The sequence below is a fragment of the Bos grunniens genome, chromosome 3 (genome assembly GCF_055505025.1).
Source record: "Bos grunniens cultivar Pamir isolate PY7600 chromosome 3, Bosgru_T2T1.0, whole genome shotgun sequence".
NCBI classification, from domain to species: domain Eukaryota; kingdom Metazoa; phylum Chordata; class Mammalia; order Artiodactyla; family Bovidae; genus Bos; species Bos grunniens.
In genome coordinates, this window is record NC_141167.1 from 6694162 (window position 1) to 6982519 (window position 288358).

The 288358-nt window shown below is 47.9% G+C and overlaps 1 protein-coding gene and 2 long non-coding RNA genes across 8 annotated transcripts; 2 read left to right on the plus strand and 1 right to left on the minus strand.

Annotated features, from left to right (window-relative positions):
* Positions 1–64250: 64250 nt before the first annotated feature.
* SH3BP4 (SH3 domain binding protein 4) lies at positions 64251–162649 on the minus strand. Of its 6 annotated transcripts, none has more exons than XM_086376881.1 (8): positions 162507–162649; positions 120868–120942; positions 93817–93881; positions 88941–88983; positions 85842–86092; positions 77693–80052; positions 67436–67624; positions 64251–66191 (listed from the first exon to the last, which is right to left on the minus strand). In XM_086376881.1, exons 5-8 carry the CDS (start codon positions 85957–85959, stop codon positions 65967–65969), a joined length of 2892 nt encoding a protein of 963 aa, XP_086233007.1. In that variant the 5' UTR covers positions 85960–86092; positions 88941–88983; positions 93817–93881; positions 120868–120942; positions 162507–162649; the 3' UTR covers positions 64251–65966. The 6 variants fall into 6 exon arrangements, with proteins under 6 accessions (XP_086233007.1, XP_086233018.1, XP_086232999.1 ...); XM_086376892.1 differs by lacking the exon at positions 93817–93881 and adding an exon at positions 116767–116824; XM_086376873.1 differs by lacking the exon at positions 93817–93881.
* On the plus strand, positions 71545–77194 carry LOC147374901 (uncharacterized). The gene is made up of 2 exons (XR_015155044.1): positions 71545–74922; positions 76791–77194. It is a non-coding gene; the product is annotated as an uncharacterized LOC147374901 (long non-coding RNA).
* On the plus strand, positions 83227–84015 carry LOC147374902 (uncharacterized). The gene is made up of 2 exons (XR_015155043.1): positions 83227–83484; positions 83584–84015. It is a non-coding gene; the product is annotated as an uncharacterized LOC147374902 (long non-coding RNA).
* Positions 162650–288358: the final 125709 nt, after the last annotated feature.

Here is a 288358-nt window from a genome sequence, read left to right on the forward strand (position 1 = left end):
TACACCAACTATATTAATCAATACACTGCCAGGGACACAGCAGGTAAGGGATATGGAAACTTAGCAGCAAACATTGGCTCAACAAGTGAAAATCCCTTCACCAATACAATTTCTAATCAATCTTTTAACTACTCAAAAGAATCTGTGTTTAGACAGTTTAGAACATCTCCTGCCTCTCACAGTTGGGAGGCTCTGAACAATCGCATGTGGCCGGAAAAACCTATTCAGGCAGGCTAGAGGATTTCCAAAGGAGTTTGTAGGTTAAACACTGTCACACCCAGGAATTATTAACTGGAGCTGTAAGCTAACTCTTTTTTCAGAGAGGTCGTGGGGGACAGCCCCCCGTAAAGTCAGAGGTGTAGGTGAAAGCACAAAGCAGAAAGTAGGCAGACTCTGGTTTTGGGGGTAGATTGCTCGAGAATTTCCAGGGAGACTCCTGAGGCTTGATCCCGCCTTTGCGTATGCCAAGCCTCCGTCCTCATGACCTTTGCCAGAGGCGGAGCTCGCTGCCCGCAAGAGGTGGACTATAAAGAAAGCTGAGTGCCAAAGAATTGATGCTCTTGAACTGTGGTGTTGGAGAAGACTCTTGAGAGTCCCTTGGACTGCAGGGAGATCCAACCGGTCCATCCTAAAGGAAATCAATCCTGAATATTCATTGGAAGGACCGATGCTGAAGCTGCAACTCCAATACTTTGGCCACCTGATGCAAAGAACTGACTCATTTGAAAAGACTCTGATGCTGGGAAAGATTGAGGGCAGGAGGAGAAGGGGACGCCAGAGGATGAGATGGCTAGATGGCATCACCGGCACAATGGACATGAGTTTGAGTAAACTCCGGGAGTTGGTGATGGACAGGAAGGCCTGGCGTGCTGCAGTACGTGGGGTCACAAAGAATAGGACACAACTGAATGACTGAACTGAACTGCACAATGATAGTTAATGAAAGTTATTAGCAAAATGAGTGTCCACTTAATCGATAAAACCAGTCATGGAGGAAACAAATGCTGAACGTTGTCCACTAATAATCAGTCACGACCTGAAGGTAGAGAGATGTTTTATTTGGTGGGAATGTTTAGGACTCTGAGCCCAGGAGACTGCATCTCAGGAGCTCTGAAAGAACTGCTCCAAGGAGGCAGGGGGTACACCAGGCTATATACAAGTTTGTGATGGAGCAGGCAGTTTGAACATCGAAGATCAGATACCAACTTAGAGAATTTAGCATTCTACGTGTGGGAAGGTGCAAGCCTCTGGACTCACTGAATTCATTCCTTTCATATGCTTCGCAGCTATCTGGGGCCAAATCTGTTTCCTAGTTCACCTTACGGAGTGGGAGATGTGGCAGAGGGCTGCTTCTTGCATTCTCCCAGCTCCTCAGCCATCACTGAAGGGGTCAACAGCGTCTGCTGGATCGAAGTTTTGGGAGCCCCCATTCTCGTTTGGGTAGCTTAGTTGGTAAAGAATTTGCCTGCAGTGTAAGAGACCCGGGTTCGATCCCTGGGTAGGGAGGATCTTCTGAAGGAGGAAATGGCAGCCCACTCCAATATTCTAGCCTGGAGAATCCCATGGACAGAGGAGCCTGGTGGGCTACAGTCCATGGGGTCAAAAGAGTCAGACACGACTTAGTGACTGAACCACCACCACCATTCCCATTTGGAGGCCAGAAACTGCCGATGGCTGTGACACTTCTTGTTTATTGATATGGCAGGAGGTATTTTCATTTCCACAACATAAAGTCCTAAGAATAGGAAGGATAACTAGCAATATTTGTCATTGGCATAATAAATGATTCTGGTTTTGCTCACTAAATATGCTCTTTTTTTTGATCCATATTTTTAATTGAAGTATAGTTGATTTACCAGGCTGTGTTCATTTCTTCTGTAGCGCACGGATTCCATTATACATATACATACATTTTTTAAAATAAAATACTCTTTTCCACTTATCATGGGATATTGAATGCAGTTGTTTGTGTTCTTTAATGATGTTCAGACCAGGGAGGAACAAAACCAAATGGACTGTGTCTCTTTAAAGAAAAAAATGCCCAGTGCCCCAGGCACTGACCTCCTAAGGGCTCACAGTGACCTCAGAGTTTGTGTGGACACTAACCATCCCAGCTCCCGGAATCTCCAATGAACTAGCCTCCCCAGATCCTGCCCGCTCCCAAGGGAAATTAGAATCTGAGGACAAAAGAAGAGATAGAAGGAAGAAAATGACTCTTGTGGACGCTGGGGAAATGAAGGAGACTCTTAAACCACTGGGCGCTTTGTTTCAGATTTCCTGGGGCGGGGGCGGGGGTCGGCAGGAAGCTATTTCTAGCATTTCATGACTTTAATATGGAAAGCAGTCGCTAAGTTTCATCTTCATGCCTAGGGAAATCGCTTTATTACCAATAACCAATCAGCCTCACAGACATCTAACTACCGCTCTGAGAAAACAGATGAGCTGTGACCAGTCCCACCTGAGCCCTTGTTAAGTAACGGGTATATTCGAAGGAGCTGGAAAACTCCAGTTGGCTTTAGAGCTTTAAAAATACCAGTCCTGTATAGAACAGTCTTATGGACTCTGTGGGAGAGGGAGAGGGTGGGAAGATTTGGGAGAATGACATTGAAACATGTAAAATATCATGTAAGAAACGAGTTGCCAGTCCAGGTTCGATGCAGGATACTGGATGCTTGGGGCTGGTGCACTGGGACGACCCAGAGGGATGGTATGGGGAGGGAGGAGGGAGGAGGGTTCAGGATGGGGAACACATGTATACCTGTGGCGGATTCATTTTGATATTTGGCAAAACTAATACAATTATGTAAAGTTTAAAAATAAAATAAAATTAAAAAAAAATACTTGGAATAAAAAAAAAAAATTTGAAAACATAAAAAAAAAAAAAAATACCAGTCCCACATTAACGAATGGAACTGTCCTCAAATCGCCTTTATTTTTAGGAAAAGGATTACTAGACCCACACCTACCCACACACTGTGACACCATTTGTATCTGTGAATCCAGTCGAGAAGAGGGGAAGTTGCAGTTAAAAGAACACCGTGTTGTCCTGTTCCTGGCAATCTTTAGTTGTCTGACCCTGTTGGAGTCTGAATTTTGAGGATGGACTCAATTCATTCTACTGGGTCCCTGGTGTGGCTTTGTCTTGCTCCAGCAAGAGGAGGGGCTAAATTGCTTCTCCTGGAATCTTGGCTGCTCTTAGCGACTGGCTGGCCAATAGAATGAGATAGAAAGATGCTCTGGAACTTTGGGCAAATAGAAGGGGAAAAATTGGAAACAGTGGCATTTACTTTTCTTGGGCCTCAAAATCACTGCAGATGGTGACTGTAACCATGAGATTAAAAGGCACTTGCTCCTTGGAAGGAAACCTATGACAAACTTAGAAAGTGTATTAAAAATCAGGGACATCACTTTGCCAACAAAAACCCGTATAGTCAAAGCTATGGTTTTCTTCAGTAATCATGTATGGATATGAGAGTTGGCCCATAAAGAAGGCTGAGCGCTGAAGAACTGACACTTTCAAACTCCAGCTGGAGAAGACTCTTGAGAGTCCCTTGGACAGCAAGGAAACAAACCAGTCCATCCTAAAGGAAATCAGTCCTGAATATTCATTGGAACAACTGATGCTGAAGCTGAAGCTCCAATACTTTGGCCACCTGATTTGGAGAACTGACTCATTGGAAAAGACCCTGATGCTGGGAAAGATTGAAGGCCGGGGAAGGGGGTGACAGAGGATGAGTCGGTTGGATAGCATCATCAGCTCAATGGACATGAGTTTGAGCAAACTCCAGGAGATAGTGAAGGACAGGGAAGCCTGGCAGGATACAGGTCATGGGGGTGCTGAGAGTTGGATACGATTTAGCGAATGAACAACTGAAGACAGAGAGCTTCTGGCAGTTTCACTCTTAGAGTGGCACTCTAAGAGCCCAGCCTCTGAGCCATGCAAGGGGCCTTGTCAGAGCTCTGGCCAGAGTCCAGGCAAGCTCCCAGGACACAGGCACAGGAGGGCACCATTTTGACGGCCAGTCCAGTGGGCTTTGAGGTGGCCTTAGCCCCACCTGACATCTGACTTAGAGCTCAGCCTAGTCACAGAGCCATGAGAAATAATAATAAACCATTATTTTAAGCCATTGCATTTTGAAGTGGCTTGCTGCATAGTAGATAATGGAACAGTGATTTGAGGCGAGCCCCTCAGCTTTTCAATGGACTTCCCTTGTGGCTCAGATGGTAATGAATCTGCCTGCAATTCGGGAGACCTGGGTTCGATCCCTGGTTTGGGAACATCCCCTGGAGAAGGGAAAGGCTACCCACTCCAGTATTTTGACCTGGAGAATTCCATGGACTACACAGTTGCAAAGAGTCGGGCACACCTGAGTGACTTTCAGTTTCATCTTTCATTTTCAGATCTTATTTTTTGCATGTGTTAAAAACAGAAAGAAAATGCTTTTCTGCTCTGGCAGATACTTAAGGCTTCCATGATGATAAAGAAGTATTTTAAGATCTTTAAAGTACTTTAAAAAATTATTTATTTATTTTAATTGGAGGCTAATTACTTTACAATATTGTACTGGTTTTTGCCATACATTGACATGAATCAGCCATGGGTGTACATGAGTTTCCCATCCTGAACCGACCCTCCACCTCCCTCCCCATCTCATCCCTCAGGGTCATCCCAGTGCACCGGCCCTGAGCACCCTGTCTCACCCACCCAACCTGGACTTTATTACTGCTTCTGTCTCTCTATCACTTCTTCCTTTTATTACTTTTAATTTTATTCATATTGCTTATTTTTTCTATTTAAAAAATTTCTGCTCTGATTATAACAATAGCACAAGTTTACCATAAAAATTTGTCAGATAGGCTGCAGAAAAATATTATAATTACCAATAATTATTTCCAGGAACTAGAACTGTTGACATTTTAGAATATTTACCATCAATCTTTTCTATAGATATACTAGTATTCCCAGGAATAATATACAGTAGACGCTGTTGATTCTAACAGTTACAATGATTAGTTGCTTGGTTAATCAAAAAAGGAAAAACAGGCAATCACTTAAAAAACACATAATACATGTTGCTTAAATATTTTATTGTTATTTCAAACTTGCAACAAAAATAGAAAATATGTTAACGTGATGCCTTGGCTCTGACGGGAAGTTTGAGTTATTTTTCTACATAAATCATGCCAGTGATCCATTCTTTATGATGGATCACTTTTTTTTTCTGTAAAGCCAAATAAGTCCTGAAGGATACCCATAAAAAATCAAAGTGCAGAACCCTTTTACTCTTTTTTCCCCAAACTTTACATTGGTCTCACTAGCACCTTATCACTGAATTCCGTATATAGGCAGACCTAGTTTTATTGTGATTCATATCATGCACCACAGATGTTGAATTTTTAACAAATTGAAGGCTTGTGGCAGTTCTGTGTCAACAAGTTTGCACCATTTTTCCAACAGTATAATTTTTAAATTAAGGTATGTACTTTGATTTCCTAGACACAGTGCTATTACATGCTTAATAGACTACACTATAATGAAAACATGACTTTTACATGCACTGAAAAAACAAAAAAAATTGTGTGACTTTATTGTCATACTCACTTTATCGTGGTATCTGTAACCAAACCCACAATATCTCTAAGGTATGGCTTTTATTTTTATTTATTTTTATTTTTTTTTAATTTTATTTTATTTTTAAACTTTACATAATTGTATTAGTTTTGCCAAATATCAAAATGAATCCGCCACAGGTATACATGTGTTCCCCATCCTGAACCCTCCTCCCTCCTCCCTCCCCATACCATCCCTCTGGGTCGTCCCAGTGCACTAGCCCCAAGCATCCAGTATCGTGCATCGAACCTGGACTGGCAACTCATTTCTTACATGATATTTTACATGTTTCAATGTCATTCTCCCAAATCTTCCCACCCTCTCCCTCTCCCACAGAGTCCATAAGACTGTTCTATACATCAGTGTCTCTTTTGCTGTCTCGTACACCGGGTTATTGTTACCATCTGTATTGATGTTTTTCCTTCTGGCTTACTTCACTCTGTATAATAGGCTCCAGTTTCATCCACCTCATTAGAACTGATTCAAATGTATTCTTTTTAATGGCTGAGTAATACTCCATTGTGTATATGTACCACAGCTTTCTTATCCATTCATCTGCTGATGGGCATCTAGGTTGCTTCCATGTCCTGGCTATTATAAACAGTGCTGCGATGAACATTGGGGTACACATGTCTCTTTCCCTTCTGGTTTCCTCAGTGTGTATGCCCAGCAGTGGGATTGCTGGGTTGTATGGCAGTTCTATTTCCAGTTTTTTAAGGAATCTCCACACTGTTCTCCATAGTGGCTGTACTAGTTTGCATTCCCACCAACAGTGTAAGAGGGTTCCCTTTTCTCCACACCCTCTCCAGCATTTATTGCTTGTAGACTTTTGGATCGCAGCCATTCTGACTGGTGTGAAATGGTACCTCATAGTGGTTTTGATTTGCATTTCTCTGATAATGAGTGATGTTTAGCATCTTTTCATGTGTTTGTTAGCCATCTGTATGTCTTCTTTGGAGAAATGTCTATTTAGTTCTTTGGCCCATTTTTTGATTGGGTCATTTATTTTTCTGGAGTTGAGCTGTAGGAGTTGCTTGTATATTTTTGAGATTAGTTGTTTGTCAGTTGCTTCATTTGCTATTATTTTCTCCCATTCTGAAGGCTGTCTTTTCACCTTGCTAATAGTTTCCTTTGATGTGCAGAAGCTTTTAAGGTTAATTAGGTCCCATTTGTTTATTTTTGATTTTATTTCCAATATTCTGGGAGGTGGATCATAGAGGATCCTGCTGTGATGTATGTCAGAGAGTGTTTTGCCTATGTTCTCCTCTAGGAGTTTTATAGTTTCTGGTCTTACATTTAGATCTTTAATCCATTTTGAGTTTATTTTTGTGTATGGTGTTAGAAAGTGGTCTAGTTTCATTCTTTTACAAGTGGTAGACCAGATTTCCCAGCACCACTTGTTAATATTTTTAAATAAATATTTTGTGGGTGTCTTTCCAAAGTATTCATTTTAGATTTCATAGAAATGCTGCTTCAGTGCTCAGAGTTTGTTTGTCTATTAGACTTTGTTGTTGTTTAATTGCTCAGTCATATCTGACTCTTTGCAATCCATGGACTGCAGCATACCAGGCTTCCCTGTCCTTCACCAACTCACAGAGTTTACTCAAACTCGTGTCCATTGAGTCAGTGATGCCATCCAACCGTCTCATCCTCTGCCATCCCCTTCTCCTCCTGCCCTCTATTCTTCCCAGCATCAGGGTCTTTTCTAATAAGTAGGTTCTTCGAATCATGTGGCCAAAGTATCGGAGCTTCAGCTTCAGCATCAATCCTTCCAATGAATATTCAGGATTGATTTCCTTTAGGATGGACTAGTTTGATCTCCTTGGAGTCCAGGGAACTCTCAAGAGTCTTCTCTAACACCATAGTTCAAAAGCATCAATTCTTCAGCATTCAGCCTTCTTTATGGTCCTACTCTCACATCCATACATGACTACTGGAGAAATCATAGCTTTGACTAGACGGACCTTTGTTGGCAAAGTAATGTCTCTGCTTTTTAATATGCTGTCTAGGTTGGTCATAACTTTCCTTCCAAGGAGCAAGCGTCTTTTCACTTCATGCCTGAACTCACCATCTGCAGTCATTTTGGAACTCAAGAAAATAAAGTCTGTCACTATTTCCATTGTTTCCCATCCATTTGCCATGAAGTGACGGGACAGGATGCCATAATCTTCATTTTTTGAATGTTGAGTTTTAAGCCAGCTTTTTCACTCTCCTCTTTAAACCTTCGTGAAGAGGTGCTTTAGTTTCTCTTTGCTTTCTACCATAAGGGTGGTGTCATCTGCATATCTTCAGTATGAAAAGGCATACCTGAAGTTATTGATATTTCTCCCAGAAATCTTGTCTCCAGCTTGTGATTCATCCAGCCTGGCATTTCGCGTGTTGTACTCTGCATAGAAGTTAAATAAGCAGGGTGACAATATACAGGCTTGATATTCTCCTTTCCCAATTTGGAACCAGTCCGTTGTTCCATGTCTGGTTCTAACTGTTGCTTCTTGACCTGCATACAGGTTTCTCAGGAGGCAGGTAAGGTGGTCTGGTATTCCCATTTCTTTAAGAATTTTCCAGTTTGTTGTGATCCACAAAGTTAAAGGCTTTAGCATAGTCAATGAAGCAGAAGTAGATATTTTTCTGGAACTCTCTTGCCTTTTCTATGATTCAATGGATGTTGACAATTTGATCTCTGGTTCCTCTGCCTTTTCTAAATCCAGCTTGTACATCTGGAAGTTTACATACTATTGAAGCCTAACTTGGAGAATTTTGAGCATTATTTTGCTACTGTGTGAGATGAGCAAAATTGTGCGGTAGTTTGAGCATTCTTTGGCATTGCCCTTCTTTGGGAATGGAATGAAAACTGACCTTTTCCAGTCCTGTGGCCACTGCTGAGTTTTCCGTATTTGCTGGCATATTGAGTGCAGCACTTTCACAGCATCATCTTTTAGGATTTGAAATAGCTCAACTGGAATTCCATCACCTCCACTAGCTTTGTTCATAGTTATGCTTCCTAAGGCCCATTTGACTTCACATTCCAGGATGTCTGGCTCTAGGTGAGGGATCACACCATCGTGATTATCTGGGTCAAGAAGATCTTTTTTGTACAGTTCTTCTGTGTAATATTGCCACCTCTTCTTAATATCTTCTGCTTCTGTTAGGTCCATACCATTTCTGTCCTTTATTGTGCCCATCTTTCCATGAAATGTTCCCTTGGTATCACTAATTTTCTTGGAAAGATCTCAGTCTTTCCAATTCTATGGTTTTCCTCTATTTCTTTACATTGTTCACTGAGGAAGGCTTTCTTATCTCTTTTTGCTATTCTTTGGAACTCTGCATTCAGATGGGTGTATCTTTTCTTTTCTCCCCTGCCTTTCACATCTCTTCTTTTCTCAGCTATTTATAAGGTCTCCTCAGACAGCCATTTTGCCTTTTTGCATTTCTTTTTTAAATGCTTAACTACAGTAACAAGTACAATAACAATAGACAATGGCAAAAACAGATTTGGAAACAAATAAAATGAATTCATCAAATTTAATTAGAAGAAATGAATGACCCAGTCACTAAGCTTGAAATGTACCCCCAATACTAGAGAAAACACATTATTTTCCAGTGCCCATAAAATACCTGCAAAAACATTGATCATGTTTTAGATCAAAAAAAGACCTAGTAAATTCCATTATGGAATACATTTTGAAATAAGTAACAAAACCTAAAAAAAACAAAAAAAGCCATGTTATTGGAAGATAAACAATGTGTTTCTAAATAAATCAAGATTTGGATTTAAAAATAAGCATCTTTAGTGAAATTCTTAGAATTGGATAATAGTGAAAACTCTGTGGGTCAACATTTTGAAAAACAGAGAAGTCACTACTTACAGAAAAGTATTTATTAGGAAAAAAGAAAGATTGCAAACTAACAAGTTAAGCATTCAACTTAGAAAGTTAAAAAAGAAATCAGATCAAATACAAATCAGAAGAAAATGGAATAATACACATAATGCCAGAAATCTATGATAAAGATAATGCCAGAAATAGAATAAAAATGGAGAAAGTTAACAAATAGTCTGTTCTACAAGAAAAAATTAAACAAACCTCTAGCTAATTAAGCAAAGAAGGCAATGGCACCCCACTCCAGTACTCTTGCCTGGAAAATCCCATGGACGGAGGAGCCTGATGGGTTGCGAAGAGTCGGACACGACTGAGCGACTTAGTAGTAGTAGCTAATCAAGACTAATAAAAGATCAAATATGCAAATAAACAATACATAAAATGAATAAATGGAAAAATCACATTTGCTCTAGGAATCTGCAGTTTATTTGCGCGTGTAAAACTGTGTGCAAGACATGATCAATTTTTCATCTGCTGGTCATGCCTTCTTTTTTCATGTGGTACATAGACAGTTCTGGGCTTTTGAATCAATTAACACATTTTAACCACAGGCCCACCACTAACTACCTTTGTTGTGGAAGATGAGACAGTTTTTCTGAGGCTTCAGTTGTCACCTCTAAAATAAACCCATCAGACAAAATGATTCATTCACCGGGAGTGCAAAGGTCAAAAACAGTGTTCCACTAGATTTGTTGTTTGTTTATTTTGTTTCTTTAATTAAAATATTCATGGAATTCCCAGGTGGCACAGTGGTGAAGGAGACACAAAAGAGGCAAGTTCAATCCCTGGGTTGGGGAAATCCCCTGGAGTAGGAAATGGCAACCCACTCCAGTATTCTTGCCTAGAAAATACCATGGACAGAGGAGCCTGGCGGGCTACAGTTCACAGGATCGAAAAAGAGTCAGACATGACTGAGTGTGCATGCACAATTAAAATATTTACCGATTAAAATATTTAATATTTAAAATATTACCAATTAAAATATTTACCATTTACAATATGGCTAAAATGGCAGATTTTTTCACTTTGGCTGAAATTACATCAAACTAATTTAATTTACTTAATATATGCTGATCAGCTCAGATGGATGAGTTTTATGTGTAAAGCTGGCTTCTAAAGGTAAAAAGCATCATTCATTAATACATGAAATTTGGGGAAATAAAATACCTTTCAAAAGACTCTTTTTATTTGTATAGCATCACTAAAACATTTAAATTGCAAGGCCACATACAACATCATAAGTAGAGAGGAAAACGAAGAACAAGGTCATATTTTAAACCTGGAACAAACGGAGAGGAAATTATTCTTTTGGGGGTGAAAATTCGGAAAATTGGCTAGATTTTTCTTTCTAGTCCTTTCTCCATGTTCTGCAATGGATTCAGGAAAAGAAAGATTACAATTGCTGCAACCTGTTTATTTCCACCAGGGGGAAGCATAGCACCGCGAATGCAGTAACATACTTCAGCAAGTGTGGTAATACGATGCTGTCCAAGTCCGAGTCCCACACGACTGAGCACGCATGCTTCTAAGCCTCAAGATGTTAAAAGAACGATGTTGCTGTCATTGTTTAGTCTCTAAGTTGTGTCCAACTCTTGAGAGCCTATGGACAAGAGCCCACCAGGTTTCTCTGTCCATGAGATTTCCCAGGCAAGAATACTGAAGTTCCATTCCTTCTCCAGGGGATCTTCCTCACCCAGGGATCGAACCTGCATCTCTTGCATTGCAGGCAGATTCCTTATTGCTGACCGAGAGGAGAAGTCTTAAAAGGATGTAGGAAAGGAATAATTCTAAGACCAAGGGAATGGCCCTTTCTTGCTTAATTCGTGTACCATGTAAGAAGGAGTAAGAAGGAATCTCATGGGTAGATTCAATAAAGTTTGTCCTGCTTCCTCAGAAAAAAGTCATACTATGCTATAATTTGGGGGAAAAAAACATATTGCTGTAAACTTCGCCTTTGTATTCAGTTCAGTCCAGTCGCTCAGTTGCATCGGACTCTTTGTGGCCCCATGGGCTGCAGCACGCCAGGCCTCCCTGTCCATCACCAACTCCCAGAGCTTGCTCAAACTCATGTCCATTGATTTGGTGACGCCATCCAACCATCTCATCCTCTGTCGTCCCCTTCTCCTTCCACCTTCAATCTTTCCCAGCATCAAGGTCTTTTCCAATGAGTCAGTTCTTCACATCAGGTGGCCAAAGTATTGGAGTTTCAGCTTCAGCATTAGTCCTTCCAAAGAATATTCAGGACTGATTTTCTTTAGGATGGAGGACTGGATCTCCTAGCTGTCCAAGGGACTCTCCAGAGTCTTCTCCAACACCACAGTTCAAAAGCATCAATTCTTCGGCGCTCAGCTTTCTTTATAGTCCAACTTTCATCCATACATGACCACTGGAAAACCATATCTTTGACTAGATGGCCTTTGTTGGCAATGTCTCTACTTTTTAATAAGCTGTCTAGATTGGTCATAACTTTTAGCGTCTTTTGACTTCATGGCTGCAGTCACCATCTGCAGTGATTTTAGAGCTCAAGAAAATAAAGTCTCTCACTGTTTCCCCATCTATTTGCCATGAAGTGATGGGACCAGATGCCATGATCTTGGTTTTCTGAATGTTGAGTTTTAAGCCAACTTTTTCACTCTCCTCTTTCACTTTCATCAAGAGGCTCTTTAGTTCTTCTTTGCTTTCTGCCATAAGGGTGGGGTTATCTGCATATTTGAGGTTATTGACATTTCTCCCAGCAATCTTGATTCCAGCTTGTGCTTCATCCAGCCCAGCATTTCTCATGATGTACTCTGCACAAGTTAAATAAGCAGGATGACAATATACAGCCTTGACATATGTCTTTGTATTACCTCTTTCTAATATATATACCTCATTTCCAAGTAACATCTATTTCAACTTGTATCAAGCCTAATTAACCTGGTAGAAGAGTTAAATGGTAATAATAGTGGATTTAAAAACAAGTTTGTGGAGAAAATGGAACCCTCTTACACTGTTGGTTGGAATGCAAACTAGTACAGCCACTATGGAGAACAGTGTGGAGATTCCTTAAAAAACTGGAAATAGAACTGCCATACAACCCAGCAATCCCACTGCTGGGCATACACACTTAGGAAACCAGAATTGAAAGAGACCTGTGTACCCCAATGTTCATTGCAGCACTGTTTACAATAGCCAGGACATGGAAGCAACCTAGATGTCCATCAGCAGATGAATGGATAAGAAAGCTGTGGTACATATGCACAATGGAATATTACTCAGCCATTAAAAAGAATGCATTTGATCAGTTCCAATGCGGTGGATGAAACTGGAGCCTATTATATAGAGTGAAGTAAGTCAGAAAGAAAAACACCAATACAGTATACTAACGTATATATATGGAATTTAGAAAGATGGTGACGATGACCCTATATGCAAGGGAGCAAAAGAGACACAGATGTAAAGAACAGACTTTTGGACTCTGTGGGAGAAGGTTAGAGTGGGATGATTTAAGAGAATAGCACTGAAACATGCATACTACCATATGTGAAACAGATCGCCAGTCCAGGTTCGATGCATGAGACAGGGTGCTCAGGGCTGGTGCACTGGGACAACCCTGAGGGATGGGATGGGGAGGGAGGTGGGAGGGGTTCAGGATGGGGAACACATGTACACCCATGGCTGATTCACGTGAATGTATGGCAAAAACCACCACAATATTGTAAAGTAATTAGCCTCCAATTAAAATTAATTAATTTAAAAAAAAGTTTAAACAACTTGGGATTTACTAACCACTGGTCCTGGAGGAAAGAGGCATGAAGGGCTGCTGTCCAGGAGGCACCTGCTGCTAAAGGCCAAATCAGTTGGTGCCGCAGGACAGCGGAGGTGAGAGGCAGAAAGGCAGAGTGTTTGAGACAGACTCAGGGAGGCCCCGGAGTCTGTGCTGCTTGCCCAGGGGCACAGGAACAGGATGGTTGGTGGCAGTGGGGTGTGAGGGGCAGGCCTGCTGGGAGGCAAGCTCCAGGGAGGATCAAGGCATCAGAGGGCCGGAGAGGCGGGTCTGAGTGCCAGGCCAAGGATGTGGTTTGGGGACAGTGGCATTAGGGCAGGTGGGAGAAGATGGTGTACAGTGTTTCTGAATCTCTATGAGAGAGCCAGCCAGCCTCACGCAACACTTTCTCAAGCTCACATCTCTGATCAAGTTAAAAAGAATATCTCACACACTCTTATATATAAAACAGATAACCAACAAGGACCACTATAACACAGGGAACTATACTCAATATTCTATGATAACCTTTAAGGGGAAAGAATCTGAAATGTATATAATACATGTAACTGAACTGCTGTGTTGTATACCTGAAACTACGGTTTTTTCAGTGGTCATGTACAGATGTAAGAGTTGGACCATAAGAAGGCTGAACACCGAAGAATTGATGCTTTTGAACTGTGATGTTGGAGAAGACTCTGGAGAGTCCCTTGGACTGCAAAGAGATCCAACCAGTCAATCAACACTGAATATTCATTGGAAGGACTGATGCTGAAGCTCGAATACTTTGGCCACCTAATACAAAGAACTGACTCTTTGGAAAAGACCCTGATGCTGGGAAAGATTGAGGGCAGGAGGAGAAGGGGACGACAGAGGATGAGATGGTTGGATGGCATCACCAACTCAATGGACATGGGTTTGAGCAAGCTCTGGGAGTTGGTTAAGGACAGGGAAGCCTGGTGTGGTGCAGTCCATGGGGTCGCAAAGAGTTGGACACGACCGAGGGGCTGAACAACATCAACACTTGAAACTGACACTGCATTGTAAATCAAGTGTACTTCAGTGACCAAAAAAAAGCAAAATAAAACAGAGATCTCATACAAAGGAAGTCTCAAAAGCAGTTGGGTCATGAATCATTATTCAGCTGGTTTTCTCTGCCTGGTGAAATAAGAAAATGTCTCAGTGACCCCCTGGGCCCTCCCACCTCCCACAGTGATACTAGCTCTAAGAAAAGAAAGTGAAAGTGAGAGTCGCTCAGTCGTGTCCAACTCTTTGCGATCCCATAGACTATACAGTCCATGGAATTCTCCAGGCCAGAATACTGGATTGGGTAGCTGTTGCCTTCTCCAGGGGATCTTCCCAACCCGGGAGTTGAACCCAGGTCTCCCGCATTGCAGGCAGATTCTTTACCAGCTGAGCCACCAGGGAAGAAAAGAACTTAGAGGAAAAATGTTTCCCACACTGGGGTTCCAAAAGTTCCTTTTCATCCTGTGTCTCTGCTCTCCATCTCTACAAAGCCCTGAACGTCTCCAGCACCACATCCTTGGCCTTTTCTGCTCTTCTCCCATCCCCAGCTTCCAGCTCCTTATTATAAGAGTCATCCCAGCCTTTCTGCTTTCCTCCAGGTTTCTTCATTTTATAACCATCACCAGAGACTTCACAGCCAAAGAGATCTGGAATCTGACTCCAGGCAAGCTTAGCCCCTGCCGTGTTGCCAGCACTGTTTATATTCCGCATTGCCTTTACCTGATGATATGGTATTTTAAATATAAGGTTTCACCAGTATCAATACTGTTTCTGTGTTTTTGCTCGCATCCCTCATACTTTGCAGTAGCCTCTGCTAGAAGGACAGCGAGGCAGATGACAGTATGGCTTTGGCTTTCTTCATAGCCCTTGGTCACCACCAATGTCTGTTCCAAGGACACGGATTTTCTCGGGTTCTTCATCACAGAGACCACCATGGCTTGATGGCTCAGATGGCGTTCCACCAGGAGATAATCACAACATTAAAGGTTCGACACAGTGATGGCTCAGTCATTCAGATACAAATGAGCAGCAATGTGGCCCCCATAATTTTGTAGAAGAATAGACAGAAAATTCTGTTGACAATTAAAATGTCCCTATCCTATGATAATGGCCTGAAGACAATCTAGAATTCACTGTTCGCCAGCTTTGGCATCACAGTATGCAATTCTCTGTGATTTTTTTAAGTTTGGGGAGGATCCATCTCACTTGGAATGAGGTTTGATTCATCTTTTCTATATTCTCATCCAAACATCTAAAAGAATACTATGTGGAATGGTTTTTCCTCTGCAGCATGAAGGAGGTGGTGCAAGTGGGTGGGAGCGTGCCAGATGAAGCTTAAGGGAGTCTGGAATCCAGTCCCATCAATTCAGTTCAGTTCAGTCGCTCAGTCGTGTCCAACTCTTTGCGACCCCATGGACTGCAGCATGCTAGGCTTCCCTGTCCATCACCAACTCCCCGAGCTTACTCAAACTCATGTCCATTGAGTCGGTGATGCCATTCAACCATCTCATCCTCTGTCACCCCCTTCTCCTGCCGCCATCAGTCTTTCCCAGCATCAGGGTTTTTTCCAATGAATCAGTTCTTTGCATCAGGTGGCCAAAGTATTGGTGTTTCAACTTTACCCAAAAGAGGCAGGGATGAGGTTGGGGGGAGGTTCTGGCAGAGTGAAGGAACTCAGAGGTGCCCAGCAGGGGGCGCTGAGTGGCTAAGGCAGCATCCTTGCCTCCTGCCATCATCCCGTGCCTTCAGGGGAGCCAGTGGATGGTCTGGGAGGACGCTGGGGGTCATCTCTCCATTAGCTCCCTGCTCGGCAAGAGGTACCTGGGTCTACGGCAGCTTGTCACCCTCTTGGTGGCTCATCTCCGGCAGGGATGTCTGTATTTAATTCTGCCCAGGATCATGCCTGCCCAAACAGTGCGGCTGCCTGGGAATAAACCTCTGAGCCAGGCAGGGCCCTTCGCTCAGGGACAGGTTCACAGCCAGGAGTCTGGAGAGGGACTGCTCTGCTGTGCTCTGACTTCACTCGTATAGGGGCAGCCTGCTTTCCTGCCCTGTGAGGAGCTGCCTGGAGAGGTGGGGAGGGGAGACCGGCTGCGACCAAGCCTGGGGAGCCAACCTGGGGACAGTTGGGGTCTTCCACTGGGGAGAGCAGCGCTCGCTGATGTGAAGAGAGGGGGACTGAGACAGTGTCAGGAATTGGTTCACACGGTTGGGGGGCCAACAGGTCTGAAATTCTCCGGACAGGCCGGCAAGCTGTAAATTTTGGCTAAGGTAGACATTGCAGCTCGAGTCCAGATAGTCTGGAGGCAAAATTCCTTTCTCTTTCAGGGGAACTCAAGGCCCCTTAAGGTCTTCACCTGATTGCACAAGGCCCACCCACATTATGGAAGGTCATCTACTTTACTCAAAGTCCACTGATTTAAAGACTAATCACATCCAAAATATACCCTCATAGCAACATCTGGATCAATGTTTGACTTAATATCTGGGCACCGTAGCCTAGCCAAGCTGACGCACACAAAATCAACCATCGCACCAAGCAAGTCAGTTTTTGCTACTTTGAAATTTAATGTCACATATTCAGCGTCTGAGTTTTCATGATTTTCAAATCTGGGGGAAAACGAGTCAAGGATTTGGAAATGACCAGGCAGAGTCCTGGGACGAGCTTGCTCCCAGCTGCAGCCTTCTGGTACGGTTCTCAGATTTCTATTTCAAGCGAGTAGAAAGGATCCATTTGCATTTTTATCCTTCACGCCATAAAAACTGTGCCACCTCCAGGGAATAAAAGGCCAGTCTTGGTTTTATTAAGATTGCAAATCTATGCTGGCAGCCTCCGCTGAAACTTTAGCTTCACCCTGAAATGCCTTTCTATTAAGAAGCTGGGAATATGATTTCTGGGACAGAGGCTGCCCTGTGATCAACATAAAGAGGTTCAGCATCTGAGTGCCTGCTCTGGGGCTCTTTTGTCCAAGAAACACATGCTCTGCAAGGCTTGGGTTATCATTTCAGGTTTGTATCACTCCTGCTGGCTAGAGTTCTTCCCTAGAAATCTGAGGAGCTCATTTCACTGGACAGTCCATTGCATGACACTTCTTCACTAACAAGTATGCCGACCACAGTGTAGGAAGGAAAGCTTTATGTGAAGATATAAAAACCTACTATAACACACTTTTTAGAATGGCTAACATCTGGAACGCTGACACCACCGAATACTGGCAAGGATGTGAAGCGACAGGAACTCTCATGTGTTGCTGGTGGGAGTGCAAAATGGCTCAGCCACTTTGGAAGAGAGTTTGGCAGTTCCTTACAAAACGAAGCATACTCTTCTCATGCATTGCAGTGATTGTGATCCTTAATCTTTCCTCAAAGGAGTTGAAAACCTACGGGACCTTGTGCTTAGTCGCTCAGTCGTGTCCAACTCTTTGTGACCTTTTTTTTTCCATCTGTAGCTCACCATGCTCCTCCATCCATGGGATTTTTCAGGCAAGAATACTGAGTGGGTTGCCGTTTCCTCCTCCAGGGGATCTTCCCAACCTAGGGATCAAACCCAAGTCTCCTGTGTCTCCTGCATTGCAGGCAGATTATTCACCCACTCAGCCATCGGGAGAGCCTGGTGAAAACGTATGTCCCATATAAATCTGCCGCTTTACTCATAATTGCCAAAACTTGGAAGCAACCAAGATGTTCTTCGCTAGGTGAATGAATAAATGAATGATGGTGCGTCCAGACCACAGATTATTAGTCAGCTTTAAGAGGAAATGAACTTCTGAGACGTGAAAAGACACAGAGGAACCTTAAATACATGTCACTACGTGAAAGAAGCTGAGCTGAAAAGCCTACATACACTGTATGATTCCAACTATATGACCTTCTGGAAAAGGCTCAATACGGAGGCCGTAAGATCAGAGGAATGGGGACTGTGGTCTCTTCTCCTCGGTGCTCTAGCCCAGCATCACTACTGAGCCTCATAAAAATATCTTTTGATGAGTGAAAGAATGAACAAATGTGTGAATTAGTAGCAGGTAATAGGGTACATGGGCTTCCCTGGTGGCTCAGACAGTAAAGAATCCCCCTGCAATGTGGGATACCAGGGTTCAATCTTTGGGTCAGGAAGATCCTCTTGAGAAGGGCTTGACAACCCACTCCAGTATTCTTGCCTGGGAAATCCCATGGATGGAGGAACCTGGTGGGCTACAGTCCATGGAGCCGCAAGAGGTGGACACGACTGAGCGACTAACACATACATGTAAGGTACATATATCCAATGGGATATTACTAGCCGTGAAAAGGAACGAAACTGGGTGGTGTGTAGAGACACGGATAAACCTAGCGTCTGTCACACAGAGTGAAGCAAGTCAGAAAGAGGGAAACAAACGTCGTGTATTAACACACGGTGGTGGTGATTCAGTCACTACGTCGTGTCTGCCTCTGTGACCCTATGGACTGTAGCCTGCCAGAATCCATGGGATTCTCCAGGCAAGATTACTGGTGGGTTGCCATTTCCTTCTCCAGGGGGATCTTCCCAACCCAGGAATCGAACCCAGGTTTCCTGTACTGCAGGCAGGAATAGAAACACAGGTGTAGAGAGCAATCAGGTGGACACAGGGAGGTAAGGGAGAGGGTGGGATGAACTGGAAGATTGCGGTTGATATACATGCAAGGCCGTGTGTAAAAGAGATAGCCAGTGGGAAGCTGCTATACAGCACAGGGAGCTCACCTCAGTGCTCTGTGAGGACCCAGGTGGGTGGGATTGGGGAGGGGAGGGTGGGAAGTCCAAGAGGGAGGGGATATATGCATACACATAGCTGATTCACTTTGTTGTACAGCAGAAACTAGTGCAGTATTGTTAACCAATTATACTCCAATTAAAAAAAAAGTGAATCACTTTGTTCTATACTTGAAACTAACACGACATTGTAACTATACATCAGTAAAAAAAATACTATAGAATTGCCAGCCTAACCACTTTGAAGTGTATAATTCAGTGGCATTAGGTGGATTCACACCGCTGGGCAGTCATTGTCACCATCCATCTCCAGACCTCGTTTGGTCCTGCAGAACTGAGACTCTGAACCCAGCCCTAGCGACCACCACTCTGCTTTCTGTCTTTATGAATCTGGCTCCTCCAGGGACTTCACAGGGGCTTCTCCGGTGGCTCAGCTGGTAAAGAATCCGCCTGCAAAGCAGGAGACCCTGGTTTGATTGCTGGGTTGGGAAGATCCACTGGAGAAGGGATAGGCTACCCACTCCAGTATTCTTGGGCTTCCCTGGTGGCTCAGCTGGTAAAGAATCCGCCTGCAATGTGGGAGACCTGGGTGCAATCCCTGGGTTGGGAAGATCCCCTGGAGAAGGGAAAGGCTACCCACTCCAGTATTCTGGCCTGGAGAATCCCATGGACTGTATAATCTATGGGGTCGGTCGCAAAGAGCTGGACACGACTGAATGACTTTGACTTTCTCTTCACTTTCCCCAGTGGCTCAGTGGTAAAGAATCTGCCTGCCAGTGCAGGAGACACAGGAGATGTGGGTTTGACCCCTGGGTCAGGAAGATCCTCTGGAGGAGGAGACGGCAACCCACTCCAGTCTTCTGTCCTGGAGGATCCCGTGGACAGACAAGCCTGGAGGGCTATAGTCTGTGGGGTCACAATGAAGTGACTTAGCATGCTTGCATGCAGGGACTTCACAGACATAGGATCACGGAGTACTATTCTCTGGGGAAGTCTTATTTCACTTACAATGTCCTTAAGGCTCATTTGTGTTGCAGCGTGTGTTTGAAGTTCTTTCTTTTTAAGGCTGCATGATATTCCACTGTGTGAGCATATCACACTTCATCTGTTCATACTTTGACGGACATTTGGATTTTTCCACCTTTGGGCTGCTGTGAACAGTGCTTCTAGGAGGCCCACTGTGCAAACATCATTTGAGACCTGGCTTTCAATTCTTTTGGGTATATTCCCAGAAAGGGAGTTGCAGGAACACATGGTAATTCTATTTTGAACTTTTTGAGGACTTGCCATGCTGTTTTGTAGCAAGTGGTTCTGAATGGAAATTATTCCTAAAATGGGTGTTCCTCTGCAAAGCTAAAATATGAGAGTCCTTTAGGGTAAGGACCAACTTCTTGGTCCAGGGTAGGAACCAAGGGTACATATTTTGTATCCTCGGAGCATGAAGCTTGACAGACGTCAGAAGCTATGGTTTCCACATTTCTGCTAAAAAAAAAAAAAAGAGAGACTTCTCAGATTTGACTTGGAGCCAACAGAGAGTCCTTCAGCAAAGCCAGTGCTGCCGTTTCATAGCTGCCTGTTGTTCAGTTGCTCAGTTGTTGTTCAGTTGTTCAGTTGTGTCTGACTCTTTGCGACCCCACGGATGGCAGCACGTCAGGCCTCCCTGTCCCTCACCATCTCCCGGAGTTTGCCCAAGTTCATGTTCGTTGAATCAGTGATGCCATCCAACCATCTCATTCTTTAAACCAACCCTTCTCCTCCTGCCTTCAATCTTTCCCAGCATCAGGATCTTTCCCAATGAGTCAGCTCTTCGAATCAGGTGGCCGAAATATTGGCACTTCAGCTTCAGCGTCAGTCCTTCCAATGAGTATTCAGGGTTAATTTCCTTTATGGTTGATCTCCTCGCTATCCAAGGGACTCTCAAGAGTCTTCTCCAGCACCACAGTCTGAAAGCATCAATTCTTTGCCACTCAGCCTTCTCTATGGTCCAACTCTCACATCTGTACGTGACTACTGGAGAGACCATAGCCTTGACTATGTGGACTTTCGTTGGCAAAGTGACGTCTTTGCTTTTTCATACACTATCTAGGTCTGTCATAGCTTTCCTTCCAAGAAGCAGTCATTTTCTAATTTCATGGCTGCAGTCACTGTCTGCAGTGATTTTAGAGCTCAGGAAGAGGAAATCAGTCCCTGCTTCTCCCTTTTCTCCTCCATTTGCCATGAAGTGGGGCCACCTCTCCGGGTCATCTCAGTGCCTGAAACTCCTTTCTAACAGGGTTGTCAGCCATGCTGAAATGTCTCATCACCCTTCTCTGACCGGCTGAGCAATGCATGCAAAGCTGTGGTTTGAATAGACTGAAAATTGGTAAAATATCAAGGACATCTGAGTTTATTGCCGTGTATGTCCTGTGGATAGGTTATGCTGTCTGAATAGCAGATTAAGTAGCAATATACATAATTCATGAGTGATCCATTATCCATAGGGTTTTACCTTTTCTTCGTTTCAGCAGAAGACACTAATTATGTTGTTATAATCAATATTTCCATATGATTTGCATTTTATTGATAGTAATGACAAATTAGACAAACTTTCTTGAGTCATTAGGGTTCTTAGATCATTTTTTTTAGTTTCATTTGAAAGGGACTTTTATCTGCTAAAGCTCTAACAACTGGAATTGTCAATAAAAGCCTTAAAGCAAAAATTAGATTCAGAAATGAACCAGGAATTTACACGCCTCCTTCAAACATTGTAATAGGGCTGTATGAAATAGATTATCATTGTAGCAGAAAATAATGCAAACCGTTTGAATTTTATCATGCAAATTATTACCGTGCATATGATTTTCAGCACCCCTGACAGCAGTGTCAAGATTCATGGAGAAAAATGAAGAATTGGTTTTGGCATCATACATTTATATCTAGACCAATATTAATTTGCATGTATGCAAATTACAAGTGAAACAGATGGTTTAATATTGGAAAGCGCCCCTCTGCCACGAGGCACAAATGCTCCGAGTAGTCTGCATGTCCAGGAATATTCCTGGAGTCACTAAGAGGAACACAAAGAGGAAGAAGAAAATGGATGCGAGATCCTGCGGGGCAATGATGCTTCGGTACAGAGAATCGATTGCTTCCAGCTCTCTAGGAGGGGACTCTGGCAAGTGAATTATCTCCGATGTGCCCACTGACTCAACGAACATGAATTTGAGCAAACTCCTGGAGACAGTGGAGGCTGGTGGGCTGCAGTCCGTGAGTCCACAACTTACAGACCATCACAGCTTTAGTACAAACTCACCTTTGATCTCCAAGGCCACAGACTCCTGAAAAAGCCTTTCTCTGGGACGAGGATTCGTCCCAGGAGAGGTGAGGGGGGGGGTTAGATCTCGCTGCACACGTGCTGAGTGCCAGACCCTGAACAAAAGGGGAGCCTGTGTTAATAAGTTTACTGGGGGTGGAGATTGTTTCTAATAATTGCATCCTGTAAAGCCTTTTCGTACTGTTCATGGGGTTCTCAAGGCAAGAATGCTGAAGAATAGTGAAGAATATTGCTGAAGAAAAGTGAAGCCTATGCGGCTTCCCTGATAGCTCAGCTGGTAAAGAATCCGCCTGCACTGCAGGAGACCTGGGTTCAATCCCTGGGTTGGGAAGATCCCCTGGAAAAGGGAAAGGCTACCCACTCCAGGATTCTGGCCAGGAGAATTCCATGGACTATACAGTCCATGGGGTCACAAAGAGTCGGATACGACTGGGCGACTTTCATTTCATTTCATTTCATTTCATTTCATTTCAGGGCCCAAGGACCCAGCACCTCTTGTACAGATCAAAAGCAGAATCAACAGCATCTTTACCCAAGAATTAGACCAATGGGATCTTTGTACCCCTGACTTTAGGGACAGGGCATGCCTGAGCTAAGTCGCTTTAGTCATGTCTTTGCGACCTTATAGAGAGTCCCAAGGACGGAGGAGCCTGGTGGGCTGTAGTCCATGGGATCGCGAAGAGTCGGAAATGACGGAGCGACTTCACTTTCACTTTTCACTTTCATGCATTGGAGAAGGAAATAGCAACCCACTCCAGTGTTCTTGCCTTGACAATCCCAGGGATCGGGGAGCCTGGTGGGCTGCAGTCTATGGGGTCGCAAGGAGTCGAACATGACTGAAGCGACTTAGCAGCAGCAGCAGCAGCCCGCAGCCCCCAAGGCCCCTCTGTCCAGACGAACTAAAAAACAGTGGGCTTCTGGGGCCAGCAGGTGGCGCTCGCTCTCCAGCCAGAGGCTCTGGGTCCGGGGGAACCCCACCTCCCTCCAGCCAGGCCAGAAGTGGGGAGCACTGATGAGTGAAAGAGAGAGAAAATGGGTGTCACTGTCCATATTATCGACTTGTCACTATCCATGCTGCACATCACCCCTAAGAGGCTACCCAACTGTGCAGGAAAACCAGCCCTTGCAGATTTCAAGGGTCGGAGACGTCGGGGGAGGGCTGTCAGACCTGTCTCCTTTCCACGTTGGCTGAGATGCGCAACAGCTAACGTTGAGAAGGGAGCAGCTAAGTCCGTGCACCACAGCTACCGAAGCCCGCTAGTTCTAGGACCCGCCGCTGCTGAGACTGCGTGTCCGAACTACTGAAGCCTGCGCGCCTGGAGCCTGTGATCCGAAACAGAAGACCCCACAGTAAGAAGCCCAGTGCCCTGCGAAGTACGAGCAGCCCAGGGCTGCTGCAAAGCAACGAAAAGCAACGGAGACCCAGCGCCGTCAAAAATAGATGAATAAATAAAAATTTTAAAAACTGTTTTTTACACGCTGCCTTCTGCATGGCTATGATCCATTTCTCTTTATCAGTGACCCCACCACCACCACCCTAGAGGACACACACACCCCCACTACTCTGGCTGCTATTTGGAGTTGAAAGCTGTTGGCGTCCCTAAAAATTGCAGCCTCTGGTGGAGGAGGAGGAGCTGTTGAATTGTTTCATAACCATTAAGATACTGACATTTTTGGTGGTGGAGTTGTAATTTAAAATTTATTTTTAATTGAGGGATAATTGCTTTACAATATCATATTGGTTTCTGCCTAACATCAACATGAATCAACCATAGGTATACATATGTTCCCTCCCTCTTGAACCTCTCTCCATCTCCCTCTCCTCTTAAACTTATTTTAAAAAATCACCTAGGGTATTGTTGAAAATGCAAGTTCCTAGGCAAACCATAATCACAGAAAACTAGTCAATCTGATCACACGGACCACAGCCTTGTCTAACTCAGTGGAACTAAACCATGCCAGGTAGGGCCACCCAAGACGGGCAGGTCATGGTGAAGAGATCTGACAGAATGTGGTCCACTGGAGAAGGGAGTGGCAAACCACTTCAGTATTCTTGCCTTGAGAACCCCCTGAACAGTATGAAAAGGCAAAATGATAGGATACTGAAAGAGGAACTCCCCAGGTCGGTAGGTGCCCAATATGCTACTGGAGATCAGTGGAGAAATAACTCCAGAAAGAATGAAGAGATGGAGCCAAAGCATCATCGACTCGATGCACATGAGTTTGAGTGAATTCTGGGAGTTGGTGATGGACAGGGAGGCCTGGCCTGCTGCAATTCATGGGGTTGCAAAGAGTTGGCCACGACTGAGAGACTGAACTGAACTGAACTGAGGCTTCGTTTAAAACCTTTGGAGGTTCTGATGCTGATAGTCTGTGGACCCCGCTTGTAGAAATGTTGCTTAGATGAGGGTTTTCACACCTTAATCCCAACTAGCTCTGAGACTGGACCAAGTCTTCATGCCTTAGCATCTCCAGGTCTCTCAGCTGCCTCACCTGAAATATTAGGGTTTACATCAAGTCGCTCCCTGTGAACTAGAGTATGGGTTCCAGGTGCAGAGCGTGGGATCCAGGCACGGCTAGTCCGTGGTTACTTGATATTTCCTTTATCCTGATATATGCTGTCTGGGGGCATCCCTCGGGGCTCAGTGGTAAAGAACCTACCTGTCAATGGAAAAGGGCTGTTTGATCTCTGGGTCAGGAAGATTCCCTGGAAAAGGGAATGGCAACCCACTCCAGTATTCTTGCCGGGAGAATCCCATGGACACAGGAGCCTGCCAGGCTACAGTCCATGGGGTCACAAAGTGTTAGATGTGACTGAGCGACTAAAACAACAACAACAATGCTTCTGGGGGTGGTGGCAGGGGGGTGGGGTGACTGGTGTACCCAGGAAGGGACCCTTCAGGATGGTTAGAGAAAGAAAAAATTAGGAAGCAACTCAAGCGTTCAGTAGCAGGATTACCAGGCAGTGGTTCATTGAAGAAAGCTGTCATCGGAAAAGAAACCAGTGAGAAAAGAAGAGAAAGTAGAAGCCACACTGGAGTGTAACGATTCAAGCACAGAAGTTGAGAGCCAGGGCGTTGCACCCCTCCCTGTGCAGTGTCCTTAGGGGTCAGGGTGGTGTTGGGGATTGGGGCCGGGGGCGGTCAGGAGAAGCTGGTCAGCGGGTGGGCATTCCCTGGGCCGAATCCCATGCCCAGAATCCCTACAGCAGCCTTGGAAGCCAGGCACACGGGCTGGTCCCTCTGAAGTGAGTTTTCCCAGGATACCAGCTTCCTTTTCCATGGATAAGCACTGACATCCTCCCCACCCCAACCCTTAAATAGAAACACTTATTAACAAAGCCCAAACTTCAGTGTTGCCTCAAACAGGATCACCAGTCTCTCAGGCCTGAAGAAACAGCTGGAATCAAGTCACATGTTTATGTGAGTTGGTTTAAAGTAATTTGAAAAGTCCTGATTAGATCTTCTCCCTGTTTATCAGTTTGGTGTAAACCAAAATAAAGAAGGAGAAAAAAAAAAACAAAACCCACCCCTGAGAAAGGACTGGGTTGAGATACTTCTCTGCACAATAATTTCCTCTGAAAGAGAAATACCTACCTAAAAATTGCCAGATAAAGCAGTGAGTAACCAGGCAGAAGGATTTAACCCTTGGTATCTTTGGAAAATCCTCTTCTGATGCGAAGAGCCAACTCACTGGAAAAGACCCTGATGCTGGGAAAAATTGAGGGTAAGAGGAGAAGGGGGTGACAGAGGATGAGATGGTTTTGGATGGCATCACTGACTCGATGGACGTGGGTTTGAGCAAATTCTGGAAGAAGGTGGAGGACAGAGGAGCCTGACATGCTTCGGTCCTTGCAATCTCAAAGAGTAGGACATGACTGAGTGACTGAACACTCCTTGGAAAAACATGAGTTCAGGCAGCAGCTCCTCTGAGGACAGAGGCGTGTCTCCCAGTTCCTCACACCCAGAGAGGCTCTGTTGATCAGAGCTACCACTTCCCAGATTATCTTGGCCTTTATATGTAGGACCTTTGGTCTACATATAAAGATGGCCATCTTTGTTTCTCATGAGAAAGAGAAATTTCTCATCAGAAGAGCTGGGAGTCCAAGTTTTAGAAGCCATTTCCCTGCTGTTTTTCTTCACAGACTCCAGTGGCTACAGAAATCAGGATTGAAGAGCCAGAGAGCAGTTTTTTAACAGCTTTCTTAGCAACCCTTGGCCTGACTTCTCCCTGCAGGGTTGCTCTTTATGGTGAATTAGTATTTCTCAGAAGGCCAGGAGTTAGGTCGGTTGATTTAAAAGTGGTCCCGTTGCCTCATCAACAGCATTTACGGACAGACAGTCTCAGTTGGGTAAGGGCTGTGGGAGTCTGCTGTGATGGAGGAAGAGATCGTCCTAGACGGTGCAAAAGGAAGGGCTGGGATGATGCTGGAGGGAACTGGAAGCGTCCTCGTGCCCTTGGGTCCTTTGCTCATGGTCCTTCTTTGAAAAAGAACCTCCGTTGGACATAGGTCCTTATTAAGCCATAATTCCCTGTCCACTTTTATATCCAGTTCCACAGCAAAGAGCATCAGAAGATAAGCATTCTCAGATCAGAGTGCTTGTGAATCCACCCCCAGACCACACGGAAGCCAAGTTTAAACTGGGCTGTCTTTGTTTCTCTCCCGTGAACCCCACGTGCTCCGCACTGCCCCTCACCTCCATCTGGGGTCAGGAGGGGCAACAGGGGTCTCCCCGCTGCTGCTGCTGTCATGGACCCACCTAGGACCCTGCCTGTGTCACAGCTGTTCATTCCCAGAAGTCCAGGGTGGCCTTCTTACAGCGAGGCTCCCCAGCGTCTCAACGGGGAGACGTGGTCTGCGGAAGGAGCGTGTGGCTGGGATGAATGCGTGCCTGGTGCTGGGCTCCTCATGGACCCCACGTTCTCAGACTGTCCACCACTCCCCCCCCCAACCCTTAGGCCGTGCCTGATAACAGACGGGCATTTGCATTCCTCTGGAGGAAGAGGGGCTTTTCCTGAGGGCAGCACAAGCTACCAGTCTCTCCCCACCAGGTCCTGCATGGCTCTCCTGTCTCCCCCAGGCCTCAGACCCCAAGGGAGGACCACTTTGCACGAGGGTCCCTGCCTTCCCAACAGCAGCCCCTCTCCCGGTCTCCCAGTTCCCCACGCCCCCTCCCCCTCAAGTACACCGGGCTCTGCAGAAGCTCTGACAGGATGGGCTTTGCTTTACACGGGGCTGAGTCAGCACTTGGGAATCACGACGGCTCTTTACAAAGCTGACAAGAGGTCTCTTTTGGACATGATTTTGTTTGTGGAGCCCTAGTCCTCCCCCAGGTTGGAAATCACTGCTTGAATCCGTAACCTCCCTTGTACAAATGGGAGAAGGGAGGCTCAGAGAGGCACAGTGCCTTTCTTGGGGTTGCACAGCAGCTGGTGGCGACAACGATAGCTTAACTGCAGTGCATTGGCACTGGCAAACCTAGATTTGGCAAAGCTCTCCAATCCCCCTTTGAAGAGTAACAGCTCCTTTCCTGGAGAAGGAAATGGCCGCCCACTCCAGTATTCTTGTCTGAGGAACCCCATGGACAGAGGAGCCTGGCAGGCTCCTGGGAATAACTTTTATTAGGCTGGGGAATTATTGGCAGAGTGTTTCAAAACTAAGAGAAAACTTAGGGAACATTTTGCCGCATTTACTCATTGAATAAATTCTAAAACTGGCAAACCGGAAGTCATAAAGTTACTGGTCCAAGTTAGCCTGCCTGTAAAGAAAGGGCCAGAATCAAGTTTTGTGGGTTTTTTTTTTTTTAAACTCTCAACATGGAGCTATTTGTTTTATGTGATGTACTGAGGGTTTTCAAGCTTTTAATCAACAGCAGCGACCCTCCGTTCTATGATAGATGTATACAGTTCTTTCAAAGAACTCTCCCTCAGATCAATGGTGCTGACTTTCTGATGTGATCTGTATTCTTTTTCTGCTGTTATGTAAGAAACTGGCACCCGTTTGGCAACTCAAAAGCAGCCACATTTCTTATCCCATCGTTTCCGTGATGACGGATGGCTGGGTTCTCTGCTTCCGTTCTCACTGGGCAGGAATCACGGGGAGGCCATAGGGGTTGAGGAAGTCCCCGGGGTCCTCGTCCAAGCCCACCTGCTTGTTGGCAGAGCCCAGCACCCGGCCTAGAGCTCCAAGGTCCTGGTGAACCTCCCCCAGGTCCAGGCTCTGTGGTTCCCCTCACAATCATTTGCTTCTTCCAACAGGTGTGGAGTCTTAAGCTCACTAGGTGACCTTGTTACGTAATGTCCCCAAGCATCCGCCCTTTTCCCCATCCTCACATGATCACTAGCAGGGGGTGTCAAGGAGACAGAGGGCTGCCTGCGGTATCAGTAAACAAAGGGTGTTACAGCCGTCCAGCCGTAACATTATAGTTGCCACAGTGGTGAGCAGGGTAGAGACCGGATGCCCGTCGTCAAGCCATGAGCCATGGCAGCCACCCCCGATGATGAACCCCGAGGAGATTCAGGGCGACAAAGCACAGGATGCTGGCCCCAGAGAGCTGAGGTGTATATCAAAGGAGGGATTTCAGTGAGCCCAGACCCTGGGTTCAATCCCTGGGTGGGGAAGATCCCCTGGAGGAGGAAATGGCAACCCACTCCAGTGAGCAATTAACATTAACAGATCGTTGCATCTTCCCGTTAGCAAAAAGCACAAAATTCTTTAACTTGAGATGTCTGGTTTTCTTTAATTAACATGCATCTTTTGATGCTCTGACTACCTGGTCTTTGTTGCAAAAACACCTGTGTATCCTGGTGGCTCCCTGACCTCTTTGGAGCAGTCCCGCAGAGCTATCTGAGAGGCTGCATCCTGGGCTTTACTTCAGTTCAGTTGCTTATTCGTGTCCGATTCTCTGCGACCCCAGGCACTGCAGCACGCCAGGCCTCCCTGTCCATCACCAGCTCCCAGAGATAATTCAAGCTCATGTCCATCGAGGCAGTGATGCCATCCAACCATCTCATCCTGTCATCTCTTTCTCTTCCTGCTTTCAATCTTTCCCAGAATTAGGGTTTTTTCGAATGAGTCAGATCTTCACATCAGGTGGTCAAAGTATTGGAGTTTCAGCTTTGGCATCAGTCCTTCCAATGAATATTCAGGACTGATTTCCTTTAGGATGGACTGGCTGGATCTCCTTGCAGTCCAGGGGACTCTCATGAGTCTTCTCCAACACCACAGTTCAAAAGCATCAATTCTTCAGCACTCAGCCTTCTTCACAGTCCAACTCTCACATCCATACACAACCACTGGAAAAACCATAGCTGTAAGTTTTGTCTGCCGAGTAAAATCTGATTCTTAACTTGCAGGTTGTGTGTTTTCTTCAGCCAATGGGTTATACCCAAGTCTACACCAGGGGGGCTGGGATCTTGGGGTGTGTCTGTGTGTTAGTTGCTCAGTCGTGTTTGACTTTTTGCAACCCCATGGACTACAGCCCTTCAGGCCCCTCTGTCCGTGGGATTCTCCAGGCAAGAATACTGGAGTGAGTTGCCATTTCCTTCTCCAGGGGATCTTCCTGAAGCAGGGATCGAACCTGGGTGTCCTGTATTGCAGGCAGATTCTTTACCTTCTGAGCCAAAATCTTGGGAGGCCCCTTAAAATCCTGTTACAACACAACCTGATGTAGCTGCTCTTTCTGAGGCATTTATTCAGGATGCTTTTTAGTTCGTTTTCTACATGATTTCTGAGAAAAAACTTCTGCACACACATTTGTGAAAACCTCCAAGTCTACCTTTCACAACTATTCAACATTATTTCACAGAGATGTTATGCAGACCCCTCTTTGAACCTGAATATGTGGACTCCCCACCATAAATGGTATGTTTGGAATGGAATTTAGTTTCATATCATCCACACCCCCGACTGCCAGCCCCGGCAGAGCTATCTCTCAGGGAAGCGCAGAGATTTTATTTTCAAAAACCCATTTATACTCGGTCTTCCGGAGCTGTTGACGCTCTCCAAGTCTTTGACTCGTCCTGCCTTCCTCTGGGGGCCTCCACCTCCTCTGGGTTGACCTTTAACCTCCTTCCCTGGTGGAGGTCCCCATGGGGAGGAAGATGCTGGAGAATCAAAGAGCTTCTGAGAACGTCTTTGTTCGCTTTGATGTTTTGGGAGTTCCATGATGAAGGAATACAAAGTTCTTTTGTTTCTAAGGCGCTTAATTAATGAAGAATCACCAGGAGGCAGAACTGAGGGATTAAAACAACAAATTCCGAATCTAGGAAGCAGATGCCTGGGCGACCTATTTATTTATTCAGCCCGTGTGCCGTGGGTGACTTGCTTCCATAAACGCTCTTACAGGCAGGGAACTCCTCCTCTGAGAGGGTTTTGTACGAGAGAAGGAAGAACAGTCTCCTCTGCTCTCCCAGTTCCTTTGATGCAAAGTCCTTGGCTCTGGGTCCCAACCTTCAGCTGATAAGCCAGCTTGTCACAGCACGCTCCCCAGAGGATAACACAGGTTATCAACAACTACAAAAACGGCTGCCGTTCGCATTTGTCTCTGAGAAGAAACAGTATTTCTCTATTAAAGAAAAGGGGCCTTGTGCTAAAAGGTCATTCCACCGTAAAAGATCTCCAGCGACAATTATTTTAACAGGATAAGAAGTAATAACTTTAGAAAGTTTAAGGGACTGTGGGCAGTACCTACTGTAAACTCACAAGAGAATGATTTTTATTGCATAGTTCTGGATTCATAATAAAATAAAACTCTGATTCTCAGAAGGCTTAGAGATTTGATTTGCTCTGGTTAATTTAATTTTGGGGCGATGTAAAAGCCAATCTAAATGTTGGTTTCGGTGCTTGTTGAAATCTCTCTAAAATTCAGTGGTTGGAAAATGTACAGATTCCCTTTTTGGAAAATGTGGTTAATTCTCTTGCCTTACACATTTACTGGGAACTGGAGCCCTCTAAAGTCCCTCTTGATAGCTACATTTTGGGATGTCTGCCCAGCTCAAAAGGACGGCTTGACACTGTCCTGCCTTGGTAAGCTCTGATCATGCTTGTGACAATAACCTTGGCCTCTGGCCGCATGGAGTGGGCACCCAACTCGGAGGCCCAGTTAGAACCTTTTCCCTGGGAAGCTGGGACTAGGACCAGCAGTGAGAGGACAGTTTCTCCCAACAGCAGTGATAACCCCTGAACCTGGGAGCTGATGCAGCCATTTTCTGTAGACAGTCCACTCAGTGAACTGAGGAACAGAGAAAGGCAGTCTGTTACGGGAGAAGACTAGACAAAGGTGGAGGAAGGAGAGGGTGTTCTCCCTGGCCCCAGTTCCAGTTCCTTCCTGAGGTCTCTCTGCATTTCTGTCTTTATCTTCCAGGGCCCCCTGCTGCTGCTGCTGCTAAGTTGCTTCAGTCGTTTAGACTCTGTGCGACCCCATAGACGGCATGGACCAGGCTCCCCCGTCCCTGGGATTCTCCAGGCAAGAACACTGGAGTGGGTTGCCATACCCTCCTTCAGCGGATCTTCCCAACCCAGGGATCGAACTCAGGGCTCTTGCATCTCCTGCATTGGTAGGTGAGTTCTTTACCACTAGCGCCACCTGGGAAGCGCAGCCTCTCTCAGGCTGCCTCATTTATGAAATGCACTGTGTGCCTGCATGCCTGCATGCTAAGTCGCTTCAGTCATGTCTGACTGTGTGCAACCCCACGGACTATAGCCCACCAGGCTCCTCTGTCCATGGAATTCCCAGGGTAGAATACTGGAGTAGGTTGCCATTTCCTCCTCCAGGGGATCTTCCCAACCCAGAGGTTGAACCCAGGTCTCCGGCGTTGCAGGCGGATTCTTTACCGTCTGTGTGCTTGCTTGTTTTCTCACAACTCTATTTTGTATGTGAATTTGTGTGACCGTTACAGTAAAGACACAGAAAAACCCCATCCCAAGGATCCCTCGTGCTGCCCTGTCATAGCCAAAGCCACTTCCTTTCCTTCACCCACCCTCCTCCCTGGGGATCACTCATCCGTTCTCATCTCCATAATTGTGTCCTGTCAAGAACGCCATATAAATAGACTCACACAGCGCGTGTATCCTTTGAGACTGGTGTTTTTTCCACTGAGCATGATCCCCTTGGCATCCTTCCCAGTTGTGTGGGTGCCTAGTTGGGTCCTCTTTTTATTATCAAGTAGAATTCCGGAGTATAGCCATGACCCCACTTTTTAACCATTCACCTGTGAGGGACATCCTGGTTGTTCCCAATCTGGGGCTATTACAAAGAAATCAACCACCAACGTTTATGTAGTTTTGAGTGTGCAAAGGCATTTTCATTTCTCTGGGATGAGGGCCCAGGAGTGCCATGTCTGGGTCATGTGGTGAGCACATGTTCAGTTCTGTAAACAGCTGCCCACGCTCTTCCCCAGTCTGGCTGTATTACTACGTTCCCACCAGTCTTGTGTGAGTGACCTGGTTTCTCCTCATGCTCATCAGCATTTGGTGTTGTCATTATTTTTTGTTTTAGCCATTCTGATGAGTGTTTGGTCTCCTAACTCACTGTGGTTTCAATCTACATCTCTCTGGCTGATGGTGTTAGTATCTTTCTGTGTGTTTATTTGCCATCTCTATGCCCTCCACTGCAAAATGTCTATTCATGCCTTTTTGCATTGTTTATCTTGTTACTGATGCGTTTTGAGAGTTCCTTCATTTATTCTCCGTGCAAGTCCTTTGTCAGATACGTGGTTTGCAAAGCTTTCCTCCCAGTCTGTAGCTTGTCTTTTTAATCTCTTAACAGGGTCTTTCCCAAAGCAAAAGTTCTAATTTTGATGAGGTCCAATTTATCGGATTTTCTTCTTGTAGATCCTGTTTTTGATGTCAAGTCTCAGAACTCTGCCTGAATCTAGGTCCTGAAGATTTTCTCCTAGGTTTTTCCAAGAAATTTTTTTCTTTCTCTCTTAGATTTTTTTTTATTAAAGTTAATTTATAGCATTGTGTTAGTTTCAAGTGTACAGCAAAGTGATTCAGTAATACATGCATATACATGTGTTCTTTTTCGTATTCATTTCCTTCACAGATTACTATAAGGTTATTAAGTATAGTTCCCTGTGCTATACAGTAGGTCCTTGTCACCAATTTTATATATAGTAGTGTGTATATGTTAATCCAAAACCTTTAATTTATTTTCCCCCTTCTCCCTTTGGTAACCCTAAGTTTGTTTTCTATGAGTCTGTTTTGTGAATAAGATCATTTGTATTATTTTCTTAGATTCCTCATGTAAGTGATATGTTTGTCTCTAACTTTCTTCACTTAATATGATAATTTTTAGATCTATCCATGTTGCTAAAATTTATTTCATTTTACATTTAAGGCCATGATTCACTTCGAGTTAATTATGTAAGGTGTGGCGTTTAGGAAGAGGTTTGTTTGTGGTTTTTTTTTTTTTTTTTTGAGGAGGAGGGGTCTGCGGATGTCCACAGTTGCTCTGGGCTAACTTTTAATCATTGGTCTCCACCGTGTTATTGTCCCTTCTGTATTTCACTCCCATAGGAGTCCCTTGCTCTGTGTGAGGTGGGGAGCATGGGGGGCGTGTGGAAGGTTGGATTGGGGAAGTAGAAAGGGGAAAAAAGAAGGGGGAGAAAAGGAGGGTGGTCAGGGGTAAGACATCAAATGATGCAACAGCCTAACCCTCATTCCTGCCAGCGACGGCTGTGCCCCCTTATAGTGCTGTGAGGATAATTGAGGACGTGTATGAGGAACTACGGGCTTTCCAGGTGGTGCTCGGGGTAAAGGACCTGCTCGCCAGTGCCAGAGACATAGGAGTCTCAGGTTGGATCCCTGGTTTGGGAAGATGCTCTGGAGGAGAGAATGGCAGCCCACTCCAGTATTCTTGCCTGGAGAATCCCATGGACAGAGGAGCGTGGCAGGCTACAGTCCATGGGGTTGCAAAGAGTCAGACACAGCTTAGCGACTTAGCACATATATATGAGGAACTATAACAATACAGCCCTCAGCAGACCTGCAGATCTGTTTGACATGAGTCCGGTGTGTGGTCAGGTGTTACGGTGGAATCCCTCTGGGTCACTTACAACCCTCCTGTATTTGTAAACTGCAGTCCTCCTAAAGTGCTTTCACGTACTATCTGCCTTTGCTCTCAGAGATATTTATTCATTTTCAGGCAAAAATACTGAGGCTATTACTTACCCATCTGTGTATTAAGTCAGCACTTATTGAACATTTACTTGTGCTTACAGAGAAATTAGAGAGAAACTAGACCTAGGAAGCAAAGGAAAAGCACAGATATTTACAAAAAAGAATTGGCAGTGTTGAAAAAATGATTCTTCAGTGATCACAGACACTGAGCTTTCGGGGCTAGTGAGCCGGCCTCTGGGGCTGCAGAGCTGGCCTAAAAGCAGGTGCCCCTGGGGGGCTCTGACCTCAGTGGATTCTCTGTGCCTGGTTTCCAGTTCTTGTTTCCAAAACCTGATTTAGTTACTGCTGAGACAGACACAAGTTAACTAGACTCACAGCGACTGATGTATAAACCCAGTGCTGCTTTCTCCATCAATCAGGGGAGACGTGATTACTGAAAGGATGACGTGTCTCAGCTTATAGGGCTAGTTCTTCTGCAGGCTGGTCCCGAGGGCATCTGGATGACAGATGCAGCTCTGTCCAGAACAGAATAGAAACAAGACCGGTGTGGGGATGTGGGAGCTCTCTCACCCTCTCCTAGCTAGATACCCGAGAATGATTAGGCAAGCTTCCCTCACCCACCTCACAGCCTGGCGTGGCTCAGATGGTAAAGAATCTACCTGCAATGCAAGAGACCTGGGTTCAGTCCCTGGGTCAGGAAGATCCCCTGGAGGAGGGCATGGCAACCTACTCCAGTATTCTTGCCTGGAGAATCCCATGGACAGAGGAGCCTGGCGGGCTACAGTCCATGGGGTTGCAGAGAGTCGGACACGACTGAGTGACTGACACTGTCACCTCCACCCTCACCCCCTGGTGGGCCTGGCATCACCCTGACCATGTTTGAGCCCAGATTTCTACACCTGACCAACAGATTTCCTCCTCTGACACAGCCTGAAACAATTCATCAGGTTTCTATTGCATAACCTAAAACCCTTGCTTCCCCAACATCACTCCCAGCTGGGGTCTGACGTGTCCTCCAGCTCACCCTCCGCCCAGTTTGGGGAATCCTCCAAGCTGGCTGACTCAGCGGCTGGTGATGTCCAGTGTGGGGATTTGACCAGCTCGACTCCAGGTTTTTAGGAAATCGTGTCAGCGCAGCCCCGAGTTCTGGCTACAGCTGGACACACGGGGTCATCTGTTACACATGGGGTTGGCCCTGGCTTTCTGAAATGAAAAATTGAGACTCAGGAGGGGAGAAGCTGGGTGCTTTATTACAGCACTTTTTCTTCTCTTTTCCTCTGCCATGGGTGGACCTCTAGGGCTTTGTCCAAATGCCTTGTTCCAGAACGGCAGCTCATCAACAAGGAAAGATTCATGCACTAAGAGGGAACAAGCATGCATCTCCAGACAGACGCTAGGGCCAGCCTGCTATGGAGGTGACAGCATGTTACCTGGAGAACACTTTTCCTTGTTTATGTCCCATCCCTCTGGGACCTGGCAGCTGAAGAATACCTGTTGTTATCCCCAGATCCCCATAGCATGGTTCTCAGGAAGGCTTCACGCTACAAGGAAATTCACATCTGATTAATGATCACTTTTTGCCTGAGACAGACAGCCCCTGCAGCCTGGCTGTAGTGGTCTGTACAGAAAATGACACATTTTCAAATGCTCGTTCACAAACATATTTCACTCGGAGCTCATAATCACCCCCAAGGGCAGATAAAAATATGTGTTGCATGTGAGAAAATAAGGCACTGTGACTAAATAAAAGCTTGCCCAAGGTCACTCTGCAGCTGAGACTAGCTCCTGAACATCCGACTTGGGGGCCAGGCTCCTCGACTGTCCTGGGGATTGCTCTGAATGTTTTCAGTCTGCCTGACCTTGACCTGACCAGGGCAAGAGCAGAAGCAATTGGAATTTGCTTGATCCACCACGGTCTTGCTGCTGGTTGAAAAGTATTTGCTGGAGGGGGTTGTGAATGGGAGATGGGGACGGTGAGGTGTTCATGGACACCATCAAAATTCTGTGTCTTTGCAAAGTTATGAAACCTGTGAGATTTACATGGCCTTCAGCAGATGAATATGGAGATCTGGCCCTTCCTCTGTCAACACAGGGTCCCAAGAAAACTTAAAAAATGGGGATGGGGTTTCTAAATTGGCCTGGAGGAAAGTCAGCCAAGGATTCCCAGGGCAGAGGCTTCATGTTCTCCTTCTGGGGCAAATGGGCCAGGGTCTGCCCCTGACCTTCTTTGGCCTTAAGCAGAGAGTTTAGAGTTGACTCCAGGCCCTGAGTGGTCCCCTATAAACCCGATTTTCTGTGCTTTTGACAGCTGAGCTTCATGGCTCAGTGGTAAAGAGTCTGCCTGCGATACATGAGACTCGGGTTGGATCCCTGGGTTGGGAAGATCCCCTGGAGGAGGAAAAGGCAACCCACTCCAGTATTCTTGCCCAGAGAATTTCATGGACGGAGGAGGCTGGCGGGCTACAGTCCACGGGGTCATGAAGAGTTGGACATGACTGAGCCACTGAGCATACACAGCACACGTCTTTGGTGAGTGCCCCTCCTACTGTTGCACGTGGGGAGGGATCAGTTCAGTTCAGTTCAGTCGCTCAGTCGTGTCCGACTCTTTGCGACCCTGTGGACTGCAGCACGCCAGGCCTCCCTGTCCATCACCAAGTCCCGGAGCTTACTCACTCATGTCCATTGAGTCGGTGATGCCATCCAACCATCTCATCCTCTGTTGTCCCCTTCTCCTGCCTTCAATCTTTCCCAGCATCAGGGTTTTTTCCAATGAAGCAGCTCTTCCCATCAGGTGGCCAGAGTATTGGAGTGTCAGCTTCAGCGGCAGCATCAGCATCACTACCAAAAGCCATCTATTAATAATTCCAATTTTTTCTGTGGCTCTTTTGTCCTCAAAATATATCCCACTGGAGGGTACACAGAGTAAACTTTTCAGAAATTACTTGAATTCCCTGTTACTTTTCTCTGTGGTTAAAGTATCAGTTTGATCTATTGTTAGAGTCATCTGTTTCTGCTTGCAGTCAACTGTATTTGATCCCAGTTACAAAAGCCCAGAAAAATAGAAGACAGTTACTTTATATAAGACATGTACACATAGAACAACCATGAAAAATATTACTCAGGAAATGAAAATCAGTTTCAATCAAACAGAAGATATTTCTTAAGAGATTTACTAACATAGGCTGACCAAACTTATGATATGTGCTTTTCCACCACTTTTTAAAAAATTTATTTGTTTATTTTGTTATTTTTTGGCCGTGATGGGTCTTCTTTGCGGCACCCAGGTTTCCTCTAGTTATAGTGAGCGGGGGCTACTCTTTCTCATCACGGTGGCTTCCTTGTCGCGGAGCACAGGCTCTAGGGACTATGGGCTTCCATAGCTGTGGCTCCCAGGCTCACAGTAGCAGTGTGCATGGGCTTAGTTGCTCCTTGGCATATGGGATCTTCCTGGACCAAGTATCGAACTGGTATCCCTTGTGTTGCAAGGCAGATTCTTAACCACTGGACGCCCAGAGAAGCCCCTCCATCACTGTTCTTTTGAGCTATCTTTGAAGATGTGGGAACTTCCTAAATAGTCACACAATAAACAAGGGCCAAGATGAATCTGAGATGTAGGGAAAGTCCTGAAAGGTGATCATGGACCAACCAAGCAAGGAAACATGCTGCCTGCAGAAGAAACACACACACTTAGCAGTCTCAGTGGATGCAGAATAACGTGGAATAAACCCAGGTGTGCACCGGACATTGACTGGCCAGACTTTTTTTTTTTACTTAATACCTTCTATACTAAGGTGTGGAAGTAACTGACAAAGCAGGGTCACAGCAAATATGCTGTTGCCTCGTTTCTTCTGGAGACGCTGCTGCCTTTGACTCAGAAATTGTTCTGATCAAAATTTGGCAGCTCAGTGACTTCTTAACATCTTTATTTTCCCAAAGTATAATACATAAGGTTAATTAAAATTCAATTCTAGAGTGATTCATACATTCCGTAATTTTCAAACTTTGTGATCCGAATCAGGCTGACCTCCCCCAAGGAGCTACTGTATGTACAACAAGGAAATTAAAATGTCAGATGTGAGTGAAATATGCTTTTCTGCCTTAATAAACAACTGAATACATGCACACTGTGAATTCAAATCTTTTCCCCTGTGTGTCTTCAAGTTACCTAGCAAGACCACGATTCATCATCCTGGGTTTCCCTGGAAACCATTGATAAGATTTCAAAACACTTCAAAACAATGTAACCCTTCTCTGGAGATGTTTCCTTGGTTGCCTAGGAAACCTGTCTCTTGTTTTGGCTCCAGAGTGGATGGAATGAGATTCCTATGCCAGGAGCAAAATGGTATCTGAAAATTCCTGAAAGGTGGGTTGGCCCCAAGCACCTTAGGTATTTCTGTCACTCCGCCTCCGGGATTCAGTCCGCTGTCCTGTTAGGGGCCCTCCCACCCAAGACAAGAGGGCTGCCTGCTCCGAAGTCCACCGCCCTCATTCCTCACCATCTTCCCGCACAGCTGGAGACGTCAACTTTGGAAAATGTGTAGGTGATTCAGTGTAGTGGTTTCCTGGCTTTCCTGCTGTTATCTTGGTTTCTTACTGTTATCCAGATAATTCACAGAAACTGAGTCTGCAAATCCAGGTCCCACCGTCCCCTCTTGCTCCAGCCCAGAAAGTTGTGGTTGTGGGCAGGGGTCTGGGGTGGGAGGCAGGAAGTGGTTAATGACACAGGGAGGAAGTGATCACCGGCATGGAGAGCAGAGACATCCATCAGAGCCTTGTAGGTCCCTTCCAGCCAGGGTTTGGAGCAGAGGGGGCATAGAGCCAAGGTGAAGGTCAGCTTCTTCCTGTGGTCTGATCAGAAGGTGCCTCTGGGCTGGGTGGTGGGTGGGGTGGGGTGGGTGTGGGGTGGGGGCAAGTGTCCCATGGGGATAAAGACAAGGGTGCAGATGGAAGGAACTGCATGGAGACCCAAATGGCCATGTGCATCCAGGAGTGGATGTGACCGGGCAATGGGCCAGGATGGGCTGAGACCAGAAGGACAGGAGTCCAACCCCTACTGACGGGAGGCTCCCTAGGGGAGGGGTGGGAGGAGGGGCCCAGGAGGAATGTTCCAGAAGGAGCTGGAAGCATCCGTGTCCAGCCACGGGGTGAAAAGCCTCCTCACAAACACATAAATCCACTTTTTTAGAGAAAGCACAGTACTTCTTAGGAAAGTTGAACTGTGTCTCTCAGGCTCAGTTTGAATGATGAGTTTGACTCAGAGTGAGGCTTGACTCCCGGGCACCCCAGCCCTGTCTGGGGGCAGCAACAAGCCCACGGTGCCTGGGAGGGCAGAGGTCAGCTTTGGGAGCCTGGATGCCCCTGGGCACACAAGGTGACCGGACACTGTTGAGTCCTCAAGAGACACAGGCAGGTGGGTAGGGGACCTGGGGACACTCATGGGGCAGGAGGTGCTTGCATGAAGCCTGAGGTCAGGTGCCCTGTTTATGACCCTTGAGAAGGAAGGAAGACTGTCCAGGAGCGATGTGATGGGAGAGTTGGAGGCCCAGTGTCCGGAGCTCCGGTTTTCGAAAGGGGGAGATACAGGTGGGTCCCGGCAGGTATGGGAAGCCTCGGGGTCCCTCTGTGGACAGCTGACAGAGCCCACAAACCCATCGGTGGCTTCACAGCTGCTGAATATGCCCAGCTTGGAAACATGGGGGATTTTCCTACTCTCAGGAGAAGGGGGATGAAGGCAGGATTTGGAGGAACCGCAGGCCGGTGGTGGAAACAGCTGGCGTCTGGGGTTTTTCACATCCTGCAGATGGGCCAAGGCTGCTGTGTGCACAGGCTGGTGTGTAGGGGAGCCTCAGGGTCCCAGTGAATCCAGGCACTGCGCTCCTCTTACTGAGGACACAAGTTGTTGGGCCGGGACAAGGCTCCTTCACAGGCAGGGCTGATGGATGCTCAGCATGTGGAAGGAGATTCAGTTTGCTCCCTCAGCTCCCTCCCTCCTCCTCAGGGATGTCAGTTCCAAATCGCCCTTCATTCTGCATTATCAGTGTTTCCAGCTACGGGGTTATCCCCATTAGCGAATAAACTAAACACACACGCACACCAACAGCAAAGTGGTGACCTTACCTGCTCCTCCGACCACTCTCTTGTTTCCTCCTCTCCTTCGGCACTCAGCTTCCTGAAAGAGCTGCCTTGATTGCTTTCTGCCTCTTTTCTCCTCCCAGCTCCACACTTTCCCTCTGTGCTAGTTTGAGCCCCATATACACAGAGCTGGATTAATCACGGTCCTCGATTCCTGCTCTACCCTCACGGTGGATCCGTGGGTGAACCACACTGGCTTATCTACTCGTTAGTCACCCTTAAGCTCCTTTGGACTCACCGCCCAAAGTGAAAGCTGGCGCGCTGACAGCGACCCACCTGTTGCCACCTGCTTTTCTCTGCTTCGGAGAAGGCAATGGCACCCCCTCCAGTACTCTTGCCTGGAAAATCCCATGGATGGAAGAGCCTGGTGGGCTGCAGTCCATGGGGTCGCTGAGGTTTCTCCGCTTGCCCATCCTGCTCCCGGTTCCTGCTCCCAGAGGCTGATCATCACCCTGAACCTTGAGTCTGTCTTTCCCCAGCTTTCCTTCCTGTGTGGCTTTACCACCTGGCTGGGTGGCAATGAACAGGTCATCTCTCCCATTGACCAGCATGAGGTTGTTCCCACGTCTGTGCTAAGGCCCCAGGGCTGCAGTGAATGTTCCTGTACAAGTTTCCTGCTGCACAATCTCGAGGGCTCACCTCTTTTCTTTTTAAAACACTGTATCCAGAACTATCTTCAATGCACACATATCTTTCTTCCTCGGGAAATGCACACGACAGCATGTCCTGTTTCTACCGTCCTCATGTAACGTGGTCGCATGAAGTGGTCACAAAGTCCACTTCATGGATGTGGCCCTTTACCTCTAACTTCCTTACTGTATGACTCATGGCTGATGCAAATGATCCCACCTTGAGTGTACTGACGGCACAACTTCCTGTGAATTCAGATTTGTGTCCCCTTTCCTTTTATACCATCGACCCCATGGACTATATAGTCCATGGAATTCTCCAGGTCAGAATACTGGAGAGGGCAGCCTTTCCCTTCTCCAGGCAATCTTTCCAACCCAGGGATCGAACCCAGGTCTCCTGCATTGCAGGCAGATTCCTATCCCTTCTCCAGTGGATCTTCCCAACCCAGAAATCCACCTGAGGTCTCCTGCATTGCAGGCAGATTCTTTACCAACTGAGCTATCAGAGAAGCCCTCACAGATACTTAAAGAGTAGTAAGTGGAAGTTTAGCAAATAACTAAAGCAAATGGCTAAACCGGGACCTTTCAACCCCCTCGACTGTGTGGATCTTCAAACCCGCCATGGGTTTTCTCTTTGGCTTGTTTTCATAGATCTGTAGGGGCTGACTATGTTTTGTTAATAAATAATTGAAAGGCGCTCCCTTGGTTTCTTTAGGAAGGACAGGAAGCGTGCAGAACTCCTCCAGGCATAACAGATGTTGGGTGAGAGAGAGGGATGCATCAAGGAGATGAAAGACTCTCCACCCATGTGCGAGACTGAGGAGGAGAGCTACCAAGCAATGCCCTAGCTATTTTGCTATAGAACCAAACTCCCTGAAAAGTCGAGGTGGAAAACAACATCATCATTCGTGCGGATTTTGTGGGTCAGGAATTGAGGCAGGGTAATGGGGAAGGCTCATCGCTGTTCTACCATGTGACTAGGATCTGTGGAGGCTTCTGCACTCACATGTGCTTTGAAGGATGGAGTTTGACCAGAACTGTCCCCATGGCCTCTCATGTGATCTGGGCTTCTTACACAGGTGCAGCCTCGTAGGACTCCTTTTGTGGCGGTCAGGACATCAAGTGTCTTCTGGAAGTCGCAGACACTAGGGGGCCCTCCTGTCCTGGCTTCAGATGTCACATAGCATCACTTGGCCGCACTCTGCAGGGTGAGGCAGTCACAGTCCATGTAGCTTCAAGGGGAGGGTGCAGAGAATGCAGAGCAGGCTGGGAGGAGGGACCAGGTGTCATTTTTAAATTAGAGATAGCAAGGGAAGGAAACTTGGTCTCAAAGGGCAGCTCTGCTGTTCTGCGAGTCCCAGGAGAGAGCAGAGTGGGATAGAAGTGGGGGTGCTGGGAGCCCAGCCTGGGGAGCTCTGAAGACTTCGTGCCTTGATCACATTCTCCCAAAACATGAGAGCTGGGCGGCTCCATGGCATCCTTAATCCAGCCAGGCAGGGAGAAGGGCTGACTGTCCTGATTCGAAACTGCTGAATGGTCCATGATTTCTGCTCTTCAAATGTCCTCAGCACTGTGGTCCAGGCTTGGCAACCCCTTCCAGAGTAAGATAAAATGAGTTGAGAGTTCACTGGACTAAATGCATTCTAATGAGAAAGAAAGCCATGAAGTTAGAAGACACTTGCTCCTTGGGGGAAAAGCTATGACAAACCTAGACAGGATATTTAAAAGCAGAGACATCACTTTGCCAACAAAGGTCCATATAGTCAAAGCTATGGTTTTTCCAGTAGTCTTGTATGGATGTGAGAGTTGAACCATAAAGAAGGCCTAGGCCAAAGGATTAATGCTTTCAAACTGTGTTGCTGAAGAAGATTCTTGAGAGTCCCTTGGATTTTAAGGAGTTCAAACCAGTCCATCCTAAAGGAAATCAACCCTGAATATTCATTGGAAGGACTGATGCTGAAGCTTTAATAATATTTTGGCCACCTGATGCAAAGATCCAAGTCATTGGAAAAAATCGTGATGCTGGGAAATACTGAAGGCAAGAGAAGGGTGTGGCAGAGGGTGAAATGATTCAATAGCATCACCAACTCAATGGACATGAGTTTGAGCAAACTCTGGGAGATGATGAAGGACAGGGAAGCCTGGCAGGATGCAGTCCTTGGGATTGCGAAGAGTCAGACATGACTTAGCGACCAAACAGAATCAACAATGAGACAGAAGAGACTCTGACAACTCTAGTAAAAGAGTGTTTGGGATCCACGGTCTTTGTGGCAGGAGAGAAGAAAGAAGGCTGAGAACCTGGGAGGGGAAACAGGGAGGAAGGAGGCGTGCAGTGGCTTTGATGGAGCCAGGAGCTGAGCGGGCTGATAGTTTCTTAATAGTTAAGGTGGGAGTAAAGGGCTCTACGTGGATATCCTGAAGATTAAATAAGCATCTTATGTGAGTGATTAGTAAGAGACTTGTGTATCCTTCATTTTTCTGGTTTTTAAGATGTGGTTTACCCCTGGGGATCTTTTTAAGAGAAGTTCTGAGACCTGGAGCCACTCAGGGACCAGATCCTGCCTTCACAGCACTCTGGACTCAACCTTCTCTGTGCGTGTATAAGCGTCAGTGGTGCCCTGGTCACTAGCGGGGTCCATCCCTGTGTCCCTCATCATTCCAAAGGGGACTCTGCATTGGAATCCCCTCAACCAGTAGATGACAGAAACTGGTAAGACACACACACACACAAAATGCACTCAACTCCAAAAGATGTCCTTGATGAGGGCCTGTAGCTCAGGGGGGCCTCCAATGGAGGGAAATGGAGACTCTTGTCCTGGAGGGGTCTGACACACTCTGCAGGTGGGGGTCGGGGTGGCAACAGTCACAACAGGGTTTCTCAAGTTTTTCTTTCCTACAAAGTTCCTCAGGGGATTTTCAACATTTTTCACAAAGATGCCTGGATTACTAAAAAGAATTTTTGCATTGTTTTCCTTTGAAAAAATCTTCTGGAAAAACATTCTTTTGGTAGCAGCACATTGTACCTCTGAGAGTACTGACCCTGCTGTTTATTGGGGTCAGGGCTCCTGTGGGCCAGACTGACTTGTGCTCATCCCAAGATCCAGACAGACTTGGGCATGTGTCTGCAACCTCTGGGCTGACACCACCAAGGCCATATTTGCTGAGAGCCTTTGGAACTTCCTGCAAGGTAAGTCATCTGAAGAAGAAGGAGAGAGGAAGAGCACAGGGTGACCTACAGCTAACTCAGGAGGGGTGGGGCCGCTGTGATTCAGAACGGCGTGTTCCACAAACTGTCCACAGCCCAGGCCTGCATCTTAGGAAGAGGTTCTGGAAATGAAAAAGTGAGTAGGAATGAACAGACTTAGTGTTTCACTAAACTTCTCCCATTTTGCAGTGTGGACCATGGTAGGGAAAGGATGTGCGGTTTGGTGGCTTTGCAGGCTGTCCATTAGGAGCTGGAATCAGGGACTGACATCTCATATCTCCCTGTGACTCAGAATATGGAGACAGTTCCTAGGAGCTGTGCATGGAATGGTTTCTGCATCAAGTAGTCCTAAGGGCCTGAGGAGAAGGCCAAGACAAGAAGTAGACCAGAGATGGTCAAGACTCAGTGAGGAGACTTGAGGAGGTAGGGAGATGAATCACAGAGGAAACCCTTGACTTGAAAAATAAGCAACAAATAACACCAATTAAAACAGAAGGCTCCCATTTCTCAGCTATGACACTGGCAAGGGTTTTTAAAAATTATTATTCTAAGGGACATGTGAAACTGTTAGGTGAAAAGCTGGTAGGCTGACAAGGGCTGATCCCACTCATCTGTCTTAATGTTGCCAAAAGTGGGACTGCCAGACATCAACTACCCACTGAAGCTCTGCAGTAGGAGGGTTACAGCCCCACCGGTGAAGTATCATTATGGAGAGACTGAACCTGAACCCGATCGAGCCTCTAGACCTACGTGCCCATTCATAGCTAATGCGAGGCTGAGAAGAAATTTAAATGATGCCCAGTGAGTCAGCCGGCCAAAGCCAGAAGTGAGACATTCTGTTGGACAAATGACCTGGAAAATGATCAGATTGTTTCTAACAAATCACTGGCGTGGAAAAACCAGAAGAGGAGGCAAACTGCTAAGATTACAAAAGAATTAAGAGTCACATTATTTGAAAGCAGAGAGTAGAGCAAATGAAACCTAAAGGCACTTCTGAGACAATCAGGAAAAATTATAGATTGGTTTTCAGGCAACATAAAGAGATTATTGCTAATCTTTTGGGTGTAATATGGTGTTACATGTGTGTGTTTAAGCTTTGATCACTTATTTCTTAGAATGAACACTTGAATATTTATAAGTGAAATTATATGATATCTGAGATTTGTTCTCAGTACTCCAGATTTTTTTTTAAGTGTTCAGAGGCCAAATGAAACACAAAATAGAATCTGGGTAAATGCTGGAAATAAATGACAAGCACTGGAAGACCATCACCTTCTTTTCAACACTCTTGTGAATGTTTGCGATATTTTCATAAAGATAGAAAGAAATGGCTCCTCTGGATTGGCAAAGGTGTGGAGAATTTTCAATTTCAGATTTGTGTTATCCATCTTACTTATCAGTTTCCTTTGGTTTTATCTTCTATTTCTCTCTTCTTTATGTTCTTATTTTCCTTAATATGCTTAAGCATATTTATAATAAGGTTTAAAGTCCTTCTCTGCTAATTCCATCAATTCTCCATTATCTGCACCATTTCTGAGTCTGTGTCTGTGACTGAACTATCTCTTGGTGGTGTGGCACATTTTCTTTCACCATTGCTTATCTAGTAAAATTTGAGTGGATATTGGACATTATGACTATTATGTTATTGAATGTCCAGATTTTTTTTTTTTTTGCGGGGGCAGGGGGGTGGCTTCCTTTAAATAGTATTGCAGGGTTTTCTTTTTGGCAGGCAGTTAAATTATTTTTTAGTCAGATTGATATTTTTGAGTCTTGCTGTTAAGTGTTTAGTAGACAGGTTTACTCTTGGGCTGTTTTTATCTATGACTAATGCACAAACTTTCTGAGTTCTTTTCTGAATGTCTTGTACATTCAGTGAGTTCTCTCCACTTGAGTGGTTGGGACTATGTGATCTCTAGAAATGGTTAACCTTACAAATCCCCTAATATTGCTCTTTCCCTGACTTTGGAGAGTTGGTCATATGTATGCACAATATAATTTCCCTCACAGAGACTCAAGGACATTGAAGGAAAACTCTAAAAGACCTTTTTTTTTTTTTTTTTCCTGTGTGGTTTATTCTACTCCAGTACTCTGCTCCATAAAATTTGGCTTCCTTGACCTCTCTGAATTCCAATTCCTAATGCTCAAGTCAATTAAACATCTATGACTTGCTTGGATTCCCCCTCTCTCTGCTGTGGTCCAGAAAGTGCCTCCCAGTGGAAATCTGGGGCCATGGTGGCAGTCACCTCATTTGTTTTCCCTGTCTCAAAATCATGCACTGACAATGCCATTCACCATTGCAATAAAAAGAGTTAAATATCTAGGAATAAACTTACCTAGGGAGACAAAATAACTGTACACAGAAAATTATAAGACACCAATGAAAGAAATCGAAGATGACATAAACAGATGGAGAGATATTCCATGTTCCTGGGTAGGAAGAATCAATATTGTGAAAATGACTATACTACCAAATACAATCTACAGATTCAACATGATCCCTATCAAATTACCAATGGCATTTTTCACAGAACTAAAACAAAAAATTTCACAGTTCATATGGAAACACAGAAGACCCCATATAGCCAAAGCAGTCTTGAGAAAGAAGAATGGAGGTGGAGGAATCAACCTTCCTGACTTCAGATTCTACTACAAAGCTACAGTCATCAAGACAGTATGGTACTGGCACAAAAACAGAAATACAGACCAATGGAACAAGATAGAAAGCCCAGAAATAAACCATGCACCTATGGGTACCTTGTTTTTGACAAAGGAGGCAAGAGTATACAACGGGACAAGACAGCCTCTTCAATAAATGGTGCTGGGAAAACTGGACAGCTACATGTAAAAGAATGAAGTTAGAACACTTCCTAACACCATACACAAAGATAAATTCAAAATGTATTAAAGACCTAAATGTAAGACCAGAAACTATAAGACTCTTAGAGGAAAACATAGGCAGAACACTTGATGACAAAAATCAAAGCAAAATCCTCTATGACCCGCCTCCTAGAGTAACGGAAATAAAAACAAAAGTAAACAAGTGGGACCTGATTAAACTTAAAAGCTTTTGCACAGCAAAGGAAACTATAAGCAAGGTGAAAAGACAACCCTCAGAATGGGAGAAAATAATAACAAATGAAACAACTGACAAAGGATTAATTTCCAAAATATACAAGCAGCTCATACAGCTCAATACCAGAGAAACAAACAACCCAATTGAAAAGTGGGTGAAAGACATAAATAGACATTTCTCCAAAGAAGACATACAGATGGCTAACAAACACATGAAAAGATGATCAACATCACTCATTATTCAGTTCAGTTCAGTCGCTCAGTCGTGTCCGACTCTTTGCGACCCCATGAATTACAGCACGCCAGGCCTCCCTGTCCATCACCAACTCCCAGAGTTCACTCAGACTCACGTCCATCGAGTCAGTGATGCCATCCAGCCATCTCATCCTCTGTCATCCCCTTCTCTTCCTGCCCCCAATCCCTCCCAGCATCAGTCTTTTCCAATGATTCTTTTTTCCAATAAAGTCTTTTCACTCATTATTAGAGAAATGCAAATCAAAACTACAATGAGATATCACCTCACACCAGTCAGAAAGGCCATCATCAAAAATCTACAAACAATAAATGCTGGAGAGGGTGTGGAGAAAAGGGAAGGCTCTTGCACTGTTGGTGGGAATGTAAATTGTTGGTGGGAATGTAAATTCCAGCCACCACGGAAGACAATATGGAGATTCCTTTAAAAACTAGGAATAACACTACCATATGACCCAGCAGTCCCACTCCCTGGCATATACCCTGAGGAAACCAAAATTGAAAGACACATGTATCCCATTGATCATTGCAGCGCTATTTACAATAGCTAGGACATGGAAGCCACCTAGATGTTTATTGACAGATGGATGGATAAAGAAGTTGTGGTACATATACACAGTGGAATATTACTCAGCCATAAAAAGGAATGCATTTGAGTCAGTTCTGATGAGGTGGATGAATCTAGAACCTATTAGACAGAGTGAAGGAGTCAGAAAGAGAAAGATAAATACTGTATTCTAACACACATATATGAAATCTAGAAAAATAGTACTGAAGAATTTATTTACAGGGCAGCAATGGAGAAACAGACATAGAGAATAGACTTTGGACATGGGGAGAGTGTGAGATGTATGGAGAGAGTAACATGGAAACTTACATTACCATATGCAAAATAGATAGCCAACGGGAATTTGCTGTATGGCTCAGGAAACTCAAACAGGGGCTCTGTATCAACCTAGAGGGGTGGGATGGGGAGGGAGATGGGAGGGAGGTTCAAAAGGGAGGGGATATATGTATACTTGTGGCTGATTCATGTTGAGGTTTGACAGAGAACAACAAAATTCTGTAAATCAATTATCCTTCAATAAAAGAAAAGAAAAAAAAAAAGAAAACCCATGCACTGACACATTGACTCTGGTCCAGTGTCTGAAAACTGCTGTTTCCAGTATTTTTGTCCCATTTTCTCATTGTTTATGGTGAGTAGGCAGGTTCAGACCTGGTTATACCTTGAGGCTAGAAACAAGTCCAACTTAAAAAAAAATCATTTAATCAATTTAGAAGCTTCTTCTAGAAAATGAACCAAGGCAGAAATGAGGTCTAGACAATAATAGGTTCAGCACTGCGGGGAGGTGGGAGGGAGGTTCAAGAGGGAGGGGAGGCATGTATATGTATGGCTGAGTCACTTTGTTGTACAGCAGGAACTAACGCAACTAGTAAAGCAACTAAACGCCAATAAGAAAAATCATGAACGGTGTTTTATGGCCAGAATGAGGGCCCCTGAAGCGAAGAAGTGACCATGACTCATTATTTCTTCATTATCTTTGCAGGAAGGAAAAACAAGTGCAAACAGCCAGCAATAAACCAGAATAGGAGAGGGAACCAGTTTCTTTAGGCCTGAAAGACTTTTAAAGGAATTCGATCCTTAGAATGAATAATGAACAAGCTCCCTGGTTAAAAACAAAAACAGAAACAGGTGTATCCTTGTTCCCAGCCACAGACCAACAGTAAGTCCAGAGGACCTGATCTGCTGCCGCTAAGTCGCTTCAGTCGTGTCCAACTCTGTGCAACCCCACAGACGGCAGCCCACCAGGCTCCCCTGTCCCTGGGATTCTCCAGGCAAGAACACTGGAGTGGGGTTGCCATTTCCTTCTCCAATGCATGAAAGTGAAAAGTGAAAGTGAAGTCGCTCAGTCGTTTCCGACCCTTAGCAACCCCATGGACTGCAGCCCACCAGGCTCCTCCGTCCATGGGATTTTCCAGGCAGGAGTACTGGAGTGGGGTGCCATTGCCTTCTCCGCCTGATCTACTAGCCACACATAATAGTAATTGGATTCAATACATTGTAAACTTGCATTGATTTCCCTGGCACACACAGACAGCTTCTAATTTCTTATAACAGTACTTGAGTGGAGAGGTGTTGGTACGAAAACACTTTTATTAAGAGTGTGAATTCAAAACAAATGAGCCTGTTCAAGAGCAGTCAACAGGGGCAGAGAGGATGAGCGGTGATATCCCACACATTTTCTATTTAGGAAACTCTCCCCCATCCTCTCTCTCTCTCTCTCCCTCTCTCCCTCTAAGTCCTCAGGTCCAGGGCAATCCAGGCTTCTCTAAGAGCCGGGGGTGTGGTGGATGTGGCAGAGATCACTTCAGATCTTCCAGGATGGAAGTGGGGTTTTCTAGAATGCAGTTCAGCCCAGAAGGACACTGGCCAACTGCTGCCACTCAGTCAATGGATGTAGCTGTTTCTCCAGCACTCTGAGCCAACCTCCTCACGGATTTGCATTTTAACACGAAGAATCAAGTATCTTCCCCGATGCAAGGTTCAGGTCAACTTCACAGAGGTCATGTGTTGTGCGTTTCTTCCCTTCACACGGGATGTGTGTGTATTAATATAACTCAGGAGGCAAGAGCAGCAATAGAAAATATTTGCTGCAGAGCAATGATGAGTTATTGTCGTTTAGTCCCTAAGCGGTGTCCGACTCTTTGTGACCCCACAGACTGTAGCCAGCCAGGCTCTACAGGATTCTCTAGGCAAGAATACTGGAGCCAATTGCCATTTCCTTTTCCAGGGAATCTTCTCCAAATCAGAGATCAAACCCTTGTCCCCTGCATCGGCAGGTGGATTCTTCACCACTGAACCCCCAGGGAAGCCCAAGAAGGCTGGTAAGAGCACTTAAAGGTCCAAAGTTTGCATAGAAGACTGAAAGGAGCTTCAGTCAAGCTCCTATCTATAGGCAGCCCTTCATTTTGACAAAACCGAGCTATAAAGCCGCAGGTAATGGGATTCGAACCAGACGCCTGCAGGCAATTTTCAAAAACCTACCATACATTCAGATCTCTGAGTATAAAATGTTTTTTTTATAAAATAGGATGGCAGTTTTGTTCCTTTAAGCCACTGTAAGCACGGTGGGAGACGTAGCTTGAGAGTGACATTAAGCAAGGGGACGGCGCAGCAGCAAGGAAGCTGGCTGGAATCTAGCGCTCAGGCTGGCGTTGGCGGGCTGTCTGCCTCTGAATAGAATCAAAGCACCCAGCAAAGTTCATTCTGGGTTTGGCTCCAGTTTTGAGCTCCGTAGGGCTGTCAGACCAGAGCGTCCATGTGAGAATTTGGGGGGCTCATCAATGCGACGCACGCCTCCCCAGCATCCTTCCCTTCTCCCCTTCCTTCTTCCTCCACAAGTGCTTATGGTGCGGCCAGGGATGCAGTGGTGAGCAGAGCTCAGAGTCTCATAGGGCAGGCAGAGGTCAAGGAAGCAATCACATTAAAGATGATTGTTGAACTGAGCTTCCCCTATGGCTCAGTGGGTGAAGAATCTACCTGCAGTACAGGAGATGCTGGAGAGATGGGTTCGATCCCTGGGTCGGGAAGATCCCCTAGAGAAGGAAATGGCAATCCACTCCAGGATTCTTTAAAGGAACCGAGCAAGCCAGGATGGAAGAGCATCCCTAAGACATGCTGGGGAAGAAGCTCACTGGGGGCTGCGCAGGAGGGAGACGACGGAGGGAGCCGAAAGAGGGGACCACCCTCCCTGCTGTGTGTGTGCCTCCTCCCCAGGAGGCATCAGGGAACTGAAAGCAGCTTCCAGGTGTGATTTTTCGGGTCTCAGATGTGACCTTCCTGTTCATCTTTAACTCAAAGAGATTTCTTCTATGGTGTGGTCCTGTGCAGGCTGACAAGATGTTGTTCTGGGTCTCCCGAGCCTGTCCAGATAAGGGGATTCTGGCTGCTTATCAGGGTGACCCAAGCACCTTGAGGAGGGGCTGTGCCAGACACCGAGTACATATTTGTGGGCTGACTTCAAGACAGCCCTTACAGCTCCTACATTTTTTACGGAGTAACTTATTTTGTATGCAGCTCCTACAGGGACATTTTAAAAGATTCACAAGCTGTCGTCGCATGCTCCAAAATGCTCTAAAGAATCAGAGTACACGAAATCCACCTCTTTAAAATATTTTAGAGCTGTGATAAACAAAGAATTTTTATGTTAAAGAAACAAGGGTGATAGGTTTATCCTCAGGAACTAAAAGAAAAAACTGATATTTCCCCAAATTATAGGCTTTTGAATCACCTTACAGTTACTCCTTTGGGTGTATAGGAAACATAAATCAAAGGTACTTTTGGAAGACTTAAAAAAATACCATCATGTGTAACCAGGAAAGAGAAGCTATGATCTGAATTCCCTCTCAAATAATCTCTCTAAAACGTTGAGCAAATATCCATGTATTTTGAATTTTCTCTTTTGGAGGCAAAGAAAACGTTATTCTTTTTCTTAAGCTTTGGGTATTTCTGTAAGGATATTATACTCAGTGTTTTTTTCCTCGTGTATTAAATCTTGATCTAACTGATCTGCCATGTTCAGGACGACCCTTATATTGTCATAAACAGGAGGGGAAACTTGAAGATTATGCTTTCCGGTAGCCTCGCTTTAAAATATAAGGTTTTCACATTAGAACTTTGGAGTTCATGTGAAGAAAATGGAAGCTTTTTAAGGAAGAGAGTGCTTTTGAATTTATACCCATACTCTGTTTCTGCGGAGATGCTATCATTAAGTAGAGGGTGCTTGACCTTTGGGGAAATACCACACTGCAAACATTTCTTAGCAAACATTCTGAAAGGGAAGGCCGTGTAGCCAAGAGCTTTCCTGGCAGTTTGATGAGTGCAGCTTGGATTATTGGACTGTTTGGATCATAGGAGAGGGGGCTGGGCTGTGGTGGGTGTGATCGTAGGAGGCTGGCTCTTATCCTCCAGAGAGACTGCTCTTAGTTAGAATACACAATAATAATAATGTCAATGTGTTAGACACTCAGCCGTGTCTGACTCTTTGAGACCCCATGGTGTGTAGCCCGCCAGGCTCCTCTGTCCATGGGATTCTCCAGGCAAGAATACTGGAGTGGGTAGTCATGCCTTCCTCCAGGGGATCTCCCTGACCCAGGGATCGAATATGGGTCTCCCACCTTGCAGGCAGATTCTTTACAGTCTGAGCCACCAGGGAGGCCCCAGTAATGTCAATGTCACTTCCTTAAACTTGAATTCTATGTCATTATCTGGACAGTCACTCTCTGTGCATCTGGACCCCTGTTTGGCCATTTACATCTCATCACTTCTAGCTGCCCTTTTCTTCCAACCGAATGCTTCTCTGGTGACCCAGCTCACTGCCTGCTCCTGCCCCAGGCTTCGGGCCCCAGTTGGGAGAAACCCACCCTTGCTGGCTGGTAGCTGGTGGTGTATAGGATGAGAGCTCAGAGAAAAGGCTTCCTTGCTTATTTTTAAGAGTGAGGAATGTGAGCCAGGCTCATGGAATCTTTTGTTGATAATGGAGGTGCCCTGGAGAGTGTGCAGAATTGGAACTTAGGGTGAATTAGGCACAGGTGGCTGCTTTATTTATTCTTTTCTGGTAGGTCAGTTCAGTTCAGTCTCTCAGTCATGTCCGACTCTTTGCAACCCCATGGACTGCAGCACACCAGGCTTCCCTGTCCATCACTAACTCCTGGAGATTGCTCAAACTCATGTCCATCGAGTCAGTGATGCCATCCAACCATCTCATCTTCTGTCGTCCCCTTCTCCTGCCTTCAATCTTTCCCAGCATCAGGGACTCTTTTCCAATGAGTTAGTTCTTTGCATCACGTGGCCAAAGTATTGGAGTTTCAGCTTCAGCATCAGTCCTTCCAATGAATGTTCTGGACTGATTTCCTTTAGGACTGACTGGTTGGATCTCCTTGCAGTCCAAGGGACTCTCAAGAGTCTTTTCCAACACCACAGTTCAAAAGCATCAATTCTTTCATGTTCAGCTTTCTTTATAGTCCAACTCTTACATCCTGATCTGGTAGACCACAACTCATCTGGTAGGTCATTTTTATTAAAATGCATTTTCCATTCAACTTAAAAACTGGCTAAACTCATAAACCTTCAACTTACTGCTGTATGTCAATTATATCTCAATAAAGCTGAAGAAGAAACACAGTTTGCTCTATTTTTATAATTTTTATTTACTTTTGGCTGCTCTGGGTCTTTCTGCAGTTGCAGCAAGCGGGAGCTACTCTTGGTTACTGTGCGTGGCTTCTCGTGTTGCAGAGCACTGGCTGCACTGGCTTCAGTATTTGTGTCTCTTGGGCTTGGTTGCTCCAAGGCAGGTGGAATCTTCCCAGACCAGGGCTCGAACCCGTGTTCCTTGTATTGGCAGGCAGATGCTTAGCCACTGAACCACTAAGGAAGTCCCAGTTTGCTCTCGTCAGGAAGGTTTTACCATATCCCAGGTTGCGCCAGGCACTTTTATTGAAGTTATACTTGAATAGTTTAAAATCGTGTGATACTTGGCTTTGATTCTAATGGTACCAGTGGAAGCAGGTCTGTAATCACAGCTCTTGGCTATACTTTCACAGTGAAGGTTTTAAGCCAGCTTTCATGTCCAATTGACCAAATAATCCATGCTTGCCTGCGGGGAGCGAGCTCCGCCCCCGGCAAAGGTCATGAGGAAGGAGGCTTGGCATACGCAAAGGCGGGATCAAGCCTCAGGAGTCCCCCTGGAAATTCTCGAGCAATCTACCCCCAAAACCAGAGTCTGCCTACTTTCTGCTTTGTGCTTTCACCTACACCTCTGACTTTACGGGGGGCTGTCCCCCACTACCTCTCTGAAAAAAGGGTTAGCTTACAGCTCCAGTTAATAATTCCTGGGTGTGACAGTGTTTCAACCTACAAACTCCCTTGGAAGTCCTCTAGCCTGCCTGAATAGGTTTTTCCGGCCACATGTGATTGCTCAGAGCCTCCAAACTGTGAGAGGCATGAGATGTTCTAAACTGTCTAAATACAGATTCCTTTGAGCAGTTAAAAGATTGATTAGAAATTGTATTGGTGAAGGGTTTTTCACTTGTTGGGCCAATGTTTGCTGCTAAGTCTCCATATCCCTTACCTGCTGTGTCCCTGGCAGTGTATTGATTAATATAATTGGTGTAAGTAGTAGCTTTAATGTTTGTAACCTGGGACCCTTGAGTTAATTCTTTTTCTTGTTATAGCCCACCACACCTTTGCTCTGTAGGAATGCAACTTTATCTAATGCTTTTTGGAGGCTGGCGCCTGACTTTAGAATAATCACCTTTAGAGAAAAAGGCCTCCGGGCCAGAAGATGATGCAAATCACCTAAGCTTTTGCATATGGTAAGTCTGCAGGAAGAAAGCCTAGCTTACTGCATGACTCTACCCCTTCCCCCATTATCCTCTATGCATAACTTAAGGTATAAAAACTATTTTGGAAAATAAAGTGCGGGCCTTGTTCACCGAAACTTGGTCTCACCATGTCATTCTTTCTCTTACCTTCTGGCTGAATTATTCAGCCTCTTTTCTCCACTGAATTTCCTCACTGAGCTATCCTCATTCTATTACTCTTTATATCCTTAATTAACGTTTAATTAAGCAATTGTTTCCTGATCCTCGCCGACGCCGTCCCCGCTTCGAATACCCTGGATCAGCCGGGGCTGGACCCCGGCACTTGCCAGCACATGGTGGAAAAATAGGTTCAGACACGTGTGTGCATGTGCGTGCGGGGCTTCCACTTGGGGCTGCACAGCTGGCACCGGCCCCCAGTTGTCCATCCTCACAGAACGTCTAGTTGGTTTATGGTTACAGGACAACCAGCTAGCCGACAGACTGCTCCCCTTATGGCTGGGGAGGGAGGTGTCACACAGATGCCCCGAAGCTGAGGATCGTGGTGGGGGGGGCAGTGAAGCACGATGGAGTTCTACGGAGTGCAGTTATCAGAAGGTTTTGCTTCCCTTACTAAAAGAGACAGACACCTGGTAGACCGCATGCCCTTTGCCCTCTCCCCCTCTTGCCGCCTGGAAAATGGACCTGGTACCCAGAGATGTGGCACAAAGCCACAGGGTAAGGATGACCGTGCGGGAGGTGGAAGGCCAGTTTTCTGAGCAAGTGCATCAGCCCTGGAATAAGCACTCAGCCTGGGCAACGGGTCAGATGAGATAAATAAACTCAGCTGGTCTCGCCCAGGTTTCTTTGCATTTGGCCCAATGCAGTCCTGGCAGACTGGTAGAATGATGGATGTCATGCATGTGAGACACACGAGATGCAGTTGTGAAAACCTCCAGGCAGGATGTGTGCTGGGCACTGGTGGGCTGCATTTGACCACGGCCAGTGCGTGGGGCCCTCCTGCTATGCGTCCCCCTAATACTTATGAATGCCCTGAATAGGAGAGTCTTTTATATGGACATCACCATGTTTTCATATCCTCTAGGGTAGTGGTTGTTCAACTTTGGGGGATCATGAACATGTATGAGTACTTAATAAAAAAAAATACTCTGGGACTTCACAGGTGGTCCGGTGGCTAAGACTCCATGCTCCCAATGCAGGGGGCCTGGGTTCGATCCCTGGTCAGGGAACTAAATCCCACATGCTGCAACTGAAAAAGATCCCACATGCCACAACCAAGATCCAAGGTCTTGAGTGTCCACCACTAAGATTCGGTGCAGCCAAATGAATAAATTAAAATGAATATTTAAAAAAGCAAGCTCTAGATGTCTTCCTTGGAAGATAAACAGACCAAAGTAAAGAAAAAATTAGCACACCTTTTGAGGGTTTCAGAGAAAGTCCTAAAACGCATCTGAGGGCGCTGGCTACAAGCATTCTGTTCCAACAGCCAAATCAATTTTGATGATCTCCCTCCACAGGCCCACTGTGCTAATTAACAGTATGCAAATTAGGTACTTGTATGATTTTTTTGATTTTGCAAATTGGAGTATTCGTTCTAATCCCTGGATGCCTACTAATTCTAAATTACTCTCATTTCATGAATCATTATCTGCAGCATATAGAATTATGAAAATATCACTGGTGCAGAGCCAGAAATCAAATGGCACAAAAAAGTGTGTGTTCCTACTTGTCACTTCAGTTGTGTCCAACTCTTTTTGACCCTATGGACTGTAGGCTCCTCTGTCCATGGGATTCTCCAGGCAAGCATACTGGAGTGGTTTACCTTCCCTTCTCTAGGGAATCTTCCTGACCCAGGGATCAAACCCACGTCTCTTTTGCCTCCTGCATTGGCAGGAGGGTTCTTTACTACTAGTGCCACCTGGGAACCTGGCACAAGAAGGTCCACAAGGAAAACGGAGCCCTTCCCCGAAGGCAGATGGCCAGGCCCCAGCAACCCGTGCCCATACTTCCCGAGTGGCGTGCCAGGAATGCTTCTTGTGTGAGTTCCATAAACGGGAGATTTTATAGTCACTGTTCAATTTGTTTTCTTTTCAACTTACTAGATCTTGGAGATCCTTTCACATCAATTACTATAGATCTTCCTGTTCCTTTTAGAGGTTGAAGAGTATTCCATCGTGTAAACATACTGTGACTTATTTAACCACCCCGGTATCAGTGGTCATTTCTGTAGAGGAAAATTTTTAAATCACTCTCACTTCAGCAGGCTCATTGCTGTCTCCACATCAGCCATTGAATACATAGAGGGAATATAAACTAATTACATCTCTTTAAGCAAAGGCAATTAAAACAACAAGCGAATTACAAAACCTCTCTCCACTTCTCATTGTCTTCATGTAAAACATGCTGAACTCAGAAATACAATGTTTGCTCTTTACCACGTTCAATCACGCAACTCCCCATTTCTTTCTCTTAGAAAAACATCACCTGGGTATGGCAGGAATGGGGTCCAGCAAGCACCTTGGAGCCAGACTGTCTGGGTTTGAATCTCAGCTCCACACTTCGTAGCTCTGTGACTTTGGGAAAAGTATTTAACCTCTCTGTGCCTCACGTTCTCTGTAAATGTGGGTAACAATTTTACCGATCTCACAGATGTGTCAAGAGGATCAAATGAGTTAAAATCTCTAAAGTTTTAGGGTGGTGACACACAGAGAAAGCGCCGAGTAAGTGTGCGCTCTCACTAGTCTGGGTGGCCTTGGAATAAAATGACGGTCAGTGGCTTCTGCCGTGGCATTGCTGCCCAACGTGAGGAATGCCTGGAGGCTGGCTCCGAAGCCTCTGGACCCCTGGTGCAGGGACCCTCACACACATGCTCACGCACTCAGGCATACTTGTGCACACACAAGAACACTCTGTGCACATAGCCCTGGCATACCTGAGGTCTGCTACATGTCACAAACAGAAAATGGAGTTGCTCTTTACTCGGGTATTAATGTTGGAATGCAAAACCAATTTATTTTTGTTTTGATGGTTTGAGATATACCGTGCCTGGCATCCTGACACTAACCATCAGGACATCGCTACATGTTTTGCACAAACCTAATATTTGAAAAATGATGACTGTCTCCCAGGTCCTGGGAAAAACACATAGATTTCCAAGGTCTGTGTAAATTATTTCTAACTAGGTCAAGTGCCCTGAGTCTCTCAGTACAGATTCAGCACCTTTTCTGACTTGAATTTCTCAACTCATCTGTCACATAGAAAAAGTGATAATTAGAAATATGTAAAGGTGTTTTGAGAAATGACTTGCAGAACTGGAACCTGATTTTCCAAGATTTTTGACACGTAATTGTTTTCCCACTAATTCACCAACTGCACAAAGAATACACATTCGTACGACACTTCCATACACACACGTGAGGTTGCATTTGTATGTTTCAATATTACATGTTGTTAAACTGACTTGTCAGCAGGGATTTTATTATAAGTTTTTCATTCTGCAGATGTGGATCTGAACCAGGCTCAGGGTCAAAAATGAAACTGACAGTTGTCCAGACCTTTTCTCTTCTAGACAAGGAGGACGCTCTGTGAGTCCCCAGAGTTGCTAGGCAGCCTCCTGCCTGCTCCGCTCAGGTGTCAGGTGGCGGCCCAGGGAGGCCTGTGACACCAGGACAGCTCACCCAGGGCTGCGGGTCTTCACTGAGTGTACCCTGGACTGCTAGTCTCCCCTAGGTGTGATCGTCCACACTGTGGGTGTGAACTGATTTTATACTTAGAGTGTAGAAAAACATGCCCGTGTGTGAAAAATAAAGCAAACACTTTTTTTTTTGCCCTAGTGTGAGCTTCAGCTGAGTTGAACATATGTAATGCGAGAAGACCAGTGAACTCAAACAAGTGGAGATAGAACTTTCCAGAAAGAAATCCCAAAGTGGACTCGCCACAATCTTCTATTTGTTTGATTTTTTAAAATCAGTACAATTGCACGCAAGGCTACTCGGACGCTGGTACCTGGCCTCCATTCTCCCAGGGGAATCGGTCGGCAGTGGTCATTGGAAGTTGTTCATTCAAAGGGGCATTCATCCAAGAATGTACAGAGTGTGAGTTGCTTGAGTGTGACCTGGGCGTGGGAGCATCTTGGTTGTCCAGTTTACAGTCTGGACACAACAAGCAAATGCGAAGCTCTAACAGACAGATTCGGGGTTTATTGTGGTAAGGCTGGAGGGCTGGCATGTGGGTTTGCATTTTCTGGGTTCCATGTACAGCAAGACTGTCCTCAAGAGGAGGACAAGCTGACCACCTGGAAAGCATGGTAAAGCCAAAGCACAGCGAGGAGGGTGGTCTCAGTAGAAACGGCCGTGAGAGTAGACAGCCACGGAAACAGTACACCTTGTTTGTCCCTGCTTCGACGGACGATCTGAGTCATGAGAGACGCGTGGGTGTTTGCCCCTGGTGGCTCAGATGGTAAAGCATCTGCCTACAATGTGGGAGACCCGGGTTTGATCCCTGGGTCGGGAAGATCCCCTGGAGAAGGAAATGGCAACCTACTCCAGAATTCTTGCCTGGAAAATCCTATGGGCGGAGGAGTCTGGCAGGCTACAGTCCATGGGGTCGCAAAGAGTCGGACACGACTGAGAGACTTCACTTTCACTTTCATCATCAGCCAGCACTGTACTTTGCCAAGAAAGACATTAAGACAACTACGATGGTTTACTAGGTCCATCAGTTACCAAAACGGCTCTTCAGTTAACATTAAAAAGGGACGGAGGGCTTCATCTCAGCAACAGAAAGGTGTTTGCTTTCTGTAAATCTGGCTTTCATGAAAGCCCTCTGAGCAGCGTCCCTGTTCCTCTCATTTCATGGGGACAGGTGGAAACTTATCAGGGCCAAAAGGGTCTGTGTATTTGGGAGGCCTCCATTCATCCGCAAGGTCAGGGTTAAGTAGGCAGGGGCACGCGTTTCTAGTCCACGTGGACCATGCTGGTGGCCACGTGGGCGATGCGCTGAGGAGGCAGGGCTGGGGTTGCAGGTATAGGGAAAGGTGACGTGGCCAGGATCAAGGTGGAGCCCCGTAGACAGGAGGAGAAATGGGGTGGGGGGTGACTCAGAAACCTCAGTGGTCAATGTAATGATCGTGGGAGTGGGGCGAGGCCCACCCAAGGACATGGAGGATGTCCTTCCAGGTTTCCATACCATCTGCACCAGCTTCTCACTGGCTTTTTTTTTTTTTGGTCTAAAATTTTCAGTGGTATCTTCCATCTTTCTGTTGCTTCCAAACAGAAAGAACTCACTGCTCTCCCCCGACATCCATGTCCATCGCCTGTAGCTTTCCTCCAGGACCATCCCCTCCCCACTTTCTGGTAAAGCTCTTCATCAATGCTTGGGACCCGTCATGACCCGCTATGTTCTCAGAGGCCACTAGCCCCTCTTGGTCTCACTGCTGCTGTCCAATCAGAAGCCACACTGAGTCCATCTTCCCCGTCTGTCACCCACACCCTTCTGCCCCTGACATCCAGGGCCTTTGGGACTCCTGCTTCTCCGCGGCTAATCACACCAACACCTCCTATCCGATCTGTCACCCCTCACTCCAGTCCCCCAAAGCCTTCCCCTCCCTCTGAGCCTAACCTGGCTTCCAGGCTGCTCCTCCCTGACCCCACCTTCTCGATCTGCTCTCTCTGCCCTTTGTAGAGCAGCATACACCCCAGCCTCTCTGAACCTATGCATGCGTGCATAGTCGCTCAGTCATGTCTGACTCTACAACCCTATGGACGCAGGCTCTTCCATCCATGGGGTTCTCCAGCCAAGAATACTGGAGTGGGTTGCCATTTCCTCCTCCTGCGGATCTTCCCGACCCAGGGATCAGACTCAAGTTTCCCATGTCTCCTGCACTGCAGGCAGACTCTTTACCCGCTGAGTCATTGGGGAAGCCCTCACTACTCCCAAACTGTGCCTCATCAGAGGCCTTCCAGGCTGTCCCGGTCTACACTCACTCCTTCCCCTAAGGTCACAGTTTTCTTAGTTCTCCTCACAGCCCTTACCTCCATCTGACCTGCAATGAACGCTGATCACGGTTATTGGCCCTTTCCCCACTAGCATGTGGGCTGCATGGGGACAGAGGCTACACTCCAGGCAGTATCTCTTAGTAACCCCTTTCCCCTGCCCTTCCAGAATCTTCTCAGGATTTCCCCTCCACCTTGGGGTCCCTTCTCAGAGCCCCCCATACACAACCATACTCGGAGTCCCATCACCCAACAGGCTCCATTCTCCTTTCTCCAATTCGTTCTTGGTCCACCTCGTGGCAGTGCAGGGCATGGCGTTAGGAATGGCTGGGGCTACTAGCGGCTGCAGGGACCTGCTGACCGACGGAGGGGAGGTGTCGGGGCTAAAACTAGTCTTGGTGGATGTGGACAGGTGACCTGAGACTACCCGGAGGAGTGGGGGCTCAGTGACTACGAAGTAAACAGCCTCGTTTGCTAGGACTGCATGACAGTCGGGTAGAGACCAAGGCAGGAATGGACCACAGACAAAATTGCCCTCTTCTTGGGAAATCGGAGCACGGCTGTTTCCGATGTAGTCTTTCTTCTGGGTGTTACATCCTCGAAGTGTTAGTCGCTCAGTTGTGTCCGACTCCTTGCAACCCCATGGACTGTAGCCCACCAGGCTCCTCTGTCCACGGGGGTTCTCCAGGCAAGAATACTGGAGTGGGTTGCCATTCCCTTTTCCAGGGGATCTTCCCCACCTGGGTCTCGCACACTGTGGGCAGATTCTATACCATCTGAGCCACCAGGGAAGTCCTAGGTCCTCAAAGACAACTACAAATACCATAACTTTCATGCCAACTATTACCATTCTCAATGTCAAAATCAACATCGTAAAGGACTGGAAATTTTATCTGAGCATCTTGGACCAGCTTAGAGAATATTCAGTAAAAACAGGATTAAGTCATTCATATTCAGACTAGTAGTGCTCAATTCTGGACATGGACAAGCAAAGAAAGAGCAGGACTAAGTTCTCCTCATTTGCGACCCCGTGGACTATACTGTCCATGGAATTCTCTAGGCCAGAATACTGGAGTGGGTAGCCATTCCCTTCTCCAGCGGATCTTCCTGACCCAGGAATCAAACCCAGGTCTCCTGCGTTGCAGGCAGGTTCTTTACCAGCTGAGCCATCAGGGAAACGACTTTCACTTACCTGATATAATCCAGGTGTGACAGGGATTTTTCCCTGTAAGAGCAAACCCCTCGTGCCTCCAGCTTTTCCACTAACAGTAGTTATCTGAGAATACGGGACCTAGAGGAATGCCGGCTGCCCTAACAGTGAACCCCACAGCCTCAGAGGCCAGGAGGTAAACTCTGGTTTGAAGGGGTCATTTGAGGACCTGTGTCCTCATTTAGGTCCCTGGAGTTCTTTCTGCTCAATTGGGAGAGCAGACGGGGTGCCCAGAAGGTTCGACAGGCCAGGCTGATGCCACCTATGGGTGGAGTCACTTGGCCACACCCACTTGAAGGGAGGCTGGGAAACACGAGATGGTGATATGGTTGGATGGCATCACTGACTCAGTGGACATGAGTTTGAGCAAACTCTGGGAGTTGGTAATGGACAGGGAGGCCTGGTGTACTGCAGTCCATGGGGTCGCAAAGAGTCGGACACGGCTGAGCGAACTGAACTGAACTGAGAAACACTTGAGCTGTTTGCTCAGGAAGGAAGTGGGTTTCAGTGAACCGAGTGGTCCTGTCCAGAGTAGCTTCCCATTGTAAAGATTCACCTCCCGCTGCCCCTCTGGCTTTTGCTTAAACTGAGCAGAGACCCTGCAGACAGATCCAGCTGGATTTCTTCCCCATCCTCCTAAGCAGACCACCGCCAAGGCCTCAGTATAGGGGGCCAGGCTGTGGGTTGAGCTGTTTTTCAAGGTCTGCTGGAAGTCCCATCCCCCAGCCTGTGAATGTGGCCTTGCTTGGAAATAAGGTCATTAAAGATCAGTGGCTCAGATGGTAAAGAATCTGCCTGCAATGCAGGAGACTTGAGTTTGTTACCTGAGTCGGGAAGTCACCCCGGAGAAGGGAATGGTTACCCATTCCAGTACGCTTGCCTGGAGAATCCCATGGTCAGAGGAGCCTGGCGGGCTACAGTCCATGGGGTCACAGAGTCGGACACGACTGAGCAACTAACACACACACACACACACACACAGAAGATCGAGTTAAGATGAGGTCACACTTGATTCGGGTGGGCCCTCTCCCATAACTGGGGTCCTTAAAGAGAGGTTTGGACAGGCACAGGGGGACGGCCATGGGACGTCCTGATCTTGGACTTCTGGCCTTGAGATCTGTGAGAAGACGGCACTCTGTGACAGCAGCTCCGGGCTAAAACCGCCACCTCTGCCGCTAGCCTGTGTATGTCAGGGGCCTCGCTGAGCCCCTTCTCAACTGCAAAATGGTGCAAGGTTCTGGCTGGCGGGGCTGGACTTGACAAATGCTGAGGGGTGATGAGGAGGGCAGAGGTGCGCTCAGAGGCTCTTGCCTGTTCAGCACACCCCAGGCCCAGGGAGGGGTCAGCCTCTGGTGGTCCCTGTGCCCCCTCAATGCTGCAGGCACCCTGTTCCCCTGGTCTGGCCTGGCTGGTGCCTGCTTACCCCTTGACCTTGGGCTCAAGTCACTTCTAAAGGAGGCTGGCCTCCTCCCCACCCTCCCCACCACCTCCAGGTGGGGCTGGGCTCCATCGCTTGCCCCCACCCCATTCCGTTCTCTCCCTGAGCTACATGGTATTCCGAAAGCGAGGTGAGGGCAGGGCCTCTGGGAGTCTGTCTTGCTCTAACCTGATGTCCACGCTCAGCTGTGTACGGTGGGTGTGGGATTGGCCAATTCCAGGTGCAAAAGACCGAGAAAAAGGCAAGCCATCTGCACCTTTGGGTACTCTGGGCCACACTTGATTCCCATTAGTCAGTAATGGCTGAGATTCCTATATTCCAAGAGCAATTAAATCAGCAGCAAGAAAACAAGAGCCTCACTAACCCAAATGTCACCCTGCCATCTATGTCATGTCCCCTTGACCATGGCGGGAGGCAGAGGGGGAAACGGGACATGGCTCTGTGCATAGATACACTAGGCTTTGTGCTTTATTTAAAGTCTGGTTGGGTACAGAAAAACACGCACACACAGTTAAGTTAAAATATCCAAAGAAAATTTACTGCAACTTTCATACAATTGAATTTGTGCTACAAGACACGTTGCATAGGAAACTATTTAAAGCCCCTGAGGAAAAAAATCTCCATATTTAAGGTGCGACTGGTTTTGTTTCTTCTTTGGGGAAAAGTGAGAGATGCTCTCTGGGAAGACTGAAGGCAGAGAGTGGAGCGCAGAATGTAAGATGATTTCGTGGGATGATGGGGAGGGGAATCGTGGGGTGTCTCGGTTTTTGCAGCATAAAATCTGTAATGTTTTTTGTTGTTGTTGTTGTTGTTGTTGTTTTCTAGCTGTGGGTTTTCTGAATTGGAATCAATAGCTGTAGAAGAATGTTTTAGCCCAATAAGGGATTTACATGGATTATACTAAGTAATTAACGCGCTTCCAGCAAGCAGATTTAGAGAATGAGATTCCGGAATCCCAGATGGTGCATCGCTCCTGTAAGCACGGCGCGTGTCCCGGCACCTTCCCGGGCATCGACTCTATTGATCTTCCAGATGTTTCTTCTCGCCCATCCCTCACTTTCTTCCGAGATGATGTAACCACACGCGACTGCAGAATTCAGCCCAGCAAGGTGATCTCCAGCTATCAAGCCATCAAGGCAACCGTCAGCCAAGGCTCAGATTTTACGTGAGAACATTTTCAGACAATGGTCACCCTGCTCAGATAATCTTCATGCTCTTTTTGTCTTTAAAGATTTCCCTATGCTCTTTATTTCCAAGGAAAGGAGAGACAGACAGACAAGGAGGGGAGAAGGGCTCCATTTCAGGTGAAGTGGAGTTTGGCAAATGCCAGCAGGCGTCTCTGGACATCAGCATAGGGTGTGCTTGTGGTGATGTGCTCTCTGTGCCCAGAAGAGAGGCTGTAAGCTCTGCAGCAAGCATTCCCTGCCCCCGGGAGAGGCTGGGCGAGGCCTCTCAGAGCTGCAGGGACCACTTGGCTCCGGGTGGCGAAGGGCACACAGGCAGGGGCTCAGAAAGTCTTCCCCTGTGTCATGGCCGATACTTCCTGCAACACAAGGCCAGGGTCGGAAGGTAATAAAAACAGGAGGGAAGAGTAGGACCAGGACAGCCTCAGAAAGAACGGGCGGGCACCGACTGGACTCGTTTACTGAGACACCACGTTTCTATTTGATTTCTTTTTCACAAGTACACAGCCAAGAAGGTCTGGCACTTGAGCAAGTGTCTTCCCGTGCTCAGTGGTGAAATTCAAAGTGTGTCCGACAACCAGAAACGCTCCCACAACCCTTAAATACATATATACATCTGTCACATAATTTAAAAAGGTCTTCATAGAACATAAAAACCTCAACACTATCTGATCCTAAGAAGTGTTTTCTTCTTTTAATTTAGGGTCCAGTAAAAAATTAGATAACCACCTTTCTGGTACGCCCTACCCCCATACTTTAAAAAAAAAACAAAAACTGATTTTAAATTTAAATTTATACTTAACAAATAGAAACCTATTTGATTGGCAACTACCTGCAGTAGAAATTCCCTTCGGGCCTCCCCCACGATGGAGAAGGCAGGTGGAACATCATATGTGTGCTTGGTCCTGGGTGAGGGTCCAGTGGGGAGGGCCCCTGGGTCTGTCTGAGCAGCTGACCCTCCCTCCCTCCCCAGTGCCATGTGCCCGCCCGGGCATCTGGGGCAGACGGAGGGTCCGTGCCCCAGAGCAGCAGGAGGTCGGGGACCTGTTCAAATCACGAAGTCATCATGGTCCACGGGACTGAAGGCGGAGGCCCGCAGGATGTCCAGGGAGTTCACCAGGATCAGGGTCCCCGTGAGGTGCTTCCAGCGCTTGGTGATGGGGTTCTTCATCTTGTCCAGGCCGATGTGCAGTTCCTGGATGACATCCCGGTAGCTGTCCCCAATCTGGTGGCTCCAGGTGAGGAGAAAGTCGTAGGCGGGCTTCCACATGGCCTGGATGGTGCGGTCGTCCAAAACCAAGAGAGAGAGCAGAGATTAGGAGACAGTGAGAGAGCTGGTCCGAGTTACCTCTCCTAGTACCAGCATCATGAACCCCAAAGCAGTCGACCCTGTCCTGGGCTAGCACATTTCAGAGGGAAGAAGGCACTTTGCGTGAGAGCAGGTGGGCAGTGCTGAGAGTCAATTCCTAGGTAGGTTGATAAGAAGTCCAGGGTCCCCGAGAAAGAGAGAGGGGTCTGAGGCTCTCTAGGAGAAAAGGACAAACTTTTTTTTTCCTACTTTGCTTTGTCTTAGTCAATATAACAAAGTATCCTGCTCAAGTTCATGTTTCTTCCTAACAAGAACCCTCTGACTAATCTTGTTATCTTAAGATGTTTATTGTGGGAGTGGGTCTGGTTAAGGCCTTGCTGTTGTCAGCTCTCGTCTTAACCTGGGAGTGGGTCTGGTAAAAGTATATATGGCCTTGGTAAGACTAGTGAGTGGGGGACGCTCTTAGTCCCCCTTCTGAAGTCTATGTCAGAAGATTCCTCTGTCCTTTTCATACTTTAATAAAACTTTGCTATACAAAAGCTCCTGAGTGATCAAGCCTGGTGCCTGGTCCCTAAATCATCTTCTTCGGAGATCATGAATCCAACACCGTTCACTGTAAGCTATCAGTACCACGTACTGGCCAAGCCAACAGAAGGGGCCTCTTTCCTTCCAACCCCATAGCACTTTCCATTTATTTAGAAACTCGCCACGTCAATAAAGGATGCCCTTATCCTGGGGACTTCCTGCTTCCTAGGTCTTGAGAGCCTTTCTGTCTTTCCAGAAGCTTAAAGTGACCTCCACAAAACAAGTGAGAAAACAGACTCTCTGAGCAGGGACCCAACCAGCCTTGGCTGAAGCCGGCAACATACAAGGATCTGTCCACCCCTCCCTGTGTGGGGCAGAGCCCCATCATCCTGCGTCCTCCAATCGGGCCAAAGGTAATTTAAGATCAGGATCAGCAAGGGACTGGCAGTTCCGAGGATGCCGTTCCAATGTCCCACCTGAGAGCAGAGCAGCCTCACCACCACCCAGGGCCTGGCTGCCAACTAAGGATCCCGATAAGGATGGACATGCTCCCTCTCATCGAGAGCCTCCTCTGCATTGAGCACTTGCCTTCACACTTCATCATCTGTCCTCCTAAAAATGCTCTAATGTAGACGCTGTCACCACTGCATTTGACAGGTGGAGGGAAGGGCAGCCGGGCTCACCTCGCTGTCCACCACCCCGTTCCTGTCCCGGTGGGGAGACTCGTACGCGTCCATCTGCTGCTTGGACACCTTGGCGAGCTTCTCGGCCAGCTCCCGCCAGCGCTGCGCCACCTCGACCGCCGTGGTCAGGAGCACGAAGTCTTGGATGAGTCTGACCACCAGGCCCTGGCAGTCCATCTTCAGTAAGGCCTGAGGAGGAAGGGGCGGGGATGAGGCAGGGCTGAGGGCAGGCTCTGGGATCCCAGGAAGCTGGCCCTGCAGAGACCACGTGCTGGCTCCCTGGATGCTGTGTGGCCTGAGCAAACCCTCTGCTGGAACCCACGATCGCAGGATGTACTGGGCCCCCCGCCTGCACATCCTCGCCCTCCTGTAAATCACGCAGGGTCTTTGCAGATGGAACCAGATATCCTGTGGCCCTGGTGGAATGGGGTGCCTGCCCCTCTTCCAATGACTGGTGTCCTTATGCGGAGAGAAACAGACACGCAGAGAAAGAGGGAAGACTGGAGGTAGGGACAGGGTGATGCAACCGCAGCACTGGAGCCCCCAGGAGCTGGGAGAGCGGCACGACAGACCCCCGCAGAGCCCCCAGAGAAGCCAGCCCTGCGACAGCCCCAGAACAGAGGCAGGATGAACCTCAACTGCTTGGAGCCTCCCAGCCTGCGGTCCTTCCACTCGGTAGCCCGGGACACGGACGGGTGGGGTGGGTGAGATGACGGCTGTTCGTGTATTCCCACTGCCACTGGGGAAACTGGAGAAGTGATGCGCTTGACCCAGACGGCCAGTGCAGGACGGCCAGGGCGCAGAGCAGGACAAGCTGCCGTCAGCGGGTGGGGAGCCTGACTCACAGAAGAGGCGCGAGCAGGGGGTTCAGATTGGGACCTGGCGTGCAGAGCAAGATCTGGGACCCTTGGGTTCTGGAGACACACGAAAGGCTGGGATACAGGGAGGCTGAGAGAGGCCAAACCATCAAGAGTCTCCAGAATCGATGGGACCCCCACCCTTGTCACAACTGTGAGAGATGAGCAACGTGTCTCTGCACAGGGCTAACTAACCGTGGAGGGACTGGGGGGTCAGGAGGAGAGAAGTGTTGTCAGCTGGGAAGGAGGCAACGGGCAGATTCCCAGGCCACGTCCCCGCGTGACCCGGACAGCATGTGGCCCCACCTTGGATGTCATCCCCCACCCAGGTGAGGGGCTGGCCCATCGGGGCAGGCTTTTAACACAGGGCTTGCTGCTCTGGGGTTCTGTGCAGCCCAGGCTGGAGGCGCGGTTCACACTAATGTTTCTGGCTTAAAGAAATGAAGCCACATCAGTATCACAAACCCACAGGTCTACTGTCCCCACACGTCACCCCAAGCCACACGGACGTCTGCTGGGTGTCGGGCTGTGGGCCCCACGGAGCCGGCACAGAGTGTGTGACTGTGGGCGGCCAGGATGCAGCCCTGGCAGGAGGAGAAGACTCGGTGAGGACCAGACCCACCTGGGCCATGGAGCCAAGGCTCACCCCAACCTCATTCACCCAGCAGATCCCTAGATTACAGCCTAACAGCTGCAGAAGGGAGCCTCCGGGGCCCCAGCGATGGGGTCTGAGATGCCCTGGTGCCCTCGGACATCGAGGATGCGACTGAAGAGACGCTGAGACCAGGCCCTGCCTCCTTTCTGTCCCTGAACGCTCTGTCCAAGCACCTGAGGCTGTAACTTCAAGGCTCCACAGAAAAAGTGCTAAAAACATCAAGACACCTACCAGCCAACCCCTCCCCAGCTGAGCCAAACACATCTTTCTCTTCAAACATTTTGTGAAGCTGCAGGCAGCCTGGCATCCTAGCAAGGTCAGTCTGCTGGGCTGCTACTTGAAAAAACGCAGCTATTTTAGACTGAGCGTTCTCATTGAAGTACATTTATTTGGGGGAACTTAACAAAATGAATGGATGGTGACTTTGGGCAAAGGGGCTCCCTGAATGTATAAGCATCTCAATCTTTACCTTTAAAACACAAGCTCATTCTGAGGCTGTCCAGGGTCCAAAGGCTTAGCAACTGGCTTTAAGGTGGGAAACCAGAAGGGAGGACCATGTGGTCCTTTTCTGATTTTTGTCTTTATAAACAAACTGCCATCACTGAGTCCTTCCGGTGAGCTGGGCACGGGGCTCATCTACTCCCCAGAAGCCCCATGGAGAGAAGCCAAGCTCACCCCAGTTTGCAGATAAAGTTGAGAGGACAGGGGTCCAGTGTTGGAGCTGGTCTGGCCTCCAGGCAGCCTGTGCCCGGCTCCCACTCACTGTGTGGGCTGCGTGGTGTCTGATTTATAGACCCCGTAGACACTGGGTGACTTGTCCAGGATCCCATAGCTCGAGGGGACAGGAGTGCTGCGTGGTGTCTGATTTATAGACCTCGTAGACGCTGGGTGGCCTGTCCAGGGCCCCACAGCTTGAGGGGAGGCAAGTAAGACTTCCCGGCGCTCAGGCCAATGACTTGCCAGCTCTGTGGGCACCACGTGACTTCAGGACCCGTGCATGAGGCTTCAGCGCGATGATTCAGACATTTCAGAAACTGGTCTCTTTGAACTTAGATATCTTCAAGTGACATTGTTTGAAGAAAATTAAATGTTTACTAGATTTGTACTGCAGAACCTGGTATGGGGAGGATGTGTGATATATTGGTAGAATTCAGGATTTAAATTCTTTTGCTTGAATAATAATAATAATAATAATAATAAAAAAAAAACAAGGTCCTACTGTACAGCTCAGGGAACTAGAGCAAATACTCTCTGATAAACCATAAGAAATATGAAAAAGAATGTCTCTCTATATATGTATAACTGAATCACTTTGCTGTGCAGCAGAAATTAACACAACACTGTAAATCAACTATATTTGAATAATAAAAAAAGTAAAAAAAAAACTTTTGGCGTGGTGTGGTTTGAGCCCAGATGCACAGCGGAGGCAGGGCCCCTGCTAGCCACGCCTGCTGTTCTGAGAAGGAGCCGGCCGACCCCCCGTGACAACGGTCCCTCCCAGGCTTCCGCATAGCGTCCCGGCAGCGCGTGTGTGCTCAGCTGCCTGGCTCCGCAAGCGGCCTGTTTTCCAGGTAACAGAACACCCAGAGTCCCCTGCTTCTGCTTCGGGGATCCCTGGTGGGGGTGATCAAAGCTGCTCTCTCCTCAGGGTACAGCGCACAGGGACAAAGGTCCTGAGAAGCTCAGCCCCTCTCTCTGGCCTCTGAGCAGCTACAGCTGCCCACACCATCTTCAAGGGGTAGTTCTTACATTTTCCCCCCACCCCGAAGGATGCATTTTGGGTGCTCACCAAATCTCAGAAATAAAATTTTCTCAGCTGCAGGGGTCTGGTTCTGGAACCTTTTCCCTGTGGCACCTCTTTAATTTCTGCACACACAAGTTAACACAGGTAATAGCAGAGAACAGAACACACCCAATGAAACAAAGCACAAAACCGGCCCCAGCTTGACTCTCAGTAGCTGGAGTGACCGTGCCTTAGGTCAGGGTGGCCAAGCTTGCTCTGTAGGGCCAGACAGGATCTGTTTTTGGCTCTGCAGGCAGGGGGTCTCTGCCTTGGCTGCGTGACTGCGGTGGGGCGAGAGAGTAGCACAGACAGCACTTGAACGAGTGGACAGGGCTGCGTTCCAGTAAAACTTCCCTTAGGAAAACAGGTGGCCCTCGGGCCAGGGTGCCAATCCCCGTTTGAAAAGACATTCTTATGAGAATACGACAAAGCATCATTCTGCGGTATGCTCATTCCAAGCTTCCATTCCAGAGGTTCAAACACCAGAAGGGCGGTCACCATGGCAACCCTGCTCCTCCCTGTGTCAGTGCCCTTGGGGCTTCGGGACCACCTGGCAGGAAAGAGCCCAGAAACCTCCATAAGTGCACAGCTGGTAGGTAGCTGCATCCGCTTCTCGGGGAGAAGGTGGTTTTGCTCCCTTTTCAGAGAATTCCTTCATCCCAACCTTTCCAGCCCCAACTCTCCCTGATCTCAACACTCCCCTCATTTCCATTCGCTTCTCCAGGTTCTCAGTGTTGATTTCCCCTACAACCTTACTCCTAAAACCACCACCTGCCTAGACTTGTATTCTTACAGCAACTTTCTCTTTTTTCAGAGAAACTCCAAGAGCCCACAGCATCCTTCCCTCTAGCTCCTGGACTCCCACCGCCACCACCCGTGACTCCTGGTCACCCACCCTGACGGCTTCGCTCCTGGTGGCCCCAGGACCAGTTCTGATTGCTGGCTTAGGCCCCTTCAGGGGAGGCCGCCCTGCCCACAGCCTGGTTCCTCCTGTAGTTCCAGCCAACTCTCGCTCCTTCCCTCCCAGCCCGGAGGACAGACTTGCCGCTCCCTCAGGGTGTAACCCCCAGAGTCAAGAATAATCTCTTACACTGAAAGAGTGTTGCTAAATGAAGACACTTCCAGTTCTTACAGAGCTAGGTTCCTGAGGGTTCTGTCTGCCACCCTCCATACACACGCACACACACACACACGAGATGGCCATCACCCAAATCTTCACAGTCCTCGAGTATGAGCCAAACCCTTCCCTCCACTCACTGTAGTCGCCACGTCCTGGAACAAATACACAGCAGTGTTTCCCACCTGGATTTTCAACCACACTCAGAAAACTCTTCCCCAGACCCACAAAGTGTGTCAAAAGCAGCATTAATGCCTTAAAAACAGAAGGACACACTCTGTCATTTCTTACTCTCACGCGTGCTGCATGTTCAGTCACTCAGACGTGTCCAACTCTTTCGCGACCTCCTGGATTGTAGCCTGCCAGTCTCCTCTGTCCATGGGATTTCCCAGGCAAGAATAGTGCAGTGGGTTGTCATTTCCTTCTCCAGGGGATCTTCTTGACCCAGGGATCGAATTCATATCTCCTGCATCGGCAGGTGGGTTCTTTACCCCTGAGCCACCTGTGGAAGCCCTCTCACCCTCAAAAAACAAAACTAAATCCCAGATGTGGGAACCCAAGGGTCAAAAAGGCGAGAAGGGTGCACACCCATCAGCAGGGGCCATTCAGTCCGGTCACTGCAGAGACAGAGATGGACACCAGTGGGCTTTTAAATCATCCCCCGTCACTCTCAGGCCTTGCTCGCCTCAATGTGACCCCGCTGCCATGGCCAACGCTGGCTCCTCCTTCTCTGCAGGGTGCCTGCAGCTGGCAGAATGTTGTCACGAAATGGAAGGGACAAGCCTGCAGAGTCACGGGGCTGGGACTTTCCTCGGAGCAGTGTTGGTAATGGTGAGATCAGGCACCACCGCCTTCTTGGAGATAGAGGACCAGAGCATCTGCCCAGCTGGGGGTGGCAGCTCCGCACAGACCCAGAGCCGCCTGCTCACGTGCTCCAGGGGGAGGAGCTGACCACAGACAGTGCAGGGCAAACCCAGGGAACGGAGGAAGACCCATGGTGTCTACCCTGCAGACCGCTAACACAGGCTGCTTTGGAAGACGGGCCCGGAGTGGGGGCTTTCTGCTGCTGTTTCTCAGGACTGGCAAATAACAATGCAAGAAGAGCATCCGCCGTCTTCACAAACAGAAATGCCAATGAGGACTATCTTCATTTTGGAAAAAAACCAAACCTGGGATGAGCCACAGCAGCGGGCCAGGCCCAGGACCCCGGGGGACTCTGAAGGTCGGCATGGCTGTGCAGGTGGCCTGGGAACTGCCCCTCTGGGCCACAGCACAGACCCGGGGCCATCCGACCCCCACGCAGCATGGCAGGATGGAGAGAAAGCCCAGGGCTGCCTCGCTGGCTGCCCGCCTTCTTGCCAAGGTGGGCCAGGTCTGAAGGCTAAGAGTGGGGCAGGGGTGGGGGGGCACTGACTGTCAGCCATGTGGCTCGGAGGCTGGGAGGTGACAAGGCACAACAACACACCTGGGTGGGTCCCCAAGGAGAAGCACACACCTGGGTCCCCTTCCCGTCCCCTGAAACACTTACCCCATCCCCTGGCCCAATGCTCAAGGAAGAAAGCACGAGCGTCATCCAGCCTGGGCCAGCCCCACCGTCAGCACGTGGCCATCTAGACTCAGCCCAGCCTCTGGCCTCCCCTGGCCTCTGGTGCTACCCCACTCCCTCCCCCCCTGCACCCAACAGCCCCTCTCTGCTGGGTGGGCCGCGGCCCATCCCCCGTGTCAGCCCCTCTCTGCTGGGTGGGCCACGGCCCACCCCCCGTGTCAGCCCTCCCCCCACACTTGCCTTTCCCTGGCCCACTCACGTCAAGGGGATCTTTTCTTCAGGGCCCATCACTGATCTGTCCTGCACTCCTGTGGGTGTTCACTCCGCATCTCCCTCAAGGAAAGGTGCAACACCCTACCCTCAAATAAGGGCACAGCAGACACCAGAGACATGTTTCAGGAACATGGAGTACCAACTCCCGCCCTGGACGGGGCAGCTCTTCCCAGCTCTGTTAGAAGCTGCGGCCATACGCCTGCCACCAGCTCCCCCTGGCCTGTTTCTGACAACAGAACTTGACTTCAGAAGCTCTTCAAGTATGTGGTGCCTATTCCAGGATCTTCCTAAGCCACAAGTCCTGCCAGCCAAGCGATCGTCCGGGGGGTTCATTCAATGCTCTCTCATGCCTGGGGATGCTCCGCGAGCTCCATCCGTCCTGGCTACCCTCCTCGGGGTCAGCGTCTCACCTCCCCCCAGGGGGGTTCACTCAATGCTCTCTCATGCCTGGGGATGCTCCGTGAGCCCCGTCCGTCCTGGCTACCCTCCTCGGGGTCAGCGTCTCACCTCCCCCCACTCTATTGATGGTCGGGGTGGCGGTAGCATCACCGTGTTGGACAGCCATCGTTTGTCACAGACAGGCAGGGCCTCTGCTGGAGAGCTGGGCAGGCCGGGGACAGAGGGGTGCTTTCCACGGTGGTCACACCGTGCGGGTGAGACAGGGCTGCAGAAACAGCCGGAGACCGTAGTTACATAAGGTGCTGCTGGGCCAGCTCTGATATTGAACAGATGCACGAAAATGGCGAAAGAGCAAGTGGAACCAGAGAACAGAAACACACCTGACCTCAGGAGACTGCGTCCAGGTCAGATCCTCAGCCTGCGTGACTCATTCATTCGCTCACTCCTCATTCACTCACGTATTCACTCATTCATCGAATGTCTGGGTGTTTCCTGCGTGCCAGCATGGCTTCCCTCGTGGAGTTCATATCCAATTAGCCTAATGATAAGGACCGTGAATACGAGTGAACAAGAGCATTCCGGATTTGAGAAAGCACCATGAGGACGAAGCCACAATAACCCAGGGAGCCTGGCGCAGGGACCCAGAGGCGCCAGGTCGCTTCATCGAGGGCGGCAGGAAAGGTCTGGCAAGGACATCTGAGCCGGGACCTGAAGGACATAAAACGCAGCCACGTGAAACTGGAGTGGAGAGAATTCCAGGCAGAGGGAACAGCACATGCAGAGGCCCGGGCAGGGGCAGCCAGGTGTATCCAAGACACGGAGAAACGGCCACCGGTACAGCTGGTGTGCAGCGGCAGGTACGACCCCCAGCGGTGGGCCCCGCGGGGCCGGACAACTCAGTCCTTGGTTCCTTTATCCTTCTCATCTGCCTGCAAATTTACTGTCTGAAAACCTTCACCACTTTTAATTCATTCAATCACTGCTTCCAAACCAAGGAGTCATAACTGAACAGAAAGCTACCTTCAAAACGAGAGGGGTGGGGAAGAGGTGGTCTGCCTGGGACAGGGCTGGAGAGAGGGGGGTGGGTGAAATCAGCCACCGAGGCCACAGGAAGCCTGACCGCCCAGTGATTTGTTAAGTCCCTGGAAATAAAACACCTGGTTTCCAGCGACTCCCCAGACACGCTGGGATAAATCAGCCTGTAGTTTCTAGAAGTTTGGCCAACCATTCAAACCTGCCAGCCCACAAGATGAGGCGATAGGAGAGGAGCCGGGGAGGGGCGGGAGAGGGGAAACACTGCTAAACCAGTTCCACTGCGGCACCACAAATCCAACCTTGTCCCGGCGCCACGCTCCTGCGAAGGTCAGGTTTCATTTCCTCCTTGCCTGGGAGTCCTGGTGGGTGTGGGGCTGGCAGGGGATGGGGGGAGGACCGAGTTGCACACGGAACCCCTCTCCCCTCCCGACTAACCCAAGGAAGCTTCCCGAAAAACCCGCTCTCAGGGCAAGCTCCCCAAGTTGAACAAAAAGATGAAAAGAAATGAAATGGAAGTTGGAAGTTGAGCGCCACCTCCTCAGTCCGCCCAGGTTCATTCATCCTGCCCCATTCAAGGTGAGCGATTTCCAGCTGTGAGGAAGGAACAATTAAATACCCTTCATGGTTCATGAATGCACATCATTCCACCATCATGGAGAATCCCTGCTGGTGGCTCTCTCCCGCCCCCCTGTACGGGGTCCATCCACGAGGGCACCATGAAACTCAGGCTGGACACAAACTGCGAGAATTGATCTCACAGGTGGGCTGGCGGGATGAGCCCTGAAGGGGGGCCCTGGCTCCTTGCTGTGCAGGACCCCCATCCAGGGCCTGGGCAGGTTCCTCTGTTGCCCATCCCCCTCACCTCGTCCCCACCCCTGTTGCCATGACAACGGGCTTCCTCCCCACTGAAGCTGCCATCAGTGATGGATGCCCTCAGTGACCTCCTGGTTGCCACCTCCAGGTCTGGTGTCCCTCCCGTGGGCAAAGTCAGGCTCTTATCCCGTTCCGTGTGTCTGGCACTTTGTATTACTGTGGGGCTACTGTCAAGGGGTCTTTCTTGATGCCTTGCTTCCTGTTAGGCTGCCGTTCACGCTCCCTGCAGCAGGGGCCATGCCCCCGAGGACATACCCCTTCTGCGTCCCCCAGCCCCAGAGGGCAGCACGGGATGTGAATGCAACACTTCCATCCACACACACACCCTCACACCCACACAAACAGGCCGGGCCCATCCATTCCAACAGGCACACACTCAGAATGGCAGGTGCTGGGGGAAGGAGGGGAGTTGAGGTGGCAGAAATGCAGGGGCGCTGGGAGTCATACCTTACAGGGCTTAGGAGGTGAAAAGGGCTGAGTGGAATGGGCAGAACGAGGGGGAAAAAAAGGCTATGACCGAGTCACGGGCTTCCCACGGGAACAAAAACCAGTGGCGTGTTCGTATCGGGGGACGGGCAAGGGAACTGAGTCGGCTTCTGTTACACAAAGAATCAACAGAATGTCTGCTGGCATTAATTCAATCAGCAATGCCCAAAAGGCATCAAGCTTCTCCCAGGTAACTGCACTGGCAGTTAGAGTGACCAGTGCAGAGCCCGGGCCTGTTGGAAGCTGTGAATGGGTAAGGAAGGTGCTTTCCGGTTGGTTTATAAGCTCTAACCAGCAGGGGGGGCTCTAACTGCCCCCCCTCTTTACTTAGGATTCCAGTTCCCAGCTGTGCTGGCAAAACAGAGGCGGTCCTCACTTGTTTCCTGAAGGAAATCAACCCTGAATGTTCACTGGAAGGACTGATGTTGAAGCCCCAAGAATACTTTGGCCACCTGATGTGAAGAGCCGGCTCACTGGAAAAGACCCTGATGCTAGGAAAGATTAAGGGCAGGAGAAGAACGGGACGACAGAGGATGTGATGGTTGGATGGCATCATCGACTCGATGGACATGAGTTTGAGCAAGCTCCGGGAGATAGTGAAGAACGAGGAAGCCTGGGGTGCTGCAGTCCATGGGAGTGGCAGACAGTTGGGAGTGGCAGACAGTTGGATGTGACAACCACTGAACAACAACAATAACAACCACAACGTCACCCCAAATCAAACAGAAGCAAAAAGGAGGAAGAGGAAATGATACTGAGGAGGGCAGAACCTTCAGGTAAGGCCCAGAGAGAAAAATTCACATTGTGATCAAGTCAGACTTTGGGGCAGTGGTTCACCAAACCTTCACGTCACAGGTCCCACTGGATCTGACGAAAGGATGGATCTCCTCCCAGGAGATCTAAACAGGAGCGGGTGGACACAGGGCCCCCTTGTGCCCCAACCCCCGCAGCGGCAGGGGGAGATGCATTCTGGACCTCCCAGCTCACAAATTCAGCGGGAGGAGCCCTGAACGACCCTCACGCCCCGGTGGTGCTGAGCTGCTTGGGGCTCCCCTCCCCGAGGCCCAAGTAAATGCCTGTCCCCCAGGTGCATGTGAGTGTCCGGGAGCAGAGAGGGGCCCCAGACGCCGGGCCCACCGACTGAGGAGACCACGCCCGTGCCCGCGCGTGCCAGGGCTCTAAGGCCAGGCTGGGCCCCCAGCCCCCGCGAAGCCGCGCCCACCGGCCACTCACCATCATGAGCTCCTTCTGGAAGGACTTCCGGTCTTTGTTGTCTGTGTTATTGCAGTCTTCCTTCAGCTTCTCCAGGACGGACGCTACCCGCTCAGGCTCGCTGTCCAGCTCAGCCCGGCAGAAGAAGGTGAGCGGCAGGTCCCCGTAGCCCAGCGCGTCAGCGAAGGAGCGCCAGCTGCTGACGTTCTCCATAAGCAGCGTGCGGACGGAGGCGTAGATGTAGGTGAGGAACTTGCAGGGCCGCAGGATCTGCTCCAGCAGCACCGACGTGCTCAGCTCGGGCCCCGCGAGCAGGCTGGGCCGCGCCTTGCCCACCACCAGCACGTTCTTGGCGTGCACCAGGCCCACCCTGCCCTGGTGGTAGCCGATGTACCACTCCTTCGTCCACAGCTGCCCCTTGAGCCGGATCTTCTCCTCGCTGAGCAGGGCGATGGCGTCGCCCTTCTTGTACTCCAGCAGGTAGTGGTTCTTGCTCTGCCGCACCACCGTCTTGAGTAACTTGCCGAACTTGAGGCTGGACACGGGGCGGTCCTGAAACGTCGGGTACTTGGTGGTGGCGGCCAGCGGGGACAGGATAATCTTCCCCACCTCGTTCTTCTTGAGGAAGCGTCTCTGCCCGGATGGCTTGATGGCGCTTTTGGGGGGTGGCTGGGGGGTCTGCACGCAAAACTGGGTGAGGATGGCCTCCTGGTCATCTTTTACCTGAACCCGCAGGGTGAAGTCAGAGAGCTCGCTGGGGTTCTGGCAAGTGATGGGGAAGATGAGGCGGCTGACCTTGCCCAGCTTCACCTGGAACCCTCTCACGGCCTTGGCCTGCTCGCTGGCTTTGACCTCGTAGTTGGTCATGTTGGAAAACACACAGACTTGGAGATCCTGGGGTCTGGACAGAACGAACTGGTGCTTGCCCCAGAGCTGCAGGGCCACTGGGGCTGGGGTAGGGGCCTGGCGGGTGACCTCGCTGACCAGGAGGGTCTTTGGGGCGCAGTCATGCCCGAAAATGGTCACCACTGTCTTGAAGGACGGGTGGATGTGTTTGGGGCCGTAGAGACCCACGGTGACTTTTTTATTGATGAAGTCCCAGACCGTGGAAGGGTAGAGGATGTTCGGGCCGTGGGCGACGATGGCCAGGTACATACAGGGCTCCAGGTTGTCCAGCTGGACCTGGACTGTGTCCCCGTAGCTGTAGGCGAGAGGGATGGGGACGTAGGGCCCCTCTTTGGAGTCGCTCCTCAGGCACTGGAGGCCCACCGTGCTTTTGCTGAAAATGTCACTCTTCACCTCGGCTGATACCTTCATTTCCAGGATGAGGTGGGTCTTCACCTCCAGGGTGCTCAGCTTCACCTCCAGCACTGGGCTGATGGAGCTGCACCGGTCACTGTTGAGCTCCAGCGGGGGATCCAGCAGAGCCTTCATGGAGATCTGCTGCATCTCCCCGGGAGCCACGTGGCCCTCGGGCACGTGGATGCTGATGTTGGCGTCCGGGAGCTGTACGGCGCCCCCCGAGCTGTCCAGCTTGCACACGATGTTCGTCTCCACCGCCTGGGTCTGGCCCCACCCAGGGCTCTGGCCCAGCAGGTCCAGGTCGTGGCAAGACCGGGCCAGCTTCCGGTGGCTCAGCCAGGCAGCCCGGAAGTCCTCGCGGCTCTGGAACTGCTCGGGGGCAGGCGATTTCAAGCCCGTGAAAAACCCCGAGGACGCGGGCGCGTCAGACTTGGCCTGGAGCACGGAGAGCTCCGAAAGGCTGTAGGAACGCTTGCTTCGGAAGAAAGGGTTGTCCCGCTTGACGGGTGGCTCCGTGGGGAGGCGGCCGGCGGCCGGCAGCTCGTCGAAGATGTTGCCGGTGCTGTTGGTGGTCGCCGAGCTGGACTCGGTGAAGGAGGATGTCCCTGTGTCGAAGAGGAGCAAGTCCACGGCGCTTCTGGGCATCAGCTCGTCCACGCTGGGCATCGCTGGGACATTCCCATTAAGAAACGGGTTCGTCTGGACCCCGTTCCAGAAAGGATTATTACTGTAGGGTTTGCTGGATTCCTTCTTGGCATCCGTCCATCCCCCGAGCAAATCGAGCTCCTTGGCGACTTCGTCCGGGCTGTCTGGAAGATTGTCGATCATCCCACTGTCGCTGAGGGTGGAGTTCCGGTAGTTTAAGGGCTGCACGTAGGAGGAGGGGATGTAGCCCATCTCCGTGGTGTTGTGGGCATACCACCACTCCCCGCCCGAGGTGTCCAGGACATACAGGTGGTCGCCCTTGGAGAACTTGAGGGTGGTGAAGTTGGTTGGGCAGTAGTCCTTGATTGCAATCACCTCCTTTGCGTTTCCAAAGGGTGTGGGATTGTCGACGAGCAAGGCACTGGGAGAAGGCACTGTGCAAAACAAAGAACAGGAGGTGAGGGTGGGCTCCCAAGAAGAGGCAGAATGTTGTCCTAAGCCATGGAGAAAAGAGGCCTGGGAAACCATCACCCCCGACATGGAGACAACAAGCCAGGCATAACCGACAGAAACCAATCAGTGAAATCTGGGGTCTGCTTCACCTGGCTGAATTCTCCCCAAATTCCATCACATCCCAATCAAAGTCTAAGTCAGGTAGAAAGCCTCTCCACCATCCACAGAAACACAAATCAGCATGATAGAATTATCAGATGTCCCGGGTTTTACCATAAAGAAGGCTGAGTGCCGAAGTATTGATACTTTTGAACTGTGGTGCTGGAGAAGACTCTTGAGAGTCCCTGGGACTGCAAGGAGATCAAACCAGTCAGTCCTAAAGGAGATCAACCCTGAATATTCTTTGGAAGGACTGATGCTGAAGCTGAAGTTACAAAAATACTTTGGCCCCCTGATGCAAAAAGATGACTCATTGGAAAAGACCCTGATGCTGGGAAAGTCTGAAGGCAGGAGGAGAAGGAGGCGGCAGACAATAAGATGGTTGGACGGCATCACAGACTCAATGGACATGAGTTTGAGCAAACTCCGGGAGATGGTGAAGGACAGAGAAGCCTGCAGTGCTGCAGTCCACGGGGTCACAAAGAGTCAGACAGGACTTACTGACTGAACAGCAACAACTGGGGTTTTAAACATCTCCTTTTAACTGGACTTTTCTTGATTTAACTAACTTATTGGGACTGCTGCTAGGTCAAAAGAGAAGTTGAAAGTGATTTAGAAAAACAGTGTTAAATGACCCAGTGCATGTAACCAAAGACCAGAAAAGCCCTCCAGCAGAAATCTCTGTGTCTAAGAACCAATTCCACTCTCTCCCTTCAGAATGAAATACATACACCAAGGGGAACGTACCCTTGATAATCAGACCCGTTTCCTGGTTCCCAAGTTGAACCCATTTTTCATCAAACTATTTATATGAAATAAGATTTTTGAGTCGGGTCTCTTTCAGCCTCTTTTAAACAATCGTTCAGAAGAACACCATGAAATCATTTCTCTCTTATCCCCTGAAAATTAAAGGTTGAGGTTCAGTCATAATTCACGTTCTTTTGAACAACTCTTGAAGCAATCTGAAAAAATGCCAACACTTTAAACAGCGGACTTAAGCTAATTTATGGCTCTTGGTGTCCAACTATGTGTTACCAATGTAGACAGCAATTAGAACAGCAGAGAAAAAAGTCATCTAAACAAGTAGGATGTGTTTTGAAAAATAACGGATAATTAAAAACCTCCCATAGGTGACCAAGTACATATACGTAGAGGATTAGGGTTAAGAGGATGAAGACATTTCTTTCTGATGGAAATAACCCCATATATTGGCCCCCTTCTTAGCCCAGCTGTGCCTTGTTTTACAGAGTTTGCTGCCTTCCTGTTACGGAAAAATGAAAGCAAATGTTCTTAGTTGTCTTAAATGAACAAGCAAAGAAAGGACATTTTTAGTGGAATTACACTTTCATCTTGTCTAATGTATGACTAAGTCAACAGATAAACTAGTCTATCAAATCGGCCCTCCTGCAAAAAAAACTCACCTGCCCATTTCCCTTTCCTAAAGGAAATAATAATAAATTGTATAAAGGAAATGATAATAAAGTATATTGTATTTCTACAGCAAAGTCTCAGGAAATAAGGTAGGAAGTTTCTATTTATTTACACTAACTAAATTACAGAGATATGCTTGGCAGGGTGTGTACCTGGGCCTTGGGGAGGCTGTCACCTACCACCAAGTCTGGGGTGTCAGAGAAAATCTGGCTCTGGGATCATCAGATCTGGACTTTTAATCTATACCCTTAGGGCTTCCCTGGTGGCTCAGCTGGTAAGAGAATCCACCTGCAATGAGGGACACCTGGGTTCGCTCCCTGGGTTGGGAAGATCCCCTGGAGAGGGGAACGGCTACACACTCCAGTATTCTGGCCTGGAGAATTCCATCGACTGTGTAGTCCAGGAGGTCACAAAGAGTCGGATTACGACTGAGCAACTTCTTTCACTTGAGCTGCTGTGGGATCTCTGGAGTCTGCGATTGTTCATGATGGATAAACCATCTATCCTCAGTGGGCTCTGGTGGGGATTAAATGAGATGATGCTGATGAAGTGATGAATATAATGATACTTAGTCCAAGCAAAGGACTCACAAAACCAACGAACTTATGGTTACTGCAGGGAAGGGATAGGGAGTTTGGGATGGACACGTCCCTGTTGCTATGTTTAAAATGGATAACCAGCAAGGACCTACTGTATAGCACAGAGAACTCTGCTCCATGTTATGTGGCAGCCTGGACAGGAGGGGAGTTCAGGGCAGAGTGGATGCACGTATGTGTCTGGCTGAGTCCCTTCACTGTTCACCTGGAACTATCACATTGTCAATCAGCTATACCCAATACAAAACAAAAAGTTTAAAAAATAAATAAAGCCCCCTCCTCCTCGAGCCCCCTCCTAATTTAATTTTTCTCCATAGCATTTATCGTTAACTGATACAAAATGTCCTTACATATTTATTTTGGTTTTGCGGGGGAGGGTTCCACTGCCCCACTAGGCTGTTTGCTCTGTTAGGGTACGTCTTGCTCACAGCAAGTTGCTTACAGCAGAGAAGCAACATCCACGTTATTGAAACAAGGTGTTGGCCGAAGTCAAAGTTAGTATTCCCCTGGCTTTGCCCTTTTTCTGTAAAATCACACCTGAGAGAAATCACTTAAGACAGAAAGGAGGGAGTGAATAAAAACAGCCAAGCCAAGATAACAGCTTTGGGGGGGTGGGGAGTGAAGAAGGGAGCTGGGTCAGCTGAGGTCCAAGGATAGGATAAGATCTTCCCTCCTACTTTTTTTTCCAGTCACAGGCTCCAGGAATACAAACAATTTTTTGTTTCCTTGACACGTCTCATGAAAGTGTCACATAAAAATTAAAACCAAATGATAATTAAAGAAAGCTGGCCGGCTATTAAAATCTTGTTAGACTTCCTCAAAAGTTATATCCCTATTACATTCCTCCAGAATAATTCCCTTACAGTAATATTTTTTTAAATTAAAAACCAAAGCTATTAAGCAGGATGTAGCCTGAGAAAATGTATCAGTGCAAATGAAGAATAAAATGGTTTTTCTTAATATTCCAAGCTTTCTTCTTAGGAGAGGAGTGGCTACAGACTTCACTTAAGGATGAGGCTCATTTGATGGGAGACCGCACCCCTTCCAGTCGGGACCCTGTGGAGGTGGACCGCGGGGTGAGCTCCCTTCTAAGACCTGCCTCTTTATCAGTCGAGTGCTACAGACACCTGGGGACAAGAGGCTGGGACTTCCATTAAGTCCGATGCAGGAAAATCCCTATCGAATTCCATCTTAATGAATTCTGGAGAGTGCTGCCCAGATTCACAGGTACCTTGATTTTTAATACAAAAAAATATCCCTGGGTGTCAGGAGGTTCAACTTACTGAATAATACATTTCCTACCCTTCTGCCTTGGTTCTTATATAGGAAAAACATTTATCAGGTGTGGAAGACATTGCGCTGGATATTTTGCCTGAAATAAGACCCCACCTTGAAGCTGGCTTTATCATCAGGATGTGCAGGGAGCTGCTGGGCTGAAATGCTGCCTGGGCCACAGGTCGCCCCCTCCGGAGTGTGGTCCAGGGGTCTCTCCCCACTCCATCGCCCTAAGCTAACCGGCCCTGCCTCACAGCCCTGGCTGTCTCGCCTGCCTTCCTTCCCAGCTTCAGCATTCTTTTAGGATCAGCGTCATCATCTTTCAACGTTCCGCTCTCTGCCCCACATTTCAACATCCCTAGCCCAAACCCCATAACTTAAGTTCCCAGTTTCCCGCTTCAACTGTGAGTAGCTGGGTTATAAGGAAAACAGTGCCCAGTACCTAACTACAAAAAATAAATGGTTCGATTATTTATAGCAACACCCAATAGGTCCGCTGCTCTTATTAATAAAGCCTCCTGACTTCCCTGGTGGCTCAGATGGTTAAGTGTCTGTCTACAATGCGGGAGACCCAGGTCCAATCCCTGGGTTGGGAAGATCCCCTGGAGAAAGAAATGGCAATCCACTCCAGTACTATTGCCTGGAAAATCCCATGGACAGAGGAGCCTGGTAGGTTACAGTCCATGGGGTCGCAAAGAGTCGGACACGACTGAGCGACTTCACTTTCTTTCACTTTCCTGATTCCTTGGGGCTTCACTTCAGGAGATGTAACAGATGTGGGTTCAGTCCTTGGGTCAGGAAGATCCCCTGGAGAAGGACAAGGCAACCCACTCCAGTATTCTTGCTTGGAGAATCCCATGGACAGAGGAGCCTGGCAGGCTACAGTCCATAGGGTTGCAAAGAGTCAGACACAAATGAAGCGACTTAGCACACACGCATGATTCCTTGGCTAGTCTTTTCTTTAGAAGAAAATTTAAAGCGATACTCAGGGCCACAAGAATAAAGCACAGACAGGAAGAGGCAGAAGTTGAGGATTAACGGAAGAGAAAAGGCAGAAACGTGCACATATGTTTACTACATCAGGGTGAAGTGTCATGATTTTATCTGGGAGAGAGCAGTTTAGCTCAAGAAATATTTATTTAGCACTGACTTTGTGCCAGGGACTAACGATATAAAGGTACAGAGAAAGCTTTTGCTGTTGAGCTGTCTGTAGGCAGCACAGTGGATCATTTCAACAGAATTCACCGGCAGAGTCGACTGATGATGGTGGTGATGATGATGACGAAATGTAAGATGCCAGGAACCTCACAGGAGACACACCATGATGGCTAATGAGGGCAGGATGAACTCTAGGATAAAAATGACCCACCAGCATCCTCTTTAGTGTCTAAGAATAGACTTCACCACCAGCCCAGTTTTATGGAGCTGTTAGGAAAACCCGGACTCAGTGATTAAACCCTGGGTCCACCTCTAAACCTTCCCTGGTGGCTCAGATGGTAAATCGTCTGCCTACAATGTGGGAGACCCGGTTTCGATCCCTGGGTCGGGAATATCCCCTGGAGAAGGAAATGGCAACCCACTCCAGTATTCTTGCCTGGAAAATCCCATGGACGGAGGAGCTTGGTTGGCTACTGTCCATGGGGTCGCAAAGGGTTGGACACGACTGAGCGACTTCACTATCACTATCTATCCACCTCTAAACCAGGGGTGGGCAAACTCTGGCCCCTGGGTTTGTCAGCTGTTTTGTGATCCAGGTGGTGGTTTTCATCAAGTTTTGTTGGAACACAGCTATGCCTACTTGTTTACTCTCTTCTGTGACTGCTTTCTCGGCCCAATCGCAGAGCCGAACAGCTGTGACAGAGGCCATGTGGCCTGCAAGGATTCGAGTACTTACCCTGTGGCCTCCTGCAGAGAAGGGATGCTGACCCCTGTCCCAGACCACCCTTCCCTTCCCCAGTGGCTCTCAGGACCTCATTGGCTCACCACACTCTCCTTCCCTTGGTTCTGTGTTCCACCACGCTCTTGTCTTAATGTCATAAAAACTCACACAAAGAGAAAGAATATTCTTCGTTAAGAAGCTGTTTCATTACTAAGGGGAAAATTCAAAACAACCTCCCCACACATCAAAACCAAACCAAACACGAGGCTGTCGTTCCAGGGCTGAATTTATAACCTGACGAACTTTAGGCAGCTCAGATTCAGTTATCTGAATGTGAAACCTGGCAGCCTATAAGTAGGAGAGTCTCTGGGTCTTGAGTGCTCACATGCTGCATTTTCTCCCTAAGCCAGTGCTGTTCCCGGGAGCTCACCTTTGACATCATTAAAGCTCGATTCTGAAAACCCTTCGCTGAGGTCAATCAGGGTCCCCTCGGACTTGCACCGCGGGAGGCCGCTGGAGTTGGCAGCCCGGATGCGCTGAGCCGCCATCCTGAAACGCTTTTCCCCGGGCGGATGGGCTAAGGTTTCATATTTCTCCCTCCAGTTATTCCAGTGAGTGCGGAAGCTGCTGTCTCAGGCAACCATGCTGCACGACGGCATCAGCTTGGCAATGTGCTTCTTCCTGTGAGGGGTGGAAGAAAAAGAGAAATTTCCTTGGAGCAAGTGAAAAGACACGGGTTAAAGAGAAAATCAACGGCAAGAGGGAATCCTCGCTCTTCCAGAGCCCGTGCCATTTTTCCTGGCCCAAGAGAACATAGCAGGGCTCAGGCTCCAGCTTCTATGCCCCTCTTATGCCTGTCTCATGGGTCTCTGGGTGCACACAGTCCCAGCAGTGTTCCCTGGCCTGCTGTGTGCACCCCCTCTTGCTGGGGGGTCATAATGAGGTTTGTGAAATCTGCTCGAGCACCTGGCCAACCCATTCATTATAGCCAAAGAGGAGGACAAAACAGCATCTGTCCCGCTGCTAGTTCCAGGGCTCGGAGAAGGGGGACTAGAGCTCAGTGTGTACAGAAAGTGGCTGGTCCCCTTGACTCCAGCCCGGGGCGGGCCGTGCTTTGCATGTCTGCAGTGGGTGTGAAGGGCCTGCTCCCTGCCCACACACTCCCCTAGATCCTCCCTGGACCCCCGAATAAACACAACACACACGTGACCACCTGTGCATGCAAGGTGTTCTCATGTGACTTCTGCAGACGGAATTCGGTACATTCACTGAGTCACCGTGCTGATAGCACACAGGGAGAGGAAGATTTTGTGGGAAAGAACACAGCTTCCCTTCTGAAGCCTCGGTTTTCCTGGGAAGGGGCACCCAGGTATGTGTATGTGTGTGTGTGTGTGGCAGGGGAGGGGGTAGTGGTTGGAGATGAACAAGGTAACTGACTGTGAGCAGACCCCTCACCAGGGCCAACGGACAGAAAAGGACCATCCAGGAGTCAATTTCAGAGCAGGGAAGGTCACACGCTTTCCCAGAGCAGACCTGGGCCGACGTTGCTCCACCTGGCCACAGGTGACCACAGCACTCAGCTCAGCGGGCAACTGAGGGCAAGCGAATTTCACCCAGTAGAACCGGGTTCATGAACCCTGGCCGCAGGGCCCCTGTTCCTGGATTGTTCCATCCACAGACAGTAGGAGATGCATCGTTTTAATGCAGGAGGATCACCTTTACTCATGAGCGAGACCTGGAGCCCCAGCACCGCCCTGTGCAGGGATGGACGCCCTGTGCAGAGTGGGCAGGACGGAGCCCGCCCCAGGCTGTGTGTGCAGCAGGCAGACCAGATTGCATGCGTGCTGTCTGCTGGGGAGGAGCCTGTATTGAGCACCTTACATGAGGTTCGCTTTCATGTTGGTAACATGGGACAGTGAGAGCACCATCCTGATTTGTCTGAAGGAGAGAGAGATAATAACAACGGGAAGGTGCTGAGAACAAGGGGCCGGACCCCGTGACTCCTGGACCCCCCCCCTCCCCCGCCTCGGCCTCCATAGCCCCCATCAGCAGCCCCAGTCCTGGCTCTGAGTGACCCGCGGGCAGTGGCTCAAGGGCAGAGTTTGGGCCGTCTGTCTCAAAGGATGCCACATTCCTGCACCTGAGCACCCTGGGGAGAAGGCTGGCTGTGGGCCGAATGCATCTCCTTTGGCAGAGCTCTGACACCCTGCAGGGATATCTGGAGATGAGGAAGGGGTGGGGTGAGGTTAGATGAAGCGGGTGGCATCAGTGCCCTTACAGGAGGAGACCCCAGAGAGCTTGCCTCTCTCTCTGCTGCTTGCCAGGTGAGGTGAGGACACAGTGGGAAGACAGCCAGGAATGGGGCCCTTAACCCAAGATCTGGGGGTGGGGCACGCATGTGCACAAGGGGCAGGTCAGGAGTGGCAGGCTCCCTTGGAGGACACTTTCCCTAAAAGCAGGCCCAACCTGAGCCCAGACTGTGGTCCCTCCCACCCGTCTCCCATCCTGGAGTCCTGCAGCCCATCTGGAGTTGCCCCATCACACACACACACACACACACACACACAAGCACTCACAGGCATGCCAGATATTTGAAGGATGATGGGGTGAAGCACCTGGATGGTTTCCCCGATCGAGTGGCTCCCACATGACTTCCATTCCTTCCCTGTGAGGTTGTGACTGACCAGGTGCTCAGACCCCCCTGCCCCACGCCCGGGTTCCTCTCTGCAGAGAACTGAGCTGGGCCTCCAGGAGAGAGGACAGTGGCAGGGACCTGGACTGGAAGCAGGAGGGCCTAAAGCCAGTCCCGGGATTCCCTGCCCCCAACCCAGAGCCCACCCTCCAGGTGGGGACACAGCCCCACTTCCCCATCAGCCACGGCGGCCACATGACTGTGCAGAGGCCATCGGAGCCGGACCAGATGACTGGTGACCAGGCCAGAGGCTCTGGCCCGACCAGGCAGCCTAGGGCCCTGAGAAGAGAGGATGTGAAAACATTTTGGATCCAAAAGTCGAAGCCTCATTTCCTGGAGGGAATCAACGCAGAGGATGAAATGGGATTTGTGGGCGGGCAGATCGGTGCAGGAAGAACTCTGTGATGGTTCTGCGCCCATAACCTGCATTTGACAGGTGGGCTTTTTTCAAACTAAGGACAATTTCTACCTGGGATTCCCGGCCTCTTGGGGAGGCAGCAACAGGGAAAGGAGGTGGGGGTTGGTTAAAGCCAGGAGATGCCATCAGCTGTGGAACCTGCCAGCCCTCCCCTCCAGGCCAGGTTGCTCCCAGGACTCACCAGCACAGGGACGGTGCTCGGAGTCACGCTCATAGTCGGACGCACTTCCTGCCCCACACCCCCCAGTCCAACTGCCCCCTGACCCACAGGCTCCCGGTCAGGACTCAGGAACCCCAGCAGCAGTGTGCTCACGGAAACAGGATCCCTGGGGCTCCCCAGGGCAGTTCACCCTGACCAAGCTTTGAGAGATCAAGATGCAAGAGGAGCTGCCCCCACTCCCTGCCTCCCCTTTACTCACTTTTGAAGTATCACTGAGCTGCCGCTCACATCTGGGGAAGCATCTAGCGGAGGGAATAAATAAAAGTGAGGATGGGCTCAGTCATGAGGCCTTACTGCCCCCGAGGACCCCAGGGCCTGCGGGACCGGTGAGGGTCCCCAGAGGCGGGCCGGCAGCCCAGAGCAGGGAAAGGGGCCCAGGGTTATAAAGTGCGAGGAATCAGTGCCAGGCAGAGCAGGGCCTGTGAGTCTGGGGGCACGGTGGTTGAGCACCGCAGGAGAGGCGGGGCAGGGGCCAGTCTCGGCCCTGGACGCCACGGGAGAGCCACCGAAGCTTTCTGATTCAGAAAGATGACTTTGGCTGCTGATGACACCGCTGGAAGCACCAATGCTGTTTTGTCTTTCAGGACTACTGACACAGTTTAGGAGAAGCCAGGGACAGACGCAAGTGGAATTGGCAACGGAGAGGGGATATCAGGCAAGCCCCACCCACTCAGAACTCTGCACAGACGCCCATGTCCTCGACAGAGGAGCTGGATGAAGTCTGGATGGGCTTTTACGCAGGGCTGGGAGACTGGTGGCCAAAAAGTCAGCTGAGGCCCAAGATAGGACACAGACGGCTTCGTGGGAGCAGCCAAGAAAAGCAGAGATTTAAGAGCGATCGGATTCCCGCCGCCCCTGCCGCTGCCAAGAAGGCAGTTGATGGGGAACCAGGGCCTCAGGGTGGGCAGGAGAACAAACCACAGAACACCGCTGGGAGCTGGGGAGACTGATTCCCGTTTCTGTTGTGTTATCGATGGCAGATACAACCATGACCCTGAGCCAGTGCAGGCAGAAAGTGTGCTGGCAGTTACAGTAAGAGATCTGTGGTCCTTGTAAAGCACAGACACCCCTCTCTGAGGCTGCCGTGCAAGGAACCTGGAAGCCACCAACTGTGGTCCTGACATCGCCGCCACTTACCAGCCGGAGCTGAGGACTGAGGTCTGATTCCCCAACGACCGGGAGCCTCGTTCACAGGAGCATGAACGCGGTCATTCACACCCTTCCCTGGGACCGGGGCCCTTTGGTCCGTGCTGCTCAATGCCCCGTGGAAAGCCTGGAACGGCTACTTTCCTCAGGGCAGGCCTGACATCCACCCCAGACACTAGCCTTCCCCTCGGGGATGTTACTTCACAGCAGAGAAAGAGCCAGGCCGGGCCACGCCTGTTGGGTGTGCTCCTCCGGCACCTCCCGACCTGACACCGCCAGGGTGAGGGTTCACGGTGAGGCTCTGTAACTCCTCCTCCAGAGATGCCTGGAGGGACCCCACTGCCCCGCCCAGCCGGGAGGGCTCCAGGAGGTGCGGCTGCAAAAACGCTCCCTGCTTCCCGGCTGGCTGACACTAGAGCTCACTTTATTGCTCCTGGCTGTCAGACCCCCGATTCCCGCCCTGGTCCAATCCATGAAAATGAAATGAAATGGAAATGAGCTCGGTCGTGTCCCACTCTTTGCGACCCCATGGACTGTAGCCTGCCAGGCTCCTCTGTCAGTGGGATTCTCCAGGCAAGAATACTGGAGTGGGTTGCCATGCCCTTTCTCCAGAGGATCTTCCCGATCCAGGAATTGGACCCAGCTCTCCTGCATTATGAGGGGATTCTTGACCCTCTGAGCCACCAGGGAAGCCCATGCCCTTAATTTTCTCAAAGGTCCCTCCAGCTCAAACCGCCCCACCCGCACCCCGCTGGGTGTGGTTTGCTGCTTTTAAACCATCAAAGGTGGACTCCCCGCCCTGGTACTCAGAGCCCCACCGTCGTGCAGCTCCCCTGGGCTCACCTGGGCATCCGGGTTGACTCACCTCCACCCCGCGTGAACCGGGACCACTCGTCCGCCCACCCTGCATGTCCATTGCACCTTCTGCCCCTGGAGCCCGCTCGCTGCCCTCCCCTGTGTCTCCGGGAAACTGTCTTCTCTCTCCCCACCCTCCTAGGGCTCCACCCTCCTCCCCACGGCCCTGCGAGCTCCAGATGACTCAGGGGCTGGCCTCAGCCCTGCAACCAGCAGAGGAGTTCTGCGCCTCTCTCCTGGAGGAGCCTCCGATTCAAGAGGCCCAAGGTCAAGAGCCACGCCCCGTGAATTAGTCCTTGCTTTATTCAAATAATAATAATAATAATGTGGGGGTAAATGACCTGATGCTCTGATCTGCTTGGCAGTGAGTTCACCAAGGTTCATCAACACTGTATTTTACCATCTGTTATACTATTCCTAGGACATCCCTGGTGGCTCAGCTGGTAAAGAATCCGCCTGCAATGTGGGAGACCTGGGTTTAATCCCTGGGTCGGGAAGATCCCCTGGAGAAGGGAATGGCTGCCCACTTCAATATTCTGGCCTGGAGAATTTCATGGACTATATAGTCCATGGGGTCACAAAGAGTTGGACATGACTGAGCGATTTTCACTTTTCATACTATTACTATATATTACTATACATTATGCTTTCTCTACTTTTTTTTTTCACCATTTCTCTATTTTATTATTTTTTATCATTATTACTTTCCTTATATATTCCTTCTACTATTATCTTATTTATGCATGTGTTTGAAAATGTCCCAAATGAAACATTTTATAAAATTAGGAAACCTCCATCATTCGCCTCTCCAGGAGGGATGTGTCAGGAATGAAGTTATGAATATATGTGTGTATGTGTCTCTTTGAAAGAGAAAACCTCTAAGGAGCGCTAAATACAAATGCCCAGGTGGTCTCACAGCACAGCTGGACATGGCAGGGTTCCCGCTCGGTTGACAAATGACCAAAACTCCAGACGTGGTCACCGGGGGCTCCCCTCAGGGCTAGCGGGCATCCTGTACCTCCCAGTCCAAACCCAACTCCGGGTTTGCCCCAAACCTCCTCCCCAAAGTTGCTACCTTTAGTCAACAGGCGAAGGGCTCACTCGACCAGGCCCAAAGCCCCCTGTCCCTCCTCCGGCTCTCCATGGTGGGTGTGCACGGCGTGTGTGCGTGTGTGCCCACACCCCACCCCACCCCCGGCAGCTCTGGCTGAGCTCCCCTCAGCACCACTGGCCACCATCCCCCTTCAACTCAATACAGTGGTTGGCTCCTTTCCATCAGGTCTAACACGTCCAGCTCTGCCCTCCCGTAATCCACCCCCCCATCAGCAGTCAGGACTTCCTTCAAAACAGTCAGTTGGGCCTCTGCTCAAAACCCTCCAAAGCTTCTCAGGCCTTCCTTCATGCTCGCAATGCCCTCGTGGGCCCTGCTGGCTTTCTGGTCCTTTTCCTGTTCTCTCCCTCCCACCCCAGGGCCTGTGCACATGCTGTTCCCGCATCCTGGGAAGCCCCTGCCAAGTATTTGCCAGGCTGGACCCCTCACTGCAGTCAGGGGTCTGCGACACCCCACTCTACTTTCCTTATCAACACCAGATAAAGCCCATGCTCTTCCGTTTCCAGCCTGATTTCTCTAAGAGAATGTAAGCTCTCTGAGGCCTCTTGGGTTGTGATAAGCCAGTACAGAGCAAGCTCTCAAATATAAATGGGTGAATGAATTCTATTTAAATAAAGAATACAGCGTTGGAGCTCTCTGGCAGGTAAAGAACCTGCCTGCCAATGCAGGAGAAGCAGGTTTGATCCCTGGGTCGTGAAGATCCCCTGGAGGGGGAAATGGCAACCCACTCCAGTACTCTTGCCTGGAGGATTCCATGGACGGAGGAGCCTTTCGGGCTATGATCCACGGGGTCGCAACGAGTCGGAAAGAACTGAGCAAGTAAGCACACAACCTGGGCTAGTACCCTGTAAAAGCCCCAAACCCAACAAGGGTTACGTGTCTCCCGGCATGTATGTCAAAGTCAAAGTCGCTCTGTGTCCGACTCTTTGTGACCCCAGGGACTGTAGCCCACCAGGCTCCTCTGTCCATGGGATTCTCCAGGCAAGAATACTGGAGTGGGTTGCCATTCCCTTCTCCATGGGATCTTCCTGACCCAGGGATCACCCCCACATGGCAGAAGTCAGGTCTCAGAGTCAGGAGGGAGCATTAAAATTTACTAATGTCTGACTCACAATTAATGAAGTTTTCTTTTCTTTAGTATACAGGCCAATTCATTCAGAGAGAAAGGAGCCCGCTGCCAGCTCCCTCCCTGGTTAACTAGGGGGCTGGCCTCTGGATGGCCGACACCTTCGTACAAGGACACAATTATTTACAGATGCTGGTGGCACAGTCAGGAACCCACACACAGCTGCTCAGCTACCCCTGGGGACTCGTCACTCCCAAGATCCTGGAATCCCAGAATACTACTGTGGGGGCCTATGTGCCAACATTCTGCCCGATGAACAATTTAAAAGCAAAACAAACTGGGCTTCCCTGGTGGCTCCATGGTAAAGACTTCGCCTGCCAATGCAGGAGACACAGGTTTAATTCCTGATCAAGAAAGATCCCCTAAGCAGTGGAGCAACTAAGCCCAGAACGACAGAGCCTGGGCTCTAGAGCCCGGGAACTGCAACTGCTGAGCCTACGTGCCTTGTCTACTGAAGTCCCCAAGGCCTAGAGCCTGTGCTCTGCAACAAGAAAAGCCACAGTGAGAAATCTGGGCACTGCAACCAGAGAAAAGCCCATGCAGCAACAAAGACCCAGCACAGCCAAAAAATAAATCAATAAAATAAAATTATACAGAAACGCAACAAAAACCAAGCAGGAAAAAGGACAGAAGCATCTGTGGGGTGGAGACACCCTACAGCCAGGACCCCAGTGTGTGCACCAGCCAAGCCCGGGCCCTCCAGGTGACCCGCCCCAGGATAGCACAGGAGGCAGGCGCCGGGCCTGGACCGCTGCTGCGGGAGGCCCCGGGCGCCGAGACGGCCCTCAGCCTCCCCTGGGTGGATTCCGGTCGTGCCTGGTTTTTAAGATGACTCACTCTCCACGTTGGATTTTAATTTCTGGAGTAGGAGTATCATGTGGATTTCATCAGATTTCCTCCGGCTGAAAGAGAAAGCACGAGTTTCAACCGGCTCCGGGGCGCCTCGGTCAGCAGGCTCTGTGGACACACACTTCATCCTGTCTGCCACCGCCCCCCCACCCCCCGACTCTCTGCCCAAGAAAGAGCATGATCCCGAGGACTAAAGTCAACCAGAGCTATGCTCCCTCCCTCCCCCAGGAGATCCACTTCACTTCCAGCGAGCAGCCAGAAGAAACCCAAAGCCCGGGGCTCCTGAGCCTCTGCGACGCTGCCTCAGAGAGGCCCACACGCCCGGCCAAGGCTGCGGGGAGGAACCTGGCTTTACGGACACCTCCCCGGGATCGAGGAGGAGCCCTGAGGAAGGCGGGCTGGGAGTGACCCAGCGGGCGAGTGTGAGCCCGTCTGCATGCCTGGAAACGTCTACAACAACCTCAATACCCTCTTCCCTCCAACGCCAACAGCCAGAGAGGGAGACGCATCCCCCAGCCTAAACAGCACCCTATCTTCCTCTGCCTCCTGACCTCCTGACCCTGACCTTGACCGGTCTGGGCAACTGGCCCAAGTGAAAAGGCAGCGCGTGACTCGTGCCTCTTTCCAGGTTCTGCTCTCTTGGCTGGGAACGCATGGGCTCCAGTTAGGAGAGCTCCGTCCTGCACAGGGAAATCTGAGCCTTCCCGCCACCTTCAGAACCTTTCTGTGTCCTGGGTCCACCTGGAGCAGAGATGAAGGACCATGATGCTGCCCTCTGGTGTGGCCTGGAGAAGGGCCGCCTCCTTTCGGGGTAAAGCCCATGGTCCCATCAGAGAATCGGGACCATGGGGAACCCAGCTGCTTTTTCCAGTGTCTGTCTGCGATGTATTTTGCTTTGGTTCAACGAGGACCTTAACATAGAAGATAAGTATTGGGAGGTATCAGAGCACCCCACAGCCGGCTTTCTGTGCGGAGTAATGAGGTTCGTGGGCAGAATCATCGTTCTGGCCCCTGGGCACCTCCTGAGCAGGGGACCACATCTCCTGGGTGAACAGCTGCTGAGAGCTGCACCTGCTTCTTGGAACAGGCTCTGTGTACACAGGGCTGGCAATGTGTCCATGTTCAAGGCCTAACTCTGTTCACCCAAAGCTGGTGATCAAGTTCAACCCCCCATGGTCTCTACGTGGTGCACAGGAGGGACCCTGCCATTGTGGGCACCACTTCTCAACTGCTGCTTTTATGGTGCCAAGTGTGATGGCTGGAAGGACCCAGCCTAAGGACCCAGCGTTTCACCTAGTGCTCAGTCGTGTCCGACTCTTTGTGACCCCAGGGACTGTAGCCCACCAGGCTCCTCCGTCCCTGGGATTTTCCAAGCAAGAATACTGGAGTGGGTTGCCATTTCCTCCTCCAGGGGATCCTCCTGGCCCAGGGATCAAGCCTGTGCCTCCTGCATTGGCAGGCGGATTCTTTACCACTGAGCTATGGGGGAAGCCCCAGTGTTTTCATTGGCCAGTGACAAAATAAAATCTGAGTCTGGAGAATTGCGGGGTCGTGGGCAATGGTCAGGGTGGGGCCAAGAGCCCTCCACTGCCTCTGTGTGGCCTGAGCTTCTCACTCCGTGGCCTCCTGCCTCCAGGATGCCCAGCTGTGGAATTTTTCCTTGGGGCGGGCTGGACCAATCCCACCATTTCCTTGAGTCAAAACAACAATCTCAATCCCTTCAGGGGCTCCTACAGTCTGTAAAAGACAATTGACACCTGGCTTGTCTTTCCAGACCCTCTATACACTAAGCTACCCTCCATGTCCGTATCACACTTGCCTTTGTCTGCCCTGAGCTCACCAAGCAGTGACCGATTCTCCCACTTGGCTCTAAACGTCCCTTGACCACCTTGAAATCTCAAGCTTCCATCTCTCTTTCCACCCCATGGACTTAAAAGACCCAAGAGGGCTCCCAATTTCTGCTCTGTTAAAACCTACCCATCTGAGAGGACCCTCGTCATATGGTGCTTTTGAAGACAGAATTCCACCTTTTCTCTGAGCTCTCTTGGGCTTTATCCATCATCTTGTCTGGGCACTTACTGCTTTCACTCTGGGCATCAGAGCTGTAATCCTGCACACGATTTCATAGTTTCCAGACAGCTACCCACATGTCCTCAGAAGCCAACTGAATACCTGGCTCCTCTGTAATCGTCCAGCACCAAGCACATGGGCCTGGCCCCAGCTGGGGTTTGGTCCATCTGCTGAACAAACAAATGCTTCATTCAAACATTCGTTCAGCATCACGGTGCATCGGGGGACCAGCAAAGACACAAGCAGATGGAGATGCAGTCTCTTCCCTTGACTGCTCCTCACTTAGCTGGCGCGACAACGTGCATGAAACTGACACCGAGGGGAGGGGAGGGCTGAGGTCTGCCCCACGCCTTCTGAGCCTGCACGGGACGAGAAGCCTACATGCCTTGGATTGCCCAGCACACTGTGTGTGCCACACGGACACCCTCTACCTGCCCGCCCTCCTGCGCCATCACCCCACTGCTGATGACAGCAGGGAGTTCAAAGATGGCCCGACCTGTGCATGTCGAGTGCTCCCCAGGCATGGGGTTTAGCCAGTCTGGTGGGGTGGGGTTGCCCCCACTGAGTCACACGGGAAGAGCTGCGGCAGACAGGCTGGGAAATAAAATCTTGTGATCAGCCCACACTAAAAAAACTTCCCCACTCTGGTCCCCAGCCAGTGACAAGAAAGAAAAGGCATGATTATCTCTGAAGATGTTATAACAGAGATGAGAAGAGAGGCCCATTCACTTGATGGGCTGGAAGGAGGGAGACTCAGATTCTTGACTCTCATCTGACACAGTCAATCAAACTGCAAAACAACAGCACTGGGAGGACTTGTGGTTTCCAAGCATTAGTCTCTGATTTACTGTTTTCCTTTAAAAAAAAAAAATCAAATTATTTAACACTTCTCTTTAAACCAACCTACTTTCTAACAACGTAAGCTCATTCAAAAAAGTTATTTTAAAGGCAGCTTTCTATAGCTTTAAAAAGGAAGTTTCTAGTTTTTTTTTCCTTAAAAAAAAAAAAACAAAAAAACTCTTCCTTCGACTGATAAATCTTTTCTAGTATATATTAACTTAAAACATTTTTTAAAAGTTCATCTTAGCTACCACTTTGGGAGACACAAGAGTAGCTGGTGGCACTCATTTTACAGATGAGGAAACTGAGGCTTGTTTGGTTTTGATTGAAAGAGGTTTTCCCTGGGGTTCATTTCTGAGACTCATGAAAATACCAAATTCAGACAAGCTTGCTTGCCTGGGAAGGCATCATCTAAGGCTACATGCTACTCCTGAATCTATGGATGATTCTCATTAATGACAGACACGTGCCACATCTGAGGTTCAAGTTCAAGTGAAGACAGGGGAGGACTGAAGAAACCAAAGGGATGGGGATGGGAGGACGGTCATGCGCAGGCAGAGAACAGAGCCACACCCACTACGAGGCACCGCTGAAAACAACCAGCAAATGCAGTGTGTGGCCGGCATTAACCCCAGAGAGCCTGCCCCTGAGCCTGGGAAGACAGCGCTGCTCGAGGACGGACTCCTGAGGACAAGAAACTTACTGCTGCCCCTCAGCCAGGCCCTCCCCAGCATCAAAGGGAACTGTGTCAGTTTCATCCACCCGTTTATCAAAGACCCAGCATCTGGCATAGTAAGCAACAGATGAAACTCAAGGAATAAATGAATTTTTTTACAGAAAACCTACCGTGTCCATGGCTAGTTGAGATATCCTGGGCAATAAACCAAGCACCAATCTCGACACTTCATCAGTATTTGTTAAGGGAAGGAGAGAGGACAGGACTCTTATTCCTGCTCCCGTTCCACTGCCCCTCAGCCTCTCTGTCCTGAGGAGAGCAAAGCTGCCGGCCCAGCGACCTCCACACAGCACTGTTTGAGTGAGACAGGAGTGCTGCTGTGTTCAGCCGCTCGCTCAGCGTGTCCGAGCCCCTGCGACCCCGTGGACTGCAGCGCGCCAGGCCTTCCTGCCCATCACCAACTCCCGGAGTCGGTGGTGCCATCCAACCATCTCATCCTCTGCCACCCCCTTCTCCTTTGGCAGGTATGGGAACAATTATTTAACATGTGGCCTGAGGGTGTTCTAACTCCAGCCTGGGTTTATGCAGCTGTTAAAATTAATGTTCTAATACTCAAAAGAATGGAAAATCCACACAACAGAACTCTTGAGAAAAATGAAACCCACAAATATTACAATAATGTGTTCTTAGAAATGTGTATTTGCTAGAAAAAGAAGAGTCAATTTCACACTGAACGCCGACGGTGATTATGTCCATGTGGCAAGCGTATGGATCATTTAGTTCTTTATTTTTCTCTAAATTTTCTACTTTTTGTAATTAAAACATACACACACATTTTACAAAATAAATTTCCATCCTCCTTCCCAAACACCATGATTCCAGCAGGTCATTTCCAGCCTTGCAAGACCGTTTTCTAAGTATGTATAACAGTATGCCATCTGCCAAGCTGATTACACTTTCAAACACTTGACTGAGCATCTAGAATGATGCATCCATTAATCCCCGTGGATCTAAAGCCAGCCTTCCCAATTCTAGCTCCATGAATTCCTATTCCTTCTGGCCTCATGATTCTACTAACTAGGAAACACAGGCTATCTGATTTGTGATAATGTGATTTATTTTATGGGCTTCCCTGGTGACTCAGCGGGAAGGAATCTGCCTGCCAATGCAGGAGATGCAGGTTTGATCCCTGAGTCGGGAAGATCCCCTGGAGAGGGGAATGGCAGCCCACTCTAGTATTCTTGCCTGGAGAATCCCATGGACAGAGGATTCTGGTGGGCTACAGTCCCTGGGGTCACAAAGAGTCGGACATGACTGAGCGACTAACACTTTCCTTTTCTCCATAAGCTCTCTGTAAAAACCCAAGGCTGGAGTTCTGGAGGCTTCAGGGCTGGTGACCACATGGAGATGTGGGGAGGAGAGGGGGTGCTAGGAGAGGAAGTGGAAGCCCTGCCCCCTTTTCCATACCTTGCTTTAGGCAGCTCTTCTGTCTGGATGTTCCTGAATTACATCCTATTTACCCTGTTAGTAAAATGTTTGAGTTCCCTGAGCCTCTCTAGCAAATTAATCAGACCCAAGGAGGGGATCATGGGAAACTGAAATCTGCAGCCAGCTGGTCAGAAGCACACGTGACAACCTGGACCTGTGATGGGCATCTGCAGTGGGGCGGTGGCAGCCGTCTTGTGGGACCAAGCCCTCTACGTGGGGGACCTGAGCTCATCTCCAGGCAGAGAGTTGAGCTGCACTGGACCCCCAGCCCGAGTCTGGGGACTGGTGGTGGGTGGTGGAGTCCCCACAGGTATTGGAACCACTCATTCCCCACGGAGAGTCATCACCAAAGATACTGCACAAAGGAGCTTGGGCTGCACAGTGTCCCTGGGCACAAAGGACTCGCCAGGCTTGTTTCCAGGTCTGTGGAGCAGGGAACACCCTGACCTGCGGTTGCCCGCAGGCTCCCCGCTTTCTGCGGCTATGCATGGCAGGGTGGTGACCGTCTTTATCCCTAATCTCCAAACTTTGGATCATTTTCTTAAGATGAATTTCTAGTAGAGTACGAAGCGTTGCCAAACGCTTTTCCTGGAAAGCTGTAGTCACCCTCCCAACAGCAGCAGACATTCCTTCCCTCCCTTGTGACGGAAGTTCAAGAAAAGCTTCGCTTATCTGACAACTGGGCAATGAAATACCAAGTTTAACTCCACATTCCTTCGAAACCATCAGTCAGAAAATTTTCAAGTTCATTACATCTTGTTTGCTGCTTCACGACTATCATTATGCATCCTTTGCTTGATTAGACTGTAAAATTTCATTTGTTGTCGCCCAGTTGCATAGGAATCTTTGTGACCCCAGGGACAGTAGCCCTGCAGGCTCCTCTGTCCATGGGATTTCCCAGGCAAGAATACTGGAGTGCATCGCCAGTTCCTTCTCCAGGAAATGTCCTATCAGTTACAAATATCCCCCCTGCTGTTGCTCGCACACAGGAATCCATTTGCTAGCTGAATGAAGTCTCAATTATCTAACCCCATCAATCTTTCCTTTGTGATTTCACACTGAAGCACAGAAAAGCCTCCTCCATTGAAAAACTTGATAAACATTCACATCTATTTTCCCCTATTTAAAAAAAAATGGCGTGTGGACTGACATTAATGTACAAAGAATTTATTTGGCTGCTCAGAGAAGAACTTCGCCAAATTAATTAGCAAACAGCTAGGCAATTACTCGTTCATCAGTCCCTGCACAATCTGTCCCCTCCGTGATGTCACTTGGTGCTTTTTAAGTGTGTATAGATACCAGGGTTTGAATCTGCCTGATTCTGCGTCGTGAGTCTGCCTATTTTTATCACAACACCAGTCCTTATGTAACTCCGGGAGTTCTACCACAGTTGGCCATCTGGGAGGACTAGCCTCCACGACTCGTTCTATTTCAAAGCCTCCTATCAGTTATTTTTACCTATTTTTGTTTTCTTCCAAATGAACTGCAGAATAATTTAGTAATATGTCTTTCCCACCTTTTCATTCCTTCAAAAAAATTAACCCCACTGGGTTTTGGTTTTTGCTGGCATGGCACTGGTGAGAACTGACACCTTTTTACTATTTTATCTTTTCCTCCAGAAATATGGTGGGTCTGTTTATTTAAAAACGAGTGCCAGAACAGTGTGTGTGTGTGAGTGTGTATATGTGTGTGTGTGTGTGCAGTTGCTCAGTCGTGTCTGGCTGTTTCTCACCCCATGGACTGTAGCCCACCAGACTCCTCCATCCATGGGGTTCTCCAGGTAAGAACACTGGAGTGGGTTGCCATTTTCTTCTACAGGGGATCTTCCCGACCCAGGGATCAAACCCAGGTTTCCCGCACTGCAGGCAGATTTTTTACCATCTGAGCCACCAGGGAAGCCCAAGGAAGCCCAGCTGGTTTATAGCTGCTGCTGCTACTGCTAAGTCACTTCAGTCGTGTTGGACTCTGTGCGACCCCATAGATGGCAGCCCACCAGGCTCCCCGGTCCCTGGGATTCTCCAGGCAAGAACACTGGAGTGGGTTGCCATTTCCTTCTTCAATGCATCCTTAGCGACCCCATGGACTGCAGCCTATCAGGCTCCTCCGTCCATGGGATTTTCCAGGCAAGAGTACTGGAGTGGGGTGCCATTGCCTTCTCCACTGGTTTATAGAGGCTTTATTAAATGAGGACATATACTTTCTTTATAAATTACTGATCACTTCATAAATCCTACCTCCATTGCTATTACAACCGTGGGTTGTGTGTAGTGAGGGTTTAATATCACTGCACCTTACTTCCATTACCTTGAGCTATTTAAGGCCCAGCCACGGGGTTGAGGTCAGGCACTTGAGCAAGCATCTCTTAGCTAAAACCTAAAAACCACCAGGCCGGGAAGAGCAGTCCTGAGCAGTCACACATGTTCACGCCTTTCTCCTACCCTCATATTATGAACTGAACTGTGTCCCCTGCCGACGATGCTGAAGTCCCAACCTCCGCTACCTGCCAACATAAACTTATCTGGAAACAAGGTCTTTGCAGATGACCAAGTTCAGATAAAGCGATGAGGGCGGGCCCCCATGCAATATGACAAGCATCCTTACAAAACGGGGAAGCTGGGCACAGAGGGAAGGTGACGTGGAGACACAGGGAGGAGGTGGCCATCCAGAAGCCCAGGAGAGGGGCCCAGGATGCTTCTCCCTTGGGCCTCAGAAGGAGCTAGCCCTGCCGCCACCGCAGCCTGAGTCTCAGGCCTCCGGAGCCACGAGAGATGGAAGCTCTGCTGTGCTGAGCCCAGTCCTCGGCAGTGTGCTCTGGGGGCCCCAGGAAGGTCACACAGCCTCCTGGGGGTGTGGACACAGATCCGCCGTCTCAGCCCCTCGTGCTCCTCAGCCGGCGTGGCCTCCCACCTCCCAGGAATTCCTCTTTTCCAGCCCCCTCTTTGTCCCAGCTGACACAACCGGAACTCAAGAAGCAAATGAGTGTCCAGTCCCAGAACACACGCCTGGCCTCTGCAAAGTGTGGTCTTACCTCCACATTTCTGGAACGTTCTTTCCTAAGATCCCAAACTCCCAGGCCATCGACTGAAGTGCTGAATGTGGGGTGACCCACATTTCCGAAGTCAGAGTTGGACGTCGGCAGAGAATGGCACCCACGGACCCAGAGTGCTTCTGCAGAAAACCTTGCCACCTCATGGGCCCTGCAGAGGCATTTCTTTGCAGCAACCAAGTACGTGGGGGTTGGAAAACAAGCAAGTTTCACCACGATTCTGGAGCTCTCTGAACTTTTCCATTCACTGAGAACACAACGGAACCACCAGAAAATAGGGGTCGGGTGGAGGACAAAGTAGATCGGTGTCCCCTAAGCTACGGGGAGACCCTCCCTGCCAGAGGGCTCCATCTCCATGATGTCAGGCTCCCCGTGGGGGAGTCCAGCCCGTCTGCAGCAGGACACGCACAAAATGAGCAAATCCTTAGCAACACAAAAGACACCTTATGTAGTCACAGCACAGAAGCAAAACCTTGGCTAGAAATTTCCTGCAGCTGGTGGAAGCCGAGTGGGAAAGCAGCTGAGGGCAAGCAATTAGTCTTCAGGGGGCCCTGGGATCCCCCAGAGACACAGAGACAGAACGGGCAAGACGGCACAGCTCAAAATACAACAAAGGTGCGAGGGACCCGCTGTCGAGAAGAAGAAAGGCCGGCGAGAATGACAGGCCCGTGGGAACAGCAGCCGTCTGGAGGCCAGACAGCCCGGAGGACCAGCATTTAGGGGAGTGCTGTGTCTCCTGGCTCCCCTTGTAGCTCAGTTGGTAAAGAATCTGCCTGCAGCACAGGAGACCCGGGTTTGATCTGGGTTTAGAAGATCCCCAGAGAAGGAAATGGCAAGCCATTCCAGTATCCTTGCCTGAAAAATCTCATGGACACAGGAGCCTGGTGGGCTGCAGTCCATGCGGTTGCAAAGAGTCAGGCACGACTGAGCAGTGAACTTATACTTGTGTCTCCTGGCACAAACCGAACCACAGCTTCACTGATTCCTCAAGATGCAATCATTCTGGAAAAGACCAGGGCAGGGAAAAAGCTGTTCTGGAAACATCTGTTTCCAGACAAAAGCTCATTTTCTCCCGCGGGCCAACCCTCTCTGTAGCCTGGGAGATAAGGAGGTCGTTTCCGGCGGCCTCACAAAGGTAAAGACACTGCAGTCTGCACGCTCAGCACCCTGCCTCCAGCCCAGCTCTGTTCCGAGGCTCTGCTCGCTCGTTTAGCATGTGGTTTCCTCACCTGATCCTTTTATCACCATCTTCCTCCTCCTCCTGGCCTGCAGCCGGGACTAAACTAAGGTGATGCCACCATACAAAGAAGGGAACACGAGGCTTTGGAGTCAGGCTGGAATGTGACCAGCAGCTCTAGCTGTGTGCTCTTGGATACGTTGCTTAAGCTCTCTGAGCCTCTATTTGTATCACCTTCAGCAGAAAGATAGTAAAATCTGGCTTGACATGTGAGCACATAGTAGATGCTCAATGAGGGCCATTCCTAGTCATCACCGTGCCTGGAGATGAAGGCCAGCTGGCCCAGCATGGATGTCCCCAGACAGCGACGTGCCAGGGGCTCAAACCCGCTCAGGAATTCTCTGCGTTTGCACTCAGAGGCACTGGCATGTACTCGAAACCAAAGCCACTACATTCTCACCTTGATGAGCTCTCTTTACTCCGCTGTGTCACCTGGCTCCGGGCAGGGAAGCCCTCTGGCGAGCAGAATTCAACTGCTTGGCGCCTCCCCCTCTCCATCTATAATATGGGGTGACGCGCTCTCTGCCTCTTCCAAGTGTGTGGATAAAGTCGGCTGGTTCATGCTGAGCGCTTAGTAAGACCCAGCAGGCGCTCTGTCCCCAAGTCAGGGCTTCCTGCTCTTGATGCTAGAAACACTTTGGATGGGACCACTCTGTGTGTGTGTGGTTGGGTGGGGCCTGGCGGGGGTGGGGTGCCCTGCGGGACTTCTGGCAGCATCCTTGGGCCCCCACCCCCAGAAGCCGGGAGCATCTCCCCTAGACAACCCAACTCCAGGCACCACCACGTGTCCCCCGATATCACCCCTCTGAGAACCACCGTCCCTGCTGAGGGCTACTGTTATTAACGTTATTTATCCTCTTCCTTTACCTTTAAAACCGAGCTGCCGGGTCGTGTGTTTCCGCCTCTCCTCTCTGGCTCCTGCCCTTGCATTTCAGTCTCAACCTCCACCCCATGGCCACGCCTGGCACCCCTGGGCCCCAAGGGGCTCCCCCTGACAGTTTTCCCACCCTGGATGTCAATGACAACCACCTGGGGAGGCGCTGGACTAACACGGTCCCACCCGGAGATTCAGCAGCACATTTTCAAAGCTCACGCACTCCCAACGCACACGCAGGGCAGAGGGTCTCTGTGCAGCCCAGACTCACCTCTCAGTCAAAGAGTCTACAACAGTCCTTCCTTTAGAACCCAGACCCCGATCGCTCAGCCTTCGCTGTGAATGGCAGTCCAAGGTCACCCCCACCAACCCCACATCCTGGCCTCCTCAAGCCCCAACCAAGCTCTCTCTCCCTATTCAGGACCTAGCCTTCTCCAAGGTCCTCCAGATCCCTCAATATCTGTACGGCCTTACTACTCAGAAGAAAGCCCACTTGCTCAATCCCCGAGATACCACTGGCTTCATGCCCCTCAACCCCAAACCCCGAGCTGCAGGTCCTAACGACCAGCTAACAGGCCCCCTCCCCAAACTCTGCACGCTCAGCCAGGCGCGCCGCTCACCTTACCTGGAAGATGCTCTCTGACTCTTTTAAGCCTGACCAAACCCACCTACCCTTTAACAAATCCTCCCTGGACCTCTGCTGTCACTGACCCTAACCCCAACTCCATCATAAAAGCACCCAGGGGCAGCGGCAGTTTCTGGGTGTTACTCACAAGGTCCTGAGTGTACACACTCACGGCACTAAGTCCTGGAGGCGAGTTCTGCAGGTGCACACAAGCTGCACACAGGACCCTCAAGTGACTCCTTCCACGCGAGGCACAAGCCCGCAGGGCAGGTGATAGCAGGTCTGCGAATCCACCGGCCACTGTGCCCAAAAGAGCATTTTGACCTTGAAAGGATCAAGGTGCATTTTAACAGGTAAGTAACAAAGGCCAGAGAGACGGCCCATTAAGGAGCAGACTGAAGCGGCCCCAGGAATTCCAGCACCTTCGCGTAGCCTTCAACCCCGACTCCCGGTGTGGCTATTGCTGCCTGCAGAACAGATGCAACCAAATGTCTCTGGGCCTGAGTCTGAAGTGAAGCGGATCACAGAAACACAAGGCCAAGCACTGGGGAGAACTCCCTGTAACAGGAGGGCCCCAGGGGCAGGCAAGGTTTTATTTTTAGAAGCAGGACACATTCTTCAAAGGAAATCTTTGCAGAAACCTTGAGCCAAAACCTCACCCAGGTGTCCTGGGGTCAGCGAGGCCCAGATGCGCGGGTTCCCAGGGCTGGTGTAAAAAATAACCACAAACTGGGCGGCTTAAAACCAAGAAACCATCCTCCCCCAGTCCTGGACGCTGAAGGTCTGAAATCAGGGTCTCTGTGGGCATGCTCCCAGAGGCTCTGGGATGAGCGTGTTCTAGGCTCCCTCTTGGCTTGTGGCTTCATGGGCAAGCCTGGTCTTTCCTCGGCTCGTAGATGCCCCTGCAATCTGCCTCTATCGTCCCGTGGCCCTCTTTCCTGTGTGTCCACACGGCTGTCTTCTGAGGACACCAGTCACGGGATTAGGGCCTACCCCTGGTGGCTCAGTGGCCAAGCATCTGCCTATCAGTGCAGCTGCCATGGAAGATTCAGGTTTGACCCTTGGGTTGGGAAGATCCCCTGGAGAAGGGCATGGCAACCCACTCCAGTATTCTTGTCGAGACTCCCACGGGCAGAGGAGCCTGATGGGCTACAGTCCCTGGGATTGCAAAGAATCAGACGTGACTGAGCGATTGAGCATACACACAGACTTCAAGTCAATTACATCTGCAAAGACCCTACTTCTAGATAAAGTCATACTCTGAGCTTTTGGTAGATGTGACTTTCTGGGGACACTCAGACCCTGGACATCGAGGAACAAGGGACAGGGTAGGGGCAGCAGGCCAGGGGAGTGGGAGGAGGCAGGCTGGCTCCTGGCTAGAGCAGACGGGAGCCGCCAGAAGTCCGAGGGGTGTCCAAAGTCCATAAGCCAGCAGGCTGCGTTCTGAGTCAACACCACGTCTGTGGTCACCAGCCCCTGCGCCCCACGCTCCCCTACGATAGGACTGATCACTTCACGCGATAGCTCTTTTAACTGCCTGCATCTCCAGCCAGGCCAAGAGCTCGGTGTCAGCAAGCACCTTCAGCCTCCTTGGCAGATAGCATCACTCAGTAAGTAGTCCTTTCACCAACCAAGGGTTTGTGGGTTGCTCCCATCTCACAGTGCATAGTGGGCTGCCTCTCCAACCGAGACGTCTCGTGTTCCCAGCCTTCTTCACCTCTGTCTAGTGCAGATTTCTGTCCTGAAAACGGGAAGGTTATCAGGAGCGGCATCCTCCCTAGTGTCAGTCACTGACGGCAGGGGCACTGAGCCTTGCCCTGCACTATGCGAGCTGCTACATTAGAACACAGAGAGGAGCAAGACCAGCCTGCCGTAGAGGGCTCGCAGAAATGAGGAAGACACTGAACTACAACAGAAACCACGATACAGGTTAAAACAGCCAACCACGCCCACTACAGGCAGTTGAATGGTGTCCCCCCAAAAAGGGGCGCTAGAATCCTAAACCATAGTACCTGTGAATTTGACGTTTGGAAGCTGGGTCTCTGCGGACATGATCAAGTTAAAATGAGGTTACACTGGTTTAGGGCAGGCCCTACATCCAATCTCTGGTGTCCCTGTAAGAAGAGGGACGTTGGGATAAGGAGACACAGACACATGAGGGGAAGATGGGACAGAGACTGCAGTGATGAAGCTCAAGCTGCTGGGCATGGAGATGGGGAGTGAATGTCCAGAGCTATGAGGAGGAGTCCTCAGAGGAAATCTGGCCCTGTAGACGTCTCATCTCAGACCTGCGGCCTCCAGGCTTGAGAGAACCCACTTCTGTTGTTCTAAGCCAGGGCGCTTATGGTCACTTGTTATGCAGCCTTGAGAAAGGGGCAGACCCCTGAGACACGCAGGTTCGGTGAGAGACCTTGGCAATAAAGCCAGCGGCAGGACAAACAGAGGCGGGCTTCCCTGCTGGCTCAGCGGTATAGAGTCCGCCTGCCAATGCAGGAGATGTGGGTTCAACCCCTGATCCAGGAAGATCGCACATGCCGCAGGGCAATTAAGCCCGTGTGCCACAACTCTAGAGCCTGTGTTCTGGGGCCCGGGAACCGGAACCACTGAAGCCCGCGCATCCTAGGGCCCGTGAAGCCACCACAATGAGAAAACCACGCACCGCAGCTAGAGAGTAGCCCCGCCTGCTGCAGCTAGAGAGAAGCACACGCAGCAATGCAGACCCAGCACAGCCAGAATAAACAAATAAAATTTTTTTTAAAAGAGAAACTTAAAAAAAAAGATGCAGTAAGTCACATGAATAAGGGTTCAGTTCAATTTAGTCGCTCAGTCATGTCCGAACCATGAACCGCAGCACGCCAGGCCTCCTTGTCCATCACCAACTCCAGGAGTAGGTACCCCACCCCCAAAGTTGTACCGCTCTGGTCCACGGCCTGTTAGGAACCAGGCTGCACAGCTGGTGAGCGGCAGACAAGCGAGCAAAGCTTCATCTGCATTTATAACTGTCCTCCATCACTCGCATTACCGCCTCCTGTCAGATCAGTGGCCACGTTAGATTCTCGAAGGAGCTTGAACCCTCTTGTGAACTGCGTGTGAGGGATCTAGGTGGCTTGCTTCTTGTGAGACTCTAATGCCTGATGGACTCTAATGCCTTGGACTGCAAGGATATCCAACAGTCCATCCTAAAGGAGATCAGTCCTGAATATTCATTGGAAGGACTGATGCCGAAGCTGAAGCTCCAATACTTTGGCCACCTGATGCGTAGAGCTGACTCATTGGAAAAGACCCTGGTGCTGGGCAAGATTGAAGGCAGGAGGAGAAGGGGATGACAGAGGATGAGATGGTTGGATGGCATCACCAACTCAACAGACATGAGTTTGAGTAAACTCTGGGAGTTGGTGATGGACAGGGAGGCCTGCTGTGCTGCAGTCCATGGGATCACAAAGAGTTGGACACGACTGAGCAACTGAACTGAACTGAACTGAATGCCTGATGATCTGAGGTGGAACTGTAATGTGCTTGAAAGTGAAATGAAGTTGCTCAGTCGTGTGCGACTCTGTGCGATCCCATGGACCGTAGCCTGCCACGCTCCTCTGTCCATGGGATTCTCCGGGCAAGAATACTGGAGTGGGTTGCCATTCCATTCTTCAGGGGACGTTCCCAACCCAGGTCTCCTGCACTGCAGGCAGATGCTTTACCATCTGAGCCACCAGCGAAGCCCTTGGATCATCCCCAAACCATCCACCACCCACCCCCCAACCCTGCCAATGCCAGATCCAGGGAAAAATCGTCTTCCATGAAACCGGTCCCTGGTAAGAAAAAGGCTGGGGACCGCTGATGTGAGTTTTTTGGTTTCCCAGCGCATCTAAGTTGGTTTTACACTACACCACGGTCTATTGTGCCATACAGTTTATGAAGCTCTGATACGACCGTCTCTCTCCCATCCCTCTTCACCACACCGCTAAGACTCAGAGCTGAAAGTGAAAGTGTTAATCGCTCAGTCATGTGCAACTCTTTGCGACCCCATGGACTGTGGTCTGCCAGGGTCCTTTGTCCATTGGATTCTCCAGGCAAGAATACTGGAGTGGACTGCCATCCCCTTCTCCAGGGGACGTTCCCAAACCAGGGATCGAACCCGAGTGAGTATATGATAGTACTGTCAAAAAAAAAGTGCATGCCTTAATTTAAAAAGATTTTTTATTGCTACAAAACGCTAACCATCACCTGAGCCTTCCCTGAACTGTCTTTTTGCCAAGGTCATATCAAAGATCATAGATCACAGACGCTTAGAACAAATATAGTAGCTATTATTTGAAATATTTAATTTAAAAAGTAATAAAAAGTTAGAAATCAAGCATCACCGAAACATAACAGAGACACAAAGTGAGGACCTGTTGCTGGAAAAAAGATGCCAGGAGACTTGGCTTGATGCAAGGTTGCCACAAATCGCTGTCAATCTGTAAAAACTTGCCTGTCACCCCCCGACCCCGCCGCTCTGAGGGCATTTGTTGGGTGCGTGTCAGGCGTTATCATTCTCAGTGCTTCTGTGCTCACTGATTTACATGTGATAGCCACCCCATGACACAGACATTATTCCCCCATCGAACGGTTGGGAAAACCGAGGTCTCTGGTCCAAGGATCCCAGCTGGGTGGCTGAAGGGGGAGCCCATGAACCCGAGGCTGGTGTGAGCCCAACACAAGGATGGCTGAGCTGGAGAAGCCCTTTTCTAGACAATTCCAGGACCACCAGCTGTTCCTCCCCGCTGCCCACCGGGCTGACAGCAGCCTGGCTCCTGGAGACCAGAGCAGGACCCTCAAGCTGGGCTTCTGGGGCAGAGCTGACAGGACAGCCCAAATGTCCGCTTGGTGCGTTTCTTTTCTTTTTAATTAATGCATACATTAGCAGGGGCTTCCCTAGTGACTCAGATGGTAAAGAATCTACCTGCAATGCAGGAGACCAGGGTTCCAACCCTGGGTCAGAAAGATCCCCTGGAGAAGGAAATGGCAACCCACTTCAGTATTCTTGCCTGGAGAACCCCATGGACAGAGGAGCCTGGCGGGCTACAGTCCATGGGGTCGCAGAGGGTCGGACACAACTGAGCCACTAACCACACACATTAGCAAGCCTGGTGTGAAACCACCCTGTTTGTCCGCTGAGCTTCTGCTACCCGTCTGCACCAGGCAGGGATGAAACAGAACCCGACCGACCCAGCAGCTTTCCTGCGCGGAGACTGAGTGCCCCAGAGGCCTTGGAAGCCAGGCCCCTGGCCTTTTGATAATCGGCTAATTTCCTTCCAGTTCTGAGGGTGACGCAAGAGCTTGGCCGGTGGGGGGAAGACTGTGACCTGGAGCCAGAGGGCAGTCGGGGAGGAGCTTTCCTTTCGCCTCCCAGAGGGTGATTATTTTATACAGAAGGTCAGAAAAAGCATCGAGAGGAGAAAAGAATCACCCATGGGCAGAAGGGGCAGCGCCTCGGTAGTTCCCACCCTCTGCTTTCTCTGCTCAGCGCTCGCACTCGGCTGTCTAGAGGATTCTCAGCAGCACCTTCGCCCTGCTGCCCCGCCCCATCCTTCCCCCTCCCCTGGTCCACGTGAGGTCTCTGTGCTCCGTCCTGCCGGGCCTGGGCTTGGACCGGAGCCCCAGGCAGCTTCGGGCCCCCTCGCCTACAGCACCAGCTGCTGGCCTAAGCCCAGGGCTCCTGGCTGGCTGGCTGGTGCCAGCGCCTTTCTGCTCACAAACACCCTCCCTGGCTGCCCCCTCACTGCCCCCAAAGCCGCTCCCGCCTCAAGGCCTGGACGCCCTGTTCTCATTGGAGTTGATAAGGCCACGGGAGCACCAGGTCCCCAGGGCGTTTGCCCACATGCGTCTCCCCGGGTGGCTTTTGCACGCTAACTGCTATCCCTGCTCTGAGCCAGCCTTCGAGGCCTGTCCCGCAGGTCTCCTCTCGCACCTCCAAGGCTGGTCCTCCCCCGTCCTTCCATGCTTTCTCCTCCTCTGCCGGCCCCTAGAGTGCCCACTGTCCCCAATGTCCATCCCTGCCCTTCTGCTTCATCACTAGGCACATTTTCCTTGGGGGCTGGCCACTGCCAGGCCACCCCTGGGGACAGGGTGGGGAGGGACCGCCTAGTCTCTGCTGATGTCTGAAGCCTGGTCTCTGCAGTACCTGCCCATGCCCTCAGGATGGCCACCACAGGGCCAGACAGCCAGGTCCTTCCCCCACTGGTCTGAGACCACTGCCCCCTCTCCTGCATCCCTATCCTAGCAGAGGGCACCACCCATCTCCCCCAGCCGGTCAGTTCTAGAGTTGAAACAGAAATGCTCTTCTGGATGGCAGTGTTTCTCAACCTTGGTCCTACCGACATTTGGGGCGGGATCATTTTTCATCATGGGGCCCATCCAAGTGCATCCCAGCAGCACGCCCACCTCTACCCACTGGATGCCAGGAGCCCCCCACCACTGCCTCAGCTGTGATGACAGAAGCGTCTCCAGACGCTGCCAGATGGCCCCTGGGGAAAGGGCCAGGCGGGGAAGACCGCAGGCTCTGTGGACCACGTGGTCTCCACTCGAACCATTCAGCTCCGCCCTGCAAAGGCAGACACAGCCACAGACAATGAGTGTGCGCGGCTGGGCTCCGAGGAAACCTGATTTGCAGAGGCAGGGGGCACACCGGATTTGGTCCACTCGGTCCTGAGACCGCAGCCTCCTGGTCCTTCTCTGGACGCACCTGCTCTCTGGTGGGCTCCCCTCCGCATCCATCCCCTCCTGTTTCCTCTTTTGGGAATTTCCCACGCATCACCTCAATATACTGCCTGTGGTCTGGACCCCCTACTCAATTTCTCAGATATGAGTCCTCCTTGACCCTAGGAAAACAGAAATCATTTGAATCCTAACTAGGAAGATAACGCCCTTTACCCTGGGCCAGGCCCTGGACTACAGGCTTTACCAACTAATTTAAACCTTTAGAACGGGTTTGGTCAGTAGAGGGAATGAAAGAGATTTGGGGAACCAACTTGTCCACAGAATCTGTGTGGGCCCCAAACCTTCATCCTATCCCGGGGATATCACGTGGACCACTTGCTGCTATCCCTGCCCGCTCCCCCGGCACCTTCCTCCTCCACCGTCCCCTTCGGTCTCAGGCCCTCTGAGACCACAGGCAGGGCCATGGGACGAAGAGGTGGTGCTGGAGGCTCGTGGCAACCTGGACCAACACCGCCATCCCTGGACGGGCTTGCGTCTCTGTGGGCACACTGGCCAGGCGGAAATCCGGGCCAGCAGCCCTGGGTGGCGCCTCAGCGTGAGACCCACGGTTCTGAACACCCCACAGTCCCGGCTGCCTCCAGCCTGCTGGTTTCTTTTCTGGAAGGTTTTTGCATCACAGTTAAAAATCATTAAAAATGAAAGAGAATATACTTTGTTTCTCATAAAGATGCTATGCCAGAGATTTCTGGTTGATCTCTCCTTTATCAAACCCCAGAAACGTCAGGTATGATATCCTTGAAGCAGCAGGTAGCCCTTACGAGGTTTTCTGAACGTGCCCAAGAGCATAGGAAAAGGAAAAACAAAAGAGAAAGGAAGGCAGCAGCAGCATCATCAGTAGGAACAGAGCAGGGAGAGATGGGGAGGGTGAGGCCATGCCCCCCTCCACCACCTGCCGCCTGTCCTCTGCTTTGGATCGCAGAGTTAGACAAGACTGAACGACCGAACTGAACTGAACTGAATGACAGTGAGATGAGGGGGAGGGGGCAGCAAGTGTAGGGAGACCCCAGAGTAATGACAGTAGGAAGGAAGGGATGGGGAGGCAGGTACTGGGGATCCAGGGAGCGACCACCCCGATCTCCCCTGACCTCCTGTCCAGCCTGGTCTTTCTACTGGAGGCAAGCGAGCCCACCCGATGCAGTGGTTCCAGATGAACCCCCGGCCGACCTCCCAGCAGGTACAGAAAGGACACGAGGGGAGTCAGCACACAGGAGCCTGTCCACGGGAGCTCATTCATGAGTGGTACCCTGAAGACTTCCTGCAGAAACTGAGCATCCCAACTGAGACAGGAAGCGGGCAGGGTTTAGGAAAATGACGTAGTCCAAGGACACAACATACACTGATTGGAACCAACGAGGTCCAAGACGGCAGACAAGTGGCCCTCCACTAGACCTCGAGCCACAGTATACGCTCGCTGTAGCACACCAGCAACCTAAACCACACACCCCCACCCACAGGCGTCACCAGAGCGCCAAGGCCGAGCATAAAAGGTCAGAAAGTCGGGGAGTCGACTTTGATGTCTTTCATCAGAGTCATAGTTTTCTGTATGCAGCTCTTTCGTCTCCTTAGGTAGGTTTATTCCTAGGCATTTTCTTCTTTTCCTTGCAATGGTAAATGGGATTGATTCCTGAATTTCTCTTTCTGATTTTTCATTGTTAGTGTATAGGAAAGCAAGTGATTTCTGTGTTTTGATTTTGTATCCTGTAACTTTACCAAATTCACTGATCAGCGCTAGTAATTTTCTGATAGGATCTTTAGGGTTTTCTATGTATAGTATCAAGTCATCTGCAAACAGATGAGAGTTTTACTTCTTTTCCAATGTGGATTCTTTTTATTTCTTTTTTTTCTCTGACTGCCATAGCTAGGACTTCAGAACTATGTTGAGGAATAGTGATGAGCCTATCTGAAAGGCAGCAGTGGAGATACAGACATAGAGAACAGACTTGTAGACACGTGGGGGGTTGGGGAGGGAGGAAAGGGTGGGATGTATAGAGACAGTTACATGGAAACGCATACATTACCATATGCAAAACAGATAGCCAGTGGAAACTGGCTGTGTGGCTCCAGGACCCAAACCAGTGCTCCAGAACCCAGACGGGCGGGAAGGAGAGGGAGGTGGGACGGAGGTTCAAGGGGGAGGGGGCATATGCGTACCCATGGCTGACGCATGTTGCTGTATGGCAGAAACCATCACAATATTGTAGAGCAATTATCCTTCAATTAAAAATAAAGAAATTTAATCATAAAAAGGTGGGGTGGCTCAATTCCTGGAAATCTCCACCCCTTCCCCCAAACAGCTATAATACTCCTCCCACTCATTAGCCTACGAAATTACCACCCCTTGAGAGTTCCTTGGACTCTCAAGGAGATCAAACCCATCAATCCTAAAGGAAATCAACCCTGAATATTCACTGGATGGACTGATGCTGAAGCTGAAGCTCCAATACTTTGGCCACCTGAAGTGAAGAGCTGACTCTCTGGAAAAGATCCTGATGCTGGGAAAGACTGAAGACAGGAGTATAAGGGGGCAACAGAGGATGAGATGGCTGGATGGCATCATCAACTCAACGGACATAAGTCTGAGCAAGCTCCGGGAGATGGTGAAGGACAGGGAAGCTTGGAATGCTGCAGTCCAGGGGGTCGAAAAGAGTCGGACACAACTTAGCGACTGAACAACAACAACAACACATAACCGACAACCCTATACCTTGGATGCCCCTCACCTTCTGAGACGGCCCACCCTCTGTCTATGGAGTGTGCATCTCCCTGGATAAACCTTTTTCCTCTTTACCATGGCTCACTCTTGATTTCTTTCCCGCAAGAAGCCAAGATCCCACATCCAGCGGCCGTCCCAAGGACTCAGACGTGACCTGGGATGTGACCATCCTCTCGGGCTCCACTCTCTTTCCTGCAACACAGGGAGGGCAAACTATTTCCTAGCGATGCATGCCAACCTGCCTCCCGACAAATACAGATGACTGGTTCTCGAGTTACGTTACGTCCTTTGGAAATGTAGAGATCCCAGGTAGAAGCAGTGTCCATCCTGGCCTTACTTGGACTCTGGGATGTGTCCCGCTGATGGACAGTTCAAGAACCCTGCCTAGCCTCCCACCATCCGATCCCAGCTCTTGTTGCTGTGGGGAGCTGTGTACTGGCGTTGGGGTCAGAGGCTGCTCTAAGCTCCCATTAATCATGGTTGGGCTTCCGAAGCACCACCTCCCTCATCGGTAAGAGGAGGCCATGGAGCCCTACCTGGCCTGGCATCACCTCTGGGAGAAGGTCAAAAGGTCAAGAACAAATCCGAGAGCTCTGCAAACTGTAAAGCACTCTGCAAAATTTCAACAGTGAACCTATGGAAGAGCTCTTCGAGCACTGCGCAATACCGTCTCCTCCCTGAAACCTCCTCGGCCAAATCCACAACAGGCCCAGACCGCACACACCGTGCATCAGAAGCCCAAATCCACAACAGGCCCAGACCGCACACACCGTGCATCAGAAGCCCAAATCCACAACAGGCCCAGACCGCACACACCGTGCATCAGAAGCCCAAATCCACAACAGGCCCAGACTGCACACACCGTGCATCAGAAGCCCACCTCCCCTGAAAGCCCATTCCCAAATTCCTCTTCCCACGGCCCTCAAACCTGAGCACCATGCAGACTGACAGTTCAGGAGGGCCCCCTCTCTCCAGCCACCAACCCACGGACAGCCTGCTGGTGGCCCGGACCCTGGCTTCCCGTCAAACACCCGCAGAGCATCTGATTTTCAGGGGTGGGAAAGAGGAATCTGACAAGGGCTGTGGGCTTTCTCTTTAGAAAACCAGCTATATCTGTAAAGTTTTGCTTGACATGTTGGGACCTTAAGGACCCTCTCAATAGGCTGCTAGAAGTCCCATGGGGACACGCCTGCTATTGATGAAGATGATGTTCAAGGGGCCGAGGCTCAGACCACGGTGACACCCCAAGCACACCTACAGCATCAATCAATGCTTTTCACAATTACTTTAAAAAAAAACCAAAGGCAGAGATGAGGCTCTATGTTCACACAGAAAAACAGCAAATGTAAACAGGATTGATGGTGGGCAATGATGAAGCGGGAAGAATCAGGTTTATGGAACCCAAAGTCCAGGGCTGCCCAGGAATTGGGGGTGGGGGGTGTCCTGTCCTCTAGGAGCCAGGGCGAAGGGCTTGAGAAACTGTGTGAAGTGTCTGGGGCAGGGCAGCCCTGGGGCCACATCAGTGACATGTTCAGTGACTGATGCTCGGGGGCCCCTAGATACAGACACACGCCAAGGGAGTCCCTGGGAGGTTAAATGGCTTACCCATCTGGTGGGGTGGCAACCTCAGAAGGAGGGAGGCAAAAGGGAAGGAAACAAGGAGGATGGGAGGGAGAGAAAGAGGGAAGGAGGGAGGGGAGGTACATTTGCATAAAGGCCCGGGGGAGGGTGAAAGCTCGCCTCTCCTCACTCTGCTGGGCGCTTCACTGCCTGGTCCAGGCGCTCCTCCAGCCTGGACACCCCATGGCCTTGTCCCCTCCCTCTGATGGACCAGCAACGGACCCCACTTGCAGGTCAGCCAATCCACCATCTGCCTCCAGACCCAGCAACTGACGACCTGCTCCAAAGGGTCAGCGGGCCCCAGCCCACTTCCAAGAGCAGGGAGCTGAGAAGGGCAAAAGCACCCCAGGGCAGGTCCTGCTCACAGACTGCCGGACCGTGGCTGGCGGCCATTCCTCTGCACGCTGGCTGAGCGACAGAGGCCGGGGAACACGCCACACAATTCCTGAAAAGCGGTTTCATTTCTCCAACCCTGGTTCCCAGGTCCTCTGCGATCTGGGGGCTTGACCTCTGATCTGGGGGCTTGACGTCTGGATGTTTCTAACAACCCTCCCGCTGTTTCTCTTGAGCAAGCTGGAGTGCCTATTCCATTCCTTTTTATCTGAGAACCTTCTGACCTGGGCTCCGTCTTTACAGGTGAGGAAACCGAGTTTCAAGGAAATTAGTTTATGCAAAATGCTTGTGCTCATTATTGAAATCTGTCTCTGCCTGGAAAAGATTAAAGCTGTAAGTTTTTGGCAGAGATGTTTTTCTGACTCCAAATAGACATTTTTCTGACCCAGGAATGAAACACATTCACTCTGTCCTTCCTGAGTTGCAGCTGGCCCAGTCAACTTCAAAAAACAGATGAACGAAAGGGGAAAACTCCAGCCAGGGATGGGGACCCGGGGGGTTTCTGATTAGATTGGAAAGTGCTTTGTAGCCTACGCAGGTTTCAGCAGGAGACTGGAAGGCTCTGGAAATAAACAACTGCGGGGTCTTTCTTCCACTCACCTTTTATCTCCATGGCCTCAAGTATGTCAAAAATGTCTCAGCGGTCCCCATGCCACGCCTGCTTTAAGAAGAGTGAAAACGCAGGCTGGTGATGAAACTAAAACACAAGGCCTGTAAGACCACAGAGGCTGTTTTCCGTTTAGTGTCTCTGCCCAAGCACTCAGGGTTCTCACCCACCCGCATTCCCCGGACTTCACTCTGGTGGCCCCTGACCTCACGGTCAATATGAGGTTTTTAATTTTTATTTAATATAAAATTTAAATTTATTTTAATAAATATTTTTAATTTAATGAGGCAGCCCCGACGTGACTGAGGCTCACTCATGCAGAGCTTCCTGAAAGAGGCTGAGTACCGCTTCACATTCAAGCGATGTGTGGCCAGGTCCCTGCAGTGGTCCAGCTGCTGATCCCCTGTGATGACAGGCCTCACCTCCAGGGGGCGGCCTGCAGGCCTGGGTGTCTGCAGTTAAGGATGCTGGCCTTGGCTGCGGGAAAACCGTCCAATTCAAACCTCAAGAGTTAACCCCTTAGTGGCAGGACAGGAGGGCAGGGGGCAACAGGAGTAGGCCCTGAGGGGGAGCGGGGGTCTTCTTCTGAGGTGATGGAAAGGTTCTGAGACCAGAGAGGTGCTGGTCACACGACACTGTGCACTAAATGCCAACTGAACTGTATACTTTCAAATGGTTAGTTGAATGCTATGCAAATTTCATGTCCCAAAACCCAAGCTCACCTAATCAGAAAATCTGGCGATACACAGTCTGAAAAGTAACCCCTGAAGAGCAAGAATCTGTCTGAGTGTCCACGTGGACGAGACCTTGGCCAAGGCACTCCCTACAGGGAGGGTGGACAGGTCCATGCAGCTAGACAGCACCGATCTTTGAGACCACCCAACTCACTTCCTAACTGCAGCCTTGATTTTTAAGTAAATTTACAGTTTTAAGAGAAAAACTTTAACCTGTTTGATTCACAAGTGATTTCTACTGGCCAGAGGGGGACTTGGGGATACTGGCCCCATAGCTCATGTGTCCTCCCAGTAAGGAAGGATGACTTGGTACACACAAATAAGCTTATTAATAACCCTCTGAACCTGAACTTGAATGGGGCACTCTCTGAGCCTGGCTTCTTGTCTGTAAAATGGACAGGACGTGTTCCTGGGCGGCAGGAGACCGAACATGCAGACAACAGGTGAGCGAGGCTGGAGCTCCCGCCTCCATGGCCATTGGCAGGATCATGGGAACTGGCCTTGACCCTGGTCTCCCGCTGAGCCCCTCTTTGGTTGGCACACTCCCCAAGTTCTGCTATTTGCCGGTTACGCTGGTCCTTCACACGAGTCTTAAAGTGAAGGGAACTGGAATCAGGCATCATTCCTGCTCCCTCACCTGCTCCATCACCTTTGAACAGCAGCATCCACTGGCCTTTTAATAAATGATTTCTGGTGGCGGTAACAGGGGATCAGTAACAGGTAAAGAACCTGACGCCACGTGAGTGGAGAGTGAAGTACTAAGTCGCTTCAGTTGTGCCCGACTCTGTGCGACCCCACGGACTGTAGCCCGTTGGGCTCCGCTATCCATGGGATTCTCCAGGCGAGAATATTAGAGTGGGTTGCCATGCCCTTCTCTAGGGGATCTTCGACCTAAGGATCAAACCAGCGTCTCTTAAGTCTCCTGCATTGGCAGGCGGGTTCTTTACCACTATCGCCACCTGAGAAACCCAATGTGTATGTAATTCCACGTGGGTGGAACTACATGCAAATCACAAAATTAGGCACTGGTGGCTCAGACAGTAAAGAATCATCCGGCAATGCGGGAGACCTGGGCTGGATCCCTGGGTCGGGAACATCCCCTAGAGAAGGGGATGGCTACCCACTCCGGTATTCTTGCCTGGGGAATTCCATGGACAGAGGAGCCTGGTGGGCTACAGTCCATGGGGTCGCAAAGAGTCAGACACGACTGAGTGACTAGCACTTTCACAAAAACCCTTGATGCCCCTCCTCACAATGAACTTAGGACAAATCAGATCTTGAACATTAAGAAGCAAAGAGAAAACACTTCATTTGTGTGTTTTCTGTAGGGGGGAAAAAAGCCACAAAAATTGGCCAAATGTGTGAGGATCCCCTTCTGGCCATGGCCAGTGGGTGGTCTCTTTAAATGCTGGGAGACACACATCCACTCCCTAAAGCCCCCACGGCTGTCTGCCATCTCCATGGCCAGGAGAGGTGTGAGCCCCTCTCTGGGAGCCCTTAACGACAGGATGGAGACCCCGGGGGCAAGGCCCACCCACCCTGCTTCCTCTTCCCAGGGGTCCTGATGCCCTGGGTACCCTGGCTCACTCCCAGAAAAAGCAAACCACATAAATGACACCCAGGAAACTGTTGGAGCTGAAAAAGGGTCCTAAGTAGAGCTCCCTGTTGACCTCCTGCTTTGCTCGAGGGGTCCACCCCGGCCAAGCTTTGTCCTCAATTCAAACCCAGAGGGGGTAACCTGGGGAGGGGGGCCACAGGGCAGGGAGCCCAGCCACACCATCCCTGGTATCTACCAGGGTTATCTCCAGAGAAGAGCCAAGCCACATGCTTGCTGTTTGAGTTCAGAAACCCCAGCTTTCCGGCCAATGCCAGTCCAAAAGAATGCGAGGAATGTGGATGCCTTTCACTGGGTTTCACTGCAAACCCAAACAGATCGCAACCTCCAGGGCAAAGGCTTGCTGACAGCCACTTCCTGGGCAGAGGTATTTTAAGTCCCTAAGACCTCAGTGGGGACCAGAACACTCCTGAATTCCTCACCCACTATTAAAAGCCCCAGGGTCATAACCTGCAAACCTCCTGCAACATTCTTTCTTTATAGCAAAGGCTGATACTGGAAAACAAAAAGATATGATATAAAAGGTGTGGGGGGGGCGGGCGGTGAAAGCTGAAACAAAATCCAATCAGCTGCCTCCCAGGGAACAGAAGACATACAGGATTTAAGGATTTAAGGAACAGCTTTTATTATTCAACTGGGTCCTGCAAGGATTTCCTGGCTTCCCTGGTGGCTCAAATGGTAAAGAATCTGCCTGCAATGCAGAAGTTCTGGGTTCAATCTCTGGGTCAGGAAGATCCCCTTGAGAAAGGAATGGGAACCCACTCCAGTCTTCTTGCATGGAGCATTCCAGGGACAGAGGAGTCTGGTGGGCTACAGTCCATGGGGTCACAAAGAGTTGGACATGACTGAGCAACTAACATTTGACTCTACAAGGCAGCAGGGTCTGGGCTCTTCCATCTCAACCCCCTTCTTCAACTTGTGTCTGCAAATGACCCCCTTTCATTATATCTGATCCTTTTCACCCCGAGTTGGAAAGTCTCCTTTGTTTTTAAACATGAAGTCTGCACCATGTTACCTAGATAATCTGACCCAGCTGATTGTACAATAGATGGTTTTTCCTACTATTATTGCAGGTCATGGGGATAAAGATCAAGAACAGCGGAGAAAATATCTGAGAACGTTCTACCCGGCCACCATTCACTCTCCCTTCTTTCTGCCAACTCCTTCCTCCTGAGCAGTGGCTAAAGCTTCCTGCTCACGTTTTCTGCCAACCTCACACTCCTTTCCCAGGACACACCTGTCCCGGGGCCACACAGAGCCAAAGGCATCGCATCTCATCACTGGTGGCCATTGTTTGGGAAGCTCGGAACCTCTTCAGCTTTAAGAATAAAGCTTCTTTGTGCAAACACACAGGACAGCCAACCTGGGCTCCGTCCCCCCGCTGTCAGGGAGGCAGACAAGCTGCCCGGCTGGTTTCTGGGCAGAGAGAGAACGTGTCATCGGTGGACACAGAGGGAAGTCACCGAGGTAAACAGAAACCCGAAGCTGTTCCGGGAACTTGCCCGTGCCAGGAATGCCGGTGACCTCTGACCTCCTGCAGGCACGTGGAGCGCTGACGAGGAGGAGGTGAAGACAGGCCTGTGCGGGGGGATGGACGGTACTGCAGGGTCTCGGGGAAGCAACTTCTCCCTCCTGAGCGGCTCGCAGGAACTCCGGGCACACCCTCTCCAGAGGGTGACGCCACCCTCTCCGCGGGACAGGCCCTGGTGGGGGGCAAACTCAGGCGCCCTGCCCGCATCGCTTACCTGCCACCGGCCCCAGCTCCCTGACGTCAGAGCACCAGCCCCAGGACGCAGCCTTCTGTCCAGAGAAGGAAGACGCTGCAAGACAAAAGGGGAACCGAGACTGAGAGCCAGAGTCTTGTGCTGCTGAAGAACTCATTTCCACCTCTTTCCTCCAAGGCTCTTCCACATCTGGAGCCGATTACGCTGGCCACTGCGTTTACCAGGGAAGATGAGGGTGGCGGTGGATGCTGGAATCTGCCCTGGAACCCTTTCCATTCTGGCTGCCAGGTGCGTGGCCGGCTTTCTAGAACCCCCTCCCAGAAAGAGGCCCTCCTCCACCAGGTCACGGCCCCGCTGGGGCAGCCACTCTGCCGTAAAAGGATGCCCCCCACCTCCTACCCAACCCGGACAAGTGGGAAAGGGCTGTCCAGGGCTGGAGCATCTGTGGGGTCTCAAGGGTTACCCTCTGCATCCCCAACCTCAGGTCCCTTCCAAAGGGTCTGACCCCAAGAGTGCACCCCAGTAACCTGCACCACAGTTGGCTTCCGGGAGCCCAGGCACCACGAGGGCATTTTGGGCTTGTTTCTTCTCAAGGCTGTATTGTCTTCCCTCACCTGCTATTACTTCTGCAGAGATAGGCAGTGCAGACTCAACAGAATAATCTTATCAGCTAGACCCAAGAGATGGATTCCTCAATGGCTTGCCAGCAGTGGGGTTTCCTCCCCACTTGCTGGTCACTTAGGAGGCGGTGACTAACAGTAACCAAGGAGCCCACGTCCGCAACAGGTTCCTTAAACAAGGGTGATGATGGACGGTGGGATCGAAGGTACCACTGTGGCACGACACCCAGGCCTTCTGGACAGGAGTAACAGAGCTGCTCCAGGATTTACAGGAGCCCCGCATCCGGCCAGCCTGTGAAACAGGAGGAGGAAATCCCATCCTGGGCACCTTCCCTAAATCACTGACCTCCCCTGGAACAGACCCTCAGCCACGTTATCAGTCCACATGCAAGCATGTCCACAAGGAGCATCACAGGAGGGCAAGAATTATCCCGAGATGCTGGGGCAGCTGGCTGGTCTCCATAGCACTGTTTCCTCCGGGGCTTCCATGGCGAAATGAATTCCAGACGCACAGAAAGGTGAGAGGACGGGCTGGGAGGCGTGGAAGGAAATCAACCAGAAGGAAAGAGAAAACCCAGCACTTGTACACTTAACTCTTAAGGTAGAGACAGACCTAATGCACAAGGAACGTAGGACACACAAAGGCAAAAGGAAAAACCCCAGTGAAATCAACGAATGCTACAAAGAGGCAGCAACAACCTGAGGAAACATATCTGAACGTGACTAAAGATTCAGACCCTGAGAAGTTCAGAAAATGCAGGTGGGGTAGGACGTTCAAGGCTCAGGATGCACAGGCCGCTGTCCACCCATCACCTGGATTCTGGGTGCATCTGCAGACCTTGGCGTGCCATCGAGTTGCTCGTGGGACCCCAAAGACAGTCTAGACAGGGCAGATGAGAACCTCGTCACTTTGAAAGGAGCGGAAGTACTGAAAAGGCCTGGGGGGAATGAAACACTGCAGGGGTGGCCTCTCAGAAGTAGGTTTTTGGTATTTTAATGCTTGTTCCCTGGTGGCTCAGTTAGTAAAGAATCCGCCTGCAATGCAGGAGACCCTGGTTCGATTCCTGGGTCGGGAAGATCTGCTGGAGAAGGGATAGGCTACCCACCCTAGTATTCTTGGGCTTCCCTTGTGGATCAGCTGGTAAAGAATCAGCCTGCAATGTGGGAGACCTGGGTTCAATCCCTGGGTTGGGAAGATATTCTGGCCTGGAGAATTCCATGGACTGTATAGTCCATGGGGGTGGCAAAGAGTCGGACACGACTGAGCGACTTTCAGTTTCACTTTTGATGCTTGTTCAGACTTCTCTAATCTTTCCAATTTGCTCTATGGTGTGAATAGCATACATCTCTTTTTTTTTTTAAGTCACTGTATCAGCCTGAGGGGCTTCCCAGGTGGCACTAGTGGTAAAGAACCCGCCTGCCAACGCTCGAGATGCAGGAGAGGCAGAATTGATCCCTGGGTTGGGAAGATCCCCTAGAGGAGGTAAATGGCAACCCACTCCAGTATTCTTGCCTGGAGAATCCCATGGACAGAGGAGCCTGGTGGGCTACAGTCCCTGGGGTCACAAAGAGTCGGACATGACTGAAGCGACTTAGCACGCACACATGCACCGGTCTAAGAACTTGGGTGTCTCCTTTGCTTTATAAACCATCCCCTCCCCGGCATCTAGGCTGGGGGGACAGGACTTTCTACCCTCCCTCCTGTCCAGGTGCCCACTCTGCTGAGCCTCTTACCTCTGCACGGGTCCACCTGCAGGTCCTTCAGGAAGGGCGAGAAGGGGTCGGGGGTTGGCAAGGCCACAGAGTCTCATGCAAAGAGCATCCCTAGTAATAAACAGCCTCTACTTCCCACATCTACATCACGGCTCTCCCTAAAGCCCATTTCCCAGATGCAAAATAGCTGTGTGCTCTGCGCAACCAGAGGAGACCACCACCAAGTCTTTTATGAGAAGGGGAGGACTTTATGAAGAGGGGAGGAATGCGTTTCCTCTCCCATTCCAATTACAGCATCCTCAGTCAATGCAGCTTTAAGTGCTGGATCACTCAGCATTTTGGGCAAGAGCCTAGGAAACCACTGGGCTTTTCTCTTGCTCACTGCAGCAGGCTCCTGAAGCTCTGTTCCCTCATAGGGATCCCTGGAAGGTTCCTAGATAGATTTGTGGCAGGACAGGAGCACACCCGGAGCCCTCTGCCCACTCAGCGTTCACGACTCTGGCTGTGAACCGGTGAGTCTGTGAGGTCCAGGGTACGGGGACTAGGTGAACAGGATCAGCACCTTCTCACCTCCCCAGCTGCAGGCTCTACCTCTCTGGAAGCCCCAGGTCTCTGCACAAGGACCCGCTGACCTGAGAGGAGAGGGGTGTGGTCCTTCAGCCAAGGAGGGAGCAGCCAGAAGCCAGGGGCTCATCAGTCCCCACAGCCCCCAAAGAAAATACAGGACTTAGTGTATGTGGATCAAGTTAGCCCCAAACCCTGGAGTCTAGAAGATGTCTGATGTCCTGATTTCATGGTTTGTTTCCAGACACATCAATGCTGTTACTGCTGAAGTTCGGGGGGAATCTCCAAGAACCACAGAGCTGTCATAAAGCAATGCTGAGAAGGCTCTGTTGTCTTCAGGAGGCTTCAAACACGACCACAGTCCAGTGAGGACACCATTGACATCACTGGCCTGCATCACTCTGCAGCTGCTTCATCTGCAGCTTACCATCTTGGCTGGTGATAGGATGACAGGGCTTATCCTACCTGAGGACATCTGGAAAGCTCAGCAGGTAAACTTAGAGGCTCAAGAAACTTAAGACGAGAAACTATTCAAACAAAGACAGAGCCTCATCCTAAAGTCTCACCCCAGGACAGGTCCCAACAAGACACTCAGCCATTCTCTCCCTGTGTCTGAAGTTATGGCCAAAATCATGCCCCCTGTCCCATGCACACAGGCATCCCAGGTGGCACTAATGGGAAAAAGAACCCACCTGTCAATGCAGGAGACATAAGAGACTCAGGTTCCATCCCTGGGTTGAGAAGATCCCCTGCAGAAGGAAACGGTAACCCACTCCAGCATTCTTGCCTGAAGAGTTCCATGGACAGAGGAGCCTGGTGGGCTACAGTCCATGGGGTCGCAAGGAGTCAGACACGCCTGAAGCAGCTTAGCACGCCACACGCACCCCATGGATACGCTGAAGCCCTAGCCCCCAGACCCTCAGAATGTGACCATATTTGAAGAAAGGGTCTTTATAGAGGTAATTAAGTGAAAACGAGGTCATGAGAGGGAATCCAAACCCAGTTCGACAGGTGTTTTCACACAGGAGGAAATCTGGAGGCAGATACACAGATAGGGAGAACTTCACGTGAGGATGAAAGCGAGGGTCAGGACTATGCGTCTACAAGTCAAGGTTGCCAGCAAACCACCACAAGCTGGGGGAAGCCTGGGACCATGTCTCCCGCAGAGCCTCACAAGGAACTGACCCTGCAGACACTCCATGTTGGACTTCCAGCCTCCTCTGTACCGGGAGACGATACATTTCTATTGTTTAAGCACCCAAGCTTGGGGCTCTTTGTTACGGCACCCAAGCCAACTCATACAACCAATCTCATACAACATACAACAAACCAGGAGAAGGAATCCTCGGGAGGCCACCTGTCTCAAGAGCTGAAAGTGACAGGTTCAAAATACTCTGAAACGTTCCCTTTACTCGATGTATAGCTTGGTTCGTGTTAACCCCACAAGAGCTGGCCATCCTGCAGTGCCAAGCCTCTCAGAGCAGGGCCTACGTGGCCCTCTGATGTCATGGAATACCCAAACCTCCGTACTTTGCTCCTACAACTCCAGCATGTGCTCAGTGGCCTGGGATCTATGCAGTCACCCAGCACAGTTCTTCCCAGCTGGAGGAAAAGCATTTCTAGGGTGGCTCTGGGGAAACTGGCCTATTACCTGGGTTTCTAACCATCACGATGGACACGTATGGATCCACTGGCCAGAGGGTCCTTTACATCGGGCACCTGCCAGTATCTAGACTGGGATCTCTCTAGGGCAAGATTCGGTCTCACCCACTCTTGTGCCCACCACACCTGAAAAACCAAAGTAGCAGCACTAAAGCACAAAACAGAGCCAAGCCCAGCCCAACAGCTGTCTCCGCCCATGAATGAAGAGCATGTATCAGTAGGGAAAGCACATAACAACACATAAAAATTATACGAAATGTTTTACAAATATGAAATTCAGACCGCAGTGTGCAGAAGTACAGTTTTATTGAACACAGGCACCCTGTCCCTTTATGGATTTGTCTGTGGTTCTTCTGTGTGCTGACGGCACACAAAGGTAACTGCCACAGACCCCTGGGGGCTGCAAAGCTGGAACACTGCCTGGCCTGGCCTTCTACAGTGAAAGTGCGCTGACCCCGGTCTACACCAGCCCCATACAGGCTGCAGGGCAGAGGCCAGCCTGGGGTAGGCTCAAATCACAGAGGTGGGCAGCACCCACGGGGCGTGGCCAATGCCCGAGGGCTGGCCAGGTAGCAGGCAGCATCTGAGATGGCAAGAGGAAGGGAAGGGCAACAATGGGAGGTGTGGCTTGAAAAGGAAGCAGGAATGACCCAGAGGTAAATTTTATCAACCAGAAACTGCTTCCTGGAGCCCGATCCAACCTTCAGGGGGAGAGCTCGGGCCCCTCTGGGGCACAGGTTAGCACCCCGAGTCCCTCTGCAAGACATGCTCAAGGCACATGAGCATCGGGGTCCCAGGCCTGGTGGTGGACTTCACTCTTGGTTCTCCATTGTTTATGGAAGAAAGGACAAGGCAACCAATTTATAAAACTGAGAAAAATCATGCTTCTGCAGACAGACCTTGGTATTTAACGCTAACAAAATAAACACCAGTGAAACAACAGTACTTAGGTGTGTGGTGGGTGAGGCACCAAGTGAAAGGAACACCTGGTCTCTGGGGAAACCTTTCTTACACAGAATACAGAACTGCTTCACCTACCTCTCCTAAAATTTCATAATATTTCAAATTTTATAGATTGGGGGGCAAGGAACAGCCTTTCCTCTCTCGTGGAGGAAGCCTAGATTGACTGTGAAGCACAGAAGGTGGGTTACTGAGACACAGGTCGACCAGATGCCCACGGCAGCTTCACCCTATACACCTGTGCGTTCCCACCTGGCGCCTGGCACAGTATCAAGTTGGTGGTTTGGTTCATGGTTTGTGGCCGGCATTCTGCGCATCCTTCCTCCCCAGCAGGGTGGGGGCGAGGGTGGAGGCTCCCGTGTGTGGGGGTGACCTGTGCCCACTCCCTCTCAGGTATGTGGACGCCCACACCTGTGGCCACAAGGCTGCCTTCTCCTCCTCCTTTGGGCTTCTGCTCCCGCTGGATGGAGCTGATGGGCTTTGCTACGGATATTTTAATGGATCTAATTATCACATAAATCATCACGGGAGATGAGCAGCTTCCAGGACCAGTCAAGTGGAATATTTTGTAAAGACCTGATAGAGGGGAATCACTTAAAACGGGCTGGCAAGCTAGACCACATTAACACTTAAGAAAATAAAATAAAATAAAATAACTCCAGAACTCTTGACTCAGGCTGCTTTGCCAGCCTTTGTGTCATCCCTTGACTCTAAACGGGGAATCGGGACTTCCCTGGGGGCACAGTGGGTAAGAATCTCTCCACCAGTGCAGGGGACAGAGGTTTGATTCCTTATCCAGGAAGGGTCCACAGGCAGCAGATCATCTAAGCCCGTGTGTTGCAACTACTGAAACCTGTGCCCTAGAGTCTGTGCTCGCCAACAAGGAGCCATCACGATGAGATGTCCGCACACGTAACTAGAGAAGCCCCTGCCCCCCGCAACCAGAGGAAGCCCGCGTGCAGCATCAAAGACCCAGTGCAGCCAGAAACAACAAATAAATATAATAACTGTAAAAAAGTAAACAAATGGGGAATCGTGAGGCTGTACTAGGCTGGGGTCCATGCATGCCAGATACAGTCATCAAACACACACTCAGAGAAAGACCTTCACCCAATGGAGGAAGACTTGAAGATCCAGGGACACTGGTTTTTTTCCATTAAAAAAAAATCTAATTCTTCCAGGCTTTGACTAACTTTTTCCACTCACTGACTAATTACTTAGGACCTTTACAGTCTGACCGGGGTCACAGATCTGGGCTCCCAGGAGGGCTGGAGGTTTAAATCCAACATCATGACAATCCCCACTGCAAAGCTGATGAAGGAGCTTCCAAAGTCTGAGGTTTTCCATCCTGACCGTAGCCTCCTCCTCTGAATAAGTGGGGAGGTGGCTCCAGCCAGGGGCTGGGTGTGTGAGATGCCATATGGATGGGGAGAGCCTGGACACGGAGGTTTCTGAGATGACCCCGTCAGATCTGAAGACTTGCATTCCAGCTCTGCCCTTCATGGGCCTGATAACCTCTGCCAGCTTACCTAACTTGACTCTAGGTCTGGGCTTCCTCAAGTGTAAAATGGGGCTTTCCACGTCATGCTGGAGATTACTCTTTAGTTTTTGTTTTTTCTACTCTACCATCTTTTTTTTCTCCTATCATGTAGAGTAGACACTTCCCATCTTTTCTGTTAGTCTATGTACTGCAAGAAGATCAAACCAGTCAATCCTGATGGAAATCAACCCTGAATATTCACTGGAAGGACTGATGCTGAAGTTAAAGCTCCAACATTTTTGCCACCTGATGTGAAGAACTGACTCATTGGAAAAGACCCTGATGCTGGGAAAGATTGAGGGCGGGAGGAGAAGGGGGTGACAGAGGATGAGATGGTTGGATGGCCTCATCGGCTTGATGGACATGAGTTTGAGCAAGCTCCGGGACATAGGGAAGTGTCTGGAAGGACAGGGGAACCTGGCGTGTTGCAGTCCCTGGGGTCACAAAGAGTCGGACACGACTTAGCAACTGAACAACAGCAACATGGGCCACCTTAAGGGCAGAGACCCTGCCTTTCTCTTCTTTGAAACACAAAAGTCCAGGGATATAGCCAAATGCAAAATAGAAACCTCACGATTATGCTTATGGTATGAATGGCTGAGAACTAAACTTCTTCTGTATGAATAAGGCGGTGAGTCTCAAACAAGGGCATGTACCAGGCTCACCTGGAGGGTTTGTTAAAACACAGCCTGCCGGTCTCCACCGCGAGGCCTGGGCTGGGCCTGAATGTGCATTCCCAACTTGCTCCCAGGTGATGCTGGTGCCTCCGGTCCCTGGACCACACTGATACTACGTGGGGTAACTGACAACAATGTGCTTCTCCACCTGGCTCCTGGAGGTTGGAGGGGGGCAGCGTCAGCACCACTGTGTCCTCAGCAGACTCAGTAAGTGAGGTTCAACGGGGTTTCAATGACTGACTGAGGTCAACAAATGGGAAGCTGAGATCATAACCCACCGGTCCAAAGCCGCCCCCAGGACCTCGATGAACAGAACAACGGTCAAGCACAAAGAGAACAGAGGCGGGCAAAGCAGGCTGCAGGCAGACCCAATGTCTCCGCCTGAGGGCATCAAATGCCAGCCCGGGTTCCAGTGCTACCCTGCCTTCCTTCTGTCCTTCTTCCAAGACAGAAATTATAACCTCCCCCGTCTCAAGTCTCCTAAAGTAAGAAGAAGTACACCATCCTGCCTGGTGTTTATGAGCTGCAGGAAGGGGGGCTTCTGTGCCAAGCCTGGGAGCCTCCCGACAAATCCAGAGGAGGCGGAAATACTGGGACAAGTCAGCGTGTGCCAAGCGCAGACCCTATTTGAACAGAGCCTCAAATCTGGTTTCAGCCGCTGAATCTGAGACCTGGGATGCGCACCCTTGCTCCTTGGCGCCCAGCAGGTGGGGTGGGGAACTGCCCAGCCTCGAGTGTGTGCTGGCAGGGCCTGGCACATGTGGGCTCCAGCACAGTCCCTTTTCTGTCAGGACCCCAGCAGCCACCTCCTTCCCCAGAAGTGCCCTTCTGTGGGTCACCCCTCCCTGAATGGGGCTGGAGGGGAAGACCTGTCAAGGCGAGGACCACCCACCCTCTGACCTCGCAGATTCTTCCTGGAGGTCACGTCTTCACCCTGGCAACCTCTCACCTTGGCAACAGTGAAAGAGGAGGGAGATGGAGCCTGAGCCCTCCCCCCGCTAACAGCGGGCCTTTTCCAGCTGACCCCAAATCCCCTCCATGCTGGGCTCACCTCCCAAGAGTCCCCTTCCCCTCTCAGTTCTGCAGAGTGGACTGGGGGTCCTCCGCCTGCCTTGCCGTTGGACTGGGGTACCATAGTTGCGGGAAAAGGGTGGAATCCCTTCTCTAGGAGAACATGGACTGCTTTGTCATTTGTTAATCTGCTATGTACCCCAGCCCAATCCCACTTTTAGATAACATGCCCTACCCTCACAGATATGCAGAAATGGGTCAGAAACAAGACTCACTGCAACATTTTCTGAAGCCCAAGACCCACCAGGTTATAAGAGGACAGTGTGTTTTTATTCATTTCCCCCAAAATAAATCCCCAGTTTCTAAATCTCTCTGTTGAGATAAGTATACTGTTATCCAGAAATGCAAGGGAGTTCCCAACCCCTGGAACAGCCTACTTTTGTAACAAGACTTAAAAAAAAAAAAAAAAGCAATCTTCAATACACATAGATAAAGAAAATGCTAACTTGAAGCTATTTCAATAGACGCCTGTGTGCTGGAGAGGTGGGCATTGGGGAGACACTCGTATTGGTGGACACATGCTTGGGTGACCATTACCCGCCACCCACCAGCAAGGCTGGGCCAAGGGCACAGCTCCATGGGGTCACTTCCCTCTCTGACCCCACAGCTCTAACTACAGGCTGGAATAGGTGTGTGGAGCCAGGTCATGTCAGAACACCCCGGCCCAGGTGGCTATTATGGGACAAGAATGGTGGATTCCACTGGCCATCCTTCACTCCCCGCCAGGGCCACGTGAGCCTCTCTGATGAGTCTCTCCACCCAGCGGCTGTTCTACACAGTAAGACCTCTGTCATCAGCAACCACCAATCAGGCGTGAAAGGTTAACACAACTGTGAACACAGCTCAAGCCGTCCTGGCTGGTGCTCATTCGGCTCTGAGGGACAGGAGGTTAAGTGTCAACAGATCGCTCCGCCATCTCCCAAATCTGCACTTGGGCTCTGTTCCCTGCAAGGTACAGACGGACCGGCAAGATAAATAAAACCAATGGGTCCTGCACTCTAGACAGGAAATAAGAGACAGCAGGGATCTAAGTATAAGACAAGGCTGGGGGCTTCCCTGGTGGCTCAGTGGTAAGAATCTGCCTGCCAACACAGGAGACGTGGGTTCAATACCTGGTCCGGGAAGATGCTACATGCGGAGAAGCAGCTAAGCCTGGGAGGCACGACTTCTGGGCCCTCGAGCCCTAGAGCACATGCTCAGACAGACAAGAGAAGTCACTGAAGTGAGAAGCTCGTGTGCCTCAACTAGAGAGTAGCCCCTGCTCTCTGCAACTAGAGAAAAGCCCGTGCAGCACGAAGACCCAGCACAGCCAAAAATAAAATAAAATAAACTAAAAAAAAAAAAAAAAAACAAGGCTGAAAATGGAAGATGCCAAGACACAAAGCTGCTGGTGTGAGTCCAGAACTAGATGGAGAGAAAACTCCTGAATGGAGGAGGGGCTTCTGGGAGACGGGGAAGGTACCACCTGCGCTGACCGGGTTCCAAACAGGTACCAAGAGAGGATGCTACACACAGGGTCAAAAGTCCCTCTGCGGGCGAGGTGCTTGGCGCCTCTGTGTTCCCATCAATCCTCACACATGCATCTGAACTTTCTCCAAGCCTCACCCAAACACCGTCTGCTTCACCGACCGTGGACAGGCATGAAGACATGCCTGGGAGGCTGTCTCAGCTCTTGCTGGAGGGCGGCGGCTGACATAGCTGCCTTTCTCAGGACCCACAGGGATCGTGAGTCTGGATTTTGCGAAGGCCACACTGTATCGGATTTGTGTACAATGAGTCACCCCTCACTGTGCTGTCAAGATGCCCTCCAGGACTTCCCTGGTGGTCCAGTGGTTAAGAATCCACCTGCCAATGCAGGGGACATGAGTTCGATTCCTGGTCTGGGAAGATTCCACATGTCACAAGGCAACTAACAGGACAGCTGCAACCACTGAAGCCCTGCACCGAGAGCCCATGCTTTGCAACGAGAAGCCGCCCAGTGAGAGGGCCATGCCCTGCATCTAGAGAAAGCCCACAAGCAGCGAAGACCCAGCACAGCCAAAAAAGGAAAAAGACCATACCCTCCAAATGGGTGGGTGTGACCCCCCATCACAGCACCCCAGGCCCCCAGCCCTCGCTCAGCCTTCAGGGCACACTCCTGTGGCTGCCCCATCCCCCAGAGGGACCATTCTAAGGTTCTTCGGGAGGGTCCCCAGCAGTCACAGTGACCATGAGCTCACGGACTCACCTTGTACTTGCCTCCCTCACTTCCTCATGTCGCCCTCCTGTGTCCCCACTCCTGCTTCTGAGGACCACCTCTCCCCATAATGTCAATTCCAAAGTCCTCACCCGGGGCTCCACACTTGGGGATCCCAAACAAGAACAGATGGCAAATGTCAAGCTGGCACTTGGCCACTAGGCCTTTTTTGGCCAAGACACAAGCTGAGTGACATGGGTGCGTTATTTCTGGCTAGTTCTGGTCAAAGCCAGTGTGCTATTTTGTATTGCTAGAAACTCCCAATTTAGAAAGCCAAGGAAATATTGTGTTCCATTAATAAGATACACGTACACACAGCTAAATCTGGAGAAAAGCAGTTGACATTTTTACATTCAGTTCAGTTCAGTTCAGTCGCTCAGTCGTATCCAACTCTTTGCGACCCCATGAACCGCAGCACACCAGGCCTCCCTGGCCATCACCAACTCCTGGAGTCCACCCAAACCCATGTCCATTGAGTCGGTGATGCCATCCAACCATCTCATCCTCTGTCATCCCCTTCTCCTCCTGCCCTCAATCTTTCCCAGCATCAGGATCTTTTCAAGTGAGTCAGCTCTTCACATCAGGTAGCCAAAGTATTGGAGTTTCAGCTTCATCATCAGTCCCTCCAATGAACACCCAGGACTGATCTCCTTTAGGATGGACTGGTTGGATCTCCTTGCAGTCCAAGGGACTCTCAAGAGTCTTCTCCAACACCACAGTTCAAAAGCATCAATTCTTTGGCACTCAGCTTTCTTCACAGTCCGACTCTCACATCCATACATGACCATTGGAAAAACCATAACCTTGACTAGACAGACCTTTGTTGGCAAAGTAATGTTTCTGCTTTTTAATATGTTATCTAGTACTCTTGCCTGGAAAATCCCATGGACGGAGCAGCCTGGTGGGCTACAGTCCATGGGGTCGCTAAGAGTCAGACACGACTGAGTGACTTCACTTTCACTTTTCACTTTCATGCATTGGAGAAGGAAATGGCAACCCACTCCAGAGTTCTTGCCTGCAGAATCCCAGGGACGGGGGAGCCTGGTGGGTTGCCGTCTATGGGGTCGCACAGAGGCGGACACGACTGAAGCGACGCAGCAGCAGCAGCAGGTTGGCCATAACTTTGACTGTGTGGATCACAATAAACTGGAAAATTCTGAGCTTTAGCTCAACATTCAGAAAACTAAGATCATGGCATCTGGTCCCATCACTTCATGGGAAATAGATGGGGAAACAGTGGAAACAGTGTCCAGACTTTAGTTTTCTGGGCTCCAAAATCACTGCAGATGGTGATTGCAGCCATGAAATTCTTCCATTAAAAATGTATAAATTCACTGCAGATCATGTCCAGGCTGAGGGCCATCAGGGCTCACAGTTCCCAAGGAAATCTCTGACTCGAAGCTGGGACTGGATCCCAGGGCAGGCCCCACGGTCCCAGCCCACAGGTCAGCCGGGGAGCCCACCCTCACATTCTGAAAGCATCGTGAGCTATGTTTCCCACCCCTTATACCTGAAATAAGCGAAAGTGAAGGTGTTAGGCACTCAGTCGTGTCTGACTCTTTGTGACCCCATGGACAGAACCCACCAGCCTCCTCTGTCCATGGGATTCTCCAGGCAAGAATATTGGAGTGGGCTGCCATTCCCTTCTCTAGGGGATCTTCCCGATCCAGGGATTGAACTCGGGTCTCCTGCATTGCAGGCAGATTCTTTATCTTCTGAGCCACCAGGGAAAGTTTTTTATTCACACCTGGGCGTGGCTTAAACATCACCTCCTCAATCTCCGGGCTTCCATGTTCCTTTCTTAGGGAAAGCATGTGACAGCCCTAGGAACTGTCACAAACTGCCACAAACCTGGCGCCTTAAAACCAATTTATTCTTACCATCTGGAGAGCACAAATGTGAAACCAGTTTCACTGGGCGAACATCAAGTATTGCTGGGCCTGCTGCCTTGTGGAGGCTCTACTGGGAGAACCCGTGGCCTTGCGTTTCCCACCTGCTGGCATTCCTGGTTTACGGTCCCTTCCTCCAACTTCAGAGCCCACTCACTCCATCTCTGACTCCACCACCTCCTGCTCTGCAGTCACATCTCCCTCTGCCTCTCTTACAACGAGGCTGGTCACTACAGGACATTCAGGGCCCCTCCGGGTAGGCAGGGTCATCTCAGGATCTTCAGTTATCACACCCACCAAGTCCTTTTTACTCTATGAAGTACCATTCACAGGTGCTGGGAATTACCACGTGACGATCCCTGGGGGAGGTGGGAAGGGACAGTCAGCCTTCTACGGGAGTGTGTGCTAAGTCGATTCAGTCATACTCGACTCTTTGCAACTCTATGGGCTATAGTCCGCCAGGCAACTCTGTCCATGAGATTTCCCAGGAGAAGAATACTGGAGTGGGTTGCCATGCCCTCCTCCAGGGGATCTTCTCGACCCAGGGATGGAACCCACGTCTCTTGTGTCTCCTAAATTGGCAGGTGGGTTCTTTACCACTAGCGCCACCTGGGAAGCCCCTGAGCCTACTACACTCCCTCTTTAAACAGCACAGTTTGTCTGCCCATCCCGCTACCCGGCTTCAGTGATCACTCCCAACACTCTTTATCATCTGTTTATTTCCTTTCTCTCCCACCAGAGGAAAGACTCCTGGAAGGCAAAGACCTCACCCGGTCCACCTGGAACACAGCAAGCACTCAGTGAACTGCTATAGAATCCCCCCAAGGAATCAGCCCTGGATGTCTCACAAGCGTATCTGTATGGCACACAGGGCAGGAGAACACCTGTTGTGCTCAGCTCTGCATCCAGCCCCTAGGCCTGCTTCACGGAGCACACAGTAAGACGCTCCACCAGTGGTTCCTGGTGCCTGCACATAAAAGGAAGCCCCCCCACCCCCCTCCATCTATAATCTGCTGGCCATCTTGGAGCAAACGATCAGCTGTTTCCCAGATGGTCCCAGCTGCATCTCCACCAAATCCATCCTCTGGCTCCCTCACCTTCAGCGACTGTTCCCCTGCCCGTGCACAAAAAGTGCCCTTCTCCCTCCTAACACCAGCCCACCTGAGGCCAGGTGTCCCTGCCCCAGCTCAGGGCTCTCCCCAGCTTGGCCCCATCCCACCAGCCTCCTTAGCACCCACGCCAACTCCCTTCACTTTGGTCAGGCGAGCCACCCACCAGAAAACTCCTACCTACACATCTCCCCTCTTCCTTCGAGGTCCAGTGCTGGCCCACGACTCCCACCAAGAGATCTGTAACTCTGGGTCTGGGTGACAAGCTTGCCGCCCACCTCCGCTAAAGGGATGGCACTCCTGGGCAGGCCAGTGAAGTGGGCTGGTGATGCCCCTGGTTCCGTGAACATGAGCTTCTGATGAGCACGTCTGTTCTCCAAGGAAGATGACGGGCCAGCCCCCCCGTGCCCTCCAGCTTCTGGGCATGGAGTGACGAGGTGGAAGGACCCTGATGTGCGTGAGCGACTGGAGACCTCCTGCGTGTTCTCCATCCTCGGAACGGGGGCAGCACGCGCCATGACTGCCTGACTGCAAGCCCGACGCAGCAGGTGAAGAGCGGCCGGCCCAGCGCCGGCAGGAGGAAGTGTCCGAGCCCCTAGGGACAAACCTGGAGAAGCCACGGGGCCCACCAGCCAGCAAGGAGCAGGCGATGTCCCTTCCTCACCTGGCAGGGCCTCAGGCACCATGAGAGCAAGACCGAGGACCACAGAGGAAAGTCAGAGGTGCTCTCCGGGTGTTAGGACACCCTGTTAAAACTGTATTTCAGATACGCAACAAAATTTTATTACCCTAAGTAAGTCCCAAATAGTCAACCACGCCAGGGTGACATTTTATTTTTATTTGCTAAACCTGGAGGTGGGGTGGGAGGATGCCCCCTCCCTGCCTACCCCAGTCAGAGGGGACTCCCCCAGTCACAGGGGGCTCCCCAAGAAGTCCCAGCCTCCCCACCAGGAGAGGTGGCCTCCCCGCGAGGGGGCGGGGCGATGGGGATCCAAGCCCCCGCAAGGGCCCAGGTCCACTCCTTCCAGGGTTCACCCACAAACAGATGCACTCCACGGTATCAACTTCCCATTCAAGAGCTTTCGCAAAAAAATAAAATCTTTTTTGCTAGCCATAGAAAGGAGCTGTTTCAAGACTATTTTTCCATGCTGGCACAATTCTCCGAGAATTCACAAACAAAGCAGTGACTTCAACCACAAAGATCGCCATGGAAACGGACCACCTCCATCCCGCAAACCATGACTTCACCGTCATATTCCACCAGAAACCGACCGCAGATTGTTACCAGAAGAATCCTTGTGCAAACAAACACCAGCCAACTGCGGCTGAATGGCAGGAAGTGTAACTGCTTTTTCTAATTTTAACTTCCTCCAGGAATGCATTCCTTCTAAACAGGCTGCATCCAGGCTCCCCAGACCCCACATTCCTTTAGTAAAGCTCCCACCTCCAGGGGCCACAAAGAAACGCAGCTTTAATCTGCCGGGCCAGGTGGGGCTGTGCCCCAGGCCCAAGGTCCAGGGCTGACTCACTAATTTTCCCCCAAATGACTAAGAGACCAAAACGATTTGTGCAGGAAAGCACTCCCAGACCCCGGGGTGGGGCGGATCCATGAAGGGGAACAGAAAGTGAGAGAAGGCAGTGACGGATCATTACAATAAGCTGGACCTATGACCTCCCAGGCACGATGCCTTGGCCGAGACCAAGGACACACCGGCCAGAACTAGGAACGCCTGGAAAACAGTTCTGTAAATTATCTCCCAGGACAGATTTGGAACGTGCCTCATTGGATTTTTAAAGCACGTGTGGGCAAGTAAACTAGGAGGCAATATTTGCAGTGCTCACAGCCAAGAAAGACTTATTTTCCAGAAAATTCAAAGAACTCCTACAATCCAGCAAGAAAAAATGGGGAAGACCATGGAAAAAGGGAGAAGCTATACCAGTCTTATGAGTGGTCACTGTTTCTGCCATCTTCTATTCATCCCAGATATTTAAGTGTTATTTGTATCTACAGGCTTCCCAGGTGGTGTTAATGGTAAGGGACACGCCTGCTAATGCAGGAGACATAAGAGAAGCAGTTTCAATCCCCGGGTTGGGAAGATCCCCTGGAGGAGGGTGTGGCAACCCACTACAGTATTCTTGCCTGGAGAATCCCATGGACAGAGGAGCCTGGCGGGCTGCAGTCCATTGGGTTGCAGAGAGTCGACACAACCGCGCACTCACCCATGCATTCAAGATTTAGGAACCAATTGGCCTGGCCCCCTGATAACCCAGTGGAGTGGTAAGGACAGGCACTGCAGGCCTGGGGAAAAGGTGGCTCCCTCCCCGATCTCCTTGCTCTGCAGAGAAGCGGCCCAGCTGTGACCTGGAAATAGGGCCCCACCTAGAAACCCTCCTCCCAAACCAAATTCACAGGCCTCCAGCCTCACCTGGAAGCCGTCTCCCCCTGGGCTGGGTTATGACTGTAAGAAATCGCCCCACCTCTCCCCCTCCCTCCCATGCAATTAAAGATGCTGGCCCCAGACGCTGCCGGGCTGGGCTCTTCATTAACCCAGGGCTCCCCCCAGGGCCCCCGAAGCGCCCTGTGGTTACGGGGTTTGTCCTTCTCCAGGCAGTGGAAAACAAGAACCTTCGATTGCTGGAAGCTGGGAGTCACCCAGACCACATCCTGTTTGGCAGCAGCCATGGATTCAATCATGCCAATAGCACCGAACAAAAGAAACCTTCTACGCGGGCTGACGGGCAAGACTGCGGCTGGCAGCAGCGCAGGGGCCCAGCCAGAGTTCAGTGCTCAGGGCGGCCCTGGTCGGTGAGCACACGGCCCAGTGCACACCAGCTCGGCCTGGGGCCCAGGGAAAGGGTATCTGGTCCCTGCTGCCCACGGATGGAGAGTGGGCTGTGCCTGGGACTCTGTCCTTGGCCCCCTCCATACTCCCAGGTGCAGCAGGCTCTCAAATACTTGTTGACTGAGTGATAAAGCACTTCCAGAGGGAGTGACAGAAGGCAAAAGTTGCAAACCATCAACATCACCTGAAGGGGACGAAGCTGCCCTTGGCTACAGGAGCAAAGCCCCCAGGGCCATGGCAAGGCGGCCGCCCTGCTGTTGGGGCTCCGGTCCCATGGCCAGGAGAGACACGGGGAATGTCCAGGACCTAAAGATCAGGCCAGCTGTAGAAAACCCCCCCACAAGCTGCACAGCCTTCTTGCATGGGAGAGCTGAAAAGGACCAGAAAACTTAAACACACCTTGAGCACGTTAGGAATCTGGAGAGGTTTCTTCCCAGGGTGGCTGGGGAACGCGGTGGTGCTAACTCAAACGTGCGGACTCTCAGATCTGTGCATCTGAGCGGGAAGAGTGGCGAAGGGAGAAGCTTCTGGAAAGCTCCGACAGCAGGGAAGTGGTCCCTGGGTGTGGGGCGTGGGGCTGGTCACCAAAGCAGCCATCCCCGCTGTGTGTCCACCGTGGGAGTCTCTGGTCCAGAGGTTGTCAAGAGAAGGGCGACCCCAGAAGCTCCCAACACCCTGAGCTCTCCTAGTGCAGGGACCCTAAGCTCTAGGATGATGCCTGTCTGTGTAAACACACTGGCTGGGAAACTCCAGCTGTCCCACCCGAGGAGGTGCCAGGCAGGGTGGGCTGCCTGGGGCCCAGCAGCATCATTCCCATGCCCTCCCACTGGCAGGACCTTGAGCTGGGAGCAGACCTGCCTTCATCTCTAAAAAAGGGCACCCAACCTACAAGCTATTGTGGGGAGTTTATGTGTGAAGCGTTTAAAGAGCTCGGCGCCTACAGTCGGCACTACATAAGTGCTCCAGGATTTACCCTGTGATGAGGAACCAATGTGTGCACACAAGGGCCACCCAGGACGACTGCCATCTCTGCTCCTCCCACCTGACGCCCCCTTGTCTCTTTCCAGCTGAATCTCAGCCCAGACCAAGGCCCCCTGCCACTCAGCATGCGGTCCCCACATCAGTAACCTCCTCCCGTCACCAGGAGCTGCTCAGAACTGCCCCCGTCCCAGGTGATCCCTGGGCACAGAAGACTGGCCAGAGGACGGCGGGGTCCAGCTGGAGACAGACATTTGTCCCCATGCTGTTCCGGAGTCGGGTCCCCTAAGAAAGCCTTCTGGCCTAAGAAGATTACAAGCTCAAGTGCAGGGGCCGGAGCCTCCATGCCTGTGTGTGCGCTCACTTTCCCGGTGCGGGGCGCGTCACAGCGCTTGCTCCCCCAGCCCTGACTCAGGGGATCAGCAGAAAATGCCTGAAGGAGCAAACGCCTCAATGCAGCCATGCATGCTGCTATCAGCCCTCTTCAGAGGAGAGACAACTTCACCAAATCATCCCCTCTTCCGCGCATCACCCCTCGAGCTGCTAACAGGATTAGTGGGGCCCTCGGCCACCCCGACCACCCCTTCTAATGCTCCACCACCAGCCTAATGCTCCAGACTCGGAATTGCAGGGCAGTTTATACACAGCCCCACTGTTCCCGCTGTTCGGCTGCCTTTCTCAAGTTCAAGTTCACCTGACAGAGCTGACCTGTGCTTTGTGTTTGGAAGCTGGCTTCCTTGCTGACCTGGAGAGCAGCTCACTGTTAAAAGTCCAGTCCAGGAGAGAACAAAGAACCTGCTGACTGGAGGAGACAGGCCAGCGCCTGACCTGGAGGGGGTGGGCACCATGCTTGGCAGAAGGTGAGGAGGCCTGGGCTCCTCCCTGGAGGGGGCCGCCCAAAACCAAGGGCCCGCACTGCAGGGCACCCTCTGGACTCCAGCCACGGTTACCGCCAACGGCAGATACCAACCAGAGCCAAGGGCCTGAGAGCCGAGCCCTGGCACCCCTGCCTCCCAGCGGCCCTCCCTGCCATCGTTTTGTCTCTTTTCTAAAACAAACTTCCTTTTAAAGTGGATTTGGATGTATAGAAAAGTCGTCAATATAACACAAGGTATCCCCATATGCCAGCCAACACCTGACTTCCCTGTTATTAAAATCTCCCATTAGGATGGCCCATTTGCCAATGAATGATGACGGCACTTTAGTTCAGTTATATGAACTGAAGTCCACTCTCTGATTCCCTTTTTGTTGTTTAGTGGCTCAGTCACGTCCAACCCTTTACTACCCCGGAGACTGTAGCCCACCAGGCTCCTCCGTCCATGGGTTTTCCCAGGCAAGAATACTGGAGTGAGTTGTCATTTCCTTCTGCAGGGGATCTTCCAGACCCAGGGATCGAACCCTCATCTCCTGCATCGGTAGGTGGATTCTTTACCACTGAGGCACCAGGGAAGCCCTGAGATTCCCTGAGTTTTTCTCTCTCATGTCCTTTCTCCATCCCAGGATCCGTGCCAGGTATCACACGACATTCAGCCCCGTCTCCTGAGACTCCTCTGGACCGTGACAGTTCCATAGGCACCCTTTGTCTTCAGTGACCTTGATGGTTCTGAGCAAGACCAGGCAGGTACCGGGTAACTGCCCTTCAGCTGGGGTGTGTCTGCTTCTTTTCAGGGTGAAGACTGGGGCTGTGGATCCTGGGGAGGAAGGCGGCAGGGGAGGTGCCCTCTTCACCCCGCACAAGGGCATATACTGTCCACAGGACTTGGTACTGTTGATGTTGACCTTGGTCACCTGGCCTGACGTCTACTAACCCTCTTCTCCAGGCCACTCCCTCCCTCTTTGCTGAAAGACACACCCCCTCCCATGCACTGCCAGTGGGAAGGGCATAAATACAAGCTCCTCTATTACAAAACAAGCAACAGTCAAAGAGCACCACACGGGTGCAGGCAGCTGTATGTAAAAGCTGCTCGGTCACACACTCTGCCCTCCACCCTCCTAAGGACTCAGGGTAGATTCAGAACTGTCCACTGACTAGAACATCAATAGGAAGTTACAGCCTGAGAGGCTGGAAAACAGGTGATAACCTGGCCTGTATTTATAAAAAAACAATTTATAGAAGGGCCCAGACACCACTTGCTCTGCTCAGGCCTTTATGCAATACCTGGCCAGGTGAGCAGGGGGGCCCCCTGTGCAGGGATGGATGGGTTACCTGAGGAGGTCCCCTGGGTCTGCAGGCATCCTTCAGAGGGGTCTCTGGGTGAGAGATCGGCCCCCAGCCTCGGAGACGCCAGCCCGTATGGAGGACACGCAGTGTCCCTGATGCCGAACTCAGCCCTGGACTCCGGTGCTCTGGGGTTATCAATCAATTTGGAGAATCGATTACCATCTGCACAGGACTTGGAAACGCTGGGCTGGAGGGCACCCGAGGATGACACAGGAGGAAAGAAACTCATCCCCTTTTAGCTTCGTTCAGGACGAGAAGCGGGGAGGTGGTCGGGGGAAGCAGGGGTGCTCCAAGTCAAACCACATTTAGTTTGATTTCTGACCCTCAGAGTTCAGGGGAATTGCTCCGTGCCCCCGGGTTTCCCCTAACGCTGAGTGCTCACAGTGCCTGCTTCACAGGTAGGATTCTAGAGGCAGGCATGAGTCTCCAGGCAAGGGCAGATGACAGCTGTTCCAGGGCAGTTCCAGGATGGAATTCAGGCCGTGATGGGGGCCCCAGGCTCAGGGGCAGGCCACGTCTGGGAGGAAGGCGGCCACGGTGGGCCCTGGGATGTGGCTCAGCTTCCCCGGGGGAAGCTTCTCCATCTGTGAAAAGTGGGAAGGGGCAGCAGCCGTGGGCAGAGGGGCCCGGCACGGCACAGCCCTACTGCTCACAGGCAGGAAGGACTCTGTTTAGGGGAAAGCAACTCAACCCAAACCAAACTCCTTTCCCTGGGCAGAGCGTTCCAGCACGAAGCTGCTGGATGCCGTCCGGCCAACTCTGCACCATGCCGATCCCGAGAGATCCACCACGCCCCAGTCACCGCCCGCCCCATCCCTGACCCCTCGGGCTGCAGGCAGCTGCCGGCTAGGCCAGCTCGACTGCTCCCCGGGCGGGGCTGAGCCGTGAGTCAGGCAGGCTCCACACGCGCCTCTAATCGGGCAAGTTATACAATTATCCCCATCACAAATCGCCACGCGTCACGGGCGGCGGGCCTGCACGGTTGAGGATGAGCTCCTTTCCCAGCGTGGGTGCAGAGACCGGCTCAGAGCCACCTAATTCCTGCCCCTCCTCCCCGCCAGCAGCCAAAAGGGACCCCAACACCTGCCAGTGAACAGGGAAGGTGAGGGGCAGAGAGAAGTCAGAGCGGCTGCGCTGGGCTTGAACCCCTCGCCCTTTCTCAGCTAAGGCAGCTGGACCTTGCAGTGTGGGAACAGAGCTCCTGCCTCCCGGAGCAGCAGATGGGCCTACCCTCAAAGCAAGAGCCTCAAGGCCAAGTCCAGCTAAAGATTCCAGGAGCTCCTGGGCTCCCAGGGGGACTGGCAAACCCCGAGTTGCATTTCAGGATAACTGTCAGCCAAGGGTGCGTGTCCACAGGCCCACCCACTACACCCACCCCACACACCGTGCGTTTTCAGTTCAGTTCGGTCACTCAGTCGTGTCCAACTCTTTGCGACCCCATGGACTGCAGCATGCCAGGCCTCCCTGTCCATCACCAACTCCTAGAGCTTATTCAAACTCACGTCCATTGAGTTGGTGATGCCATCTAACCATCTCATCCTCTGTTTTTCCCTTATCTTCCCACCTTCAATCTTTCCCAGCATCAGGGTCTTTTCAAATGAGTCAGCTCTTCGCATCAGGTGGCCCAAGTATTGGAGTTTCAGCTTCAGCATCAGTCCTTCCAATGATTATTCAGGACTCATTTCCTTTAGGATGGACTGGTTGAATCTCCTTGCAGTCCAAGGGACTCTCAAGAGTCTTCTCCAACACCACAGTTGAAAAGCATCAATCTTCATTGCTCAGCTTTCTTTATTGTCCAACTCACACATCCATACATGGCTACTGGAAAAACCATAGCTTTGACTAGATGGACGTTTGTTGGCAAAGTAATGTCTCTGCTTTTTAATATGCTGTCTAGGTTGGTCATAACTCTTCTTCCAAGGAGCAAGCGTCTTTTAATTTCATGGCTGCAGTCACCATCTGCAGTGGTTTTGCAGCTCAAAAAAATAAAGGGCAGCAAAGTGGAATCAAGTTCACGACTTTCCTGAATTTCTAAAGGACCTTCCCTCAGGCAGGTAAGGAGCTGATCCACTGAGATAAGTGTAAATATTTCTTCTGCAAGGATGAGCCTAACTTTCTAAATCACATCTATCAAACCAGACTGGGGAAAACACTTTGAGAATGGCTCATACTCTGTGCGGGCAGGTTTCTCTGGTGGCTCGAATGGTAAAGATTCTGCCTGTAAAGCAGGAGACCTGGGTGTGATCCCTGGGTTGGGAAGATCCCCTGGAGAAGGGAATGGTTACCCACTTCAGTATTCTTGCCTGGAAAATTCCAGTGACAGAGGAGCCAGGCGAGCCCATGGGGTCACAAAGAGTCGGACACGACTGAGTGACTAACACGTTCACTTTTCACTTAGAAACGAACAGAAAAGACAACTGACCTCCACTCCTTAGAGGCACTACTACGTCATCTTAGTCACTCACTTGTGTCTGACTCTTTTCGACCCCAAGGATTGTAGCCTGCCAGGCTCCTCTGTCCATGGGATTTCCCAGGCAAGGATACTGGAGTGAGTGGCCATTCCCTTCTCCAGAGGATGTTCCCAACTCAGGGATCGAACCCGGGTCTCCCGCATTGCAGGCAGATTCTTGACTGCCTGAGCCACAGGGAAGCCCTAGTGAGAGGCACTGGTTGGCTTCAGTTCTTACGTTTCAAATTGACAGGGTGACGATCGTGTTCTACAGGTGTCATTCATCAGAACGCGCTTGAACCCTTTGAACAGCCTGCAAAGGGGAAAGTGGCTTTCTGGGGTGAAGGCAGGGGATGGGGGGCAGTGAAGGAGGCGATCCCCCTTTTCACAAGGAGCTCCTCCTTCTAAACGGTCTATTCAGAAATAAGTTCCCCCAGCACACCTGCATGGGACAAAGCATGAAATCTGTATCAATTCACTTGAGTTTTCATCTTACCAGGAGTATGAAGAAAAAGCCTCCTCAAAAACACTTTATAGAAAAATCTAAGTAAATGAATGCCATTTAAAAAGGGCAGGCTAGCCAATAAGCATATGAAAAGATGCTCAATACCACTAATCAGAAGGGAATGCAAGTCAAAACCAGGAGATGTCACCTCACACCCTTTAGGCTGGCTGTGTATAAAAATCATAAAGTCACAAGAGTGGATGAGGATGGAGAGGCTGGAACCCTTGTGCGGAGTCTGTGGGGATGCAAACTGGTACCACCGCCGTGGAACAGAGTATGGAGGTTTCTCAAAATATTAAAAAAAAAAAAATTTTTTTTTAGTGACTTAGTAGCTGCTAAGTCACTTCAGTCGTGTCTGACTCTGTGCAACTCCATAGACGGCAGCCCACCAGGCTCCCCGGTCCCTGGGATTCTCCAGGCAAGAACACTGGAGTGGGTTGCCATTTCCTTCTCCAATGTATGAAGGTGAAAAGTGAAAGTGAAGTCATTCAGTCGTGTCCGACTCTTAGTCTACCCTATGATAAAGAAATTCCACCTCTGGGTATCTATCCAAACGTGAAAGCAGCTTCCCAAAGAGATATTTGCCCACACCTATGTTCACAGCAGCATCATTCACAGTCTCCAAGAGGTGCAAACCAAAGGTCCAGGAATGGATGGGTGGGTAACAAAATGTGGTCCAACCATCTGATGCAACATCCTTCAGCCTTGAAAAGGAAGGCGTTCTGTCACAGGCTACCACCTGGATGAAACCTGAGCAATATTCTAAGTAAGATAAATACCAGTCACAAAAAAAGACAAGTACTATATGATTCTACTTATATGGGCTATGTGAAAGAGTCAAATTCACAGAAATGGAAAGTAGAATGATGGTTAGTTCTCAGCTGGTGCTAGAGGAGAAGGCGAAACGGGGAAAGGTTTAATGGGTAAGTTTCAGTTTGGGAAACTGGAAAAGTTTTGAAGACCAGCTGCACAACCATGTGGACGCACTTTACACTGTTCAACTGTATGATTTTAAAAACTGTCAAAATGGTAAATTTTATATTATGTGTTGTTTTTAAAAAACCACAATTTGAAAAATAAATAAAATTTCTAAAAAGAGAGGGAGGTCCTATACGGTGGCCTGTTTTGTTTTCTTCACAGAGTTTCTGAAATTGGTGTCTGGCAGCGCCCTGCAGCAACACACAATGTAAGTCCTTGCCACTTCCACCGATTCCCCTCAGGATAAGTCTAAAGCAGTTTCTTAAAAAAAAAAAGAGGCAAAAAGTGATCTTGATCCCCAAGCTGATAAACAAAAAGGGAAATTATACCTAAACCCCACGTGGGGATACAGAAGCGGAACCCTGAGTGATACAGGTCGGCAGAAAAATCCACAACCTGATGGAATTCGCCCCAGGAAAGTTGTCAGAAGCAGAGATACAGCCGGCCCCAGTGAGGGAGAGTGACTCACTTTTCACTCTCCAGGCAATATTTGGAATGATTACAAAACCACGTACTTTTCTTACAACAAAACAATGTAAAGCACACTGACGTTTTTGAAAAACCATCATCTGAGGAACAACACTGTTCAATACGTGGATTCCAAAGGGGTGACTTGAAGCTGGGCAGAGGGTCATTTAGGATGCCTCCTTTTCTTTCAAGGAGCAAGTTTATGGCTGCAGTCAGCATCTGCAGTGATTTTGGAGCCCAAGAAAATAGTCTGTCACTGTTTCCATTGTTTCTCCATCTATTTGCCATAAAGTGATTGGACCAGATGCCATGATCCTAGTTCTTTGAATCTTGAGTTTTAAGCCATGATGTTAGTTTTTTTGAATGTTTAAGTTTCAGTTCACCAGTATGTCTAACCAATGTAGCTGGAACTAAACAGGAAGACGTTCAGGGCCACCGTGTGTGACTGTCTGTGAGGGACATTTATCCCCAAGGCCTGTGGAGAAGGGTCCATACACATCACACTGGGGCATCACCATGCGGCATCTCAGGGACCAGCGGGCCAGTGCAGAGAAGGGCATGCCGGAGTCAGAAAGCTCAAGGACAGCCTGCCAGACCCAGTGCTGGGCTGAAAAGGCCAGACTTGCTCTGTGAAACCAGGAAGGCGTCGAAAGTGTGCAGGCCTATAAACACGGTCAGCTCCTGCTCTCAGTTCTTGGCAAAGGGGAAGTGTCACCGCCGAACCGCGTCTAGCACACTAAAGCCACCAGGCGTGTCTGCGAAGCGCACTGATGAGCAGGTGAGCGGGAAGAACAGGAGGGGGTCGGCCTCCCAGGCAGACGCGGGCCAGAGAGCCACACCAGGCACAGCTGAGGCCAGTGCCTGGCGTCACGTGACTGCAGGGTCCCATCGAAACCCACAGTCCACGTGACACACACGACCGCCCAGGCACACAGAAGGGGCTGCACGCTCAAGAGGGGGACCCCGAAAGTCCTTAAGCATCAAGGCACACCAAACCAAACCATACACTCAAGGCTGCAAACCCCGACTGATTAGAGAACCCTTGCCACAGAGAACACAGCAGCATCACAGACGCCACATCACCAGGGGAACACAGCGCCCCGGGACCCTGGGAAGAGGGAACCCAGGGAGGAATCCAGGTTGAAACACTCGCTCTGCCCGGGGAGCAGCAGAGTGCCTGAGTCCTGATACAGCTCTCGACATGCACCAAGCACTTTCCGTCAAAATGTCTTCCTTTTCAACGAAGGTAACTAGAGCCACGGTCTTGGGTAGTTTAACTTCCAAACCACGCTCAAAGGGCGGATAGAAGGAGCAAACCCTTCATGGGAAAGGCAGTGATGGAACCAAGCGTATGATTGTTACCAACATAAGACGTCCAGGAAGGAGCACTGACCGAGGGAGAGAAAAGCTTACATTCCACATGACGCACATCTGAAAATGACCCAGGAGGGAAGACAGTAAAGCACGATGAGAAAGGTACAACTCAGGCCACAAACACTGAATACACACGGGAGAGGATTTTCTGATTGATCCAAAGATCCAGTCAGCTGCCAGAACAGCTCATGAATACAGAGAAGCTGTTAGAGTTGATCCAGGGAACACGACAAAACCACAGTCCTGTCGGGAAACGGGAGCCTGACCCTTGAATCTGACAGCACAGTGAACAGAGCATGTTCTGGTCACCATGTGAAACGTGATGTAATCAATGAACGTAATTTAATTGATCCACATTCGCCTGCATGTCCTGGAGAAAATGCAACTGCCGCTTGAGTATCCAAGGAACGTTTGCAAACATGAGAAGCAACCTGGAAATCCCAAAACCCTCTAAAGAAGAAAGCTGCACAGGGCATCGCTGACTCCAGTTGAGTGGAAAGTAAGAGGAAGGAAAAGGAGGAAAGAGACAAGGAAAAAAATTAAATACTTAAGAAAAGAACTCTTGGGTTAAAGAGTATTAAAATTAAAATTAGAAGAGATGCCTTAGAAAAAAACAAGGATGGCATTGGGGTCCACCTTGCTCCAGGCACTCGGGTGGCTCCTTGGGATGTCCCATCCCAGAAATACAACTGTAACCCCACCACCACCAGTGGTACTACAGATGTTGCTACTTTCAAAAATTCCCTCTTGAGATCAAGCACTGAAAAAGGCAAGACCCGGGACATTCCATCAGTCATCACCAAGATAACCGGAGCCGCAGACCTCCTGGTGGACCGCAGCCCACCTTCCCTTCCATCAGCTGAGCTCGGATGGGTCACCCGGGACCAGGTGGTGCCCTCACCTGAGGGAGGGAAGTCTGGTGGGGCTCCTCCGTGGGTGGCAGGTGGGAAAACCGGGGGCACCAAGCCCGTAAGTGAGAGCTTCTCACACTGCACTAGTTCTTAGCTGAACATATAGGGGCTAATCAGATTCTTGGATTCAGTTGCTAAGTCGTGTCAGACTCTGTGACCCCAGGGACTGCAGCACGCCAGGGGTCCTCTGTCCATGGGATTTCCAGCACTATTTGCCATCAACGAAAAGAACTTATTTCTGAAGTTTCTGAGTATTCTTGTAATTCAAAGGAAGCTAAGAGGGGGTCAAGGCACAGGCATCCTCAAATGCAGGATGTGGGGAAAGAGTCGCTATTACATTAAAACACGATGCCAGGGTCTAAGGTGAGTTCAAGCGGGTGGGAAGCGAGCAGCGTGCCACGTGGGGCCCGGGTGAGAACGCTAGTGCGGCTCTGATCTGACAGGTGCTGGTGAATGAATGTCCTCCAGGGCAATGTCTGGTTTGGGGTCATTCTCAATGCACTTGATCCTTCCACTCTAACAGTGTATGTTTTCACAATTGAACAGCTGCACGCAGAGCCTGGCATTCATGCTTTGGGTAAATAACCCTCTCGCTTAATATCCAGGCATAAGGGCCACATACAACAGCTTACTCCCTGGGGTTTCTGGATACTCCCTGGGTCCAGGGACACAATAACTACCCTTTTTGGCTCTGGTTTCATCATTGGAAGATGTGAACAAAGCCACCTACCCTGCTGGCTTTTAGAAGAAGTGAAGTCGCTCCGTCGTGTCCGACTCTTTGCGACCCCATGGACTGTAGCCAGCCAGATCTCTCTATCCGTGGAATTTTCCAGGCAAGAGCACTGGAGTGGGTTGCCATTTCCTTTTCCAGGGGATCTTCCCAACCCAGGGATTGAACCCAGATCTCCTGCATTGCGGACAGATGCTTTACCATCTGAGCCACCAGAGAAATCCACTGGCTTTTAGAAGGATCTTATATATTAAAAGTGAGAGCACCTGTTATACTGAATGCCTGTATCTGTTTGACAAATATTAGCTACCTTTTCTCCTCTTTCTCCCCCAAACATGTTAAATTTACAGTTTACTTTTTTTGTTAAGGACAACAGAGGGGGTCTTAGGTGAATGGGGAGATGACCACTCCGGACCAGCCCAACAGTTTTCACACCAAAACCACTTTTGTACACTCCCGCTAGCCTGGTGTGCAAGCTCTAACGAGCTGTCTATTCGCAATTCCCAGCAGTAAAACCTGAAGGCAAAGGACAACTGCAAGCAACCTGACATATTCAAAGTCACACTCGCTCAAGATTTTCCCATAATGCCTAATTTACAGTGGTCTGCTAAGCCGTAAATCAACACTGTGCTGAATGTCTTGCACACCTGTTACTCACAGCCTTCCAACACCCAGTCCCCATGGGAGTCACCCAGGGCTCTACATGTTCCTGCTCATCAAAATAGCCCTGCTTCTTCCCAGAATAATCATCAGACCCTCCATTTAGCAAGCGGCCAATTTCTTGACAATTTCACTAATGACAAAAAAAAAAAAGTGGTATTTATGACATCATTGTCCAGCTTTTAGTTCTGTCCCTTTTAACCTTGATAAAGGAATGGCTTTCCTCCGAGAGCATGATGAACAGTGGGTTGTCTGACGGGTGCAGAAGATGGGACTGAAGTTTTTCCCCAGAAGTAGACACAGGATTAGCCAGGTGAACGTGGGTTAAACACAGAAATCTTCTGGAAGGCCAGCAAAGCCGCACCTTTGCGGCTACCAACTCAAGGTAGCCATATCATAGAAGAAGGGGGCCATGGGAGGGGAATGACTGCCAGGCCTGGTGAGAACCCGACAAGGAAAATCAGGACTCACCCTGCCTGCGCCCCTGAGCGCGGGGTTGAGGGGGACAGCCATGCTCAGAAACGGCCAGGGACTCCACTGACCAGGGCAAGGCACTCAGATCTGTCTCACCGGGTCCCTCCCACGTCGTTTTATCCAAGAAGCCTTTGCATCTTGATCCACACCTTCTCCTTTCTGGAATACGAGATGCTATAACTTGATAATCCGACAGCTGGCCCAGTTGCTAAATGTCATTTGGGTAATGAAGGTCACTCTTAAAACTGTCCAGGGTGGTCGTTTAAACATTTGAATGATTCTATGATGCTCTCACAGTAGGTCAGAAGGGCGTGGCTCCCCACGTGGGTTGCAGAGTGGGGCGACAGGAGGGGACCCCAAGGTAGCTGCAGGGGATCACAGATGTGAGCAGGGAGGCATGGTCATCTGCTCAACTTCTGGACCCCTTGCAAGTCAGGTTCCTTGTCATCATCCTTCTGGTGGCCTGAGATAAAAGTTCAATGCTGACTAACGACCAGAAGGACCCACCCTTCCAGACACCTGCCACCCAAGTTTCCTATCCCCTCCATGTGCTCCCAGAAAACTAGTACCTCTATTAGTTCCAGGCATTCCCCCAACCGCCCGCCACGCCTAAGTCCCCCCATGGGCTCCCACTCAATTCCTTCGGGGCCCCCACTTGGCAGGGCTTCTCTGGGGAGCCAGTCCTGACCCCCAGCACCCCTGGGGAGCCCTGACCTTGTTTCCTGGGACACTAGCGGCTGATTCCTGGCACAGAGGCTGTCCCTGGTGGATTTTCCATCCCTCCAACCCCACCCCCCCACCAATCTGGCTCACAGTGAGGGAGGAAATGCATGAGTCCAAGTGAAACACGAGCTAACGAGTAGGGGAAGGCACCAGGATAGAGAGTTACAAGAGGGCCTGGCTCTCAAGCCCGATCTAGAGGCTCCCCATCCCCTCAAACTCCATGAGGTGGGCCTGGCAGCCAGGACAAATAACCAGTACGAAAGAGCGGTCCTCCTGCCTCCCGGGCAGCCTGAAAAGTGCCGCCTCATCTTACGCTGAGTGGACGATGACTCAAGGGAACCCTGGTGCCAAGACAGAGGAGGCAGCCAGGTCCCCCGCAAACCACGCTCAGGACATGGGCCAACCAATATTCCGCCCATAACTCAGCTTCCCCCTCCTGCCAGAAGGAAGAAGTCCTGTGATGCCAGACCGCAGCTAGAAATCAAAATTATGGCCTTACCATCAGTGGAAGGTATTAAGTACTTTCTGCCCTTAATGAACCCACAGGTCTCAGAAATCAAGTCTTCGCCATCACCGTGGGCTAGATCAAAGTGCAGTCTGTCAGGCCACAGCTCCCCAAGGGACACAGACAGCCCCAGGGGTCACTCTCGAAGCCCATAGCGACAGGAGCCTGGGGAGCTCCAATGGCAGTTCCTGAAGCCGCATGCACGGACATCAGCCGCTTCCCTTTCCAGCAGGGAGAGGGCCCCGAAGATGTCCAACAGAAACATTTCCCAGGCTTCAGGACACACGACATCCCCATATGGTCCTGTTTTTGAAACTGGCACATGTGTACACTCCCTAAAACCGTGATGAACACTTCCAGCCCCTGCCTGCCAAAACTCACGAGGTAGAGCACACTAGCACCCGGACGGTCAGAAACCAATTCCCCAGGAATTCCCCGGGGCTCCAGTGGCTAAGGATCTGGGCTCCCGATGCAGAGGACCAGGGTTCAATTCCTGGTCAGGGAACTGGGTCCCACATGCTGAAACTCAAGATCCTGAGTACTGCAACTAAGACCTGGTGCAGCCAAATAAATAATTACATTAATTTAAAAAAAAATAAGAAATCAATTCCCTGCAAAGGAATGCCAGAGAGGCTGAGACTGATCTCAAAGTTCACCAAGTTTCACTCAACATATAGAGGAACTCTCCTGGATGTCACTCCCTTCGGACATGCTTTTCTGAGCACCGATTATGTATTTGTGTGTGCTCAGTAGCTAAGTTGTGTCTGACTCTTTGTGACCCCATAAACTGTAGCCCACCAATCTCTGTCCATGGGATTCTCCAGGCAAGAATACTGGAGTGGGTTGCCATGCCCTCCTCCAGGGGATCTTCCTGACCCAGGGACCAAACCCAGGTCTCTTGTGTTGCAGGCAGATTCTTTACCATCTGAGCCACGCCAGGGTGTGAGAGGGGTGAGGGAAGCTTGCCTAATTATTCTCGGATCTCTAGCTAGGAGCGGGTGAGAGAGCTCCTACATCCTGACACCGGTCTTGTTTCTATTCTGTTTTGGACAGAGCAGCATCTGTCATCCAGATGCCCTTGGGACCAGCCTGCAGAAGAACCAGCCCCATAAGCTGAGACATGTCATCCTTTCAGTAATCATGTCTCCCCTGATGGACGGAGAAAGCAGCACTGGGTCTATACATCAGTCGCTGTGAGTCTAGTTAACTTGTGTCTGTCTCAGCAGTAACTAAATCAGGTTCTGGAAACAAGAACTGGAAACCAAGCACAGAGAATCCACTGAGGTCAGAGCCCCCCAGGGACACCTGCTTGTAAGGCCAGCTCTACAGCCCCAGAGGCCGACTCACTAGCCCCAGAAGCTCAGTGTATGTGATCACTGAAGAATCATTTTTTTAACATTGCCAATTCTTTTTTGTAAATATCTGTGCTTTTCCTTTGCTTCCTGTGTCTGTTTTCTCTCTTATTTTTGCTGTAAGCACAAGTAAATGCTCAATAAATGCTGATTTAATACACGGATGGGTGAGTAATAGCCTCAGTATTTTTGACTGAAAACGAATAAATATTTCTGAGAGCAAAGGCAGACAGTATGTGAAAGCATTTAGGAGGAGTGCACTTTATAAATACAGGAGGGTTGTAAGTGACCAGTGGGCTTCCACTGTAACACTTGACCACACAAGGGATTCACGTCAAAAAGATCTCCAGGTCTGCTGAGGGCTGTGTTGTTATAGTTCCTCATGTATATGTGCTAAGTCCCTAAGCTGTGTCTGACTCTGTGACGCCATAAACTGTAGCCCACCAGGCTCGTCTGTCCATGGGATTCTCCAGGCAAGAATACTGGAGTGGGTTGCCGTCTCCTCCTCCAATTATACATTCACCTGATCAATAATAAAGTTAGAAGTTCTTTGTAGAAGTTGAGAACAAAAGAAAAGAAAATCATTGGAAGAAAACACTTACATGTGTTGAAAGATGTTCACTGCAGTACTGTCTATAATTTCAAAGTCACTGGAAACTGTCTATGAACAAGAACTTGTTAAGGGGGTGCATCCCCTAAGAGATCGACAGTAAAACTGAGGATGCAAATCTGTACTTATTGATCTGAAGGCATATCAACAATTTTTTTGGTAAAAAGCGTAGTATTCATTCAACAGGGAAGGACTGACTGAAGGATAACTATGCGTCAGGCATCTAGTGAACAGAAAACCAAGTTCCCACTCCACCGTCTTGTTCCTTTTGCAAGGATCGAGATTTACATGTGAAATTATCTGAAAGACACAAAAATGCCCAGAGCAGTTACCCTGAGTGGCAGAATTCCACTGTGAACTTTTTTCTTCTCTTGCATTTTCTAATGTTTCTAAAGGGGCTCCATGATGGCTCAGATGGTAAAGAATCTGCCTGACCCAGGTTTGATCTCTGGGTCGGCAAGATCCCTTGGAAAACAGAATGGCAACTCACTCCAGAATTCTTACCTGGGAAATCCCATGGTCAGAGGAGCCTGCTGAAGTATAGTGTATGGAGTCAAAAAGAGTTCGACACAATCGAGTGACTACCACACGCACACACACTTTTCTAAAATGAACACATAATTACCTGAGGAAGGGAAAAAAAAACTTAAGCGGACACGGTTTTTTTAAGAATGAAAAATCACAAAAAACCCTTCCCAAAACAATTCATATATCTAGAAAAGATGTCTGTTGAACACTAGATGCTTCACCTCCCTCCCTGGACATGTCAGGCCTTCTTGCAAGAGGCACAGAGCAGCCACTGGCTGCTGGGGCCCCCAGTCTACAAGCCAGGACCATTCTCCACCCCAGGTCTCAGACTGGAGTGAAACTTACCAACCCCACCTCTCACCTCTCTTCCTGCACCAGGAATTTCAGAGACAGAGCAAAGACTGGCAATTCTAATCCTTAGCCACTTACCATCATCTTTAATGGAAACACTTACATTCTTTAAACATCAGACTGAATACCTAAATAATATAAAACCCCTGCACTCCTGTTTAATTCACATGTGAGGCATCACACAAAATCTCTACTTAACATTTTAAAAAAAATCTACAAGTGTGCACAAGGCCCCAAAGGCTACAATCACGAAAACCTCCCCAGGACAGGTACGGGGCTCAAAGCACGAGAGAGGGTGATGCAGTAAGGTCCATTTCTCCACATGAAAATCTCCCACCCAGGGAAGTTCAGTCCCACCAACACCGCTTTACAGGTAAGAAAGCTCAGCTTCAAAGAAGTCAAACAATTTGTCCAAGGTCAAAGCCAGAAGCAAACAGAAGTCAAAGATGCAAACACAGACAGGTGTGTGGGATTTGGAAGCCCATGACATCACCCAAACTAAAACAGATCTCAACAAAGGCCACTGATGACACACCGGAGGAAAGGAACTTGTCACATTCCAGTCTGCCCCGACAGTGGCCTCAGGTACAAAAACCAGTGTTTAGAAGAACATGATGGATGGTCAGTCACTTAATTTTTGAATCTCCTCTGATGACTTTCAGTTGTGTAAGTCAGACTGTTTCATATTTGGCTGACTGAAAAGAAACGTGATCAAAATCTGAAACTTTGGCCTCCTAATCCAGGACAGAAAGGTGAAATAGCTTAATGGCTGTGGACCAGCACAAAGCCAGAATAAAGCTTCCCTCCTTAAGATGTCATAAACACTGATTTCTGAAGCCACAAGAGCGAAAAAAACCACGACTTCTGCCAGAGGGTTATTTGGGTCAGGATGACAGGGAGGGAAAGTGCGAGCAGACCGTAGCAGCTGACTGTTTCTACTACCATTGCCATCACCACCACCTGCTGCGGTGAGAGGCCCTGGCTCACAGGCCTGGCCCAGAGCTTGACATGAATTATTATATGCAGAATAGCGACTCCAGCCAGCACCCCCAGTTAAATTCAAACACGAGGCCTTATTTTCCACTTCTCTAAGGAACACACAACAAACATCTGACACCACTTGTCAGAACGACAATTCTTAGGGTAATTTTCAAATGTTTAAATGAAGCTGCATTTTCCACATATTCCATTTACAGATGGTCCCTGACTTATTGGATGTTATTGCCGACTCACTGGACATAAGTGTGAGCAAACTCCGGGAGACAGTGAAGGACAGGGCAGCCTGGCAGGCTGCAGTCCATGGGGTCACAAAGAGTCAGACACGACTTAGTGACTGAACAACAAGCTGGATCAGTGGTAACGAATCTGCCTACCAGTGCAGGAGAGAGGAGTTGATCCCTGGGTCGGGAAGATCCCCTGGAGAAGGGAATGGCAAACCCCTCCAGTATTCTCGCCGGGAAATCCCATGGATAGAGGAGCCTGGCAGGCTACAGTTTATGATCCCAAAGAGTCTGATGTGACTCAGTGACTAAGCACAGGCATGCACACCTGACTCACATCTCTTGACTTTGCCAGACTCTCTTTACATCTCTTCACTTTATCATGTGAAAGCAACATCCACTCAGTAGAAACAGGACTTCAGATTTTCAATTCTGCTCTTTTCTGAGGCTAGCGTATGTGGGTCTCACACTCTTCTGTGATGCTGGGCAGGGCAGAGAGTTACCGCTGGGGCCAAGAACAGACACAAAACCATTCTGCGCCCAGACAATCATCCTGTCTTTCGTTCAGTACAATATTCAATCAATTATGTGAGCTATTCAACACTTCATTACCCAAGAGGCTTTGTGTTTGATGACTCTGCCCAACTGTGGGCTAACAGTGTTCAGAGCACGCTAAAGTTGGGGAAGGTTAAGCTACGATGCTGGGGAGCTTAGATGTATTAAATGCATTTTCAATATATTCAGCATACAATGGATTTATTAGTACATAACCTCATCTGAAGTCAAGGAAGAGCTGTACCTTCCTGTATCCTAAAGTTATAAAAATTAAAATCCTTTCCAAAAGGGTGATAGCTCAAACAGGTAAACAAAGGCAGGAAGTTGGGGTAAGTGACACGGCAAAGGGCAGAGCTGCAAGGGGACTGCTGGGCAGCATTTCAAGTCCGTTGGTTATTATTCATAGGCATTGCTTTCCTCCTCTGGCATAATTTTTAGCTGTGAAGATAAGAAGAGACCATCAGCATCGTTGCTTCGTGGTTACAGGGCAGTCACTGCCCTGGTCTCCACCCTGCTCCCTCCTGGTTCACAGGATGCGCTGTTTGTACAGCAAGGATGCAAAGAATAAGAAAATGCAGCCCCTTGCCCACCAGAGCCCTGCCCAGGGGGATGACAGCAAAGAAGCCGCGGTCAGTTCCTGACCTCAGCAGTCAGGAAAGGCTTTCCTGAGGAGACTCAGGGAGCTGGGTCTTGGGGACAAATGAAGACCGCCCCCCTCACCCCAGAAAAGGCTGGTAAAAACAAGCTGCAGATGTACAACATGAAAAGGCATGGAGGAGGGGGTGAGGGGGAGTCTTTTAAAGAGTTGATCCCCATGACAACCTCTCACACCCACCTCTTGCCCTCACATCCCCGGGGCCACTCACCCCCTCACTGGACCTCCATCACTCTGTGCTGATCCTACGCCCCCTCCCTTCAGCCCCCCACCAGGCCTCCACAGCCCTAGCATCCCAGCCCCTCTGACATAATTCCGGGTCCTTCCTGCCTTGACACCCTCAAATGACACTAACACTCAGTGTCCGTGGGCTACGTGTCCCGTCCTTGGTTTTCTAGAAGCTTCCCCAGGAGCACAATCACACGGTCCTAACAAACAAACCCAGGGGCCCCTGGTCTTCCAGGTGACTTCTCTGATCATTCACGACCCAGAATTGTCCTGTTTGTATTGGGCTCCCAGACCCCTTCCTCCACATCCCAACCTCCTCCTGGGTGCCTTGTCATCATGGAGTGACTGAGAAGGGTGTTCCCAGGCTTGTTCCTCACTTAAGTCTGCAGTGACCTCTTCTGGGGTGATGGTTCGACTCTAAGGAAGTGAGCCCCCAGCCAGCCCCTCTCACAGAGCCGCTCCCTGACCCTGCATGTGTATCACACGAGACAGATGCCTCCTTGAGCCTGCATCCCAGGCCTGGTGGCCCCTTCCTGGTCCCAAGCTGCTCACAAGCCTGGCTCAGCCCATCTCCTTCCCACGCACTTGCTGCCTCTCAAGGAAGCACTTACATTTTAAATAATTTGACTGCTAATTATGATAGCGAAAAAGTACTCAGCTTATGTGCAACCAAGCTCAGACTCTTAAAGGACCCTCAGCCATCGAGTTTCTCCCTTCTCCCCTTGTACGATCCTAGGAAGGCCCTGTGGATGCCGGCTCTGTCTCCCTCACTCCACACGGTTCAACTCCTTGGTTTCAAAAACAGAGTTGACCACTCCTAGTCCTTAGTTTCCTTCTTATACAAATTCCCTACCCTGGTGGAGTTCAACCCTGGACACACATCAGAGTGCTGATTCCACTGCTGCTGCTGCTGCTGCTAAGTCACTTCAGTCGTTTCGACTCTGGGCGACCCCATAGATGGCAGCCCACCAGGCTCCCCCGCCCCTGGGATTCTCCAGGCAAGAACACTGGAGTGGGTTGCCATCTCCTTCTCAAATACATGGAAGTGTACAGTGAAAGTGAAGGCGCTCAGTTGTGTCTAACCCCCTGGACTGCAGCCCACCAGGCTCCTCCGTCCATGGGATTTTCCAGGCAAGAGTACTGGAGTGGGGTGCCATTGCCTTCTCCAGCTGATTCCACGAGGGAGCTTTTAAAGTTTCCAAGGTGGTGCTAGAGGTAAAGAATCCGCCTGCCAATGGAGGAGATATGGGTTTGATCCCTGGGTCAGGAAGATCCCCTGGAAATGGCAACCCATTCCAGTATTCTTGCCTGGAGAACTGCCATGGACAGAGGAGCCTGGTAGGCGACAGACCACAGGGACATGACTGAGCACACACGCATACACACATAGGAGCCTTGAGTTTTGAAGCATTCATCTCTTGCTGGCCAAATTAGGCTACTCAGCGACATCCAAATCCTTTCAGAACATACAGCTCCCGGGCAGCTGTGGTCCAAACAGAAGCCAGGCAACCTTTTCACCTGTTCTACAAGGGGGCTGAGCTGGTGAGCTCAGTGCAATGAAAGGCAAGCTGGAGCCCACTCTTACTGGCTACACAGATCTTCAGATGCTTCATAATAATATTGCCAGACCCAACTGGCAGCTTGAACTCAGCCATGGGGGCAGGATGTACACCAGGGCAGCTTGCATCAAGGCTCTTTGTTTTTTCCCTGAGAGCAGGTTGACCAGCACACTTCAGGCTCAGAGACCAAGGAAACATTTAAATTCCTTTTATGCCTGCAGACCTTAGCAAGCTTCCCTGTTTCATGAGAATAGGGCAGCGTTTTCCTCAGTGAAGCAGGCTGGGAGAACAGGGAAGGGGCGGGAGAGGGGAGAGGGTGATTTAATAAGAATTTGGAACCACAAAAACTCTTTCACAGAAAGGATTCTTTTCAATTGGTTCAGAAGAGCTGGGCTACCAGGCATCAGCTCAGAGTTCCCTGAAGACGAGGCTTCATGGAGCAGATAAGAATAATCTCATTAGTATGTCCTTTATTTGATTGTACAGTGGAAGGTGGACCTTATCTTACATTTACTTAACAGCCTTCCTATAATCTTAATCTTATTCTAGTGACCTCATCTGCCCAGAATACCCTCTTTTCATGGCACAAGGACAAACTTCAGAGCAGATTCCGAGCTGTCCCCAACTTCAAAATCACCATCTTCCAAATACATCAAACTTTACCTTGTAGATAGGGTGCAAGGGCATGGCCCTCTGGGGGACAAAGGTGCAAACAGACTGCCTTCCATTTAGGCTGCAAAGATTTCTCAGGTTTGGAAGATTTCACCACCTTTTTGTTATCACTGTGTAAAGGAGGTAGGCACTCTGCTATTTCCATGCCTGTGTCTTCACGCTCCCAAAGGTGTGACTTGTTTCTTTTATTTAGGCACACGGGGAGATGTGATGAAGAGCTCTGGGTTCAGGCAGGTCCGAGTTTAAATCCCAGCTCGAGCACTTACTGGACAATAAGGCTGGAGGAGCGACTTCAGTTCTGGTAGTTGTCCTGTAAAAGGGAAACCCTCACGGTTTTTGTGAGGATTTTAAAGTCTGCACGCTGGATCAGGTCCATCACAAACCCTTAGCAAGCAATCCCCGTTTGTGCTCAGCTGTGTCCGACTCTTTGTGATCCTATGGACTGTAGCTTGCCAGGCTTCTCTGTCCACGCAATCTCCCAGGTGAGAATATTGGAGTGGGTTGCCGTTTCCTCCTCCAGGGGAATCTTCCTGACCCAGAGATGGCACCCAGGGATCGAACCCGTGTCTCCTGCATTGGCAGGCAGATTCTTTACCACTGTGCCATTTGGGAAGCCCAAGGGATCCTCATTACAACACCCCAAATCTCAACTCACAAGTCCATACTTGCTTACCAGTGCTTTGGGAAGGTATTTTGTACACTTGGCGGATGGGAGGCAGTGAAGAACTATAAAGAATCTCACCCTTCCTGGAATCACATCACACACTCTTGTGTCAACATCCTTCCCCCAGACTCTGGTCCTGAGTGCATCAGATGCTGTCCAGTAACACACGATGCCTGCAGGGCCCACGGAGAAGCAGGCTCAGGCTCCCTGGAAGACCCTGGTAAGTAGCTGGGTGTTTAGGGGCTTGCTGAATTATTTTTTCTGTCACTCTCTGGAGGGTGAAGGCAGAATGTGGGGCTTCCACTGTGCAAGCAGTGGGGAGGCAGGATCCAGCTTGCAGAAAGCTGAGTGTCAACACTGGACTGCCCCGGGCTCCCCTCCTGGCCCTGAGGTCAGGGTAAAGTCTATTTAGGTGCTCAGTGACCCTCCCCAGTTCCCGGCTGTCAGGTGGTGCCCTCAGGACAAAGCAGTCCCAGTGCTCATCTCCAGGACCTTAGGAAACACATCTCAGGGGACTGACTCCAATTCTCAGAAGAAAAATTGCAACGTGGCCCAATTCAGGTGTCAAATTTGAAAATAACCAAGCTAAAGAAAACCCACATGGCTGGCCCCAAGCCCACAAGGCACACACAAGCCTGGTTCCTCAAACAGAGAGCTACGGTGGTTTGCCCTCAGCTGGGGTAAGGTCAGCCAGGGCCCAGTGAAGTGGCTTCTAACCTTGTCTGGGCCCAGGGCTCCCCCAAGAAGCTGAGGGAAGCCAGGTGGCCTCCTGCCTTGCAAGAAGGAAGCGCACACATCCTTCCCACACTTAACCGGCCCGGAAGCAGGATTTAAACATGGGAGCGGCCTCCCAGGACCCAGGGGCGTCAACCTTGTTCCTATTAGCATATCTTATTATCACACCAGTACCATTAGAATGAGAAAAAAGTCCGTTGAAGCAGCCTGCAGGGAAACAATTCCAGGCTGCTGGGTGACTAGAAATTGAGTTAGCAAACAGCAGAGGAGAAAATCCAGGACTCCCCCTTCCTCCCAACTCAGAGAACATTCTGGGCACAACACTAAGAGCCCAGGAGCCTGGAAGGATTTATCAGTAACTCGTCCAGCCCACTTTCTGGGTCCTTCCGAAAAGCCCCCTGTGTCTGGACTGTGCTCAGCTCCTAGCCCTTGGGCAGAACAAAGTGCTGGTGGGAGTGACAATTAAAAAAAAATGAAACTATCAAATGACAGGAACCCTCCAGACCTACTACAGAAAGAGGCGCTTCCGTCACGGCTGCTTTGCCAGGGGAACAAAAGGCAACCTGTGTGGCACCTCAGATGGCTCTGGCTCCAGCTTTTAGTATCCGAAATTAACAAATGATCCGAGTCCCTCCCAATTGCTTTCAAAGGCTCCTTAAAGCATGGTGCCAGAGTCTTGGGACAACAGGAAAAAAATTAAAGCTCACAGAAGCTTCCCAGGCACCACAGATCTGAGCGGGTCATTGTTCATTTGGTAAACAAGAGTGCCGTAAAACAAATGCCTGGGAAGCCAGGGTTGTTCACTGTCTGAGTCCTTCTCCCAGAACTAACTGTTCCCCCTCAGATCAGCGTGGCCTCGGCATCAGGCCTGTGAACGCTGGGGCTTTAATGTCAAAGCCCCCTTTCACTCTGGGCATTTGCCCATGTGCACAAAGCAGATAGGGAAGGGATAAGGGGGTTCTGTCTCCTTCCAAGCCTAGCACCGCCCCCCCCCCCCCCCCCATTTCCTGAGGGACTCGGCCTGGAAAGACAGTGCTGAGCAGGGAGCCGGGAACCTTCTCCAGACTCCACTGGACACTCCCGTTTCCTAGTCAGGATGACCAGGTGGCAGGTAGACTGTTTTATTTGATGATGAAAGCAAAGGACACGAATGAAATGCTTCCTAGCCCCTAAAAGTACAGCCGCTGTCCATGCAAGGATGTAGAAATGCTTTGCAAACCACCCATTAATTTTTATGGTGCACTGAGAAGCAGATTGAGAATCATTACCTTCATTTTTACAAGGCATGGAACCCAAACCACAGCCAATCCCCTCTGAGCCAGTGGTCTAGCTGACTGCCGGCTTCTCTCTCCATCTCGGCCCTGCAGAAGGCATGCAAAACACCACCCACTGGAAAGGGGACCCCCGGGGCCTGAGAAGGCAGCCAGGTCCAGACACCCAAACTTTGGTGCTCAGAGACAATCAGGTTTAGAAGTGGGGAGGGGAAGAGCTTCACAAAGGGATTGCTTTCATTTAGTCAAGAGAGGTTCAACGTCTAAACTTACCGATTAGATGAGCAAGCGGGTGCAATATGAATATCAAAGAAGGAAAATACTGAAGCCGGTAGGAACTGTGGGATCAATGATGGTTTCTGTTCTACTGTTTATATTTCTACGCTTTCCACCCAGAAAATAGTGTTGCTGTGATCCGAACAAAAGTTATGTGTGAACTTCTTACTACTAATAAAGCACACGGTACCCATCTAGTTGCACTAACTTGGAAAGAAAAGCGCGGATAACATCCTGCCCGGGTTCCCTTTTTGAATCGCATTGACCGGTTAGGCTCCACCGGCCTCTCCGCACGCAGGAAACCCGGCCGCCGTCCCCCTGGCGGTACCGGGGGCAGCCCAACACCCCCGGGAGAAGGGCCAGAGCGGCCTGGTCCCCCCGGCTACCCGGCCGGCCCGGGCTGGGAGCCGCCGGCCTCCAGGGCTAGGGTCCTACAGACCACCAATACGCACCGCGGAGCCGGCTTCCCGCGAAACACCACTTAGCAACGTGCGTCTCTGCCAGTCTTCCCCGCCCGCCCGCCCGCCGCCGCCGCTGTCACCTCGCGGCTGTGGGTCACCGGACGGCGAAGCCAGAAATCGGGGTTCTCATTTCCATCCTAAAATGAGGGGATCTCCGAAGAAGCTGAAACACGCATTGTCACTAAGTTTAACCCCGGACTGCGCGCCCTTCCCTTTGCCCGGGACCCGCGCCAGAGAAAGCCCCGGCGCCTCCAGACCTCGGAGCACCCACGGCCCCCCGAGCCGAGCGCCCCGAGGACGCGAACAGTCGCCGAGGAGGGTCACCTCTCAGGGCCGGCCTCGCTAGGACCAGGGAAGGGGGATCTGCCGGGCTTACGCGGGAGCCGTAAGTGCGGCTCGGCTCCCGGAACCCCGAGCCAGGCCAGCCTGCGCCGAGGTGACAGAGTCCCCGGGGAGCACGAGGGGCACGCACGGCTTCCCGAAGCCGTCCGGCGCCAGCCGCGCCCGGGCACCCCGGAGCCCCGAACTCGGGCGGCGGAAGGGAACGATCGGCACCCGCGAGGCGTGCAAAGCCGCCGAGCCCCAGAAGGCGCCGCGGGAGCGCGGCCGGGCGCGGGGCTGGAGCGGCTCGCAGGGGCCAGCCCGGGCGCGCAGCCTGCCTACCTGGCTCGCATTGCGTCCCGCGGGCTCCTGCGGTTCTCCCCGCGGTCTGGGAGCGCGCCCAGGCCGGCACCGCGCGCCGATCCGCGGGAACCACCGCGCGGCGGCAGCTAGTTGCCGGGACCGCCGAGAGTGCCGGGAGCGCTCGGCCCCGCCGGGGAGGGCTGAGGGTGGTCCCCGCTCCGGGGCGGGGCGTGCGAGGCGGGGCGCGGGGCGCGCGAGGAGGAGCGCGGGAGGCGGGGACCAGCGCGCGGGCAGCCGTGGTGGGGCGGGGGTGTCTCCTGGCCCGGGCGAGGTCAAGAGGGCGGGGCCTTGGGGCGGGATCGCGGGGTAAGGGTGTTCCTGCGCTGGAGCGGGGCGCCTTGGGAGGTAGGGGACAGAGACTGAGCCGAGAGCCTTGAGGAGACAGGGGTGGGACGACGCCCAGGACGAGTAGGCGAGCGGGTCCTAGCCCGGGCCTCCGGGAGCCAGGGGCGGAGCGCGGGCGGGCAGGGGGCGGGGCGAGCTCGAAGGGGGCGGGGCCCAGAAAGCAGCCAAAAGGGGGGCGGGGTGGGAATGAGTGGTGGGCGTGGTCACGGCGGAGGGCGGGGCCTGCCTGGGGCGATGGAGAGGAGGGCGTGGGGCTGGAAGAAGCAGAGGGCGGGGCCGAGCCCATGTGGCCTGGGGCCTGGGGGAGGGGCGAGCGGCGGGGGCCGGGAGGCGGAGCGGGGTGCGGACAGGCAGGGGGCGGGGCCTAGAAAGCAGCCGAAAGGCGAAGGCGGGGGTGGGATTGATTAATGGGCGTGGTCACGTATGAGGGCGGGGCCTGCGTTGGGTGGAAAAAGGAGGGGCGGGGCCGAGCCGAAGTGGCTTGGGGCCTGGGGGAGGGGCGAGCGGCGGGGGCCGGGAGGCGGGGGCGGGGTGTGGGCGGAGGGGCGGGGCCGAGCCCGAGTGCAGAGAGGCCGGGAGGGGGAGCGCTCGCAGGTGAGGGTCTGGCGCCCGGTCTCCCGGAGCCCTGGCGAGGATCCGGCCTCGGCGTCTCCTCCTCTTCCTCCTTTAGTCCGGGGGCCCCGGAGCGAGGTCCAGGAGGCCGGGCCCCTCCGGAACCGTGGTGATTGGTACCGAGCAGATCTAGAGGTGGCGGTCGTCTCGAGACGTTTTGGCCGCGCTCGCAAGCCCCTGGCATCTTCCTCCGCCCGCCCCTTCTCTAGGAGCCCCAAGCAGAGACCCCTGGGTGATGTTCGGATCCGCACACTGGCCGGCGTCGGCCAGATCGCGGACATGGGCACCTGATTCTCAAAACCTTTCTTACACTCGTCTAGGACCGTAGAGAAAGAAAAAACAGCATGTGGGGACCAGCGCAAAGTTTAAAAAGTAAGAACAAGAAAAAAGTCAGTCACGTGGAAAATTACGAAGAATTTCCTGCTGAGCAGATCGCAAATGGAATACACATCATCTGGCCGTGTAGACGTTTTCTGGTCAGCACACCGCTGGGTCATCAGTGCCTGGAATATGCCTGGCACGTAGTAGATACTCAATAAATGCTCAGTGAATGAACGCACCACTTACTGTGTGGCAAGCAGTTTCCATGGACTGGAGCATTTAATCTCCCCCAAATCCCACACTTGGCTACCCTCATTAGTCCATTTCACGCCTGAGTTCACTGAACCTTGGAGAATTAATTTGACAGCAGGAAAGTGGTAGAACCAGAATTTGACCTGAAGGCACTTGGGAGGTTGGGCTCTAGCCATTTCGAGGACCACTGGTTACCATACTGAAGGACTGGGTGCCCCATGCAATGCAGAAACCAGGAGGAAGAACGGGTTTTTAGGGGGAAACAAGCTAACATGTGTTGTTCTGTGCCCAGAAATATTGTGGCTCAGCTGGTAAAGAATTTGCCTGCAATGCGGGAGACCTGGGTTCGGTCCCTGGGTTGGGAAGATCCCCTGGAGAAGAGAAAGGCTACCTACTCCAGTATTCTGGCCTAGAGAATTCCATGGACTGTGGGTCACAAAGAGTCGGACACGACTGAGTGACTTTCGCTTTCGCTTGACTCGCTTGAGTCATTCCTCACCGTTACCTAGCGAAGTCGATATTATTACTATTCTCATTGTGTAGATGACTTTAAACCTTAGGTTACTGCTGTCATGAGCCCTTGGGGCATGAGTCTAAATTCAAATCTTTGATTTTCTGGATCCCAAGCCCTTGCAACCTCATTGGTCTTTGAGACCTCCCTTTAACTTAGGGATCTGTTTACTGCCACTTCAATTTTAAGTTTCTGATGAATTTTTGGAAGGAGACATAGGAAGACAGATACATGGACCTAGAAGGGTGGACACTGGTGTTCTGATTTGGCTATCATCTGTGTGTCAGTCACTCAGTCATGTCTGACTCTTTGTGATCCATGGACTGTAGCCCGCCAGGCTCCTCTGTCCATGAAATTCTCCAGGCAAGAATACTGGAGTGGGTTGCCATATCCTCCTCCAGGGGATCTTCCCATCCCAGGTATCAATCCTGCGTCTTCTGCAGCATTTGCACTGGAAGGGAATTCTACATCATCTATGTGTTAGGACAACTGAATTCCTGAAAATAGATACAATTAGCCTTAAAATGTATGCTATGGATTTCAAAAGGAAGCTGTCACCCTGAAAAGACCTCAGAAGAAGGGTGCAAAGGAATGTGGGAGGCCTAGGGGGTCCTTAGTAGTATAAGTACACGTTTGGAGCACCGGCCTGGAAGCCAGCCTGCTAGACTTGCCTCTCTGTGACTCGGTTTCCTAAATGAGAATGAAAATTCAGTGCAGCGTGTAAGGTGCTTAGCAAAGAGCCTGGCACAGAGTAGCATTCAGTTTGCTTTATCTACTATTATTACTGCTATTCCCAGTGCCTAATATCCTTACTGTGTAAAAATGCCTGTAAAGCATTGAACAAGACAAGCCAGTGGAAAATGGACAAAAGCTATGAAAAGACAATTCCCAGAAGCACACAAACGGCCAAACACGAGGAAAAGCTCAGCAGCCATACCAAGGAAGGGAGCTAGGGCAGAGCACAAAAACAATCAAATAAGAAAGCCAAGGACAAGTCTGGGAAAAGCTGAGTTCACTAAGCAGTGAGGGAAGAAGAAGCATTAAAGTGCACAAACAACAAAGTGATGTGGAAACGCAAGATACAGCGCTGATAGCAGAGTGCCTGCTGCGTTCCCCTTTGGGGGCAAAGAGCTGGTCTCATGGTGTCCACAGCTATACCAGCCCAGTACTTGGTGCCATAGGCATCTTCAAAGCAGCCTGCATCCTAGGAGAGGAATTTATGGAGGTCAGAATGTTTAAAGAAAATTGAAAAAAAAAGGAAAACCCGTGAACAGATTCTCTTGTACTCTCCTGTATTTCATGGATTTGATGTGGGAATGAGCTGGGAGAGACAGCGCCTCATGGGCAGGTGTAAGTTGTCTGTGGACTTTTCTGTCTTTGAAGTTCTGAAAAGCAAGACGGTCTCAAGATGTTGTTCCCCATTAACTGTATGCTTTCTCATTCTACCAAGTTTTCCTAGCTCTCTTTCCAAAGGCAAAAGAGAAAAAAAATGAGCTACTTATAACATTCAATGACTAAATAAGCATTTCTAGTGGAAACACATTCAGCAAATTCAATAACTTGTTTTTTTAAGTGCCAGAGTAATACTTGTTTGTCTCAAAGGATTCAAATGATTAGAAGAGTGTGTTCAAAATCACTGTGGATGGTGACTGCAGCCATAAAACTAAGACACTTGCTCCATGGAAGAAAAGCTATGACAAACCTAGACAGCATATTAAAAAGCAGAAACATCAGTTTGCTGACAAAGGTCCGTATAGTGAAAGCTATGGTTTCTCCACTAGTCATGTATGGATGTGAGAGTTGGACCATAAAGAAGGCTGAGAGTCAAAGAATTGATGCTTTCGAACTGTGGTGCTGGAGAAGACTCTTGAGAGTCTCTTGGACAGCAAGGTGATCAAACCCATCAATCCTAAAGGAAATCAACCTTGAATATTCACTGGAAGGACTGATGCTGAAGCTAAGCTCCAATACTTTGGCCACCTGATATGAAGAGCCAAACTCATTGGTAAAGCCCCCAATGCTGGGAAAGATTGAGGGCAGGAAGAGAAGGGGGAGACAGAGGAGGAGATGGTTGGATGGCATCATTGACACAATGGACATAAGTCTGAGCAGACTCTGGGAGATAGTGAAGAATAGGGAAGCCTGGCATGCTGCGGTCCATCCGGTCGTAAAGAGTCAGACATGACTTAGCGACTGAACAATGAACAACAAGAGTAACAGGTAGGCATTGACCACAATTTCACACCCTCTGCCAAGATCCTGTGGTTAACAAAGTATTGTTACGTGTCTATCCAGAAACCTTTTCTTAAGCATTTACAATGCACCCCACTCCAGTACTCTTGCCTGGAAAATCCCATGGATGGAGGAGCCTGGTGGGCTGCAGTCCATGCGGTCACTAAGAGTCGGACACGACTGAGCGACTTCACTTTCACTTTTCACTTTCATGCATTGGAGGAGGAAATGGCAACCCACTCCAGTATTCTTGCCTGGAGAATCCTAGGGACGGGGGAGCCTGGTGGGCTGCTATCTATGGGGTTGCACAGAGTCAGACATGACTGAAGCAACTTAGCAGCAGCAGCAGCAGCAGCAGCAGCAGAGTGTATGAATGTATATATGATACATGTGTGTGTTGTAGGGGTGTGTGTGTGTGTGTGTGTATACAAGTGTGCATATTGGGTACTGAAATCAGGCTGGGGTTAAATGCCAGTCCCATCACTTAACAGCTGGGTGTTTTCTCATCTGGAGCTGGGCATAATATTTGCAAGGATTAAATGAAATAATGTGTGCAGATTGCTCAGCATGGAGCTTACAGTGTTTATAAATATAAACTACTGTCATTTTGTATACACACACATACTTACAAGTTAATCTTTCATTCCTGGTTTTATACCAGCTGTACATAGAAATACCTTTTGCAAGCCTCTGTAGTTCAAGGAGTTGACCACATTGCCCTGGCAGAAAAGCGTTGATGAGGGAATCCAAGAAAGTGACCTTCAGACTTCACAAAAGGATTTCACCTGCCAAATTTCTCTATGAGTGTAGGCTCCTTTGTAATGGCATGCACTCAGTGTATTAGGGGGGGAAATGCCATCTTAGGAAGCCTCATGTGTTGGAAAGTAAGATGCCCAAGAAGTTAGAGGAGGCTGGCACAGATTTGGACATCAACATGGAATCACTGTTATTTAAACCAGCAATAGCATGAGCTTAATCCATGCTGACCAACACTGCCTGTCATTCATTCTGGCAGCTTCTTAAAGCACATGCAGCACTGCTGGAAACAGCAGCTCAAGCAAGAATAAGTAATAAATACTGCCCTGAGCTCTACCAAAGCTTGCCAATGTTGTGGCATTCTGGCCACTTGTAAAATACACTTCACATTAGGGAGTAACTTCTCAGAAATCGCACGTGGGCTTATCGTGAAAGTCTCTTTTTAGGAACAAGGGCGTTCTCTACAAGGAAATAAAAATAATGTTCTTTTGGAGACGTGAGATCAGTTATGATCAAAATGCCCATGTCAAGGGGAAAATAGAATTAAAAAAATACAAAAAGGGGGAAAAGACAAATGTAAGGCATTAAGGTATTTATCCAATGGGATCTATAAAATAGAAATTATATCATCCACATGGTCGAACAGAATTTCAAACTTGCTATCTCTGACTCAGAGTGTGAAGAGGGGGCTTCTGGGAAAACCCTAGCCTGGCTGAGTACCCTCTGTGGATTTCAACTGAGGGAGAAGATGCTCCTGACATGAATCACAAGCCTGAAGAGTGACAGTTGTGCAATTCGACATACACATTGAACACATGTATGCCAGGCCCTGGGTTCAGCCCTGAGCATTGAGGATGGGTGAGACAGCATCAGCTCTGCCTTCCTGGTGCTGAGGGTCCAGCGATGACTTGAAACAGAAGGAAGCAGACAGCCTGTGGGTGGTACGAGCTGGAAAGGAAATCACCCAAAGCAGGAGACAAGAGACTTCCCCTTAGGTAGGACAGCTAGAGAGGGCCGTCAGGGGAGGGGACATCCGTGCCAAAGAGAAAGGAGCCAGGGAGGGGCCTGCAGGCGGACAGCACAGCAAATGCCAAGTCTTTGAGGAGTCGACCAAAAAAAAAAAGTAGGGGGCACACCTAAGAGTTGAGAGTTGTGTTTGATTTGGCGGATGTCCTGAGAATGTCAAGCCCTGGACACAGCATCTCAGATGACACTGAGAAACTGCTCTGAAGAGGCAAGGGTGAGGGCAGCCAGGATATAGAGGAGTTTTTGCAACAAAAGGCCTTGTCAGAACATCAAAGATTACTGTTAATAAAAGAAAACCAGATGTCTCAAGTTAAGGAGTGTAGTGTTTTTCTGTGCACGGGAAGACGCAAGAGTCTGGGCTCACTGAAATCATTCCTTTGACACGCTGCTCAGCTCTCTGGGGCCAGTATCCTGTGCTTTCTCCTCCTGAGTCTCCTCAGGGTACATGGTGGGTGGCTGGGGTGGGTGGCTGCAGTCTGATGATTCAAAGAGGGGGAGCATCTTGCCTCCACTCAGAATTCCCTTGGAGCTTGCTCTTGGGGCCGCTGTGATGTGATGGCTGGATGTCTGCAACGCCATTTGTTTACTGGTTCAGTTCAGTTCAGTTCAGTGGCTCAGTCATGTCTGACTCTTTGCAACCACATGGACTGCAGCATGCCAGGCCTCCCTGTCCATCACCAACTCCCAGAGTTTGCTCAAACTCACGTCCATTGAGTCGGTAATGCCATCCAACCATCTCATCCTCTGTTGTCCCCTTCTCCTCCCGCCTTCAATCTTTCCCATAATCGGGGTCTTTTCCAATGAGTCCATTCTTCGCATCAGGTGGCCAAAGTATTGGAGGTTCAGCTTCAGTATCAGTCCTTTCAATGAATATTCAGGACTAATTGCCTTTAGGATGGACTGGTTGGATCTCCTTGCAGTCCAAGGGACTCTCAAGAGTCTTCTCCAACACCACAGTTCAAGAGAATCAATTCTTTGGCACTCAGCTTTCTTTATAGTCCAACTCTCACATCCATACATGACTACTGGAAAAACCATATCCTTGACTAGACAGACCTTTGTTGGCAAAGTAATGTCTCTGCTTGTTAATATTATCTCTAGGTTGATCATAGCTTTTCTCCCAAGTAGTAAGCATCTTTTAATTTCATGGCTGCAGTCACCATCTGCAGTGATTTTGGAGCCCCCCAAAATAAAGTCTGTCAGACTGTCAGACAGACTGTTTACTGGTATGGCAGCAATATTCTAGTTCTCAGAGGCTAGAGAAAGCTTCGTGCCCTTTTGGAGCTGACATGATGGCAGTGTGGCTAGAGTGAAAGGGTGAGGTGGAGAATGCAGAGGGGTGAGGGTGGAGAGGTTGGCAGGTGCTGGGTCACCACACCCAGTAACTGTGCAGGGATGTGGGGAATCAGATGTTCTTCCATCCTCAGCTTTTCCCACCCTCTGCCCCCTCACCCACCACTGTAGATCAGAAAAACTTGCTCTGCCAATAACTCAACATGAGCTATAAGAGAGTCCCTGTTTCATGAGAAAGTGTTGGACAACCTGTTTGCTGTTTGTGGAAAGCTCTGTCCTTCCCCCACTACGCTGCTGTGACACTGAGCCCTCCACCCTGCTGGGTGCCCTTAGTTCATTCATACACACAGGAGAGTGGCTAGAATGTCACAGGTACAAGTGCGGAATCCAAAAGGGAGATAGATAAAAAATTCAGCTGAAAGGAGTTCTGCAGCTCTCAGGAAACTTCTAGAAATACTTCTAAATAAATATTCATTTCTCTCCTCAAGTATCCAGTTATTCATTTAACAAAAATATCTAGAATGCTCATATATGCCAGTCAGTGTGCCGGGAGCTAGGGATAGAAAGGTTAAATACATCCTGTGCTGTGCTTAGTCACTCTGTCCTGTCCGACTCTTTGCCACCCCATGGGCTGTAGCCCAACAGGCTCCTCTATCCATGGGGATTCTCCAGGCAAGAATACTGGAGTGGGTTGCCATGCCCTCCTCCAGGGATCTTCCCAACCCAGCGATTGAACTCAGGTCTCCTGCATTGCAGGTGGATTCTCTATGGTCTGAGCCACCAGGGAAGCCCTAAGTACATCCTACATCCTCCTATTGAAGAGTCAGACGGCTGTGGGAATAAACAGTTACTCTGTAAGGTGTTAAGTAGTGAGTGTCAGGGCGCACACAGGACAGCCACCTGGCCCAGCCTGCACGCAGGTGGCAGGTGGGCATCCTCAGGGCCGGATGGCAAAGGCCCTGAGGGTGTAATTTGTCCGAGGTTAGAAGCAGGTGGCACTCCACTCCAGTACTCTTGCCTGGAAAATCCCATGGATGGAGGAGCCTGGTGGGCTGCAGTCCATGGGGTCGCTAAGAGTCAGACACGACTGAGCGACTTCCCTTTCACTTTTCACTTTCATGCATTGGAGAAGAAAATGGCAACCCACTCCAGTGTTCTTGCCTGGAGAATCCCAGGGACAGGGGAGCCTGGTGGGCTTCCGTCTCTGGGGTCGCACAGAGTTGGACGCGACTGAAGCGACTTAGCAGCAGCAGCAGAAGCAGGGAGGAGGGGCGACATCCCAGGCTGAGCCTGCTCTGAGAAGGAGCAGGCTGCTCCCTGTGTGTGGTGCCAGGTGGGATGTGTGACCCTGGGGATGATGTGGCTGGACAGACTAGATTAGCTGCAACCTGGGATGTCCCAGCACAGCACACCCCAGCTACGTAAGGCTGGGCCTCATCACAGTGACTATTTCAATGTCAAACTGTGAGAATTTAATAAAACTTGGTCAGTTTGGGAATTTAAGGGTGAGGTTATACTTTTGCAGCTGGATTTTAGGAAGCAGCAGAAAGAGCAGAAAAGTCTACTCAGAGCTCTAAGATTTGCCTGAACTTGCTCCTATTATGTGCACACTGCTTTCCATGTGTCCAGGAACATGCAGCTTTCTTCTTTTTTTCCAAAAATATCAGTTACTACTGACCACATCAACATTTGTTTAAATCGGGCTTAAATATGGATTTTGGAGAAGGCAATGGCACCACACTGCAGTACTCTTGCCTGGAAAATCCCATAGATGAAGGAGCCTGGTAGGCTGCAGTCCATGCGGTTGCTAAGAGTTGGACATGACTGAGCAACTTCACTTTCACTTTTCATTTTTCATGCATTGGAGAAGGAAATGGCAACCCACTCCAATGTTCTTGCCTGGAGAATCCCAAGGACAGGGGAGCCTGGTGGGCTGCCGTCTATGGGGTCACACAGAGTCGGACACTACTGAAGTGACTTAGAAGCAAATATGGATTTAAATTGGGCTTCTCTGGTGGCTCAGATGGTAAAGAATCTGCCTGCCAAGCAGGAGACCTGGGTTTGATCCCTGGGTCAGGAAGATTCCCTGGTGAAGGGAATGGATACCCACTCTAGTATTCTTGCTTGGAGAATTCCATGGACAGAGGATCCTGGTGGGCTAGAGTCCATGAGATTGCAGAGTCAGACAAGACTGAGTGATATATATATATATATATATATATAATATTATACATATTTTTTTTTATCATATCACAGTTTCCTAGAAACAGGAGGTGAGGCACACTGGGCCACCTGGAGAGGCACCAGGGTTCCATGGGAGACATAGGGAGCCAGGGGATGAGGGTAAGAAACCTGTCCTGCGGATTCCAAGGAAAGTACTGGGCATGGCTGGGAAGCAGCTTGGGACTGGCTGTTTTGAATAATTGCAGCAGGTTCCGGGGCATAAGTCACTTCATTCATGTCTGATTCTCTGTCCCTAGCTGTCTGCTAGCAGGCCCCAGTGTAATTAGGGCAGGTGGATAGTGGTCTGGAGTGCGGGGCCCAATAAGTGAAGTGGTATGGTGTGAACCCTGGATTGGTTGCTTTGCAACTGAGAGACAAGCGTGAGCGCAAGTTGTTTACTATGTTCAGGAACTGGACACAGATGTCAGTTCACCATGAAATGTAAGATACGGTTAATACAGAAATTGAGGCTCAGAGAATTTGAATGACTCAGCAAAGATCACAGCTAGAATCAAGATAAAATTTGTCTCTGGGTCTGCCCTGCTCCAAAATCTGACCTCCAGCCCCTGAGCAGTGCACAGGATCTATTTTGCCAGGCCACTTGGCATTCAGAGGTGGTCATGTTCTTCGGGTCTCCATGACAGTATCAGTCTTGACCTCGTGATTCATTCTTCCCAGCCACCAAGAGATTTCACGGCTTATCTGAAAATCCTGGAGATGAATCTGGAAGCTGCCAGGCTGGCCTTCCCTCTGGTCAGCAGACTCAAGCATCCTTGGAAACACTACATGGGGGATAGGGACCATATTGGGAGGTGGCCTGCTCTCACCTTGGCCCTGGGAGAACCCTCTCCAGTCTTTGAGCTGATTGTTCTGTGTATCAGCCTGAGGGGCTCCAGCCACTGTGCCCCAGATGAGGCTAAACGGGGGTTTGGGTAGGGCAGAGAGCAGGTGGCAGCCAACCTAGCCTCTTTCCAGATAGCCAGATATGTTCAGAGAACCACCGTGAAGAGGCAACCAGACAGACTCTCTGTCCACACACACTTGGAAAGAAGGCTCATGGGGCTAGGGGTCCACGTGGCAACCAAAGAGGAGGGAAAACACAGGAAATAACGAAAAAGTGAGTTATTCATTAACAAGAATTTTATCACATCATCCAGGGAAACCAATTTTTTTTTTTACATCAAACGTGCAGAGATGTAATATCTTATGGATATATATTTTTCTCTCTGTTGGTGTACTTAGAAACTTCTCTAAGTACCTCTTCTGTTTCCAGCTTGTGAAAGTTCTTGAGCTCTCTCTTGGTATTTTTCATCTATTTTGATTTATGATGGATAATTTAACAGCCCTTTCAATCTGAAAACACATATCTTTAAAATGTGAGAAAATTTCCTGATGTTTTTCTATGAAAAACCTAGAAATAAATGGTCACTCTGTTTTCTCTTTCTGGAGCTCCTGTTATTCAGCTGTTTGACACCCTGTATTGATGCTCTATTTTTCTTATATTTTCCCCCCACCTACTTCCTATCCCTTTATCCTTTTGCTCTGGTTTTAAAAGATATCACTACCGTTTTAATTTTCAAAATATTCTACCAAATTATCTTTACTTCTGCTATCGTATTTCTAATAATCTCCCCCCCACACACAAATAATAGCATCCTGTGAACAGTATTCTGCAGCTTATTTTTTTGTATAAACAGAAATATCCTACAGATGCTTCTGAAGACGTTCACAGAGCTCTGCCTCTTTCTTTCTAATGAATATAGTGTTTCTCTCTATAGATGTGCCAGCATTTACTGGGGTTGTATTTTGAAGAATGATAGGCATAAATTAATTGAAGAGGTTCTAGGCATGTAAGCAGAGGAGCAAGCAGGAAGGAAGGCATGGAGGCACAAAACAGCCAGAGACATTGCCAGGTCTAGCTGATGACTGAGGGCTGGGATGGGAGTGTGTGTGTGTGTGTGTGTGTGTGCGCGTGTGTGTGTGTTGGGGAGGAATGCATTTAAGAATAAGGGACTTCCCTGGTGGTCCAGAGGCTAAGGCTCCCGCTTCCAATGCAGGAGGCCCTGGTTCGATCCTTGGTCAGGGAACTAGATCTCACATGCTGCAATTAAAGATCTCTTATGCCATAACTAAGACCCAGAACAACCCCCCAAAAAAATAAATACATAAAATTTTTTTACCTTTCCAAGGGATTTGAACTAAGAACTCTAGACTTGAAACAGGGTAGGAATATAGTGATATCTGCTCTTCAAATGTCCCCTCTGTCAGGAATATGCAGGATGGACCCAAAGAGGATCAGACTTAGGTCACAGAGAACAGTTAACTGGTTGTTACATTTGTGGCAAGAAGTGCTGAGAATCCAGACCAGGACAGTGAAAATGTAACAAAAGCAGAGGGCAGAGAGAGAAGATATTATGGAGCAGAAACTGTAGTTTGGTGGCTGTGTGGGGGATGAGGGGGAAGGGGTCTCGAAAGATGCCTCTGAAAGAATTCAGCCTGCTGACTTCAGTGGACCATGACTCCACTAGGTGAATCCCAGAGGGTGAGACGTTCCAGAGGAAATGACGTGATCAGGTTTGGACACGTGAGGAGTAGAGCTGCCTTGACTAGAGAGTGTGTGTGAGCGACATGTCCGACTCTTTGCGACCCCATGGACCGCAGCCCAGCAGGCTCCTCTGTCCACGGAATTCTCCAGCCAAGAATACTGGAGTGGGTTGCCATTTCCTTCTGTAGTACCTGATTGCTCTTAAATATAGAGAGGCTTGAAGCCACTCATGTTTCTTTCTTTTTTTTTAAAAAAATTTTATTTATTTACTTTTGGCCAGGCTGGGCCTTTGTTGCTGGGTGGGCTTTTCTGTGGCTGTGGCGAGCGGGAGTCGCTCTCTAGTTGCGATGTACCGGCTTCTCATTGCGGTGGCTTCTCTCGTGGAGTGCAGACACCAGGGTGCATGGGCATTAGGAATTGCAGCACATGGGCTCAGCAGTTGTGGCACATGGGCTTAGCTGCTCCCTGGCATGTGGGATCTTCCTGGATCGGGGATTGAACCCATGTCCCCTGTTTTAACAGGCGGACTCTTTCCTACGGAGCCACCAGGGAAGCCCTAGGACCTGGTGCTTAACTGAGAAGTTCGAGCTGAAGTAGACTCGGCTTCACGGGGATGAAGGTGGCCATGGAGGCTCTGGGTTTGGGCGAGGTCCTTCTCTGAAAGTATTCAGAGAAAGAAAACTAAGGCCATTGCCTGGAGAACGATGGCCTCCTCCCCTTTGGTGTGCAGAGGCCTTTGTCACTTACCGCGGGCACTTTGGCTTTCAGTTTCCCTCTCTGTTTCCCTCTCCCACCATATTCCCCCGGTTATTCTTGGAACACCCCTGATAGCCACCTACTTCGGCTTCTTTGGACTTGCCGTTCTATTTTGCACACGCACGCTCCCCAGCTCTCCACATCAGTCCCTGTCTCACATTGTTCCAGCTCTGATGTACTGTCTCCTTCTCAGAGAGCTGATTTCTGATCACCTTCATCCAGTGAGATTCCCCACTCCACTGTCACTCTCTATCGGCTTTGCCTTGCTTTACTTTGCTGCCCAGGACTTATGGCCCTTTGACATCGTCTGACACACTTCTTCATTTACTCATTTATGGTTCACTCCTTGCTCTTCCTCCCTCCTTCTGTGCTGGGTTGTAAGTTCCATGAAACGAGAGATTATTGTCACTCCTGTATCTACTGGCAAATAGTTGGTGCTCCACAAATGCTTGTTTAGTGAATAAATGAGTATCAAAGAGGAGTTGAGGAAAGCTTAAGAAGGGACAGACAGAGACCTAGAAAGGAAGACAGGATAGACAGGGATGAAAATATTTCCAGTAGGAGTAAAGGGATCAGTAGGGTTGGGTGTCAGCATGATGGCTAAAAAGATGCAGGCCAGGGAACATCCATTGGCTTGGCCATGGTGGGTCACTTAGGCGATGGCAGAGGGGCATGGGGCAGACTGCAAGGGATTGGGCAGACACTGGAGGTGAAGGTGGATGACCAGTGCTTAGGAGTTTCTCAAGAAATCTGGACGGCATGGATGAGGACAAGGAGGACAATAACTAGAGAGTGACCAGCTTTTCCCCTCAACTTGCTGCTTGTTGGTTTCAGGGGCAGCAGCCAGAGAGGTGAGAGGGTGCAGTCTGAATGGAGTCTGGGGAGCAGCGTTTCTGAGCATTTTGGGTGGCAGTCACAAATGTGGGTGATGGGAGGGACCTCAGGGGCGCTTCATCTCCTTTCTTCAATATCCACCTGACTAAGGTCAAGTCAGGATTAGATTCTCCTCCTGCCTCATCCCTTCTGCTGCTCTTGATTTCCTTTCACGTGGTATTCTGACAAAACTGGCTTTGGTAAATATCTGTTTTCTGCAGGGAGAATGCTGCTAAAAGCAAATAGAAGAATCACAGTCCATTGGGTTATAGAGGGGGATGTAAGTGTGTGCTTGTGATCCCCTCCCCAGATTCATATCTTGAAACTCTAATCCAAGAAGTGATGGTATTTGAAGATGAGGTCTTCAGGAGATCATTAGGTCGTGAGGGTGGAGCCCTCATTGTGGGACTGAATGTTAGTCGTGTCCCACTCTTTATAATCCCCTGGACTGCCACCCTCTAGGCTCCTCTGTCCATGGAATTCTCCAGGCAAGAATACTGGAGTGAGTTGCCATTCCCTTCTCCAGGGGATCTTCCCAACCCAGGGATCAAACCCTCGTCTTCTGCATTGCAGGCAGATTCTTTACCGTCTGAACCTCCAGGGAAGCCCATTGTGGGATTGGTGCTCTGGTAAGACAGACCCAGGAAGCGTGTTCTCACCCAGCTCAACTGAACTGGCTCCCTGATAGCAGACTTCCAGCCCCCAGACCTGTGAGACATTCTATTGTTTAAGCCTCCTTGCCTGCGGTATTTGTCAGAGCAGCCCGAGCTGACTAAATCAAGACCAAAAGAAAAAGTATGTGAAGGACAGAGCTAAGGATTACAGATAATAACATTTCAGAGAGTACAGAATGGAGATGAGGGCAAAACCAATAGTTACATAAATAATGGAATTAAAGAAATTAAAAAATAGTGGAATAAAGTACCTATGAACCCTAAAACAGAACTTGAAATTGAGGAAATCAAGACTGGAAAGAGCAGGGGATGTGCAGAGTTAAATATTGAAATTGGGGTAGCAATTTTTAGAACAAACCCACCATCTTCCTCAAAGGATATTACAAAGTCTACTTTCCTGCTGACTCTGATGACTGGTTTCCCTTCAGGTGAAGAATACATTTTAAGTGCATTTGAAAAATCTGTGATGTAGCAATTAACAGAATTAAAAGGCTGTTTGCCCTACAGATCACAATGAAGTCTAGCATCATAAAAGAAAAAACAGAGAAACAAAAACCTATCCGAACAAAACAGACTAGAAAGCAAGCAATTAGAAAAAAACATTTAAAAAGATGACAGAAGCAAAGCTGACTATAAATGATCACAATGAGTATAAATGGGTTATTCCTCTGAGTTAAAGGAGAAAGTTGAATGAAAAATCCCCCAAACCCAACGATAGGCTCCTTATAAAACTCAGGCTTAAAACATGATGATGATATAAGAGATAAATTGAGGCTAACACGTATCAGGTAAACGAGAACTAAAAAGGAAGTGAAGGAGAAAATGTTAGTATCTGTCAACAGATTCAAAGTGAGAAGCCTTCCCAGGAAAGTGGAGCTCAGTTCACTTTGATGACAAAGGTCTCACCCTCTCTCCCTGGGGGAGGAGCACTCAGTTCATCATCAGCCATATGGTAGCTGCTCCAATTTACACTTCAAGCCCAGATCCATCCAATCAACTCCGCACAATTGTCTGCTCATCATCCCTTCCCAGCAGGGGCCATTCCTACCTGCTAAGTGACTAATCAATTTCCAGTTTGCCCAGGACTGAGTGGGTTTCCAGGGAATTTTGCCACCAAACTGAGACAGTCCCAGGCAAACCAAGGTGGTTGGTCAGCCTGAGTCCCTCTTGCACAGAGAAGGGAGATATCTTGCCACTTTCCTTGGGGATGCTCACCACAGATTGCTTTAATTCCAGGCTTATTTCTGTTTCCTTAGCCTCCAAGTACAGAAGGCCAAAGCTTGTGGGTGTTTGCCTTTGTCTTCTGCCCTCTCTCACAGGGTCTGACACTCAGTCATTCCCGGCTGAATGAGAGAATAAATGAAAGACAGTGTAATAGTCGGGAGGAGAAAGGGGTGGCAGAGGATGAGATAGTGAGAGAGCATCACCAACCCAAGGAACGTGAATTTGAGCAAACTCCAGGAGATAGGGGAGCATAGAGGAGCTTGGTGTGCGCTGCAGTCCATGGGGTCACAGCAAGTCGGGCACACCTTGGCAACTGAACCACGACAACATAATAGTCTGGGATCTACTTCTGCTATATAACAGCATCAGAACATGCAAGGCAACTTCCAAATAATCTGTTCATTTAAATACAATATTTAAAAAAGCATAAAATGATAGAACATAACTGTATATACATAACTGTATAAACATAACTGTGTGCGTGTGCAGCATTTGGCCGCCTTCTCTCAGAGATCATTCTGGAACACCCCTATAACCTCAAAACCCACCCACTGTCATTCAGTTGTCTGCACCTCTTTGTTGTGTTTCCCCAAAGCTTAACTTCTGCAGGCATTTTAGTTTCCTAATATTTTGGAGTTTCTTCCAGTTTGCTAAGTACGTTTGGACCCCCCAAATCAAGACCTAAAATAGACTCCCCACTTATTACCAACCAAAGATTGTCCCCTTGATGTTAAGGATTGTTCATCTTGGTATTATTTACAGAAACACTTCCACTTCCCTAAATGTTTATTAATGAGATATTTTTATCGGCCACCAGGCCTTATAAATATTTACTTCTTAGGAATCCTCTCGTGATGCTCTGTTTAGAAAAGCACTTGAAGCAGGCGAGAACAGCTCTGTCTCACAGGACTCGAGTGATTTTGACAACAGAGGGGAAAGTTTGTTTGGCTGTCGGCTTTGCAGCTATTCTCTGAGTAGGTTTGGTGCTATTGTGTTCTATACAGCGGTTCTGATGTTTAGAAAGACTTATCCAAGAATGAAAGTGTTAGTCACTCAATCATGTCCAACTCTTGCAACCCCACGGACTGTAGCCTCCCAGGCTCCTCTGTCTGCGGAATTCTACAGACAAGCATACTTGAGTGGGCTGCTATTCCCTTCTCCAGGGGATCTTCCTGACCCAGGGATTGAACTGGTGTCTCCTGCATTTGCAGGCAGATTCTTTACCATCTGAGCAACCAGGGGAGCCCTATCCAAGAATAGATGCATGTGAATTTTCTGAAGGGGATCTCCTCTTGGTCCCAAAGAGAACAGTGAAATGTGAGACACCGGGGAATCTAAGTTTTGGTTCACAGCAGTGCAGGCTGGTGGACAAGAGCCAGTGTTGCCTCACCAGACCCAAGGACACACCCACTGCACACACCTCATGCTGCATGGATCAGGTAATGCTCCCCATTCCTCTCTGCCCTCTGGATCTTCTTCCATTCCTAATCGTTCACCTCTGTCCGCGCTTTGGCTGAGCATTCTCCCTGCTCCCCTCACCTGACTTTGTGACATCTCAGATTTTACGGGACCATCTTGAATTTAAATATTTAATCTGTTTTTTTTTTTTTTTCTGACCACCTGTAGCAGATTCGTTCCAATCTGGGGCTTGGAAGATACGATCCTCCCATAGCTGGGTGACTTTCAGTACTTTCATTGGTAAAGTAGCAGTGTTAGTTGCTCAGTCCTGTCTGACTCCTTGAGACCCCATGGACTGTAGCCCGCCAGGCTCCTCTGTCCATGGGATTCTCCAGGCCAGAATACTGGAGTGGGTTGCCATTTTACGTATCTGGTTGCTTGCAAAATAAATGCCATTCTTTTTGGGGGGATGCGTATTACTTGAGATGTCGGGATTGTTTTATACTCTACATGAGCTCTTTTCATACGGGCTGTTGCAGCGCGTGGGGATAGCCCGCATGCTTGGGATACTCTAAGTCATTGGTTGCTGGCAGTGTGTAGAGGACTCAGGTTGGTGAATGACTTACTTTACAATAAATGAGAGCTGCTGCTTCCAGGATCCTCCCTGACTCACATGTGTTTTGCTTTATTGAAAGGCGAGAAGGGCTAGAATGACAGCCAGCAAGCAGGATCTGTGTCACGCCTGTGAGCATCATCTGGTCCGTGTAGCTGGGGGGACTCAAGCTTGAGAACACCTGGGTTAGTTAGGTCACTTGTTTTCCAAAAATGCTCTTTTCTTTCTCTGTGAGGTGAAGAAGGCAGTTCTGGAAAAGGCACTGGGTGCCTTAGTGGAAATGGAAAACTTTAAGCAGAGCTAAGGAAATCGTTTGTTATAAGGTTCATAATAGTTTTGATGTACTTTATATAACTAAATTATTTGTGCTAATGGAGGAGGTAATGAGAAGACAATGCAAAACGGGCACAAAACTTAATGGTTTTTATTTTTAGCTTTAGAGTATGTCTCCAACCAATTGTTCTGACCGAATCTATTTTTTCAAGTCAGTGCTGCACAGAGAGGCATTCCTATTTGTGGTGAGCGAGCTGTAGTCAATCATAGGAAATGTCTCCAAAATGGCTATAGGAGGAAACTTGGAAGTTAATATTGATGGCAGAAATCCACAAACCAGATACTCTGCACTCCCTTAGATAAGTATTGGTTAAAAACAAACAGATGGGAGAGAAGGGGTGGGAGGGATAAATTAGGAGTTTGGGATTAACAGATACACACTACTATAATTAAAATAAGTAAACAGCAAGGACTTATTGTATAGTACATGGAACTATCTGCAATATCTTGTAACAGCCTGTAATGGAAAAGAATCTACCAAAGAATATATATGTGTATGAAACTGAATCACTGCACTGTACACTTGAAATTAACACAACATTGTAAATCAACTGTTCTTCAATGAGGAAAAAACAACAAACAGAAATCAACAGTATATTCAAGTAAATGGAAATGTAATAATTTATCAATGTTCTGATAATGAATGATGTCATCAATATCCAGTGAAACTGACGATTAGCAAATTGGTCCAGGTTACTCATTCTGCTGAAAAATGTGTGTTCTAGATGTCTATGAGAGTATGTCTAAAATTCAGTATTCTTCAAATAGCACTTGTATAATTCTAATTCACCTAGCAGTTATTCCTCAACTGCCACATGGTATCCACCCAGTTGTTACCTTTAGCTGCTATTTAGAATTTTAGTTATTCAGCTTTTTGCATGCTTTCTTTTCATCTGTTCAATATGGGTGTTTGTTTTAGTAACTGGAACCCTCTGAAGTGCCAAGAACAGTGTCTACATGGGGTAAAGTTCCGGCCAGTTTTCATTTGATTTGCTTCTTTCCTCTCAGAGCAGTAGATAGATTTCAAGGTCACGTGTTCACAGAGAACATTAAATACCATCTCTTTACACGGGCAGAACTCACCCCAGACCTGGGTTCAGATAAGTATCACCTCAGGTGCTGGATTCACGGAGCTGGGTTGTTGCTGTTGTGGTTTTCAGCTTTGGCCACTTTGAGGACGTTGCCAAGAAACCTGAGTGGCTCACGGTCGTGCAGCCTGTGGGTGTGGAACATCTCTTGCTGCTTGCCATCACTGGGCTCCAGAGCCAAGCTCCTTGTGGGGGCCCCATCAGCAGCTCAGTTTTCTTTCTTTGCTGCTTTTGAATCTAAACAGCGAGTCGTGGAGTTTCATTGGACAGTAAGTCCCCTACGTACAAATGAGATCTGTTCTGAGAGTGTGTTCAGAAGTTCAGTTTGTTTATAAGTCCAGCAGAGTTAGTCTTGGTACCCAACTGACACCATCGGCTACATAACACTGTATTGTAATAGATTTACAATACTTTTCATGCAAATAATACATTAAAAATAAACAGACAACAAAGAAGAAGAAAGAAAACATTTTTTAATCCTACTGTATAGTACCTTATAGTGCTAATGGTAAAGAACCCCCCTGCCAGTGCTGGAGACTCAAGAGATGAGGGTTCCATCCCTGGGTGGGGAAGATCCCCTGGAGGAGGGTATGGCAGTCCACTCCAGGACTCTTGCCTGGAGTATCCCATGGAGAGAGGGACCTGGCAGGCTATAGTCCTTGGCATCACAAAGAGTTGGACATGACTGAAGTGACTGAGCACATAGCATGCATAGTACCTTGAAAAGCACAGTCGTACAGTATGAGAGCTGGTGGCGGGCTTCTCTCATAGCTCAGCTGGTAAAGAACCAGCCTGCAAGGCAGGAGACCCCGGTTCGATTCCTGTGTCAGGAAGATCTTCTGGAGAAGGGATACGCTACCCACTCCAGCATTCTTAGGCTTCCCTTGTGGCTCAGCTGGTAAAGTATCCGCCTGCAATGAGGGAAACCTGGGTTTGATTCCTGGGTTGGGAAGATCCCCTGGAGAAAGGAAAGGCTACCCACTCCAATATTCTGGCCTGGAGAACAGTCCATGGGGTCACAAAGAGTAGGGCACGACTGAGTGATTTTCACTTCGCAGTATAACAGCTGGTGCTTCTTGGCATATATACCAACTGTATCTTACCAACTGTACCACTGTTGCTTTTACACTTTGCTTCTGGATATCCTGGGCTTGAAATAAAGGAACTGTACCCCTGTCCTCTGTACAGTCCTGCACAGAGAGGTACACAAAAGCACACCCAGTTGTAGAGGATGCACACATGTGACAAAGTACACCAGACATGTGAACTCACTTACGTGATTGGACATGAGAACGCATGTTCACATGTTTGAAAGTTTGCAACTTGAAGGTTCATATGTAGGGGACTTACTGTAAATACTTGCTGCAACAATCTTCTTGCTAAGTTGCTTCAGTTGTGTCCAACTCTGAGACCCCATGGACTATAGACCACCAGGCTCCTCTGTTCATGGAATTCTTTAGACAAGAATACTGGAGTGGGTTGCCATGCCCTACTCCAGGAGATCTTCCCGACCCAGGAATCGAATGTCCGTCTCCTGTGTCTTCTGCATTGCAGGCAGCTTCTTTACAGCTGAGCCACCAGGGAAGCCTGACGTGTTCTTCACCTAGCTGTATATCCAGGGTCTGATAAGGGCAGACCGGACAGACAGGCAGCTCTCAGTGGCGGAAGATCTGGCTCCCTGAGTGTTCCCTGGGATTCACAGGTGTTCCTGCACACCTCCTGGAGCTTGTCTTTTGTGTCAGCATGGCCCCCTGAATCTGGCCTGGGACTCAAATGGGTTTCCCAGCTCGGTCATGGAGGACTAGCTGCAGAACTCCAGAGACCACCTGGGCATGCCTGAGATCTACTTTCTTGTCTCCTTTTTAACCCCCCAAAGACAGAAATTCATACAGATGAATGAATTTTCTAGAAAAATGGAAAGCGAATCAGGAACAAATTACCAAATGCTCCTGATTCTTCATATTTTGTTTCCTAAAACAGACCAAATATCAAACGATGTATATTGGAATCTGGTTGTTCTAGTAACAGAATTTATGATTCAGGATTATGTTCAGAAGCAAGTTTTAATATATCTCCCCTGGTATTTCCAGGAAATTTGTCCTCTAAGATGGACTTGGAGATGGAGGCTGTTTATACCCACCCTATTCTACTGTGCATGGCTCTGAGTGAGCTCTGGAGAGTGCTAACAGGGCACACCTATTTTCTGAATATTTAACACCCCAGAAATGTGTTTGCTGCACCATCTGAACGCATAGCTATTTGCCTTTCACTGCAAAATGCATTGTCAAAATGATGTACTGTTCACTCAACTGTGTATCAAGGATTTGATATCAAATGTCTTACTCCAATTATAAGGGATTTCAAACAGGCAGGTGTGGCTGGAAATACCACATCACCATAGAAACTGGAAGCTTCTAGCAGAGAGTGAAATAATTAGCATCATGTTATCGTGAAATCTTGAAAATGCAGTATTATTAAGGAAAATCTATATTTACATCTATCAGTCCATCGTCATCCTCCATGGCTTTAGGAAGATGCAAATTTTATTAGCTTAATGATTATAACTAGAATTATTCTTAGGCTAGGAGCTACCTTTTGAAGAAAACATTATGATAAGACATTTGATGAAAATCTAAAACCCAAAGGGTATTGGATGGTAAAGTACAGAGACAAAAAGATAGCTAATCTGCTTCATTTTAAAGCAATTTGTGAGAAAAAAAATGGATGAGAGGTGTAAGGGGAGATGAGAGATATAGGCAAAGCTGCTAGAATCAAAGTTGTGAAAATAAAGGACTTCGAAGAATCTGCACATTGGTCATTACATTTAAAATTTTAATTTAATATTATAAAAATATAACATACACATAAAAATCTTTATAGTAAGTCTTGAAATCAGATAGTGTTAGCTCTCCAATTCTTTCCTCTTTTTCAATATTGTTGCATTTCCAAATAAATTGTAGAGTTGGCTTCTAAATCACTACCAAAATGCTTGCTAGGGTTTTGGTTGGAGTTGCATTAAGTCTATAGATGACTTTCAAGACATTTGACATTTGGGTAATATTGAATTATCCAATTCCTTAATTTGATATATCTCTTTATTTATTTCAGTCTCTTTTAATTACTTGAAGCAACACTTTGTGATTTCCAGCGTGAAGGTCTTAAGGTAGTTTGCTGAATTTTTCCCTCAGTATTTCAGAATTTTTTGATGCCATTGTTAGTGCTGTTGTTTTTGTTTTGCATTATATTTTCCAATTATGTGTTGCTAGTATACAGAAGTACAATTGCTTCTCATATACGGGTTGTTATTTTATCCTGTGGTCTTGCTAAATCCTCGTCATAGTTTTTTTATTGGAGCGTAATTGCTTTACAATGTCGTGTTAGTTTCTGCTATACAACAGTGTGAATCAGCTCCGTGTATACATATCTTCCCTCCTTCTTGAGCCTCTGTCTCTTTGTTATCATCCAATCCTTTGGATTTTCCCTATGAATGATCTGCAAACAAAAGTTTTACTTCTTCTTTTCCAATTTTATGCTGTTATATGCATTTTATTTTCTTGTTTCACTGCCTGGTAACTCAAGGACAAAACTGAGCAAGATTGGTGATTGTGTAAACGCTTGCCTTGCTCCCAGTATAAGGGGTAAGCATCTGGTCTCTCACCATCATATACAACGTCAGGCACAGTTTTTTCATAGATGCCTTTTATCACCTTGGGAAGGGACACTTCTATTCCTAGCTTGTTGAGAACGTCTTTTAAAAATCATGAATGAGTATTGAATTTTGTTAAATTCTTGCTATTTTTTGCATTTCTTCAATTTATTCTGAATTTATTCAAAATAATTTATTCTGTTCATGAATTATGTTGATTGACTCTTAAATGTTAATTCAACCTTTCATTCCTAGGATGAACCCAACTGATCATGGTGTAGTTTCCTTGTTGTATGTGTGTGTGTGTGTGTGTGCGTGTGCTCAGTTGCTTCAGTCGTGTCTGACTCTTCGAAACCCTCAGACTGTAGCCCACCAGGCTCCTCTGTCCATGGAATTCTCCAGGCAAGAATACTGGAGTGGGGTGCCATGCCCTCTGCCAGGGGATCTTCCTGATTCAGGGGTCCAATCTGAGTCTCCAGCATATCCTGCATTGCAGGTGGATTCTTTACCCACTGAGGCATGGGGGAAGCCCTTTTTGCTAGTTACTGGGTTCAATTTGCTAACAAAGGCTGTTGTTATCTATGTTCCTAAAGGATATATGTCTATAATTTTCATTTATTGTAACATCTTTGCTTGGGATGAGGATAACACTGGACTTGGGGCTTCCCAGATGGCACTAGTTGTAAAGAATCCACCTGTCAATGCAGGAGACGTAAGAGACACAGGCTAGATCCCTGGGTCAGGAAAATCCCCTGGAGGAGGGCATGGCAACCCACTCCAGTATTTTTGCCTGGAGAATTCCATGGACAGAGGAGCCTGGCAGGATACAATTCATAGGGTCTGAATAGGACTGAATGACTGAGCATGAACACAGGGCTCACAAAGTAAGCTGGGGAATATTTACTGTTTTTGAATTTCCCAAGAAATGTAGAGATTTAGTCTTATTTCTTTCGTACAGTATGGCTAGCATTCACAATAAAGCCTTTTGTTTGTGTTTTCTTAATAGAAATAATTTTTATTATTTTTAACAGATATAAAAGCTACCCAGATTTTATATTTTTTCCTTTGTCAGTTTTGGCTATTTGTATTTTTCAAGGAATTTATCTAAGTTGTTATTGGCATGAAATTGTTCATAATGTTACCTTATTATGCTTTTAGTAGCTTTAATATTGGTGGTGATGTCCTCTGTTATTTCTGATAGTAGTCATTTGTAGGTTTTTGTTTTCTTAATGATTTTAGTTAAAGGTTTATTGATTTTAATAATTCTTTTTTAAAAAACCAGCTTTTCATTTTATCAATAGTCCCTGTTATTTATCTGCTTGCAATTTCACCCATTCTTTTTTACATTTCACCTTAAGACGCATTTATCTATTTGGTGTGTCAGGTCTTAGCTGTGGCATGCGGCTTTAGAATGCTGGTTCAGCAGTTGCAGTGCTCACGTTGCCCCTCTGCATGCGGAATCCAGGGATCCAACCTGTGTCTACTGCATTGGAAGATGGATTCTTAACCATCGGGGAAGTCTCTTTACGCGTTCTTTTTAATTTTCTTTTACTTACTCTGGTTCTAATGCTCTTAATTGTTACCTTATGTTGGATGATTAAATAACTGCGGAGGCTATAGTCCATGGGGTTGCAAAGAGTCACACCACTGAGTGATTAACACAACACCACGAATGAGACTTAAACTTTTCTAATATAAGAATTTCAGCTACAAATTCCTTTTTCAGTGCAATTTTGACATATTGTGTTTTTATTTTCATTCATTTGAAAATATTTTCTTGTATCTCTTCTTTGTTCTTAAAGGCATGGTTTGTTTTAAAATGGGTTATTTAGCTTCTACATGTCTGGAGATTGCCCAGGTTTGTAACTTAACTCCATCGTGCTTAGAGAATACACTCTGTGTGATTTCAGGCCTATATTTGTTAAGGCTTGATTTATGGATAGCACATGGCTTTTCTCAGTGAATGGTCTGTATGCATTTGTAAAGAATGCTCATAAAGAATTAAAAAGAATGTAAAGAGCCCAGAAATTCCCTGGCGGTCCAGTGGTTAAGAGTTGGCATTTTACTGTGCCAACAGTAAACAGGTTGTCCCTGGTCAGGGAACTAAGATTACACAAGCTGCAAGGCATATCTAGAAAAAAATAGCAAGTGTGAAAACCTGCATTTATTGGGCGGAGTTTTCTAGCCATACCTTGCTTTACGTTGGTTTTCTATCAATACGTTGTCTGGTTCCCTTCATCTTCACTGAATTTCTGTCTATGTTCTATCAGTATTACCTTTTAAGTTGCTAACATTGTCACAATACAACTATTTCCATCTTTTTCAACACAAATGTCTTTTCTCAAGTTTTCATGAACTAAACCAATTAAAAAAGCCAAATTTCAACGCAACTGGAAGAGAGACAGCCCAAGAAGTCTGGAGATAAGACACCTAAACGGAACTATATTGAAAATCCCAGATGGTAAGAACCAGAAGTATCCATGAAACATTTAGACCTCCCTAGAAAACTTGGAGAAGGCTTGGAGAGGGGAGCAGTCACTGGACTAGGGGGAGGGAGTGTGGTTTAAAGCAACTCTGACTGAATGATACTAACTTCTATACATTAAAACCGTGGTTTTTTTTTTTGAATTGTGTTCCTCTATTTGGATTCAAAGATAGGAACCTGCAGTTTTATTTTATTTTAGATAGTTATGTGTTCATTTGGCTATACCAGGTGTTAGTTGAGGCTTGCAGGATCTTTGTTGCAGCCTGTGGGATCTAGCTCCCTGACCAGGGATCAAACCCAGTTTCCTTGCCTTGGGAGCATGCAGTCTCAGCCACCAGACCACCAGGAAGTCCCTAAACCAGTATTTTCTAATTGAGCACTTACTATATTGCAAATACTATTCTAGGCATTGAGTCACAGTAGTGAAGAGAGCAGTTAGTCCCTTTCCTAACTAACACAGATTACATTTTTGTGGAGAAACTACCTATTAGGCAAATAGATGTATGAGGGACAGGTGATAATAAAGCTATGAAGACAAATGAAGCAGAATACCTTTATGGAGATAATGGGGACATACTTTAGACATACAGTTGTGGAAGACCCCTCTAAGGAGGTCTGAAAGTGAGCCGTGTAAAGCCAAGAGAGACTATTTCAGAAAGAATAGCAAGTGCAAAGAGCCTGAGGTGGCAGCTTGCTCGGAAGTGGAGACATGTCATGCATTTGCAATGTCTGGCTCAGACGGGAAAGCGTCTGTCTGCAATATGGGAGACCTGGGTTCTATCCCTGGGTCAGGAAGATCCTCTGGAGAAGGAAATGGCAACTTACTCCAGTACCCTTGCCTGGAAAATCCCATGGATAGAGGAGACTGGTATGTTACAGTCCATGGGGTCACAAAGAGTCAGACATGACTGAGCGACTTCACTTTATGGTACTGGCACAGGAACCCCTCTTCCCTCTGACCTTTACTTTGGGATGGACATTGGGGACAGAGATTATTTTGGCTACACTCAACATGGTTCAAACCAAGGGGATTTATAGTTTGGTTATTTCAACACCATCAGAAGAGGGAAACTTCTGTGTCCCGTTAGAAGTTGCAAGAGGAGATGAGGATGGAGTTCTGATGGAAAGGGGAGCATACACACCGATTTAGAATGAAGGATGGTGCTGTTCCCTAAGGAGATGCTTTCTCTTTGGAATACTCTGATACCTTTAGGAAATATTAATGTAATTGCAGGAATGCTCAGTCCCTCAGTCATGTCCGACTCCTTGAGACCCCACAGACTGTAGCCCGTCAGGCTCCTTTGTCCATGGGATTTTCCTGGGCAAGAATACTGGAGTGGGTTGCCATTTCCTCCTCCAGGGGATCTTTCTGACCCAGAAATAGAACCCGAATCTGCTGCACTGCAAGCACATTCTTTACTGCTGAGCCGTTGGAGAAGCTCCTTTGAGAAAATAGGTAGGAAGGGCCTCGACCATCAGCCCAAGGTCTCTAAAGCAGGGAAAGAAGAAGAAGAAAGAAGTGAAGTCACTCAGTTGTGTCTGACTCTTTGCGATCCCATGGACTGTAGTCTACCAGGCTTCTCTGTCCATGGGATTTTCCAGGCAAGAGTACTGGAGTGGGGTGCCATTTCCTTCTCCACTAAAGCAGGGAAGGACTCACAAAATGTGGGTAGGTGACTAATCATCTTGTTTGCCCAAGACTAAGTCAGCTCTCAGAACATGTTTTAGGCAAATCAGGACAAGTTGGTCACTCTGAGAGCAGATTCAGGCAATGGGATGCACCTTCTTGTCCCCTGAGGCACAGTCCTCCCCCAGGGATCCTTGGACCCGTTGACCACCCAGCTGTGACTCAGGACACTCCATGCTTGTGGTTCTTTTCTACTGGGTGGAGCTGAGCTCTGTTACAAGGAGTCAACGTTTTGTGGCTGATGCAAGAGGCCTCCTGAGGCCCCAGTGACATCTCTTAAGGGAGTCCCCTGCTCAGCCAAACCTTGTTTTCTTAAAAAAAGAAAACAAACAAAAAAACTATTTATTCACTTATTGGCCACATTGGGTCTTAGTTGTAGCACTCGAGGTCTTTGGTGTGGCGTGGGGGGTTCTACAGCGTGAGTGGGCTTAGTTGCCCTGTGGTATGTGGGATCCTAGTTTCCTGAGCGGGAATTGAACCCAGGTTCCCTGCATTGGAAGGTGGATTCTTAACCCCTGGACCACCAGGGAAGTCCCCAGCCAACCCTTGTTGAAGAGTTGGGCAACCTTGGAGGAGCAGGGCTATAGAGAGCCATTGTAGCTTCTTATTGTATCTTTTCAAGAAAAAAGCATCCCTGGTCAAGGAAACAAAAATCGGCAAACGACAGCAAACTTTATTTAGGAAGGGGAACCCTGGAACCTTGACTTGAATGTGAACCTTGGCCGCCCATGACTGGACACTTAGCTGCACATCACCGCAGAGACCAGACAGTGTGTGTGGTCTCTAAGATGATTCCCTGGGGGGTTCCAGCAATGACTGGGAGTGAGGTGGGCTGGGAGTTGACATAGCAGATGGTGGCCTGCGCAATGACAGAGTCTGGGGATGGTCACTATAGGGATCGGAACCTTCTCTGCAGGCTGGTGCTATCTGGACCACTCACCTATGGAGCTCTTTAATTTGTGAGGCTGAGTCATTCGCCACTGTAGTGGACCCATGCCAGAAGCTCTTATTTGCTCTTCAGCATGTGTTTACGTCAGCAAAAGGTACAGTAAGTATGACACCTATAATTAGAGATCAAGAGCAACAGCAGAAGAAGCAGAAAAACATCGCTGAGGGGGAAGAACCAGAGGTCAAGGCTCCTGCTGGGTGTGACTGTAGACGTATATTAAATGGGACTTGGAAAGAGAGCACTGGGTTAGAGGGACCGCCATCCATCCAGGTAGAAATATGCACTCCGCCAGACACCAGAAAATGAGGCCCATCTGCTGGTTAGCATTTCTCTATTTAATGACTCCTTCTTTACAGAAGATTTAGGGCCTGCTAACAAGAAGCGAGTCGTAAAATATGCACAGGTTCTAGGACCAGGATTTTATGGGCTCGAGGGGCAATTTAAACTTAGGACAGTGAACTTTCATCTGTAAAATATGATTTTTTCCCCTCTAGGTTAGTGAACATGCTGACAATGTGACTCTCCCTAAAGGGTTGTTTCAAAATGCATTTCATGCTGATTCATGAGACAAAGGGAAAGGAATACAAAGATGGAGGCTGCTCATTTAACACGTGAATACAGAAGTGATTGGACATTCTCATGAAAAATAAAAGGAAGATAGTAAATGAAGCCAAGTTAGAATTATGTATAAAGACCCTGAGAACTTTGCTGTGTGTCTGGGATGCAGTTATGTGCAGGGCGCACATCTGTATGTGGCCAATGAAGAGGTCCAGGCCACTGCCACCTTAGGGACCCCCGAGGTGGCTGCCCCAGTCCCTCTCGTGGCCTGAGGGCAGGATCTGACAGTGCCCCTTCTCACACCCCCTGTCTCATCTCCTGCTTCTGGGCATCCCCGCTGTTGCTGAGGATGGACCACAGAGGGATCACCAGCATCATGTGAGCCCCAGTCCAGAATTCAGGGCCCTGATGCTCTGATGAACAAGCTTTGACCAACCTGGGGTGGAGGTTGGAGGGTCCATTTTTCTTCCCTCCTCTCTCTGCATGGACAGTTTGGATTCACAGGCACTCACAGGGGTCTCTCTCAAGCCATCCTGAGAGACACTCTGTCAGCTTGTTCTAAAGTGGTGGCCAGCTGGGAAGAGAATCTCTTTCCCCTCTTCCTTGCCAAGTTAAATCTGGGCCTCTAAGTACTCAATAAAGATTTGCAAATAAATAATTTAAAAAAATTCACAGATATTGGAACATTTCACTATTAGCTGTTCTGAATATATATATGAATATATATATATGAAGGTATGTGTGTGAGAGTTGGACATGACTTAGTGACTCAGTTCAGTTCAGTCACTCAGTCATGTCTGACTCTTTGCGACCCTATGAACTGCAGCACACCAGGCCTCCCTGTCCATCACCAACTCCCGGAGTTTACCCAAACTCATGTCTATTGAGTCGGTGATGCCATCCAACCATCTCATCCTCTGTCATCCCCTTCTCCTCCTGCCCTCAATCTTTCCCAGCATCAGGGTCTTTTCAAATGAGTCAGCTCTTCGCATCAGGTGGCCAAAGTACTGGAGTTTCAGCTTCAACATCAGTCCTTCCAATGAACACCCAGGATTGATCTCCTTTAGGATGGACTGGTTGGATATCTCTGCAGTCCAAGGGACTCTCAAGAGTTCTCCAACACCACAGTTCAAAAACATCAAGTCTTCAGTGCTCAGCTTTCTTCTCAGTCCAACTCTCAAATCCATACATGACCAATGGAAAAACCATAGCCTTGACTAGAAGGACCTTTGTTGGCAAAGTAATGTCTCTGCTTTTTAATATGCTGTCTAGGTTGGTCATAACTTTCCTTCCAAGGAGTAAGCATTTTTTAATTTCATTGTTACAATCACCATCCGCAGTGATTTTGGAGCCCAGAAAAATATACACAACAAAAATGTATATTCTCAATATATATACACTCATGGATTTCCCAGGTGGCTCAGTGGTAAAGAATTCACCGGCAATGCAAGAGATGTGGGTTCGATCCCTGGGTCAGGAAGATTCCCTGGAGAAGGAAATGGCAACCTACTCCAGTATTCTTGCCTGGGAAATCCCATGGACAGAGGAGCCTGGTGGGCTACAGTCCATGTGGTTGCAAAAGTTAGACCTGAGTTAGCGACTAGACAACAACAACATACACTCATATATGCAAATGTATTCAGAGGTAATGGCCTTCAATTTGTCAGTTCAGTTTTACCTTTATTATTCCTTTATTTCAAACTGAAATTTGCAAAGGCTGTCACATATCTGTTGACTAATGATAGTTTGTGGGTCAGAATGGCTGCTTTTTCTACTGTAGGATAATTGCATTGACGTCTCTCTTCTGGACGTGGTCACAGCTGGTCATTAAACCTTGGGCTGTGGGCTCAGCCTGTGGGGTCCGTTAGTCATGCCCCTCCTTCCCAGGTGCCCTGTTAAGAGATCAGAGCCCTGTTGATCATCTTGGCAGCTCTTTCTCAGGCGTGTCCAGACTGGAGACTGGTGCTGACAGCACTCCTGGTTAGTGATGGATAAACGGAGGGTTTTACTTTCTGTTGAGAAGACTGTATTTCAACCCAATATGTGATGATTTAGAGCCGAGCATTAGGATATGAAAGGATTTTGCCTTTGTAGTCTGCCACGTTACAGGCAGATTCTTTCCTGTCTGAGCCACCAGGGAAGTCCCCCTGCAACCCACATACATTAGGATATGAAAGGATTTCACCTTGTATTTGATTATAAGCCACATGTTCAAAGACCAATTGAGCTGCATTTGATGGTGTGGGATCACAGAGCCCGGAGCCAGGGTAACTCACCTTCATTGCCCCTGGGGGAAACTGAGTCCCACCGTGTCCTTTACTCAACCTTGCCCTGGGTCTTGCAGTCAACACCAGCCCTAGGACTGGGACTCAGGTCTTCCAATGATCAGTTCACAGTTCTGCTGTCACAAATGTTGTTTTGTTTTGTTTTTTTAACTTATTCATTTGTGCTCCAGTATCTTTCCATTTGAGTATTCTCAACCATTTTGTAGTATTAACAGAGACTCTTTAAGACAGATATAAACATGACTCATACTGATTTAGGAGGAACACATGTCATATATTTTAAGTCATTAATAGATGAGGGAGCCCCAGTAAGATGTTACAGCCTGTTCAAAGGAGAATTCCGAGTTCTTTACACATACAACAGCAGAAAAGAGATGCAAAAATGATCCTATAAATAGATGCAAATGGGTCAGTAATCAGTTGCATTCCACCAAAACAAATAATTTGTATTTTTATGGGAAAAAATAATTCATATTAATGTCAATTTTCTAAAACTTTACAAAGTTATAAGATAATTCAAAGACACTGAACATGGACCTGGGTTTAAAGGCATGCTAGACAAGACACCCAGGAATTTTTCCCCACCGTAAACTCTTTTATGGGCTTCTCAGGTGGCTCAGTGGTAAAGAATCTGCCTGCCAATGCAGGAATGCAGGAGACTCAGGTTCAATCCCTAGGTTGGGAAGATAACCCAGAAAAGGAAATGGCAACCCACTTCAGTGTTCTTACCTGGAGAATTTCATGGACAGAGGAGTCTGGTGGGCTACAGTCCACAGGTTCATGAAAAGTCGGACACAGCTGAGCAGCTTGAGCACACACAAACACTGTTACAGTTTTCCTAACAACAGTAGGATCTAACAGGTGTGATCTGAGAACTCAGAGTCTATAGTAGTAGAATTTAAAGAAAAGTTTCTTGTGATTTTCTTCTCTTGGTATACGTACTATTTCCTTATGGAACAGAAATCTGATTTTTTTTAAAGCAATTAAGTTTGGGAACACATCCTAATTATTGTCTCCTCCCTTTTCTCCCCATTTTACAATAAGGTTTTTATAATCACTGGGTCAAATAAAATGATTTTATGGCTTTGGTGAAATGACTTCTGTTTAATCATATTTCCTAGGGCAGTTCCTACTTTTTCCATAGCCCAGCCTCAAAATCCCTCATCTTTCTTTCGCTGGGGTTATAGGGACATTCCATCCTTCCTTTTTCCTTCCTGGACAGATATTTAAACTTATTCAGACCAAGCCTCAGAGGCTTGGCAAGATTTCCCCTTTGCAACTAGCCTCTCTCTGACCAGGCAGCAGCTATAAATGAATCCTCCACGGTTCTTGAGCCCCAAGATGCTGGACTTATTACAGATTCATCAGAGTAAGTCCACCTGGACCTTGGTTCGGGTCCTTCTTCTCCCTCCAGTGATGGGTCTGGTGTTTGTCTCACTTCCACTTGTGTCCCCGCCCTGCAGAGTTTTGGCGTGTTCATCTCAGGGACTGAAACCTAACACTTTCCTGTTCTACCCTCCCTCTACAGACCAGTGTTACTGCCTGATGTCTGACCATCTTCCATCCCAATCAACAAACCTCCTGCTATGACCTTGCTGTAGATTTCCTGAGCCATATGCAAAGGATAGCTTTGTATCCCTTCCACCGGGTGGTTCCTCTGGACAGAGCCTCTCTGGAAGTCCTCCCAGCATCCACCCTGCCCCAGGGAAGCCTAGTGTCCAAGCCAAGGGCTTCTCTGCTACAGAACTGGCCATGAGAAGTGAGCAGTTCAAGGTCTCACAGACTGTGCACACTCATTAAACAAACACTTAACAAGCACCTTCTATGCGCCTGCACTCTCAGGCTTATCAGAAAACAGAGGTGCTGAGTGTGATGCGAATTCAGACCTGTTGCTGACGTCCAGCCACACATGAACACAAGCACTGCGATGGGGAGACAGTGTCTCAGAAATGTCGCTTGTGTAACTTCAGTGAGACCCATGTACTTAAAATTATGCACTGATCTCCATGCATTGGAAGTCTGGTTATGCCTTTATCATATCAGCGCTTTTTATGAAAACTCTTCAATCTCTCTAGCTCCACGGCAGAACAGCATGGTGCAAATAATAATAACAATAAAAGTAATAAAAACTTAGAGGAGTCGCTGGTGAAGAGTAGAGAGAGAGGCAGGGCTTCTGTGGCCTTGGAATCTGCATGGCTTAGAAGGGGACATTGACAATGAGCTTGGCCAGAGCTAGTTGCTCTGAGCTAATGCCCTCCACATCCTGCCAGAGCAGATTCAAGAAGGGTATACATTTACATGCTTCTTGTTTTTCTAGATGGTGCTTATTTAGCAAAAACAATTTCACATGTAATCCAAAAATTCTGCTTTAGAGACCACCTTTGAAGGTGACAAGCAATTAACCCTTTGTTTGCGATTTGTTTGTTATTTCCAGGATCAAGTGCTATTTCTGGGGAGAACTTCTTCATGGACTAGAGATGGCAATCTGCCCTGGGAGGCCCAGGAGAGGAGCCAAAGGCAAGAATCTACTGGATCAATAGAAAAGAGCTATTTTTTTAAAAACTAAAATTTAGGGTTGTAATTATCTCAGTTTAGTTAAATGTAGGATAAAATTAGTACCACTGTTTTTAGCATAGTATCCCAGTGAGAATGTGGCTATTAAAAGGATGTCTTAGAAAAAGGTATGTCATAATTCTATCTGGGCCTTTATTATTTAATACATAAGTCTATGATATGGTGGCAAATAGGAGTAGTTTCCAAGCCTTGGCTCTTATAATATTTTTTTAATAATGACTTATAAAGTCTTTTGTTAGACAGAAATTACTTATAAAGTCCTTTGTTTAGCAGTTAATAGCAAATAAAAATAATTGATTTTTAGTCTCATTGTTCTAAAATTCTGGTTAAATGTTTATTGCTAGTTTAAACTAATAATGTTTGTGCTAAGTCACTTTAGTTATGTCCGACTCTGCGACCCTATGGACCATTGTCCACCAGGCTCCTCTCTCCATGGGATTCTCTAGGCAAGAATACTGGAGTGGGTTGCCACGCCCTCCTCCAGGGGATCTTCTCAACCCAGGGATTGAACCTGCATCTCTTAAATCCCCTGCATTGCAGGCAAATTTTTTACAACTAGCACCATCATAAATTAATAATAACAGCAGAAAATTCTTAGTTATGTGTTTCATAGAATAGAAGTGATGTCGTAGATAGAGTCCAATAACTCTAAGAAAAAGCTGGTGATTTTGATTTCTGTGCTGGTAGAGGCTGTGGCTATTGAAAACGGCACTGGGTCCTGGATTTGCAAATCTGTTTTTGGCAAAGCCATCACTTCACTGACTCATCTCTTTTCAGAGGTGCTTGGTGACTTCTCAAGAGCCATGGACTATTTTTTTCTCAAAGGCTGTCAGATTTCTAACAGGTGCCCCCTGAAAGTGTCTGGCACAACTCTTCACACCTCACGGGCACTCTGAGCCACGCTGGTGATGGTTACTCTCTGTCACCTTGACAACGGGGACCCCAGGGCAGCCTGTCTTTTCCCGCCTCTCCGGACTCTACAGGTGAAGTAAGGAGGAACCTCCCCTCCTGGGTCACTCTGTGGCCTTCGATCACCACCACTCGGCTTCCTGAAACTGCATCCTTGATGCCCTTACGTCTCTCCCAGCCTCCCTTCCTGTGAGGTCCCATTATTGCTTCTCTCAAAAGTGAAAGTGAAGTTGCTCAGTCGTGTCTGACTCTTTGCGACTCCCATGGACTGTAGCCTACCAGGTTCCTCCGTCTGTGGGATTTTCCAGGCAAGAATACTGAGTGGGTTGCCACTTCTTTCTCCAGGAGATCTTCCCAACGCAGAGATTGAACCCAGGTCTCCCGCATCATAGGCAGACACTTTACCATCTGAGCCACCAGAGAAGTGGCTCTCAAAAGGCAGGTCTTCTCTTAAACCTGCAAATAGGTTGAGGAACCTATTGAAGTTGCCTAGGAACTCCATTATGGCTCCTTTACTAGGAAAGGAAGGCCTATTGTTAAGTTTGAATTCTATCTATAGCAATCAATGCAAAGAAATAGAAGCAAACAACAGAATGGGAAAGACTAGAGATCTCTTCAAGAAAATTAGAGATACCAAGGGAACATTTCATGCAAAGATGGGCTCGATAAAGGACAGAAATGGTATGGACCTAACAGAAGCAGAAGATATTAAGAAGAGGTGGCAATAACACACACAACTGTACAAAAAAGATTTTCACGACCAAGATAATCACGATGATGTGATCCAGATATCCTAGAGCCAGACATCCTGGAATGTGAAGTCAAGTGGGCCTTAGAAAGCATCAATAGGAACAAAGCTGGTGGAGGTGATGGAATTCCAGTTGAGCTATATCAGATCCTAAAAGATGATGCTGTGAAAGTGCTGCACTCAATATAACAGCAAATTTGGAAAACTCAGCAGTGGTCACAGGACTGGAAAAGGTCAGTTTCATTCCAATTCCAAAGAAAAGCAATGCCAAAGAATCCTCAAACTACTGCACAGTTGCATTCATCTCACACGCTAGTAAAGTAATGCTCAAAGTTCTCCAAGACAGGCTTCAGCAATATGTGAACCATGAACTTCCAGATGTTCAAGCTGGTTTTAGAAAAGGCAGAGGAACCAGAGATCAAATTGCCAACATCCGCTGGATCATCGAAAAAGCAAGAGAGTTCCAGAAAAACATCTATTTCTGCTTTATTGACTATGCCAAAGCCTTTGACTGTGTGGATCACAATAAAATGTGGAAAATTCTTCAAGAGATGGGAATGCCAGACCACCTGACCTGCCTCTTGAGAAACCTATATGCAGGTCAGGAAGCAACAGTTAGAACTGGACATGGAACAACAGACTGGTTTCAAATAGGAAAAGGAGTACATCAAGGCTGTATATTGTCACCCTGCTTATTTAACTTCTATGCAGAGTACATCATGAGAAACGCTGGACTGGAAGAAGCAAAGGCTGGAATCAAGATTGCCGGGAGAAATATCAATAACCTCAGATATGCAGATGATACCACCCTTACGGCAGAAAGAGGAACTAAAAAGCCTCTTGATGAACGTGAAAGAGGAGAGTGAAAAAGTTGGCTTAAAGCTCAACATTCAGAAAATAGATCATGGCATCTGGTCCCATCACTTCATGGGAAATAGATGGCAAAACAGTGGCAACAGTGTCAGACTTTATTTTTTTGGGCTCCAAAATCGCTGCAGATGGTGATTGCAGCCATGAAATTAAAAGACACTTACTCCTTGGAAGGAAAGTTATGACCATCCTAGATAGCATATTGAAAAGCAGAGACATTACGTTGCCAACAAAGGTCCGTCTAGTCAAGGCTGTGGTTTTTCCAGTGGTCATGTATGAATGTGAGAGTTGGACTGTGAAGAAAGTTGAGCACTGGAGAATTGATGCTTTTGAACTGTGGTGTTGGAGAAGACTCTTGAGAGTCCCTTGGACTGCAAGGAGATCCAACCAGTCCATTCTGAAGGAGATCAGCCCTGGGTGTTCATTGGAAGGATTGACGCTAAAGCTGAAACTCCAGTACTTTGGCCACCTCATGCGAAGAGTTGACTCATTGGAAAAGACTCTGATGCTGGGAGGGATTGGGGGCAGGAGGAGAAGGGGACGACAGAGGATGAGATGGCTGGATGGCATCACCGACTCGATGGATGTGAGTCTGAGTGAACTCCAGGAGTTGGTGATGGACAGGGAGGCCTGGCGTGCTGAGATTCATGGGGTCACAAAGAGTTGGACACGACTGAGTGACTGAACTGAACTGAACTGATATATCTTTAAAAATATACTTCTACAATACATATTTTATGTATATATTTATAAAATCAAATTGGTTTTGTTCACCATTAATTGCTTTGGGGAGAAAAAGACATGGGTCAAACTGCACCTCTTGGAAAGTGTGAAATAAATACAATCTTGCATATTAAGATACAGCCTCTTGGTTGAATTGAGTGTCCACTTTCTTCCTTCTTTGTGTGTGTAAATTCTTGAATCTGGAGGTCTTTCCATTCACAGTTGCACATGGTGGGGAAGGAATATGTTGCCCTCCTGAATAGTTCATAGTATGTCTGTCTCTATCTATACGTGTGCACACATTTCACTCTCTCTGTAAAGATTAATAGCATACATATACCCACACATATATATTTGCAAACATAATAGGTGTGAAGCCTGATTCTGTTTCTTTGTATTGGCAATAAGGACAGTGAATGTTGGGTTTGCAAATGTTTGTTTTTATTAAAATATTAAGTAATATGTAATAAAAATAAATTCGAAGATAATTGTGATTAAAAATTCCAAAACTATGGATTAAAACTTGGTCTTTTAATTTTAATTAAAAGCTTGAATATTTTATTTTATTTTTCTCATACTGCATGTAATGTGGGATCTTAGTTCCTGGACCAGAGATTAAACCTGTGCTCCTTGCAGTGGAAAGCCAGGGTCTTAACCACTGGACCAGCAGGGAAGTGCCAAAGTCTTGACTATTTTAGAAGAAAGATATTCTTTGAAAACTCATGGAAATAATTTTAGAGGTCTTTTTTTAATCTTCATTCAATTTCTATTTTTGAAGAAAATAATTCAAATTTTGCACATTTGAAATTTAATTAAATTTTACTCTTTAATCCTTTAAATCATTGGTGTCAATGAAGTGCAAATTATGAGGGAAAAATAATATAGTGATTTTTGCTGAAGTGAAAACAAGAAAATAATTGTACTGAATAAATGTAACATGCTAATTATGCGCACATTTGTTACATGACTTCCCCAAATATTGCTGGCTTAGTGACAGAACATCCAGACTCAACATAATAATGGTTGACTTTGGTTTTTGATACTTTGCCAACTTCCATTCATATAAACACCATGGCTCTATGAAAAGTTGTTTTGCTTTTGTTGTTTGTTGTGATAGCATATTTGTCAAGTTGGGAGGGTGCATCGTGTTTAACAAAACGCTAACCTGATTTGTGACTTGTGGATATTTATACATGTGAGATGTGGGCCAACGAATGTGCCCAGTGTTTCAGATCTCGTGATTGTCTGGCAGTCCTGGTGGAAGCCGTCCAAGACTTGTCTGTCTTGGGTGTTGACTTTCTAAGTCCCCATTTCACTTTCATGTAATATAAATCTTTCACCAGTAGTTTTTCTCTCATTTTTATGGCTTTGGATGAGTTTTGGATAAATTGTTAAGGATATAAATCCTTCATCTGTCAGGAATTCATTTTGGTTTAAGATGAAAAGTAAGGGCTTAATCGTATCTCCCAAATTCTTAACTAATTGTCCAAATGTGATTTTGATGACAAAATCCCTCATTTCATTACTGATTTGCAGTTTTATCTTTGTCATATGCTACGTTTCTTTATAGCATGTATTTTTGTCCTTCTGTGTTGTTTAATTGTTCCTGGGCCAACACCGTACTGTTTTAATCTTTTGTTGTCCTTGCTTTGCCTTAAATATTCTTTAGGGTACGTCTCACCTCACCATCCTTATTTTTCAAAAATGTGTTAGATAGTCTTAAGAATTTATTTCCCAGATGAGCTTTACAATATCTGGCACGTGAACTACAGTTTTCTTCTTTGTTAAAACAGGAACAAACTATTTATGAAAGAGAAAGAAAATTAGTTTGGTGGCTCTTACAGTGTTGCTTAAAAAAAATATTTTCTCTCAGACTTTGGGGACAATGCAAACACATTTTGCACATTGAAAAGTTGTGCTTTGCTTTGCTTTTCACACCTTCTGTGCATGCTGGGAATCTGTGACAGGGTCAAGACCCTTATTCAGTGAGGGATGCCCCACTGAGTTGGTGAGGCTGGCTTGGTTCAGGGTGAGAAATCCAGGGAGAATGGTAGCAGGGAGGTTTGCTGATGGCCCTAGTAGATGAACAAGAGATTCTGTGTGGAATCCACTTAGAGAAAGGAGCTGTGTCTCAGGCTTCCGTCCTGCTGCGTTCCAAGGCACAAAGGGAAGGCGTCTGGGAAGAACAGGAGAGAGGGGGTGATCTCACCAGAGGGTCAAGAGGGCCCTCAATTCTGGGAGGGACTTCAGGCAGGAAGTGAGTCACGGTGGATCACAGGCTGTGGCTGAGACTGAGCTTGGTCTGTGGGGAGAAGTGAAGGAAGAGGTACTGTTTTGAAGGGTGTGCAGGGGACGTGGGTGTTGGGCTGCTGGGGGCCTGAAGTTTACCAAATCTGCAGACCCAGGGGATCTTTAAGAGCTGGAATATCATCCAACAGCCCATCAACATATTATAGGATTCTTTTCTTGTTCAGTCTTCTTTTTTTTGGGCACTGGAGTTTGTAAAAACATATTTTTGCATATTGATGCATTCCAGTCTTGCTGGAAACATATCACTTTCAAAGCAGGCTGCCTAGGAATGCTTTAAAGAGCCTGATCACAGAGCCTCTCCTGGGCTTCCTTCCATGGAAACCAAGTGGGAAATTCAGCCATATCCTGCCCAGGTCTCAGAGGGATGGTCCTTTCGTGGTGGACCTGCTGTCACAGGGCACAAAGGTGTGCAATTTTCTCAGCATCCAGTGATCAAAGACATACATGACAGTATGAATTTTAGAAAAGGCGCCTTGCCAAACAGAACTAGCTACATAATATGCAGAGCCTAGTGCAGACACCAAGAAGCTCAAGATGCAAGAGCATTAAACCCAGCTCGGGACCCCGGAGCACGGGGCCCATGAAGTGGTTCTTTCTCCAAAATGACCTTGATGGTGTAGGATGTCTCAAAACAACACATTCTAATCACCAAGTGTTTACTCTGTGTAAGGAGAATCATAGTAGTCCTCAGAGAAGATTTTGACTATACTAAACTAGGCAAATATAAGACTTTTAAAATTAGGATATTATACATGAAATTTTTTCCTTTTTATTTACTTTTATAATTAATTTTTACTGAAGCATAGTCGCTTTATAATGTTGCATTAGTTCCTACTACACAGCAGAGTGCGTCAGCCATACATATACACATACCCCCTCTGTTTTGAATTTCCTTCCCATTTAGGTCACCACAGAGCTCTGAGCAGAGTTCCTTGTTTATACAGTAGGTTCTCACTAGTTATCAATTTTACCAGTTCAATTCATTTCAGTTGCTCAGTCGTGTCCGACTTTGCAACTCCATGGACTGCCACACGCCAGGCTTCCCTGTCACCAACTCCCGGAGCTTGCTCAAACTCATGTCCATTGAGTCGGTGATGCCATATACATAGTATCAATAGAGTATGTATGTAATCCCAACCTCTATTCATCCCTCTCCCCTATTTCCCCCCCTTGGTGTCCATACATTTGTTCTCTACATCTGTGTCTCTATTTCAAACAGAAATCTTGTTTTGTTTTGTTCTAAACCACTAGCACCACTTGGGAAGCTCTCAAACAGAAATCTTTTATGTGAACAAAGCAAGAAATGAAAGTTAAACCTTTCTGGAAAAAAAAAAAAAACCAGAACAAGACAAACCAATAAAATAATGGGCATCTCTTAGTCCCTAAAGCAGTTTCTTCTGGCTGAGAACCTTGCAGGTGTCCCCAGGACAGCGGGTGCAGAAGTGGTAGCTGACCCGAGGCAAAACACAGAATATCTTCACATCAGGGTCCATCCTCTGAATCCCACCATTCTGAACAGGAAAACTGGGAGAATTCTTGCTACACCTACCACTTTCTTTTTTCTGACTTGACTAGCGTGTGTGTGTGTGTGTGTGTGTGTTCACAGCCTAGAGCAGAGAGAAAGAAGTATTTTGAAAGAGAAAGTGTGCCCATTGGGAAAACACTCTACAAGTTCTGGTAGAATAGCAAGGAGAAGAGAAGGTCAGGAGTCACGGTGGCCAAGTTGCAGAGAAGGTGTTTCGAGGGGCTTTTTTGGAGGAGACTGACATTTGGGGAAGCCATGGTCAGCTGTGGAGCAAGAGGAAGAATGACAGATAGAAGGCAAGGACCTTAAGGAAAGCTGGCTTCTCTGCGTTGTCTGTTTCCCTTGGACATTTTGGAGAACCTGATGTAAAGGTCTGAATTCCTTTCCCCTCTTTGCTTCCTTGGATGTGACTCCATGGATCAAGCACGGTGCTGCATTCATCTTGATTGGAGTTTGCTGGGCGTCATGTATTGAGCACCTACCAAGAGAAGGGGGTGGACAGAATAGCGAGTGTCATGAGTGTGGCCCATTCTTTGGGAAGCTTTTCTCTGGAGAGCAGGCTGGACCACCAGTGCTTCGTGGAGAAAAGCTGAGACTGCATTCCAGCTTTTCCTAGTGTTGCCTAGAAGTGACAGGCCTCATCCTCACTTTTCATAGGGGGACGGTGAACAATGTTATCACGTTCTATATAGTATTACTCGTTGAAATATTTAATAAACAGCAGCTTTCTAGCGCCACCCCTGGTGGCTCAAGGGTAAAGAATCTGCCTGTAATGCAGGAGACACAGGTTCCATCCCTGGGTTGGGAAGATCCCCTGGAGAAGGGAATGGCAACCCGCTCCAGTATCCTTACCTGGAGAATTGCACGGACCGAGGAACCTGGCGGGCTACAGTCCATGGGGTCGCAGAGTCAAGCATGACTGACACTAACACACACTCTGGCAAGCTTTTTGTCAACACTGCAGATGGTCAAGACAAAACAGAGGTGCCATTATCTGGGGAAGCTGAGAGTAACACATGAGGGACACAGGTTGTTTACAGCAGCTCTGCGCTGGAGCACTGGGACCCCCCAGCCACCCCAAGTTTGTCTGGAGTGAATGTCAGCTCAGTTCTTCCCAGGGCTGCCTTCTCCTATAACCACTCTCATGGGTTCCACCTGAGTCGGTCCAGCTAGGGAAACTCCAAGCATTTAGTCTGGGTTAGTGAGTGAGTGAGATCTCTTGATCTCAAACTTTCAAATATTAGCGATGAGGCACCCAATGTGTTACAAGGACACATATGGTGCAGGATATAGGATGGATGATCCCTGGGTCCTCAGGGTCTCTGGTGGCTCGAGACCCAAACCTCATGGTGACTTGGAAAGAAGACAGTGGTTTGCAATTGTCTCCAAACTCAACAGCCACCCTTCCTTCCCTCTGTCTCAATTCCAGGCTCTCACTGGGTCCTTTCAGGAGGAGAAATAAGAAACAGTCTAGGAAGCAGAACGAGTCAGCGCAGAGAGTGTAAGAAATTCATTATTACACAAACAGACTAGAATATAGTGAATGAATAATGAGGAAAATACATCCATTTTTGTCCTATATGAATATCTGAAATTCAAGATAACTGATGTTTATACATATTTTCAGCATCTATTATTACACGTCTTTGTTGCCCATTCCGTTAGGGAAGACATGTGCTATCTAACAAGAGATGAGCTCAGAGTGATTTATAATAGACCTGGGTGCTCCCCTCCTCTCCCATGCCACACCCCCCTGCCTAGAGTAGGGAGTGGCCATCCCAGCCTTCTGATCCTTTTTCCCATACCCATCTGCCCACAGGAAGCTGAACTTGTACTCTTGGCCAGGGAAAGTCCTCAGTCAATTATAATTTGGCCATGGACAATCCACCAGGAGGAGAAGACACCCATAAATGATGTCAGTTAAGGGAGGGCTAGGAATATATGTAACATAGATGCTGGATGGCATCACTGACTCCGTGGACATGAGTCTGAGTAAACTCCAGGAGTTAGTAATGGACAGGGAGGCCTGGCGTGCTGTGGTCCATGTGGTCGCGGAGTCGGACCTGACTGAGCGACTGAACTGAACTGAGGAACATATCTGTTTAGTAATACAGATTATTCTTCCCAATTCTTACTTTTTTGCCCTTAAAAAACAAACTTGTTTCTTCTATGATGGTGCCAACATTTTTCTTTAATGGCTTATTGTGGCAGCCACTGAAAGAAATTTTATTTCATTTCAGTATACTTGCCCTGGTTGGACAATATATGAAAAGTAAGGTAATTTTTTCCTTCAGTGAATTCATTCAATTTCCTGCAATACCCAGATGTTTTCAACTCGGAGGTGATGTCCAAAGATACTTGATGATTTCCATCTTACTGCACACTGGAGATAAGAAGAGGATATTCAGAAAATATACTTAACATAACATTTCCTCAGCAAATAACTCCAGAGGCTGTGTGCACGTCTTCCTCCACGGATCAGAGGCTTGTGATGGAAGAACACCATCTTCTCAGCTAAAATCCTGTATGTGTCTTTATTAATACGAGGCCTGGCGTGGGTAGCACTGATTTCTGTAGCATTTTTATTGGCTTTTAAAAACGACTTCCCCAGGTAATTAGTCTCTTGGGGATATATTGGTTATATGCTTCTCTTTCCAAGTGGAATATGGAGGCAGTATCCTTGAAAGATGGGCTTTCCCAATGGTTCAGCAGGTAAAAATTCCACCTGCAATGCAGGAGCCACAGGAGAGGTGGGTTCAATTCCTGGGTTGAGAAGCCCCCCTGGAGGAGGAAATGGCAACCCACTCCAGTATTCTTGCCTGGAAAATCCCATGGACAGAGGAGCCTGGCGGGCTACGGTCCATGTGGTCACAGACAGGTGGACACAACTGACTGAATACACACAGCACATCATTGAACGATAGTGATGCTTTTTGTATGAAGCTGGCAAACCACCCATCTCCTACCAAGTGGTACAATTCTCTCCTTTAAAGTGACTGGTCACTGGTTGATGGTGGACAAAGACACGGATCTTTGTGTTGAGTTCCTCGATGCTCTGTTCTCCCCATGTCCATGTCATGATGCCCAGGGAGACTTTTCTACTCCCCTCGATATTTATTCTGGCACCAGCAGGGGTGGACCGCTTTACAGACGCCTGGACCACGTCAATTAACTCAACCCAGTTCATTCTCTGAAACAGCGCCCTGAATGTTGCCAGGAGACAGAAATCAAAATACCCTTCTGGTCATTGCTAGCTCTTTTCTGTGCCCCTCTGGGCCCATCATCTCTCCTCTGCTTCTCTGTCTTGGTTGGGGCTGCCTGAGATGATTACATGTGTGTTTGCTGGAAGGCCACCCAGAGAACAACCAAGCGGGGCTGCCCCCCACTGTCATGTCAGTAACACCGTCAAGGCCTTCCGGAGTCACAGGGAGAAGAAACCATTTGAAAACTTTGACAGAAGATCACCTCCTTGACCCAAGCATTGCTTAAGCACTTTTAGTTCCAAAAGAATTAAAACTGTTTCTAAGCAAAACAAATACAGTTTGAAATGACTTGAGAGAAGCAGCGCTGTGTGGGAGTTAAAGTTAAGGGCTCTGGAGAGTCAGACGGGCCAAGGGCAAGGCCTGGCATTGCCACCTCCCAGTGGGGGTCACGCCTCCAAGCCAAACCTGCTTTTCATCTTAGAAACAAACACAGCGATGGTAGACACATCGCATCTTGGCTGATGTGAGGGTGAATGAGATGGTACATCAGACACACAGCAACCACTTGTTCATGTGTTGACTTTAAGGACCTGAAAGCATGTTTATTCCCTGGATGAGACACAGTCATCCGACCTTCTCCCCCCGTCTGTCCATGATCTGGTGGGGATGGATCTCAGGGAGGTTAAGTATATACACCCAGTAAGAAACATCCCCCTAAACTGGAATCTCACCAGCTCCTTATCATATGGACCTCTTGGCAGCTGGTCCTCCAAGAGCTCAGGGACAAAGCTAAGATGTTTTTATCAGCCAAGTTACATCCCCCACAACCCCCTCCAACCCCCCCCAACCCCCTCCAACCCCACTCCCCCCTGCCAAATTCAGTGTCCAGTATCTCAGAATGTGATTGTATTTAGAGATAAGGCCTTTAACAAGGTGATTAAGTGAAAGTGAGGCCTAATCTTATCTGACTGGTGGCTTCATAAGAAGAGGAGATTAGGACGCAAGCAGACACCAGGAATACGTGTAAACAGAGGACAGGTTGCATGAAAACACGGCGAGAAGGCTCCCCCACCTGCAAACAGAGGAGAGGGTCTCACCAGAAACCATCCCTGCCCACACCTTGACCTTGAACTTCCAGCCTCCCGGACTGTGAGGAAGCAGACGCCTGCTGCGTAAGATGCCCGATCTCTGAGATTTTGTCACAGTGGCCTCAGTGTCCTAAGTCAGGTGCCATCTCACCTGATAAGTGCCTCCTGGTGACCTGGCACCTCCTCACACTTGAGGTGGGAACCAGCCTCTCCAGGAGAATAGGTTGCAGGCACCGCAGACTCAGCCCGACTGCCTTCCTCCGATTGCCTCTTCTTCCTCCTTGTCTGTCTCCAGCCATCTGGATGGCCTCTCCAGCCATCGTGGCCCCAAACCTCGGGGGTTCTCAGCTCTGGCGGTGTTGGGGAGTCACCCACAGAGCTCCTGCAGAAACAGCAAAGGCCCTGCATCACTGTTTAATAAGAGATGCTCCCCGGTGACTGCCAACGGTACCCGGCTGTGGCCCTGTCCAGCATCTGACTCCCCCTTCCCTCTTCCCGGCGGCAGCCAGAACTTGGCCTCTGTCCCTCCTCTCCAAGCCCCCGGCCTCCGGTCTAGATCAGGTCACTGCAGTGACAGCCAGACTCACTTGCTCGTCTCTGGTCCCTGTGTCTCTGAGCTGTCCTCCAGAGGGTCCTACTAGCAAACGGTTGGTTGTGCTCCTGCTTTGTCCTCCACCCAGTCATGTCTTTGCTCTGTTCCCCTTTGAGTCGTATTTGCTGTCTCCTTCTCAAGTTTAGGGTGCGTCTTAACACTCTTGACAGTCCAGATGGGGTCTCCCAGTTATTTCCACCCCCACTGATGGTGTCTCCCCTCCGTAGACCCCTTTCTATGGTCACCATGTGCTGTTCCGACATCTAAATCACAGGGAGCCTCCAGGCTTCCCACATGGGCTCCCTGGGATGCTCTCCTGGGGCTGGTTCTTCCTGTCTGCAAGGTCTCCCCACCAGGAGTCTTCCTCGCCTCCCCACCGCACCTTCAGGTCTCCTCATATTACCATGTGTGTCACGTACAAATACCTACACATACATGCAAAACAATCTCTATTGGTAAAGAATCCTCCTACCAGTGCACGAGACGCAAGAGTTGAGGGTTCATGCTCTGGGTTTGCAAGAACCCCTGGAGCAGGGAATGACAACCCACTCCAGTAATCTTGTCTGGAGAATCCCATGGACAGAGGAGGCTGGTAGGCTACGGTCCATAGGGTTGCAAAAAGTCAGACACGACTGAAGCGACTTAGCACGCACACACAGTCTACATTTATGTATGCAAATTATAAGTGACATAGGGGTGGAAGTGTTTTGTTACCTTTATTTATTCCTTGTAAAATTTGTCTACATGGAATATATAAGCAAATATAATAGTTTTCAAAAGAAGTGTATAAAATATAAAATAAGTATTTAAGATAAAAATCAATTTTGCATAGCTATAGAAATAGGATATACATAGATATATCAATGTATAAGCATATTGACATATAGATGCATTTTTATAAGTACATTTTTTTTTCCAAGTGAAAACCTGAATTTGTCCCCAATCAGGAGGGGGAAGGATTTGAAATGTCATCTCTAAATTAAGCCAGATTTTCATATCAACATGTGCCTATTTTTGAATTCTCTATTTTGCTCTATTAATACATGTCCTTCCTTATGCCAATACCACAATATTTTAATTATAGCTTTGTAATGTGTTTCGATACTTGGTAAGATAAGTTCTTTTTCATTCTTTTTCTTTTTAAAATGTCATTGCTATTCTTGAATATTTTCTTTTCTATATGAAGTTGAGAAGCAAGTTCCAATAAATCCTGCAGGAATGTCAACTGGGAGACATTGAATTTACAGATTAATTAGGGTGAAAATTGATATCATTATGGTAACAAAAATTCCCATCTGGGAATATTCTGTTTTTCTGAGGCTTCAGGTTTTTCAGTTAGGGATTATAGATTTTTTTTTTGGATACAGATACAGTACATCTCTTGGAAGTTTAATTTAATGTGTTTGCTGCTTTTTGTTCTAAATGGGCTACTTAAAAAAAAAAAAAAGTTTCATAGTGGAAAGTTTCAAAAGTACATGCCACTTGAGAGAGTAAAGAACCCTCCTGTACCCCAATCCAAACTGCAGCAATGATTAACTCATGACTTAGTCTCACTTCCGCTCTACTAACTCATGACTTAGTCTCACTTCCGCTCTACCTTACCCAATCCCCTCCTCCCTGTACAGTTATTCTGAAGCAAATCCTGGATTTCATGTCATTTCCGTCCTTGACTCTTTCATGCTAATTTATTAGTTTTAACAACGTAGAGTTGTTAAAGAACTCAAGGTAGGGCTTTAATACTCGGTTCAAAAATAAGCTCGTTCCTAACTCACGGTCATGATTGCATCTCTCACTTGCTGTGTGACCCTCGGAGGTCACCTAAAGCCTGGAGTCATGTGACACTGATGGGCAGTTCTTCCCAGCACCCTGCAGGCCTAAGCTCACTCTCAGGTTTAGGAGAGAATGCCAGCCTCCTCTGCTGTTTCACTTTATGCAGACAATGCAGGAGAATCACCTTCTGGTTTGCACCAGGCTCTCCCCATCACCTCTGAGTCCCCAGGTTTCCGTCCTTAGAGGTGCGTGCCTTGGGTTTGTTCTCCAAGAGCCACAGCGACAGAAGTGGGACAAGGTTCACCAGCACAGAACCCCGCGCAGCCTGGCTAATCTTTTTTGTAGAGTTTCTACTGCTCAGAACCGGAATCCATTATTCAGCCTTAAAGCAGGAATAAACGATGTAAATGCAGCCTGCAGAAGGGCATGCACAGGAGGTTTAGAGAGAGAGAGAGACTACATTTCCTCTGCCTGCAAACCTATAGAAAGAGTTGCAAGCCTTGGCCACCACCTGGACATTCTCTGATACAAGGTGATACAAGGGCACTGGCCAATTATCTTTAGACCTGACCTTCAGAACGCCCTCTCCAGCACCCAGTAGCACAGGAACAAAAGACCTTCCTCCCCACCCTGACCCCCACCCTGAGTTCTCAGGCCACACCACCCCGTAGTCCCTGCCCCTCCTTCTGCCCACCCCCCTCCATCAGCAAAAGGAGGTAAACTGTGTCCTTTGTTGTCAGTTTCAAATGCAAGGGCGTGCCCTTCTCAATCTTGTTCTCCCATAAAGTAATGTATTTTGGCTGTCATCTTGAATTTTGTGTTTGACATTTTGGGTTATCACATTCTGCTGTGTACTGGGTAGTCAACATGTGTTTTTGACTCTGATATCCACCTTGATTAGGTAATTTGCTGAGGAGGTACACTCGCGTTCTCCACTCCCTCCACGATCTTCAGATTCATCCATAAAACATCCTTGAGGGTTCTTCATCTGAGAAGCCAACCCTCGTCACAGCTCCCATGGCAGCCCTGATGTGGGCATCTTCTCTGGCTCCAGTGGAACTTCCTTGGTTCTTTCATCTGAAATGGAAACCAACTTGGTTGTATGCCCCTGGAGGGAAGATTCAGTTCAGTTCAGTCATTCAGTTGTGTTTGACTCTTTGCAACCCCATGGACTGCAACATGCCAGGCTTCCCTGTCCATCACCAACTCCTGGAGCTTGCTCAAACTCACGTCCATTGAGTCGGTGATGCATCTATCTCATCTTCTGTCGTCCCCTTCTCCTCTTGCCTTCAATTTTTCCGGGCATTAGGGTCCAAATGAGTCAGTTCTTCACATCAGGTGGCCAAAGAATTGGAGCTTCAGCTTCAGCATCAGTTCTTCCAATGAATATTCAGGGCTGATTTCCTTTAGGATTGACTGGTTTGATCTTTTGGCTTGTTATTATTTGGTTACTAAGTCATGTCCAACTCTTTGTCACCCCACGGACTGCAACCCACCAAGCAAGAATACTGGAGAAGGTTGCCATTTCCTCCTCCAGGGGATCTTCTTTGCCCAGGGATCAAATCTGAGTCTCTTGCATTGGAAGGAGGATTTTTAAACCACTGAGCCACCCGAGATGCCATTTAAAAAGTGTGTGTACATGTGCTACGTTGCTTCAGTTGTGTCTAGCTCTGTGTGACCCTATGGACTGTGGCCCTCCAGGCTCCTCTGTTCCTGGGATTTCCCAGGCAAGAATACTGGAGTGGGTTGCCATACCTTCCTCCAGGGGATCTTCCTGACCCAGGGATCAAACCCACGTCTCATATGTCACCTGCACTGGGACACAGGCTCTTTGCCACTAGCGCCAGTTGGGAAGCCCAGTTTAAAAAGTAGCCATCATTTAATGAAAAGAAGGTGGAACTTCAAATTCTTAAATATGAATTTAGGGCCTGCATGCACAACTTTTACTGGGGCTTTTATTATTTTGGGGGCTACTCCTGGGGGGGGTCATTTATATCTTGGGGCTTTGGTGGTTGGATACATCTGTGAAACGGAAGAGCAGTTATCCTCAAGTGTTATTGCGGAATCAAGGTGATGGGTGGGAAAGCACTTGCCGGGTGTGTTGTTTCCACCAACATCACTGGTACCACTTGCAACTGACTGGCATAGGAACGCAGAGCCAGTTGTTAAAGTGTAGCAGCTCTGTCCTACTTTGTAAATTGCTGCCCTCCCAAGCCCCCTCCCTCCCTACCCCTAGGGGCTCCTCACAGCTAACTGCTCCGAGCCCCGGTTTATTCCTTCCTCCTCATCCCACCATCTAGCGACAAGAGTGTTCATGCCTTGCATTATTCAGGAGACATGCAATTTTCTGCCTTTGGCTCCAAGCAAGACACATTTATTTTCAGCCTTTCAGCTTAACCCAGTGTTAAAATCTAGGAAATGCAGAAATTGGAATTGGCCACTTTAGGTAAATTCTCTTTCTCTCTCTCTGAATGTTTGAATTACTACTTCTACCTTCTGGGTGAGAAGAACTGACTATAACAGCCAAAATTTTGTTTATTCCAATAGAATAGTTTATACTCTAGAGGAAGGTTAAATTATGTGTTTTGAAATTCCCTAAAGCTGCAGTTCAAGAAATGTGTAATTAAGCCCCAGCATTATCAAAGAGTAGAAAATATTTTTCTTCCAACTTTCCTATGGTTTAAAAACTATTCAGGGTTTTGACTTTGATGACAGTAGGGTAGATAACACATCAAAAACTCTAAGAAGCACTGTTAAATCATAAATGAAAGTCCACGAATATTTTTATACTGCTCAGATGTTTTTATTAGTTTCCTTGGACTGCCGTTAACAAATTACCAAAAAACCTCATGGCTTGAAAACAGCATAAATTTCTTCTTCTGCAATTCTGGAGGTCAGAGACTCCAAATCAAGATGTCAGCAGGACCATGCTTTGTTTCATCCAAAGGCTCTAGGAAGGAATCCTTCCTGTCTCTCCCAGTGTCTATGGGCTCCAGGTGGTCCTTGGCTTAAGACCCCATCACTTCAGTCTCTGCATCTTCACATGGCATTTTCTTTGTGTCTCAAAGACACAAGGGTTACCTGTCTCTTGAAATGACACCTGTCTTTGGATTTCAGGGTCATTCTAAATCCAGGATAATCTCATTTTTAGATCTGTGATTTGATTATATCTGCAAAGATCCTATTTCAAAATAAAGTCATTCACAGGTACTGGACATTAGGACATGGACATAATTTAATTGACAGTAAATCTATATTTAAAAATCCCAGGAAAAATACCTAAGGGATTGATAACAGTGATTACCTCTTTGAAGAAAGTGATAGAAGTCAAAAGAAAGCTCAGACCACCGAGATGGTAATGAAGATCATCAGAAGCTAAGGAATATCTTGGGCCCAGAAGTTTATGAACAATCTTTATGGTGCTTCAGACAGTTTCTTCCTCTGATTCTTCTCTTGGTACATAGTGATGATGCTTCTCTCATTATTAAATCTTTGTGTAAATTCCCAAGAGAGAGAATCTCATTGGCCAAGCTAATTATTCTGATTCTTGTTACTGAGGGACAGGGTCAGCTTTGTGGACATGAACTTGCACCCAGGGCGTCCCTGTGCTTGGTTCAATGCTTTGCTACTCAAAATTATCAACAATTTCACGTTTGAACTTATGTTTTGAGGTGAGCCCCAATAGGACAATGGAGCACAATGTGTGAGCAAAGGAGATACACACAGCATGTGACGCCCCACAAGCACAGGATTTCCGTGGCACTGTGAGGCCTGGTGGTCATCTTGCCGCATCTATGACTGAGCAAGGGGAGGGACTCCAGATGGCCCCCCAAGTCCATATTTTCCTTTAGATCTAGAACTTGTGTTACCAAATGAAAGTTCATATACCTGATGCACGGTGTGGTCAAACAAACCAAAACACTGGAGGCTGGAGCAGAGAAAGTTGTGTTGCAGGACTATGCAAAGAGACAGGTGGCTTGTACCCCCAAAGCATTTTTAAAGGCAAAATGAAGGAGTGGGTGTAGTTGGCCTTTGCAAACTTCTTGGTATAGGAATCCTTTGTCCTTGTAGGTGTCCATGTAGGTCAGGTCACTACTTCCTGTAAACTCCAAGAAGACAAATGTTATTCTCTGTTCTGCAACTTTTTATCTCTATATGAATGAAAAAGTCTTATACTTTTGTAGGTCAAAGCCTTGTGACAAGGCTTCCCTGTATATGTCAGGCCATAGGCAACATTCTTTACTCAAGAAAAAGCAATAGAATGCAAAGGTTAAAGTAAAAGAAGCAGACCTAATATGGAGTTAGATTTGCTCTTCCCCGTTTCATTTGCCTCCAACGCAGAAAGAAGTTGATGTGAGAAACACAAATGACCAAGGAACCTATCATACCCTTTCCTCATCATTTTACTTCCCTGTATTAGCCAACATTAGTTAATGTTTTGCAGTTTTCTATGTTTCTATGTTTTGGTAAGAGGGAATTGTGCATGTACAAGCTACAGAATACAATTTTTTAAAATAATTTTGATTATTCAGCATCTATGTTAAATGCGCTTACATTTGCATTTCAACAGGAATTGCACAATATAAAGAGAAATGATAAAATTCATGGTAAATTTTTAGAATTTTGTTTCTTTACTTCATTAAAGAGCAAATTAGAAACATCATGATAAATTGAGAGACTGTGGAAGAAAGAAAAAAGCTTTATGTTTTGTTACCTTTAATGGCCCTTTCCCCTGCTTTTTGAACGAGGGAATTCATCTTGCAGTGGGGGCCCCTGCAGGGAACCCTGTCGCAGGGTCTCATCAGGTGGTGGGCCAAGGGTCACAGGACAGAAACACAGCTGCTTCTGGGATCAACTCTGGCAATTTTTCTTAGAAGGGAAGGCAATTTTTTAAGGCCATAATACTTGACCTCTCTCTCACATCTCCTTATCTGTGGGGGTACTTGTTGCATTGCTATGTTTTAAGACAATATCATGTTTGGGGGGCATGATGTTGTCTCCGCCTATAAACCTTGAGTGTTATTCTTTGTTTCTGAGAAACTGTTAAAATGGGTGTTCCCTCCTTTTTTATTGGCCTAAACTATAAACTACACCTTTCACATACTAGGCTTCATGTCAATTAGAGTGCAGTTGATTATTTTGAGTAAGGGCAGAAGAAAAGAAAAGAAATGGTTTGAAGGCATTTAAGCATTTCGGGGAGGTCCTTGGTAGCTCAGAGGTTAAGAACCTCCAGCAAATGCAGAGGAGTCACTGAGCCCTCACCCTAGAGCCTGTGAGCCACAGCTTCTGAAGCCCAGAGCTGCAACTGTTGAAGCCCGAGTACCCTAGAGCTCATATTCCACAGCAATAGAAGCCGCTGCAACGAGAAGCCTGTCACCGCGACTAGAGAGCAGCCCCTGCTTGCTGCAACTAGAGGAAGCCCACGTGCGGCAATGAAGACCCAGCACGGCCATAAAGAAATAAATACATGATTCTTAAAAAGGCGTTTCACGTGATGCTCAGCACAACTGATTATTCCAACAACAGAATTTCCAGGTAGTCTCTCTGGAGAAAACTGGATCTCAGTGAAATTTTGGGACTTCAGTCCCCACCCCCTCAATTTTGCCTCTGTTATTTAGGTGCACAGATCTGTGACGGCGCTCCTCTTCCTGAAGCGGGAGGTTCCAACTCCAGCACTTCCTGAGCACAGGTCACTAAAGATGCATGAACCTCCTTCTGGCTGTTTCCCTCATGTTGCTGCTCAGATATGCTCCCCTGCCTGTCAGTCACAAGCATCCACATTAGGGGTCGTGTGTTTGTGCCTTCACCCAGGTGCCCACCTCCACCCCCCTGTCGACTTTCACACCCGCTCCCTCCCACCCAGCCAGAGCTTCAATCATGGACTCTTGTCCAATCTCAAGTGCTAGTAACAGGCCACACTTGCAAGTGATGTGGAATTTGTCTTTCCATGGAGTTCCCTGGGAATAGAGCTTCAGAAAGACTCACCATCCCAGGGGTTACAAAGCTCTCGACAACCGCTCTCCTCTCAGGGGAAAAGTGCACACCTAGACTCAGGTTTTCTCCACCAGGCTCCACAGAGAGTAACTCTATCAGCAGCGCTGCAAGGCCAGGGGAGATTGGGTGAGCTCTCTGGAATCCCACTGTTTGCTTTCCCTGGTCTCATAACTTGTTCTCAGCTCTTTGAACTGTATCCAAGTACCACTTCATGACATCATAATTGCTCACCTGGGACCTGGGCAGAGATCTGGTTTCTGACAGTCAAGTGGGAGCACCTGGGAAATACATAATAGTTCTAGTAAGACGCACATTACATCAGCTATGATTCATAGATATGACCTGGTTCTACGCCAGAATCTGATAAGACAATCTGAATACTTCAACTGGTAGAAGATGCTTAACTGGAAAAGAATGAAAAGGATTTCTGCTTTTCCTTTTGACTTTAGTCTTAACTATATATGTATATATTCCAAATAATTCATATGACTTTTAAACAATTTAAAGGCCCATGATAAAGGGCCTTTATCATGTTGACCTTGAATGTACTTCAGGGTCATGAGCAAGCTGTGCCAAGTAGCATATGAAATTGGTGAGATAAACTTTGATGTATATTAGCTGTGTGACCTTAGGCAGATGACTCAGACTCTCTGAGCTGACATTTTCTTTATCTATGAAATAAAGATTAGTGATGCCAATCTTAAAGAATTGTTGGGAGGAGTAAATTAAATAAACAAAAGCCTCTTGTTCAAGCTTTGTACACAATATAGGCTCAATATATGATGGTCATTTTCTCCTTTCCATCTGTGGGAAATACTATGTGACACACAGATTGAGTTTCTCCGCGGCCATGCCTGGCCACCTCTTTCACTGGGTAGCAGCCGGGCTTGATTGGGATTGGCCTCTCCAGAGCCGTAGGGGTGTGTCTTGATTGATTTGAACCAATCGGAGCTACCTCCTCCTGCTTTGTGATTGGTTTTAGCAACTGCTGGCCAAAGTCAATCAGCAGGTGTCAGTCACCTGGCCACGGATTGGCTCAATCAGCAGGAAGCTCAGGGAAGTACTTTTCTCCCTCCGGATGTGAGCAGAGCTGCAGAAGCCGTGGCTGCTGGGGGACCCGGCTTGTGACCTTGAGACAGAACCAGAGACGGAAAAGGGTGGAACAGAGAATCTCCAAGAAACAAGAGGGAGCCAGTCTGAACAAAGCCTACACTGGACTTTTGAGTTACATGCCCATTCTGCTCACTTTAATGCACTGACGTTCTCTCCGAGCTTCCACAAGAAGGGACGGTCACTGGCTCTCTCCTCGGGATTTTGGTCCAGAACAACTGCTAGGCAAGGATGCAGCTGCACCATAGAGCGCCCGTTCCAGCATTTCCAGTTGAGTCTTTGGCATGAGTGAAACTTACACTGAAGGCAAAACTCACTTGTATACACTTGCTTCTATTTTCCCCTGATGATGGGAACCTCTTGCAGAATGCTGCACCTCTGAAAGCCCTCCAGACCACGGGAACTGGCACAGTTTCTAGAGCACACCGTTTAACCCAGTAATCTAACATCTAGATAATTCCCCTGAGACATAGCCCTAAAGAAGAAAAACAGCTTGTGGTGCAGTTATTGCAGCGTTACTTATTTACATGTTTTAATTAAAATTAGAAAAGCATTGCATTTAATTGTAAAATCTATGATAATAGAAAAGGATATAAAGTGAAATTTATTAGCACATTCCTATCACATGATCGCCTCTTCTCACCCCTGGTCTCACTTCTCAGAGGTAGTCACTGATACCAGTGTTATTCTGAACTTTTCTATTTACAGAAATGAATAGATTGGAGAAATTTCTGTAAAAGCCCTATTTTGTGTTTCAAAAAGATTTAAGTGAATGTGGAAATAATAAGGAAGTCGATGATATTGTGCTGTGCTTAGTCGCTCAATCATGTCCAACTCATTGCGACCCCATGGACTGTAGCCCGCTGGGCTCCTCTGTCCTTGGGATCCTCCAGGCAAGAATATTGGAGTGGCTTGCCATGCCCACCTCCAGTGGATCTTCCTAACCCAGGAATTGAACCCAGGTCTGCTGCATTACAGGTGGGTTCTTTACTGTCTGGGCTACCAGGGACTCCATGATATTAAACTACAAATAAAAAACAACCAACCAATGAATTCTGAAGTAAGCTAACCATTAGCATGCGACTGGGCAAGTGTATTTGATATTATCTAATGGGATGCTATATAACCATAAAAAAGACCTCCATGTACTCATACTTAGAGATGTCTAAAGTATGTCATTAAGTAAAAAAAGTTACAAAAAAGTATGTATAGCATTACTTCTTTCTCTTTTTTTTTTTAGCTATACCATCAGACATGTGGAACTCCCCTGACCAGGAATCCAACCCATTCCCTCTGCAGTGGAAGCATGGGGTCATAACCACAGACCATCAGGAAAGTCCTACTATCTCTTTATATCTGTATACTACTATTGCTCAACCTTATGTTTTCCAAGCTTGCCATAATCATTTATTAGTTCCAAGAGTTCTTTGGTCAGTTCTTTCAGATTTTCTACATAGATGATCAAGACATCTACAAAGAAGCACAGTCTCAAGTCTTCCTTTCCAATCTGTATTCTTTTTCATTCCTTTTCTTGCCTTATTGCATTAGCAAGGACTTTCCAGAATGGTGTTGAAAAGGAGTGGTGAGAAGTAACATCCTTGCCTTGTACTCAGTCTTACTAGGAAAGTTTCTAGTTTTTTGCCATCAATTATGTTATTAGATGTAGGTTTTTTGTAGACTATCAAGTTGAGAAAGTTCCTATCTATTCCTAGTTTACTGAGAGTTCTTATAATGATTGGGTTCAGTTCAGTCGCTCAGTCATATCCAACTTTTTGCAACCCCACGGACTGCAGCACGCCAGGCCTCCCTGTGCATCACCAACTCCCAGAGTTTACTCAAACTCATGTCCATTGAGTCAGTGATGCCATCCTGTGTTATGGGTGTTAGATTTTGTCAAATACTTTTTCTGCATCTGTTGACATAATATGTGGTTTTTCTTTGTCTGTTGATATAGTGGGTATAATGTACTATTTAATTTCTATTCATGAATCAAGATATTTTTTGAAAAGTCACAATACTTTGAGAGCATGAATCTTGGGATTTCTGCCCTAGTATTAGTTGCTGAGAGTCAGAGTCATGGGAAGAGGCCTTCTGTTAATGAAGTGATGGTCCGCGTTGCTACAGCCACTGGTTCAGGCTCCCTCCGTAGTCTCTACAGCGTGCTGAGTATCTGATCTGGCTAACTAAATCCCTGTAAATAATTTTAAGTTTCTTTGAGCCCAAAGAATCTGGGAGGGATGAAATGTGTCAGAATCTGTTGAATCCCAAAAATAAACAATCAAGGACTACCACTTATAAGAACTGACAGAGAGAAAAAATAATAGATATATAGGAATATTACAGAGATGTTTTCCAGTGACACAGGATCTATAAGAAAATAGTACAGGTTTTCTATTGTGTATCCATGGAAACCTTCAGGAAGATACTGTACCTGGAGACGGTGAGCAGAGAGCCATAGAGAAAGACCCATGAGATCAGACAAGAATATGTGGAGATGAAGAACACAGTGGTGGAACTAAAAAACCCTAAATGGAAGCTCTGAGTAACAGATTTAATGCCGCAGAAAATCAGATGGATTAAGAAGATGAAATTCTCCTGTACCTGAAAGTGAAAATCAAAGATATGGGAAAGATGAGGAAGTGAAAATGGGAGGGAAAGAAAGGGATAAAGATGACAGTTCAGACAAACCTCATGTATGTGTCAGAAACCATAGAGCAAATGGTGAAGAAGTGCTAAACAAATAAAAAATTTTTGAGTTACGGAAAGAGTTGGATCTTCAGATTGAAAAGGCTCATCAAAAACAAGGTGAAAATTAGATCGAAGGGCCCGGCACCTGGGCTTAGAGTAGTGATGCTTTCCAATTTCAGCCACAAAGAAAGGACTCATAACAACCAGAGAAAACGACAGCAACAATAACAAATCAGGTAACTCTAAAGAACCGAAAGTCATCCTGGCTTCAGACAATGGAGCTATGTCCCTAGAATTTTGAGAGAAAATGATTGTGAGGTGAAAGACACTGTCTAGAGGTAATGCATTCGAACAGGTAAGGCAATAGAACAGAAATGCAGAGGGGAAGAGCTGTTTAATCTCTTCTTCACACGTGCAAATTTAAAACCACCTTTAGCAAATAAAAATATTAGTCCAAACTCCCAGAAATACGAGAAAAGAGAAAAACGTAGCAAAATGGAGAGAAAAATGTTTCTGTGTCAGAAAAATGTTTTCTGTGTCAGCATAAAAAGTCAGTAATTTTCCTTTAAAGCAAACCAGGAAAGATCTCAGAAACATGCTAGCCTATGCTCTGAAAGCAACAGCAGATGTTGATCTGCTGAGGTGTTGCACCCTGTCCAGAAGAATCTCAGGAAGAACCCCACGCACCCTTCCTCCCTGCCTTCCAAAGCTCCCAGGGAACATAGGTGTTGCTGGGGCAGCGTCTGCCCTTTCGCTAGGAGGGAAGCTCAGACCTGATGACTCAGCTGATGAAATGCTTAATTGGGGAGGCGCTGTCTCCTTGTCAGAGAGGGCAGAAGAATCCCTTTTGGCTCACCTTGCAGATTAAACCACCTGCCCAGCCTGAGGGATGTGATGGCTGAGATGGTGTTTTTAGCCTGTTCCAGCCCTGCTCACCTGCCCTCTCTGTGCACACCGCTCACCCGCTCTCCAGAGCTGCAGCCTCCTCCACTCTGGCCTCTCCATATGATGTGCCATGATTCAACCCAAGCCTCGGGCACCCGCTGTGCTTTGCAGCCATGTGGAGAGGGGCCAACACTGGAGGCAGCATCCTTTGCGGTCTGGTCTGGAAACAAAGCCACACCTTTTCCAAAGGGAAAGCCTAAACTCTTATTCTCAGACCCCGAGTTTGCTTTTGGTTACAGGAAATTTCTTTTCTAATTTCCCACCCACTTGACAACAGGCATCCGGTGACTTCCCACCTCCATCCTGAGGATGCTTGTGTCTCTGTGTCCCCAGAGCTGAGCAGTTGCCACGGCTGAGGTTCCACACCTGGGGGTTCTATCCTACTAAGATGCCAATGTGATGCCAGACCACACGTGTGCCCTGGGGACACACCCTCACTCATCTTCCTGTCCTAGCCCAGGAGCTAGGCACCTGCCATTCCCACTGGGTCTGTCCAGGCCACCTCTGGGCTTTGTCTCTGATTGTCCCAGTGCCGTTGGCTTTCCCCAGGTCTCAGACTCTTCTCTGACAACCCCTTGTCCTGCTTTCTCTGCACCTTACCAGAGAGACATCTTGCTGTATACTGTCCCTGGACCCAGTGTGATCGTCGCACCTCTGGGGACAGAGTTCAGATCATCCCAGAGATGAGACAGTTCCCTTACTCTAGTGTGACTCTTTTCTGCCCAGGATGTATCTTGATGGCTCAGCGCTTCCTGATCAGACCTTCCAAGCTGTCTTATCTGTACTACAGGGTCCCCAAGGCCCACCAGATGTCCATTGAAGACCACTGTTGGTCACATCTGAACAGTCTTTGCCACTGTTTCATGGATGAATCTTTCTCTTTCTAACTACTTAATTCTCCATTTCTAGGCCAGATGCTGGATTATCCAATAGGAAGTTGGCTTATTGTTCAAGGTTATGTGTCCTGAGGGACCATCCTTTATTCCTCACCTGGGGACATGGCCAAGTCTGGTTCAAATCTGGATTCTACAGGCCAGAATGACCTTGAACAAGGTGTGGAACTTCTCTGAACCTCAGCTTCCTCATCTGTAATTGTTGTTTAGTCTCTGAACCAGGGACTCTTTGAGACCCCGTGGGTGGTGGCACACCAGGTCCCCTGTCCTTCACTATCTCCTGGATTTGCTCAAACTCATATCCATTGAGTTGATGCCACCCAACTATCTCATCATCTGCTGCCCCCGTCTCCTCCTGCCCTCAATCTTTCCCAGCATCAGAGTCTTTTCCAATAAGTCGGTGGCCAAAGCATTGGAGCTTCAGCTTCAGCATCAGTCCTTCCAATGAACACTCAGGACTGATCTCCTTTAGGATGGACTGGTTTGATCTCCTTGCAGTCCAAGGGACTCTCAAGAGTCTTCTCCAGCACCACACTTTGAAAAGATCAGTCCTTCGGCGCTCAGTCTTCTGTAATACAAAAACAATAATACCAAGTTCTGGGGCTGTTGTGAGAATTAAATGGGTTTGAAAGTATAACAACACTGGAGAGACTCAATAAATGCCACTTCTCTTTTTTTCCCTGCCATGTACCAGGAGCTCACTTCTGGCTATTCAGACAGGGATCCAGAGACATTAGCCTCTATTTTTAAACATAGATCAACTTTAATGAGAAAATGTCATATATTTGTAAAATGTTGCTATTTGTAAGGGAGAAACAATTACCTTAGTGTGCTTGGCAAATATTCTTTTTTTTTTTCCCTTCGTTTTCTGAGACATGCTGTCCTGGGTAACTCAAAGTGGAAAATTACCCAGTAGGGATTTTTATGTAATCAAATTCAGAGGACAAACAAACCTTGCTCTGGCCTTTTATGCCATTTGAAATATATAAAATATTGTGAGGTTTACCTAGGCGATTGATTCGGAAAACATTTTAAAGTTAAAGAAGATATAGAAATTAGTTATATTTGATAGGACAACATATTCGATGGTAATTGAGAGGCAGGTAAAGAATTTGCCTGCAACGCAGGAGACCCGAGTTTGATCCCTAGGTCAGGAGGATCCCTGGAGAAGAGAATGGCAACCTACTCCAGTGTTCTTGCCTGGGGAGTTTCATGAACAGAGGAGCGTGGCAGGCTACAGTCCATAGTGTCTTAGAGTCGGACACAACTGAGTGACTAACACTCATTCACTCAAAAGGCAGGAGCCAGAAAGTTTTGGAAATACAATGGGGATGGAAGTGTGACCATCTAAATTAGAAACAAGAGGGCAAATGAAGACGGATTTCTGACTCCCGGCTCACAGCAGAGTCAGAAGATGGTCAATTTAAACCGGAAAGAAAAGAAGAGCTTCAGTCTCAATGCCAGCGGACATTTCTTCACATCCTCCTATGAGAAACAGCTTTACACCGTGCACTGTGCACTTGGAGTGAAGTCTGGCCAGCTACTGATCTAACTCCTATGGCGACGTTGCTGGCCCTTGACTAAAAGCCCAGGTGGGTTTGGGCACCAGCCGGCCTCCCCTCCCCCACGGTGCCGCAGACTTGCTTTGATTATAGACTCTGTTTTTGCTGTTTCTTAAAGAAGACAACACAACGCTTGCAAAGGCAAAGTTATTGACATAAAATGGAGTAAATTCCTGAGAATTTGAGATTAAGAGGGGCATCATTCACTGAGCATTTGATTCCTAATCCATGCAACTCAGGAGAGGCCAGAGTCGGAGTCATTACATAAAGGCGCTTCCTTTATCGGGCAGAGAAAACAGCGTTGTCTCCCGGGTCACAGGCCAGGCAGAGCCCGTTAGCACGACAAACAGTCTTTTGTTGTTCTGGGCATATTCTCCGTAAGATGATAAAACACAGAACAAGAGTGGCTATTACAGGCCAGTGCCTGCGTCAGCCTGTTTCTTAGAATGTTATCCTGAGGGCGGGCGTGCCAGGAGCCCTCGCCCAGGTGAGTGACTCCATCTGAGCTTCTTAATGAACTGAGAAGGGATATTGCACGGCGTCCATTGAGAAGGAGGCTGAGAAGCAGCACAGTCTAGACCCGCTGAACCTGCCAACAGTGGGGAAAGTGCTAATTGGGAATTCCAGTGCTTTCCAGCCAAGGCAGCAGATCCCCAACGGTCACCATTACCAGATCTAATGAGCTAACTCAGGTCCTCCCATAAAGATTTGCTATACCCAAGGCTGTGGAAAGGTTATTATTGTTGTTGGCATATAGTTGATTTACAATGCTGTGTTAGCTTCAGGTGTGTAGCAAAGTGATTCAGTTGTCCATAGATATATATCTTTTTTTTTTTTTTTTGATTCTTTTCCTTTATGCTGCTGCTAAGTCACTTCAGTCGTGTCCGGCTCTGTGCGACCCCATAGATGGCAGACCACAAGGCTCCCCCATCCCTGGGATTCTCCAGGCAAGAAAACTGGAGTGGGTTGCCATTTCCTTCTCCAATGCATGAAAGTGAAAAGTGAAAGTGAAGTCACTCAGTCGTGTCCAACTCTTCTCGATCCCATGGCCTGCAGCCTACCAGGCTCCTCCATCCATGGGATTTTCCAGGTAAGAGTACTGGAGTGGTGCCATTGCCTTCTCTGCTTTTCCTTTATAGGTTATTACAAAATATTGAGTATAGTTCCCTGAGCTATACAGTAGGTCCTTGTTAGTTATCCATTTTATATACAGTAGTGTGTGTATGTTAATCCCAAACTCCTAATTTATTCCTCCCCACTCCCTTTCCCCCTTGGTCACCACAAGCTTGCTTTCTTATTTTTGTAAAAAAAAAATTATTAAAGTATAGTTGATTTACAATGTGTTAATTTCTGCTGTATATCAGAGTGACTCAGATATTAAATATAGTTTCCTGTGCTATATATTAATAGTAGGACCTTGTTGTTTATCCATCTTATATACAATAGTTGGCATCTGCTAATCCCAAATTCCCAATCTATCCCTCCTCACACCCTCCCTCTGAGCAACCACAAGTCAGTTCTCTATGTGCGTGAGTTGGTTTCTGTTCCATAGATAAATTCGTTCATGTCATATTTTAGATTCCATATCTAAGCAATATCATATGGTTCTCATCTTTCTCTTTCTGACTTACTTTTCTTAGTACGATAATCCCTAGGTCCATCCACGTGGCTGCATATGGCATTATTTCATTCTTTTTTCATGGCTGAGTAATACTCCATTGCACATATCTATATATCTATCTATATATATATATATAGAATATATATATAATTATATATATAATTAAATGGAAATTAACACAACATTTATATATATATATATATATATATATATATATATATATATATATAATCACAACTTCTTGATCCATTCATCTGTCAGTGGACTTTTAGGTTGCTTCCCATGTCATAAGGCCATGAAAAGTTTAAAGAAAGATTAGAATTTCATAGTCTTGGGAAGTATTTCTTTCCAGGTAATTTCTTGGAAATTAATTTCCAGGATAATTTCTTGGAAATTTTGTTTTCCTTTGACTTGTATAAAATGGCCAGTGTCTTCTCTCTTGAAACAGATATTGTATGTCAAATCAGACTTGGAGAGATAAGTCTTAGGTTTGTTATAGCACAGAATACCTTGATTTTAATGGATCAGCAACACATTGGGAGGATGTGAACAAGAAAAACTTTCTTTTCTGATACAGGAGGAATAAGGAGAAATAGGAGGAAGTCACTGAAGAGATTTTGATTCTTCCAAGCTCAGCAGTTGAGTCAGGAGTGCAATAGCATGCTGCAAAGGTTTAAATAAGGAGGAAAATGAGCCGTGCGTATCTGGTGTATAAGAACGACCTGAGGATGGCAGCCAGCCAGGAGGGGGCAGCTACAGCCTGACCTGGGGTGCTGGGTCACACAGGAGAGTGTATGACCACTGGCAGATTCTGTTGATTAAAAAACCTAGTGAGAAAATTTCCACTTAGGTGGGCACAACGCCTAGAGGAAAGCTGCCCACCTGACCCAGGAGTATCTATTTTAACCTTCCTCAGTCCTCAGGTAACCCCTTTGAGGATGTGATGAATGCTACAATCAATTTCTAGTGAGAAAAAAAAAAAATACGCATACACACAAACACAAAACATGCTGCCAGTAATTTCAGGGGATTTATGTGTGTCCTCGAGTGCTTCCAAGACTCCGTGTCAGGGTGACTAACAGAACTACGATAACTGTGTCATTTCCACTTCTGAAGAAATAATTATTTATTTTTAGCTATGCTGGGTCTTCGTTGCTGCATGCCGGCTTTCTCTAGAGGTTGCAGCTAGTGCAGGCTCCTATCTAGCTGTGGTGTGCAGGCTTCTGTTTGCAGTGGCTTCTCTTGTTGCGAAGCATGGGACCTGGGGTGCGCGGGTTCCGGCAGTTCCAGCACCTGGCTCAGTAGCTGTGGCTTGTGCACGCTGGAGCAGCGGCTCAGTAGTTGTGGTACATGGGCTTACTTGCTCGCCAACATGTAGGATCTTCCCAGGCCATGGACTGAAATCGTGTGCCCTGCATTGGCAGGCAGATTCTTATCCACTGAGTCACCAGGAAAGTCCCATTACTTCCACTTTAAAACATAACAAAAGGATTTGGGGTATGCCTATACTAAAAGAATGAACTGATAAAATCTGTGAAATAATTTAAGCTATTCAGTTCAGTTCAGTCGCTCAGTCGTGTCTGACTCTTTGCGACCCCATGAATTGCAGCACACTAGGCCTCCCTGTCCATCACCAACTCCCGGAGTTCACTCAAACTCATGTCCATTGAGTCCGTGATGCCATCCAGCCATCTCATCCTCTGTCATCCCCTTCTCCTCCTGCCCTCAATCCCTCCCAGCATCAGGGTCTTTTCCAATGAGTCAACTCTTCACATGAGGTGGCGAAAAGTATTGGAGTTTCAGCTTCAGCATCAGTCCTTCCAAAGAACACACAGGACTATCGCCTTTAGAATGGACTGGTTGGATCTCCTTGCAGTCCAAGGGACTCTCAAGAGTCTTCTCCAACACCACAGTTCAAAAGCATCAATTCTTTGGTGCTCAGCTTTCTTCACAGTCCAACTCTCACATCCATACATGACCACTGGAAAAACCATAGCCTTGACTAGACGGACCTTTGTTGGTAAAGTGACATCTCTGCTTTTGAATATGCTGTCTGGGTTGGTCATGACTTTCCATGACTTTAGTGTACACAACGCAAACCGGACTGAGTCTTTCCTAACATGGATGGACTTGGTTTTGGGAGGTCATGTCTGACACTGGGACAGGTGAGCTATTACTGCCTTCATACAGTGGGCAGGACCTATTGTGTAGTGAATGAGGTGAAGTTAAAATACAAAGATAATCTCCTTGAAAGTAATATGGCACAATAATTCTTAAAAATGCACGAATGAATTTCAGATTAGGAAATGAATCAGGTGCAATAAATTCAAATAAACTATAGCAAGAGTAACTTTCATAATGCTTCATCCCATTTATCAAGCAGGCATTAATCATCGTGGACACATCATTAGTTTTGACAAAACCGAACTGCTTCGGTGGATACGTCTCTCAGATTCACAGGGCTTTGTGAGCCAATTCAAGCCTGCTCAGTGTGTCTTTATAGAAGAGAGTTCAAATTGTGCTTCCTGCAAGCAATTTGTATCGTAACTGGAAAGACACAATTCATGGCAACCAAACCAGACTAATCAATACTCTGCAGCTCACATTTATTATGAATGTCACAGCAGATAAGGTGCCTCTGTGTGCCTTGGTAGCCTGGCTTATGTCTTTGCCCCCATGCAAATATTGAGTGTCCCTTTTAGTTCTAGGAAGTATCTCAAGTGGGTGAGAAATGATTTGGTCCTTTTGTTAATTAAGTAGGAAAGACTATTTCTAAAGGTAGGATGCAGATTTGTGTAAATAAAAGGGAATGATTTGGTGATGAACTTATGTTCTACATATTTAAAACCTGGAAATTTCTTAAGGGTCCAATACAAAATAATAACATCCAAGAATCGCCCCCTTTAATGAGTTTTGACCCAATGATAATATAAATTATGTTTTTTTTTTGTATCAGATTCCTCATACTCTAAACATAGTACAATTAGAAGCATTTGAAAAAAAACCATATTTTATGTGGAATTATGGTCAAACATTTCCTGCTAAACACGCCACAGAATTCTATGAATATACAGCAGCACAATTAATTTACTTACAGATGTAATTTAAGCATACAGAAAGACAACAAAAAGGTTCAATTATGTCTCAACATCAGGAGTGAAATGTATTTTGCTTAGAAACTGGACTTGCCTGGTGGCTCAGACTGTAAAAATTCAGCCTTCAATGCAGGAGTTGTTGTTTAGTTGCTAACTCAGGTCCAGCTCTTTTGCAACCCCATGGACTGTGGCCTGCCAGGCTCCTCTGTCCACTGGAATTCCCAGGCAAGCATACTGGAGTGGTTTGCTCTTTTCTCCTCCAGGGAATCTTCCTGACCCAGGAATTGAACTCCTTCCAAGGAGTAAGCGTCTTTTAATTTCATGGCTGCAGTCACCATCTGTAGTGATTTTGGAGCCCAGAAAAATAAAGTCTGACACTGTTTCCACTGTTTCCCCATCTATTTCCCATGAAGTGGTGGGACCGGATGCCATGATCTTCGTTTTCTGAATGTTGTTTGCAATTTGGAATTTCAAAAATTTCAATTATTAAATAATACTTTTGATGTAATTAAATGAGCAGTGCATTTGCAAACATTGATGCTCAGAAACCCACGTGGTGCATGATAAAAATTACCTCCAATCCACCACCTCCATCGAGCTCCATTCCATTGTCGCTTTCAAATCTCATGGATCTTTTTAGAGACCCTACCAACAAATATAAATACACAAGTCTTATCTTCCATCCCCTGTTTTTTTTTTTTTTTTTTTACCATAATGGTGGTGCACGATGCATGCTGTTCTTGCCTTTTTCACTTAGCAATTTATCTTGGAGACGTTTCCATGTCACACCTAGAGAATTTTACATGCTTTTTTTCTTACAGCTATGCAGTATTTCACAGAGTGGCAAAATGGATGTATCATTATATAACCAGTCCCCTATTGATAGATGTTTGGGTTGCTTGCAATATTTTGCTATCACAAACAAAGCTGCAGTGTATCCTTTCATTTTCTCTATGGATAGCTCTGACGAATTCCCCAGAAGAATGGATGGACAAAGGGAATTGATTTATGATTTCAACAGATGTTGACAAATTGCTCTCCCAAAGGGCTGTGCACACTTCACTCCAGTCAGCTGCATGTGAATCGAGACCCTTGCCAGCAGAAGTTTATTACACCTTTGAAATCCAGTGTAGTTTTGATTTGCTTTCCTTATTATGAGTGATGTTCAGTGTATTCTCAATGCATCAACAATCCTTCATATTTTCACTTTCATAAAGTATCTATTCACATCCTTCATGCCTTTCACTTTAAGTTTTACTCTTAATAATTTCTAGGAGTTCATATATACTAGGGAGGTTGAACCTTGGCCTGTGATTTGGGTTGTAAGTATCTGTTATATGTTTGATGTTTGAATGTTTCCACTGCCTTTGGTTGTAAAACTTGGAAGTGACTGAAGAAGCTGGATGAAGTCAATGCAGAAATTGGGCACCGAGACTGACAGAAAAACCCCATGTTAACCTCAAAGCCTGTGTTAATCCCTTATTCCACGCTGTCTCAAAAGTCCTCTCACATCAGTGACTCTTACTGAAGTGAAATTGAGTGCTTATTTAAAAGTATTGGAAGACAAGAAAAGTGTAGTCACTCAGTCCAAGGTAAGGAGCAGCGTCCAAGGTAAGAGAAACCCAAGTAAGATGGTAAGTGTTGCAAGAGGGCATCAGAGGGCAGACACACTGAAACCATAATCACAGAAAACTAACCAATCTGATCACACGGACCACAGCCTTGTCTAACTCAATGAAACTAAGCCATGCCCTGTGGGGCCACCCAAGACAGGCAGGTCATGGTGGAGAGGTCTGACAGAATGTGGTCCACTGGAGAAGGGAATGGCAAACCACTTCAGTATTCTTGCCTTGAGAACCCCCTGAACAGTATGAAAAGGCAAAATGATACGATACTGAGAGAGGAACTCCCCGGGTCAGTAGGTGCCCAATATGCTACTGGAGATCAGTGGAGAAATAACTCCAGAAAGAATGAAGGGATGGAGCCAAAGCAAAAACAATACCCAGCCGTGGACGTGACTGGTGATAGATGCAAGGTCCGATGCCATAAAGAGCAACATTGCATAGGAACCTGGAATGTCAGGTCCATGAATCAAGGCAAACTGGAAGTGGTCAAATGAGATGGCAAGAGTGAACGTCAACATTCTAGGAATCAGTGAACTAAAATGGACTGGAATGGGTGAATTTAACTCAGATGACCATTATATCTACTACTGCGGGCAGGAATCCCTCAGAAGAAATGGAGTAGCCATCATGGTCAACAAGAGTCCAAAATGCAGTACTTGGATGCAATCTCAAAAACGACAGAATGATCTCTGTTCGTTTCCAAGGCAAACCATTCAATATCACAGTAATCCAAGTCTATGCCCCAACCAGTAACGCTGAAGAAGCTGAAGTTGAACGGTTCTATGAAGACCTACAAGACCTTTTAGAACTAACACCCCAAAAAGATGTCCTTTTCATTATAGGGGACTGGAATGCAAAAGTAGGAAGTCAAGAAACACCTGGGGTAACAGGCAAATTTGGCCTTGCAATACGGAATGAAGCAGGGCAAAGGCTACTAGAGTTTTGCCAAGAGAACGCATTGGTCATAGCAAACACCCTCTTCCAACAACACAAGAGAAGACTCTATACATGGACATCACCAGATGGTCAACACCAAAATCAGATTGATTATATTCTTTGCAGCCAAAGATGGAGATGCTCTATACAGTCAGCAAAAACAAGACTGGGAGCTGACTGTGGCTCAGATCATGAACTCCTTATTACCAAATTCAGACTTAAATTGAAGAAAGTAGGGAAAACCACTAGACCATTCAGGTATGACCTAAATCAAATCCCTTATGATTATACAGTGGAAGTGAGGAATAGATATAAGGGACTAGATCTGATAGAGTGCCTGATGAACTATGGATAGAGTCACTCAGTTGAGTCCACTTCTTTGAAGAAGAATGCCTGTTCTAGTGGCTACACTGCTTCCCTGGTGGTTCAGTGGTAAAGAATCCGCCTATCGGTGCAGGAGACATGGGTTCGATCCCTGGGCTGGGAAGATCCCCTGGAGGAGAGTATGGCAACCCACTCCGGCATTCTCGCCTGGCAAATCCTATGGACAGAGGAGCCTGAGGGGCTACAGTCCATGGGTCACAAAGAGCTGGACATGACAGAGCACACATGCAGAGTGACTACACTGGGATTGCTTGTCCAAAGTACTAGGGACTTCTGGATTCATATGTTTAAGGCAGGATTGAACAAATATATCTATTTAAGCATGCTCTGCAGGTGTTTGTTTCTGAGTAAGCCAACCCTCAATAATATTGTGGTTCAGATGTGAACTCCTGGCACATGAGTGGGACCAGACTATGTCCCAATTGGATTTAAAGAACTCTCATTTTTTTTGAAGTCCTGCATTACAGGATTCTCTGGCTCCCTTGCCATTCTCCTAATCTCCCATCCAGCTTTCTCTTGAAGATGTAGCTGGGCTGAGTGTGGGGCTAGCTGCCCGAGTCTCCTGAGGTAGGAGATGAAAGCAAGCTCTCTGAGTAATTACGTCTACACTTGTGGGCGTTGGTTGAAGCATCTTTTGTTGTAGTTGTTTTGTATCAAATAATAGCTACTGCCTTGTTTTGTTCTTTTTTTTCTCCCAGCCGTCCAGATTGTGTTTTCCAAAGATGACCTTCACAGCATCACTCTCACAAGATGTGGAGTCCAAAGCTCCTCTCCTTGAATCTGGGCTCCCTAGCAACCAGCAGAATGTGGCGGAAGTGACTCTGTATAACTCCCAAAGCTAGGTCAGGAGAGGCCATGCAGCTTCCTTCTCAATCTCTTGGGACTTGCCCTTAGCCATGCAGTCACCACATAATTAGTCCAACTGTGTCCCGCCGCCATGTTGGGGAGGCCGCCATGTTGGGGAGGCCGCCATGTTGGGGAGGCCGCCATGTTGGGGAGGCCGCCATGTTGGGGAGGCCGCCATGTTGGGGAGGCCGCCATGTTGGGGAGGCCGCCATGTTGGGGAGGCCGCCATGTTGGGGAGGCCGCCATGTTGGGGAGGCCGCCATGTTGACACCTGGCTGGATAAGGCCCAGCAGGGTGCAGCCCTCCAGCCATTCCCAGGAGGACACTGGAAAGAGTCCATTCTCATTTTTCACAAACTATAAATTTGTGCATTATCGTGTTCACTAGAATGTATTTGTAACCCCCAAATCCACATTTGTAGCACCTTTGTGGTCAGTCAGGGATGTGACCGGAGCACCAGCCCAGGTGCACGTCCTGGCTGAACTAATCTCATACTGGAAATAGATGTCCTTTTTGTGGTCCATCTGGTGCTGCATTTTCAGCACCTTTGTGCTTATTGTTGGAGATCTTGCCATTTAAAGTAGCTCCCAAGCCTAGCGCTGACATCGTTGTCCTGTGTCCTAAACACAAGAAGGCTGGAATATGCCTGATGGAGAAAATACCTTTTAGATGAGCTTCCTTGGAGCGGTTGGCTGTGAGTTCAGTGTTAATGAGACAACAATATGTTACATCTCTGCAAAGGAAGAGGACCATTTGCCAAGCTGTCCAGCGGTCGCTCCAGAAACTGCTAAAGTAACTACTGTAACATGTTATAGTAGGTATAGGTGATGGGAAAGTGGCCAGATTTGTGAGCTTGTAAAACAATGACTGATAAACACACTGTAGGGGACGTGGGTGGTGAGGCTGGCAGCCAAAGGATATTCAGGTCACGTTACCCAGCGTGGGAAGATGCTCACTTCGGCCCAGCTAGTGTTTTAGTGCTTAAAGTAAAATGTGCGTTAAGAGTGCTCAGTCGCTCAGTCATGCCAGACTCTGCGACCCCATGGACTGTAGCTGCCAGGTTCCTCTGTCCTTGGGATTTTTCCAGGCAAGAATACCGGAGTGGGTTGCCATTTTCTCCCCCAGGGGATCTTCCTGACCCAGGGGTGGAAACTTCATCTCCTGCATTTGCAGATAGATTTTTTTTTTTACCACCGAGCCACTTAGGAAGCCCCTTAAAGACATGCTAAATTATCATGATAATTAATGTAATTATTTTGAAGAAATATAGGTCAAATAAAGTGACTTTAGACAGAAGCACTTATGAAACAAGGTTATGTATTGCTCATGCGACAGAAATGTTGGGACCAAACTCTGAATAGCCCCCAGCAACATTGCCTTGGTCTCCTCTCAGTTTTATAAAACACACAACTGTGAAGAGGGACCTCGGCTCTTTCTCAGTGAAGCTGACCTGAGGCAGCCACCTCTCGCTGAGTGTGAGACCCCTGCCTTCACGTAACAGCAGCAGGCGCAGGGGAACCTCCTGGCCAAGCCGGGCCGAATTCCTGACCCATAGAGTCTGTGAGATCTAAGAATATGGCTGCTGTTTAATCCGCTATGCTTTGGGGGAGTTGGGGGAGCAGCAGTGGATAAATCAGAACAGAATTTGGTTCGAGATGTGATAACTTAGGTAGGTATGTCCTCTCTCTTTTCTTCTAATACTGCACGTTGGGTGAAGGTGAAAGTTGCTCAGTTGTGTCTGACTCTTTGCGACCCCATGGACTATACAGTCTGTGTAATTCTCCAGACCAGAATACTGGAGTGGGTAGCCTTTCCCTTCTCCAGGGAATCTTCCCAACCCAGGGATCGAACCCAGGTCTCCTGCACTGCAGGCAGATTCTTTACCAGGTGAGCCATAAGGGAAGCCCGCACATTGGGTTATTCCCAGCAAATTTACAGAGGACGAAAGTGAGGTTTGGAGAGCCCAACCAGCTCAGGGACTCCCAGGTCTAAAGGGACAGCACAGTGACTTAAACCCAGCAACAACTTAGTCCAGACTCATGCCCTCCCCCAGGGCCACACTGTCTGCTGAAATAATTAAAGTCAGCCATTTAAGGTGATCGTGACCAGCCCGCTTCTTTCCTTTTATGTCCATCAGATTGTGTCTTGATGATAATTAAGAACACCACAGAGTTTGTTTCCACAGCCCTTCAGTGGAGGGTTTTGGCAGAACGTTTCATTTACATGGGGTCTACACAGACTAACACGGCGACTGGTGCATATACTAAGCAGAAAAGCCACGTGTGAATAAGGTGTCCTGTCAGGAGTGTTCAGGTTACAGGAACAAGGGTGGCTTGAGAAAAAGGTCCTGAGGACTGTGGGGACAACCATGGTGAGGAAAGACTCAGAGAGTGTGAGAGCTAGGAATTATTGTACAAGCTGGCTGTCTCCCGTGCACATGGGGGCTTCCTGTGTCCCTTCTGTGTCAGGGAAGAGGCTGGCCATGCACTTGGCTCCCAAGAGCGAGGCTGTGTTACTCAAGGGCATATGTGGGGTGTATCTGCTCTGGGAGGGCTCCTGGAGCTTGGCTCCCGGATGTTGGAGGGGAAGTCATGGATGCGCAGTTCCATGTATTGAGTAGGGACCCTAGTCAGCGTTATCACTGTTGCTGGGTCGGGCAGAAGATGAAATAAGGGGTCTGGGCGTAGAGTGTGTTTATCGTTGTATTCTAGGCAGACAAAAGCAAAAGGGGGATTGGCTGAACCATGGTGGATGGTTACTTTCTCTAAAATTGGCAGGCTGGGTGGGCAGAGTTGGATGGGCACCTCTACTGGGATGAGGGCTAGGCAAGGAGGCAAGGCTGCGGGAGGCCTCTGTCTTCCTGTGTTCCTGTGCCCACATGTGTCCACTTTTCGGAGAATCCACTCAGCACATGGCAAGCCCAGCACTGCTGGTCCTCAGCTCAGCCTCACCCCACACCTTGGACAGGATCGCAGTCAGCAGAAAAACGGTCCCCTGAAGACGTCTAGGTCCTCATGCCCGGAACTTGTGATCATGTGACCTTACAAGGCAAAGGGGATTATGATTGCTAATCTCTTCATTTTAAAATAGGGAGACTATCCAGATGGGCCCAGTGGAAATGCTAGGCTCCTTATAAATAGAAGCAGCAGGCGGTCAAGTCTTTAATACCCTGTGAGAAAGACCAGACCAGCCGCTGCTGGCTTTGACGGTAGAGGAAGAGGCCACCAGGCTAGGAATGTGGGCAACTTCTGGAAACTGGCAAAGGCCAGAACGTGCATTTTCTCCCAGAGCCTGTGGAAAGAATAAAACTCTGCTAACACCTAGACTTCAGCCCAGTGAGCCCTCCTGAACTGGAAGAAAGTAAGTCTGGGTTGTGTGAATCCACCACATTTGTGATCAGTGTTACAGTGGGAACAGGAAACTGATCCAGGTTTAATTCCTTCACGTTATGCTTTTGAATAGAGACTTGGACAAACCAAGTATTAATGACTTACCTAAATCAGCAACATTTACGGGCAAAAATGACACAGCTGAGGTTTGGCCCATGTGACTCCAGAGTGCACACTGGCTGGTTCTCCATCAGGATTCAGGCTATTTCTTTCTCTAATCTGGCAAATCTTAGCGATGCCAGTGTGAATAGGAGTGAGAGGGTCACTTCAGTGCTGGGGATGTGCCCTGACCGCCACCAGACCATGTCAGGAGTAACTCAGTAGAAATGCAAACGTTGAGGTTTGTGCAGGAAGGCTAAAATAATAATAGAATTAAGCTCAACGTCTTCTAAAACCACGAGGGCTACGTCTGAATTCAGCCTTGCTCCTTGTCCCAGGAAGTGTCAAGGCAGAGCTCAAATTTAAGAATATTCAGAAACTGCTGAGCCAACTTCTATTAATATTAATGAGCTGTCAGCGCCCGTGCATCTGACACATTGGCGGGCGGAGTGGGGCACCCGGTGTTGGAGGCTCTGCCCTCTGTCACTGCCTGAGACGATGCCCCAGCATTACCTGCTCCATCTATCCACCCGCTCAGCCATCTCTAAGCCTTTCCCAAGGGAGCCTCCTCTCGTATCACTGTTTTAGTGAACGTCACCTGAGGGAAAGGTCGCATCATCTTTGTCAGCATGCCTTTTGCCCGATAGAACTGAGGTGGTGAAACTCTATGGGTAACATAGTCAACCCAAAAATATCGATATCGCTGTATGCCAGGCACTCTTCTAGCCTCTGGAGAGAGAGCCCTAAACAAAGGAGATAGGAATGCCTGCTCTCGGAGAACTGCAACCTCAGCAACATGAGACAGTCACGCTGGGGCTTCACTGCGTGTTCTGTGGATGTTCCTGCTTTCTGAGCTTTCTTGGCCCTGAGACTGAAGTTAAAATGGGTGTAGACACGTATATCTTCTCCCTGCCTGCACTTGATGCACTGTTCCCCCTCTGCCCCGGCCTTCTGGGATGTCTCTGGGAAATGTCTTATTTGTACTTTAGAGTGTGTGCCTCTGGCCCCTCCTTGGTGCCCACCTGCTTCCCCAGCCTCCCCTCTCTGCCATCCCCTCTGCTGGTCCCATGACCCCTTCCCGGGGGGCTGTCCCTGAAGAGCAAAGCCCCTCTCCTCTTCTGTGCCCCAAGTCTGACTGATCGTGAGGAAGACCCCTCTTTCTGTCTCGTCTCCAAGTCTCCCCGCCAGGATTTTGGCCAGATGTCTATGGGCTGGATCAAGGTCACCTGGGTTGCAGAGAGTCTGAGGATTCTGATGACTAAGGCTTTGTTCGGGGCTGAGCTTGCCTCTTGGCTCTCTTTGGGGAAAATTCTCTTCCAAGAGGCTCTCTTGACAATCCCTCCTCAGAATGGGCTTTGGTCAAGCTGTTCCTCCAGATTTCAAGACAGTCCTGACCAGGCCCCATGCCAGCTGCTAATTTAGCTTTTCCTGACACGGTGCCCCCTCTCCATACCAGTTGTCTGTTTTTTAATAAACTGGGGGCTCCCTTTGTTCCCAGACTGCTAAAAAAAAAAAGGCCAGCTGTCCTGTCCACCCTTGGCCTCACTGATTTTGAAGGACACTATCATTTATAAGACATTCACCTCTGGGAACCATGGGCAAGTCCCTGAGGCTTAAATCACACAGAAAATGCCCCTAGACCTGCAGACTATGGGAGAAAACATCCTTGCTTTGAACTCTCAGAACCGAAAGCATTTCTCTACAGGAAGCACACTAATTCTCAGCCGAGCCTCACTGGCCCGGGCTCAGCAGTCCTTACTGAGTTCAAACACGCAGTGCAGTGGCCAAAAGTCATTCCAGACTTACCTGAGCCTCCTGAGAACTGGTGAAGCCAACCTCATTCCAATTTCTGACAACAACTGGCAAGGCCCTCGGTTTTCTCAATTTGAGGATCCTGCCCCTCCAAAGACCCCACCCGCACCCCCACCCCGCTGTTTTGGGCCTCAGCCAGCAGAGCCCTCCCTCTTGGACTAGAAGGATGGGGAGGGGCTGGAAGGTCAGAAGCTCTCACACGTTAGTGCATTTTTGTTTCTGTAGCTTTCTTTCTTTCTTTTTTTTTTTTGATGTGGACCATTTTTGAAGTCTTTATTGAATCTGATGCAATATTATCTCTGTTTTACCATTTTTGTTGTTTTTTTCTTTTGGATGTGAGACATGTGGGATCGTAGCTCCCCAAGCAGGGATCGAACCCTCTCCCCCTGCATTGGAAAGTGAACTCTTAACCACTGGACCAGCAGGAAGGTCCCTACACTTTGCTTCTTTATTCTTGAGGGTGGAGCTGCTCCAAACCCCTACAGCCCCTCACTCTGCCTTCCTTCTCGAAGGTAGTAGGTTTTCTCTGTCTCTCCTGCTCTGAAAGCTTGAGAATGAAGGTATCCAGGGCCACAAAGTTTAAGCTGGTGTCTCCTGGCTGCAGGCTGACCTCTTGGCCCTCCCGTGGTCCTGCCTTGCTCAGGATGGGGGTTGGGGCTTGTAGAAACAGGAAGATGTTGTTCACACATGTGGGGGTCTTAAATATTTCAGTTACACTTAGAACAGTGCATTTCACAGCAAGATTCAGGCCTCTGGTTTATCTTGAGAAGTTGGATTGAATTATCCAGGTAGGTCAGGGATCTGGAAGAGCAGGCAGCTGGAGCTGGCCCTCTTGGAGGTCACATAGTCCACTGGGCTCACTGCACCCCTTTCCTCTCCCATCCGTGCATGCTCTCGGGTTCTCAAGCCCCATCTTTGTTATGATGGCTTTAGCAATAGCTTGAGTTGACTTTAGAGCTTCCGTTCATTTCCTTGGGGCCACCCACATCTTGACCCCAATGAGAGCTGTGTTCCCAGAAGAGGGAGAGGACCTACTTAGTCTTGGTGAAAAGAGGGAAAGGGCAAATGAAGGTCACTGATTGCCTCCCTCATCTTCTCATGCCCACTGTTGGTTCAAGTCAGGGAGCAAAACTCTAGGTGGTTCTCTTTCCTCAGGATGGACACGGCTGCTGATGGAGCTGGCAGAGTGATCCTCTAGGACCAAGTGATGGCTGCCCCCTGATGTTATGTCTGTTGCTTGAGTCATGAGCTCATGCTGGGTCTCAAACACCATCAGACAATGGCAGCATCTCTCATCACCCCCAAATCAGGTGCAACCTTCATGGCCTTCTCTTCTCTCTTCCATCTAAGTGGGCATTTCCCCAGGTTCTGGCCCCAGGACTGACAATGAGAAGTAATCATTTAAGCCCTCATGAGGGTTACTTACTTCTTAATCCAGACGGAAGCAATGACTTTTGGCTCAACGGTTCTCTCTTTTATTCAGAGAGACATGTTTTGTATAGTAGAAATCAAAACTCCTCCATGGTTCTACCTCCCTGGTAGCTCAGTGGTAAAGAATGTGTCTGCAGTGCAGGAGATATGAGTTTGATCTCTGGGTGGGGAAGATTCCCTGGAGAAGGAAATGGCAACCTACTCCAGTATTCTTGCCTGGGAAATTTCATGGACAGAGGAGTCGGGTGGACTGCAGACCATGGGATCACAAAAGAGTCAGACAGCAAGGATTTCAGCCCTCATGAGGATTACTCACTTCTAAGTCCAGATGGAAGCAGACAATTTTGGCTCAACTGCTGTCTCTTATTCAGAGAGACATGTTTTATACAGTAGAAATCAAACACTTCCATGGTTAGGTCGTGCTGAACAGTATAAAATTCTCTCATGAATTAAATGTTTTCAAACAAAGCATAATCCCTTTCTATACCATGAACTCTTCAATATGACCTTTTTAACTTTTTAGTTTGAAAATAATTATATATTCATCGGAAATGACAAAAATAGTACTGAAAGGTCCCCTGTACCCCTCACCCAGTTGCCCCAATGGTGACATCTTATAATTCAATAGCAAAACCAGAAAATTGATGTAAGTGCAATCTACAGACCTTATTCAGATTTCACCAGAATCACACGCACACCTCTGTGTGTGTGTGTTTTGGGGTGTTGGGGGGTGGTCTGTACAACTCTACCACCTGTGTAGATGCATAATCACCACCTGGTCAAGATACAGAACTGTTCCAACATCCCAAAGACATGCCTTTTCATAGGCACACCTGTTCTCCCCTGCCAGCTCCATGCGGCCATGAGTCGGTAAAGAGAATCCTGTCCAATGTACCCATTTAGTCCTTTAGGGATGCTATAATGAAGTGCCATAAACCAGGTGGCTAACAAAACCCAAACAGTCCTAGAAGCTGGGGAGCCCAGAATCAAGGCTCCGGCAGACCTGGTGTCTACTGAGGACCCTCTCCTGGTTCATGGACAGCTGGCTCCTCACTGTGTCCACACACGGTGGAGGGGTGAGGGAGCCCCCTGGGTTTCTTTTGTAAGGATACGAATCCTTTTCATCAGAGCTCTGTCCCCATGACCTGATCACTGCCCAGAAGCCCCACCTCCTGATATCGCTGTGGAAGTTGGAGTTTCAGCATGTGAATTTTGGGGGAAACCCAGGTATTCAACCTGTAGCAATATCCTCTTAGAGATGGACTTTCTGTCTTCAGTGTAATGGCCTTGAGATCCATCCAAGCTGTGTGTGTATCAGTAGCTCATTCCTTTTCTTTGCTGAGTTTATTCCCCTGGATGGACAAGCTACCATATGTTTACTCACTCACCCAGCAAATGACATCTGGGTTGTTTCAATTTTTGGCTATTATGAATACAACTACTATAAACATTTAGGTGCAGGTTTCTGTGTGAACATATGACTTTTTGCTTCTGTTTTTCTGAAGAGGAAAATCAATTTTTTTTTTTGGGAAATTCCCATGAAAAGACTAACACCTGATTTACTCTTCATAATCCAGTCCTTCTTCCCTTCCCTAGTTACCACCATTCCCTCAAAATCCTTCTAATGAGCATTTATTATAGATAAGATTCTCTTGTAGGAGTCTGCCACAGACCCCTCTTCATGAAGCTTACATTCTAAACACACATATAACTGTGCTGGAGAAAATTAAGCTGCGTGCTGGAGAGTTGTAGGATGGAGGTTCACAAACAGAACTCCCAGAAAATCCCATGTAGCTCTGGTTCTCAAACTAAGGCATCCACACTCCTTGTTCCTGGAGTAAGAAATGGCAACCCACTCCAGTATCCTTGCCTGGAGAATCCCATGGACAGAGGAGCCTGGTGGGCTACGGACCATAGGGTCACAAAGAGTTGGATATGGCTGAAGTGACTTAGTGTGCAAGCATGCACACTCCTTGGAGCTTGGATCTGGTTAAAATGCAGATTGAGGTTCTTGGCTATGGGGTGGGGCAAGCATCTGCATTTCCTATGTTCCCAAGGGGTGTTGAGGCTGCCAGATGGAAGCCCACACTCAGAGTGGTAGGTGCCAGACTAAGTATAAGACAAAGCCTCAGGGAGCACACAGCACATTAATTGCTTGATAGTAATTTTTTGGATATTATTGAATAGATATGGGATATATGTGGAATTGGATAATGTGTTCCCAGGAATTTTAAATATAAATAAAGAGATTGACATTAGGCCAGCTCTTTAGGGCTGTTGCTCCAGGCTTGCTCTGTGTGTCTTCTGCCCTGTCTTTGGGAGGCTTGGGTGGAAAATTTGAGAGAAGCCGCATCTGGGCCTTTACTTGCGTGCTTACTGGGGAAGCCTAGCACTGGCTGTTGGCCATGTGGTTCTCATGGTCTGTCTCCTGTGCGCTTGGCCCCTTCTGCTGAGGTTTCTGATGTTCCAGCTCTGGCGGAGCTCTGCATATCTGTGGGAGCAGCTTGCCTTTGGAGCTTGGGACCCATTTACATCTGTGGGGCAAATCTGCATTTTTGAGGACCCCAGTGGACTTTAAAGAGAGACTTGACTTCTAAAGTCTTTCTCCTTAGTAGGGAATCTTGGGATCCCTTGGCAAGGTTTAAACAATTTTAAAAAAAGTCACTCAGTTGTGTCTGCCTCTCTGTGACCCTGTGGATTGTAGCCTGCCAGGCTTCTCTGTCTATAGAATTCTCCAGACAAGATTATTCAAGTAGATTGCCCTTTCTTTCTCCAGGGGATCTTCCCAAACCAGGATCGAACCTGTGTGTCCTGCATTGCAGGCAGATTCTTTACCGTCTGAGCCACCTTTAATATGATGACCAGTCTCTGCCTGAGTTTGTTTAATTCATCCACATCCCCCATCCTCTCTTCTGCCTCTTTCCTTGGGGTTTCACTTGGGTGATGCCCATGTGCTTGGGAGGACCATGCACATTTCATGGTCTCTGTGGGAGAGATGAGAGCCCAGGTGGATGAGGAGGGCTGGGGCATGTGCAAGATTTCTTATTTCTCTGAAGTGTCCCAGAGCACTCTACAATGAGAAAAGCTTGGTTCTCAATCATCCAGCTTCTTCTTTGCTCTTGATATGTGGTCCAGATCCACCCCCTGCCTTCCAGAAAAGAAAAGTATTGGAAATTAGATGTGTAAATTCAAGGCCACCTTTGCAGCAGAAGAACCCTGGCAGGGTCCAGGCTGCCCAGAGCAATGATCCAGAAATAGACGCGGTCTGCCTTGTAGGTTTTGGGTTCCATCCCCTGTCCATCTGGGAGGAGTTTCATTTCATTTTAGTTTTTATTTATTTATTTGGCTGCACCAAGTCTTGGTTATAGCACGTGGGATCTTTGATCTTTAGCTGTGGTACATGAACTCCTAGCTGTGAAATACGGGGTCTATTAATAGTTCCCTGAGCACTCATCAAACCTGGGCCCTGGCGCTGGTAGTATAGAGTCTTAGCCACTGGGCTGCCAGGAAAATCCCCCAGCTATTGATCTGCGGTGCTGGGCTCCTAGCTCCCAGCTTCCCTCTCCCAAGCACAGGCCTCTGCAGTCTCAGTGGACGGGAGGGAAGGGCCATTCTGCAAGTGGATGTTTGGGTCCCAGACAGGATGGCCAGGAGACCTGAGTTCACTTCCTTCCTGGGCGTCCTGCCCTTACAGGTAGCAGAAGCAACACCATTGAGATGGGACTGACGGGATGCGGGTAGAAAGGTCAAACCCCAGTTGCAGGCCTGGCCCACAGAATCTTCCCTGCAGGATCCTCACCCTTCATGACCCTTCACCTATATCTCCACATCCAAAGCTGAAAATAAACCTTTGCTGTATTAAGCCGATGAAGTTCAGTGTTGCTCCTTATATAGTCTGACTTCCCTTCAACCTCAGAGAAAGGCCCTCAGTTTGCTCAGACTCATGTCCATTGAGATGGTGATGCCATCCAATCTCATCCACTGTCGCCCCCTTCTCTTTTTGCCTTCAGACCTGAGGGGGAGACCCTACCCCTGGGCTTCCATCCTTGTGAACTTGATGGCTCGTCACTGTGACACAGCTCCCGGTGTGCAGCAAGGACAATGCTGACTGGGGTCTTTGATGTGAGTTCAGACTTATCTTCCTTCATATGCCTCCCTGTTCTTCACTTCAGAAAACTATAATTTCTAGCTGAATATAAAAGCAATCCACACTTGGTGTAGAAAGTGTGGGCCAGACATAGAATACTTGTCATCTTTCAGTTGCTAAGTCGTGTCCCACTCTTTGTGACCCCATGGAATGCAGCACGGCAGGCCTCCTTGTCCTTCACCAACTCCCGGAGTTTACTCAAACTCATGTCCATTGAGTCAGTGATGCCATCCAACCATCTCATCCTCTGTCGTCCCCTTCTCCTCCTGCCCTCAATCTTTCCCAGCATCAGGGTCTTTTCCAATGAGCTGACTCTTTGTCAGATGGCCAAAGTACACAGAATCATAAAGATGAAAAAAAAAAAAAATCCCCCATTACTTGCTTATTCAGAGAAAAACACTGGCAACAGTTGGTTGTATTTTTTCAGTCATTGCATATGTATATGCTGGATTATATACATATGTATCTAAATATTATCTTCATATATTGTGAGCATTTTCTCATGTCATTGAAAAACATGAAAGGATAGTTTTACCAGGTGAGTAACACTCATTTAATGGCTCTATTCTTGTATTCAATCTCAAAAACGACAGAATGATCTCTGTTCGTTTCCAAGGCAAACCATTCAATATCACAGTAATCCAAGTCTATGCCCCAACCAGTAATGCTGAAGAAGCTGAAGTTGAATGGTTCTATGAAGACCTACAAGACCTTTTAGAACTAACACCCAAAAAAGATGTCCTTTTCATTATAGGGGACTGGAATGCAAAAGTAGGAAGTCAAGAAACACCTGGGGTAACAGGCAAATTTGGCCTTGCAATACGGAATGAAGCAGGGCAAAGACTAATAGAGTTTTGCCAAGAAAATGCACTAGTCATAACAAACACCCTCTTCCAACAACACAAGAGAAGACTCTATACATGGACATCACCAGATGGTCAACACCAAAATCAGATTGATTATATTCTTTGCAGCCAAAGATGGAAAAGCTCTATACAGTCAGCAAAAACAAGACCAGGAGCTGACTGTGGCTCAGACCATGAACTCCTTATTGCCAAATTCAGACTTAAATTGAAGAAAGTAGGGAAAACCACTAGACCATTCAGGTATGACCTAAATCAAATCCCTTATGATTATACAGTGGAAGTGAGAAATAGATTTAAGGGCTTAGATCTGATAGATAGAATGCCTGATGAACTATGGGAATGAGATTCATGACATTGTACAGGAGACAGGGATCAAGACCATCCCCATGGAAAAGAAATGCAAAAAAGCAAAATGGTTGTCTGGGGAGGACTTAAAAATAGCTGTGAAAAGAAGAGAAGTGAAAAGCAAAGGAGAAAAGGAAAGATATAAACATCTGAATGCAGAGTTCCAAAGAAGAGCAAGAAGAGATAAGAAAGCCTTCTTCAGCGATCAATGCAAAGAAATAGAGGAAAACAACAGAATGGGAAAGACTAGAGATCTCTTCAAGAAAATCAGAGATACCAAAGGAACATTTCATGCAAAGATGGGCTCGATAAAGGACAGAAATGGTATGGACCTAACAGAAGCAGAAGATGTTAAGAAGAGGTGGCAAGAATACACAGAAGAACTGTACAAAAAAGATCTTCATGACCCAGATAATCACAATGGTGTGATCACTGACCTAGAGCCAGACATCCTGGAATGTGAAGTCAAGTGGGCCTTAGAAAGCATCACTACAAACAAAGCTAGTGGAGGTGATAGAATTCCAGTTGAGCTATTCCAAATCCTGAAAGATGATGCTGTGAAAGTGCTGCACTCAATATGCCAGCAAATTTGGAAAACTCAGCAGTGGCCACAGGACTAGAAAAGGTCCGTTTTCATTCCAATCCCAAAGAATGGCAATGCCAAAGAATGCTCAAACTACCGCACAATTGCACTCATCTCACACGCTAGTAAAGTCATGCTTAAAATTCTCCAAGCCAGGCTTCAGCAATATGTGAACCGTGAACTTCCTGATGTTCAAGCTGGTTTTAGAAAAGGCAGAGGAACCAGAGATCAAATTGACAACATCCGCTGGATCATGGAAAAAGCAAGAGAGTTCCAGAAAAACATCTATTTCTGCTTTATTGACTATGCCAAAACCTTTGACTGTGTGGATCACAATCAACTGTGGAAAATTCTGAAAGAGATGGGAATACCAGACCACCTGATCTGCCTTTTGAGAAATCTGTATGCAGGTCAGGAAGCAACAGTTAGAAATGGACATGGACCAACAGACTGGTTCTAAATAGGAAAAGGAGTACATCAAGGCTGTATATTGTCACCTTGCTTATTTAACTTCTATGCAGAGTACATCATGAGAAACACTGGACTGGAAGAAACACAAGCTGAAATCAAGATTGCCAGGAGAAATATCAATAACCTCAGATATGCAGATGACACCACGCTATGGCAGAAAGTGAAGAGGAACTAAAAAGCCTCTTGATGAAAGTGAAAGTGGAGAGTGAAAAAGTTGGCTTAAAGCTCAACATTCAGAAAACGAAGATTATGGCATCTGGCCCCATCGCTTCATGGGAAATAGATGGGCAAACAGTGGAAACAGTGTCAGACTTTATTTTTCTGGGCTCCAAAATCACTACAGATGGTGACTGCAGCCATGAAATTAAAAGATGCTTACTCCTTGGAAGGAAAGTTATGACCAACGTAGATAGCATATTCAAAAGCAGAGACATTACTTTGCCAACAAAGGTTCGTCTAGTCAAGGCTATGGTTTTTCCTGTGGTCATGTATGGATGTGAAAGTTGGACTGTGAAGAAGGCTGAGCGCCCAAGAATTGATGCTTTTGAACTGTGGTGTTGGAGAAGACTCTTGAGAGTCCCTTGGACTGCAAGGAGATCCAACCAGTCCATTCTGAAGGAGATCAGCCCTGGGATTTCTTTGGAAGGAATGATGCTAAAGCTGAACCTCCAGTACTTTGGCCACCTCATGTGAAGAGTTGACTCATTGGAAAAGACTCTGATGCTGGGAGGTATTGGGGGCAAGAGGCGAAGGGGATGACAGAGGATGAGATGGCTGGATGGCATCACTGACCCGATGGACGTGAGTCTCAGTGCGGGAGTTGGTGATGGACAGGGAGGCTTGGCGTGCTGCGATTCATGGAGTTGCAAAGAGTCGGACACGACTGAGCGACTGATCTGATCTGATCTGATTCTCATTAATTTAAGTGTTCTTCTTCTATAATGGGGTATCTAGGCTGTTTACAATCTACTAAAAGCAAACTGTGTTGCCATCTTGGTATAAAGATCTTTATTCCAACCTCTGCTGCAACCCCAGGATGTAGCTAGGGCACCTTAAAGCTAATTCTCCTGAGTGGAATTACTGGGTGGCAGAATCTGAGAGTTTTAAGATTTTTCAAACCTGTGGCTAAACTACTTTCTGGCAAGATGGTCTGAGTCACTCTCTTGGGCAGGAGGAGAGTTAGCTTTACTCTCTTTTGAACTGACAATACTTTTACTTGACTTCCTCCTTGTCATCTTATTGAGGGGCTGTAATAGGAGTCGAGAGCTCATGCTGAACCACTGCTTCTTACCTTAGGGTAGGGTGGTGGCTATAGGTCCATTTCAGACCCTGGAGGAAAGGATGGAGCCTCCACCTCCCATCACCCTCCCCTTCCCCACAGTGTACAGTTCAGTGTTTAGAACGGACTCATAGGCTTGGGTTGTGGGTGGGAACAGAGAGACCAATGAGGACACTGGGGAGGGATGATGGAGCTGGGAGTGAGTGAGGGCGTCAGCAGGGTGGGGAGGGGACACGCAGAGTCCACAGGCCTGGGGACCACCTGGACCAGGGGAGAGGCGAGGGACAGTTACTTTCTGGGATTTGGAGCTTTAAAAATTACTGTGTTATTTGTTAACCCTGAGCCCAAACTCTCACTGCCTCCCTGGTTCTGTCTCCAGAATAATTTTCTCCCTCTCTTTCCATCTTTCAATGTTTATTCAGCATCCGTGAGCCAGGCTGTGCATTAAGTGATGTGAGCACAGCTATGAACACACCCATTGGCTCCTCCCTCCTGAGGAAGAGAAGATAAACAACAAACTAATTAAAAACGAACTAAAGCATTGGCTCATGATAAAAGTGTGATGAGGAAAGAAATAGCATGCTGTGGTGGAGAACACTGAGAGATGTATTAGCTCTCTACTGTGCTCAGTCATGTCTGACTCTTTAGAGCCTGCAAAGCACCTCTGTCCGTGGGATTTCCCAGGCAAGAACGCTGGAGAATACTGAAGATCCCCATCAGGGGATATTCCTGACCGAAGGATCAAACCTGGGTCTCCTGTATTGCAGGCAGATTCTTTACCATCTGAGCCACCAGGGAAGCTCTCTATTGCTGTGTCACAAATTACCGACAACTTCACAGCCTGAAACAACAAGCGTCTGTTATCTCAGATCCTGTGGATTAGGGACGCGGGAACAGCTTAGAGGAGCGGTCCTGGCTCAGGGGCTGTCATGACGCTTTAGTCAAGCCCTGGGCTGCGACCTCATCTTACGGTTCAGCTGGGGCTGAAGGACCTGGTTCCAGGCTGTCTCCCACAGTTGCTGTCAAGTCTCAGATCTGCATGAGTTGTTGGGCCAAGGGCCAGATGTTGGCTGAAGGTCACCCCCAACCCACAGTTACTCAGCTTTCATCTTCTCCCCAGGGCACCTCCTAGCAGAGCAGCTGTCTTCCTCCAGAGCAAATGGTCCAAGAGGAAGAGGGTGAGAGGGTGTGCGTCCAAGATGGAAGACAATCTTTTCATAACCTAACCTGAGAAGTGCCACATCATTGCTCCTACTGTATTCTAGCATGGGAAGGGAGTCTCTTATTCCAAATCTTTGGGGAGGAGAATTAAACTCCATGAGTTCAAAGGAGGACTAGCACGGAATTTGTGGACGTATTTTTAAACTACCGTAAGGAGGGATGGTGGGTGTTGCCATTACATTGTTGCTGTTGTTCAGTTGCTACGTCATGGCTGGCTTGCATGCTAGGCTTCCCTGTCTCTCACTGTCTCCTGGAGTTTGTTCAAACTCGTGTCCATTGAGCCAGTGATGGTATCTAACCATCTCATCCTCTGCCAACCCCTTCTCCTTTTGCCTTCAATCTTTCCCAGCATCAGCGTCTTTTCAAATGAGTCAGTTCTTCGCATCAGGTGGCCAAAGTATTGGAGTTCCAGCTTCAGCATCAGTCCTTCCAATGAATGTTCAGGGCTGATTTCCTTTAGGATTGACTGGCTGGATCTCCTTGCCGTCCCAGGGACTCTCAAGAGCCTTCTTCAGTGTGTGCATGTCTATATGCACGAGTGCTCACTCAGTGGTGTCGGGCTCTTTGCAACCCTATGGACTGTAGCCTGCCAGACTTCTCTGTTCCATGGGATTTCCCAGGCAAGAATACTGGAGAGGGTTGCCATTTCCTCCTCCAGGGCTCTACCTGACCCAGGGATTGAACCCACATCTCTTGCATTGACAGGTGGATTCTTTAGCACTGAGCCATCTGGAAAGCTCATTACTTTATATAGGATGATTGCATAGATTTTAAAGGATATATTTTAAATATTATTGAGTTGTATTGCAATGAATATATAGTGGTTCAAATTCTTAGCTAAAAATCTTAAAGCAGATGTGTTTCTTATTTCAGGATTTTTGAGCTTTTAACAAAGTAGCACACTGTATGTGTCATATGTTATATAAAGGCCCCTGGTGAAGTCTGGGGCTGCAGCCTACAATTAAGTACATTAATATTTCCACAGTGAAACCTCTGAATATTCATACCACGCAGGATAAATATAGCCTGATTCAAGCTATACTCCACATAGCCTCATGTCAGTTAAGGTCAGATTTGTGGACAAATAAATTTGTGCCAAATATAGAAAAGACCTTCTGTTTTTCAGGGCTTTTTGGAATTTGCAATTGTGGGTAGGGAGCTGTGGACCCATAATAAGTCTTCAAGAATATATTCATCTAAAATAAAGAGTACTTACTTATTCCTCAAACTATTTCTTCCCTGAATACCATGAAAAATTAATAAAATGATTTTTCGAAATTCTAAAAGCCCTCAGGAGATTGTATCCCATTGTGGAAGGGGTTTGTTATTTACAAGATTGGGACTTTCTGGTGTAGGAATGGAGAGTGAGACTGCAGCCATGCTGTCAAGGTCTTTGTACAGCAGCCTGAGGTCCCTGTCCTGAATCCTGTATGTTATGGGGACCCATTCAAAAGTTTTGATCCCTGAGTACAGAAGAACTCCTTCTGAGTGAGAGTTGGATACCTTACAACTTGTTGTTCAGTTGCCAAGTTGTGTCCATCTCTTTGTGACCCAAGACCTGTAGCAGGCCAGGCTCCTCTATCCTCCACTGTCTCCTGGAGTTTGCCCAAATTCATGCCCGTTGAGTCAGTGATGCTGTCTAACCATCTTATCCTCTTCCACTCCCTTCTCCTTTTGCCTTCAATCTTTCCCAGCATCAGGGTCTTTCTCAATGAGTCAGTTCTTCACATCAGGTGGCCAAAGTAGTGGAGCTTCAGCTTACAACTGGATTTTGGCAAATGCACTTTTCATGTCTTCCCTGTAAATCCATCGCCAGCACTGCAGATGTGTAGCAAGCCAGGCTGCTTACTAGTTTCTTTCTCCCCAGCCTGTTCTGTGATGAAGGCATCCTTGCAGCAGAGAACTCCTCTTGCAAGTTCCCTCACATGGGCACCTTTACATCTCAAAGCCAAGCAGTGAGTATTTTTCCCAGACTGTCTGCTCCCAGCTACCCTGTTTCAGCAGAACACTGAGCAGCCATTAAAATGACGGAATATCAGGCAACAGATACCAAGGCCCTCAGGACTGATGGAGATGAACGCAGCTCTCCACCACGCCCTTTGCTATGCGGCCTCAGAGCTCCGGCTGTCAGGAAAGGAAGAGTTTGTTTCCCGCGTCCCTGGGACCTGCACTGGCCTTGTCAATTGCTCTGGCCACTAGAGTAAGGGTGAGCTTGTTTAGTGCTAGGTCGTCGGAGGCAGTGGGCACTTCTACACCAGAAACCCCTGATGCTAGGAGATAAGGCCAGCCTAATCGGTCAGGGGGTGAGACACCACGGGGAGGAGAGCTGATGGGCCCCAGCCAAGGCCATCGGATGCCAGGTAGCCCAGAGTTGACCACAGATGCTTGAGCAAGCAGAGCTGACAGACTCAGGAGGAGCAATACATGATATGGTCTTAAATCACCAAGTTTCAGGGTGGTTTGCTATGTAATGACAGCTAACTGATAAAGCTCATGTAACTGGGAATTCCTGAATTCTCCAAGATTATCAAAAATAAAACCAATCAGATCCTCATCAGACCTCAAAGCAATTTGCTTTCTCATTATTAAAATACATATATGCTTTTGGAAGAGAGCAGCTAATGTAGAATTCTATATATTAGAGAGGAATTATCTTTGTACAGGCATGCATGCTAAGTCACTTTAGTTGTGTCCAACTCTTTACAATGCTATGGACTGTAGCCCGCCAGGCGCCTCTGTCCATGGGATTCTCCAGGCAAGAATACCGGAGTGGGTTGTCATCCCCTTCTCCAGGGGATCTTCCCGACTCAGGGATCAAACCCACGTGTCTTATGTCTCTTGCATTGGCAGGCGGATTCTTTACCACTAGCGCCACTGCAGATGGTGACTGCTGCCATGAAATTAAAAGACGCTTGCTCCTTGGAAGAAAAGTTATGACCAACCTAGACAGCATATTAAAAAGCAGAGACATTACTTTGCCAACAAACATCCGTCTAGTCAAAGCTATGGTTTTTCCAGTAGTCATGTATGGATGTGAGAGTTGGACTATAAAGAAAGCTGAACGCTGAAGAATTGATGCTTTTGAACTGTGGTGTTGGAGAAGACTCTTGAGAGTCCCTTGGACTGCAAGGAGATCCAACCAGTCAGTCCTAAAGGAAATCAGTCCTGAATATTCATTGTAAGGACTGAAGTTGAAGCTGAAACTCCAATAGTTTGGCCACCTGATGCGAAGAACTGACTCATTTGAAAAGACCCTGATGCTGAGAAAGATCGAAGGTGGGAGGAGAAGGGGACGACAGAGAATGAGATGGTTGGATGGCATCACTGACTCAATGGACATGAGTTTGAGCAAGCCGCAGGAGTTGGTGGTGGACAGGGAGGCCTAGCGTGCTGCAGTCCATTGGGTCTCAAAGAGTCAGACATGACTGAGTGACTGAACTGAACTGAGCACCACATGGGAAGCCCAAGTGGAAGTGAAAGTCACCCTGTCGCTCTTTTCAGCACCATGGACTATGCATACAGTCCATGGGATTCTCCAGCCAGAATACTGGACTGGGTAGCCTTTCCCTTCTCCAGGGAATCTTCCCAACCCAGGGATTGAACCCACATCTCCCATATTGCAGGTGGATTCTTTATCAGCTGAGCCACAACAGAAGCCCAAGAAGCCCAAGGCTACCACTGGAGTGGGTAGCCTACCCCTTCTCCAGCGGATCTTCCTGACCCAGGAATCGAACCAGGGTCTCCTGCATTGCAGGCGGATTCCTTACCAACTGAGCTATCAAGGAAGCCCTGGGAAGCCCAGGGAAATCTTTTATTCTCTTCCTTTTCTTTCTTTCCTCTCCTTTCTTCTTTCCTCCTTCCCCCTATTCCTTTACATTATCATAGCATAATTGTCAGCCAAAGGCAAATCCCCCAAATTAAGTTTATTGACTCAGTCATGTTTTTTTCCCTTAAAAAATGAAATAGTAAATGAAAAATACATGCTTTTAGGAATCTAGAAAGTCTTCCTGGCCCTCCGTATAAGTCTCCACAGGATGACATCCTACTTTACTAATGTCACCTCTGGGATTCAGATTCATCGAACAGGGGTCTCCTGCATTGCAGGCGGATTCTTTACCAACTGAACTATCTGGGAAGCCCCTCAGATTCAGCAGATGCGACAATTGAAGAACGTTTAAAACTTTGCCAGTTTCGTTTTCCAGATTGGGGTTGATCTATGATTCCTTTACAGAATTTGAGCCTCGACATATTTATCCCAAAGAGAGCTTAAATCAGGTGCTTCACCATCTGAGTTCTCAGGGAGGCGCACAGCCAACAGACACACCTCAGATTTATGGTTTTCTGGCATCTGGTGCGACTGGCAGGCAGAATTTCCAAATTAACACCCAAGATGTGCTCAGGCAAAGGAGCTTGGATTTGCTTTCTTTCCTCTTCTTGTTTCTTTACAAGAACAAGGCTGAGATGCCAGTTTGGGGTCCGTGTCACAGCATCAGCTACATGGCTCACAGTTTGTTCCTAACACGGTTATTTTTAGTTTTTCGGTCACCAGCAGAGACAAGAAATATAAATGTACTCTGCGGTCTTTGTATGTTATATCAAATTAAACTCTGAACATTCTGGTAAAGGAACAGGTTAATATTTCTGAGAAAAACATGGAAATGAAAGCAACGCACTGGAGTTTTCACAGTAGGATTAGACAGTGAAGTAAATACTACAGACATTCTTTAAAATTTTAAAAAATTCCTGTTTTATCTAGAAACTGAGCTTTCAGGAGGGTAAACCAGAGTGCACAGAGACACAATGAAAAGAAAAAACTATACTCTCTGGTTCCTTGCGGTGAGCTTTAGAACTCAGGGCTCATGTCTCCTGCAAGACAGAAAATAAGAAAAGACGTTTTGGCCTGAAATGCTTGCTGGGGAAGAGAGAGAGGAAACTCATGTTTACTGAATGTTACCACCCGGCAGGATAAGTTTCTGAGTTGCAGATATTTTTCATCAGAATGTCAGGAGCTAAATGATGTTGACCACTGGGTCCAAAGAGGCTATTATGCATTTTAAAATGAGGGCATGGTTGAAATGCCAGCAGTGTCAGTTTTAATGCTGGGATCTCAATGGAAAAGAGAAGTGTCAGGTTGTATTTAAAAGCCAGAGGCAACTCACCAGCATCAGGAGGTGTAGTATTTTATTAAAATAGTACGATGTAATCAGAAGATCCAAATAGTGAGTAGTTTGGAGGTTCCCAAAGAGCACAAATTAAAATTTCTGGTCCATCACTCTGGTCAGAATGGCCTTCATCAAAAAGTCGACAAACAGCACATGCTGGAGAGAATGTAGAGAAGAGGGACCTGCCCTACGCTGTTGGCAGGGATGTACAATGGTGCGGCTGCTGTGGAGAACAGTCTGGACATTTCCTACAAAACTAAAAACAGACTTACCGCCTGCTCCTGCATTCCCACTTTCCCACTCCTGGGCATATACCTGGAGAAACTCTAATTTGAAAAGATGCTTGCATCACTATGTTCAATAGCTGAGACATGGAAGCGACCTGAATGTCCACTGCCAGAGCACTGCTCAGTCATAAGACGAGAATGGAAGAATGCCATAGACACATGTGCAGCGACATGGGTGAACCTAGAGATTGTCACACCAAGAGAAGTAAGCCAGAGAAAGACAGACATCATACGGTATCACTTATATGATAGGCGCTTCCCAGGCGGCGCTAGTGGTAAAGAACCCACCTGCCAATGCAGGAGACGTAAGAGATGGGGGTTCGATCTCTGGGTCGGGAAGATCCCCTGGAGGGCATGGCAACCTACTCCAGTATTCTTGCCTAGAGAATCCCATGGACAGGGGAGCCTGGTGGGTTATGGTCCATAAGTTTGCAAAGAGTCAAGTGTCATATGATATCACCTATATTATATGTGGGATCTAAAAACAAACAAACACAAACAAAACCAAATGAAAATATATACAAAACAGAAAATAATTCACAGACTTAGAAAACAAACTTATTGTTACCAAAGAGGAAATGTAGAGGGGAGGGGTAAGTTGGGATTAGCCGGTACACACTACTATATATAAAATATCTGTATAGCACAGAGAACATTTTGCAATAACGTATAAGGGAAAAGAATCTGAAAAAGAGTATACGTAACTGAACATTGTGTTGTATACATGAAACTAACACAATACTGTAAATCAACTATACTTCAATAAAAAAATGTCCAGAAAATATTTTTCTGTTCTTTATGAAAATATCTGTCTTTGGAGTTTGTTCTGTTTTTATCTCCACAGCCTGGCCTGGGAGAGGAGGGGACAGGTAACACTGCAAAGCACTTCTTTTCCAAAACATTCTTAGTGAAGAGCTGTAAAGGTCAGGACTGAGCCCAGAAGCTGAGTGGGACAAGGAGAAGGAATGGGGATTCCCAGATTTTGGGTGAGCTGAAGAGAGGTCACCATGATCTGAGTGGGCAGAAGAATCCGGCTCAGGGAGGTGATATCACCTTGCCAATGTCATCAGTCACTGTGACACCCTTTCCTCTTAGCAAAGCTCCCTTTCTTCTCGTCACCCCGTAGCTTCTGCCGGCGGTGGGGGCTGCCCGCTCTCCTGCCTGTAAGATGCTCTCTTAGCTCTTTCTTCCAACAGGTGAGACATTTCTCTGTGGGGAGAGAGGTAATGAAAACTTCCTGCATTTTGATGTTACACCTCTTAAGCTTTTTGAAATACCAGGCTTTTGGCTGTTTCTGTTTTTAGCCAAAACACTTGGCCCCAAGTGTTACAGGACTCTGTTTGTCCCAGAGGGAGTTCAGGGATTGATGTCATAAGTAGAGTCTGGTTCTTCCATCCAGACTAATTTTTAGTGCCTTTTTTTTTTTTTAAACTTGGGTTCCTTATTTATTTATATTCATGTTTTCTTCCCTTTCCCTCAGACCTGCTTCTTTTGCAGTTTCCTTTTTAGGATGCAGAGTCAATGTCATAGTCATGTACTATTGTTTGCGACAGCACCCCCTCCCCCGAAAGTTTACTTCTTTGGTTGACTATTTGAGCTCTTGAAACAAGGTTGCATGAAAAATAACATACTATGTGCAAAAGAGGGTCATCTGTATTGACATTTATGCGTCTCAAAGTTTCAAAGCAAAATAAGCGCACAGTTAAGAAAATGATAGCTCCCCATCTGGGAAGTGCTTACGGCAGGCGAAGTGGGCAGAACCCTGGAGAGGGTGCCCCCTCCCCTCCAGTATGGAATGTTCCGTATGGAATGCTCGCATTCAATAAGACCATATTTAATAAACATGTACTATGTACCCAGGCCCAGTACGAGGCTTTTTCCTGCACCTTTCTCACGAGTGCTCATGGCAAACATGAGCTATGGGTATCTCGACTTCCTAAATGGAGGTGGTCCAGCCAAAGGTACATATTGGAGTACTGTGGAAGGGCTCTGGGTTCCAGGACACTGAGGCCTGTTGTGATTTGGGATTCCACAAGCCACCATAATGCCTGATCGTCCTCTCCAGGAGCAGGATTCCAGGCACCTCTTCTTAGACTCTTGTTTGTTCTTGTCACAGCCCTGGTGGTAAAGCTACTCAGTTCAGTGAAACCACAGGATGGGCCTGGAGAGTCAGCCAAAGTTCATGAACCAGGACGTTCCTTCTTTCTTTAATTATTTTTAAAATTCAAATAGGCAATATGTGTAAAATTCAGAAGTTATAAAAGGGATAAGCTTCCCGGTGGCTCAGCAGTGAAAGAATCCACCTGCAATGCAGGAGACACAGGTTTGATCCCTGGATCAGCAAGATCCTCTGGAGAGGAAATGGCAACCCCACTCCAGTATTCTTCCCTGGAGAATCTCATGGACAGAGGAGCCTGGTGGGCTACTGTCCAGGGGGTCGCACAGAGTCAGACACGACTGAGCGACTCAACAGCAACTTCCCCTGGCCCCATTCACCCTCACCCTTGGTTCGTGATCCCACTGGCAATCACTGTGTCCTGTTTCTTGCATCACTTCCTAGAGATGGTTCAAGCATAAACAAATGCATCCCAAGCATGGATATCCTCACCCCTTTTTGTGCACCTACAACCCTGCGTGCTTTCCGGACAATTTTCTACTCAGATACTTAAGGCTGCCTCTTAGAGCTCATTTCACATCAGTGCCCAGCAATTAGCTTCTCTCTTCTTTCAAAGGCTGCATAGATTCTATTTTTAATGTGCTGCTGCTGCTGCTAAGTCGCTTCAGTCGTGTCTGACTCTGTGCGACCCCATAGACGGCAGCCCACCAGGCTCCCCCATCCCTGGGATTCTCCAGGCAAGAACACTGGAGTGGGTTGCCATCTCCTTCTCCAATGCAGGAAAGTGAAAAGTGAATGTGAAGTCGCTCAGTCGTGTCTGACTCTTCATGACCCCATGGACTGCAGCCTACCAGGCTCCTCCATCCATGGGATTTTCCAGGCAAGAGTACTGGAGTGGGGTGCCATTGTGCCTGCTCTTATTTAGATATTGCTTCTTCAAGGAGATTGATTTATTTTTTCCAATTTTTGTTTCTTTTTTATAATGTGGACCGTTTTTAAAGTCTTCACTGAATTTGTTACAATATAGCCTCTGTTTGATGTTTTGATTTCTTGGCCCTGATGATGTGGATTCCTAGCTCCCTCTCCAACTAGACACTGAACTTGCACCCTCCTGCACTGGAAAGTGAAGCCTTAACCTCTGGGCTGCCAGGGAAATCCCTCCAGTGTTTCTTAATACAGATAATGCTACAATGAATGTGCCTGGACACATATTGTTTCAACACATGGGTGTGTGTTCTATAAATTCCTATAAGTGAAATTGCCAAAGAATGTAAGATTTTTAAATGTTGACAGTCGTTACAAGACTTCCCTGGTGGTTCAGATGGTAAAGAATCTGCCTGCAATGTGGGAGACCCAGGTTCGATCCCTGGGTTGGGAAGATCACCTGAAGAAGGAAATGGCAACCCTTTCCAACATTCTTGCTTTGAAAATCCTACGGACAGAGGAGGCTGTAAGGCTTTAGCCCACAGGGTTGCATAGAGTCAGACATGACTGAGAGACTAACACTAATCATTTCCAGTCTCTTCGCACAGAGGTCGGCAGTTTAGTCCTCCTGTGGTATTTGAATTAAGCTTCAAACTGCTCACATTTTAGTTCAAATATGTGGTTGTGGGCTGGAAGGAGCATATGTTGGTCCCAGTAGTATGAACCTGGGCAACTCACTTCCCCTCCATGAAAACCAGGGTTTTCAGAGCCATAAAAAGGTGACAGCCACCCAAGCAGCATCACAGCTGTATAAAGACTTAGGAAGTGTTCAGCATCCTGCCTTGTCAGCTCCAGAATGTTTGGCACTTGTTTCAGTTCAGTTGCTCAGTCGTGTCCGACTCTTTGCAACCCTATGGACTGCAGCACACCAGGCCTCCCTGCCAGCACCAACTCCTGGAGCTTACTCAAACTCATGTCCATTGAGTCGGTGATGCCATTCAACCATCTCATCCTCTGTCGTCCCCTTCTCCTCTGCCTTCAATCTTTCCCAGCATCAGCGTCTTTTCCAATGAGTCAGTTCTTCGCATCAGGTGGCCAAACTATTGGAGTTTCAGCTTCAGCATCAGTCCTTCCAATGAATATTCAGGACTGATTTCCTTTAGGATGGACTGATTGGATCTCCTTGCAGTCCAAGGGACTCTCAAGAGTCTTCTCCAACACCACACTTTAAAAGCATCAATTCTTTGGTGCTCAGCTTTCTTTATGGTCCAACTCACACATCCATACATGACTATTGGAAAAACTTTGTCCACTGTTAAAGCTTTATGGGTGCACCTGAAGGAGGCCTGCATAGGTTCTCTCCTCTTTTCCATGCTGAGCTCAGCTCTGTGGGCTTAGGATTCCTACAGCATTGTCAGAAGCAGAGGAGGGGGACAAGTCCATGGCTCCATCTTTGAAAGGTCTTGTAGACCTTGTTGGCTGGCCTTTATCTCCATCAGCAATGCACACTAGAATATGGCCAAGGATGCACAGAGCTGACAGGCATGTGGTCCTGAAACCCTGACCTGCAGCAACTCCTCCCAGCTTGGGTTCCAGAACTACTGGGTTGGCCAAAAAGTTTGTTCGGGACTTTTTGTAACATCTTGTGGAAAAATCCAGATGAACTTTTTGGCCAACCCAAGAGATTTGGGGTTTGCGTGAGGATTTCTTTAATCTGTGTCACTGCTTGCTGAGCCCTCTCATCATCCTTGAATGGACCTGAGAGCTCTAGTTTGAGGGTGACCGAGAGGACACCAGAGCCAGCTTTCTAGAACTATCTATGTTATTTTTAATTTGTTTGATATAAAAGAGAATTTTTAGATATGTGCAACCATCACAAATGCTTTTGGAAAGTTCCTAAGATCAACCACTGGAAATTTTGTTTAAGAAATCAACAAGATTGTAAATCCAGTGTACATCAATAAAAAAGGAAATTAACAAGGAATGCCAAGTCTTTAGAACTCAGTCCTCAGGCCCATTCTGTCTGCATTAGCTGTATTCTGGGTTAAATGAAAGTTTGCTCTCACTAGGTAGGTATTTTCAGTTTCCAACAGAATACACAGCCACCTCAGGAAACAGATCCATCTGCAGCTTTGCGAAAGAATAATAGCGTCCCTGCCCCTCCCAGTCTGGGAGAGCGCGCCCAGTCAGTCCCCGTGTCCCCCAGAAGGATGCCAGATGCAAGGGAGTTTCCTCTCCTTGGCTGGACTTGCAAGTAGAGCGAAGAATTCCTGGAGCCTGAGTCATCCATCCTGACAGCCCAGCCAGGACCTCCTGGTGGTGAGGAAGAGAGAGGAGAGGTCCTGAGGCTCTGTGGCTCTGAGCAGGGCTCCCAGTGGTGTCCGCCTTCTCAGACCGCGGCCTGCTGCTTTGCTCAGGGCAGCCGTCATTTTCAAAGTGAGGCTCAAGGCCACGCCCCGCCCCCCGCCCACTCCGAATCAGGAATACAGAACCTGGCGCCTCGGGTGACCCAGAAGAGGAGGTGAGCCTCTCCTCTCTCCTTCCTCTTGCTTCGCCCACAGCTAGAACTATGTGGAGGACGCGCCCTTGACTCCTCCGCAGAACCAAGGCCGATGCCGAGGCTCCGGGAGACCCAGCTTGCCGAGAGGAGTGAAAAAAGTCAAATACTCCCTGTTGACAAAAAGGGCCCCTTTCCAGGACACAACTCCATCATTTCGAGGAAGAAGCAAATGATACTCCTTGTGGCCAGCCGGCAATAGCTGGGCCAGTTTGTTTTAGAGCAAACATGTAATTTAGGAGGTGAAAACCTGTGTTCCCAAAGGAGTATTCACTTTGTCAAGGGAGTCTTTACATAGAATTGTATAGTTTTTTCTTTTTGATTAATGTATAGGTAATTTGGCTCTCCTGGTGGCTCAGTGGTAAAGAATCTGCCCACAATGAAGGAGATGTGGGTTTGATCCCTGGGTTGGGAAGATTCCCTGGAGGAGAAAATGGAAACCCACTCCAGTACTCTTGCCTGGAGAATTCCATGGACAGAGGAGCCTGGCAGGCAGGAGTCCCTGGGGTCTCCAAGAGTCGGACACGACTGAGCGACTTAAACAACAACAATACAGGTGATTTACGATGTTGTGTTCGTTTCAGGTGTGCAACAAAGTGATTCCATCACTATATACTTATGTATATTCTTAAAAAGAATATACAGAATGTACTATGTATATTCTTTTCCATTATAGTTCATTACGAGATATTGACTATAGATAGCTTCCTGTGTAGGGTTTTTGAGTATTTGCTTCAAGTTTATTAGTGCCTTGAATGGCCAGAAAAGCCTTCAGTATCAAAGCCTCTGTCCGTGGAGGTCAACTGGAGGGAAAGGAAAGGACCCCGGACTGGCCACACCAGGACTTCCATCTGAGGTGACCCTGCGACCCTGAGAGCCTTAGGACACGAGCGTGGGCTTCTTTGTCACCTAAGTTTGGAAATGGTTAGCTCTTCCCTGCAGACCTTCTCAGACCTCTGCATACGATCGTTGGCTTTGTGAGTGATCTGAAGAGGATAGAGTTTCAGTTCCCGTGATCATATTTGACTATCTAATCCTATGGATTTGTCTCTCTTCTTCCCTACCCGGTCCTGAGGACTGGAGAAGGAGGGCTCATGTCTCAGCCACGCTCCACAGGTACAGCCAGTGTTCCATGTAGGACATGTTCTCCTGCAAAGCATACTTGTTTATTTTTAGGCAGATTATTGAAGTGGTGACTAACTCTCATGTGGGAATTCCCTGGCTGTCCAGTGGCTAAGCCTCCGTGCTCCCAATGCAGGGAGCCCGGGTTTGAACCTGGTCAGGGAACTAGAGCCTGGACGCCACAACTAAAAAGGTCCTGTGTGCCGAGACCAAGACCTGGTGCAGGCCAAGTACTTAACTAATTAAAAAGAAAACCTCTCGTGTCTGTTCGAGGCTTCCAAAGACTCTGCCTATGGGCCTGGTGGTCCCAGCGTGGGGGATATTTGCTCTTTGGTGCTGTTTCTCCTGGGGGTCCTTCTCCCCTGAGGGGCTAGCCAGGACTTGGGGGGACTGGCCCCTGCCCAGGGGACAATTCACTGCAGCATTATCCACCCTTACAACCCTCTGCTGAAGAAGAAACTACCTAACTTTTCTCAAAGCCAAATGCTCTGTTGGCCTGGATTCTGCCAAACAAACAGCGGCAGCCTTTTGGCTTTGCTATAAAAATAAACCCAGGGCTGCATACGTGGTTCTGGTGTGAAGGGCTGGCATTTGTTTCGGGAGAACTTGCCAATCATCAAGGAGCAGGTGTCCTGAGCTGATCAGTTTAGGAGAAGCAGGGCTTTGCTGTTCTTCCCCACAGACATCTGCCCCCTTACCTGTGGTCCTGCGTCCCCCAGGTCCTAACGCTCTCCTGAGCTTTTCTCACCAGAGACTGCTGAGTGAAACGGGAGGTTCGATGCCCAACTGTGCTGTGTTTGTTTCTAAAGCAGCCATCCAGGTTAGGATTGTTGAACATAAAATATGCTTCAGAAAGGCTGTACAATGCTCTTTCCTTTGGCAGTCTCTGGGAAGTCATTTTCCGGAGGTGATTTTGACGAGTATCACTCCAAAATGAATGAAAACACACTTCACCAAGTAGCCTCTCGAGTCAGAATCCACTCGCATTTGCAATCTTAATGGATTCTCAGAAACAAACATGAAGCCAAATGCTAGAAAACATTGTTTTAATGTTTGTTTGTTTGGTTTTTTTTGAGCTCTTTGGAAACACAATGTTTACTGGCAGAATTCTTAATTCCTTCTTTCTTTCATCAATATTCAGAGCGAGAATATGTGTCTGTGTGTATCCGTGTGTGTTAATCACAGAATAGCACAAAGAGTAGCATCTTTCGGGAGATATGTCTTAAGGGTTTACATTTAATTATTGGACTTGACTTAAATATAAGTTCCTTTGCTGAATGCTTGGGCAATTACACACTATGCATTCTTTATTCTATATTGCAATTGAAAGAGAAATCTCTCTTGATAAAAGGTTTGTCTAACAGTATGACAGTCAGTGTAATATTGGATGCACAGTACCCCACTTGCTGATGCTGGGGGCACTTAGCGCTGCTGGCAAAGATGATGATAGGACCCTGGGGCAGTTGGGGGTGGAGGCCCACCCCTCTAGTTATAGCTCTTTGCCGCTTCTCAGGCCCCTGTCTGTGAAGCGGTCATGCCCCTGGCACTGCCTTCAGCTGGGGAAACTAGGTCAGTGTACAGGCCACTGAGAGCATTCAACAGGTACTGGCCTTTGGTTCCCAAATTAAATGGAGCAAATGAATGCAAAGTGAGAAATAACAGAAAGTTCTAAGTAGCCCCAAACATAAATATGCAGTGATGACTTACGAGTGTTCATTGATGTAAAACATTCCTGCAGGTCACTATTAAGTAAGTGTTTGGGGAATGGTTGAAGTATTAAATATAATAAAGTATTGTATTACAGTAAGACAGGATCAATAACCTCAGATATGCAGATGACACCACCCTAATGGCAGAAAGTGAAAAGGAATTAAACAGCCTCTTGATGAAGGTGAAAGAGGGGAGTGAAAAAGCTGGCTTAGAACTCAACATTCAAAAAAGGAAGATCATGGCATCTGGTTCCATCACTTCATGGAAAATCAGTTCAGTTTAGTAGCTCAGTCACATCTGACCCTGAGACCCCATGGACTGTTGCGCACCAGGCCTCCTTGTCCATCACCAACTCCCACAGCTTGCTCAAACTCACGTCCATCGAGTTGGTGATGCCATCCAACATCTCATCCTCTGTTGTTCCCGTCTCCTCCTCCTTCAATCTTTCCCAGCATCAGGGTCTTTTCCAATGAGTCAGTTCTTCACATCACGTGGCCAAACTATCGGAGTTTCAGCTTCAGCATCAGTCCTTCCAATGAATAATCAGGACTGACTTCTTTTAGGATTGACTGGTTGGAACTCCTTGCAGTTCAAGGGACTCTCAAGAGTCTTCTCCAACACCACAGTTCAAAAGCATCAATTCTTCAGCGCTCAGCTTTCTTTATAGTCCACCTCTCACAACCATATGTGACTACTTGAAAAACCATAGCTTTGACTAGACGGATGTTTGTTGGCAAAGTAATGTCTCTGCTTTTTAATATGCTGTCTAGTTTGGTCATAACTTTCCTTCCAAGGAGCGAGCACCTTTTAATTTCATGGCTGCAGTCATCATCTGCAGTGATTTTGGAGCCCCCCAAAATAAAGTCTCTCACTGTTTCCATTGCTTCCTCATCTATTTGCCATGAAGTGATGGGACCATATGCCATGATGTTAGTTTTCTGAATGTTGAGTTTTAAGCCAACTTCTTTAGTCTTCTCTTTCACTTTCATTAAGAGGCTCTAGTTCTACTTCACTTTCTGCCAGAGGATGGAGTCATCTGCATATTGAGGTTATTGATATTTCATGGAAAATAAATAGGGGAAAAAATAAAAACAGTGACAGACTTTATTCTCTTGGGCTCCAAAATCTCTGTGGACATTGACTGCAGACATTGACTGAAATTAAAAGATGCTTGCTCCTTGGAAGAAAAGCTATGACAAACCCAGACAGCATATTAAAAAGCAGAGACATCACTTTGCCAACAAAGTTTCATAGAGTTAAAGCTATGGTCTCTCCAGTTGTTATGTAAGGATGTGAGAGTTGGACTACAAAGAAGGTTGAGTGCTGAAGAATTGATGCTTTCAAACTGTGATGATGAAAGAGAGTCTTGAGAGTCCCTTGGACAGCAAGGAGATCAAACCAGTCAATTCTAAAGGAAATCAACCCTTAATATTCATTGGAAGGACTGATGCTGAGACTCTAATACTTTGGCCACTTCATGTGAAGAGCCAACTCATTGGAAAAGAGCTTGATTCTGGGAAAGATTGAAGACAGGAGCAGAAGGGGACAACAGAAGATGAGATGGTTGGATGGCATCACCAATTCAATGGACATGAGTTTGAGCAAACTCTGGGAGATGGTGAAGGGCAGGGAAGTTGGCATGCTACAGTCCATGGGGTTGCAAAGAATTGGACACAACTGAATGACTGAACAACAATGACAAAGACAAGATCATTCTAAATTTTATATAGTTGTGCCAGTTGTTTTTAAGGACTAAACAGGCATTTTGTTAAAATCCTGATGTACCATCATAATTGCAATAGATCCAGTACTTTGGCCACCTCATGTGAAGAGTTGGCTCATTGGAAAAGACTCTGATGCTGGGAGGGATTGGGGGCAGGAGGAAAAGGGAACGACAGAGGATGAGATGGCTGGATGGCATCACTGACTCAATGGATGTGAGTCTGAGTGAACTCCGGGAGTTGGTGATGGACAGGGAGGCCTGGCGTGCTGTGATTCATGGGGTCGCAAAGAGTCGGATACAACTGAGCAACTGATCTGATCTGAATTGACATGATTGAAATAGAGACATCTTCACAGATATGCAAGAAAAGTATAGGTAACCCTTCCCTAAAAGGTCATGAATTGCGTGTATATCTACCTTTACTAAATAATTAGCAACCTGTTATGCAAACCATATAAAACCCAATTCTCAGTTCTTTACATCAGAAAAACAAGATGGCTGCCCTTGGATGTAAGATGGCTGCCCTCAGATATAAGATGGCTGTCTCAAACAGTCTATTCTCTGCCTTCCCACTCACATCCAAAGGGAGAGGAAGAGCCTGCCCTCCAGTGCATGTGCACGCACACACACACACACACACACACACACACACACACTCACCCAGCAGAAGCCTGAGCTCTGCACTGATGAAGTTCCAGACCTGTTCTGCCTAGAACACTGCCAGACCTGCAGGAAACACCCCAGAGTTGTTGCTTATGTGAAGAGCAAGAGCTTCAGAGATGGTTGCAACAGTTACTGAATGACTCCATGTTTACTGCTTCAGTTAATTCTCATGACAGCCCTGATACTCTTTTATCCTTATTGTACAGCTGTGGAAACTGAGCTTCAGAGATGCCAATTGACTTTCTGAAAGTCCCCATAGTAAGTGAAGGAGTCAGGAACTCAGTCAGTCTGGCTCCAGATTGCTCTATGTCACTCGCTGTGGGACACAAGCGCACTTTAGCATCATCTGAGCACAGCGGCCATGAGGAATGCCTGGCAGATCTCCAAGAACAGGGCAGACCCAGGCTGCACTTAGAATCCATCAGGGAGTATGTGGGAGGCCACTCTTCCCAAGAGCTGCTTTTCCCCAATGACTGGGTTCAGCAGCCAGGATGCTTTCACCCATGACCCTCTCCACAATGCCAGAATGAAACAGCCCTCCTCTTGCTCCCTGCTCAGCCAAAGCTCTTGTAAATATTCTTGTTTGCACAGTTACGTGAACCTAGTCCTTTCTAACATTTCTTTGTGACAGTGCTGTGTACATGCATGCTCCGTCGCTTCAGCTGTGTCCAGTTCTTTGCGACCCTGTAGCTTGCTTCTGTCTATGGGATTCTCCAGGCAAAAATACTGGACTGGGTTGCCTTTTCCTTCTTCAGGGGATCTTCCCAACCTAGGGATCGAACCTGCATCTCTTATGTCTCCCACATTGGCGGGTGGGTTCTTTGCCCCTAGCATCACCTGGGAAGCCCATGACAATGATGATTTCAACTCTAACGCCTCACTGGGTTTGTCGTGATTGTATCTTGAGTTTCTACAAGCTTCACTTTCATGATGATAAAACCTGCCATTGTCTTGTTATCTCCATCTGCATAGCTGGGACTGCAACCCACCCACAGGCCCCTCCCAGGATTTCTGGTGGGTGAGTCACACATTCCTCTTTGTGAGTCTGCTCTGGGTGGCTCTGCTGCTCCTTGATCCCATCATCTCATCGCTGGCCATCCTTCTATCTGGCAAGTAAAGTTGTGGCCAGAGATGGCTTCCCTGTGAAGCTAATGAAACAGTTTTGTTTGCGCAGAGACCCTTTGAAGATACTGGAGATATCCTAGCTTTGTATTTACATGGTCATATGTATTTGAAAATCTGCTAAACTAAGATGTTTTGAGAACAGTTAGTTAAGATTGCTGTCTGTCTCTACTTCAATTTCCCCTGTGTCTCTGTGTCACACTTCCCTAATGTCAGGTGATGCTGGAGTCTGTAGGTACCTTAGGGATCCTCTAAAGAGAAGGTGAGTTGGGGATACATTTAATTTGCATTTAGTGGAATATATATAGTTTGTGACAAGCTTACTAATGTGTCAATTCAAAAAATATTTATCATAATTTAATAGATTAGATATGCTGAAATATGCTTCCCTGGTGGCTCAGAAGTTAAAGTAGCTGCCTGCAATGCGGGAGACCGGGGTTTGATCCCTGGGTCGGGAAGATCCCCTGGAGAAGGAAATGGCAACCCACTCCAATATTCTTGCCTGGAGAATCCCATGGAGGGAGGAGCCTGGTGGGCTACAGTCCATGGGGTCTCAAAGAGTCAGACACAACTGAGTCAAACTAGTACTATGCTGAAATACTCCAAAATATTTCTTACAGCTCATATTTAATGTTTTATAGAACTATCCCCAAATTTGATAACACTTCTGAAAATTTATATGACATTATCAGTTAAGATTTGAGAAGCTGAAACTTTCCTAAACTATTGATATATTTTTTTAAACTAATTTTGTACAATGAGGTTACAACAGAAAGTAACTCATTTTTTTTTTCTTTCTGTAGAAAATGCTATGAAAGGTTGTTAACAGATTGAAAAAGCAAGGAGAATTCTTTGAGATCCTTTGCAGCCGCCAGGCTCCTCAGTCCATGAAATTCACCAGGCAAGAATACTGGAATGGGTAGCCATCTCCTTCTCCAGGGGATCTTTCTAACACAGGAATCCAGCCTGGATTACAGGCAAATTCTTTACCATCTGCATCACCAGGGAAGCCAATTATAAAGTTGTTGACAGATTGAAAAGGCAACAAGAGTGTACAACTGAGGGGGAAAAAAAAAAAAAACTTGAGAAAAAAAATCATTATAGAAACACATCAGGCAGTTAATAAAATATTGTTACTCTGGATTTTGTGATGTTTGCTGGCTATTTACTTACTGCAACTTCTCATTTCATTCAAAATAGGTATTCACTTTTGTATTCTACCCAATTGTAATTCTGTATTCGTTTGAATGTATAGTCATCAGCCCCCATGTTAGGGGAAGCACACTGACTGAAACCACCCACCCTGGCCAGGCACCATAGTAACCATTTGCATGAGTTGTTTTATGACAGGAGGTCCTGGTAAGGAACACGGAACTAATAAGCCACCACCAACTGGAAGACTCCAGCAAAGGTCAAAAAAGAGGCACATGTCTGACCACTTCCCAGAATCCTTGTCTCTGGCATCCATCTTGGCTGAACAAGGCATACACGGAAGGACTCTGAGTCAGGATGATTGGCCAAAGGCAACCTGGAAACTAATCCCATGGCCAAGAAACCCGAGACTGCAAGCCACATGGCGGAGCAGTTCTCCTGGGTTCCCTCACCCTAGTGCTCTCCACCTGGACACCCTTTCCCAATAAAATCTCTTGCTTTGTTAGCACATGTGTCTCCTTAGACAATTCATTTCTGAGTGTTAGGCAAGAGTCCAGTTTCAGGCCCCGGAAGGGGTTCCCTTCCTTGCAATACACACACAACCTCGAGTCTCCTCTCGACAGTGGCTGATGACCAGGTCCAAGAGGAAGGTGAGGTCTCTTTCCTAATCATATTTCACCCAGTTCCTCAGATCCTTGCAAAGTCCCTCCCAGAAGAAGTTCTTCTGCGATCTGCTTGCAGTCCTGTGTCCTGTTTTCGGGGTTGGGCTGGAGAAGAAAGATCTTGCTGCCTTCCTCTCTGGTTCACGTTTCCATTTGCAGGGGCTCAAGCACAATCTCACCTGTCTCTCACACAAGCCAGCAATTCATGCCATGGAGCTCAGGGGTTCCCTGGCTCACAAGCCTGGTGGTACCTGACTCAGCTGACCATGCAGACCCATCCAGTTCTGATGCATCCCCCATCGTTTCAGTCCATCTGTTATCTACTGCTCTCTGCAGCCAGGTTTATCTTGCTAAAACACTACTGTTCATACATCAGACCTGGCCCCAAAGTCTCCAGTAGTTCCACAATCCTTAGCTTGGTATTCCAGGTCATTCAGTCGGTTCTCTTCCTACTTTTGACTCAGAATCTCAGTTCCTTTGACTGACTTCTCTGCTTGCAGCATTTATCTAGCCAAATAGTCTTAGTCAACTGGCCCCATGAAAAGACTCTTTGCTAAGTCTTCACTCACAGCTAATCTCCTGCTTGGTCCCTTCCCCAGAGACCCATGTGTGCATCCTGCAGAATGGCAGGGATAGAATGTCCACTTCCTTCTCTTGGAAATTTAAGATCTTTAATTATGCTTCCCTGATGGCTCAGCGGATAAGGAATCTGCCTGCAAAGCAGGAGGCACAGGAGATGTGGGTTCGATCCGTCAGTGGGGAAGATCCCCTGGAGGAAGAAATGGCAACCTAGTCCAGTACTGTTGCTTAAAAGTTCCACGGCCAGAGGCATCCGGTGGGTTACAGTCCATGGGGTCACAGAATCACACAGGACTGAGCACATTATGCTCAGGAATAATTAGATGACACAGTTTTTTTTTTTTTTTAGCTTATGACTGTTGTGGCCTTAAATGTTGTTTAAATAAATCTTATAGCCTTTAAGAAAATCCATTTTGTATGTAAAGAGGAAAGATTTTTTCATTGATCTATAAGAATATCCATGTTTGTTTGAGATCATTAAATGAGAGGGTTTACTGATCTGGCTTCTCAAACATTCATTGCAAACATTTAGCGTTTATTTCCATTCCTTCAAAAATGCATCTGTGTATCTTCACATTGTTCCTATTGAAGCAAGCAAATGTATGTTAATCTACTGAAAAATCTTGGGAGAAAAGATAAAAATTACAAGAGACTCTTGGGGTACATATTTTGCTTCTATTTACACTTATGCTGAATTAGATAGCTCTGCCAAGCATGCTTTCAGCTAATAAATGTCATTGCCAATTAACTACATACTGGGTAGAAAAGACCTACATTCTAGCAGTCATCACATTGTTACAGCCTCAAAACCTTAGCCACGCATCGTCATGGCTGATGACTTTCTCTCCGGAGGAATTATGCAGTAGAGTTCATTGGAGGAAATGAACAGGCTAGTGTTTACATCACAATACTGTGAATTCAGAACCCCGTGTGTGAAGCCAGATATTCTAATGATCCCTCAGAGAAGGCCTAGGTGATCATAGATATAGCCTGGCCTGGGACTTACTGAGTTGAGAAAGAAAGAGAATGCTGATGGTGGTGAAAATACAGGAAGCAGAAGAAAAGAAAATGAAGGAGTCAAGCAAGACAGAGCATAAGAAATACTGAATGGGGGCTTCCTTGGTGGTTCAGTGGTAAAGAATCTGCCTGTCAATGCAGGAAAAATGGATTTGATCCCTGATCCAAGAAGATCCCACGTGCCTCGGAGCAGTGCAGCCCATACACCACAACTATCGAGCCTGTGCTCTAGAGCCTGGGAGCCGCAACTACTGAAGCCCAAGCACCAAAGGCACCACAATGAGAAGGCTGTGTAACAAAGCTGGAGAAAAGCCCGAGTGGCAATGAAGACCCAGCACAGCAAAACAAATTAATTAATTAATGAAAGAAATACTGAATGAATAAGATCTTGACCTCAATTTACTTATTCCTCTAGGCTGTCTTTAGTTGCAATCTAAATGGACAAAAATACAACTGAGATTGCCTCAAGCAAAGCAAAACAAAACTCCCACCCCCAACTAAGTGTCTCATTATGTGAGAGTCCAGGGATACCACAATCAGACACAGCTGGCACACCACGGGACCCAGTCTCTACCCCCGTCTTTTGACCCTGCTCTTCTTGCCAGTGATTTTATTCTCCAGCAGAACATGGTGGCAAGGAAGACCACGGGCAGCTGCTGGCTCACAGGGTCTCATAAAGATAAGCTTTAAGCTTGAGAACCTTGCAGGAAGAGAGTCTACCCCACCTCTACTGGGTGCACATGTCAGATTTCATGCAGGATTCTGGTTGATTCTGTGCTCCGGGATGTGCCCTCTGGATAGAGGCATATAATCAATAGGGATTGGCCAGACCAGGTCACATGATAATCCTTAAAGCCAGGAATGGGTGAGATTCCAAATGACACTAAAAGCAAGTATTGTTTCTGATTTTGTCTTTTTAAAAAATATTTTGGAATTTTGGCTGCAAGGCATGTGGACTCTTAGTGCTCCAACCAGGGATGGAACCCACATTCCCCTGCATTGGAAGGTGGATTCTTAACCATTGAACCACCAGAGGAAGTCCCATCCAAAGCCAAGTAGGATGGAAGAGATATTTTCTCACAAAAGGAAGTGATTTGAGGAGATAGCCTGCATGCTCTACTCTTCTGGTATAAATTATATGTGGGCAGTTTCTATGGAACTGGAGCTGACCATTGGAACAATCTGCAATTCGTTAAGTGAGGTCAGGAGATGGGTGATATATTTCTTCAATGGCCCTAGCAAGATAAACATACTTTTAAGGAACTATCCAAGGACCTATCTTATCTCTTGCATTTTTATCAAAAGTAAAAATTAGATGTTGGTGCTGCTGACCATGCCCTGTTCCTATGACCTTAAAATAAAGTTTGCTCAATTAAACAGGATTAAATTTGGGATTTTAAATTTTAACAAAGTGAAAATTGCTAAGTGTGCCTAATTTGTTAGCTGAAAAAGTATTGTCGTGGAGGTGTTAACAAAGGAATAGAAATCTTTAACTGACTGCATACATTCACACTGCTTGTCCAATATCTGATTTGTTACCTTCTGGGTTTCTGGGATCAGAGACACTCTAGGCCCAGCATTTAAGGAGGCACTTACTCTCAGGTTCTTGCAAGTGCAGGATCTACATCTAAGAGTGAGTATCTCTTTAAATTTTTCTAACTTGATCACCTCTTGCCCTCTCTCTTAAAGAGAAACTGACTCAGGGGCTGACTCTGCACTTGCACTCCCGAGAGTGGCTGCCTCCTTAAATGTTGTGCCCTGAGCACCTGTGTGACTTTGCCCTAGGCTGTCCCTAGGCAGGGCAGGGATACAACACCGTGATGTCAGGAATGCAGTGTGTCCCTTAGGCAAAGTCGCTGTTTATGTTGGCTTGCTCAAGGCTCTTGAATGGCCCAGAAAGGAAATCAAATCCAAATATTCATGAATTTCAAGGCCATGCATTTCAGTCCAAAAGTCATTGCCAAGCCTAGAGTGAGGCCCAATAATAAAATAAGTTGTAGCAGAAGGTGAGTCTAAACGATGAATAGAAGCAAGAAGACACACTGGAAAAGGCAGGAGCCAACACAAATCAAAACACAGGCTTTTGTGGGCCAGGGGGTCAATAGGATCTTCACAATCTCACATTTCATTTGTTATGTGATATTTCATCATGAGAATAGAACCTAATTGCTTTTGGTCACAGCCTTATTGAAATACGATTCACAAAGCATATGATTCATCCATTTAAAGTGTACAACTCGGTGGTGTTTGGTATAGTCACAGAGTTGTGCAACCATCACAAAAATTTTAGAGCATTTCCATCACCCCAGAGAGAAACCTCATGCTCTTTACCCATCACTTCCAACCCTCTTCCTCACTCCCAGCGCTAGGCAACCACTACTGTAATGCTGAAGCTTCAATTCTTTAGCCACCAGATGCAAATAGTTGACTCACCGGAGAAGACCCTGATGCTGGGAAAGACTGAAGGCAGGAGGAGAAGGGGACAGCAGAGGATGAGATGGTTGGATGGCATCACCGACTCAATGGACATAAATTTGAGCAAACTCTAGGAGATAGTGAAGGAGAGAGGAGCCTGGCATGCTGCAGTCCACAGGGTCACAAAGAGTTGGACAGGACTTAGCAACTGAAAAATGACAACAAAGTGTGATTTATTTTTAAATGTTTGCAATATTGAACATTTGAGTTGTTTTCAATATTTCACAATTGTAATCAATGCTCCAAAGGACACGTGTAAAGGAGGAATAGACACTGTTGCTTTCAGATGGATCTGGTTTATGGAAGAACCCTGCATTTTGCTGGGCACCGTGCTGGCAGAATTCGACTGCAGAAGGGAAGTGAGTCCTGGGGTAATGGGGGAAATATTTTCAGACTGGGAGGAGGTGCAACACTAGGGGTTGGGGTTGAGGAAGTCAGATGGGAACAGACAAAGATACAACAGGACTGAGCAGACATTCCTCAATAGTGTGGATTGGCCATAGGTCGGCCACAGGTATTTTCAAAGTGGGGATGACCACTTGTCAACTCAAAGTTGGCTCTGTGACTGTGGCACAGACCCTCCCCACATCGGCCCCTCCCCACCCATGTCAGTCTTCTGTAATTGCCATTGTATGTACTCGCTGATGTACGCTTGAAAGCCGTGTGCATATGTCTGTACATGTGTGCAGATGCGTGTGTTGGTGAGAAAGATGCTGAGGCTCCTTTTAGAGTGGATGTGATGTTAGTAAGGACAGTGTGTACAGAAGCAGGAACCTGAGGGCTGCTGTGACTGTGAGAAGCTAAGTGGCCTTAAAATTCACCAAATCTTGGCAGCACTGTGCTGGAATTGAAGAATTCAACCAATGGTTGTGTTACCCAACCAGGGCTCATGAGCCCGCTGTGCAGACAGCCAAAATCTGACAGCAGACGTTTGCAGCAAAGTAAGGATTGATTTGCAGTACACCAAACAAGGAGAACGGGCAGCTCATGCTCAAAAGACCTGAACTCCCAGATGACTTTCAAGCAGGAGTTTTTGGAGATGGTGTTAGGGAACAGCTGTGTGAAACATATTTAAAAAGCTCAAGGGCTTTTTCTTCTGATTGGTTGATGGTGAGGTAACACGATGATGTTACAGGAATCTCAGTTTTCTGGTTCCAACCAGGCTGAGGTCTAAGTGCTTGTGGTCAGCATGGAGTCACTACCCTCCACTTAGGTGGGGATTGTAGGGGGAGGAGGGGTGGGTCTCAGTTTCTGCAGAACAACCCAAAGATATGTGTTAGATCGTTACGTACATCCCTAGGATTCCTATGTGGAGAAGGCAATGGCACGCCACTCCAGTACTCTTGCCTGGAAAATCCCATGGATGGAGGAGCCTGGAAGGCTGCAGTCCTGGGGTCACTGAGGGTCAGACACAACTGAGTGACTTCACTTTCACTTTTCACTTTCACGCATCGGAGAAGGAAATGGCAACCCACTCCAGTGTTCTTGCCTGGAGAATCCCAGGGATGGGGGAGCCTGGTGGGCTGCTGTCTATGGGGTCGCACAGAGTCGGACACGATTGAAGTGACTTAGCAGCAGCAGCAGCAGGATTCCTATGAGTCTACTGTCCTCATCACTGACTAATTGAGCCTTCTGTTTGGAACCTGGGGGAAGGCTCAGGAGAATAAAGCCATGCTTTCTACAAATAAGAAATGGGGGAGGGGGCTTTTGTACCCAGGAGGGCCCTACAGGGTCCTGCTTGGGTTCAATTCCCTCTTTTCTTTGATATTCCTCAATCTTGAGGGGAACAGGAACCGGACAGGAAAAGGAGTAAAGTTTTAGACAGAACGGTTCCTCATAAACTCAGCGAGGGAGCTCAGTTTTAGAGGGACTCGGTTTCAATTAGATGTTCACAAGCTATGACTTCTTCGATGACAGCTGGGATGGGCATCTTCATGAATGCATCACTTCCCTTCCCTTTGAAGATGATGTTTCCAAAGGAACTTTTCCCAGGACTGAAATGGCTGATCTGGGATGAATTAAGACTTCTGTGACTTGTGAAATGTGATGGTTTTCCCAGAACCTTGTTCTAGCCTCCAGAGAGACTGATAATGAACTGTGTGCCTCAGCTTGAACACATCAACTGCAGACACACGCCAGTTTAGTGGTGAAAAATCATTCCTCGTTCTTGTCTTACCTGATGTTCCAGTGATAAACCCCAGGATATCATTCTAAGGTGGGAAATCTCTTCTGTAAGGAATTGCCCTCGTTACAGGTCTCAGCAGAGTAAGTAGCAGAATTTAGATGACAAATCTGGATTTTAGACTCCTGACTATTTGTGAATTCTCTCAGCTCTATTTCTTAGATATGATTAAGCTCAGAATGTCTGAAGAGAAATGTTTGGGAGGGGGGAAATAGTTTGGAGGGGATTGCATTCCAACAGGTGAAATGAGGCACAAAATTCCAAGCACATCGGGGTTGGTGGTGCTCCTAAAATGGTCTCTCATCAAAGCAAATGATGTCATTTTTAGACAAAAGGACAGAAGTGTGTCCACACTTCTATACTTAATATCACACACCAGGAAAGTGAAGAATGTCAAAGATGTCTCCACATGTGACTTCACAGTGTAGCTTTGCTTAATGAGATTTTGAGAGAGAAACTTGGTCTTAATCACATATTATAATTTATTCTTTTTTTTAACAAGTAGCTTAAATTTTTTAAAATCTATTTCATTTATTTCTTTTTTGGCTAAGCTGGTCTTCCTTGCTTTGCAAGAGCCTTCTCTAGTTGCAGCAATAGGGGCTACTGTTTGTTGTGGAGCATGGGCGCTTCACGCTGGTGGCTTCTCTTGTGGAGCACAGGCTCAGTAGCTGTGGCATGCGGGTGCAGTTGCTCTGCTGCATGAGCAATCTTCCCAGGCCAGGGATCGAATCTGTTTCCCCCATACTGGCAACTGGATTCTTACCCACTGTGTCAGCAAGGAAGTCCTAGTTTAATCTTTGCACGAAGTTCTTTTAGAATGTAACAATGGTGAAAGAGGAATTACAGGATTCATAGGATGATGCCTGGCACACAGTAGGTGCTCATAGGATGATGCCTGGCACACAGTAGGTGCTCATAGGATGATGCCTGGCACACAGTAGGTGCTCATAGGATGATGCCTGGCACACAGTAGGTGCTCAAGAAATAATCAGTGAAGGAGTAAAGGAAGAGAGGACTGATGTAACCAAAAATCAAAATTAGATTCATTTCTCAAGGATGAACTTTCAGTTAAGTGACTTTGGTTATGATTTCTTTGGTTCTTCCCGGAGATTTCTGTCTGTATATAGCGTTTTCCCCTCATTTAGAAGGTTGGGTTCTTTCTGCAGCCCAGCCTGATGGTCTTGATTTAAATAATGCCATTGGACATGAGTTTGAGCAACTCTGGGACGTAGTGAAGGACAGGGAAGTCTGGCATGCTGCAGTTCATGGGGTTACAAAGAGTTGGACATGACTAACTGAACAACAGCAAAAAATAACAAGCAGTTTTACAACACACAATATTTATACATATGCAATGAGATCTCAATATTAATAAAACCATATGTATAAATGCCACACAAACACATCTAATTAATTCTGTACTTGGCAGTGGATAGCATATTACGATGCTGTCTTACAGTTCCATGCCCGGGGTGTGTGGACACTTTAGTACAATTCTCATGAAGGTATCTTGGGAATATTATAATTTGTATGCAGAAACTAATGTCAACACATTTGCGTTAAAGTCTTCAAGTGTTCCACTAAATCATTTCCTTCTCTTTCAGGCATATTTTTCTCATCTGGATTTGATGTAGATTTGCTCTCACACAAGTATCTGAGGAATGAGTCTGGACATCGCTGAACAGGGCTGCTGGAAGGGAGGTGAGGGGAGGGAGTCTAGCGGCTGACCATTCAGTTGTGGTGTGGGCGTTTGGTTGAGAAAAACCAGCTGGAAGAGCAACGGTTCTATGTCTGATTCACAGACGTGGGCAGCGACCCCAAGATCTGGCCAAGGAGGAGTCACATGCTTTAGCGACTTCTTGTTTACTCTCAGAGTTTAACTTTGAGTTGAAATCAATTCTTTGCCAAAATCTTGATTTAATTAAACATGTCTAATTCTAATTTTAGAACTGAGCTTGGACCTTTACTCTAGTTCCTGCTCCAAGTGGAGCTCAAGGGAAAAGAATGGTTTATTCAAGACCCTTTCTGTCTTATAAAATTCAAGCCAACCAGGCGAGGAGTAACGGAGCATCTCAACTAGGTTACTGTCAGAAAACCCTCTGAACTGTGAAATTGGGCTCATACAACAAGGTGAGCTCATGCCTGGGCAAAAGAGAAAAGAGAAGGCAAAACGTCAAAAATCTAAAAACATTTGAAACCAGATTTTAGTTGAAGTTTTCATTATTTAGTCAGAAAATCAGGTTCTGGAAAACCTATCTTGGCTTCTTCACATAGATTATAATGTAGTTTGGACTCATAATATTACACATCATTTGAGCCTATTGATTTTTTCTTTTCTTTCTTCCTTTTAAAAGCATTTTAAAATTGAAGTATAGTTAATTTATGTTGTGTTAGTTTCAATTGTAAGCAAAGTGATTCAGCTATATATGTGTGCATATATATGTTAATACATATACATACACATATTCTTTTCAGACTCATTTCTGTTATAGGTTATTATAGCAGAAGATAACATACTTAATATATAAGGTAATGAGTTTAGCTCCCTGTGCTGTACAGTAAGTTCATATTGTCTACCTATTTTATATATAGTGGTGTGCATATGTTAATCACAAATTCCTAAGTTATCCCTCCCCTTATTCCCCCTTTGGTAATCATGTTTGTTTTCTCTGTCTGTGGATCTATTTCTGTTTTGTACACAAGTCCATTTGTATCATTTTCTTTTTTTTAAGATTTCACATATAAGTGATATCATATGATATTTGTCTCTTCAACCTGTTGAATTTAACACGGTGACTGACAAAGTGTAGAGGAATAAAAGGACTCCTAAGCTACTTGTTTCATTTATTCAGTCAAAACACATTTACTGGTCACCTTCTTTCCAAGCGGGGTACTGAGCCCTGTCCAGGCCATCTGAAGGCTTTCAGACCCAGCATCCCAATGCCACCATCACAGGCGCCACCCTCACCATCACGTCACCTGTAGCAGCAGCATCGCCAGCATCGTCATTAACACCAGCACCTCCCCAAGCCAACACCACCCTGGTGCTACTCCCTTCTGGCACCATCACCAGCACTATTCTCTTCTGGAGCTCTAGGCTTTATTCAGACACTAACACTTTCTTTTCACCCCAACCCTATAAGGCAGATAACATAGACCCCATTTAGTTTTGATGGAGATGGAGACTGAGAACACGGACATTACTTGCGTGAGTCCCATGCTAATGAAGGGAGTGCGTGCATGCTAAGTCTCTTCAGTCCTGTCTGACTGCTTGTGATCCCATGGACTGTAGCCCACCAGGCTCCTCTGTCCATGGGATCTTCCAGGGCAGAATACTGCAGAGGGTTGTCTCGTACTCCTCCAGGGGATCTTCCTGACCTAGGGATCGAACCCACGTCTCTTATGTCTCTTGCATTGGCAGGTGGGCCCTTTATCACTACACCACCTGGAAGAACCATATCAGTTCTCCACCGCGCACATACTCAGTTTGCTGGGGGATGCAACAGGAAGCACCCTACAATACCACAGAGGACAAAACCTTAGTGACGATTCGCTGTGTTTATATCAGTGCTTACATATCCAGAAGCATCCTTATATTTGTTAAGTTATTTAAGCTTATAGCAAGGGTGTATTATCATGGTGTGGTGGCTCAGTGGTAAAGAATCCGCCTGCCAATTCAGGAGATGCCAGAGATGCGGGATTGATCCCTGCGTCGGGAAGATCCCCTGGAGGAGGAAATGGCAACCCACTCCAGTATTCTTGCCTGGAGAATCCCATGGACAGAGGAGCCTGGCGGGCTACAGTCCATGGCATCACAAAGAGTCGGACACGACTGAGCACACACATACAACACATACACGCACACATGATCACGGTCAGATTTAAAACATGTTTTACTGGATATCTCAATCCCAAAGTCAATGTGCAGTAAATTAAGCATCTGATAGCACATTTCCAAAATCACTCAAGTGTGATGTAGGTTTTTTCCCAGGGCCTTTGGTCAATTCTGGACCATCTTCCTCCTGGACACGGGCATGTGAAAAGCTAAACTGTAAAGTGTCTGTATTCAAATGGCCAAAGGATAATACTAGAACCAATCCATTTGCTGAATTGGAAATCGTTTTTTTATTATTATTAAAAAAAATTTTAGCTGTTTATTTTATACTAGAGTATAGTTGATTAACAATGTTATTTAGTTGTAGGTGTACAGAAAAGTGATTCCATTGTGTGTAGACATGAATCTATTCTGGAAACAGCATTTTTTGAAAACAAAGGTTTATACCTGAGTCGGCTTCCCTGGTGGCTCAGTGCTGAAGAATCCAAATACAATGCAGCAGCTGCAGGAGACCTGGGTTTGATCCCTGGATCAGGAAGATCCCCTGGAGGAGGAAATGGCAACCCACTCCAGTATTCTTGCCTGGAGAATCCCATGGATAGAGGAGCCTGGCGGGCTACCGGCCATAGGATCACAAGGAGTCAGACATGACTGAAGTGACGTAGCACGCACATACCCGAGTGTCGCAGATAACTGATTCAGTTACCGATTGGCTACTTCCTGCATGTCTGGTGCTGGGCTGGTGTGGATACAAGATGAATGAGACATAGGTCCAGCCTGTGACTACTTCCCCTCTGGTGAGAGAGCCAGATCCCCAGGGAAAGTGTTCGACCCAAGAACAGCTGTACATCCAGACCTCCATAGGCACAGAGGAGAAGTGTCAGCATGGAGCCCAGAAGCATTTACAGGCTGAGGGGCTCCTGTGCTGAGCTCTGAAGCATAAATAGCAGCTAATCAAGTGAAAAGGAGGACTAGGGAAAAGGTCAGGCCAAGTGAACAGCACACAGCAACTTCGTGGAGGCTGGAAGTCCAGGATCAAGGTGCTGGCTGACTCAGTTTCTGGAGAAATCTCCTTTCCCAGCTTGTAGATGGCCACCTTCTCCAGGTATGCTTATAACACCCTCCAGAACTGCTAGGAATAAGCACTTGTTGCTTAAGGCCCCTGTCTGCAGTGCTGTGTTATGGCAGCCTGAGACAAGTTCCCTGCAATCCTACCCTCTCTAGGTCAGGAGAGCATATTCACTTCTTTGAATTAACTGCTGTGATTTTCCAGCACCAGTGTGGATAACTCACACAGCTCAAACCTAGCACATTCCACGTGGCTAGCTTGATCTGCCTTCACCCCTCACGCTTCAAACCTGTTCCTGTTCTATTTTTCTCCCTTCTGAGTAAAAGTCACTCCCATTCTTTTACTTTGCTGACTGCCTTTCAGCTACTCAGGCTTTCTTTAGGTTCCTGAAATGTCCCCACCCCAGGGCTTTGCATGTGCTGCTTTCTCTGCTCGGGATGGGTTGGTCGCCACACTCCACTTGTCTCCAACTCATGCTCAGAGAGGTAATCCTGGATATCACATCAGTCTGTCTTATACAACTACATTCTTTTCCATCACAGAACTCACTGCAGTTTAAAATTGCTTAATTACTTGTGGATTTAAATGATTAATAATATCTGCCTCATCTCTCCACCAGATGGTATCCTCCAGAAGGGCATGAACCATCTATTTTATCCATCACTGTAGCTGGTACTCAGTAGGCCCTTCCTGAGACAGTGGCTCTCTAGCTTGGCTGAATGTTGGAATCAGCTGGAAAATTTTTAAAATTCTGATGCCTGTGTTTCCCCTAGAATTTTTGATTCAACTGGACACTTTTTTTTTCTTGGTAAAGCTCCTAAGGAGGTTCTAATGTTCAACAAAGTTCAAGATTGCTAAAAACTCATATTTTTGGACCTACAACTGGATTTATGGAATTGTCTTTGTGGGTAGAAGCTTGAGGATTTGCACTTAGAAAGACTACCCAGGAAATTCTCATGTAGGCTCAAGTTTGAGGCCCACGGGTGCTGAGAGCCACATCAGAGTGGTTGTGGAAGAGACCTCAGTGGGCAGTAGGTGGAGGAGGTAGCAGAGATGCCAGCTGGAGGTCCCAGGGCTGGTAGGGGCTCCTGCTCTTTGGCTGAAACTTACCATCACTGGAGGCTGTTAAAAAATTCAGGTGTTCAGACTTCACCCTCATCCCCACACCAATACAGTCTTATTTCATCAATCTTAGATCTTTGGTGGGGCCCTGGTGTCTGAATTGTTTAAAAACTCTCCTTGTGGCCAAGGCTTAGGACGGTGGATAGGAGAAACCCAGCAGAAAAGGCCTGAGCAGCTGGGATGGAAGGAAGGGGCTGAGCTCTGGGTGGAGCTGGCAGCTAAAAGGAGGCGTGATAACCCAGGGTTTGGAGACCATGGCTGAACCAAAGGTTCTAGGTCGGGAGAATGTGTTCATTTCTTTGAAATATACTCTTAGAATTTATTGGAAAACAACTTACCTCAATCTCTGTGGTTTAAAGGAACAGGCATATATTCTTTCACAGTCTGGTGCCTGGAAACGCCAAACCAAGGTGCTGGCAGGACTGGTTTCTCCTGGAGGCTGAGGGAGAATCCACTTTATGCTTTTCTCCCAGCTTCTGGTGGCAGCCATCCATCCCTGGCTTGTAGACGCATTGTTTGGCTCTCTGTTTCTGTCTCCACATTCCCTCTCCTTGGAGCTTCTCCTCTGTCTCTGTGTCTTCAATCTCTGCTCCTTTCTCTCATAAGGACAACAGTCATAGGATTTAGCTGTTTTTCAGTCGCCAAGTCGTGTCCAACTCTTTGTGAGCCCATGGACTGCAACATGCCAGGCCTCCCTGTCTCTCACCATCTCCTGGAGTTTGCCCAAGTTCGTGTTCATTGCATCAGTGATGCCATCCAATCATCTCATCCTCCGTCACCAGTAGAGCCCACCCTAAATCCAATTTGGGCTCATCTTGAAGTCCTTCCCAGGTGGCACAGTGGTAAAAAATCTGCCTGTCAATGCAGGAGGCACAAGAGACCTGGGTTCAATCCCTGGGTTGGGAAGATCCCGTGGAGTAGGAAATGGCAACACACTTCAGTATTCTTGCCTGGAAAATTCAGAGGAATCTGTTAGGCTAGAGTTCATGGGGTCACACAGAGTCAGACATGACTGAGCAGGCATGCACATGCACACCTGAAGTCCTTGCCTCTACAAAGGCCCTGTTTCCAATTAGGGTCACATCCACAGGTACTGGGAGTTAGGACTGGGATGGATTTCGGGGACACAGTTCAATCTATTCGAGAGGGTGCAAACCTCTCAGTTTCCTCCAGACTGTGTGGCTGACTGAGGAGGAACCCCCCAGAGAGAGCAGCTTGCTCAGAGTTGCCTCGGACGGAATCAGGACTTTCCATTCTTGCTTCTGAAACCAAGTCCATGAAGATATGGCCCAAGGTGCCTGAGGTGAGTGTTAACGGTGGTGGGGAGTGGCAAGACTCTCAGATTTGAAATCAACAGCTTTGAAATTTTATATACATACACACTCTGTTAATTCAGGTTCTCTAGGTGGGTGACTAGGTGGGTGGTTGGGATCTTGCCAGTTCCCCCACAAGCCATTCTGGGAGGAGGTCCTCTGGAGAGGTTATTCTTATGCAGATCTTGTATTTAAGCTTTATTATTATTATCGTTATTATTTTGGTTAGTTATTTTTACACACAAAGTGTTTATTCATATGGGTGGCTTTGGACAGCTATGAAAATCTGCTCATTTCCAAGTTTTCAAGGAAACTTAAAATACTTGGCAGACAGAAAGGGACTTTATCTTTCCTACTGTGCAGAATGGAGGCAAAGCTTGAGGGATTTTTTATGGCAGGGTGTGGTTGGCATTTTTGTTTACAGTAAATTGAAGAAGGAATTCTCTGGCAAAGCTAGATGCTAAATGTGAACAGCTTCACGTAGCCAGTCACCCCGTGGTCCTCCTCTTCTGCTTTGTGATTAGAGAAGAGGCTGTAATGGGTCCGTGGACTATTCTCTCAACAGAACTGCTGAGACTCTGTTTATCACAGTAAGTAGCTCGAATTGCAGGTACTTTGAATGCAAAAAGAGCTTCCCTTGTGGCTTAGCTGGTAAAGAATCCACCTGCAATGCAGGTGACCTGGGTTCAATCCCTGGATTGGGAAGATCCCCTGGAGAAGGGAAAGGCTACCCACTCCAGTATTCTGGCCCGGAGAATTCCATGGACTGTATAATCCATGGGGTTGCAAAGAGTTGGACACAACTTAGGAACTTCCACTTACACTTTGAATGCAAAAAAGGGCAACACCCCCCTTCTCCACCCAGTAGCTTTATGGTTTTAGCTAAGCATCAAACTCTGAAACATGTGTTTCCCTGATTTTGTTCAGTGGGCTGAAAACTGTCCGTTTAGATAAAGCAAATGTTTTACACACATTTCCACGGAGGCTTCGGGCAGCAAACTGTGGGCAGAGCTGCCTGGGGATCCATTCGCTGCCCTGAGAAATCACACATTCCAGAAAAACACGCCCACAACGACCCACGCATCTTAAAATGTGCTAGAAAAAGCTAAAAAAAAAAAAAGTTAAAAACACAAGAAGATATGAAAGAATTTTCCTTTCTTATCCAAACACCCATTGAAAGTTATTTTCCCCTTACCTAATAGACAGTGTGAATCTAGAATATGCTTAAAGTGAGTTTTTCTTATTTTGAAAAATAATCCATGTTGATTGTGGAACACACCAGCAGATTAGAAAAACATAGAAAGAAGAAAATAAAATCATGAGGAATCTCACTTCCTGGTAACTTTATGTGTTTCCCTGGGCCCTTCCAGGCAAAATGAGCTGCTCCAAAAATCCTTCAAGGGCAGGTTTATCAGCCATGGCAGGACTCCACTGGGCTCTTATCATCTCCTCTCAGATCAGCTTTTTTTCCTTTCTGTTCACTGCTGATCTTCCAGACCATCACACTCCTAGAACCATGTCCTGTGAATTCCCATGGGACCAGATCTTTTTTTTCTTTTTTTCTTTCCCTTGTTGGAGATTCTCACCCTAAGCTGCAAACTTAATTTTTATTTCCAAATCTAAATGGCATCAAACTGATTTTATTGTGGAGGTCACTGAATAGAGGGATGAGAGGAGAGATGGTTGGGAAGATGTAGGCAGAATAAATAGCTTTAGTTCTCAGTTTGCAGCCTCTGGGCACTGAGAGTGATTTCTTCGAGAGTTTATGCCCTAACTTGGGCAATGAATCAGCCACACTGAACTCTTTGGGGCCATATGGGGCCGTTTACACCATGACTTCTGCAGGATGTATTCATACCCTTAAAGGACCTCAGAAGTGTCCAGAGGCTGCGGGACATAAACAAGAAATTAAACCTCACCAGCCTCGCTCAGCTCCTGGGTTCCTGAGCCCCTCCTATGCTCCCTCCATAACGAAATTAGTTTAATCATATCTGGGATGGAGGTGAAATCAAATTTGTTCTTTAGTTCTGCTGCTTGGGTAGAGACTTTCTCAAGGGGACTGGAAAGAATATTGTGTCCTCTGGGAACTGAAGGGAATGTTTCTCAGCAAATTGTATTTTCTAAGATCATCAGTTAGTTGAGAAGGAAATTGTGTAATGGTCTAAAAGGAGATGATAATTATTCCAAGGAGTGCTGTTTTTACATGGCACATTAAAAAGTACCTTCCATAATACGAAACCCAGAGGTGGGGTGCTCCAGAACTGGGTGTGAGGGCTTAGGGCCTCGCTCCTGTGCTCAGCCACCCTCGGTCACAGGCTGGACTCCACTGTGTGCCCAGGGTCACGCTGCTGTCCTTCACTGCGGCATGGACCGCAGGAAAACACCTGCTTCCTCTTGGTTCTGTCCCACCTCCAGTCGCAGTAAAACACACACAACGTAGGCATTTGTATCACTGAATCATTTTGCTGTACACCTGAAACTAACACAAAAATTGTAAATCAACTATGTGTGTGCATGCTCGGTCACTCAGTCGTGTCCGACTCTTTGAGACCCCATGGGCTGTAGCCCGCCAGGCTCCTCTGTCCATGGGATCTTCCAGGCAAGAATACTGGAGTGGGTTGCCATTTCCTTCTCAGCCAGGGATCAGATCAGTGTCTCTTATGTCTCCTGCATTGCAGGCAGATTCTTTACTGATAAGCAAAGTGGAGTAATACTCCAACATGAAAAAAAAAAAAATTCACCATTTAAGCCATTTTAAACTGTATGATTCATTAGCCTTGAGTACATTCGTGATATTGTGCAACCATCCTCTCGATCTCATTCCAGAAAGTTTTCATCACTCCAAACAGCGCCCTTAACATTTCCAGGCCATGAGGGCGCTACTGTGCTTTCTGTCTCTATCGATCTGCTTTACCTGTCTATTCCATATAGCTGGAATCGTATAGGAGGTGGCTTTCGCGTCTGGCTTCTTTCACTCGGCATACTGTTTTCACGTTCACCCCTGTTACAGCAGATATCATTCCTTCTCATGACCGAATAAGATGCCACTGCCTAGGTGACCACATTTTGTTTACCCTGGTTGACCCCTTTGAAGAGCTTGGAAAATTTTCCCCGGAGCTCCTGGTGGATTCCTCCTCCATCTCAAGGACTGGGTACGGGTGCCGCACTAGCTTCAGTTACAAGGACAGATAGGGCTATGGGATTCCGGGCACAGCTCACCTTCCATCTGGGGAAATGCCCCACCCCTGGCTCTTAGAAGCCTACAGAGAGCAGGGTGAATAAAAGGGGAACTCTGCCGGCATGAATGGGCGTGGGGAGTTGATTTGGGCAGGCAATCCAAAGTGCCTGCTGCAGCCCCTGCCTCCTGAGTTTGACATATTTCCCTGACTTATGACATATGCGCAGCATGTTTAGTAAAGCTTGTGGTTTAAAACTGACATTTGATAAACGTTCCAGGATGATACATATCATTTACCAAACAGCCTATGAGGCCAGAAGGAATTTATAAAAGGAAGTCTTTTAAAAACATGTTTTTAAGGATGCACCAGGGAATCTGAGGGGGAAAAAGAGATGTGTGAAGGGATTTCTTGGGTGAGAATTGCTGCATTTTGTATTTTTCACCTTCATCCCACCCGCCCTTCCTTGTCCCTTAAGTGGGGGGCAGGGGCAGTTCACCCCTAGTGATGGCAGTGCCCATGAGACCATTCGATGGCCTGCAGTGGGTTCTCTGCAGTTGGGAGAACCAGATGCTTGGGCTTTGGGGCCTAGCAAAGTCCAGGGAGCCTACAGCCGTCATCAGTAAGGAGGCCAGGCTGGAACTGACCAACACAAACTTTTCCTGATGACCTAGCATGGGCCACCCAGAAGAGGGATTGGTGTGAGTTGTGTTGGTCTTGTCCAAGAGGCCACCCAGAGGGGCCCTGGCAGCAAAGAGAATGCCTCATCCCTGGAGCCGAAGGTGGAATGAACACAGAGGATTGTCCACACCAGGTGCGTCTACCTGGGTTGACACTTGTCTAGCCATGACGGGGAGGAGTCCAGGGAGGGTCACATGGGTGTTGATGGACCGGCAGAGGCAGAGCCAACTCCCCATTGCTAATCCGGGGGGAAGAGCTTTTCAAGGGGGAATTTCAGGGGTGTGTAGGTGGGGGGAGGGAGGGGGCCTATGTGCTGAGCAGGGCAGTTAGCTCTGACAGTCATCTTGAAATTGGTCATGCAGGGGTCTGATCAGTGTCATCTTGATGGTTTCAAGTGCAGTTAGTCTTCAGTTCCAGGGTTGGGTTGTTTCCATTTCCTTGAAGCCAGTTCTCAGAATTATGGTATCTTATGTCATGGCTACAGTCTGGTCATCATGTAGTTTAACTTGTTCCATATGGTGGGGTTTCAGTATCTGCAAAACAGCTGAAAGAATATAGCTCAGAATATTATCTGCAGACCTTGAGGAGGAACTAAAAATCTTTGACTGTTTAACGGCTAAACTATTATTATTTTATCTTGTTTGGCCATTTGTTTCTACATTTTTCTATGTCTCTGATCAAATCTATTCTTTGGCTAAAGGTCTTCTACAGACAACAGACAGATGGAGGATATGGTGGGGCGGGGGCGGGGGTCTCTCCTGGCCCTGCTTTGTTACCTGAATACTTGGCACAAAGTTATAAGAAGGAGGGTAAGCACTGGCTGGGGTGTGGTAGGCAAATGAGCTGCACGATGGGCAAGTGAGCCAGCTACCCACCTTGTCTTGGAATTTAGGCCTGAAATATTGCTAGGGGGTCTGTGTGTGTGCAGGGTATATATGTGTGTAAATATCCTCTGAGTATGGGGTACATTAGTGGGTTATTTAGTTAATGTAGTAGGGAGAACTGTTCTCGGAGGCACAGTAGTCTTAAATCAAGATCTTATTTCCCTGTCCAGGAATAGAACCTGCCAGCCCACCAGAGGCTGGAGACTAGAAGCAAAGTTTCCTGATTATAACCCTCCTCTAGAACTAAGAACGGAGAAGGCAATGGCACCCCACTCCAGTACTCTTGCTTGAAAAATCCCATGGACGGAGGAGCCAGGTAGGCTGCAGTCCATGGGGTCGTTAAGAGTTGGACACAACTGAGCAATTTCACTTTCACTTTTCACTTTCACACATTGGAGAAGGAAATGGCAACCCACTCCAGTATTCTTGCCTGGAGAATCCCTGGGACAGGGGAGTCTGGTGGGCTGCCGTCTATGGGGTTGCACAGAGTCGGACGCGACTGATGCGACTTAGCAGCAGCAGCAGCAGCAGCAGAACTAAGAATGTTTAAAGGAGGCAAAAACTGCAAAACAGATACAAAGTTTATTATTAGAGGCACAGCACAATACATGGGCAGGCACCCAGAGAAAGAGTTTCTTTATTTGTTTCAGAGGCAAGGCCGAGATACACAGCCGGAGTGTGGGCCTTCTAGGTAAGGACCCTAGTAAAGAGGTGACTTACATCGCTTTTTATAGGATGGTCCTTCGGGGTCTTTGTTTACACATGACCAAGTAGCTTGTTTCTTTCTCCACACCTGACCAGTCTTAGGCCCCTCCTCAAGATGCATGTGCAACTTTTTTCTAAGATGGGTCCCACCGTCAAGGCCTATGGGAGCATGTCCAGACTCATTACAGGCTGGGGAGCCCTCCCCTTTCCACCCCCCAAAAGCCTGCCTGCATGTGTGCAGAGAGGAAAGTCTTCCTTGACCTCAGGAATGGGTGCTTTATCTCTTTAGCAGAGCTCAGCTTTTGCTACTAGCTTTGTCCTTGGACTGTCTGGGTGAGAACAAAGCTTGAATTTTATTTCACTTAACAAGCACCAGGTGTCTGGCCCAGGGACCCATCTATCTCCTACCTCAGAACGATAACCCCCAAAGTTGTCCATGCCCTAATCCCTGACCTGTGAACAGGTACATTACATGGCAAAGGTCAATGAAAGCTGTAGGTGGGACTAAGGTTGCCAAACAGCTGCCCTTATAATAGGGAGATTTTCCTGAATTATCTTAACGGGCTCCAATGTAAACACAGGTTCTTTAAAAGTGGGAGGAGTCAGAGAAAATACGACCTTGGAAGCAGGCGAGAGTGATGGTCTGTGAGGACTCAGCCCATTGCTGGCTGACTCTGAAGGTGAAGGAGCCATGGACCAAAGAGCACAGGGGCTCCATAGAAGCTGAAAAAGGCAGGGGAATGGATAATAGTTTCTCCCAGAGCCTCTAGAGAGGAGCTCAGCCCTGCGGACAACTTCATTTGAGCCAAAAGAGACCCCCAAGAGGACTCCTAACCTGCACAGCTGTAAGATAATAAACACATTTGTGTTGTCTTAAGCCACCACATTGGTGGCAATTTGTTGCAACAGCCACAGAAAATGCACAAAGTCAAGTTGGAATGATACTGAAACCTGCATTTCAAGTTCAGAGACATCAATGCTTGATTTGTTGAAGCTGAAAAGTTTGAGTCTACTGCATGCATTGAGGAAAATCCTGCACATCCAGAAGCTGGAAGTACCTGGGATGGAGGTACTGATGCTCTAGAGTGAGAGCCACAGAGAAAGGGCCGATACCCTGAGCCCCTCTGAGAGCGTCTGCTCTGCCTGAGGCCACACCAGGTCCCATCTCCATGGACTCCAACCCCCAAGACCAGGAACAGGTGATGTCTTAACCATGTCCCCAACACTTCATCTGTGTTCTTTCTACTCATTGCTAACTTCAGACCCCAAGTCCAAAAGGCAGGGGAGGCCCTGCCCAAACACCCCCTCCAGGGGCCTTGCTTTCTGGCGTGCTGATCACAGACTGTATTTCACACACACTTGTTACTTTTCACCCTCGTCTTGCTCTAGAAATGATGCACCAGCCAGCATCCTCTTATTAGACTAGTCAGATCTTTTTGTTGTTATTTAGTCCTTAAGTTATGTCTGACTCTTTGTCACCTCATGGGCTATAGCCCACCAGGCTACCCTGCCCATGGGATTTTCCAGGCAAGAATACTGGAGTGGGTTCCCATTGCCTCCTCCAGAGGATCTTTCTGACCCAGGGATCAAACCCACAACACCTGCTTGGCAGATCTTTACCATGGAGTAAAGTTAGGAATCTGAGACCCATATCAATCATGACATTTGTGTAAGTGGATATTTCACTGCCTTGAACATTTCTAAGATATCAAGCTGCAAGAGTGTAAATTATGTTTTTCAGGCGTTAAGAAAAGCTTCGTGGTGCTGAGGTGGTTTCCTAACTTCATTCCCCATTGCCCACAGTTGGCATGAATGGAGAGAAAAAATTCAGCACCAATTACATGGGATTTCCCCGAGCTGGTGTCGCAAACCTTTAAATGCTTATTTCTTCCTAAGTCTGACAGGCCTTTGTTTGGAGGCTGACATTTGTACAATATGGATCACACATCAGAAATGACCTGATAGAGCTACCATATGATCCAGCAATCCCACTCCTGGGCACCTATATGGACAAATCTGTAATTCAAAATGAGACATACACCTCTATGTTCATAGCAGCACTGCTCACAATGGACAAGACAGGGAACCAACCTAAATGTCCATCAACAGATGATGGGATGAAGAAGATGTGGTACAAATAGATAATGAAATACTACTCAGCCATAAAAAGAATGAAATAATGCGATTTGCAGCAACCTGGATGCAACTAGAGATTATCATACTAAGTCAGAGAGACACAAATGCCGTATGATATCACTTATATGTGGAATCTAAAATGTGACACAAACAAACCTGTCTAGAACACAGAGACAGACTCACAGACACAGAGGGCAGACTTGCGGCTGCCCAGGGGCAGGGGCTTGGGAGACGGACGGAGTGGGGAGTTGGGGTTAGCAGATGTAAAGCGGTTACATGAAGGAGAGAGAAACAGCCAAGTCCTAAAGTGTAGCACTGAGAACTACATTCAATATCCTGTGATAAACCATAATGGAAAAAAAGACACATAAAAATGTATCTATCTATCTATAAACTGAATGTATAAAAAAGAATGTATACATATGTAAACTGAATCAATTTGCTGCACATGTGAAATAAACATTATAAATCAACTATATTTCAACAAAAAATTAAAAAGAAACGAATGAAAAAAGATCTATTAATAACTCAAGTTTTGAAAACTTCAATGTTTATCCCTCATAGCTAAAGCTTTTTTCAACATCTAATGTGCTTGATCTTCCTTTTAAATTCAATGATGGGTTCTAAACAAGCTTAGTAAGCTTTGAAGCTTTGAGTGGAGCTTGTCCTATGGATGTTGGGCCATTTTCTGACCCCGAGCTTTATTAATAAGGACGGTGAGATACCCTTTCTGCTAAAGGTTTTGCCTGTGGCAGTTGGGGGAGTGCTTTATCAGCCTTTCCTCCCTGTTGCCTGGGAACAGATAGCATTTAGTCAAATAAACAGCAGCTTCTCTCCTGACCTTCCAGTCATCATTCCTGACCCCAGGACCCAGGTGGAGGAGAGAGCATCAGGGTTGCCTCTGAGTCTCGAAACTGTCCAAATGGGACTTCTCAGAAGTCAGGAGAGCTGGAGAGACATGCGAATAAATTGTGCAATGAGATGTAGATTTCCCCACTTAACACAAATCGTAGTCATGAAATATGACTCTCCCCCAGGCTGTACCTAATTGATGAAGCCTCCCTTCTGGATCCCAGTAAGTGGTACCCACTCCCTAGACCCACCAAACTTCAGACAGA

What these genes read in the sequence shown, in the direction of transcription:
- SH3BP4 (XM_086376864.1), bottom strand. Translation starts at nt 85,959, where the DNA reads ATGGCGGCTCAGCGCATCCGGGCTGCCAACTCCAGCGGCCTCCCGCGG. An exon ending in GAGCTTTAATGATGTCAAAG is followed by an intron (nt 80,053 to 85,841) that starts GTGAGCTCCCGG and finishes TGTTTTGCACAG; the next exon opens with TGCCTTCTCCCAGTGCCTTG. An exon ending in TCCAGAAGGAGCTCATGATG is followed by an intron (nt 67,625 to 77,692) that starts GTGAGTGGCCGG and finishes CTTCCTCCTCAG; the next exon opens with GCCTTACTGAAGATGGACTG.